General features: G+C 45.7%; 2 protein-coding genes across 6 annotated transcripts in view; one reads left to right on the top strand and one right to left on the bottom strand.

Annotated features, from left to right (window-relative positions):
• Positions 1–86,097, bottom strand: part of LOC121532282 (homeodomain-interacting protein kinase 2-like) — a 125,548-nt gene extending 39,451 nt beyond the window's left edge. For all 5 annotated transcript variants that reach the window (XM_041838128.1, XM_041838130.1, XM_041838131.1 and 2 more), the window contains exons 1-2: positions 85,789–86,097; positions 55,264–56,425 (exon numbers count right to left, since the gene is read on the bottom strand). In XM_041838128.1, coding sequence (XP_041694062.1) covers positions 55,264–56,425; positions 85,789–85,807 — 1,181 coding nt within the window. In that variant the 5' untranslated portion in view covers positions 85,808–86,097. The remainder of the gene's footprint in view (positions 1–55,263; positions 56,426–85,788) is intronic.
• Positions 86,098–93,752: 7,655 nt separating this feature from the next.
• Positions 93,753–228,097, top strand: LOC121532280 (thromboxane-A synthase-like). The gene is given in 15 exon segments (XM_041838127.2): positions 93,753–93,971; positions 103,328–103,470; positions 121,842–121,935; positions 135,600–135,652; positions 148,086–148,182; positions 173,570–173,686; positions 183,657–183,745; positions 184,016–184,164; positions 184,313–184,412; positions 184,414–184,438; positions 184,583–184,927; positions 223,962–224,032; positions 224,217–224,354; positions 227,434–227,596; positions 227,903–228,097. Coding segments are annotated over 14 exon segments (1,731 nt in total). The 5' UTR covers positions 93,753–93,971; positions 103,328–103,375.
• The last annotated feature ends 332 nt before the right edge of the window (positions 228,098–228,429 follow it).

Genomic DNA, 228,429 nt, shown 5'->3' with positions numbered 1-228,429 from the left:
CCTTGAGAAGTAGTGATTTCATTCAGGGTCCAGTTAACATTCCTTGTGCTCAAGGTGTTGTAAAGAAGGGATCCCTCTCGCTACTCAAAAGGCAGAGAGAAGTGCTGATGGTGCTGTCACTGTTTCAACTGTTAAAACATTAGCATAACTACCACTGAGTAGGGATGGGCATTTTACATTTTTTGACTGTTCGAGTACTCGCATGATTTTCTGGGAAGTACTTGAGTACTCGAACGGAGAAAAAAATGTATTTTTATAAAACAACACCCGCACTGGAAAAAAATATGTGGGCTCCTGAGTGGCGCAGCGGTCTAAGGCACTGCATCTCAGTGCTAGAGGCGTCACTACAGACCCTGGTTCGATTCCAGGCTGTATCACAATCCGGCTGTGATTGGGAGTCCCATAGGGCGGCGCACAATTGGCTTAGCATCGTCCGGGGTAGGCCGTCATTGTAAATAAGAATTTGTTCTTAACTGACTTGCCTAGTTAAATAAAGGTAAAATAAATTATCTATATTTACATTTACATTTACATTTTAGTCATTTAGCAGACGCTCTTATCCAGAGCGACTTACAGTTAGTGAATACATATTTTTTTTATACTGGCCCCCCGTGGGAATCGAACCCACAACCCTGGCGTTGCAAACGCCATGCTCTATCAACTGAGCTACATCCCTGCCGGCCATTCCCTCCCTACCCTGGACGACGCTGGGCCAATTGTGCGCCGCCCATGAGTCTCCCGGTCGCGGCCGGCGGCGACAGAGCCGCAACAGTGTTTGTCGGGAGCTTCATGAAATGGGTTTACATGGCCGAGCAGCTGCACACAAGCCTAAGATCACCAAGTGCAATGCCAAGCGTTGGCTGAAGGGGTGTAAAGCTCGCCGCCATTGGACTCTGGAGCAGTGGACAAGCATTCTCTGGAGTGATGAATCATGCTTTACCATCTGGCAGCCTGATGAATCTTGGTTTGGTGGCTGCCAGGACAACACTACCTGCCCCAATGCATAGTGCCAACTGTAAAGTTTGGTGGAGGAGGAATAATGGTCTGGGGCTGTTTTTCATGGTTCGGGCTAGGCCCCTTATTTCCAGTGAAGGGAAATCTTAACGCTACAGCATACAATGACATTCTAGACGATTCTGTGCTTCCAACTTTGTGGCAACATTTTGGGAAAGGCCCTTTCCTGTTTCAGCATGACAATGCCCCCGTGTACAAAGCGAGGTCCATACAGAAATGGTTTGTCGAGATCAGTGTGGAAGAACTTGACTGGCCTGCATAGAGCCCTGACTTCAACCCCATCGAACACCTTTGGGATGAATTAGAACGCCGACTGCGAGCCAGGCCTAATCGCCCAACATCAGTGCCCGACCTCACTAATGCTCTTGTGGCTGAATGGAAGCAAGTCCCCGCAGCAATGTTCCAACATCTACTGGAGAGCCTTCCCCGAAGAGTGGAGGCTGTTACTGCAGCAAAGGAGGGACCAACTCCATATTAATGCCCATGATTTTGGAATGAGATGTTCGACAAGCAGGTGTCCACATACTTTTGGTCATGTAGTGTATTTCATTCAAGTTCACTAATGTTAGCTAGACCTACTAGTAGTTCGTGATAATTACGTTAATTTTGTTGTAAGAGTTAAGAGCCTCCACCAAGCCAATAACTATAACGATAACTATAATAATAGACTATAGTCTACATAACTATAAAATGTTGGCGAGCATCCACACTAGAAGAAAGTTTATTGTTTATCATTCTACAGTCCTACACCTGTCAATCATTGTATCCAAGATGGCATAGCAGTGCGGTCGTGTTTTCTGTAGTGTCCTGATGTATATAGCCAGTTTTTTCTTTTTTTTTTTCTTTTTCGTATATATTTCTCAATCTCACTTTCCATCATTTAACTAAATATACTTTCCTGAAACCCGCCTCACTCAATGTGGAACGGATTCTATAATTTCTTCATACATTTTTATCCAGAACCTCTGGCTGAAACTAGCCAGCTAGCCAGCTAACTAGCTACTTGCTATTAGCCACCGTTAGCGGTCTGTCACGAACGTCGTATGAAGGAGTGGACCAAAGCGCAGCGTTAGTTGCGAACATACTTGCTTTATTTAATTAAAGCATACACACGAAATAACAAAACAATAAACGACTCGTGAAGTCCTCAGTGACAATGACCGAACACGGAACAAAAACCCACAAACACAAAGTGAAACACAGACAGTTAAATATGGCTCCCAATCAGAGACAACCAGCACACAGCTGACACTCGTTGCCTCTGATTGGGAGTCACTCAGTCAAACATAGAAAATGACGAACTAGAAACACCCAACAAAGAAACAGAACACATAGAATGAACACACCCTGGCTCAACATAATGAGTCCCAGAGCCAGGGTGTGACAGTACCCCCCCCCTAAAGGCGCGGACTGCGACCGCGCCTCACCTAAAGCAAAACAGGGGAGGGCTGGGCGGGCATACCTCCTCGGCGGCGGTTCTGCCTCCGGCCTTGACCACCACCCTCCAATAAACCCCCCATAGCGCCCCTGGTCCAGTCTGGCTCCGCTGGCTGGAGCTGACCTGGACGTAGCAGGAGCGGCTAGCTTCAGCTCCGTTGGGGAGCAATAAAGCGGTACCTGATCTGGCACCGATGACCCAGGCACGGGTTGTGCCGGACTGACGACGCGCACCCCAGGCTTGGTGCGTGAGGCAGGAAAGGACCGGACCTGGCTGTCGTGCGCACCCCTAGCTTGGTGCGTGGAGCAGCAACGGGCCGGACCGGGCTGACGATGCGCACCCCTGGCTTGGTGCGTGAGCCGGAACGGGCCTCACCGGGCTGACGACTCGCACCCCCTGGCTTGGTGCGTGGAGCAGCGACGGGCCTTGCCAGGCTGACGACTCGCACCCCTGGCTTGGTGCGAGTAGCAGGAACGGGCTGGACCAGGCTGACGACTCGCACCCCTGGCTTGGTGCGAGTGGCAGGAACGGGCTGAACCAGGCTGACGACTCGCACCCCTGGCTTGGTGCGAGTGGCAGGAACAGGCCGGGCCGGGCTGGCGACGCGCACCGTAGGCTTGGTGCGTGGAGCAGGGACAGGCCGGACTGGGCTGGCGACGCACACCGTAGGTTTGGTGCGTGGAGCAGGGACAGGCCGGGCTGGGCTGGCGACGCACACCGTAGGTTTGGTGCGTGGAGCAGGGACAGGCCGGGCTGGGCTGTCGACGCACACCGTAGGCTTGGTGCGTGGAGCAGGGACAGGCCGGACTGGGCTGGCGACGCACACCGTAGGCTTGGTGCGTGGAGCAGGAACAGGCCGGGCTGGGCTGTCGACGCACACCGAAGGCTTGGTGCGTGGAGCAGGGACAGGCCGGGCTGGGCTGGCGACGCACACCGTAGGCTTGGTGCGTGGAGCAGGGACAGGCCGGACTGGGCTGGCGACGCACACCGTAGGCTTGGTGCGTGGAGCAGGAACAGGCCGGGCTGGGCTGTCGACGCACACCGTAGGCTTGGTGCGTGGAGCAGGGACAGGCCGGACTGGGCTGGCGACGCACACCGTAGGCTTGGTGCGTGGAGCAGGAACAGGCCGGACCGTACTGGGAACACACACCACTGGCCTTAAACGGGGATCAGGAACGGGCCGGACCGGACTGGCAATACACCTCAGTACCTCTCGCCGTGCCTCTACAACTTCCTTTCCTCCTCTCGCCAATGGCTCCCGTAACCCGGTGGCCTTCTCTCCTCGTCTCCCATTTCGCCCTGTGGCAGCCTCCTGCTGCCCAGTCGCCCATGCCGTGTGCCCCCCCCTAAAAAATTATTGGGGGTGCCTCTCGTCCGTCCGACGATGGCACTGCTGACGCCGCTGCTCCTCTCTCGCCAGGGCCTTAATCCTACCCCAAGGTCCCTTGCCCCCGAGCATGTCCTCCCAGGACCACGATTTGCCCACCTGGGCCATCGCCAGCCTCTCCATCTCCTTTCCTGGCGCTTCCTCCCATGTCCAGTCTGCCTGCTCCTGGACACGCTGCTTGGTCCTTTTATGGTGGGTTTTTCTGTCACGAACGTCGTATGAAGGAGTGGACCAAAGCGCAGCGTTAGTTGCGAACATACTTGCTTTATTTAATTAAAGCATACACACGAAATAACAAAACAATAAACCGACTCGTGAAGTCCTCAGTGACAATGACCGAACACGGAACAAAAACCCACAAACACAAAGTGAAACACAGACAGTTAAATATGGCTCCCAATCAGAGACAACCAGCACACAGCTGACACTCGTTGCCTCTGATTGGGAGTCACTCAGTCAAACATAGAAAATGACGAACTAGAAACACCCAACAAAGAAACAGAACACATAGAATGAACACACCCTGGCTCAACATAATGAGTCCCAGAGCCAGGGTGTGACACGGTCTTCACCATTGTCCGTGGCCGTGGCCTGCACTACCTACCAGCCAGCTCTAGCCTGGACAATTATCGGCCAGTCTGCACATTGCGCTATCGAGCCAGAGCATATCGGATTTTCTGCCGGAATCACTGAATCACTGGACCTTAACACTGGATCATCGCAACTACCTAGCTGCAACCGAATGGCTGTTGTCGTTGTTGGCTAATCACCACTAATCATCACTGTCCTGAAGCTAACCCCAGTTAGCCTTGAGCTAGCCTCGAGCCAGGCCCATCTCCCGGCTATCTACCTCTCTGTCAACCGGACGGGACCTCCTAGTGTTGACACGGAGCCCCGCCGATCCATCACGACTGGTCTACTGACGTAATCGTCTGATGTGGTTTCAACAGGCTTCCCGTTGCAACGACCACGAAGATCCATCTGCTAGCCCCGGCCCGCTAGCACAATCAACAGCCGTGCGTAGCAGCCACTGAACTGCTCCCGGACTTACTTATTGCTGTTCACTGGACCTTATGATCACTCAGCTACACAGCTGATGCCTGCTGGACTGTTCCTTTATACGGTACCCCATCCTGTTGATCTGTTTAGCCTCAGCTCAAACTTTCGTCGCCATTACCAGCTGTTGTCTTAGCTCTCTCGAATAACACCTGTGACTGCTTTATGCCTATCTCCCATGTCAATATGCCTTGCCTATTGCTGTTTTGGTTAGTTCTAACTGTACTTTTTCAATGTAGAGCCCCCAGTCCTGCTCAACCTGTCCCAGATAGATCCTTTGTCCCACCCCCCACACACGCGGAGACCGGCTCAATCGGTGCCTTCAGTGATGCTATCTCTTTCATCTTTACCCAACGCTTAGGTTTACCTCCACTGTACTAATATCCTTCCATATCCTTGTCTGTACATAATGTCCTGAATCTATTCTACAACATCCCGGAAATCGGCACCTTTTTTTCTCTCTACCCAACGCACTAGAAGACCAGTTCTTAAAGCCTTTAGCCGTATCCTTATTCTACTCCTCCTCTGTTCCTCTGGTGATGTAGAGGTTAACCCAGGCCCTGTAGCCCCCAGTATCACTCCTGCTCCCCAGGCGCTATCATTTGTTGACTTCTGTAATCGCAAAAGCCTTGGTTTCTTGCATGTTAACATCAGAAGCCTCCTCCCTAAGTTTGAGTTATTCACTGCGTTAGCACACACCAACCCTGATGTTCTAGCAGTGTCTGAATCCTGGCTTAGGAAGGCCACCAAAGATTCTGAAATGTCCATCCGAACTACAACATTTTCTGTCTAGATAGAACTGCCAAAGGGGGTGGAGTTGCAATCTACTGTAGAGATAGAGCTCTATCATACTATCCAGGTCTGTGCCCAAACAGTTTGAGCGTCTACTTCTAAAAATCCTCCTTTCCAGAAATAAGTCTCTCACTGTTGCCGCTTGCTACAGACCCCCCTCAGCCCCCAGCTGTGCCCTGAACACCATATGTGAATTGATTGCCCCCCATCTATCCTCAGAGTTCGTATTGCTTGGTGACCTAAACTGGGATAAGCTTAACACCCCGGCCGTCCTACAATCTAAACTAGATGCCCTCAATCTCACACAAATTATCAAGCAACCTACCAGGTACAACCCTAAATATGTTAACATGGGCACCCTCATAGATATCATCCTGACTAATTTACCCTCTAAATACACCTCCGCTGTCTTCAACCAGGATCTCAGCGATCACTGCCTCATTGCCTGCGTCCGTAATGGGTCCGCGGTCAAACGACCACCCCTCATCACTGTCAAAAGCTCCCTAAAACACTTCAGCGAGCATGCCTTTCTAATTGACCTGGCCCGGGTATCCTGGATGGATATTGACCTCATTCCGTCAGTATTTTATTTTATTTATTTATTTTTTATTTCACCTTTATTTAACCAGGTAAACCAGTTGAGAACCAGTTCTCATTTACAACTGCGACCTGGCAGAGGATGCCTGGTTGTTCTTTAAAAGTGCTTTCCTCTACATCTTAAATAAGCATGCCCCATACAAAAAATGCAGAACTAAGAACAGATATAGCCCCTGGTTCACCCCAGACTTGACTGCCCTTGACCAGCACAAAAACATCCTGTGGCGTACGGCATTAGCATCGAACAGCCCCCGCGATATGCAACTTTTCAGGGAAGTCAGGAACCAATATACACAATCAGTTAGGAAAGCAAAAGGCTAGCTTTTTCAAACAGAAATGTGCATCCTGTAGCACTAACTCCAAAAAGTTTTGGGACACTGTAAAGTCCATGGAGAATAAGAGCACCTCCTCCCAACTGCCCACTGCACTGAGGCTAGGAAACACTGTTACCACCGATAAATCTACAATAATCTAGAATTTCAACAAGCCATGCTTTCCACCTGGCTACCACTACCCCGGCCACCAGCTCTGCACCCTCCGCTGCAACTTGCCCATGAGAGAGGCTAGTGATGTGTAGCCGAAGTAAGAAGCTAAATATTAGCTAGATATTAGGCCATTCATTAGCTAAATATTAGGGCTATAGGCTAAATATTTACCTGTCAAAGTGCAAGAAAAATTATGAAATGGCAAATCTGTAGTGCGCTCCTCCAGACTGCACTCTGTGGTCCCCAGGCATGCATGTTCCACTATTGATTAGGCCTAGGCCTACGTTTTTAGACAAGACAATTATTATAACTGGGCTACAACAACACAGTGCAATGAGGAATTTATTATTGTTATCAAGTGAGTACACAATTATTGTCCATAAGCTGTAAACTGCAGTGATGTAGGCCAATATGAATAACCGCTCAAACTTCCTGTTTTGTTTCATGCCAAAATAACTTCATAGGCCTACAGCCTAGGCCTAGGCCAACCATTTGGATCAGTTTGGGTCTATTCTCGAACAGTTTAGAAGGTCCAGAAAGGTACATTAGCAGGCCACTCAGATGGTGTATTTTGTCAGGATGTAGCCTATCAGTGTTAAGATAGGCCTACTATAGGAATATATGTGCTTTTCCTTTCCAACTCCCCGCCCGTTCTTAATGCTGTAGCCTATTTTATATTCATCAAGCAAGAGCAAGCGTGCATCTCTCCTCCAGTAGGCTGTTAATAGGCTAAAGAAAAAAGGTCGAAATAAGTGTCTAAAAAGCATTTGTAGTCTGTCTTTTCCTGGGACTCCACAAGATTTAAGAGGACTAGCTGTGGCAGTCGAGAGGCCAGGTAGATTTAAGAGGACTAGCTGTGGCAGTCGAGAGGCCAGGGAGATTTAAGAGGACTAGCTGTGGCAGTCGAGAGGCCAGGGAGATTTAAGAGGACTAGCTGTGGCAGTCGAGAGGCCAGGTAGATTTAAGAAGACTAGCTGTGGCAGTCGAGAGGCCAGGTAGATTTAAGAGGACTAGCTGTGGCAGTCGAGAGGCCAGGTAGATTTAAGAGGACTAGCTGTGGCTGTCGAGAGGCCAGGTAGATTTAAGAGGACTAGCTGTGGCTGTCGAGAGGCCAGGGAGATTTAAGAGGACTAGCTGTGGCAGTCGAGAGGCCAGGGAGATTTAAGAGGACTAGCTGTGGCAGTCGAGAGGCCAGGTGCATAATTACGCAACAGAACAAAGACAGACAGGCTCGAGATGTAGCCTATAGCCTAAGTAAAAGTGTATGCATATTAGACCATAATTCATAAACTCAATGTTAGGCTTAATATTGCAGAATATATCCAGTCAATTTACACAGCAAAATAAAAAATGTTTATCAGATAATGAAATCATAGGTAGCTACACTATGTGCGCTCCCGAGGCTACGCTGAGTGCACTCCCGCCCAGTACCGGTGTGCAGCTGGAAAAGCTACCATATGTTTCAGTTTTCTAGGGACAAGAAACATACCCTACTTAGGTGACAACAACGCAATGTCATAAAGAATGTTATTATTGTTTTCAAGTGAGTACAAAACTCTAGTCTAGCCTGTAAACTGCAGTGAATAGTCTATGTCATTTGAATAACTGCTCAAAAGCCTGGCGTTTTGAATGCATCCCGGAATTAATTTCAAAATAACTGCATCTAGCCTGCCTGATTGGGTAACCATTTGGATCAGTTATGGGGTTTTTCTCGACAGTTTAGTCTACAAGGTCCAGGCACATAAGGCCAGTCATATGTAGTATTTTGTCAGGCTAACCGAAACATGCTAATGCAGGGATTTCTAGTGGCACGCATATGAATTATGATAATGCGCGACGGTGGAGGTGTCACAGATCCCCCCGTACTGCTGCTCATTCCGTTCACCAGCTGCGGAGGTCTACGTAACCGGTCTTATAGGCGTCACTGACCTGGATCATTACCACCAACCCCGGACTGTCTGGTCTCATTACGCACACCTGGTTCCCATTCCCCCTGATTAGTATGTGTATATATGTGCCCTCTGTTCCCTATTGTCCTTGTCGATTATTGTCCGATGTCCGTTGGTCTCGTTAGTACCGTGTATTGTGCTCTTGTTAGTACGGGTCTCGTCCTGTGTATGTATTTAGAGGTTTACACCTCGCTCTTTTGTTTGGGTTACAGGCCTGTGTTATTTCCACCCAACACAAGGTACGTCATAAAAACCGACAGGGACGAAGCACAAAACAAACACGTATATATATATACGTGTTTGTTTTGGGCTTCGTCCCTGTCGCTTTTTATGACGTACCTTGTGTTGGGTGGAAAAATAAAACCCCTAATACGTATTCCTGTTTCTGTCTTCCTATCATTATACAACGTGACAGGAGGAAGTAGTATCCATAGTTTCCGCGCTTGGCTTCCGTGTTTTAAAAGCATTCAAAAATGAGGTGGATAGGAAATGCATACTTGAGTAAAATCACGACATGTTCCACTTTAGGTAAACATTATTTGTAAAGGACTGACACAGAAATAAGAGCAACATTAGCCCTCATAGAGCTAGTCAGGCATTAAGGACAGCACACCACTGGTCTTGTACCCAAAGCTTTTTCGGTGCCATTTTAAAAGCCCATACAATATTAACTGGGCTGAGTGCCACCCCTGTCACAGTAGTATACATGGAACGGGGTGCCCTGTTGGCACAGGATGCCACAATCAATATATGCAAAGAGGATATCTGACTGATATTCTCTCACATGGCACCTCTGGATGACAATGTCATACCCATGCTGCATCTCAAAACATTTCAGTAAAACAGCGACAACATATTACATATCTATTGTATGATGTAATGTTCCTTTGCAGTTGTCTGCTATAGAACTAATCTTTAGTTGGACACCGGAGGATTGGTCCATAGACAAGACTGCCATTCCATTAACCTGTTCCATTGTGTGTGTGTGTCCCAGCCCTTCACAGACAGAGCCCCACTGTCTCCCTAGATGACATTAGCGCAGCTAGCTAACAGCTAACAAAACAAAGAGTGGCTGCAGAACTGCAGAGCTGCAAAATGGAGTGCCGCGTCTCTCAGCCCCGGTAATTACCTCTTTCCTGTATTATTATTCTCCAGCATGCGGCTGATGGCTATCAATAATACATCTCATTTCCACCTGCGCCAGCTACGTAGCCTAGCGTGCCACACTGTGTGGGGTCACGAGGGCAGGACTCATTCAGATGGAAGACTGGGAGGGGGAGGAAGGGGAGCCGTGGTGGGCACACAATGGTAGATGGATGCCCTCTCTCAAGTCTTCCCTCCCCAGACATCCCCCTCCTGGTCCTAATGGAGAAGTGTAGGGAGGGACAAAAGGAAAGGGTCCCTAGTAGATGTACTTAGGTAGAGTAGAGCTGTCTGGTCTGCTGAGGTTAGCAAGGTGTCAGACCAGGTCAGTGGCGATATCGGGCTACAACACAGATCCAGACTAGAGAGTGGACAGGGAGGGGTTCTGGCTCCCAGCCTCTCCAGACCCCATCAGACCAGTCTGGCAGTCAAACAGTATTAGGGCAGTCTGGCAATCTGTGCTCCCCAGCCTAGTGACACCAGCCTCAGGCACACAGCTCTGTCTGATCTGCTCTGTCTGACCTCTGACGTGATTGTCCCCACATAGAGGAGCAGACATTCAGGTCCTGCTGTTCCACTCCAACACTGATTTTAATTCTCACATGTCTGGGTTACGGTAGCCAAACGAGCAGAGTGGATAAACTGGGGTAAGAGGGGGGAGAGAGATGCAGCTCAAGCGGAGAGAGAAAACCAACCAACAAATAGAGAAAGAAAGAGACAGATTTACAGACAGACAGACGGACATACAGACAGACGTGCCAGAGAAGAGCCAGATTGAGCGGTTTAAGCCCCTGGAATGGTACTACTGAGTCTATCTGTCTGCTCTTGACCCTCTTCAGTGATCACCATGGTATCTGCCTGCTCTTGACCCTCTTCAGTGACCACCATGGTATCTGCCTGCTCTTGACCCTCTTCAGTGACCACCATGGTATCTGCCTGATCTTAACCCTCTTCAGTGATCACCATGGTATCCGCCTGCTCTTGACCCTCTTCAGTGACCACCATGGTATCTGCCTGCTCTTGACCCTCTTCAGTGACCACCATGGTATCTGCCTGGTCTTGACCCTCTTCAGTGATCACCATGGTATCTGCCTGCTCTTGACCCTCTTCAGTGATCACCATGGTATCTGCCTCCTCTTGACCCTCTTCAGTGATCACCATGGTATCTGCCTGCTTTTGACCCTCTTCAGTGACCACCATGGTATCTGCCTGCTCTTGACCCTCTTCAGTGACCACCATGGTAAATGCCTACTCTTGACCCTCTTCAGTGAACATCATGGTATCTCCCTGCTCTTGACCATCTTCAGTGATCACCATGGTATCTCCCTGCTCTTGACCCTCTTCAGTGACCACCATGGTATATGCCTGATCTTAACCCTCTTCAGTGATCACCATGGTATCCGCCTGCTCTTGACCCTCTTCAGTGACCACCATGGTATCTGCCTGCTCTTGATCCTCTTCAGTGACCACCATGGTATCTGCCTGCTCTTGACACTCTTCAGTGACCACCATGGTATATGCCTGGTCTTGACCCTCTTCAGTGATCACCATGGTATCTGCCTGCTCTTGACCCTCTTCAGTGATCACCATGGTATCTGCCTCCTCTTGACCCTCTTCAGTGATCACCATGGTATCTGCCTGCTTTTGACCCTCTTCAGTGACCACCATGGTATCTGTCTGCTCTTGACCCTCTTCAGTGACCACCATGGTATTTGCCTGCTCTTAACCCTCTTCAGTGATCACCATGGTATCTGCCTGCTCTTGACCCTCTTCAGTGACCACCATGGTATCTGCCTGCTCTTGACCCTCTTCAGTGATCACCATGGCATATGCCTGCTCTTGACCCTATTCAGTGATCACCATGGTACCTGCCTACTCTTGACCCTCTTCAGTGATCACCATGGTATCTGCCTGCTCTTGACCCTCTTCAGTGACCACCATGGTATCTGCCTGCTCTTGACCCTCTTCAGTGACCACCATGGTAATTGTCTGCTCTTGACCCTCTTCAGTGATAACCATGGTACCTGCCTACTCTTGACCCTCTTCAGTGATCACCATGGTATCTGCCTGCTCTTGACCCTCTTCAGTGACCACCATGGTATCTGCCTGCTCTTGACCCTCTTCAGTGATCATCATGGTATCTGCCTGCTCTTGACCCTCTTCAGTGACCACCATGGTATCTTCCTGCTCTTGATCCTCTTCAGTGACCACCATGGTATCTTTCTGCTCTTGAACCTCTTCAGTGATCACCATGGTATCTCCCTGCTCTTGACTCTCTTCAGTGACCACCATGGTATCTCCCTGCTCTTGACCCTCTTCAGTGACCACCATGGTATTGCCTGCTCTTGACCCTCTTCAGTGACCACCATGGTATCTGCCTGGTCTTGACCCTCTTCAGTGATCACCATGGTATCTGCCTGCTCTTGACCCTCTTCAGTGATCACCATGGTATCTGCCTCCTCTTGACCCTCTTCAGTGATCACCATGGTATCTGCCTGCTTTTGACCCTCTTCAGTGACCACCATGGTATCTGCCTGCTCTTGACCCTCTTCAGTGACCACCATGGTAAATGCCTACTCTTGACCCTCTTCAGTGAACATCATGGTATCTCCCTGCTCTTGACCATCTTCAGTGATCACCATGGTATCTCCCTGCTCTTGACCCTCTTCAGTGACCACCATGGTATATGCCTGATCTTAACCCTCTTCAGTGATCACCATGGTATCCGCCTGCTCTTGACCCTCTTCAGTGACCACCATGGTATCTGCCTGCTCTTGACCCTCTTCAGTGACCACCATGGTATCTGCCTGCTCTTGACCCTCTTCAGTGACCACCATGGTATCTGCCTGGTCTTGACCCTCTTCAGTGATCACCATGGTATCTGCCTGCTCTTGACCCTCTTCAGTGATCACCATGGTATCTTCCTCCTCTTGACCCTCTTCAGTGATCACCATGGTATCTGCCTGCTTTTGACCCTCTTCAGTGACCACCATGGTATCTGCCTGCTCTTGACCCTCTTCAGTGACCACCATGGTAAATGCCTACTCTTGACCCTCTTCAGTGAACATCATGGTATCTCCCTGCTCTTGACCATCTTCAGTGATCACCATGGTATCTCCCTGCTCTTGACCCTCTTCAGTGACCACCATGGTATATGCCTGATCTTAACCCTCTTCAGTGATCACCATGGTATCCGCCTGCTCTTGACCCTCTTCAGTGACCACCATGGTATCTGCCTGCTCTTGACCCTCTTCAGTGACCACCATGGTATCTGCCTGCTCTTGACACTCTTCAGTGACCACCATGGTATCTGCCTGGTCTTGACCCTCTTCAGTGATCACCATGGTATCTGCCTGCTCTTGACCCTCTTCAGTGATCACCATGGTATCTGCCTGCTTTTGACCCTCTTCAGTGACCACCATGGTATCTGCCTGCTCTTGACCCTCTTCAGTGATCACCATGGCATATGCCTGCTCTTGACCCTATTCAGTGATCACCATGGTACCTGCCTACTCTTGACCCTCTTCAGTGATCACCATGGTATCTGCCTGCTCTTGACCCTCTTCAGTGACCACCATGGTATCTGCCTGCTCTTGACCCTCTTCAGTGACCACCATGGTATCTGCCTGCTCTTGACCCTCTTCAGTGATAACCATGGTACCTGCCTACTCTTGACCCTCTTCAGTGATCACCATGGTATCTGCCTGCTCTTGACCCTCTTCAGTGACCACCATGGTATCTGCCTGCTCTTGACCCTCTTCAGTGATCATCATGGTATCTGCCTGCTCTTGACCCTCTTCAGTGACCACCATGGTATCTTCCTGCTCTTGATCCTCTTCAGTGACCACCATGGTATCTTTCTGCTCTTGATCCTCTTCAGTGATCACCATGGTATCTCCCTGCTCTTGACTCTCTTCAGTGACCACCATGGTATCTTCCTGCTCTTGATCCTCTTCAGTGACCACCATGGTATCTTCCTGCTCTTGAACCTCTTCAGTGGTCACCATGGTATCTCCCTGCTCTTGACCCTCTTCAGTGACCACCATGGTATATGCCTGATCTTAACCCTCTTCAGTGATCACCATGGTATCCGCCTGCTCTTGACCCTCTTCAGTGACCACCATGGTATCTTCCTGCTCTTGACCCTCTTCAGTGACCACCATGGTATCTGCCTGCTCTTGACCCTCTTCAGTGACCACCATGGTATCTGCCTGGTCTTGACCCTCTTCAGTGATCACCATGGTATCTGCTTGCTCTTGACCCTCTTCAGTGATCACCATGGTATCTTTCTCCTCTTGACCCTCTTCAGTGATCACCATGGTATCTGCCTGCTTTTGACCCTCTTCAGTGACCACCATGGTATCTCCCTGCTCTTGACCCTCTTCAGTGACCACCATGGTACCTGCCTGCTCTTAACCCTCTTCAGTGATCACCATGGTATCTGCCTGCTCTTGACCCTCTTCAGTGATCACCATGGTATCTTCCTGCTCTTGACCCTCTTCAGTGACCACCATGGTATCTGCCTGCTTTTGACCCTCTTCAGTGACCACCATGGTATCTGCCTGCTCTTGACCCTCTTCAGTGACCACCATGGTATCTGTCTGCTCTTAAACCTCTTCAGTGATCACCATGGTATCTGCCTGCTCTTGACCATCTTCAGTGACCACCATGATATCTGCCTGCTCTTGACCCTCTTCAGTGACCACCATGGTATCTGCCTGCTCTTGACCCTCTTCAGTGACCACCATGGTATCTGCCTGGTCTTGACCCTCTTCCGTGACCACCATGGTATCTGCCTGGTCTTGACCCTCTTCCGTGACCACCATGGTATCTGCCTGGTCTTGACCCTCTTCCGTGACCACCATGGTATCTGCCTGGTCTTGACCCTCTTCCGTGACCACCATGGTATCTGTCTGCTCTTGACCCTCTTCAGTGATCACCATGGTATCTGCCTGCTTTTGACCCTCTTCAGTGACCACCATGGTATCTGCCTGCTCTTGACTCTCTTCAGTGACCACCATGGTATCTGCCTGCTCTTAACCCTCTTCAGTGATCACCATGGTATCTGCCTGCTCTTGACCCTCTTCAGTGACCACCATGGTATCTGCCTGCTCTTGACCCTCTTCAGTGATCACCATGGCATATGCCTGCTCTTGACCCTATTCAGTGATCACCATGGTACCTGCCTACTCTTGACCCTCTTCAGTGATCACCATGGTATCTGCCTGCTCTTGACCCTCTTCAGTGACCACCATGGTATCTGCCTGCTCTTGACCCTCTTCAGTGACCACCATGGTATCTGCCTGCTCTTGACCCTCTTCAGTGATAACCATGGTACCTGCCTACTCTTGACCCTCTTCAGTGATCACCATGGTATCTGCCTGCTCTTGACCCTCTTCAGTGACCACCATGGTATCTGCCTGCTCTTGACCCTCTTCAGTGATCATCATGGTATCTGCCTGCTCTTGACCCTCTTCAGTGACCACCATGGTATCTTCCTGCTCTTGATCCTCTTCAGTGACCACCATGGTATCTTTCTGCTCTTGATCCTCTTCAGTGATCACCATGGTATCTCCCTGCTCTTGACTCTCTTCAGTGACCACCATGGTATCTTCCTGCTCTTGATCCTCTTCAGTGACCACCATGGTATCTTCCTGCTCTTGAACCTCTTCAGTGGTCACCATGGTATCTCCCTGCTCTTGACCCTCTTCAGTGACCACCATGGTATATGCCTGATCTTAACCCTCTTCAGTGATCACCATGGTATCCGCCTGCTCTTGACCCTCTTCAGTGACCACCATGGTATCTTCCTGCTCTTGACCCTCTTCAGTGACCACCATGGTATCTGCCTGCTCTTGACCCTCTTCAGTGACCACCATGGTATCTGCCTGGTCTTGACCCTCTTCAGTGATCACCATGGTATCTGCTTGCTCTTGACCCTCTTCAGTGATCACCATGGTATCTTTCTCCTCTTGACCCTCTTCAGTGATCACCATGGTATCTGCCTGCTTTTGACCCTCTTCAGTGACCACCATGGTATCTCCCTGCTCTTGACCCTCTTCAGTGACCACCATGGTATCTGCCTGCTCTTAACCCTCTTCAGTGATCACCATGGTATCTGCCTGCTCTTGACCCTCTTCAGTGATCACCATGGTATCTTCCTGCTCTTGACCCTCTTCAGTGACCACCATGGTATCTGCCTGCTTTTGACCCTCTTCAGTGACCACCATGGTATCTGCCTGCTCTTGACCCTCTTCAGTGACCACCATGGTATCTGTCTGCTCTTAAACCTCTTCAGTGATCACCATGGTATCTGCCTGCTCTTGACCATCTTCAGTGACCACCATGATATCTGCCTGCTCTTGACCCTCTTCAGTGACCACCATGGTATCTGCCTGCTCTTGACCCTCTTCAGTGACCACCATGGTATCTGCCTGGTCTTGACCCTCTTCCGTGACCACCATGGTATCTGCCTGGTCTTGACCCTCTTCCGTGACCACCATGGTATCTGCCTGGTCTTGACCCTCTTCCGTGACCACCATGGTATCTGCCTGGTCTTGACCCTCTTCCGTGACCACCATGGTATCTGTCTGCTCTTGACCCTCTTCAGTGACCACCATGGTATCTGCCTGACCCGTGGAGCAGCACTACTGAGTGACCCACCTTAGCCCTCCACTCTCCCCACTCTCTACACTCTCAAAGAGTCCCTGGGCCTGCAGAAAGATGTGGGCACCACAAGTGCTCTCCACCAGGAGGAGTGGTGTGATAGGTGGAGAGAGCCTGCACCCTGTCTTCCACAATCAGTCAGCCAGTCAGCGAGCCAACCAGATATCCAGCCAGATAGCCAGCCAGAGACTGTCTGTTTGGTCAGTCAGAGAGCAGGACAGAAGGGATGCTTAACCTCAGAGCCCTGATCACTCCCGCAAATTAGTCAGTGTGAGGGATTTTCATCAGCAGCTAGAGCTAAACCATAATCTCTGAGTCTGATAGAAACAGCTAGCATAAGGGACGCACGAACATACACAATAAAGCCCAGAAGCAGATACAGGGCGTGCTGACTGTGTACCACAGTGTGGATATTTACAGTGCCTCAGACAGTAAGCAGAGATACTGAGAGGAAACAGTGCTGCAGGGGCCACAGCAGAGTGCCATCCATATTGGATATGTGGTAAAACGCCAGATGCACCAAAAAGCCATTTGAAATACGATGCCTGTGAACGCTGGGATGGGATGGAGCCCTGGGGAGGCGTGCCATAGTGTGCATGCCGTCATAATGGCACAATTTTGAAGTCTGTACTCTTGGAGCTCTCATTAACCCACTCTTATTTCTACTGCACAGAGACAAAGAGAACGGGAAGACATTTACAAACACACAGGCTGATAAACTACCCTCTCCACCTTTCTAACACCTTCTTCATCCCCCTGTCTCTCTCACTCCCTCACTCGCACATCCCTTTGCTCGCTCTCTCCCTCCCTCCACCTACCCCTGCCTAATCAAATTCTGGGTGACATGCATTCTCTGTGCCTGAGGTGCTGCTCCCTCCCTCACAACAAGCAGCAAGGACCAGAGAGTGCTGTAACCAAACCTAACCGTTAACCACAGGCCTCCAGGACAGTCCAGTACGCAGGCAGGCAGGCACACAGGGGCTCCTCTACATATGATATGTCCACTAGATAGGAGGGAGCTAGGCTGGTGTCTGCCTGCCTGCCTGTCAGTCTGCCTGTCTGTTTGTCTGTCTGCCTGTCTGTCTTTCCCTGCAGTGCAGCTGTGTGCCAGTTGATTAGACTGCAGGATGAGATGAGACAGACAGATGCAGACTGTCATCCAGATGTGGTAATGGTCTTAATCTAAGACAATGCGCCCCTTCACCCAATACAACACATAACCAAACCTTTTTTCCCTCAGACACACAGACGTGCACACACATATAGGCACAGACACATGGGCACTCACGCCTGCACACGCATACACACACACTGGAGAGAAATTACACCCCATCCCAGGATAGCCTTACATAGTCACTCATGATGTCTCTCTCGCTCTCTCTCTCAGGATGGCGTGGCGTACCGTCAGACGGCTAAACACCATTAGCCACGCTGCGTTCTTCCCTGAGAGGAATTATAAATGCCATCACGTACAGAAACAAAAGCAGGATTATCAACATTTAGAGAAGAATTGGACAAATGAATGATTCCCACTCATTCCCTCAACAATCCTTAATTTCATATCAGAGAGAGAATAGAAGCCTGAGAGGATATGTAGTGGGGGTGTTGGGCAGGGTGCCTGGGCCAGTAGTAAGGTTTCTGATTTACCATGCTCATTTAAAAATGGAGAGAAGTGTGACACTGCAACATAATGCAGCCAACTACTGTACAACTATCACAACCCACATGCATAAATCTGATGCATCCTCAAACTTAATCTTTCACTTGCCTTCAATAAGCTATTGCAGTTTTGTCAATCACTGACTGAAAAAGAAATTACAATATTCACTACTCGGCACCTGTCTTGTCAGGCACCAGCAAATGTAATGCATTTTTGCTTCATCAAACGTATTCAGATAAAGTCAAAAACTAGCTCCCTGAGGTCTCATTTGAATGTATTGAAAGCACACCACACACACACACACACACATACACCTCCTAATCATTACTATTTCTGTTCCTGTTGCCGTTGCTGTGTTGCGTGGGGAATATGACCAGCCTCAGTTGTTTGCTCACTGCAGTCCCTGAATAGTGAGGGATTTCTTCAATAACAATCACTCAGAACGACAAGTAATTAATTTACCCAACCAGCAGTGCCCTGCAGTCAATTGTAAGTATAGTTATTGTTCCCTCCTTGAAGACTCAATTAGAATGGACAAAATGATGTTGTCCTCTCGCAGGCCCGATTCAAAAGGAATTCTGTGGGAACGTGGGCAGACAGACAACGACGTGATGAACGCGGTCGTTGGGAGGGAACTCAAACAGATCACACATTCCATGTTCCCTCGGTCGTGTTGTGTTGTGTTCAGTCCTCCCTGAGCGCTAGGGAGGGGAAACACAGTTGACAGTATAGCCGAAGCACAGAGGAGTCATATGCAGGTGGTCCTCTGTAGCTCAATTGGTAGAGCATGGCGCTTGTAACGCCAGGGTAGTGGGCCACCCATACGTAAAAATGTATGCACACATGACTGTATGTCGCTTTGTATAAAAGCGTCTGCTAAATGGCATATTATTATTATTATTATTATATACATTATCTGACAGTATAGCCAGAGCACAGAGGAGTCATATGCAGGTAGACAGAGATATACATTATCTTGACTAGACATTGCCTCCTCTGTTAGCGTGTCAAATGACAAAGGGAGGAGAAATTAATGTAACATAGATTTTAGTTTGTGTGTTTGTGAGGGGGGCTGGTTGAATTAGGGAGAGCAGAGACTTCACAGGCTGGCAATTGGCCAGAATGTCCCTTTGTGATCCGGGCCAAGAGTTTTCCCTGACTGTGCGACCAGACCAGGAAAACCTCTGGGTCCTATAAAGTCTAGGACCCAGAGTTGGCAGCCAGGAAAAACTCCCAACCCACACAGCACAGGTTCTGCTCACACTGTCGTAGTGGAGCTAGGCTAGTCATGCTGCCATTAAGGGTGACACACTTTCTTCCTCTAACTTCTCTGGGTCTATAAACACACACGCGGGAGGCGGCCAGAGGAAAGGTCATGTTTACGAGCCAAATAACAACATATAAAAAGAAGCGATAGCGTCACCTGAGATTGGAGAACTCTGCCCTTGAGAACTTAATGAGCGACATTGTTTGGCTTTTCTAAGGGACGGGGAAAATATTTCAAAGATGTGACAGTGAATAGATGACAAATGTGCTTTCATTACCTATCACAGGGTTGTGTGTGTGATGAAGTGCTCTGAAGCATTCTGAGTTACGACTGCAGGCAGCAATGTGTTGCCGTGACAGCTCTTTGACCAATGGTTACCACCCAAACAGGTGTCGTACCCCTCAGAGCTTACCTTGCCTGGGGGGGAGATCAACCAACTGACCCCTCTGAATGAGCACATAACAAAAGCATGCCGGGAGAGGGCTCTGGGTTTCTAAAACATTTCCTTTAGTTAGTAGACACTGAAGCAACAACACACAGGTTCAAGCGATAGCAGTACTGACACAACCACCTGTGAACACGAGACTCTAAACCAGTATTGAACATGACACCTCCCAGACATCCACTCACTCACTCACACTCTCTCTCGCTCTCTCTCTCTCTCTCTCTCTCTCTCTCTCTCTCTCTCTCTCTCTTTCTCACGTCCTTCTTTTTCTCTCTTCCTCTCTGTGTCCCTCTCTTCTCTCTCTCTCTCGCTTTCACTCTCTCTCTCTCCCTTTCCTTCCAGACAGCCCCCTCCCCTGTTCCTCTGGGTGTGAATGTGAGGAGAGTCTGAGACTAGGAGAGTGCTTCAGAGTTGGAGGGAGTCCAAAAGGACACACTGTGAAGGAAGGCATGATGGCAAGAAAATCTCCCAAACAAAAGAGGCCTGTCATCCACCCCTGACAGGCTCGCCACAAATTAAACAAAGCCATGTTCACAAAACGGGTGTGCAACTAAAAGAGTTGTCCTTGTTTTCAGAGACCAAGGCGCTATAAGAGTTTACCTAGAGTAGACTGCATGACGTCCGAGTGGAAAATTCCTCCCAGGAATGACAGGTAAAACATGAATGACCTAGGGAGTGAAGGCTCTAACCTGGACTCCTCAGAGCAGTGCAGCCCTATTCTGGTCCCCTCTTGCACTCCTATCCTCCTGTCCTCTACTCCTCTCCTCCAGTCCTCTACTCCTCCTGACTCCTCTACTCCTCTCCTCCTGACTCCTCTCCTCCAGTCCTCTACTCCTCTCCTCCAGTCCTCTACTCCTCTCCTCCAGTCCTCTACTCCTCTCCTCCTGTCCTCTACTCCTCTCCTCCTGTCCTCTACTCCTCTCCTCCCTACCTACCTCCCTCCCTCCCTCCCTGCCCCGCCTGCCTCTCTGCCTGCCCTGCCTCCCTCCCTCCCTGCCTCTCTGCCCTCCCTCCCTGCCTGCATCTCTGCCTGCCTCCCTCCCTGCCCTCCCTGCCCTCCCTCCCTCCCTCCCTCCCTCCCTCCCTCCCTGCCCTGCCTGCCTCCCTGCCTGCATCTCTGCCTCCCTCCCTCCCTCCCTCCCTCCCTGCCCTGCCTCCCTCCCTCCCTCCCTCCCTCCCTCCCTCCCTCCCTCCCTCCCTCCCTCTCTGCCTGCCTCTCTGCCTGCCTCCCTCCCTCCCTGCCCTGCCTGCCTGCCTGCCTGCCTGCCTGCCTGCCTGCCTCCCTGCCTCCCTGCCCTGCCCTGCCCTCCCTCCCTGCCCTCCCTTCCTCCCTCCCTCCCTGCCCTGCCTGCCTCTCTGCCTGCCTCCCTGCCTGCCTTCATCCCTGCCTGGCTGGCTGGCTGCTCTGACTGAAAGAGTAATAACATGCACACACCACCTCTCTGATGAGCTGACACACAAAACCAGATTTATTAAAGTAACTGCCCAGTGTTTCCAGATTTCTATGCAATAAGTTAAATAGTTTTCCATCCAAAAAATGGTCATTAAGTAGGTATGTTAAAAAGCCGTTTTTTCTGTGTTGGAACGGTGTAGGCGTACCCCAACAACTAGGCTTGGGTGGTATACTGTATACCGGGGTACTTGGAAATAGCCACGGGGTGGTTTTTCAATACCGTCCATACCGCTGAAACAATTTATTTTAAGTTTTTTTAATACATTTGAATATTTGTAGCTACTTTTTAAGTAAATTCCTGCAGTTAACTTGTGCAATATGTTAGGAGAAATAAGGAAGATCGCGTTCTTCATTTCACCTGTCATAATAATTGTTCATTATGAAGCTTACCGGTAGTACCCAGTCACTTACCGGTAGTACCCAGTCACTTACCGGTAGGACCCAGTCACTTACCGGTAGGACCCAGTCACTTACCGGTAGGACCCAGTCACTTACCGGTAGGACCCAGTCACATGGTGTTTGTTTACAAGCACACAACGACGAGAGACTACAAGACTACAAGAACACAACGATGAGAGACTGGAGCCTTGTTAGTCACTCACTGTTGTGCAGCACATGCCAGGTGATATAGTTACAGTATGGAATTCACAACTAAATGTTTGCCAGCTAGATATCTTATGACTATTAAGTTAACTGTCTAAAATGTTGTGCATTTGATTTGCTAATTAAGTAGGTTAGCTTATTCCAAAATCAAGCTTCGCTTGCAGGTAACAGCAGAGAATCCCCTCCTGGATCAAGAGCCTTGCTGTCCAACATTTTGTTTTGTGCGTGCAGCAAACTGTGAGTAGCATTTATTAGTTACCAAAAGTATGTGGACACCTGCTCGTCTAACATCTCATTCCAAAATCATGCGCATTAATATGGAGTTGGTCCCCCTTTGCTGCTATAACAGCCTCCACTCTTCTGGGAAGGATTTCCACTAGATGTTGGAACATTGTGCCTCTATTCAGCCACAAGAGCATTAGTGAGGTCGGGCAATTAGGCCTGGCTCGTAGTCGGCGTTCCAATTCATCCCAAAGGTGTTCGATGGGGTTGAGGTCAGGGCTCTGTGCAGGCCAGTCAAGTTCTTCCACACAGATCTCGACCAAACATTTCTGTATGGACATCGCTTTGTGCACGGGGCATTGTCATGCTGAAACAGGAAAGGGCCTTCCCCAAACTGTTGCCACAAAGTTGGAAGCACAGAATTGTCTAGAATGTCATTGTATGCTGTAGCGTTAAGATTTCCCTTCACTGGAACTAAGGGGCCTTGCCCAAACCATTAAAAACAGCCCCGGACCATTATTCCTCCTCCACCAAACTTAACAGTTGGCACTATGCATTGGGGCATGTAGCGTTCTCCTGGCATCCACCAAACCCAGATTTGTCCGTCGGACTGCCAGATGGTGAAGCGTGATTCATCACTCCAGAGAACGCGTTTCCACTGCTCCAGAGTCCAATGGCAGGGAGCTTTACACCACTCCATGGAAACCCATTTCATGAAGCTCCCGATGAACAGTTCTTATGCTGACGTTGCTTCCAGAGGCAGTTTGGAACTTGGTAGTGAGTGTTGCAACCGAGGACAGACGATTGTTACGCGCTACGTGCTTCAGCAATTGGCGGTCCCATTCTGTGAGCTTGTGTGGCCTACCACTTCGCGGCTGAGCCGTTGTTGCTCCTAGACGTTTCCACTTCACAATAACAGCACTTACAGTTGACCGGGGCAGCTCTAGCAGGGCAGAAGTTTGACGAACTGACTTGTTGGAAAGGTAGCATCCTATGACGGTGCCACGTTGAAAGTCAATGAGCTCTTCAGTAAGGCCATTCTACTGTCCATGTTTGTCTATGGAGATTTTATACACCTGTCAGCAACGGGTGTGGCTGAAATAGCTGAATCCACTAATTTGAAGGGGTGTCAACATACTTTTGTATATATAGTGTAGTTTATGTCAGAGACTGTATAAAATGTTTGCAATGAGCTCGTTAGCATTTAGTTAGCAGTCTCTATGGGATTTTACATGTACTTGTTAGCATTCCTAACCTTTGGATTACAAAGGCTTAGTGGGGTTTGAAAATAGCAGCCATTGTGTTCAGTGCCGGTATTACGGAATATCCCTGTACGGCACAAGGTCGGTATGAAGTTATGACAGCCCAAGCCTACCAACAACAGAATGTTGTGGGTCTATACGGGGCATTAAAAATATTCATGCAAGTAGACCGCTGATTGGCCAGCTCATCCCCCTCTAGACCGCTGATTGGGAGATGACATCATGTTCTATGAGGAAATAGCAATGGTCTGTTTGAGATACAAGTTTGAGCTGGGGGTTTTTCTCCAATTTACTTTGGCCACAAATACGAGTATAGGACGATTCAACAACATTATTTGGATATGAGTTAACAGAATATTAACTTTTAAAAGTGAGATTTTCACTGGGCAGTTACTTTAAGAGGGGGAGAGAGAGGGAGAACATGAGAGATGGAGAATGAAAGAAAGAAAGAGAGAGGGGTATGGCTGAGCAAATGTAGAGATGCATCCAAACAGGAAGAGGCAGTGGAATCATACAGTCTGACAGCCGGACAAACAGATGGACAGACATATAGACAAACAGACAGACAGACAGACACACACACACACACACACATATATTCAAACAAGCCAGTTAAGAACCCTAGCACAGAAGCTACCACCCATAACAAACAGTGTCTACAGATCACCCTTTGAGCCTACAGTCTACAGGGTATCACTTTAATTCGAAGAGTTGTTTATTTAATATTTCAACCCGTGACACAAAAGCAGAGTGCACCACTGTCTCTGCACACCCCCGAAACGTCACTGTACTGATTGCAAGACGTGCAGCCCCCAAGGATGTCACGGTTCAGACAGACGACAAGAGGACCACAATTGCGTCACACCAGAAAGTTTATTTAAACTTAAGGGGAAAGGGATGTAGGGAGTGAGTGAAGGCTCCAGGGGTTATCCCGTCCGATGTGCTGGGTCTGTGCCTCCCCCCAGTGGCAGCGATGCGTCCGATGACGCCGGTGGTTGGTGGTCCAGAAGTCCTGGGGGGGGGAGGAAACACAGACACAACGGGGCGGATGAAAACAGGCAGAAGTACAGTTCAAGGGAAATCCAAATACGTTGTAGCAAGGCAGAAGGCTGGTCAGAGTTACCGGGGTCGAAGAGTAGTCAGGAGTCGTAATGGCAGAAAGCAGGTCTGGTTTTCCTGGGGCAGAAGAGTATCCAGGAATCAGGCAGGTCCGGGGTCACAAAACAGGGGTGAGCCAGAAGCGCGAGCACACAGGTTCCGGGTGTGAGCTTTGCAGACGATCTGACAAAGGAGAGCTGAAAGACAGGGCTATAAATACTGGGAGAGGTTAGTGGGTAATGCAGCGCAGCTGGCAGAGTAATTAGAGCCGAGCAGAGCAGGGACAGGTGGAGCTAGTTAGGCTGAGTAGAGAGAGTGGTGAGCAGAGTGGAAGAAAATTAAGGTGGTAACCCGGTGGAGTGAGAGGCTCATGACAGAACCCCCCCCCCAAGGGACGGCCCCAGAAGTCCCAAGAGCAACACCACGCCGGGCGGGAGGAGGGGAGCCGGAGGAGGGCTAGAACTCCTCCGAACGGTCCGAGTGAACGTCCTCATCCTCGGAGGAAGCCGGAGGGCCGTGGTCGGGGAGATGGGACAGGTCCCGAGACCGGATCAGGCACAGGACAGGAAGCCGAGCGGGCAGGACGGTTAGAGACCCCTCTGGGGCGGCCCCTACGGATTGCAGGTTGATCAGGATGCCGTTGGTGGAAAGCGGTGATGAGAGTCCTATCCACAATCCGACTAGCTGGCACCCAGGTCCTTTCCTCAGGTCCATAGCCCTCCCAGTCAATGAGGTACTGGAGACCCCTACCCCTCCGTCTGGACCGAAGCAGGCGGCGGACGGGTAAACCAGACCACCATCGACGAGCCGTGGAGGAGGAGGACAAGGCGCAGCAGGGACCAGCGGACTCCTGGGCACAGGCAGGGGCTGCAGCAATCCGGCTGGGGGCTGGCAGGACGACTTGTGTTGGTTGCAGATGGGGCAGGCTTGGACGAATTCCCGTACATCCTTCCTCAGAGAGGGCCACCAGAACCTCTGGGCGAGCAGGTTGTAAGTGCGGGTGGAGCCAGGGTGACAAGCTAGGCGGGAGTCATGTCCCCACTGAACGACCTGGGACCTCAGGTCTTCGGGGACAAAAAGGCGGTCAGCTGGGCAAGTGCTGGGACCTGGCTGGTTACGGAGAGCCTCCAGCACCTGTTCCTCAACAGCCCAGGTCAGAGCTGCAACGATGCAGGGACTTGGCAGAATCGACACAGGGTCCTTGGAGGGGTCAGGAGCGGAGTTAGTAGGTACTGGCCGAGGGGGTAGTGCGGCGGCAAGCAGGCAGGTTCGGTGGCAGTCCTCTCCCCACTCCCTGATCACCCCGGTCACCCAGTCGAGCTGAGGGTTGTGCCGGGCGGAGCCATGGGTAACCCAGGATGAGGGGTTGGCCTGGAGAGGGGGAGCAGGTGAAACTGGATAGTTTCTTGATGGTTTCCGGACAGACCCATCGAGACCGGGGCCGTGACATGAGTGACCGATCCGAGTAAGTGTCCGTCCAGTGCCCGGGCAGGAATAGGAGGTGTCAAACGGAGGTTCTCCAGTCCCAGTTGGCGTGCCAGCTTGATGTCCATTATGTTGGCTTCGGGCGCCAGAATCCACCAGAGCAGCCAGGGTGTGAGTTGAGTCAGGGAGGCGGAGGTGAACTTGCAGCAGGGGTTTGCGGTCGGAGGACTGGATGGTCATTGAACTCAACCGGACTCCCCCTATGCCCGGTGAGCTTCGGCCCTTTAAAGGGCAGGTTACCACACGATGTCCATCACCTCCACAATAGAGGCAGAGGTTTGAGGTGAAGCGTCGCTGGCGCTCTGCAGGAGTGAGAGAGGCTCGCCCAATCTCCATAGGCTCAGACTGATCAAGCTGACCTGGGTGAGTGGCAGTAGATGACAGGAGCCCAGTCGGATCTCTCCGAATGCCGGTAGTAGGTGGACCTTGGCGCCCCCTCTCACGACGACGGGTCTGTATCCCTCTGTCGATCCGGACAGTCAGTGCGATGGCTTCATCAAGAGTGGAAGGCAGTTCATGGGAGACCAACTCGTCCTTGATATAGTCAGCCAAGCTATGGAAGAACGCGTCCACCAACGATGGTGTGTTCCAAGAACTTCGTCTTGCCAGGGTTCGGAAGTCGATGGAATGGTCTGCGACTGTACGTCTGCCTTGTCGAATACTGAACAGTTCACGAGACGCCTCTGCGGTTGGTGAATCCAGGTCAAACACCTTCAGCATCTCCTCGGCAAACCGGTCGAAGGTTGCACATGCGGGGGTTTGACGTTCGAACTCTGCTGTTCCCCAGAGTCGAGCTCGGCCCGTCAGGTGAGTGATGGCATACCCAACTTTAGCCCCCTCCGTGGCGAAGGTCCTTGGCTGCAAGGAGAACTGAAGTCGGCAGCTAGTCAGGAATGGCCGGACCTGGGTTGAATCGCCGTTGAACCGCTCGGGGTTTCCAATCTTGGGTTCGGAGCAGCGGCTGCAATGACCGGGGCAGGTAACTCGGGGGCAGGGCTGGTGGGCAGACTGGCTGGGGTCAGGTTGGTGAGGAGTTGAATGATCATGGCGAGTTGTTGTTGCTGCTGCTGGGACTGCTGCTGGTGCTGCTGGAACTGCTGATGCTGTTGGTGGCCGACCTGAAGCAGAGAGGTGATGTCGCCGCTCATGCGGCCTAGCTCTCTCTCAGTGTGTTCCAGGCGTAGCATGGCGGTGGGTTGCTCAGGTTCTTCGGTTTCCATGTCGGGGGAAGTGTGCGCTGAGTCCATGATGGTCAGATCGTACTGTCACGGTTCAGACAGACGACAAGAGGACCACAATTGCGTCACACCAGAAAGTTTATTTAAACTTAAGGGGAAAGGGATGTAGGGAGTGAGTGAAGGCTCCAGGGGTTATCCCGTCCGATGTGCTGGGTCTGTGCCTCCCCAGTGGCAGCGATCGTCCGATGACGCCGGTGGTTGGTGGTCCAGAAGTCCTGGGGGAGGAAACACAGACACAACGGGGCGGATGAAAACAGGCAGAAGTACAGTTCAAGGGAAATCCAAATACGTTGTAGCAAGGCAGAAGGCTGGTCAGAGTTACCGGGGTCGAAGAGTAGTCAGGAGTCGTAATGGCAGAAAGCAGGTCTGGTTTTCCTGGGGCAGAAGAGTATCCAGGAATCAGGCAGGTCCGGGGTCACAAAACAGGGGTGAGCCAGAAGCGCGAGCACACAGGTTCCGGGTGTGAGCTTTGCAGACGATCTGACAAAGGAGAGCTGAAAGACAGGGCTATAAATACTGGGAGAGGTTAGTGGGTAATGCAGCGCAGCTGGCAGAGTAATTAGAGCCGAGCAGAGCAGGGACAGGTGGAGCTAGTTAGGCTGAGTAGAGAGAGTGGTGAGCAGAGTGGAAGAAAATTAAGGTGGTAACCCGGTGGAGTGAGAGGCTCATGACAAAGGAGCTCCCTGTACACCCCGCACGCAACTTTCAATTAATTCCATAAAGAGAGTGTTCTGCTGCTGGGAGGAAGATGGGAGCTCATTACTGAATTCCTCTCCTCTAGCTTTGAAATATAGATCAGGGGCTGTGTCTACTCTGTCTGTCTGTCTGCTCTCTGCTCTGGTTGTGGCACTGTGGCACTTTCAGCCCAGCTGAGTGCACGGGATTAGCAACTGCTCACCTTACTGTAAAGCAGCACTTCTACTGCTGCTACTAGTGCTGGTGTAACTGCTAGCTCTACTGCTACTGCTATTGTTAGTGTAACTGCTAAATCTAGTGCTAGTAGTACACCTATTGCTAGTGCTACTGCTACTGCTGATGCTAGTGTAACTGCAAGTTCTAGTGCTAGTACTACTGCTAGTGCTACTGCTACTGCTAGTACTACTTCTACTGCTGGAGCTAGTACTACTGCTAGTGCTACTGCTGGTGCTAGTACTACTGCTAGTTCTACTGGTGGTACTACTTCTACTGCTACTTCAAGTGCTAGTATTACTGCTAATTCTACTGCTAGTGCTACTGCTAGTGTCTGTGTAACTGCTAGTGCTACTGCTAATACTACTGCTACTGCTAATGCTACTGCTAGTACTACTGCTAGTACTAGTGTAACTGCTAGTTCTGGTGCTACTACTACTGCTATTGCTACTGCTACTGCTAGTGTCTGTGTAACTGCTAGTGCTACTGCTAATACCACTGCTACTGCTAATGCTACTGCTACTGCTACTGCTAGTACTACTGCTAGTGCTAGTGTAACTGCTAGTTCTAGTGCTAGTACAACTGCTATTGCTACTGCTACTGCCACTAGCTGTAAAATATGCTGTCTTTCCTCAGATAAACACGACACATCCTCACTCATCATAACTCACACTTGTTCAATTGTGACTAGTTTCAGGAAACTAGGTGTATGTCGCGCGTCACTACTTCACAGGAGAGACATATGAACGTAAAACATTTATTTTTATCAAAATGTAAATACGAATAAAATTGTTAAATTCCGTGCCTAGTTGGTTTAGCCACGGAAAAAGACAGGAATCTTCCTGCTAGCCATGATTGTCTGAGATAATGGATGGGCTGGACATGCCGAGAGATGAGTTCAGATTGGTCTGCCATGTAGCGCGCTTCTGTCTATAACATGAGTTGTGTTCAGTATGTGTAGGTAATCCTTTCTAACGCGGCTTTTTTGAAAGATATCACGAAGAACTGCTAAGGCTCTCCACTTTCTGGAGGACCGAGTTTTGAAATCAGTGGAATGCCTTGTGGAATCAGAGTACGATAGTTAAGGAGATAGAGAAAATTCAGGCGTTTGATTGCAAATGCGGAGGGACTCGAAAAGAGAACACAGAAGGCTGTTGTACTGTCTCCGGATTACATCTTCAAACTAAGGGCAACCATGGAATCCGTGACAGAGAGGGAGAAGCGATCATCCAGGTATACGGGTAAGAGAGTCTAGCTAGCTACTTTTCAGATTCTAATTTTGGCAGCAAGTTGTTTTCATTGCAAGTTAAAGAGTACTGTTAGCTAGCTAGCTAGCTAACGTTAGCTGGCTGGCTGGCTCGCTAGCTAACGTTATGTGTATGATCTGTGTAGTAATATTATTTATATCTCAGAGCCATTTGCATTGCTAGTTATAGCCTAATGTTAGCTATCTAGCAAACATTAAACCTAGTTTGTTAACGTTTAGCTACCTGTAGATTCATGCAGGGTAGTAACGTTATGAGTTGGGATTATGATTAATTGTTTAGCTAGCTACGTCTAAACAAAAGACTCCATTATGCAAGTAACCATTTCACTGTACCTTCTGTATCCTGTGCATGTGACAAATAAACTTTTATTTTATGTGATATATTGTGTGTTTACCAGAGATGGTAATGTGAAGAACAACATGACATGCACCAAGGTCAAATTAGGATATAACAATAGGCCAACGAGACAGTGTCCAAGTCCTAAAATTCTCAGGTAGAATGTCCTGCTTTTATTTCTTCACACTCACAACCGTAAGCATTAAAAAAAATATATATACAGTGGGGAGAACAAGTATTTGATACACTGCCGATTTTGCAGGTTTTCCTACATACAAAGCATGTAGAGGTCTGTAATTTTTATCATATGTACACTTCAACTGTGAGAGACGGAATCTAAAACAAAAATCCAGAAAATCACATTGTATGATTTTTAAGTAATTAATTTGCATTTTATTGCATGACATAAGTATTTGAGCACCTACCAACCAGTAAGAATTCTGGCTCTCACAGACCTGTTAGTTTTTCTTTAAGAAGCCCTCCTGTTCTCCACTCATTACCTGTATTAACTGCACCTGTTTGAACTCGTTACCTGTATAAAAGACACCTGTCCACACACTCAATCAAACAGACTCCAACCTCTCCACAACGGCCAAGACCAGAGAGCTGTGTAAGGACATCAGGGATAAAATTGTAGACCTGCACAAGGCTGGGATGGGCTACAGAACAATAGGCAAGCAGCTTGGTGAGAAGGCAAACACTGTTGGCGCAATTATTAGAAAATGGAAGAAGTTCAAGATGACGGTCAATCACCCTCGGTCTGGGGCTCCATGCAAGATCTCACCTCGTGGGGCATCAATGATCATGAGGAAGGTGAGGGATCAGCCCAGAACTACACGGCAGGACCTGGTCAATGACCTGAAGAGAGCTGGGACCACAGTCTCAAAGAAAACCATTAGTAACACACTACGCCGTCATGGATTAAAATCCTGCAGCGCACGCAAGGTCCCCCTGCTCAAGCCAGCGCATGTCCAGGCCCGTCTGAAGTTTGCCAATGACCATCTGGATGATCCAGAGGAGGAATGGGAGAAGGTCATGTGGTCTGATGAGACAAAAATATAGCTTTTTGGTCTAAACTCCACTCGCCGTGTTTGGAGGAAGAAGAAGGATGAGTACAACCCCAAGAACACCATCCCAACCGTGAAGCATGGAGGTGGAAACATCATTCTTTGGGGATGCTTTTCTGCAAAGGGGACAGGACAACTGCACCGTATTGAGGGGAGGATGGATGGGGCCATGTATCGCGAGATCTTGGCCAACAACCTCCTTCCCTCAGTAAGAGCATTGAAGATGGGTCGTGGCTGGGTCTTCCAGCATGACAATGACCCAAAACACACAGCCAGGGCAACTAAGGAGTGGCTCCGTAAGAAGCATCTCAAGGTCCTGGAGTGGCCTAGCCAGTCTCCAGACCTGAACCCAATAGAAAATCTTTGGAGGGAGCTGAAAGTCCGTATTGCCCAGCGACAGCCCCGAAACCTGAAGGATCTGGAGAAGGTCTGTATGGAGGAGTGGGCCAAAATCCCTGCTGCAGTGTGTGCAAACCTGGTCAAGACCTACAGGAAATGTATGATCTCTGTAATTGCAAACAAAGGTTTCTGTACCAAATATTAAGTTCTGCTTTTCTGATGTATCAAATACTTATGTCATGCAATAAAATGCAAATTAATTACTTAAAAATCATACAATGTGATTTTCTGGATTTTTGTTTTAGATTCCGTCTCTCACAGTTGAAGTGTACCTATGATAAAAATTACAGACCTCTACATGCTTTGTAAATAGGAAAACCTGCAAAATCGGCAGTGTATCAAATACTTGTTCTCCCCACTGTATATAATTTTACCCCCTTTCTCTCCCCAATTTCGTGATATCCATTTGGTATTTACGATCTTGTCTCATCGCTGCAACTCCCCAACAGGCTCGGGAGAGGCGAAGGTCGAGTCATGCGTCCTCCAAAACATGACCCGACAAGCCGCGCTGCTTCTTAACACCTGCTCGCTTACCCTGGAAGCCAGCCGCACCAATTGTCAGAGGAAACACTGTTCAACTGACGACTGTCAGCTTGCGTGTCAGCTTGCAGGTGCCCGGCCCGCCACAAGGAGTCGCTAGAGCGAGATGATCCAAGGAAAGTCCCCCGGTCAAACCCTCCCCTAACCCGGAAAATGCTGGGCCTATTGTGCACCGCCCTATGGGACTCCCGGTCACGGCCGGCTGGGGATCGAACCCCAGCCTGTAGTGACGCCTCAACACTGCAATGCAGTGCCTTAGACCGCTGCGCCACTCGGGAGGCCCAGTAAGCTATTTTCTGTAATTAGCTCGCCATTGACTTGTAAATAATGATCTTGTTCTGAGTTTATTTTCCTGTAATAATGAATACAAATTAGCTAAAGCTAAGATGTTGTCAGCTATATGATATGGTCATTATTTGAACTGGCTAGCCAGCTAACAAGCTAGAAAATAACCAAAACATTGTTTAGAAAGTTGCTTTTAGTTGCCTGGTTTGCTAGATTGACATATACTAAATTAATTTATCAACGGATGGGTTTATTGGTGTTAAAATACACCAGTTATGCTATTTTGGACCACCAGGCGGGTGATATCATGCAGCCTGTCGTTTTTGTGTTTATACTTTTTCATAACGACAATGACAAGTTTGATATCGGACGACAATAGAATGTTCATGATGTCAATGCGACAACTGTATATAGACGTAGTATAAACCAGCCTTTAATCTTGAAATCTTTGGTTGCTCAGTACACTACCGTACTCACTGTTTAGCACATGGCCTCACATGTGAATCCTTAAAGAGATGGGTGGGACTAAGTCTTAAGAGGGTGTGAACGATGCTGAATGGGTGTAGACAAATAACTCTCCAGTAGGTGTACCAAAACATTCAAGGGCCATTTTCTCAAAAGTGGGGTTACAAGTTGATCAACTTTCAAAGCAGAATTACTTTCCCATTGTTCCTCAACTTTAGTGTATGATATACAATTTTCTAGCTCTGAGTCTCTACTTTTATCCAATGTAAAAAACACAATTTCAAATTTTGCTACATACAATTGAAGTCGGAAGTTTACATACACCTTAGCCAAATACATTTAAACTCAGTTTTTCACAATTCCTGACATTTAATCCTAGTAAAAATTCCCTGTCTTAGGTCAGTTAGGATCACCACTTTATTATAAGAATGTGAAATGTCAGAATAATAGTAGAGAAAATTATTTATTTCAGCTTTTATTTCTTTCATCACATTCCCAGTGGGTCAGAATTTTACATACACTCAATTAGTATTTGGTAGCATTGCCTTTAAATTGTTTAACTTGCGTCAAACATTTCAGGTAGCCTTCCACAAGCTTCCCACAATTAGTATGGTGAATTTTGGCCCATTCCTCCTGACAGAGCTGGTGTAACTGAGTCAGGTTTGTAGGCCTCCTTGCTCACACACGCTTTTTCAGTCCTGCCCACACATTTTCTATAGGATTGAGGTCAGGGCTTTGTGATGGCCACTCCAATACCTTGACTTTGTTGTCCTTAAGCCATTTTGCCACAACTTTGGAAGTATGCTTGTGGTCATTGTCCATATGGAAGACCATTGCGACCAAGTTTTAACTTCCTGACTGATGTCTTGAGATGTTGCTTCAATATATCCACATAATTTTCCTTCCTCATGATGCCATCTATTTTGTGAAGTGCACCAGTCCCTCCTGCAGCAAAGCACCCCCACAGCATGATGCTGCCACCCCCGTGCTTCACGGTTGGGATGGTGTTCTCCGGCTTGCAAGCAACCCCCTTTTTCCTCCAAACATAATGATGGTCATTATGGCCAAACAGTTCTATTTTTGTTTCATCAATCCAGAGGACATTTCTCCAAAGGATGAACCAGACATGTGGAGGTCTACACGTTTATTCTGAGGTCTTGGCTGATTTCTTTCGATTTTCCCATGATGTCAAGCAAAGAGGCGCTGAGTTTGAAGGTAGGCCTTGAAATACATCCACAGGTACACCTCCAATTGACTCAAATGATATCAATTATCCTATCAGAAGCTTCTAAAGCCATGACATCATTTTCTGGAATTGTTCAAGCTGTTTAAAGGCACAGTCAACTTAGTGTATGTAAACCTCTGACCCACTGGAATCGTGATACAGTGAATTATAAGTGAAATAACCTGTCTGTAAACAATTGTTGGAAAAATGACTTGTGTCATGCACAAAGTAGATGGCCTAACCGACTTGCCAAAACTATAGTTTGTTAACAAGTTTTGGAGTGGTTGAAAAACAAGTTTTAATGACTCCAACCTAAGTGTATGTAAACATCCGACTTCAACTGTAAGACCGAATCGAGCCGGTCAGTCACAATTCAGCTCAGGCAGCAGTCTTGCAAATCATTGATGGTCCTCCTTACTGACAAAGCACAAACAATGTGAACAAACGCTGCTCTTTAGAATCTATCTGTTTACTCTTTAACAAATGGACTGAAAAACCCAATAGGATCATTAACAGCATATTACAACCCAGACAAGACATGCTGGAGACTGGAGAGGTGTATTTCTCAGGGCTGGGTTTTGTCATGCCTGACAACACTGTACTGTGTGTTTGCTGATCAGACAGCTCCAGCCACCTATCTACTGTATGTGTATGTGTTTAATTAACAACTCTCTCCGCGGAATTCCATCACCTAGGAAACGGGGCTGAATTCAATGGAGGCGATTGGACGAGGTCAGAGTGTGATGTAACTGAGGATGCTGGAACCATCACTGAGGGGAAAGAGGGGACCTGCATGGCTGGACAGGGCTCTGGATGAAATCTCGCCCCCCTCTAACCCCCTCCCCTCTCGCCCCCCTCACCCTTTAGTCAGCCCAGGGAGAGGCATTAGGCATTAACCTAGCTCTCTGTTGCCACGGCCACGGCCACTGATGAAGATGGTAAGATGGTGGCTCAGCAATGCATTGTGGTGAGGGGGGTGCGGGGGGTTGGCGGGGGGTGCTGGATGAGTCTCTCCCTGATTTGCTTTATGCAAAAGACAACAATCACAGGAAATGCCTGAGTCCCAGCTTCCCAGTTAAATGCCATGGCAATAACAAAAGGGCTTCCTTTGAGCGGATCGAGGCAAATTAAACATTTGTTTAGAATATTTTCTTCTTGGAGAACAACAACGAGGGATGTTCTAATTACCCACCCAAAAAAACATAAAAACATCAACACTTTGTTGCACGCCTGCTTATAAAACAACTGCAACCACTCTGCATATCAGAGAGGAGGAAGGGTGGTGGAGGTGGTGGATGGATGGAGGTGTTCCTCATTCCATCAGAGTGGAAATAAGGCAGCAGAATGCACACACACCTATCATTACCATGTTCCCTACATTAGCATAAGGCTGAGTGGAAAGGGCACTCCTATCTACAGCATGAGCCACACTGTACCAGCCCAGTTAATTATCCATTACCCACTAAGCATCAGCAGACTGTCAGGCATGCAGGGAATGTGAACACAGAGAGCCTGTGCAGCGGGTGGGGTGCTGTTTTCCCATACAGCTGGGCATTCAAGGGTTAACTCCACCGATGCTTCATTAACGTGGGCAGAAACACTGGAGAAGATAATGATGCAGTAGTTAAACAGATAGGAGCCTGGCTTTGGCTAAGAAACAGCCCTGGACGCCCTCGGATCTCGCCTCCAGAGAAGCGAAGCTGGGCACTGGGCTCCGAGGGAGCCGAGGGAGGGGGACCCTGTCTGGCTCTCTGTTGGATGATGAGTCCCCTCCCGGACGGGCACAGATGATAGAGGCCCAGACAGACACAGACAGCCAGTCTGTCTAACCTAAATGCTCACTGAGAGAGCCCACCTCCCGTGCAGTCATGCCCTGACCCCCTCTGTCTATCTGTCTGCCTTCCCGTCTGTCTGTCTGTCTGTCTGCCTGCCCACGTCTGGATGACTGAACTCACACAATCCACTGCCCAGGCCCTGAATATCTAATCATTCAGTACAGCTGTGTGTGTGTGTGTGTGTGTGTCTGCACACATAGAGTGCATACAAGGATGCAAACATCCACACACACACAAACTGACTCACACACACACACAAACTGACTCTCACACACACACAAACTGACTTTCATACACACGCAAACTGACTCACACACAAATAGGTTGAATTCGGCTCCAGCTGAGAGACATGCCGTGCTGTGTGCTTTACACATTACTATGTGAGCTCAAAAGGGTAGGGGTGTGTGTGATAAGTCAGTCACATCACACAAACAAGGCATTGGGGCAGGGAGCAAGTGAGTGAGTGCTGCTAGTGGCAGTCCAGCCTATTCTATGTTCTCCCCCTCCCATAGCACTGACTCTGACCAAGGGGGAAAAGGTCAACCCAAGCCTGCAAACTCATGGCTCCATCACCCAGATGAAAACCTCCAAGACTGCTCTGGAGAATATCTACAGATTTTCTCAAGCTGGTTTTCATTCTTCAGACACACACTAAAGCTCCCTGTACCAGCGAGGCAAGAGGGTCATAAAATGTTTGCTCTTTAATTGCTGTGCGGTAATTGCGAGCTCTCATAAGAAAAAGGGAGTTTTACCCCAATTAATTCTCCATGTTTAGGTAATGGAGCTTGTTATTTTTGTATGTTATTTAAATGTTCCCCTAACGCAGATCACTAGGCTAGCCTATATGTTATCTTACAGGGAGGGGAGGAGAGCCCCAGCATACTGATGTATGGGCTCCACACCTGGCAGCCTAGCCTGCTCAGTTACTGCTGTAGACTAGACTGTAGACAGCGAGGATGTGCCAGTTTTCCCCACTTGTTGAGAAGCCCTAGCTCTTCCTGGGGTCCAGCTAGCACCCTCTGAAGAAGAGGAGCAGGAGCAGGACTGTTTCTCTACACCTTTACCCTCTTCTCTCACTGGAAAGACATCTCAACAGGCCTGCCATTGACCCAGGGGAGCGAGGGGAGAAGGGGAAGGAGGGGAGCAAGAGAATGGGGTCAATGCAGAGATAGGCAAGAAGCCATTTTGGAACCACTTAACTATAATCAGCAAATTTACCCCAACGCAATTAGAGCTGTGCCACCCTGATGCCCCGTTTACATCGTGACGTATTTCATTACGTCGTACGTCATCTTCACGGAGTCTTGCCCCGCTACTAAACGGACAAGTGTAGTGTTTGTAACGCAAGACTGAGGAGAGTATGTCTCTCGTCAGACATCGCATTTATTTTGGGAGATTGCAAAATATGACCATTCAAAACAGGATAAATATATTGTTTCAGGTGATAATAAAACATGTTTTGTTTAGTTACTTTTACCTCAACTTATTTCTCTAACTTTATAGCAAGTCAAGCTAGCTTGCACTAAAGAACAGCTAGCTAGCTAGCTAAAAGCTAGGCTAGGTTGAAGATACCACTGTAGCTAGCGACCCCCACCTAATAATTATTATAAAAAACAAACGTCATTACCATCACAATAAACTTAAACGGGAGGCAACAGTCATATAATATAATTGGCTTAACAGCCAATGTGCATTATTTAACATTACTATTAATGTAGTACTCACTTATAGGAATGGGTAACTGTTTACAAGTTGCTAGCGATCCCATAATGCCTTCACCGAAAACCACATATTTTCATCTTGTTCTGTGGTTTGGTAACTCCCTGATCTTCAACGGACTCTGGCTGGACTGAAGATGACGTAAAGTTTGAAAAATGTATACGTTTGCGGAGTCCGTCTCACAACGAATCCTTCAACCGCAAGGGGGTTGTCCCCATTGAAATGCATGATATCCGGCACAACGTAACGGAGTGCTTATGGATAATGTGAAGGAGGCTTGAGAGTTTTACATTTCCCTCACAGTTCTTTCAGTGTTTCCCTGTCCTCTGGAGGAATAACAGAGTGGGGGACAGCGGGGCACAGGGAGGGGTACAGTGGGGGTGGTGGTGATGGGGTCGTCCTTGGTCGTATTTGTTTTAAGAGCCACCAGCAAACACAGACTCTTTCCTGTGAGGACTTGGAGGGAGGGCGAGGGCAGATTCAACTATAAATCTTTATTGTCTGACCAGATTGTTCTCAATAGATGCCAGATCGTGTGAAAATAAACCTAGCAACTCACTGCCTCGGGGGAAGCATCACGATCTAACGTACTTAGTCTCAACATTCAACATGGCTATCAAAGGACTGATTATTTATCTTGGTCGAGGCACGAGCGTCCTTCGCCATGTTTCTTGTCCTTTCTTTCTTTCAGTTTCTAAACACCAGTGATGTTTTTGAGCAGGCAGTCAAGGGGAGATACTACTTGGGGTCCTCTTCCTCACATGCTTCATCCATCAACACTGAGCTTCATACAATTAGCTCCTTACAAAATGGCCGTCCTTTCATGAATCAACCCGGGCAGAGAAAAGCAGGACCAGGGTGAAAACAAAAGAGACTTTGTCATAGACAGACAGGTAGCGCTGCTATCACACTGCAGAGCTGACTGCACTGAAGCACTCCCGACACTCATTTGGAATTCCCAGCACTTAGTCATCCCCCTTTCCTGCCCGTGGAAAAGCAGAACAAACAAACAAACAAAGAGACAGAGAGGGGCCCATTTAACGGAGGCCGTCAACAACATTCCTGAAGAAAAGGTGCTGAATTTATGATTGATTTTCTGCCACAGTATGAATAGCTCATTCAAATTAGAGAGGGAGAAAAAGGGAAAGTAATGCACTGATTGCACTCAGAGGTTGAAATAATAAGCATCATCATGACTGTTGTATGTTGAGATAAAGGACTAAAGTCCATCTGGTATACTGTGGTATCTACAATGTTCCAGGCCTGCTAGAATATCACCAGTTAACCACCTGTCAACTGTCCTGTTTATGCTGAATATAATATAGCTATTCATATTTACTTAGAACTGCTACAGACAGACAATTTACACTTACCAGTAACTTTGCGCCCAGAGTGCATACAACATTCCTCCCCAGCTCACATATCTGAAGGCCTTTATGTATCTTTATTGGGCAATAACCCTATGCTCTTAGATCTTACAGCCAGCTATAACTTATGTCCATATGGCCAATTGATAGCGCGTGGATCAGATGATTGCACCGCAGTCTAGATGTGCATGTAGGTGCGCTGGGGGTAGGGAGGAAGGGCAGATGGACACTAATCAAATCTGTAATCTCCACAGGCCCTCTCAGTCTGTTCACCTAACACGCATGCACACATGTACACACACACACAAATACACACACACCCTGCTTCACTCAGTCAGAGCAATCTCTTTGTGTCCGCCCCACAAGCATGCATATAACCATGGAGACAAGCTGAATGACTGAGGAGGGACGGTTGGGACGTTGGGAGTTTTTGTGTGGCCCTCTCCTCCAGAACACTATATCAAGGGCTTGGCAGGAACGATGGGGGAACGTTGGGTCAGGGTAGGGTGAGGGTGGAGTGGCAGTTTGCACCATAAGACTTCTTAGAATCTGTTGCTCTGAATTCAATGACATGTTCCGTTATAGTGTGGTCGGAAGAAGAAAAAGAAGAAGCACAACAGTGTAAAGCAACAATAAGCTTGTCGAGGGCAATCTCCATTACCATGGCACTCTGAAAGGCAATACACATCGACACAATGTACACAACTGGTAAAAGGCTGGAGATAAAAGGCAACTTGTGGTACTTTGTGAAACCGAGAGCATCTGTTGGACCACAAGGTCCCCGGAAGAGAAGAACAAGCCCCACCTGGGCAAACAATAGCAGAGACATGAGAGTAGTGCTTAACAACAACACACACACACAGCGGCAGTTCAAAGAGGACCACTGTTCAAGTGGTGCTGTCAGTGTCAAGGCCAATTTTAGGAACAACAGTCAGCAACGCCCCTGTTGCCGTGGCAATAACTGCCACTTCTAAATATACACCCTCTTCATATGCAAAGTGACCGTCTTGATGATATGAATATAGACAACATGTAGACTAAAGAAAGGAGAGAGCCGCTTAAAATAGATACAGTGGGGAGAACAAGTATTTGATACACTGCCAATTTTGCAGGTTTTCCTACTTACAAAGCATGTAGAGGTCTGTAATTTTTATCATAGGTACACTTCAACTGTGAGAGACGGAATCTAAAACAAAAATCCAGAAAATCACATTGTATGATTTGTAAGTAATTAATTTGCATTTTATTGCATGACATAAGTATTTGATACATCAGAAAAGCAGAACTTAATATTTGGTACAGAAACCATATGTTTCCTGTAGGTCTTGACCAGGTTTGCACACACTGCAGCAGGGATTTTGGCCCACTCCTCCATACAGACCTTCTCCAGATCCTTCAGGTTTCGGGGCTGTCGCTGGGCAATACAGACTTTCAGCTCCCTCCAAAGATTTTCTATCGGGTTCAGGTCTGGAGACTGGCTAGGCCACTCCAGGACCTTGAGATGCTACTTACGGAGCCACTCCTTAGTTGCCCTGGCTGTGTGTTTTCGGGTCGTTGTCATGCTGGAAGACCCAGCCACGACCCATCTTCAATGCTCTTACTGAGGGAAGGAGGTTGTTGGCCAAGATCTCGCGATACATGGCCCCATCCATCCTCCCCTCAATACGGTGCAGTCGTCCTGTCCCCTTTGCAGAAAAGCATCCCCAAAGAATGATGTTTCCACCTCCATGCTTCACGGTTGGGATGGTGTTCTTGGGGTTGTACTCATCCTTCTTCCTCCAAACACGGCGAGTGGAGTTTAGACCAAAAAGCTATATTTTTGTCTCATCAGACCACATTACCTTCTCCCATTTCTCCTCTGGATCATCCAGATGGTCATTGGAAAACTTCAGACGGGCCTGGACATGCGCTGGCTTGAGCAGGAGGACCTTGTGTGCGCTGCAGGATTTTAATCCATGACGGCGTAGTGTGTTACTAATGGTTTTCTTTGAGACTGTGGTCCCAGCTCTCTTCAGGTCATTGACCAGGTCCTGCCGTGTAGTTCTGGGCTGATCCCTCACCTTCCTCATGATCATTGATGCCCCACGAGGTGAGATCTTGCATGGAGCCCCAGACCGAGGGTGATTGACCGTCATCTTGAACTTCTTCCATTTTCTAATAATTGCGCCAACAGTTGTTGCCTTCTCACCAAGCTGCTTGCCTATTGTCCTGTAGCCCATCCCAGCCTTGTGCAGGTCTACAATTTTATCCCTGGTGTCCTTACACAGCTCTCTGGTCTTGGCCATTGTGGAGAGGTTGGAGTCTGTTTGATTGAGTGTGTGGACAGGTGTCTTTTATACAGGTAACGAGTTCAAACAGGTGCAGTTAATACAGGTAATGAGTGGAGAACAGGAGGGCTTCTTAAAAAAAACTAACAGGTCTGTGAGAGCCGGAATTTTTACTGGTTGCTCAAATACTTATGTCATGCAATAAAATGCAAATTAATTACTTAAAAATCATACAATGTGATTTTCTGGATTTTTGTTTTAGATTCCGTCTCTCACAGTTGAAGTGTACATATGATAAAAATTACAGACCTCTACATTCTTTGTATGTAGGAAAACCTGCAAAATTGGCAGTGTATCAAATACTTGTTCTCCCCACTGTATATTTACATATGGGCTACGTTAGTTAGAAATCTCATCTGTGTGCTGCATTTGGTTTACACGTCAATGAGTTGAAAATGCTAAGGCCCACGGTTGACAGGGAGTAATTTGCATAAATGTGCAGGTTGGGATAGGAGGGTTGGCAGCGATGGCGGCTCAATGGCATAGGTACTCTCTAAATGTGCATAGGGCCTCTCTCTGACTGGATTTGCCCAGTACTGATAAGTGAAGTGAAAGACTGATGAGGAGAGCGAGAGAGAGAGAGAGAGAGAGAGAGAGAGAGAGAGAGAGAGAGAGAGAGAGAGAGAGAGAGAGAGAGAGAAAGAAGTGGGGGCTGCTCTGGGTTGCTCAGCCTGTAACAGAGGAACTTCCATACCCCTAAACCCCCCTATCCCCTTCCCTCTACCCTCATCCACCCTTTTCTTCAAGATAAGAGTTTGAAAAGTGAATGTGAAAAAGCAGAAAGCGATGCTGCATGTCTCAACAGTGCAAACCCGCTTCACGGAGCACTTTTCACTGGATTTTATGCATGCATAGATGGCAGATAAAGGGTGTTTGTGTACATTGCAACTCGACGATAATGAATGCTGAGAACCAAACCGTGCTGAAAAATGCATATAATTCCTCTCAGCTTGAACTAATGATGACCCCACACAAACGCTTTTAATGAAATACTATCTGCAACTGTGGTTGTTGGTTCTTTCATTCTCCCCATGTTCATGTAGCGGAGGCTGGGTGCCATAATGGGAGTTATGTTCTTTTGGGAGACAGACGCTGCTGGTATGATATCACCCTCCCAGGGAGGGACGCTATGCTCTATGATCTCCCCACTAGCCCCGCTCACTCATTGATAACCAGTCTGAACATGTCTGCTCTATCTGGTGTCTCCTCTCTGCTAGCTGTAGCGACCTCAGGCCAGTAAGACCACTTCAGAGCCATCACATGTAATGACCTGGTTAGTGTGAGGGAGTTGTGTGTGTGTGTGTGAGAGAGAGAGAGAGAGAGGGAGAGAGAGAGAGAGAGAGAGAGAGAGAGAGAGAGAGAGAGAGAGAGAGAGAGAGAGAGAGAGAGAGAGAGAGAGAGAGAGAGAGAGAGAGAGAGAGAGAGAGAGAGAGAGAGAGAGAGAGAGAGAGAGAGAGAGAGAGAGAGAGAGAGAGAGGTAGGTAGGTAGGTAGGTAGGTAGGTAGGTAGGTAGGTAGGTAGGTAGGAAGCGAGGGAGGGAAGGAGCACTGTCTGTAGGTACTACTCTCATCACCTCTGTGAAACCCTGACCCTCTGCTGCTCCATAGCCTATAGCCATGCTATGAAGGTTATTAAGGCCAAATAAATCAGTAACCAGATCGTGAGTGCATTCAGTTCCCTCTACCCTTACATGCTCCAAACTCCTGAGCCATTCCATTGTACGTACATGTACACAAAGACACAGTAATGGCCTGCACTCATATGCACATCTTTGAAAGATTTATTCATTCATGATTTGTCTTTTCTTTTCTTCCAGGCCACTCTTTTCTCCCAAATTCCTGTCATCTGACTAGAGCAGGTTGTGTGGGGATAAATCATTCTGCTTGTGCACTCAATATAAGCTAATAACCAAGGCAGCCGGTTGAAAAAGAGAAATGGTCTATGTTCATAAAACAGAGGGATTAGGCTTCAAGGACCAGTGGGTTCTGAGTTTCGAAGGAGTCACAGAGAAAAGTAATTATCCCAATTTGCACTGTTTTTAACCTCAGTCGAAGTGTGTTTTTCTTCACATTTAACAATGAGAGATATATTTCCACACAAAAAAACACTCCTATTAATTAAACAGCCTTCTTTCTGAACCCATTGCAGTCGGTAGTCATCTCTAAGGGCTATGGCCGTGCGCTCCGCCTCCACAGATAAAGAACAACACACTACTGGAGGTGGATGCAGCCATTTTCTAATGTTAACACTTTTAATTATTAACCAGGATTCAATACAGGAGTAATTATTTTTCCAAACAAATTACGCCTCAGGTACCAAACGGCTGCAATTTGATACACAGCGATATATTTCTGCTGCTGCCACACAATGCTTTTAGTCATTTTAAATTATTTATCAACCAACCAGGGTGGAATAAGATTTACTACCACTGGGTTTCATTTTCCTGGTTAACCTTAACTTTTGGAACACTTTTAATATATTCTGAAAAAGATCTGCATTTGTAAAGCTCCACAAGCCACACTGAGGGACATAAGGAACTAATGCGTGCTCAGTCCACAGAGACATCGTTGGTACTTGAAAACTGGTTAAAAGCAGAATATCAGAATGGGACTTTTGACACCCAAGCGAATGTCTTTTAAGGGAGTATGCGAGCACACTTGTCGACGTCGGCTAGGCGCCAGCCGAACTGAAGCATGCTGACGCCTTAAGCCTAACTACAGTAATGGATGTGACAGTTTCATCAGGGAGCCACAAAGATGAAGTAAACAAATGTAATCACTGAATTCACGTTGTTTGCTATTTCATGCAGCCACAGAATAGAAAGAAGCTAAACAAATTATTTTGTATTTGAATTTCGCATTTAAATTTGAGAGATATCATTCACACAAAGTAATGAGACTGGGTGTGTAAGTATGCCTCCAGGATAATATGGTAAAGTTGGCCTCATGTATAGGCCCTCGAACAATTAAATAAGACCAAGGACATCCAAAATCCATCAGATTAACCGTTTTTAATGAAGCCAGCAACGCAAATAATTAATCTCAGCGATTGACAGTATACAGGTATTATTGAACGTTGACTAACCAATTGCAGTGAAATTAGATTGAATCTTTATCAGTTTCATAAATGTAATTCAGGTAAGCTTAGTAAATTGATAGCGGCATGGACTTTGTTAGTTGGCTAGTGTAAAGGATGTCATGCTGCTTGCTTAGCGAATACCACTTCCTCCTGATTCGGCGAACTCTGACTTCTGCCTTCACACATCCCCATGTGTTACACTAGCAAGCAAAACTGGACATTACACATCGTTCACTTTGGGGAAAACTGGTCCAGACACTTAGTAGCTAGCTAGCAAAATGATGTACTAATATGAAAGTGCAATTGTAAACTATAAAGTATAAACCCACCACAGCTTAATTTATGAATGAGGTTCCAGGCGGAGTAGCCTGGTTGCCGTCTCTGTTGATCTATTTCATTCCACTCCTTGTACTCTGTGTCATTTGCCAAAGGCATGGGAAATGACCAAGAATGACTTTGGCAAATGACAAGAGTGGCAAGGAGTGTAATGTTAGCTAAAACGACTCATACCCAGGTGTCACGATCGTCGGTGAGAGAGGAGGACCAAGGCGCAGCGTTGAATGCGAACATATTTATTTATATAATGATCACACGAACAAAACGAAAATGTGACGTCCCTGGTTACATACACGAACCAACACGGAACAAGAAACCACAATGAATGAATGCCTAACGGCTACCTAAGTATGACTCCCAATCAGAGACAACGAGCTACAGCCGTCTCCGATTGGGAGCCACCCTGGCCAACATAGATATACAACAACTAGAACCAACACACATGAAAACTCACACCCTGGCTCAACATACTAGAGTCCCCAGAGCCAGGGCGTGACAGTACCCCCCCCTAAAGGCGCGGACTCCGACCGCGCCAACCAAATACCACAGGGGAGGGACCGGGTGGGCACTCCGCCTTGGCGGCGGATCCGGCTCCGGGCATGATCCCCACTCGCTTTCTAACCCCCCAAAGTACCCCTGGTCCGGTCTGGCCCTGCTGACCGGAGCTGGACTGCACACTGGTGGAGCGGTTTGCTCTAGCTCCGGCGTGAAGCAGCTGACCCGTGCTGAACCAGGCACCAGTGGAACAGGCACGGGCTGTGCCGGGCTGACGAAACGCACCCCTGACTTGGTGCGGGGAGCAGGAGCGGGCCGAACCGGGCTGACGAAACGCACCACTGACTTGGTGCGGGGAGCAGGAACGGGCCGAGCCGGGCTGACGAAGCGCACCACTGACTTGGTGCGGGGAGCAGGAACGGGCCGAGCCGGGCTGACGAAGCGCACCACTGACTTGGTGCGGGGAGCAGGAACGGGCCGAGCCGGGCTGACGAACCGCACCACTGACTTGGTGCGGGGAGCAGGAACGGGCCGAGCCGGGCTGACGGGCGCACCACTGACTTGGTGCGGGGAGCAGGAACGGGCCGAGCCGGGCTGACGAAGCGCACCACTGACTTGGTGCGGGGAGCAGGAACAGGCCGAGCCGGGCTGACGAGCGCACCACTGACTTGGTGCGGGGAGCAGGAACGGGCCGAGCCGGGCTGACGAAGCGCACCACTGACTTGGTGCGGGGAGCAGGAACGGGCCGAGCCGGGCTGACGACGCGCACCATTGGCCTGGTACGGGGAGCAGGAACAGGCCGGACCGTACTGGGGACACACACCACTGGTCCTACGCAGGGATCTGGAATGGGCCGGACCGGACTGGTAACACACCCCAGTACCTCTCGCCGTGCCTCTACACCTTCCATCCCCTCTTCGACCAGTGGCCCCCGTAACCTGGCGGCCTCCTCTGCCAACCCGCTGGGCCGCTCTGCCGCGGTCTCCTGCTGGCCCGTCGTCCACGGCGTTAGCCCCCCCCCTCTCCTACCCGTGGACCAGGTCTCCATGTCCCTCGCCAGCCTTTCGCCCTTCTGCATCCATGTCAAGCCCTTCTCTTCCTCACCCGGCTTGACCCAGTCGAGGAGGCGAAGGAGATCTGCTAGAGATCTCCCTGGCGATGGCTCCTGGACACGCTGCTTGGTCCAGTCTTGGTGGTTTCTTCTGTCACGATCGTCGGTGAGAGAGGAGGACCAAGGCGCAGCGTTGAATGCGAACATATTTATTTATATAATGATCACACGAACAAAACGAAAACGTGACGTCCCTGGTTACATACACGAACCAACACGGAACAAGAAACCACAATGAATGAATGCCTAACGGCTACCTAAGTATGACTCCCAATCAGAGACAACGAGCTACAGCCGTCTCCGATTGGGAGCCACCCTGGCCAACATAGATATACAACAACTAGAACCAACACACATGAAAACTCACACCCTGGCTCAACATACTAGAGTCCCCAGAGCCAGGGCGTGACACCAGGCTACAAGCGGAGGGTTCTCGGTTGAACGTGGACGTGCATCGGACAATTAAATCAAATCAAATGTTATTGGTTCACATACACATATTTAGCAGATGTTATTGTGGGTGTAGCGAAATGCTTGTGTTCCTAGCTCCAACAGTGCAGTAGTATCTAACAATTCACAACAATACACACAAGTCTAAAAGTAAATAATATCTAAATATTAGGACGAGCAATGTCAGAGTGACATTGACTAGACTACAGTAGAATACAGTATATACATATGAAATGAGTAAAACAGTATGTAAACATTATTAAAGTGACCAGTGATTCCATGTCTATGTACATAGGGCAGCAGCCTCTAAGGTGCAGGGTTGAGTAACCAGGTGGTAGCCAGCTAGTGACAGTGACTAAGTTCAGGGCAGGGTACTGGGTGGAGGCCGGCTAGTGATGACTATTTCACAGTCTGATAGCCTTGAGATGGAAGCTATTTTTCAGTCTCTCCGTCCCAGCTTTGATCCACCTGTACTGACCTTGCCTTCTGGATGATAGCGGGGTGAACAGGCCATGGCTCGGGTGGTTGATGTCCTTGATGGGATGGGACAAGGACATCCCGGCCGACCAAACCCTCCCCTAACCCGCACGACACTGGGCCAATTGTGCACCACCTCATTGGTCTACCAGTCGTAGCCGGCTGCGACACAGCATGGGATCGAACCTGGGTCTGTAGTGACGCCTCTAACAGTGCCTTAGACCCTGTAATCTGCAAACTTGATGATTGAGTTGGAGGCGTGCGTGGCCATGCAGTCATGGGTGAACAGGGAGTACAGGAGGGGGCTGAGCACGCACCCTTGTGGGGCCCCTGTGTTGAGGACAGAGCATATGAGCGGAGTGGAGCGGTGAGAATCTCAGCTCCTCGCTCACGGAGCTGTTCACCCCTCCGCTCCCCCCGCTCAAAGCCACATCAGGCCAGTCCGCTCATTATCGCTCAGCGCTCAACGCAGTTTGCATCGCGCTCCACTCAAATCGCCCCCCGCTCACTCCAAAAAAGGAACAAAATCTGCATGTATTTCACTTTTAGCTTAAACCACAGCCTTACTTTATCTCCCGAATTTGTTGCATACAGACTCATCTCGGATTATCCATTCTGTCTTGAAACGGGGATCTAACACTGACGCTAAAATGAGATGTTAATCAGTATAGTATATTCCATAGCGAATTGACACGTTGTTTGCCAATGTTTCTGCAAAAGCAGCGATGCCCATTGGAAGTGCAGCGTGAGTGTAATCGGTGAGCAGGGATTTGATTTCTGTGACAGCAGGGAGGATCATCCCCAGGTTCCCCAGCTCCTTCTGCATTTTGTCTGTGAGGTCTGCTAGTGGTGTCAGCACACTGACAAGGTGCGTCAGCTGCCGTACTTGATTCAGGGTGATGTTAGCAACATTAGACTTGAGTTTGTTTTGCCATAACGGGTCTTTTTGGAACAACCGGATGAACGACTGAATCATCCGCAGCTGGCTGCTCCATCGAATGGCGCAGGCATTTGGTTTCCTCTGTGCTCTTGCGTACACTTTTCATCAGGTGCCCGACTTTCACTAACAGCCTATTAATGTTGTCGTGCTCGTTAACAGCGTTTTTGATCGCCAGCTGAAGCATGTGAATGGGGCATCTCAGATGTAAATTTGACAAAGTAAAGTACTGATTTATCATAGTTTCTTGGGGGGGTGTAGCCCGTGCGCTGGCGAAGTGTTGCATCCCTTCGCGTTCTCCTTTACTCAGCGGTTCATAGTCCATGAAAATCATTTTAAAAAATGCTACATCCAGCTCTCTTTTTCTCTCCCTTGTTATGGTTGGGCCTTTGCGTGCAGTGAATAAACTTTTGAATTCCTCAACCCTTTTCTCTTGTTGCTGCTGCTGCTCCTCTCGCTCTATAAAATACAAATTCATGGACGACACAAATTAAATTAAACAGATGGATTCTGGGTCAGGCTTGAGCATGTTTCAGACTCGTGGTGTGAGCGAGCGAAATTGGAGCGGGACATAGGGCGACGCTCCGTCCTTTTAAAAATGCCGCTCTGCGCTCTGTTCAAAATCCGTCCGCTCACGCTCCACGCTCGCTCCCGCTCCACTCCGCTCATATGCTCTGGTTGAGGATCAGCATAGTAGAGGTGTTGTTTCCTACCTTCACCACCAGGGGCAGCCCGTCAGGAAGTCCAGGACCCAGTTGCACAGGGCGGGATTCAGACCCAGGGCCCCGAGCTTAATGATGAGCTTGTAGGGTACTATGGTGTTGAAGGCTGAGCTGTAGTCAATGAACAGCATTCTTACATAGGTATTCCTCTTGTCCAGATGGGATAGGGCAGTGTGCAGTGTGATGGCGATTGCATCGTCTGTGGATCTATTGGGGCGGTAAGCAAATTGAAGTGGGTCTAGGGTGACAGGTAAGGTAGAGGTGATATGATCCTTAACTCTCAAAGCACTTCATGATGACAGAAGTGAGTGCTACGGGCCGATAGTCATTTAGTTCAGTTACCTTTGCTTTATTGTCTTACTCACGTCGGCCACAGAGAACGAGAGCCCAAAGTCCTCGGGAGCGGGCCGCGTTCGGTGCACTTTGAAACCCACGCACACCGTGACGTATAGGACCACCCACCGGGCGAAATACTGTGAAAAGAGTGTGTCCTCTCTCCTCTCCTCACAAGGGCCCCAGCTGGCCTGCCTGCCTGGTGCAAATTAGCCAAACTATTTACCCTCATATATGCACATTAGCAAATTCTTCCAATTGAGAAAACAAATACATCTGTTTGGTTCTGTTCACTTCATGGTAGACTGCACAGCCCTGTGCACACCAGGCATTCTCTATCCACTGTGGCAGTCAGTCAGAGAGGCCTGATTGAGCTCAGTGCAGCCCAGGCCAGCTGAACTACCCTGGGGCCTCTCTCTTTGGGCCCCAGCCTCTGGTCCCCCGTGACTGACTTTAAATGAGGAGATTCAGGGACCAAAATGAACTTTCTTCCACAGCCAGCGAGCACCGTGACACATATATTCCATCCTGGTGTGGGCTTTTAAATATTCATGCACTCGGTTGGTAGAGGTTAGGAGAGGAGGGAAGGCGTTTTCTGGCTACCTGTGGATGGGTGGCGAGCATGCAGGCAAAGGGGGGCGGTTGTGTTTGCAGGAGACCTAGTGATTTATTTAGACCTGGGGGCACCTGTGCCAGTCAGCCGCAGAAGGCGGGCACTGCCACCACCATCATCACCACTGACTACAGAACAGCGACAAAACACCAGCACGAGCACCAACACTTATGCAAAACCCTCCTGGCTGTGTGCTATGATAACCACCTCAGGAGTGTCAGAAGAGAAAACCCTGTGTTCCAAAAATAATCCAATCAGTGATACAAAGAGAAGATTTCAGCTTTGCCTCCCTGAGTGGGCGGAACTCCATTTCATCACATTTCATAAGGCAGCAGCTTCATTTTCTCCAGTAATATCCTGGGAAATGTATAGAAATGGAAAAGTTAGTAACTGTTAGGGGGAGAACAATAATGGGTGTTAGGATATAGCCTAACTAGATAACCAGTAGCTCGGCAGTATCACGCTCCTGCTTGATAACCTGTTACAGTCTCCACATCAGCCAGAGGTGTGATTGCAAGCTTCACACCTTTTGATTAGTTACCTGGGCCGAATTGTATTTTTTCACTAGCTGCCAAAATGACTTGGGGCTATTGACTATATGTACAGTACTGAATAATACATATGCTTGACTAGCGTGGGTTAATTAGCTAGCCGTCTCTAGCAACATGAAGGAGAGGGTTAGACACTGTGAACAAAGATGCCCACAGGCACATTCAATGAGAAGACTGTTATTGGAATTATGTAATGCATCCTAAAGCGGGTTTAGTAGTGTCGAAAACAGTCTATTATTTTGGCCTTTTACCTTAAAAAGCACCTCGCTTTGCAGAGCAACAACTTAAAACTTGCGAAAAAATAACAATCTGATAGCATTGACACTGAAATGTCACAAGTAAAAAATCAAGAGCAATTAGAATACGAAAATCTAATGCTCCTTGCCCAGGTTTAAAAATACAAGAGGCCTCATCTGCATTTCTAATGAGCTGCCACTGCTGGGAGGCAAATGTAACGCGTTGCCTTCCCAGCGAACTCCCAAGGAATGTGCAAAGATGAAGACTCCCAATCTTCAGCTATGGCGCTCGCTTGTGAATCTTTACTGCATCGTACACAACACATGCACTACGATGTTGCCCGCACCTCATCTTCCTTTCGACTCCTTGCAAGTCATTTTATTGATTTGAATTAGTCCTCGCCACGGTGAGAGAAAGACACCTTATGCACGCTTCAGAGAACAGTAACTAACAGCAAACTCATTAATTAAGAACCCTACTTGATGTCAGTGGTGGAAAAAGTACACAATTGTCATACTTTAGTAAAAGTAAAGATACCTTAATAGAAAATGACTCAAGTAAAAGTGAAAGTTTTAAATACACCTAAGTATCAAAAGTAAATGTAATTGCTAAAATATACTTAAGTATCAAATCTATAAGTATAAATCATTTCAAATTCCTTCTATTAAGTAATATTGGTGTGGTTGCCTTAGGTTGAGAGTAGAGGTTGACACGGGAACAGGACTTCCGTGGGTCTTGCGTGTCCTGTGGTATAGTGGCAGGAATGGGAGTCAAGTTCAGGACAGGACAGGACAGGATCAACAGTCCACAGGAACGGGCAGTACAGGAATAGTTATAAACAGAGTTATTTGGACGGAAATATGTAATGTGTGTAACATTTCATAAAAAACAACAACTGTGTAGGCTAGGCCTATTATAGTTTACTTAATAAAAATCGATTAAAAGAAGGCTATTTTCCCACCTCCCCATTCCATTGGCTCACTCTCAGGCCTTGCTGCAGTTGTAGCCAGTCACTATAGGCTACCTCAGATGCCAATCTACGTCAGTAGGCTAAATGATGGAGCCTTCAATAGAGGAACTAACATTAACATTAGAGCCAAGGAAAAAGCGATGTTTTAGCTAAAGTTTATGGAGTTGTATTTGACAATGAAGGGACAGATAACACAACTTGTAAAAAATGCTGCGGTTTAATCAAATAGGCTACAAACCGAAGAGCATTACAAGTGGCCTGAAGCGGCATAGCTGCTCTACTCACAACAATTTACCATCAAGCCCAATTGTTTGCGTATTTAACTAAACCCGTGCCATCTGACGTGAAGAGTGAAATAAAAATAGATTGACATATGCAGCCTACTGCTGCTCAGTTTTTTTATTTAATGTGTTATGTTCATGTTGTAAATGTTAATGTGTTGTAAATGTTCATATGTGCGCAGTGCTCAGCTGTAGGCTACAGTTTTATGTCGGTGCTTAGCTGACCATCCTGCTGGGGTCTCTGTCCACAGTGTTATGCCGGTGCTTAGCTGACCATCCTGCTGGGGTCTCTGTCCACAGTGTTATGCCAGTGCTTAGCTGACCATCCTGCTGGGGTCTCTGTCCACAGTGTTATGCAGGTGCTGAGCAGACCATCCTGCTGGGGTCTCTGTCCACAGTGTTATGCCGGTGCTGAGCAGACCATCCTGCTGGGGTCTCTGTCCACAGTGTTATGCCGGTGCTTAGCTGACCATCCTGCTGGGGTCTCTGTCCACAGTGTTATGCAGGTGCTGAGCAGACCATCCTGCTGGGGTCTCTGTCCACAGTGTTATGCCGGTGCTTAGCAGACCATCCTGCTGGGGTCTCTGTCCACAGTGTTATGCCGGTGCTTAGCAGACCATCCTGCTGGGGTCTCTGTCCTCATCCTCCAGCTTAATCCATCTACATTTAGGTCATTTAGAATACACTCTTATCCAGAGCGATTTAGGCCTACAGTCAGTGCACTTAACTAAGATAGGTAAGACAACCACGTATTTCAGTCGAATACAGATGCTAGCTCAACTCACTGATGGAGTCAGCACTCCTAATATCCCTTACAGGGATACATACAAGTCATGTGTGTTGGGCTATTTTCTCCACTCCACCTAACATGTCTAAGGCAGGCTATTCCCAAAGCCCTCCTTCCAGCTCCTATATTAAGGCTATATGATGTGTGGGATATTGACATTGTGTAATGACTGACAGGCAGGAAGAAGAGAGACAATAATCCATTTATCTGGTCCAGGGTAAGCCGTGCCAGTTTACCTGTTACATCATTAGCTAGCTACCACAGAGAGGAGGGAGGGAGGCCATGGGGAGGCTAGCTAGCTGACTGACGTAATCAACTGAATAAACACACAGTATGAACAGGTACTGCTTTGCTCTGCAGACATAGGTTCCAGACCTTCAGGCCAAATAGGATAGAATGACTTTATACACTGACTGCATTGCTGTGATGTGCTAGCAATGATAGATTTAGGCTAAAATTACATGAGAAACAAATGAATAATAAATGAATAATGTACTGTGTTTCTCAGTTTTTTATTAATTAGAACCACTCTTATCGGAGGAGCTGTTCCTCATTCCTGTAAATGGAATCGCTCATGTTTACCTTGAATACCCATGTTTTATTTGCACGAGTCAACCTTGTGGAAAATCCATAAATCATTTGCAACGCTAACGTACCCTCAGCAGCATATCTATTGCCTGCCTAATGCAAACAGCCGTGTAGCAGGGATCACATTCCCACAAAACACACAATAACAACCAAGTCAAAAAGCAAGTAAAGACAGAGAGATGGGAAGAGGGTTTAAAATGAATTCCTTATTACGGGGGGCTCTTAAAGCAAAAGCATAGGAATCTTCTTACTGCAATTTCTAAGCTAAATATCAAAGGTCTAGAGTGGAGCTTTTGAAAAACAGATAAAGGTATGGTTAGGGATGTTGCCTAAACAGAAATAAGAAGAAGGGGAATGGCTTGTCAAATGCTACTAGACTAGCCGTGGTGGGGGTCGAGTGGAGTGAAACTGCCCCATGGAGTATAGCCTGGGCCAAAATAAATAATTACAGAGAACATTGTAAACAAAGCCGGAGTGACTGTGTACATCTTCATATAACAGTTCCCTGTTTTACATAAAGAATATCGGCAAAATAAAATGAGCCTATCACAACAATTAAAACAAAGATAGAAAGAAAACTGTAGGCTAATACACCATAATTTATCATTACCGCCTGTCAGATGCATGAGAAATGAGCAAATGGACTTGAAAATGGGTGGCATACGCTCCAAAATGCAGTGTGGTTCGAGGTGATCACTAAAGACACCAGGGAACAAATCAATCAGGTGTGCCAAATGACAATCGCAAAATGTCATTAAACTTTTTGGTCTTTTAATATAGACAACTCTTTTGTCAAATGGCGGGTACTGTTTTAGATGCTGGAATTATTTTAGAGTGGACAAACGTGGGCCTGTAGCCTACTTTTTGAAGTGATTTGTTTGACAATCAGACATCATGCTTGGTTGTGTTTATGCCCCATTAAAAGTGAATAAATGTTTACAGTTAAATGACATATCTTTACTATTAGGCCCACAAAAAAATTTGAGGTCCCGTACCGGGAAGAAATAAAATCTACTTTCACCCCTGAGTAGAGGGAGATAGTGTTGCCCCATTTGCAAATTACGGTTAGTGCCAAGGCATGTGTGGGTTATGGCTGAGTGTATGTGTGTGTGTTTGCCTGCATATGTGTTGTACTGCGCCTCACACCTGCTCTCCCTAGACCAGGCAGTGCCTACACAGCAACAAAGCTTCCCCCCAACGCTGGCTGTGTAACCCAAACAGCAGAGTTTGCTATAGGCAAAAAAGAAGAAAGCCCTACCCAGCGAGTCATCTGTTTCTAATGCTGGGCCCGCTGGTGTGGATTACAGGGACAGATTACAGGATAACTCCTGCCTGACCCCACATCTCCATCCTGGGGGAAATGGGAGCCAGCCTTGGTGGGGCGGTGGGAGCGGTCCACCGTGTTTACAGTCCCTCTTCAATGAGGGCTTTCTCTGGCTTTTTAAAACTTTTCAAACACAACCCCAAAAACCCATTTCCCAGAAACTGGTCTCTGTGGCAAATATTTCCCAGGTGCTGTCATTGTGAAGCTATTACCACCGTGCTGTAAAGCAGCACACTACTCAACAGACCTGCCGTCTTAATCTTCAAAGCAGCACCACAACCTGGTTGTTTATCATACTAAACACGATAAGCAGCTGGTTTCTCAGAAAGCGGAGAGGGGGAGGGTTAACAGTAAGGATATGAGCTGGGAACCCACAGGGAATGAAAAGGAGAGAGAGAGAGAGAGAGAGAGAGAGAGAGAGAGAGAGAGAGAGAGAGAGAGAGAGAGAGAGAGAGAGAGAGAGAGAGAGAGAGAGAGAGAGAGAGAGAGAGAGAGAGAGAGAGAGAGAGAGAATGAGAGAGAGAGAGAGAGAGAGAGAGAATGAGAGAGAGAGAGAGAGAGAGAGAGAGAGAGAGAGAGAGAGAGAGAGAGAGAGAGAGAGAGAGAGAGAGAGAAGAATAAGCGAGAGAAGGAGAGACCCTAACCAACTACAGCTCATAAGACTGGCACAGAGCAGAAAAACAGAGCCCAGAGCAAGAGCCTTGGTCCAAACACTGAGACCAACTAGGAAAACATTCCAATAAACCAACCAGTAAATCACACAAGATGCACAAAGCACTGTGATATTGAAACAATCTTAGGGGAGAACAAATTTGTAAAGAAACATCTCCCTCCCCTTGACAAATCTGTCCCATCTGTAAACCTTTTTAAAGCCTATTTTTAATAAACTTGCCAGGTCTCTCTTGGGAAATAGGTATTCTTATCTCAATGAGATTTCCTGGTTAAATCAAGGTGAAAGAAACTGCTCTTACCTGTAGTATCTGGACTGCAGGTAGGTGGAGCACACAGCTTTGGACACGTGGCTGGCCGAGCCAAAGTCGATGACCTTGACTCGGTAGGGCTGCCTGGAGGGGTCCACCAGCATGATGTTCTCTGGCTTCAGGTCGGCATGGATCAGGCCCAGGCTCTTGAGCTTCATCAGGGCTGTGGCCACCTGCTGCAAGACCGGCCTGATGTACTTCAATGGCAGCGGACTGAACTTGTTCTGCTTGAGGAAGTCGTACAGGTTCTGCTCCAGCATCTCGAACACCAGGCATGTGTGGTTCTTGTGCTGGAAGCACTCGTAGGCGCGCACAAAGTTGTAGTCGTCTGCACTCTCTGTGCTCAACCGGGCCAGGATGCTCACCTCGATCTGGCCCTGGCGTGCGTACGACGGGTGGTTCTTCAGGATCTTGATGGCCACAATCTCGTTGGTGCCCCTCTTCCAGCACTTGACCACTTGGCCGAAGGTGCCTCTGCCCAAGAACTCTAGCACCTCGTAGGTGTTGGTCATAGAGCAGACCACCTCGTGCTGCACCAACTGGTAGTCACCTTCATTGTTGGAACTACTGTTCTTGGATGTGGCTGTCGATGTGGCTGTTGCCGTGGCGGTGGCCACTGTGGCCCCGCTGGCTGCGTTCTGGATCATCATTGTGCTGCCGCCGTGCTCCTCGATGATCGTCACACTGCTGTTGCTGTTGTTGAGCTCCTCACTCTTGCGCTTAAGCCCGCATCGCTGGTAGGTGTCCAGCAGGCTGACAGTGCTGCGACGGGTCAGGTTGTGGACTGCTCCACCGCTTCCTCCTCCGCTACTGCTACTGCCTCCACCGCCACTACCGCTACTGCCCAAGCCCAACAGAGGCCCCAGAGGCCCTGCAGTGCCTGAGGTACTGCTGGCCGAGGCAACCACAATTTGCCCCGCGCTCGCTGGGAAGATGAGCGCAGGCTGCTCGTAGGGCAGAGAGGAGTTGATTCCCAGAGAGGTGGCTTGGGACACTTGCTGCTTGCTGTTCTGGCTGTAGACGACTTTGCTGTGTGTGCCGTACCCTGTCATATCCCAGTATGAACTCTGCTCCACCTTCAGCTTCTTCACGCTAAAGAAGGCACTTGACTGGAGAGTGTGAGGGGACAAGACTTGCACTTGCGAGGCCATACCTGGAAGAGAGGAGGGGAGGGCAGGGGATGGGAGTGGAGTGGAGGGGAGGGGAGGGGAGGGGGGAGGGGGAGGGGGAGGGGGGAGGGGGAGGGAGACAGAAAGTGAGAGGTAGGAATGTGAGACAGTGCTTGAAATACGAGTGGCTTCTTTAAATAAAGAGAGCTTATGTCAGGGCAGGCTCGGCCCATGCTGACGTATCAATGTCTCACTCAACCAACACAAACTAAAAACTGTAGTCTTAAATTCACATTGGTTATTTCACTCTATAAGGTGACTATTCGGAATTACGTATTATGTATGCTACTCATGGCAAGAGAAAAAGAGAGATGTCCGTATATGTTTTAAAACTATACAGTATTGTAACATGCTTCACTATAGGATATATAGTATATGATGTTTAAACAGGAACTTTGTGTTTGAATGGTGACTATCTAGATGGTTGATATATGCAGAGAAAGTGCCTTTTCTCTTCTGTTCCCACCTGGACTAATGTAAACAGAGCTCTAATAATACTCTTTCATAGGGAACTCAGAGAATACAGAAATGTGCACCAAAACAAGCCCTTTGAAAGTTGCGTGACTCTCAAGGAATGATAGCAATTTCCTCAGCAAAAAGCAAAATGACAACCCAGACCCTGCATTTGTTGGTACACAATTAGCTTGAAAGAGAGAGAGAGAAAGAGAGAAAAAAAGCCTCTTCTATTTTCGAAACAACAGAGGAGCATTTGAACTCCGTCCTGAAGACAACAAGCACAAGCAGAAAACTGCGAGGCACTGAGCTCATGGGAACGGCCTGCCTCAGAATAAGCTTCTCTAAGCAAACAACGGCCCAAAAATAACCCTCTCAAACGGGCCTGTTTGTAGCACTGAAATGATTGTTACAGCACAAGCCGGCTTACATGCAGGCCTCGGTATTGATATATAACAGTCTCCAATGTACCCCAAATTAGTGTACTAACAAATTTAAGAGCTACCACCTGTGTACACCTTCACTCACATCGCCATTTTTAAACCCAGACTAAATCCACAAACACACACACTCAAAATCCTAAAACACACCCATGCATACACAGCATAACATTAGACATTGCCCTAGCCTATATGGCTAAAAAACAGGAGGTGGGTGGCACCTTCATTTGGGAGGACGGACTCGTGGTAATGGCTGGAGCGGAATCAGTGGAATGGTATCAAAGCCATTCTATTTTCTCCGTTCCAGCCATTATTATGTGCCGTCCTCCCCTCAGCAGCCTCCACTGAGCTAAAACCAATCCTGTTTTCCTGTCTCCTTATAGATGACTAAACACACAGTGACCCTGAAGAGAAGAGGTTGTGAAGGGGGCCATGGGCTAATGAGTGGAACGTTTTCCAAACGTTTTGGAGGAGTTCCATGATGATTCAGGAGTGTGTTGGGGCCAGGGAGCAGAGGGAGGAGACATGTTTAGTCACTCTGTCATTATTAGCCTTCTGAGTTCTGAATGATGATTAATTCACTACAAATCTGGCCATCTCCTCCTCCTCCTCCCCCTCCTCCGCCTCCATCTCTTCCTCTCTCTCCTTCTCTCCTCCTCTTCATCCTCCTCCTCCATCTCCTTTCCTCTCTCCTCTCCTCCCTTTCCTCCTACCAGATGTCTGTCTGACCCAGTATAACCAGGGACACTGGTCATCATAATGGTCATCTGGTCTTAACCTTAATGCTGCACACACCGAAGCCTGTAGGCTAGTTGATAAAGCATATTACTAGGGGCTTTTGCTTTACCACACTACTCCGCTTGTGTAAGACACCCCTCTCTGTCCCCCCCCCATATGTCCTGTGCTGGCAAAAACATGTGGATGGAGGGAGTAATGAAGACCGTCCGCTGGGTTATTAGGAGCAATGCACTCTGCTAATCACATAAGCCACCAGGGCCAGATGTCACTGCTTGGATTACCCACCAATTCCTTTGGTGGAGACTTTCACGCTAAAAATAATTTGGCCACGTTGGCATTGGCGTAGTCACTGGTCACCGTCAGCGGTGCTGCTGCTGCTGTGTGGGGCTGACTGGAAAACTATGGGAGGATAATCAGATACTACAGTATGGCAATGGCCTACTGCTCTGATTGTGACGTAAAATTCCAGGATTATAGTGCCATGATGATGGATGACCAACAGTAACAGCATCGGCCAAGAAGCTTTGGGTTTACGGCACTAGGCTCAAGCTGTAACTGCCCTTTCCATAGCAACGCCATTGCCATCAAAAATCTTCCTCAATCTGACGTTAGCTATTAGTCATAGACTCCTGTTGGTTACTGTTCTGTTGTCAGTGTCCAACCTAGGGCTGTCCCCGACTAAAAATAATCTTGGTCGACCAAGAGTCATCTGTTCTTTCGATTGGTAGAAATGTTAAAACAAGTATTTTTCCATATATAGACACATCCTATGTGTTTTAATCAAATCAACCATCTGCACTGAGCTTGTATGATGGTTTAAGCACACTGTTTGATGAAATAATTAAGACACACAAATGACTAGAGGGAGTCCGATTGCAATTGATTTGATTGTATTGGGCCGGCTCAGACTGTTAAAAAAAACAGTGACTGTGTGACTAGCACCCGTTGTCTCTCTCTCCTCCCTGCTGCAGCGACAACTACAGAACAGTGTTCATAACATAATTACAAATAACATAATTACCACATAATTACAGCCATTTCTGACTGAAAAGTTATGTTACCGAAATCCCTCATTTGTTTAGGAAAAACGTCCCTATTCCCTCAACCCTTGCTCTCTTTGCGTGACACATGTACAGTGCATTGGGAAAGTATTTAGACCCCTTGACTTTTTCCACATTTTGTTACATTACAGCCTTATTCTAAAATGCATTAAATAGTTATTTTCCCTCATCAATCTACACAAAATACCCCATAATGACAAAGCAAAAACAGGTTTTTAGAAATTTTTACAAATGTATTAAAAATAAAACACTGAAATATCACATTTACATAAGTATTCAGACCCTTTACTCAGTACTTTGTTGAAGCACCTTTGGCAGCGATTACAGCCTCAAGTCTTCTTGGGTATGAGGCTACAAGCTTGGCACACCTGTATTTGGGGAGTTTCTCCCATTCTTCTCTGCAGATCCTCTCAAGCTCTGTCATGTTGGATGTGGAGCGTCGCTGCACATCTATTTTCAGGTCTCTCCAGAGATGTTCGATCGGGTTCAAGTCCGGCCTCTGCCTGGGCCACTCAAAGACATTCAGAGATTGTCCCGAAGCCACTCCTGCGTTGTCTTGGCTGTGTGCTTAGGGTCGTTGTCCTGTTGGAAGGTGAACCTTTGCCCCAGTCTGAGGTCCTGAGCGCTCTGGAGCAGGTTTTCATCAAGGATCTCTCTGTACTTTTCTCCGTTCATCTTTCCCTCGATCCCTGCCGCTGAAAAACATCCCCACAGCATGATGCTGCCACCACCATGCTTCACCGTAGGGATGGTGCCAGGTTTCCTCCAGACGTGACACTTGGCATTCAGGCCAAAGAGTTAAATACTGGTTTCATCAGACCAGAAAATATCGTTTCTCATGGTCTGAGAGTCCTTTAAGTGCCTTTTGGCAAACTCCAAGCGAGACGTGACACTTGGCATTCAGGCCAAAGAGTTCAATCCTGGTTTCATCAGACCAGAAAATATTGTTTCTCATGGTCTGAGAGTCCTTTAAGTGCCTTTTGGCAAACTCCAAGCGGGTTGTCATGTGCCTTTTACTGAGGAGTGGCTTCCGTCTGGCCATTCTACCATAAAGGCCTCATTGGTGGAGTGCTGCAGAGATGGTTGTCCTTCTGGAAGGTTCTCCCATCTCCACAGAGGAACTCTGGAGCTCTGTCAGAGTGACCATTGGGTTATTGGTCACCTCCCTGACCAAGGCCCTTCTCCACCGATTGCTCAGTTTGGCCGGTCAGCCAGCTCTAGGAAGAGTCATTGGTGGTCCCAAAATTCTTCCATTTAAGAATGATGGAGGCCACTGTGTTCTTGGGGACCTTCAATGCTGCAGACACAATCCTGTCTCTGAGCTCTAGGGACAATTCCTTCGACATCATGGCTTGGTTTTTGCTCTGACATGCACTGTCAACTTTGGTGCCTTTCCAAATCATGTCCAATCAATTTAATTTACCACAGGTGGAATCCAATCAAGTCGTAGAAACATCTCAAGGATGATCAATGGAAACAGGATGCACCTGAGCTCAATTTCGAGTCTCATAGCAAAGGGTCTGAATAATTATGTAAATAAGGTATTTCTGTTATTATTATTTTTATAAATTTGCTCAAATTATAAAAACCTGTTTTCACTTTGTCATTATATAATTTAATCAATTTTCGAATAAGGCTGTAACGTAACAGAATGTGGAAAAGGTCAAGGGGTCTGAATACTTTCCGAATGCACTGTTTGCTTCGCATGCACGTGACCAATAGGTCCTGACATATAGCATATCATAATCACATCAATAAATTGGTTATAACAAACTCTGAACACCGTAACAGCAAAATGGATGCAGAGGACGTGACAAATAAACTTGAAATGGGGGAATGTTTACTGGTTGCTCAGGGGGTAAAGGGGGAGTCAGATGTGTGGAATAAATTTAACTAGTTGTGGAAAATACTGGAGTTCAAGAAAAATAAGGTAAGGTGCAAGTGCTGCGTGCATATTATGTGTGCCAAACAGTTGCTGTTAGATTACAATACAAAATGTCTGACCATTAGGAACAATGTAAACAACACTAAATAAATGGCGTACCAGAGAGTCTGTTGTTACAGTTTTTTGTTAAGCCTTTATTACAGAAAAGACTAAAAACAGTCACATTCATTCGTGAATGCAATTTCCAAAATGGAACAGTTTATTTATTGTTTACGCAAATTATTCAAGGGTCACTTTGTTATTTTATTTTAAAACTAAAATGCTTGATCGCATTTCAAATCATGAATGACTCGTATGCTGTGTGATGACATGAACGAACAAATGATTGATTGATACAGTAGCCTATATAAGAATTGAAATATAGGCCTAAGTAAGTTACGATATTTCAACTAAACAGGATGCGCTGTTAGGCCTACAGCTCAATGGTGGTTATACAAGGCTGCTATACTAAGCCTACTAATGATAATGACATTACTTATTATTATGATGATCATAATAATAATAGTAATAATAACAATAAGAAGGAGATCAAGAAAAAGGAGGGTTATTATTATTATTATAAATATAATTTTTCTGACAATTTGGAACAGTGTCAACAACACTAAATTAATTATAAATAATACCAGAGAGGCTGTTCTTATAAAACATTTTAAATATATATTTTAAAAAATTACCCCCTTTTTTCTCCCCAATTGGTAGTTATAGTCTTGTCACATCGCTGCAACTCCCGTACGGACTCGGGAGAGGCGAAGGTCGAGAGCCGTGCTTCCCCCGAAACACAACCCAACCGAGCCGCACTGCTTCTCGACACAAAGCACCAATGTGTCGGAGGAAACACCGTACACCTGGCGACCGTGTCAGCATGCACTGCGCTTGGCCCACCACAGGAGTCTCTAGTGCACGATGGGACAAGAACATCCCTGCCGGCCAAGCCCTCCCCTAACCCCATGGGTCTCCCGGTCGCAACCAGCTGCGACAGAGCCTGGACTCAAACCAGGGTCTCTAGTGGCACAGCTAGCACTGCGATGCAGTGCCTTAGACCACTGCGCCACTCGGGAGGCCCCGGAAAAAAAAGTTTAAAGCCTTTATTACAGCACAGATTAAAAACAGCTGAATTTGTGAAATTGTTTATCCGACATGTTGTGGTTGTATGAGGCTTAGCGCTCACGGAAATGGTAGGCTATTAAACAAACACTCAAAAGAAGCTGGATCTGTCTTATTTCTGTAGATATATATGGATGATTTATAAAGCTAGGCACATGTAACAGTTAGGCTATTGATTAGACCGAATTAAGTTGGGATTTCCGATTTTTCCTTTGACAATAAGGCAAGGGCTGTTTTCTCGCCTCATCGTTCTGCTGCTGCCTCCGCCGCATTGTTCTCAACACCAATATGCTGGTTAACTTTGCTATTATGCACATAGCAACATGGTCTAGGAAAAGGCGCCAATTCAACAGCGCATTGATGTGTTTCAGAACTGCGGACAGTGACCACTATCCAACGCGAGAGAAAGCGCATTTGTTATAAAATAATATAATTTGTATTAGTGTTGCACCATTGTTCTTATGTAATATAACCACATACAATTTCAGTAGCACATGTCTTAGAGTGATGAACTGTGCCATCCCAACGGCCTCCACAATGGATCAGTCCACTCAGACAGGCGCGAATCAGACAGGTGTCTTGTACACCATGATGTTTTATTTTTTATATTTGCTACTGCTCGACTAAATAAATATTGGTAGACCAACAGCCTATATCGACCAAACAATCGACCAGTGGACTAATGGGGTCAGCCCTAGCCCAAACACTTGTGCCACATGGTGACAGTAGAGCTGGGCGTATTTTCTATTTTTGAATAAAAAAAAGTTATACATTTGCTTTATGAGTAGTGCATGACCCTAGGGTGGCAACACATACATTCTAATTCTTTATTTTTAACCAAATGTTGCAATTGCGATTTGACTTGCGATTTTGATGTAAACACTTGGGTGAACTGTAGGAATCATGGAAATAGAATGTTTATTCTAATTCTATAGTTAGAATATAAATAGTAGAGGGCACTTTGAATACAGTATTGTTTGACATGACAACGAATGAAAATGCCATGGAGAAATTATTGTGATAGGGTAGGAACCAATGAACCGATGGTCAGTGTTTCCTAGGGGACCCTGTAATCTTTGGCTACATTAAATATTTCTTAATGTAGCCAACATATTCATGCTTCGCCTATTCCTCTTTGATTTAGAAGATACTCTCCCGAGTGGCGCAGTGGTCTAAGGCAGCGCCAGCTGTGCCACTAGAGATCCTGGTTTGAATCCAGGCTCTGTCATAGCTGGCCGTGACCGGGAGACCCATGGGGCGGCGCACAATTGGCCCAGCGTTGTCCAGGGTAGGGGAGGGAATGGCCGGCAGGGATGTAGCTCAGTTGGTAGAGCATGGCATTTGCAACGCCAGGGTTGTGGGTTCGATTCCCACGGGGGGCCAGTATGAAAAATTAAAAAATAATGTATGCACTCACTAACTGTAAGTCGCTCTGGATAAGAGTGTCTACTAAAATGTAAATGTAATACTGTTGCACAAACAACATGCTGATTTAGGCCTGCACTGGTATCAGGCTGTATTAGCTAGCTACGTTTGCTCTGACTCAGTATGTTTATTAGCTAACTAGCAATTAGTATTAGCGGCTAACACGATTTAGCTAAAACTTTAGAAAAGACAAACTAGCTGTTTGCATATGTAAGAAACACAAATCTATAGTATAATTATAGAACGCTTGTGGATTTATATTAAGAAGCAAAGAGGAAACAACATCGTTGTCATCAACATTGTTGCATGTGCTGCATTGACCATGCAGACTGAGCGCAAGTGTCTCGTGGTCAAGCAACAGCAAATGCGCTCCTTGAGTGACAGGGGGTGGGGCTAGGTATGTGAGGAAAGCGGCATGGAGAGAGAGAGAGAGAGACTGGTCTACTACTATTGCTTTAATGTATTGTTATTCTCATTAATATTGTTGTTGTAGTTGCTGTTAATGGTAATCCCATTTCCACTACTACTATTATTATTGCTGTTGGTCCCACCATTTTTGTTATATGTATACTTTGACAATGTAAGTTATTTAACTTGCCATGTCAATAAAGTCTATTGAATTGAATTCAATTGAATTCAATTGAGAGAGCGGAGAGGGATGACTCAAGTAGCAGTGTAAACAATTAAAATGGACATTACACACGGCATATCTCATTTAAGAAATTAAATTAAAATACCTGTCCATGCATCAATAACGGTTTATATTAAAATATAGTATACCGCCCAGCCCTAGGCGACACGCATAACACTTGCCCCCACTTGCCTAACTTGGGAAACCGTGCAAAGGGAAGGGATCCCTGCCACTACCTCACTTTCCAACCAAGGGGCATGACTCCCTGATTAAATAAAGGTAAAAAATATATATTTTTATGTTTTATATTTTTATATGGGCGAAAACTCTATCCGTAGCCACAGCCTTTAATGTATCCATGACTCACTAGGGAAACTATGGGAGCTGGGAAGGTTATACAGTTAATACAACTGAAGGGTTGAATAAAGAGTAACTGACTTACAGCCTGTGCCTGTGGAGAATGCAGATAAGTAATTAAATGAACAAACAGTATGGGGTCAAATGGCTGGAATGTTATCTCTGAACAACATGCATAGGCAACAATGCACACAATTGTATTGCACTGGAATGTCAGAACTCATGAATCACTATTGAATCACCACTTAAGTTCAAAACTGTCTGTGATCTGAACCCTGAACACTTAACAACCATCTCCCTAATAAAGAGATGCTCTGCTTTTTTGACACCACACTCTAAAAAGCAGGATCTGCAAGCTCTAGTTTTGTCTAATCTTGATTATTGTCCAGTCGTGTGGTCCAGTGCTGCAAGGAAAGACCTAGTTAAGCTGCAGCTGGCCCAAAACAGAGCGGCACGTCTTGCTCTTCATTGTAATCAGAGGGCTGATATAAATACTATGCATGCCAGTCTCTCTTGGCTAAGAGTTGAGGAGAGACTGGCTGCATCACTTCTTATTTTTTAAAGAAACATGAATGTGTTGAAAATCCCAAATTGTTTGCATAGTCAACTTACACACAGCTCTGACACACACACTTACCCCACCAGACAAGACCCATGGGGCGGTGCACAATTGGCCCAGCGTTGTCCAGGGTAGGGGAGGAAATGGCCGGCAGGGATGTAGCTCAGTTGGTAGACCAATTGTTTGCATAGTCAACTTACACACAGCTCTGACACACACACTTACCCCACCAGACATGACACCAGGGGTCTTTTCACAGTCCCCAAATCCAGAACAAATTCAAGAAAGCGTACAGTATTATATAGAGCCATTATTGCATGGAACTCTGTTCCATCTCATATTGCTCAAATAAACAGTAAACCTGGTTTCAAAAAACAGATAAAGCAACGCCTCTTCCCTATTTGACCTAGATAGTTTGTGTGTATGTATTGATATGTAGGCTACGTGTGCCTTTAAAAAAAAGTATTTGAAAAAAGTATTTGATCCCCTGCTGATTTTGTACGTTTGCCCACTGACAAAGAAATGATCAGTCTATAATTTTAATGGTAGGTTTATTTGAACAGTGAGAGACAGAATAACAACAAAAATATCCATAAAAATGCATGTCAAAAATGTTATAAATTGATTTGCATTTTAATGAGGGAAATAAGTATTTGACCCCCTCTCAATCAGAAAGATTTCCGGCTCCCAGGTGTCTTTTATACAGGTAACGAGCTGAGATTAGGAGCACACTCTTAAAGGGAGTGCTCCTAATCTCAGCTTGTTACCTGTATAAAAGACACCTGTCCACAGAAGCAATCAATCAATCAGATTCCAAACTCTTCACCATGGCCAAGACCAAAGAGCTCTCCAAGGATGTCAGGAACAAGATTGTAGACCTACACAAGGCTGGAATGGGCTACAAGACCATCGCCAAGCAGCTTGGTGAGAAGGTGACAACAGTTGGTGCGATTATTCGCAAATGGAAGAAACACAAAATAACTGTCAATCTCCCTCGGCCTGGGGTTTCATGCAAGATCTCACCTCGTGGAGTTGCAATGATCATGAGAACGGTGAGAAATCAGCCCAGAACTACACGGGAGGATCTCTCTTCACTACGCCGTGAAGGACTGAAATCCTGCAGCGCCCGCAAGGTCCCCCTGCTCAAGAAAACGCATATACAGGCCCGTCTGAAGTTTGCCAATGAACATCTGAATGATTCAGAGGAGAACTGGGTGAAAGTGTTGTGGTCAGATGTGACCAAAATGGAGCTCTTTGGCATCAACTCAACTCGCCGTGTTTGGAGGAGGAGGAATGCTGCCTATGACCCCAAGAGCACCATCCCCACCGTCAAACATGGAGGTGGAAACATTCTGCTTTGGGGGTGTTTTTCTGCTAAGAGACAGGACAACTTCACCGCATCAAAGGGACGATGGACGGGGCCATGTACCGTCAAATCTTGGGTGAGAACCTCCTTCCCTCAGCCAGGGCATTGAAAATGTGTCGTGGATGGGTATTCCAGCATGACAATGACCCAAAACACACGGCCAAGGCAACAAAGGAGTGGCTCAAGAAGAAACACATTAAGGTCCTGGAGTGGCCTAGCCAGTCTCCAGACCTTAATCCCATAGAAAATCTGTGGAGGGAGCTGAAGGTTCGAGTTGCCAAACGTCAGCCTCGAAACCTTAATGACTTGGAGAATATCTGCAAAGAGGAGTGGGACAAAATCCCTCCTGAGATGTGTGCAAACCTGGTGGCCAACTACAAGAAACGTCTGACCTCTGTGATTGCCAACAAGGGTTTTGCCACCAAGTACTAAGTCATGTTTTGCAGAGGGGTCAAATACTTATTTCCCTAATTAAAATGCAAATCAATTTATAAAATTTTTGACATGCGTTTTTCTGGATTTTTGTTGTTGTTATTCTGTCTCTCACTGTTCAAATAAACCTACCATTAAAATTATAGACTGATTATGTCTTTGTCAGTGGGCAAACGTACAAAATCAGCAGGGGATCAAATACTTTTTTCCCTCACTGTAGTTCTGTCCTTGAGCTGTTCTTGTCTATTAATGTTCTGTATTATGTCATGTTTCATGTTTTGTGTGGACCCCAGGAAGAGTAGCTGCTGCTTTTGCAACAGCTAATGGGGATCCAAATAAAATACAAAATTACCAAATACCTTTCTCTGTTGTTACTTGTTCACTTTTATATTTAAACTAACATTGTAGTCTACACAACATTTAAAATTCCACATGAAGTTTATTTTAATTTCTGAACTTGGTGCCAAACGCAAAACTGTAAAGGGCCCATTGATAGACGTTTACAATGTTAAAATGCCTTAAGTAGCCAGGCCCTCCATTTAAAATACCTTAAAGAGCATGGTGTGTTCAGCACACTGCAATTAAGCAGAAAACCACAGGGGAATTTCCCACTGTTTAGAAGCAGCATGCTGAAGTGGAAATGGTCAATGTCTTCAGGGGGGATTATGTCCTCTGTCAAAGGTTAGTTAATCTGCTTTTTAGGAAGATCAAGACTATTCTGCGCAGGAGGCCAAGGATGGGAGGGAGGGATGGAGGGATGGAGGGAGGGAGGGAGGGGGAAAAGAAAGCCTGGTGGCCCTCTCGGTCTGGTTACTGACTGACTAGGTCCTGTGTGCTTGGCTGTTTTAATTAAGACCTGTATTGTGGTGTGTATGGCAACTAGAGACCTGTAAGGGCGGCAGGTAGCTTAGTGGTTAAGAGCGTAGTGCCAGTAACCGAAAGGTTGCTGGTTCTCATCCCCGAGCCGACTAGGTGAAAAATCTGTCGATGTGCCCTTGAGCAAGGCACTTCACCCTAATTGCTCTGGATAAGAGCGTCTGCTAAATGACTAAAATGTAAATGTAGAGCCAGACCAATATATTATCGGACGATATTGGCCTTTTAACGCTATATCATATTGGCCGATAACTCCACCGATAACCGATATTCAATAAATAGGATGAAAAAAGGGAATCTTATGCTTATCTGAACACTTGCGGACATTCCCGTGATGTGTCATTATTGTCACAATGTATGAAATCAACATTTGAAGCTGTTTTATATCGGTCGGGCTCGAATGACGTGCTGAAAAGCACGACACTCTTCTCTAGAGAGAGGAGGAATCAAATACACATCCAGGCCTTCTGGTTGACTCTTCCTTGGTCACAGGGAGAATACTCTCAGCGCTAACCCTCTGTGAATGTAGCAGAAACCAATGGCAAGTCCAAGTTCTGCTGAAAAAGAGCTGTAACTCTATGTCCATAATCATGAAGCGATGAGAGAATGTACAGCTCTTTGCATATCACATTAACTGCCTGAATGATACAGCAGGATGCACAAGCTGGACACTGGACAGGGAGACATGCTGCAGTATATACTGACCATTGAACAGGGCTGTCTGTCTCGCACTGCTGATCCGGGACAGTCAGTCAGGCATCTGCCGGAATTGTCCGAACGGCTGGGGAGCAAATCACTTGTTATTGCTTGACCTCTGTTCTGTCTAGACAAAGTATTATCTCCCCTTGGCTCTGATGGGGGCAGTCAGCGGCGGGAGAGGAGAGACGTAGCTGTGTGACCCCCCGTCTCCCCCCCACCCTGCCTGCCTGCCTGTCTGTCCATCCGTTCATCAAGGTCCATTGAGGCCCATGGCAGAGAGACCCTGCTATGCCATAAGCAGCACAGAGCCAGCCAGCCAGCCAGCCTCTCATAATAAACTATGAGGGCCACTGGAAGGCTGGGGACAGGAGGTAAAAATGAATGTTTGGAGCGAACAAGCCAGCCATGTCATTCAGCCTGGCTGTGTGTCTGGCTGCCTGGAACTGTCTTCAATGGGGGTGCTGGGGCCTGTCGCTCCCCCACTGTAACACACACTGCTCCAGGCCACTATTGACCACCCTGTACGCTTTATAGCTCCCACCTCAGCTTATTTAGAACCTCTCCCTGACCCACACACGCACGCACACACACACACACACACACACACACACACACACACACACACACACACACACACACACACACACACACACACACACACACACACACACACACACAGGGACAACACCTATAGCCTATATGGTTTGTATAGGATGCTGTTTGACAGAAGCACACACGGTTTAGCGGCCAATAAACCAGCAGCTTGCCAGCTTGCCTGGTGTGCCACTCCCCCTGACTGTCCTCTTCCTGGAAACCACCAGCGTTGGTTAACTACAGATGCTGAGTGAGCTGTGTGAGATAACAACACACTATACATGTGCAAATGTGTGTGCCCACGCACACACACACACGCACACACAGTGTCACACACTACAACTCAAATCCATAAGGTCGCTTGTAGCCAATGCATTTCGAAACCCTCTTTAATGAATAACAAATAGGTAGTCGCCATGATCATGCATCTAAACTAACAACAAAGCAGCCGCTCAGAAGTGGTTAGATAATAGATTACAGCTTGTTATTCACATGTAAAGTTCAGCCCTATAAAAAGCCAACTGTTAGGTTTATGAGGTACCTTTGGCATGGTTTCATTGTGTGCCACTGCCTAACCTCTGCCTGTTTATTTCTCATCCCTGGGAGTGGGAGGGAGGGAGGGAGGGAGGGAGGGAGGGAGGGGAGGAGGAGGGAGAAGAGGAGAGGGGGATGGGGGCCAGGGTGATTGCAGAACTGCTCTGTTTGAGCAGGATTTCTTATTAATCACACACAGTACAAAGCACAGCACCCAACTGAGAGAGAGGGGGGGGGGGCACACAGAGAAACAGAACAAGAAAGAAACAGAGCAAGGGAGAGCGAGAGACAGAAACAGAAAGATGGAGAGACAGAGGATAGAGGGAGACAGCATAACATTGCTGCTACACTAGGCTTTGAACCCCACCATCCCTCTGACGGACTCTGCTTTGACTACTGTTCCAGGTCGCCAGGAAAACACAGCAGGGCCATGCAGGGACACACACCTGATAAGCAGCCTGTCTTCTTCTCTCTGCTTATCACCCATGAACAGTACCAACCCAACAGGCCTCTCTCCACTGCATGCTCTCCCTCTGACTCCTAATGAGCAGCAGGACAGCTGGCTATTGAGAGTTATGAAGGGGGAAATATATGGGCAGAGAACAGTGTCACAGGGACATATTAGAATGTATGGTTTGAGTGTATCTATAGATACAGTGAGGGAAAAAAGTATTTGATCCCCTGCTGATTTTGTACGTTTGCCCACTGACAAAGAAATGATCAGTCTATAATTTTAATGGTAGGTTTATTTGAACAGTGAGAGACAGAATAACAACAAAAAAATCCAGAAAAACGCATGTCAAAAATGTTATAAATTGATTTGCATTTTAATGAGGGAAATAAGTATTTGACCCCCTCGCAATCAGAAAGATTTCTGGCTCCCAGGTGTCTTTTATACAGGTAACGAGTTGAGATTAGGATCACACTCTTAAAGGGAGTGCTCCTAATCTCAGCTTGTTACCTGTATAAAAGACACCTGTCCACAGAAGCAATCAATCAATCAGATTCCAAACTCTCCACCATGGCCAAGACCAAAGAGCTCTCCAAGAATGTCAGGGACAAGATTGTAGACCTACACAAGGCTGGAATGGGCTACAAGACCATCGCCAAGCAGCTTGGTGAGAAGGTGACAACAGTTGGTGTGATTATTCGCAAATGGAAGAAACACAAAAGAACTGTCAATCTCCCTCGGCCTGGGGCTCCATGCAAGATCTCACCTCATGGAGTTGCAATGATCATGAGAACGGTGAGGAATCAGCCCAGAACTACACGGGAGGATCTTGCCAATGATCTCAAGGCAGCTGGGACCATAGTCACCAAGAAAACAATTGGTAACACACTACGCCGTGAAGGACTGAAATCCTGCAGCGCCCGCAAGGTCCCCCTGCTCAAGAAAGCACATATACAGGCCCGTCTGAAGTTTGCCAATGAACATCTGAATGATTCAGAGGAGAACTGGGTGAAAGTGTTGTGGTCAGATGAGACCAAAATCGAGCTCTTTGGCATCAACTCAACTCGCCGTGTTTGGAGGAGGAGGAATGCTGCCTATGACTCCAAGAACACCATCCCCACCGTCAAACATGGAGGTGGAAACATTCTGCTTTGGGGGTGTTTTTCTGCTAAGGGGACAGGACAACTTCACCACATCAAAGGGACGATGGACGGGGCCATGTACCGTCAAATCTTGGGTGAGAACCTCCTTCCCTCAGCCAGGGCATTGAAAATGGGTCGTGGATGGGTATTCCAGCATGACAATAACCCAAAACACACGGCCAAGGCAACAAAGGAGTGGCTCAAGAAGAAGCACATTAAGGTCCTGGAGTGGCCTAGCCAGTCTCCAGACCTTAATCCCATAGAAAATCTGTGGAGAGAGCTGAAGGTTCGAGTTGCCAAACGTCAGGCTCGAAACCTTCATGACTTGGAGAAGATCTGCAAAGAGGAGTGGGACACAATCCCTCCTGAGATGTGTGCAAACCTGGTGGCCAACTGCAAGAAACGTCTGACCTCTGTGATTGCCAACAAGGGTTTTGCCACCAAGTACTAAGTCATGTTTTGCAGAGGGGTCAAATACTTATTTCCCTCATTAAAATGCAAAATCAATTTATAACATTTTTGACATGCGTTTTTCAGGATTTCTTTTGTTGTTATTCTGTCTCTCACTGTTCAAATAAACCTACCATTAAAATTATAGACTGATCATGTCTTTGTCAGTGGGCAAACGTACAAAATCAGCAGGGGATCAAATACTTTTTTCCCTCACTGTATGTTGGCCTAAACATTCAGTCACCAAGGCAGGCTAACCACATGCTGTCATTAATCGAGTGTGTGTGTGCATGTTGAGGTGGCATGTTTGCAGTCTTGCAGTGCTGCCAGGTTACAAACACAGTGAGGACGCGCACGCACAACATATCCACAGCCATCATTCACTCTAAAGATCAACCATAAATTCTGGTTTCTCTGAATTCTGGTTTCTCTGAAGAAACCATTAACCGTCATAGACCATAATCAGATTGTGGATCAATCTAACATTTTCCAATGAAATGAAATTATAGACCCAGACCAAACAATCAAAATACAAATAGAACAAGACAAAGACATAGCTGAGGGAATAATGCAATAAACAATCTAAGAGAAAATACATTTAAATCTGCTTTTGTCCTTTATAAATTAATTGGGTTATACTGAGAGCAGAAAAATGAATGAGTTAATATTCTAAATGGTAATAGCATTTACAAGGGGGCACATTTGTATGAACCTAATATGATTATCATGGGGAAAGTGTTTTAATAACATTGTACTTGTTTCATTTCCAATATTATGATCGTTAAAAAGAATTCATTCCAGAGCAAGTTAGTTAAATCCACCATGTCACTGTGCTGATGATGGGAGAGGGAGAGGGAGAGAGAGAGAGAAAGGGAAAGAGAGAGAGAGAGCGCGAGAGAGAGAAAGACAGAGAAAGAGAGAGAGATCGAGAGAGAGAGAGAGAGAGAAACACAGAGCGAGAGAGAGAGAGAGAGAGAGAGAGAGAGAGAAAGACAGAGAGAGAGAGAGAGAGAGAGAGAGAGAGAGAGAGAGAGAGAGAGAGAGAGAGAGAGAGAGAGAGAGAGAGAGAAACAGAAAGACTTGAAACAAACATAAATAACATTGTCTGTCAACAGGTTGTGGTTTCTGAGATATTTTTTGTATTAGGCCAAATTAAGACAGTTATATACAATTCAAAACATTACATTACATTTCACAACACATTAAGTGTGTGCCCTCAGGTCACTACTCTACTACCACATATCTACAACACAAAATCCATGTGTACGTGTGTGTATAGTGCGTATGTTATCGTGTGTGTATGCATGTGTCTGTGCCTGTGTGTGTCGCTTCACAGTCCCCGTTGTTCCATAAGGTGTATTTTTATCTGTTTTTTAAATCTGATTTTACTGCTTGCATTAATTACTTGATGTGGAATAGAGTTCATGTAGTCATGGCTCTATGTAGTACTGTGCGCCTCCCATAGTCTGTTCTGGACCGTGAAGAGACCTCTGGTAGCATGTCTTGTGGGGTATGCATGGGTGTCTGAACTGTGTGCTAGTAGTTTAATATGACAGCTCGGTGCATTCAACATGTCAATACGTCTCACAAATATAAGTAGTGATGAAGTCACTCCTCTACTTTGAGCCAGGAGAGATTAACATGCAGATTATTAATGTTAGCTCTCGTGTACATTTAAGGGCCAGCCGTGCTGCCCTGTTCATTAAGCAGCACCAACCAAAACCAGTCCACTATGGAGGAGCGTTTCCTGGGGAATGGGTGTGCTCTAACAGGGGCCAAGGAGGAACCCAGTGGTCAACAGCTCTGCTCTAAGCTACGCCTGTACTCCAGTACAACTCCCACCCAGTGGAGACACACTATACAGCCCAGCCTGGTCTCAACACCCAGCCAGGAATTAACCAAATACTACTGTGTGTGTGTGCCCACAGATCGCAGTAGGTCTTTTGCGTGACAGACACCTATAGCCCTGCCTCGTCGTGCAGTGAATCCCGACCACAGAGGAACCAGTCGGACCCGATGAGTCACCCAGCGACCAATCAGCAGAGATGGAGGCGCAGTGTTTTCAAGCAAGTTTTTAAGCAGAAGCGTTTTCTGGGAAGAGGGCTGGGTTAACCAGAGCACATCCATCCATCCCCACATGTGGTTAGCCTTCCCTTCTTCCTTGTCTGCTATCACATAGAACTTAGCGATGGGGCAGATCGTGGCACACATGCTTCCCCAGGTGACTTGTGTGTGTGATATTTCAGAGGAGGGCGTTGGACCAGATCTTAGGAGCAGGAAGGGGCCATGGTGCTTCAGAGTCATTTAGCAGCTGGGCTCCTGTTCTCTGAAGAGTAGCTTCCTCTCTGCAACACCCATCCATCGCTCTTCACAGAATCCAGCAGAGGCCACAGCAACAGACCCATATCACGCACGCACCCGTGAATTACACACAGAGAGATATCTGGTGACAGAGCTGCTGAGGTATCAAATGATTTAATTTACAAACATAACATCCAAACCAGCCATGTACAGTGGCTTGCGAAAATATTCACCCCCCTTGGCATTTTTCCTATTTTGTTGCCTTACAACCTGGAATTAAAATAGATTTTTGGGGGGGTTGTATCATTTGATTTACACAACATGCCTACAACTTTGAAGATGCAAAATATGTTTTATTGTGAAACAAACAAGAAATAACTTTAGCGTGCATAACTATTCACCACCCCGCCCCAAAGTCAATACTTTGTAGAGCCACCTTTTGCAGCAATTACAGCTGCAAGTCTCTTGGGGTAATTCTCTATAAGCTTGGCACATCTACATTTGCCCATTCTTCAAGGAAAAACTGCTCCAGCTCCTTCAAGTTGGATGGGTCCGCTGGTGTACAGCAATCTTTAAGTCATACCACAGATTCTCAATTGGATTGAGGTCTGGGCTTTGACTAAGCCATTCCAAGACATTTAAATGTTTCCCCTTAAACCACTCGAGTGTTGCTTTAGCAGTATGCTTAGGGTCATTGTCCTGCTGGAAGGTGAACCTCCATCCCAGTCTCAAATCTCTGGAAGACTGAAACAGGTTTCCCTCAAGAATTTCCCTGTATTTAGCGCCATCCATCATTCCTTCAATTCTGACCAGTTTCCCAGTCCCTGCCGATGAAAAACATCCCCACAGCATGATGCTGCTACCACCATGCTTCACTGTGGGGATGGTGTTCTCAGGGTGATGAGAGGTGTTGGGTTTGCGCCAGACATAGCGTTTTCCTTGATGGCCAAAAAGCTCAATTTTAGTCTCATCTGACCAGAGTACCTTCTTCCATATGTTTGGGGAGTCTCCCACATGCCTTTTGGCGAACACCAAACGTGTTTGCTTATTTCTTTCTTTACGCAATGGCTTTTTTCTGGCCACTCTTCTGTAAAGCCCAGCTCTGTGGAGTGTACGGCTTAAAGTGGTCCTATGGACAGTTACTCCAATCTCTGTTGTGGAGCTTTGCAGCTCCTTCAGGGTTATCTTTGGTCTCTTTGTTGCCTCTCTGATTAATGCCCTCCTTGCCTCGTCCATGAGTTTTGGTGGGAGGCCCTCTCTTGGCAGGTTTGTTGTGGTCCCATATTATTTCAATTTTTTAATAATGGATTTAATGGTGCTCCGTGGGATGTTCAAAGTTTCTGATATTTTTTTATAACCCAACACTGATCTGCACTTCTCCACAACTTTGTCCCTGACCTGTTTGGAGAGCTCCTTGGTCTTCATGGTGCTGCTTGCTTGGTGGTTCCCCTTGCTTAGTGGTGTTGCAGACTCTGGGGCCTTTCAGAACATGTGTATATATACTGAGATCATGTGACACTTATATTGCACACAGGTGGACTTTATTTAACTAATGATGTGACTTCTGAAGGTAATTGGTTGCACCAGATCTTATTTAGGGAATTCATAGCAAAGGGGGTGAATACATATGCACGCACAACTTTTCCGTTATTTATTTTTTAGAATTTTTTTCATTTCACTTAATCAATTTGGACTATTTTGTGTATGTCCATTACATGAAATCCAAATAAAAATCCATTTAAATTACAGGTTGTAATGCAACAAAATAGGAAAAACGCCAAGGAGGATGAATACTTTTGCAAGGCACTGTAAATAGCCAAGCATCAGCGTTTAGTGGCCACACTGTCTGCAAGCCAATAGGCATCGTATCAGCTTCTAGGGCGGAGGCCTCAACTCCCTGACTTTGTCTCCTTCAGAAAGTTAACGAGGCAAAAACAACAGTCCTGCAGTCCTCATATATCTAAAGGTCAGTTCTTGCCCTTTTTCTGAGGTGCTTTCTCTGAAAATCCAGAGCCTTTGCTAGCCCCTGCCTGAGCACACAGCTGCTATGACCGGAGGATCATCACGTGATCTGTCCATCACGGAGGACGAGGGGCGCCAGTGCGTATGTGTGTGTGCGTGTGTGTGTGTGTGTCATTGATCCTCAATAAGAGGAGACAGGTTAGAGGAGACGGGTGCACCCCCTCTGCACACCCCACCTCCACAACCTCTGAGAGCACCCCGGAGGTCCATGGGCCCCTCCAACCCCCCCTCGCTCTCCTTCATTTCCCCCTTTCTCTCTCTCTCGCTCTGAAAAGAAGGGTCAGTTCTAAGAGCAGACAGGCAAATCTGTTCTTTACCCATGTCGTTTTAAAGACTGAACGCCTGGTCAATGTAGCCAACAATGCGGCCTTGAAATAATCATAGCCAACTGAATATCAAAGAAATTGTTTTTAAAAAATCTAATAAGATGTGTGAAAACTAAAATAATAAATTACTAACAATAACATTTTTCTATGACCTTAATGTTATATCATTTTCTTTTTTGGTCAGCTATGACAGAGACGTAAGCATGAGGCAATTATAGTTTCAAAATGCCCTAAAGAGATGATCATGGAATGAAATTAGATATGGGAAAATATCTGAACTGTGGCCTGGGGGACATTCTTTTATTTAGCATTTTCTTTTCACATGTCAGCACCAATGGAGGAACCAGAGGCCAGTTAAATCAGTGATCTGGTATCAGTGTTCCCTCTACCCTCCATCTCACCAAAGCATCATCAAAGCCAGTAACATCTGAGTATTTGAGGGTACTGTTGACCACACACACATCAGTGATAGAGCAACACCAACTAGGTGAGTAGTCAGGGATCCAGCAGAAATGAAAGAGCAGAAAAAGATGAGAGAAGAGAAATTGAAAAAAGAGAGATAGAAAAGAGAGAAAGGATTAAAGATAAAGGAGAGGAGAGAGAGAGAGAGAGAGAGAGAGAGAGAGAGAGAGAGAGAGCTGAACAGAGAAATGTGTGATGTTCATTTCCATACCTGTAGATTCCTTTGCCTGGCTCAGTCACTCTCTCTCTTTCTCTCTCTCTCTCTCTCTCTCTCTCTCTCTCTCTCTCTCTCTTTGTCCCTTCTCTCCCCAGTCCTTCTCTGTACTGTGAGCTGTGTCTGTCCCCCCTGGCTCCCATCAGAAGTGGGGCAGACTGCACGTCTGGCCGTGTGAAGTCCTTTGGTTATCAGCCAAGCTTGTCGCTGTACCTGCAGCCATCTGTGAAGAGGCCGCCAGCCCTCTGCCAGCCAGCCGGCCGACGTTCCACTTCCCTTCTGTGACAGAGAGGGGGACGGCCCATACTCTCTCACTCCCTCACTCTACATGGTGGGCTCTCTCTCTCTCTGTTGTGTTGGTAATGCCAGAGTATTATGGGTCTGCATGAGACCACCTTTTAGTCTTGCTGCAGCTCTGCCCATCTGCTTTTCCACTCCTCACTTCATCATGTGCATAATGCATCTCAGTCTCTCTCAGTCTCTCTCTCAGTCTCTCTCTCTGTCTCTCTCTCTGTCTCTCTCTCTGTCTCTCTTCTCTGTCTCTCTTCTCTGTCTCTCTCTCTCTCAGTCTCTCTCTCAGTCTCTCTCTCAGTCGCTCTCAAGTGGAGGAAAGAATGCATAGAACATGAATACCTTGATGAATCAATTTTTCAGTTTGAAAAGCTCCATAGAAAGGAAGAGATAAGGGTGGGCAACTGGGCAGTTTTAAAATGAGCAGAATGTTCCCTCTTTGAAGTTACTGTATCCGACCGTGCTATGTCAATCATTTGGATCCCGTAGACTGCAGTCTATCCATACTGTTGGAGACTGTACTGGACTGTATTGGGCCCTGGCCCCATGTTGTGAGTGGAATGTGACATGTCATGTTGAAAGCCTAGATGACCCGGTCTGTGATAAAGGCCCATTCTGTTGTTCTTCCAGAGAGTGCCATGCCAAATGGACTGGGTGGGGGGATATTATCAAAAACAATAGGATTAAGGGCATGGACAATGTCCACCACCACCAAACAGGCTGGTATGGGGGTGGGCTGGGCTGGGCTGGGACAATAGGAGAGAGAGGGGTGGGAGGCGTGATTACGAGACCACAAAAGCTGTCGCTACAGTATCCCCCACACCTCCCTAAACACATCCCCCCCCAAAACTGGGCTTCCAATCTGCCCATTAGACGGTGTTGTGTTGGTGTCACATATGTAGAATCTGAGCTGACCAATGGCTTCTCATCTCTCAAACAAACAGAGGGGTATTTGGGGGTGGGGGGAGGGGTGGAGCAGGGAGGGGCCATGGAGGAGGGCTGCTGGCATCAACAGGCAACCAGGCCTGAGGGAAAAGACACACATACAGAAAGATTCCCACCTCGAAGTTCTGCCCTGCTGCACAGGAGTCATGGGAAAACAAAGCATGAGCTGTGTGAAATTAATACCATATCATATCTATGACAGAGACGATAGCCTCTACTCTCTCACTACATGGGGAAGTGACAATGAAAAGGTCCCGTGTAGCTCATGGTGCTTGCAACGCCAGGGTTGTGGGTTCGATTCCCACGGGGGGCCAGTATAAACAATGTATGCACTCACTAACTGTAAGTCGCTCTGGATAAGCACGTCTGCTAAATGACAAAAATGTAAAAGGGGCCTTTATGAACCAGCAATTACTACTATACAACTTCACAACAGCTCTTATTCTGTTCCATTTACTCTATCCAGGAACATTTAAGATGGAAGAAATAGCATGCAGAAACCCTCGGTACTTAGGGAGAAGCATCCAGATAGAGCTGGATGAACCTCGCAGGACATGCTTGTCAGAGCCACAGGCAGCTGTTCTACACAAGCTGACAGCAAACACAGAGCAACAACAGAGAAAGCTGCCTGCTGGAAAAAGGTCTTCACACATGCATGACACTCAGCATGGAAATGCCTTCTGTAAGCAGCAGATCCCCAGCCAAACACTCACTCCCTCTCAAAACATTGAGCACGCTAGCAGAAACTCACGCTGACACGGTGTCCTCCAGTCCCAAGATCTGACTGAGAGTGAGATAGGGCTGGGCGGTATACCGTATTTGACTACATACTGGTATTGATGCACAGACTGGTTTGGGTTTTTACTTTACCTTCTATAACGGTATTTGAATCCGCGCTCTCCCTCTCTCCATGCTGCTTTCCACACAGACCTAGCCCCGCCCCCTGTCACTCAAGGAGTGCATTTGTTGTTGCTTGTCCACGAGACACTTGCATTCAGTCTGCATGGTCAATGCAGCACATGCAACAATGTTGATGACAACGACGCTGTTTCCACTTTGCGTTTTAAAATAAATCCACAAGCGTTCTATAATTTCTTACATCTGCAAACAGCAAGTTTGTATTTTCTTAGCAAGTTGTGGCTAAATCGTGTTAGCCACTAATGCTAATCGCTAGTTAGCTGGCTAGCTAGCTAATAAATGTACTGAGTCAGAGCAAACGTAGCTAGCTATACAGCCTGATACCAGTTATGGTGTAGGCCTAAATCAGCATGTTGTCCAAAGAGGATTAGGCGAAGCATGAATATGTTAGCTACATGAAGTAGCTAAGAGAAAACCTTTAATGTAGCCAAATATTATAGGGTCCCCTAGAAAACACTGGTTCCTACCCTGTCACAATAACTCCTCCCTAGCATTTTCATTCGTTGTCATGTCAAACAGCATATTCAAAGTGCCCACTATTATATTGTAACTATAGAATTATAACAATCATTCTATTTCCATGATTCCAACAGTTCACCCAAGTGTTTTGATCTAAATCGCAAGTCAAATCGCAATTGCAACATTTGGTTAAAAAGAAGGCCTAGATTTTTTGCCAATATCGTGCAGCCCTACGTACGTGGTAGTGTGGAAATTATCTCAAATGAGTTCAGGAAATGCAGAAATTGATGAAAATAATTACATGTATTTTTGGTTCAAGTTTAATTGAACAGTATAAAACAATCAGAAGGGAGAAAGACCCATTGAAATCACTATGAATGTATGTGTTGCCACCCTAGGGTCATGCACTACTCATAAAGCAAATTTAGAATTTGTATTATTCTAAAACATAAAATACCGTCACATACCATCATAAATTAGAAGAATACTGTGATATGATACAGTATTTTGGCCATATCGCCCCCACCCTAGAGTGAGTGGGCCTTGCAACCTTGAATGTTGCCAGTGCTGAAAATTTCAGGAATCAAGACATTAGGCACACTAGAACTAATTAAAGATAATTGCTCTTCTTTCTGATCTAGTCTCTCTGTCCACATAACAAAGTTGTTAAAGAAAATATGCTGACAGAATAGAGGCTGTAGAAATAGGCTACACACAGTAACGTTACAGTCTGTGAATGCTTTGTTCAGCCTGGCCTCTAACCTGTCAGAACTCAACCCACACCCATCTGTTCCTCACCAAACCAAACCGCCAGAGCAGCACACCTGTGAACCATTTCACCAGACAGACACATCAGAGCCCTCACATATCCCTCCCGCTTCAACAGGAATCGGGCTTACATACATTTACATTTTAGTCATTTAGCAGACGCTCTTTTCCAGAGCGACTTACAGTTAGTGAGTGCATACATTTTCATAGTGGCACCCCGTGGGAAACGAACCCACAACCCTGGCGTTGCAAGCACCATGCTCTACCAACTGAGCTACAGGGGACTAATCACTGCCTGCTCTCACATTGATGCTGCCGTATTCCTAGTTCCTAGTACCACCATTCCCTGGCTTATCTTATTCTATTAAACACTTTCACAAATTAATACCACCAAGAACCTGAACAGTGAACACTAGATTTTGATTTCTTTTTCAGATAGACTACTTTGAATAATGCAAAGGGGATGCTTGTAATGTTCTGCAGATTTTTATAACCTTTATAATGTACTGTATGTAAATAGTATTTTGTCTGTAATGTCTTTTTCGTTATGTGTCAGACCCCAGTAAGACTAGCTGTCGCCATTGGCGTCGGCTAATGGCGATCCTAATAAATAAAAAATATAAATAAATCTGCAACCTAAAGTAAAAGCATGAGATAGGCCTAAACTCTTGCAACAGGCTATTTGTGTATTGACAAAACAGGGAAAGCCATGATCACTATCCAAACTATGTCCAGATCTGCTGATGACAGTGAGCTAAACTCTCAAAACTCTCTACTCTGCATTTCAACATAATAGCCAGGAAGCTAAGCTCTAACTTAGTCAGGGGGTGACTTGGCCCCAGATTCCTGGGTTTTTCCTGCAATTCAAATCAAAGTTGAAACCCTGCGACCTTGGAATGGAAGCTGGGGTCACGGCCCTATGAGGATGATATCAATCAGCCAGCTCCCAACAACAGCTGAGTGTGAGGGTGGAGGAGTGAGAGCTGAGTGGACAGACTCAGCCTTTCTCTCTCTCTGTCTCTTTCTCCCTGTCTCTTTCTTTCTCTCTCTCTCTGTCTTTTTCTCTTTGTCTCTCTGTCTGTTTCTCTCTGTCTCCCTGTCTCTTTCTGTCTGTCTGTCTCTCGCTTTCTCTCTCTGTCTCAATCTCTGTCTCTGTCTGTCTCTATTGTTTTCTCTCTCTGTCTCAATCTCTGTCTCTGTCTCTTTCTGTCTCTTTCTCTGTCTCTCTTCTCTGTCTCTCTTCTCTGTCTCTGTCTCTTTCTCTGTCTCTTTCTGTCTCTTTCTGTCTCTTTCTCTATCTCTTTCTGTCTTTCTGTCTCTTTCCCTGTCTCTTTCTCTGTCTCATTCTGTCTCTTTCTCTGTCTCTTTCTCTGTCTCTTTCTCTGTCTCTTTCTCTGTCTCTGTCTCTGTCTCTTTCTCTGTCTCTGTCTCTGTCTCTTTCTCTGTCTCTGTCTCTGTCTCTGTCTCTTTCTCTTCCTCTGTCTCTGTCTCTTTCTCTTTCTCTTTCTCTTTCTCTTTCTCTTTCTCTTTTCTCTTTCTCTGTCTCTGTCTCTGTCTCTTTCTCTGTCTCCTTCTCTGTCTCTTTCTGTCTCTTTCTCTGTCTCTTTCTCTGTCTCTTTCACTGTCTCTTTCTCAATCTCTTTCTGTCTCTTTCTCTGTCTCTTTCTGTCTCTTTCTGTCTCTTCCTCTTTCTATCAGTCGGTTTCTCTCTCTCTCTTTCTCTCTGTCTCTTTCTATCTCTCTTTCTATCAGTCGGTTTCTCTCTGTCTGTTTCTCTCTGTCTCTTTCTCTCTGTCTCTTTTTCTGCCCTCTGACATTTAGCAATAAGGGTACTCACCCCATAGAAGACAGAGAGTGGTCCCTAAATCTCTCCCTCCCTCTCTCCTTCCCTCTTTCCCTCGATACGTCTCTCAGAGAACCACAGAGCATTCAAACACACATCAGCACATAATGCCTGTGTAGATGGAGAACAGATCAATGGTACTAAATTGATCTTGAGAAAAAACTAGGGGGTTGCACAGTGCCTTTAAAGATACAAACACAATGATTAGGGAGGGAGACAGGGGGTCATTTCAGTCTTCGTTATTGAATGCCCAAAGAGTACCATCATCATAATGGTCTCTTTGCAATGTGGCCATTTCCATGGCTGCTCCTGGCTGCTGATCCACATAGCAGGCAAGAACAGAGAAGGTAGGCAATTCATTTGTCTCCTTTCTCGCCATGGTGAAAGGCGAGCCAGGGAATGCCATTTCAACTCATTACCTTGCACAGTGGAGTCTTATTTAAACTCTAATTTTCATGTTAATGCAAGCCTCTTTGGCTGTTGAGTTGAACATGCAGAGCTCTCTAGCCAGTCTGCATGTAATCAATCTGTCTGGATTGACATAAATATATGACCATGCATGTAGCCTAGGTTTCACAAATGTAGATATCAATAATGTACCCTTGAATTGGTTTTAATTTCCTACTTAATAATATGTCAGTTGTCCCTCTCTTACTAAAGCTTCAGCTATATGATTCATCAGGATATAGGCCTAAATTGGAATGAAATGTTTCCTAAAAAGTACTAGGCCTACACAATTTGTTTTGGCACAACTTAGACCAACACTAACATTCACACTATCAAAAAATAAAGATACATTCAAACTAATTCAAAAATCCAAACTAAATGTGATTGTATATGTAAACTCAGCAAAAAAAGGACCCTGTCTTTCAAAGATAATTTGTAATAATCAAAATAACTTCACAGATCTTCATTGTAAAGGGTTTAAACACTGTTTCCCATGCTTGTTCAATGAACCATAAACAATTAATGAACATGAACCTGTGGACCGGTTGTTAAGACACTAACAGCTTACAGACGGTAGGCAATTAAGGTCACAGTTATGAAAACTTAGGACACTAAAGAGGCCTTTCTACTGACTCTGAAAAACACCAAAAGAAAAATGCCCAGGGTCCCTGCTCATCTGTGTGAACATGCCTTAGGCATGCTGCAAGGAGGCATGAGGACTGCAGATGTGGCCAGGGCAATAAATTGCAATGTCCGTACTGTGAGACGCCTAAGACAACGCTACAGGGAGACAATACGGACAGCTGATCGTCCTCGCAGTGGCAGACCACGTGTAACAACACCTGCACAGGATCGGTACATCCGAACATCACACCTGCGGGACAGGTACAGGATGGCAACAACAACTGCCCGAGTTACACCAGGAACGCACAAGCCCTCCATCAGTGGAGACTGTCCACAATAGGCTGAGAGAGGCTGGACTGAGGGCTTGTAGGTCTGTTGTAAGGCAGGTCCTCACCAGACATCACTGGCAACAACGTCGCCTATGGGCACAAACACACCGTCGCTGAACCAGACAGGACTGGCAAAAAGTGCTCTTCACTGACGAGTCGCGGTTTTGTCTCACCAGGGGTGATGGTCGGATTCGCGTTTATCATCGAAGGAATGAGCGTTACACCGAGGCCTGTACTCTGGAGCGGGATCGATTTGGAGGTGGAGGGTCCGTCATGGTCTGGGGCGGTGTGTCACAGCATCATCGGACTGAGCTTGTTGTCAATACAGGCAATCTCAACGCTGTGTGTTACAGGGAAGACATCCTCCTCCCTCATGTGGTACCCTTCCTGTAGGCTCATCCTGACATGACCCTCCAGCATGACAATGCCACCAGCCATACTGCTCGTTCTGTGCGGTATTTCCTGCAAGACAGGAATGTCAGTGTTCTGCCATGGCCAGCAAAAAGGCCGGATCTCAATCCCATTGAGCATGTCTGGAACCTGTTGGATCGGAGGGTGAGGGCTAGGGTCATTCCCCCCAGAAATGTCTGGGAACTTGCAGGTGCCTTGGTGGAACAGTGGGGTAACATCTCACAGCAAGAACTGGCAAATCTGGTGCAGTCCATGAGGAGGAGATGCACTGCAGTACTTAATGCAGCTGGTGGCCACACCAGATACTGACTGTTACTTTTGATTTTGACCCCCCCCTTTGTTCAGGGACACATTATTCAATTTCTGTTAGTCACATGTCTGTGGAACTTGTTCAGTTTATGTCTCAGTTGTTGAATCTTGTTATGTTCATACAAATATTTACACATGTTATGTTTGCTGAAAATAAATGCAGTTGACAGTGAGAGGACGTTTCTTTTTTTGCTGAGTTTAGTTACTGGTTTGTTACAAAGGGTTGTGTTCCAAGTCTTACCAGTAGAGGGAGCACGGACTAATAGTAAAATAATACTCACGCAAATGGCCATTATAAAAACATCAATTTTCACATTACACCCTTCAATTTCCATGAGTTAGTTGACCAAAAAAGAAATGAATGCTTCCTTTTTTCTGGTTAATGACAATAATATATGTCAAGAAGACTGCAGTGCACTTCTAAAGAGCATGGATGTGTATTGTGCAGTAGCCTATAATAGGAATAGATTATGGATATTACTAGATGACCAAATAGCATTTGTCCTGGTAGTCATCACAACATTGAGGTACTGTATACAAAATTAAAATTGGACTATAGGACCTGGCTCTATCTACTCTGCCTTATTCCAATAAATAAGGCTCTTTACAATGTGAGACATTGTAAATGAACAGAACAGAACAGAACAGAATAGAATAGAATAGAATAGAATAGAATAGAATAGAATAGAATAGAAGAATACTGTAGCACTCTTAAAATACTCTTGTCTTCATTAAGGCAGAGATATTTTTCACAGTTCTCTCAATGGGATTAGTCACAGACGTAATGCAGCAACAGCAGTAGGCTACATAAGCATGTCTTTGCTTTGATTTAAAATGGAACTCATCTCTGCACCAAAAAACAAACGTTATGAGCACTAAACATTAAATTAGGTTTTAAATTTAGACAAATTAGGCTAAATTTGCTTTCCAGTTGCGTGACTATTTTCTGAACTGCGATGTTCTTCCTTCTCGCCCTTTTTTTCTCCTCTGTATGGAGTAATGGTCTAATTTCAACAGCAAGATTATTCGTAATCAAATGCAACCACTTTCAAATGATGATTTTGAAAAGTATTTGTAGCCGACTTGATTCAAATCGTGGGATATCGCATGTGAAACAATAATTATGACGGCTAGGGAATGGGATGCAGACTGTAGCCTACATAATGATTCGACCATAGATTTCACACTTTATATTTGCAACCAGAGCTATTATGACAATCGGACACATAAAGAAACCAATACGGAGCAAAACTAAACACTAAACAGAAAATGCATCAATGTATCATTTTGTGATACAAAGAAGCGATAGGGTGCATGACAGTTTTGCCTCTTATCTCTCTCTTGCAAACAACAAAAGTCGCGATAATATTATTTTATACAAGACTGGTTGAACACAAACTTCAGATATAAACATATCTTACCTTCGTATACAGGGGCCATCGGTGCAAGGACTTCTGTTATTCATGGCAAAAAATAAAGCAAGATTTCTGTTCAGAACTCAATAAAAATCTGCCATCTTGAGCCACTGACAGAGTCGCTGTCTCCTGCATTACTAGCCCAGTTTATTAGTGAGAAAACATGTCTAAAATCCCATCCAGGGTTCCAAATTCGTGCTCAGTCCACGGGAAATTTATAGAGGAAGATTTCTGCAACAAAACCCCGCCGATTGTGAATAGTTTTTTGGCTCAAATGTTGAGCCAAATTGCAGGTTGACTTGAGCTAGTGTATGACATGACTACAGACCCTGCAAAAGTTGCAATGAGAGGAGCGGAGCGAGTTAGGTGTAGTATAGTCAATTGACTATCGAATCGATCGTAGTCATAGCATGGTAAAAACAAAAAAAAGATGCATCTCTTTGGGGCCCCATTAGTTTAGTTTTAACAGTTGCGTGTCGTGTAACTTTGTAACCATTAATTTAAAATGTTTAATGTAAATTGATATTGTGAGAAAAAGCCTAGGCATACATATACATATATTTTTTACATATAATAGAATAGTGGGCTATAGGTTATGTATGCATGTGGATGGAGTAGCCTTAATTACTGTAGTTAAAACATAGGCCTATGCTGTTTCCGAATTTCGCTTATAACCTAAACCTAATAATTGTTTTATTAATGTCATAAAAAATCCTTGCCTACTGTGCAAAATGTTTTTTTTTTTAGACCTCACTGTCTAATTTGTGTTATATATTTAAGCAACATGAAATAATAGTGTATATAGGCTAATTGCAATGAATCATTAAGCTGTAATTAAGCTATAATTAACTTCCCCAGGTTGGCATCCTTATATTAAAAATAACAGTCTAACACAAATAATATTGTAATATTCATATGTGTCACCATACTGAATTGTAATTGGATGCATCATACTGTGCAATGATTGGTTAAGACCACCCAGGTGGTGAGGTCATTCTAAGATGATCATGGCCAGAGACACATGGACATGCACGTTATAGCTAGTTAATAAAGAGGTACGTTTATAAATATCCTGTCGTCCTGCATTTTATTATTTTGTACAAAGCGTACAAAACAAGACAAATATCAGGTGCGTAGTAACCTAATAATTGAACCACTATTATTAGCAAAAGATCCACAGGAACAAATGCAAATGTAACATGTCACGAACTATTACGCATGAATCTGGTAACAAAGTATCTCTGGGTCTTGTTTTAGAACTGCGCATTTAATATTGTGTTGAATGATTCTGTGGGCCATTCGTCGTGCCTGTATCAAGCACTCATCATACAGTATGACGACATTAGATTTTCACAGAATGAACTAGAGGCAAAAATTATGGATATACTGACAAGATACCTGTCTCTCCGCGCTAACAATGGGAGTCGTTGTCCACAAAGCGGCACGGTGGGCTGTCTAGGTCCCACCTATCCTTTCTTTGGATTGGTGGATACATATTATAATCTATTTTTCAATATTCGATGAGGGTTGTTGACGTCAACCGCCTGTATTCAATGGAGAGAGATGCAACGTTACTAGGCTCATAACATGAATATGCATAGCCATCTCGAGACAACGCCGATATAAAGTGTTTTTCTCAAAGTTAGTACGCTCATAAAAATGTAAGCATTACGAAACATCTATTCAATCAAATAAACCTAACGTAGAAAATAAGCCATTCATTTTTTGGTTGACCAAATTCTACACTCTCTCATTGACCTCCATACAAAAACTCCTTGCTTGGTGTGCGAAACAATGGGAATACGCAACCTGCTGGAGGGAGACAGATTTTCCGCAGAGTTGGGACTCTCTCTTCCTCTTCCTCTCTGCTAGAGTTGAAGCAGGTGACAGGCTCACACAGATGTGAGTAATCTGTCATTTACCAGCAACATAAAAATTCACCTTCTGCACTATTTTCCCCAGTCACACCCCGGGACATTTTATATTTTCTTAAAGAGAAACGGGGTGTTATTTATTTGCACACTCGTCCCCTGTTGATAAGAAAATAACAATATATAGGCTATAGAACCATCATTAAATAATAAATTCAGCAGGCTATTATGGATATTTTGAATGCATGAGTCTAAAACACGTTGTGGATGAATGGATGGATGAATGCAAGACGTAATATGTGCACTGCCAACTTTACATGCACCTCGTTTGACGTTCTCATCATCCTCTCCACACAGCAACTTCTGCAGCAGATCAAATCTGATCTGAGTCACGCATACCATTGCATCCATCATTTGCAAACCTTAAACATCTAACAAAAACAATTAGAACAGAGCTTGTTCTCCATAAAGTTAGCCATAGGCCTACATAACCTAATGATATTGTCACGAGTTGCTAAGCCAGAACCCAGAAGCAGACCAGGACAAGGTAAGTTGAAACGAAGGTGAGTGTTTATTACAAATTCAAGAGTGATGCTGAATAATCCAGGGAACAGAGCGGGCGGCGTTGATTAGTTGTTGGGGGTGCAGTGGTTGATCCCATCCTGGGTCGGCAGCCGCCGACCACCAGGCAGAGGTTGGATGAAGGTTCCGGACGGGTGACTGCAGATGGAACAAAACGGGGGTAAGTAAGCAACCAACCAACAAGGTGCAAAAACAACAAAACTAACGCTAGGCTCTAAGACTGATACTCTGGTAAACCTACTGTTCATGGCTAACGATCCGGCAGGGACTGGATGTTAGGCCAGAGCCTAAGAAGGGTGATGATCAGGACCAGGTGTGCAGATTGCTGATGGGATGCAGGTGCGGAAATCAAGAGAGCTCCCCGGAGCGTTCCCGAACCCTCGGGAAACTGGAGATCACGAACAGAAAAACTAGTCACCAGACAGGACCCGACTCAGACTGCCGGGATCGTTACAGTACCCCCCTCCGACGAACGCCACCGGGCGGACTCCCGGAGCGCCAGGATGGAGGCGGTAGAAGTCACTGATGAGGTCAGCATCTAGGACCTGTCGCCGCGGAATCCAACTCCTCTCTTCAGGACCATACCCCTCCCAGTCCACGAGATACTGGAAACCCCGGCCCCGCCGTCTGGAATCCATGATGCGACGCACCGTGTAGGCAGGACCACCTCCGATCATCCGAGGAGGAGGAGGAGGAGGCGGAGGAGGCAACAGAGGACTGAGGAAGACAGGCTTGAGGCAGGAGACATGAAAGGTGGGATGGACTCTGAGCGTCCTCGGTAGTTTGAGTCGAACTGCCACTGGATTGATCACCTTCTCCACCACAAACGGACCAATGAACTTCGGTAACAACTTCCTAGACTCAGTCCGTAACGGAAGATCCCGTGTGGCCAACCAAACCCTATCTCCGATGGTATAGGTGGGAGCGGGGATCCGGCGACGATTCGCCTGGAGCTGATACCGGTCCGAAACTCTAAGGAGTGCCTTTCTGGCCCGATGCCAGGTCCGGTGGCAACGACGAATATGGGCCTGAACAGAAGGCACTGAGAGCTCCCTCTCCTGAGAAGGGAACAGGGGAGGTTGGTAGCCATACAGGCACTGGAAGGGAGACATCCCAGTGGCAGATGTAGGGAGAGTATTGTGGGCATACTCAACCCAAGGCAACTGAGAGACCCAGGAGGTGGGGTTGGAAGAGACCAGACAGCGTAGCGTGGATTCCATCTTCTGGTTGGCTCTCTCCGCCTGACCATTGGATTGGGGGTGAAAACCAGATGTGAGACTGACTGTAGCTCCAATGGCCAAACAGAAGGACTTCCAGACAGCAGAGGTAAACTGAGGGCCACGGTCGGAAACGATATCACTGGGCAAACCGTGGACCCTGAAAACCTCCCTAACCAGGATCTCGGACGTCTCCGAGGCAGAGGGAAGCTTGGCAATTGGCACAAAGTGGGCGAACTTGCTGAATCTGTCCACGATAGTCAGAACGACCGTGTTCCCCTCAGAAGCGGGCAACCCAGTGACGAAGTCCAGGGCCAGATGCGACCATGGTCGCCGGGGAATAGGAAGGGGGTGAAGTAGTCCAGAGCTGGGCCGATTGGTACTCTTATTCTGCGCACACACTGGACAGGCAGCAACAAAACCCCCGAGTATCCTCGGCCATGGCAGGCCACCAAAAACGTCTGCGAAGAAACGCCATTGTCCGAGCCACGCCAGGGTGACAAGCCATCTTGCTGGCGTGGGACCATTTGAGGACAGCAGGACGAACCGACTCAGGCACAAACAACCGACCGGGTGGACCGTTACCGGGACCGGGCTGAGTCCGAAGGGCCGCCAGCACCTCCTCCTCAATCTTCCACATAACTGCTCCCACGACGCAGTTCCGGGGGAGAATTGTCTCGGTCTTGGACCCACTCTCCTCCGTCTTGGAGAACATCCGGGACAAGGCGTCCGCCTTGCCGTTCTTAGATCCAGGTCGGAACGTCAGGGAAAACTTGAATCGTCCGAAAAACAACGCCCACCTGGCCTGACGGGAGTTGAGACGTTTAGCCGATTGCACGTAAGCAAGATTCTTGTGGTCAGTCCAGACAATAAACGGTTGCTCCGCCCCCTCCAACCAGTGGCGCCACTCCTCCAAGGCAAGTTTCACCGCGAGAAGCTCCCGGTTACCCACATCGTAATTCCTCTCCGCAGGCGAAAGGCGACGAGAGTAGTAGGCGCAGGGATGGAGTTTACTGTCCGTGGAGCATCGCTGCGACAGGATGGCGCCAACTCCCACATCAGACGCGTCCACTTCAACGGCGAACTGACGGGCCGTGTCCGGTTGAGAGAGAATCGGTGCGTTGGTGAATCGCCTCTTCAAATCCAGAAACGCTTCGATCCGCCTCCGGATTCCACTTGAAGGTCCTGATACTGGAAGTCAAGGCAGTTAACGGAGCGGCCACACGGCTGTAATCCCGGATGAATCTGCGGTAGAAATTCGCAAACCCCAAAAATCTCTGGAGCTGCAATCTCGTACCGGGCTGGGCCCATTCCAGAACCGCTCTAACCTTCTCCTGGTCCATCCTAATCTCTCCCCTGGAGATGATGTACCCGAGAAAGGATGTCGTGTGGGCGTGAAACTCGCACTTCTCGGCCTTCACGAACAGGCGATTCTCCAACAATCGCTGCAGAACCTGCCGGACATGCTGGACGTGGTCGGAAGGTTCCTTCGAGAAGATCAGAATGTCATCCAGGTAAACAAACACAAAGAGACCGATCATATCTCTCAGGACGTCGTTCACCATACTCTGGAATACCGCTGGAGCATTGGTCAGTCCAAACGGCATCACCTGATACTCGAAGTGACCCATCGGTGTATTGAAACCCGTCAACCACTCGTCCCCCTCTCTGATCCGGACCATGTGATACGCATTGCGTAGGTCTAGCTTGGTGAACACCGTAGCACCCTGTAAGGAGTCGAAGGCAGAACTCATCAAGGGCAGGGGATACTTGTTCTTGACCGTGATGTCATTCAACCCCCGATAATCAATACACGGTCGAAGAGAGCCATCCTTCTTACCCACAAAGAAGAATCCTGCCCCCAGGGGTGATGACGAGGGACGAACGAGACCAGCAGCTAGGGACTCCTTGATGTAGGTCTCCAAAGCCTCACGTTCAGGTCGGGAGATACTGTATAACCTTCCCTTGGGGTAGACAGCTCCAGGGAACAGGTTGATGGCACAATCATATGGTCGGTGGGGAGGGAGTGACAGAGCCTTCTGCTTACTGAAAACTTCCCCAAATCGTGATATGTCTCGGGAACCAGGGACAAATCTGGGGGTTTAGCCTCAATCACCTGACTGGGAACCGAATGGGGGCAGGCAGTCTTGAGACAGTTAGCATGACAATCAAGGCTCCAACTCGTTACCTTGCCCGTCACCCAATCGAACGTGGGATTGTGTTCCTTCAGCCAGGGGTATCCAAGGACCAGAGGAACATGGGAAGACGGCAGAATGAAGAATGAAATCATCTCAGAATGATTCCCCGACAACCGCATCTTAACCGGTTCAGTCCTCATCGTGATACGTGCCAGACTACTGCCGTTCAGAGTGGTCGCTTCAATGGCTTCCGGCAATTGCTCCTTGGAAAGCCCCAGCTGTTCCACCAACTCGGCATCAAGAAAGCTTCCATCGGCACCTGAATCGATAAAAGCGTTAATCGCTAAGCTCTGATTCCTGTTCACAAGGGTAGCCGGGAAACGGGGTCTGACAGAGGTACTGAGAGGTTGAAACTGGCTCGCTAAAAGTCCTCCCAACTTTAGCGAGCCGGGCAGTTTGACGACCGCCGGGAACAAGTGGAGATGTAATGTCCCGAGCTACCACAGTAGAGGCAGCAGTTGGTCTTACGTCTATGTTGACGCTCCTCCTTGGTTAACCCGTGCCGCCCCACTTGCATGGGTTCAGAATCGGAGAGAGGACCTCTCCACTAATCCTTTGTGGTGGAGAATGATCGACGTGTTCTGGTCCACCACCCGACCCGACTGGGAACTGAGAAGCTGATCGATTGGACGGACCCCATTGCTTCTCCCTCCTTCGCTCTCGGACTCGATTATCCACCCGAATAGACAAGGCTACCAAGCTGTCCAGGTCACTAGGCTCCGGATAGGAGATCAACTCATCCTTGAGCTGCTCCGACAGACCCTGGTAAAAGGCCGCTTGCAGAGACTCCTCGTTCCACCCACTCTCCACAGCCAACGTCTTGAACTCGATCACGAAGTCGGCCACGCTGCGAGTTCCTTGGTGAAGCGAAAACAGGCGCCTAGCTGCGTCCCTCCCTCGGACGGAATGGTCGAAGAGCTTCCTCATCTCGGCCGTGAACCCCTGGTATGAAGCCATGCAGGGGTCTTGTCGTTCCCAAACGGCTGAAGCCCACTCCAGCGCTCGACCACGCAGCAACGCAATCACAAAGGCTATCCTAGCCTTGTCTGTGGCATAAGAGTAGGGCTGTAGATCGAACACTAATCCACACTGCATAAGGAAGGAACGGCATCTTCCCAGCTCCCCTCATATCTATCCGGCGTCGGAACCTTGGGCTCACGGAAGGACACAGCTCCAGAAGCGGCAGGCGAGATGGGTGAAACCGGTAGTGGATTCTCCACCGGAAACTTGCGTTGGTTCTGGACCTCCGTCAGACCGGTAGAAAGGTTCCGAACTGACAACGCGATCTCCTGTAGTACCGTGCTATGATGGCCCAACATCTTCTCCTGATGGGTAATGGCATGGCGAACAGAGTCCAGGTCCGCTGGGTTCATTACTGGCCGGATCGTTCTGTCACGAGTTGCTAAGCCAGAACCCAGAAGCAGACCAGGACAAGGTAAGTTGAAACGAAGGTGAGTGTTTATTACAAATTCAAGAGTGATGCTGAATAATCCAGGGAACAGAGCGGGCGGCGTTGATTAGTTGTTGGGGGTGCAGTGGTTGATCCCATCCTGGGTCGGCAGCCGCCGACCACCAGGCAGAGGTTGGATGAAGGTTCCGGACGGGTGACTGCAGATGGAACAAAACGGGGTAAGTAAGCAACCAACCAACAAGGTGCAAAAACAACAAAACTAACGCTAGGCTCTAAGACTGATACTCTGGTAAACCTACTGTTCATGGCTAACGATCCGGCAGGGACTGGATGTTAGGCCAGAGCCTAAGAAGGGTGATGATCAGGACCAGGTGTGCAGATTGCTGATGGGATGCAGGTGCGGAAATCAAGAGAGCTCCCCGGAGCGTTCCCGAACCCTCGGGAAACTGGAGATCACGAACAGAAAAACTAGTCACCAGACAGGACCCGACTCAGACTGCCGGGATCGTTACAGATATAAAATAAAGCTTTTTCAACTTTAGGGCCACAGTATAAATTACTTTAAATTAACTTGTTATACATAGCCTAGTCAAGTGCATATGCAATAGGCTAGTCTGATTTATTAAATTGACCTAATCTATATAGGCCTATTATATTGATCAACTTGTCAGCAAAGGAATGCCTTTCAATTTGACAACATATTGTTTTCCTTTACACGATTTTCCTTTCTAAAGTTAGGTGTTAGGCAGACTATATGGGAACAGCTGCTTCTGCTTGAGCAAAATAACTACCAGGGAGAAAAGCCCGCGCACAGATGTAGTCCTTCTAAAGAACTACAGTACGTATTCATCTCTTCCGCGTCAACAACAAGAAGTGGGCCAACTATAGTCTACAATCAAATAATAACGAGGTAAGTACTAAAAGGTAAATAGATACAGTAGGTCTGTGTAATTTTGTTCAAGCTGTAGTTACTGCAAGCTGCGAGTGACTGCCGTAAATGTGTCAAACTGTATCAGTTGTGATCACGTGCAACCTTCAATGACAGAATGCAACATTGTAGCATTATCAAACACCAGCCTATCGTATTATAATGCATATTTAAACATATTAAACGGTCACACATTTTGGCATGGGTTATTTGATAGCTATTCCCATATTTGTTTAACTCCAATCCTACGATCAGTCGAATTAGGCTACTTTATGTGACAGAAGCTCAATTCAATGTAGCCTTCACTTCTAAACTGGTGTCGGTCGGTATAAGGCTGTTAAGTAAGATTTATCAGTCTCTGTCAACTACATTGCTTGGACTGGACACAATCCTTAACATACATGAAATAATTGTTGAATTATATGAAAGGAAACAGGCAAAATACTATTTCAAATTGGACTAGAAAATATAATACAGTTGTATTAAGCTATACCTCATTAGACAAAAACTGTAGGCTATCTGTACAACTTAATGACTCAGAAATGTAATAATCTTATTCAGTAGTTGTCCCATTTTTCCTTAATAATTGTAGTATCCATAATTATATAAGCCATAACAGTAGTACGGTATTTTTTTTATTGAGGTTACCTTAATTTATGTCTGAAATGAATAGTTAATTTTACAAGCATGTTGTACTCTTTTGGAAATTATGGCAGAATGCATCAACACAGAGCTTGTACAGAATATTCTGGATTTCTCTCTATAGTGACATGAATTATTACATAGACCCAGACCCACATGATCATCAACTATGTCAAGGTTAACATATTGTATAAAATATCTACTGAATACTGAATGTTTCTCACAGTCACAGAAGAAGCATGGACTTTGATGTTCAATATAAAGGCTGATCGATTTTAAAAGGCAACTCCACCACTTTTCAACCTGATTATCATTATCTCCAACCCAATACCAGTGTCTACATATGTGGAAATTGTGCATTTCTACATGTTGTAGAAAAATATATAAAGTTAAAAAGTTCTACCCAATGACATCATCAAAAGTTAAAACATTTTAAAAACAGTGATTTTCAAACACTATGAGATTCGTGGTGACCTGGGGAGTAAGAACATATCCTCTCTCTGGCTAGAAACTCGTTGCAGGTTTTGAAAATCACTGTTTTTCTTACTTTTAATCCTATCCTGTGATGTCACAGAGAAGCATTTTTTAGGACCTTTCTTCTTATCTTTTTAACCACAGATCACATATGTCACACCCTGGCTATGGGACTCTAGTTGTTGAGCCAGGGTGTGTTTGTTCTATGTGGTGTGTTTCTATGTTGGGGGTTCTAGTTCGTCTATTTCTATGTTTTGCCTGAGTGACTCCCAATCAGAGGCAACGAGTGTCAGCTGTTGGCTGGTTGTCTCTGATTGGGAGCCATATTTAAACTGTCTGTTTTCCCTTTGTGTTTGTGGGTTTTTGTTCCGTGTCGGTCTTTGTTACCGTTGGACGTTACGAGTCGTTTATTGTTTTGTTCGTGCTTTAATTAAATAAAGTCTAAACATGTTCGTTCAACACGCTGCGCATTGGTCTACTTCTCTCCCTGACGATCGTGACAGAAAAACCCACCAAGACTGGACCAAGCAGCGTGTCCAGGAGCCATCACCAGGGAGATCGCTAGCAGATCTCCGTGGCAACCTCGACTGGGTCAAGCCTAGTGAGGAGCAGAGAGGGTGGACTTGGGAACAGTGGAGGAAGAGTCTCGACTGGGTCAAGCCAAAGGAGGAGCAGAATGGCTGGAGTTGGAAGCAGGAGAGCGAGAGTTGGGCGAGAAATATAGAGGCCTGGCCCACGGGGAAGAGAGACCCCCAGAAATTTTTTAGGGGGGGCTAACGCCGTGGACGACGGGCCAGCAGGAGACCGCGGCAGAGCGGCCCAGCGGATTGGCAGAGGAGGCCGCCAGGTTACGGGGGCCACTGGTCGAAGAGGGGGTGGAAGATGTAGAGGCACGGCGAGAGGTACTGGCGTGTGTTGCCAGTCCGGTCCGGCCTGTTCCTGATCCCCACGTAGGGCCAGTGGTGTGTGTTCCCAGTACGGTCCGGCCTGTTCCTGCCACTCTCACCAAGTGTACGGTGCGCATCGCCAGCTCGGCCCGGCCCATTCCTGCTCCCCGCACCAAGTCTGTGGTGCGTTTCGTCAGCCCTGTCCGGCCCGTTCCTGCTCTCCGCACCAAGTCTGTGGTGCGCGTCGCCAGCCCAGTCCGGCCCATTCCTGCTCCCCGCACCAAGTCTGTGGTGCGTTTCGTCAGCCCTGTCCGGCCCGTTCCTGCTCTCCGCACCAAGTCTGTGGTGCGCGTCGCCAGCCCAGTCCGGCCCATTCCTGCTCCCCGCACCAAGTCAGTGGTGCGCTTCGTCAGCCCGGTTCGGCCCGCTCCTGCTCCCCGCACCAAGTCAGTGGTGCGTTTCGTCAGCCCGGCTCGGCCCGCTCCTGCTCCCCACACCAAGCCAGTGGTGTGCGTCGTCAGTCCGGCACGGCCCGTGCCTGTTCCACCGGTGGCGGGTCCGGCACCGGTCAGGTGCTGCGTCACGCCGGAGCTAGAGCAATCCGCTCCACCAGTGTTCAGTTCAGCTCTGGTCAGCAGGGCCAGACCGGACCAGGGGTACTTTGGGGGGTTAGAGAAGGAGTGGGGGTCAAGCCCGGAGCCAGAACCGCCGCCGAGGAGGTATGCCCACCCAGCCCTCCCCTGTTTTGCTCTTTTTGGGGTACTGTCACACCCTGGCTATGGGACTCTAGTTGTTGAGCCAGGGTGTGTTTGTTCTATGTGGTGTGTTTCTATGTTGGGGGTTCTAGTTCGTCTATTTCTATGTTTTGCCTGAGTGACTCCCAATCAGAGGCAACGAGTGTCAGCTGTTGGCTGGTTGTCTCTGATTGGGAGCCATATTTAAACTGTCTGTTTTCCCTTTGTGTTTGTGGGTTTTTGTTCCGTGTTGGTCTTTGTTACCGTTGGACATTACGAGACGTTTATTGTTTTGTTCGTGCTTTAATTAAATAAAGTCTAAACATGTTCGTTCAACACGCTGCGCATTGGTCTACTTCTCTCCCTGACGATCGTGACAACAGATCATGAATATGAGGTTGAAAAGTGGTGGAATTGCCCTTTAACAGAGATATAAAGGCAGATGAAAAGACTTGCTCAAATGGATAATTGTTTGAAAGATCTTATTAGTCATATTTAAGAAGTTACCTTTTTAGACAAGTGCTCTGCAGATCTGTACTGACTATCTGGATGACTCCCAAAAGGCACCCGATTTATTCCCTATATAGTGCACTATTTTTGACCAGGGCCCATTGGGCTCTGTTCAAAACTAGTGTGCTATGTAGGAAATGGGCCCTGGTCGAAGTAGTGCACTATATAGGGAATAGGGTGCCATTTGGGACACAACCTATCTGTTGTGCTACATGTCTGGGGTCAGGATTGGGAGAGGTAGAGGAGGGGGAGCCAGCTGTAGTGTAGAGAGAGAGGCTGTTTTCACTCTCATTATTATGTGTCAGTGGAAAAACATCTCACCCCATGTAATATAATGAAATAGCCAATACAGTGCTGAATCAGCCTAAATGTGTTGTCCTGCTGTTATCTCTCTCCACTGTGCTGCATGTTGTGTATAATTGTCTCAGTAATGATCCTCTAGTGCTCTAGTGTATAAATACAACGTAGATTACAACTGCATGCACTGTAAATATAAAACAGAAACATACGCTCCTCTGTTTATTGTGTTATGATTAAGCTTATCAATGTGCCCTAAAACCAATAAACCTGAGAAAATTGATTTTGGAAAGTTGTTTAATTTTAGTCTGGTAAACCAGACTGAATGAAGCTACGGTCGTGTCTACACTTGACACTTACAGTACATTCAACTTCTGCTATCAGAATACGAAGTCGCTTTGTGGTTTGATTGTGTTCAGATCTGGCTGACGACTTCAGGAAGTGGTCAAGGATGCATTGTGTGCTGATTTCTCCTCAGTCTGGACGCAATCAGGCTACCGAAAGCGCATACAATGGGCGACATCATCAGCACTCCTCCCACAAGTCTCCAGAAAACGTGTGTTTTGGGACAGAGTCACCTTTTCATTATACAGTGGGGGAAAAAAGTATTTAGTCAGCCACCAATTGTGCAAGTTCTCCCACTTTAAAAGATGAGAGAGGCCTGTAATTTTCATCATAGGTACACGTCAACTATGACAGACAAAATGAGATTTTTTTTCTCCAGAAAATCACATTGTAGGATTTTTAATGAATTTATTTGCAAATTATGGTTTGAAAATAAGTATTTGGTCAATAACAAAAGTTTCTCAATACTTTGTTATATACCCTTTGTTGGCAATGACACAGGTCAAACGTTTTCTGTAAGTCTTCACAAGGTTTTCACACACTGTTGCTGGTATTTTGGCCCATTTCTCCATGCAGATCTCCTCTAGAGCAGTGATGTTTTGGAGCTGTCGCTGGGCAACACGGACTTTCAACTCCCTCCAAAGATTTTCTATGGGGTTGAGATCTGGAGACTGGCTAGGCCACTCCAGGACCTTGAAATGCTTCTTACGAAGCCACTCCTTCGTTGCCCGGGCGGTGTGTTTGGGATCATTGTCATGCTGAAAGACCCAGCCACGTTTCATCTTCAATGCCCTTGCTGATGGAAGGAGGTTTTCACTCAAAATCTCACGATACATGGCCCCATTCATTCTTTCCTTTACACGGATCAGTCGTCCTGGTCCCTTTGCAGAAAAACAGCCCCAAAGCATGATGTTTCCACCCCCATGCTTCACAGTAGGTATGGTGTTCTTTGGATGCAACTCAGCATTCTTTGTCCTCCAAACACGACCGAGTTGAGTTTTTACCAAAAAGTTATATTTTGGTTTCATCTAACCATATGACATTCTCCCAATCCTCTTCTGGATCATCCAAATGCACTCTAGCAAACTTCAGACGGGCCTGGACATGTACTGGCTTAAGAAGGGGGACACGTCTGGCACTGCAGGATTTGAGTCCCTGGCGGCGTAGTGTGTTACTGATGGTAGGCTTTGTTACTTTGGTCCCAGCTCTCTGCAGGTCATTCACTAGGTCCCCCCGTGTGGTTCTGGGATTTTTGCTCACCGTTCTTGTGATCATTTTGACCCCACGGGGTGAGATCTTGCGCGGAGCCCCAGATCGAGGAAGATTATCAGTGGTCTTGTATGTCTTCCATTTCTTAATAATTGCTCCCACAGTTGATTTCTTCAAACCAAGCTGCTTACCTATTGCAGATTCAGTCTTCCCAGCCTGGTGCAGGTCTACAATTTTGTTTCTGGTGTCCTTTGACAGCTCTTTGGTCTTGGCCATAGTGGAGTTTGGAGTGTGACTGTTTGAGGTTGTGGACAGGTGTCTTTTATACTGATAACAATACATATATATCACAACAATTTATTTTAAATACAAATGTTACATTTTGGGGATTGTGAAAACTGCTTTATGAATGAAATACAGTTAAGTAATGAGTCATTAGTCCATGTCCTTAGTAGAGTGATCTTCAAATATAACAATATAACAGCAGCATGGTGTGTGTGTGTGTGCTGTCACCTAAGATAAGTGTGTCAGTGAATGTGAATATCTAGTAATTAGCTCAAACAGGTGCCATTAATACAGGTAATGAGTGGAGGACAGAGGAGCATCTTAAAGAAGAAGTTACAGGTCTGTGAGAGCCAGAAATCTTGCTTGTTTGTAGGTGACCAAATACTTATTTTCCACCATATAATTTGCAAATAAATTCATAAAAAATCCTACAATGTGATTTTCTGGATTTTTTTTCCTCAATTTGTCTGTCATAGTTGACGTGTACCTATGATGAAAATTACAGGCCTCTCTCATCTTTTTAAGTGGGAGAACTTGCACAATTGGTGGCTGACTAAATACTTTTTTTCCCCACTGTAATGTTGGAGGAAATATGTTCCTAGCATGTGAGGAACGTGTTTGCTGGCCTCATAAATGCTAGCCAGCTAGCTAATATTTATAAACAAATATTTTTTGTTTGACTAGAGTTATGCTAACCCGTTTGCAATTCCTCATATTCATTATCTCTAGCTACAGAGGTTAGCTGGCTAGTTAGCTACAGTAGTTAGCTACTGCCATCAGTTGTTGTTGTGTTATTGTCATATTTTGCCTATTCCACCGTTTGTAGAATGCATACTGTCATTTGAATATAGTGCGGGTAAAGGGAATCCGGACACACTGCGGACATGGTCGATACATTTAAATGTAGGTGTAGATGCATGACGCGTTCAGAATTCCATGATCAGAACTCTATGATCAGAATACTAAAGCTGCATGAACTATCAAGTCTAGACATGGCCTAAATTAGTTTGGTTTCCAAGCTATTGTGATTAAGGTTCAAAGTGTAATAAACTGCTTTAATGTGGTTATCATATATTTCAGAGGAATTTACCATTGAAGAATAACTGGTTTGTAGATACACCTACAGTATATTCTGTCTTAAAGGGGCAATCCGCAATTCAAACAGTTACAAAGGTGACACCCTGCAACTGTTTTTGTAAACAGCTGAGGGATGGGGTAGGAAAAATGTAACAACTCTCAAATTCATAGACAGAGCTGTGGATGCAAGGAATGACTATCCATGATATTAAAATTATAGTTTTAACTAAGTTTTGAGGCTATATAGTGTTTAAGTTTACAATTGCATTGTTCACAAACATTGGAGTAAAATAAACTTATATTTTAGGTTCTGGTAGGATTTGACAGTTGAACTAAGCTCATGAGACATAAGTTATAGTCTTCAAGAATCAATCGGTATCATTCATTAAAAAGTAAAACCATTTATGTATCAATCGCAGATTGCCCATTTAAGTTATAAAAACAGTGACTTTATGTATAATTAGCTATGAACCTGTGTGATGTATAGGTCACGATGTTCTGGTTTATGGTAGGAAGATTTTAATTTATACTGAACAAAAATATAAACGCAACATGTAACGTGTTGGTCCCATGTTTCATGAGCTGAAATAAAAGATCCCAGAATTGTTCCATACGCACAAAAAGCTTATTTCTCTAAAATGTTGTGCACATATTTGTTTACATCCCTGTTAGTGAGCATTTCTCATTTGGCAAGATAATCCATCCACATGACAGGTGTGACATATCAAGAAGCTGATTAAACAGCATGATCATTACACAGGTGCCCACCTTGTGCTGGGGAAAATAAAAGGGGACAAATAAAAGGCCACTCTAAAATGTGCAGTTTTGTCACACAACACATGTCTCAAGTTCTGAGGGAGCGTGCAATTGGCATGCTGACTGCAGGAATGTCCACCAGAGCTGTTGCCAGATAATTGAATGTTCATTTCTCTACCATAAGCCGCCTCCAACGTTGTTTTAGAGAATTGGCAGTTGGCAGTACGTCCAACCGGCCTGACAATCGCAGACCACGTGTAACCACGCCAGCCCAGTACGTCCACATCCGGCTTCTTCACCTGCGGGATCATCTGAGACCAGCCACCCGGACAGCTGATGAAACTGAGGAGTATTTCTGTCTGTAATAAAGCCCTTTTGTGGGGAAAAACTCATTCTGATTGACTGTGTCTGGCTCCCCAGTGGGTGGGCCTGGCTCCCCAGTGGGTGGGCCTGGCTCCCAAGTGGGTGGGCCTGGCTCCCAAGTGGGTGGGCCTAGGCCCACCCATGGCTGCGCCCCTGCCCAGTCATGTGAAATCCATAGATTAGGGCCTAATGAATTTATTTCAATTGACTAATTTCCTTATATGAACTGTAACTCCGTAAAATCTTTGAAATTGTTGCATGTTCTGTTAATATTTTTGTTCAGTATAGATACATTTCTACCAGATTAGATGACTGTTTTGAATCATGTAATTAACTCTATGACATTCTCGTAGATCTGAGGGGTATACTACAAAGCAGGACCAATGAGTTAGCCAGCTAACTTTGATTAACAGCCAAAAATAACTATTGATTTTATGGTTCATTAAGAAAGCTATTTCTTAGATATATGTTTTTGGTTGTTATGAAAAATCCATGCAGTATTTTTCTTGATTAATATACAAGATAATATTAAATACACTTAATCTTTCCTAATTTCAGGAGGCTAATGTAAGTCGTGAACTGTTATTGTTTTGTTGTTCTGCTTGTGTGCAAATGTCCTTGTGGTTTCTGTTGGTATGCAGTGTGGTGATGTTCCTGCTTATGAAAAGAAAGTGGGTTACTGTGAAACAGACTAGTTTATCTGTAAACACAGTTAGATTAATCTGACAATGATTTTTCCACTCGTCTGCTTTTTTGAGTTATGAGCCATGCACAGCTCAAGCATAACCAAATGCACAGTAAAGGCACAGATAAGCAATCAATGCTCAAACATAGCATATTTATTTTTCACCAACTGTGTTTCATACGTCACAAAATTCAGAAACACAGAACACTGGCATTCTATCTGCTTAGTCTCTGTCTATTGACCTGTACATGCTTTTCCAGAGTGTACTGTTCTTCTATCTTTAAATGTCCTTTTTGTGTTGCCCCAATGTCCTGTCTGTGCCACACATTGAGTGTGACTGAATGTGACTCAGTGTGTGATCATCTGGCCTGTATGTTCCTCTCAGAGGGTTGATCATTCAGTAACACATTGTTCCAGAGGAAAGGGCAGACAGGACAGAGGAGGCTCTCAGCCTCAGGGCTCTCTCTAAGCAGGGGAGGGGAAGGGTGAAGAGCTAGCAGGAGGTTTGGACAAAGCTTCTGCTGAAATGAATCATTGAAGGAGAGGTGAATGTTACCTTGGAAACCACAAACCTGCAGAGTTTGAGAGAGTTGAAGTAGGCCCAGTGCACTGAATATGTGTTTTTCTTATGTAGTGACATGTGCGTCAATCTACAGTAAGTAATATAATAATTTAAAAAAACACAAAAACAAAGCAGGCCTAAGCACTCAAAATAAATGCACAAACTGAAGGAAAATAACTTAACTTGATTAACAAACGTAGGCTAATGACAGGAGGGTAATTTAATAATAACAGGACTCGTGATTAACATTTATACCAACATTAAAATCTTGGTATAAAGTTAGGCTTGTTGGACCAGATGGGTGATCGTAAGTCATGATTAGCCTAATTCAAGAGCAACTGTCGCCATTACATAACCTGGCTAGGTATAACTTGTTTGTATTTTACAAGCACCTTTCACCTGCTTTCTGTTCATGTCTTAAGTCATGATCTTGTCTATTTAAATGCTTTGACTTCTCATTGCAGCCCCATACATAGGCCTATTCACACACACACCTTCTCTTCTCTCCATAGGAGCTCTTTGGCCGGTGGTAGTTTTGGCCTGAGTTGGTGATCGGCATCATGGAGGTGGTTATGAACATTCTCAAGACACCAGCGCCAAGTGGGGTGTCTGTGACCCTGGGCCTGTTCATGATCTTCCTGGCTCTGCTGTACTGGTAAGACAATGTCTAGTCTAGGTCAATAGAACAGATCCAAAACTCAGTATGTATTGTATACAGATGTGTCATGTGTGTATGTTGGTACTGTATGTTCTTTTCAGTCTAGTTGGGCTATAAACTAATATGATCCCACTATGGAAAGGGCAGACTCTCACGATCACAATGGTGTTCTCCGTTTTCTACAACCCCTACAAGTGTCACGGGACTCGTCTGAAGGTAACCCGGTACCGTAAAAAAAAAAAGAATGGAAGTATGGAAGTAGTTTTGTGCCAACAAAATGTGGGTTAAATATGTGTCAAACATATTTAAAACAATTTTAAAAACATGTTTGAATATTTTGGGGGGATACCTACAGGGGTCCTTAAATTCAAAATCAAATAGCTAAACGATCCATGATAGCTTAGTAGTTAGTTCACAGAAGCTGGCATATTTTACATTTACATTTTAATCATTTAGCAGACGCTCTTATCCAGAGCGACTTACAGTTAGTGAATACATATTATTTTTTATTATTATTATTTTTTTTTTTTATACTGGCCCCCCGTGGGAATCGAACCCACAACCCTGGCGTTGCAAACGCCATGCTCTATCAACTGAGCTACATCCCTGCCGGCCATTCCCTCCCCTACCCTGGACGACGCTGGGCCAATTGTGCGCCGCCCATGAGTCTCCCGGTCGCGGCCGGCTGCGACAGAGCCTGGATTCAAACCAGGATCTCTAGTGGCACAGTTAGCACTGCGATGCAGTGCCTTAGACCACTGCGCCACTCAAGAATTAGACTCACATATCACTGTAATTGTAGGGTGTTCAGACGACACACACAAAAAGTCCTCAATTCAGGATGAGTGCTTAATCAGCATGCACCTGTCAAAATAGAATGTGCTTACTCTCAACTCTCATCACATCTGACGAAAAGTGAGAAAACGACTTTGCAGAAGGAGCACGTTTAATTTTAGCCCCACATTAAACAAGGACTAGTAGTCGTTGAGGTCAGCCATGCGAGATTGATGCTCTGTCATACAAAGGAGCGAGAGGGCCTGACAAGCATGCTCTTCCTCTCCTTGCAGAGCACGGAGACTGACTGAACACTGTTCACTGCTCACTGTTGTGGAAATTTAGTTTTTTGTAGAGCAAGCATAAAGCCTGCTGTTTGTGGTATCCCGGTGATACAATCTTAACTTGTTGGTTATACATTACATACTGTAGGTTTCCACTTCAGATGTATTGCAGTATCAGACACCATGTTGAAACTGTTGGTTTTAAAGATGCCCACTACAGACACAAATACACACATGCAAACACACACGCACACACGCACACATGCACACACAAACACACACACACGCATGCACGCACATACACACACACACACATACACACACACACACACACACACACACACACACACACACACACACACACACACACACACACACACACACACACACACACACACACACACACACACACACACACACACATACAGTAACACTCGGTTCCACAGAACAAGTAAATTGCTGTCTGTTGGCAAAGCTGCAGCTGCCATTCAGTTGGAGCAAATCAAAGAGTCTGTTTTATGTAAGTTACCAAATTAAGATTTATACTGTATCTCAGGATGAAACTAGCCCGCATGAGGGGCCGTCATGACACCGGGGTTAGGAATGACCAGATTTAGGAGGGGCAAAGTCAATTTGTCTCTGGCACAACTCCATGTAGACATAAGCCACATTAAAGAATTAGACTCGCAGTTTAAATGTTGCTGAACTGCAAAAAGGAGAGGTTGCGTCATTTAAACGTCAAGCGTCAATCATGTCTCACTAGTACGTTTGCACCCATCTAAACTGCACAAGGTGTTCTCTGGGAAATCATAATGCTGCCTGGTTTGCTGTGAAGTCCAGTACTTTTCCATTTACTTCACATAAATACTCATACTCTACACGCTCAAAACGTCAAGGCGTGTTAATAATCTTTATCTCCAAGAAATGGCTTATTCACAGTTGCGGCACTGCTGGCAGTTTTACAGTTTGTTTCAATTGCTAACATGCATTGGTCATAACTGAAGTCACATTGTCAAAACTCTTCACACAGTCAGCGAAACAGAAGTGTATGTGGACCAAACTGCGAATCATTTTTCATTGCTTTCACACAAAATGCATTCAATGACCACATTCTCTGAAATCCATTAACTCTTTTCTCATTCATACTCCACCACCTGCAAAACCATATATTTGCAGCACATTTTCAAATGCAAACACACCGTTTCCAAAACAGTTAAAAACACATTCAAAACAGAATGATGGCAAATGTCGTGCATTTCTGCAGTCACCAGACAGCCCTGGAATTTCAGGAATTTGTTTTTTGTTTCAACTTTTAATTTTTCACAATTAAATTACTATATGCAAAGATATAGAAAATATAAAGGCTATTGAAGCAAATTGCTGCATTTCTGAATCATTATTGTTACATATACTTTAGTAAAGTCAATAAAGTGAAAAGGTGTTATTCTTATTCTATAATGAAATACTGATTTATGTGAAAAATCATTCAAACGTCTAAGAGAAAAGTTAATCATTTATGTAATGCTCCCTGTTGTTAGTGTTTTTTAGGTCAGTGTGTTATGAGTGACAATGTATGCTTTCTGAGTGAGAATTGTTGCCAGTGTTATGGTCGAACAAGCTTATTTTGAGACATGTATGAAGTGTTTTGGTGGTTTGAGTGAGTTTTGGAGGTGAGATTAACTGTTTGGCCAAGATGCATTTTGGTAATGCAGACAGTGTGAAGAGTTTTGAAAAAGTGGCTTCAAATCAAATCAAATCAAATTTTATTGGCCACATTCGTAGAATACAACAGGTGCAGACATTACAGTGAAATGCTTACTTACAGCCCTTAACCAACAGTGCATTTATTTTTAATAAAAAAGAGCAGAAGTAAAATAAAATAACAGTAGGGAGGCTATATGTACAGGGGGGTACCGGTGCAGAGTCAATGTGCGGGGGCACCGGCTAGTTGAGGTAGTTGAAGTAATATGTACATGTGGGTAGAGTTAAAGTGACTATGCATAAATAATTAACAGAGTAGCAGCAGCGTAAAAAGATGGGGTGGGGGGGGGGGGCAGTGAAAATAGTCTGGGTAGCCATGATTAGCTGTTCAGGAGTCTTATGGCTTGGGGGTAGAAGCTGTTGAGAAGTCTTTTGGACCTAGACTTGGCACTCCGGTACCGCTTGCCGTGTGGTAGCAGAGAGAACAGTCTATGACTAGGGTGGCTGGAGTCTTTGACAATTTTGAGGGCCTTCCTCTGACACCGCCTGGTATAGAGGTCCTGGATGGCAGGAAGCTTGGCCCCAGTGATGTACTGGGCCGTACGCACTACCCTCTGTAGTGCCTTGCGGTCAGAGGCCAAGCAGTTGCCATACCAGGCGGTGATGCAACCAGTCAGGATGCTCTCGATGGTGCAGCTGTAGAATTTTTTGAGGATCTGAGGACCCATGCCAAATCTTTTCAGTCTCCTGAGGGGGAATAGGCTTTGTCGTGCCCTCTTCACGACTGTCTTGGTGTGTTTGGACCATGATAGTTCGTTGGTGATGTGGACACCAAGGAAGTTGAAGCTCTCAACCTGTTCCACTACAGCCCCGTCGATGAGAATGGGGGCGTGCTCAGTCCTCTTTTTTTTTCAGGAAGTCCACAATCATCTCCTTTGTCTTGGTCACGTTGAGGGAGAGGTTGTTATCCTGGCACCACACGGCCAGGTCTCTGACCTCCTCCCTATAGGCTGTCTCATCGTTGTCAGTGATCAGGCCTACCACTGTTGTGTCGTCGGCAAACTTAATGATGGTGTTGGAGTCATGCCTGGCCATGCAGTCATAGGTGAACAGGGAGTACAGGAGGGGACTGAGCACGCACCCCTGAGGGGCCCCCGTGTTGAGGATCAGTGTGGCAGATGTGTTGTTACCTACCCTTACCACCTGGGGGCGGCCCGTCAGGAAGTCCAGGATCCAGTTGCAGAGGGAGGTGTTCAGTCCCAGGGTCCTTAGCTTAGTGATGAGCTTTGAGGGCACTATGGTGTTGAATGCTGAGCTGTAGTCAATGAATAGCATTCTCACGTAGGTGTTCCTCTTGTCCAGGTGGGAAAGGGCAGTGTGGAGTGCAATAGAGATTGCATCATCTGTGGATCTGTTGGGGCGGAATGCAAATTGGAGTGGGTCTAGGGTTTCTGGGATAATGGTGTTGATGTGAGCCATGACCAGCCTTTCAAAGCACTTCATGGCTACAGACGTCAGTGCTACGGGTCGGTAGTCATTTAGGCAGGTTATCATAGAGTCCTTGGGCACGGGGACTATGGTGGTCTGCTTGAAACATGTTGGTATTACAGACTCAGTCAGGGACATGTTGAAAATGTCAGTGAAGACACTTGCCAGTTGGTCAGCACATCCTCGGAGTACACGTCCTGGTAATCTGTCTGGCCCTGCGGCCTTGTGAATGTTGACCTGCTTAAAAGTCTTACTCACATCGGCTACGGAGAGCGTGATCACATAGTCATCCGGAACAGCTGGTGCTCTCATGCATGCTTCAGTGTTGCTTGCCTCGAAGCGAGCATAGAAGTGGTTTAGCTCGTCTGGAAGTCTTGTGTCACTGGGCAGCTCGCGGCTGTGCTTCCCTTTGTAGTCTGTAGTAGTTTTCAAGCCCTGCCACATCCGACGAGCGTCAGAGCCGGTGTAGTACGATTAAATCTTAGTCCTGTATTGACTCTTTGCCTGTTTGATGGTTCGTTGGAGGGCATAGCGGGATTTCTTATAAGCGTCCGGGTTAGAGTCCCGCTCCTTGAAAGCGGCAGCTCTACCCTTTAGCTCAGTGCGGATGTTTCCTGTAATCCATGGCTTCTGGTTGGGGTATGTACGTACGGTCACTGTGGGGACGACATCATCAATGCACTTATTGATGAAGCCAGTGACTGATGTGGTGTACTCCTCAATGCTATCTGAAGAATCCCGGAACATGTTCCAGTCTGTGCTAGCAAAACAGTCCTGTAGCTTAGCATCTGCGTCATCTGACCACTTTTTCTATTAACCGAGTCACTGGTGCTTCCTGCTTTAGTTTTTGCTTATAAGCAGGAATCAGGGGGATAGAGTTATGGGCAGATTTGCCAAATGGAGGGCGAGGGAGAGCTTTGTATGCGTCTCTGTGTGTGGAGTAAAGGTGGTCAGTATTGACCGACGCTTGTTAGCAATTGAAAAAAACTGTAATACAGGGGTGTTTTCAACAGCAATACGTAAACTCTTCCTCCCTCAGGAGGCCTAGTGTTAGTCTTGGCCAGGCAGTGTCTACCCAATCTGAGTTTCACACTGCTGAGTCTGAACCTCGGCTGAACCCTCCGTGGGACCAGACTCCACCTCTCTCTCATGGCAGCTGAATGCTCAGTCCTGTCTGGCTAGAAGACCACACGACAAAGTGCCACCTACTGGCCAGTGGAGTAATGACCTGTCTGTCTGTAAAACAAAGAAGGCTGCTGCCTGGCTAAACAGGGTCATATTCATTAGTCACCAAATTGTGGAAAACGGACTCAAACAAGAAGGGACTACCCGAACTTGTCCATTTTCTGTTTTGCTACAGAATGCCCTAATGAATACAATCCTGGTTCATTCCCACTATAAAATCATTTGATCGTCGGTTCTTGTGTTTTATGGAGGGCGAAAAAATTATACAAATAGACAGTTTTCCCACATGGTTTGGGCAGGTCCAGTCATATTATTTACTTCCTTTCTGACTCAATTGTCCATTGCTTTTCCTCTCGTATCTCTCATCTATCCGGTGTATGTGACAATAAAACATCTATTTTATCATTTTTGTTTGACTCATGTAAGTTTGATGGGGAAATTATCTGTCTGTTTGAGGATACAGAGAGAAGTTTCTATAGCTTAGGTAACATGGATATTTCCACCACTTGTGTGTGCTCTCCATTGGGTCTCCCCCACAGGAGGTTGTTGGCACCTTAATTGGGGAGGACAGGCTCGTGGTAATGGCTGGAGCGGAATCAGTGGAATGGTATCAAATACATCAAACACATGGTTTGATGCCATTCCATTAGTTCCGTTCCAGCCATTATTATGAGCCATCCTCCCCTCAGCAGCCTCCACTGGTCTCCCCAATATGCTAGCTGTTTGTGCAGTGTGAGTATTGTGTAAAATACAATGCCCCCTGGAACACAGGCACAGTGACTGAACTTCCCCCTCACCCCATCTCCCTCTCTCTCTCTCTCTCTCTCTCTCTCTCTCTCTCTCTCTCTCTCTCTCTCTCTCTCTCTCTCTCTCTCTCTATATCTCTCTCTCACACACACACACAACCACACACAACCCCCACACACACACCCACCTCCGCTGTAACTTTAGACAATTGTTTTCCTGTCCCTGTGTCCCCTTGAGAAAGTGTGCCAAACTCTGTAGCGAAATGAACTCTGCAAGGAACACAGTGTGTGTAACCAAACCAGGGTCCATTCACTGGCCGGTCAGTCCAAGTGGAAAGCATGACATAGCTGCCGATGATCTCACAACAAATGAACTCTGAATAGGGCTGTGATATCCAAGTGTCTCATCGTTGTTGGATGCTCTACCATAAGCACCGATTCAAAGGTCATGATGAAGATTGTGATGTCATTGGATGTTCAGACACAGAGCCATATTGCAAATGTAAGACTTAGGTAGCATCCCTTATATCAATTAATATAGGGAGGTTTAGTATAAGGAGATACTCCTTTAGTCTGTTTTTGATATAAAATGACTGTAAAATTGTCAATATCCTGGCCACACTGTTCACATGTACAGTTCTCTGCATTGGACCAACGTGTTTCATTAAGGCTGAATCTATAAGCAGACAGGATAACAGTGGCTTAGCTTATTGAAATAAGCAGATGCCCTTTGTGCAATAATATCCCTCATCGGAAATATGCAAATAGAGATTGATCAGATCAAAACGTTTCATCCCACTCCTTACATGCCTTGCCAGTGCTCTAGGAATAGTGTGCTGTGTGCGTGCGTACGTGCAAGTCTTTACAGCTCCCCTTATAAACCCTGAACCCCACCCTACTGAATAATAGAGGAAGTAACGGAGAGCGGGCTGAAGATAAAGTAACAGAACTGGGCATCATAAAACGACCCACCCTATTGAGTAGCTCAGACTGGAGCCTCTTTAGGCAGAGCCATAGCACAGTCCCTAATTAGACCTGGGTTCAAATACTATTAGAAATCATTTCAAATACTTTATCGGGGCTTGATTGAGCTTTCCTGGCGCAATTTGACTAATATATTAGTCCCAAAAGTGTAATCCCCGACCCATCTGGCACTCCAGGCATACAAAATCAAAAGCTGAAATATTTCAAATAACATTTGAACCCAGGTGTGCAGTCTCTAATATAAACCCAGGACAGCTGACTTGGCAGCGCTGCTCCACGGTGCTCCGACATCCTGCAGTTTGACTTCCGTTGTCATTGGCCGAGCCCTGTGGAGTGCTTATTTTTTAATTGAGGCCGTTTGGACAGCTCATCCATCACACCTGCTAATCATGTCACTAACTGCACACCTCATACCTCCCTCCCCGAATGAGAGACAGACAGACAGAGAGACAGACAACCTGCCCCGCTCAGCCATTTTTATTTGAACATGGTTATTAATATTGAATATGGTCCGTTGCTCAAATATCACAGAGACCAACCGACCCACCCACTGAACTGTACAGTACGTCCTTCCCATCCTTCCAAGTCCACAAAGGCACTGCAAGTACTCAATGTACAGGCAGCGAATGTCCAATTAAAATGTAGGCTTGGGCTTGACATGCTATGGACAATAGCTCATTCTCGCTCTCCTCCTCATAATATCCAACCTGACAGACTGACTTGAATCATCCTGCTCCGCAGAGCCAACAGGAAAGAGGGGGACTGTACACCAAAGAAAAATGTGGTTTTTGACACATATTAATAGATTTTCAGCAAAAAATGATATTGTTCATCTAATAAGTATTTCCCAAGTTAGGAAATTTGGGTAGACATTTAATTGGAGATGCTGTTATGATAGCCTATCTCTAGATGCTACTCTGTAGTACAACGCTACACTCTTAGAAACGCTACACTCTTAGAAACGCTACACTCTTCGGCTGTCCCCATAGGAGAACCCTTTTTGGTTCCAGGTAGAACCCTTTTTGGTTCCAGGTAGAACCCATTTGGGTTCCATGTAGAACCCTTTGTAGAAAGGGTTCTACCTGGAACCAAAAAGGGTTCTCCTATGGGGACAGCCGAAGAACCCTTTAAGGTTCTAGATAGCATTTTTTTTCTAAGAGTGTAGTCAAGGGAGGCTGATTAGCCTTGCAGCTCTCTTTATGACTGAGCTGACGTCAGAGAGGACGTGTTTCTTTTTCCGCTATAGCCCTGTCTTCCTGTTGCACTCAAGTAGCCATCCCTTTTAATGGGCCAACAAAGCTCATTTAGTCACCTTCACGTTGTGGCAACTTTGTGAGATAATCTTTGCCCTTCCTTGGGGTTAGCTGTAAATAGCTTTGTTGTTATTGTTGTTCTGGTGCGTGGATTGGGTGAAGCAGAAGTGGCATAGGGGGAGAGAGAAACACTGTGTGCGCGCCGTGCACCACGTGTGTGTGTGAGGGAGGGAGGGGTCCATGTGACTCACAATTACTGGAAAAGGAATGGAGGTGCCAGTCACATGTGCCTTTTGTTTTGCGGCAGCTTGACTCTCCATGACAGCGTGACTCTCCATCTCCGTACAATACACCTGCTCACACTCCAGATCTAATAGAACAGTATGACGCACCTCTCAAATCACCTTGCCTGCTTTCGTTTGTCAACCTTTATCACAAAGAAATCACACTCTCCTCCCACTCATCACTGACTTCTCCTCTTTGGTTAATTTCGGTCTCCGGCTTTGTTTGTGGAAGCTCATTGGAGCGACACTGAGTAGCCCCTGGATGGTGCATCCGTACTGCAGCTGTGTGACTGTCTATAATAGAAGGATGGCAGACAGTGCATTGGTACAGAGCAGTGATTTATGTGTTTAATTAACAGTCTAAAAAGGGGCAGTGCAGTTAAAAACATGATTTTCCTGTTTTTTAAATGACATTTCTACGCTATGAGGTCGAAATAATAATCCCATTTTTGTGCAACAGCTGTTTAAAAGAAATGCTTGGAATTTCAGCCTGTTCAGGTGGGATGGAACTTTTGGCCCACGTCATGACGTCACAATGTGATCTGATTATAATAGACCAATGAATGTTCATCTGGGTAAGGGGGTGGGCTCTAGACCATCTTATCAGCCAATCAAAGCTGTGTATGTAAATTTTTTGAAAACAAAATCCTAACGCCCATATGATCAGACTGAGCATTTCAAGGGCCAAAGGAGGCTCAAAATATATTTTTTAGTTATTTTCATTAAATAAACACACACAGTGATTTATTAGACATACAGTGATGATTTACAAACGAAGTTGCAAAGACTGCAGCTTTAACAGTCTTTCAACAGAGCTGATGACGGCAGTTGGAGAACATGATGAGATGGGGAGAAGCATGCTCTATACAATAAGAGGGATCCAGTAGTCATCATGGCTGCAGTTGGGCCTCTGGTTAACACAACCCAAAGAGTGATGCTACTAATGTAATGGAGATTAACCATGTGCTAGGGGAGATTGTTCAGTGAGAGGTGGATGTGGATACATTGAAAGGGAAAAAAATATTATTATAAAGAGAGATTTAATAGATTTTCACCTGAGGCTGTGTGCTTCAGCTGTCTATGTATGTGGAGACAAGACTAATATGAGCTGTAGCCAATGTGCTGATGTCTCACATAATTACCCCGTTTTCTAGCGGGGTTAGAAAGCTGCTAAAACAGTTTGTCTGTGGTGGGATTGTGTAATGCTTGATGGATAGTTTGTGTTGCATTAGATTGGGTTGATGAGCCCTCTTTCAATACAAACAGCTATTAACAAAAGCTTACGAACAATCATGCACTTTTCCTTATCAATAACTGAAGGACATGGGGTTCTTGGACCAAAAGTCTTGATTATTCCGAGAGTGTGGGTGTGCACGTGTGTGTGTATGTGTGTGTTTGTTTGTGGTGTGTTTGCGTGTGAGGGAAGGGGTCATTAGGGTGCATTATTGTGTCTGTCTGAGTCTATATGTGTGAAGCCTTTGTTTTATCAGGGTTAATATTCATGTTTGGGGATTGCAGGCCTTTCAGTTTTTGATGCGGCTCATTGCTTTTCTGCACGGCACAATGGATGATGTTGATTGATGGTGTGGTACAATGGATGGTTTGACAGAGAAGAATGCCAGACATCTACAGCTATGGGCATGCGTCAGGGGTACACCCCCAGCTACACCCCCACTGCCACGTGGATACATACCTCCATAATGAAGACAGCTCTTGTTGGATAATGAAGAACATATCACACTTCGCAGGTGATTGAAAAATTGTGGAGATTCTCTTCCATCAACCCCAGTGTGTGGAATGGATGACATAGAGAATGGAGCATGGTGGCTGTCTGAGGGAGTTTCAGTTTTGTTGAGCTAGGCTATGCCTGGGTTCTCTCCAGCTTGGTTGAACTAGGCTAGGCTAGGCCTGGGTTCTCTCCAGCTTGGTTGAGCTAGGCTAGGCCTGAGTTTTCTCCAGCTTGGTTGAGCTAGGCTAGGCTAGGCCTGGGTTATCTCCAGCTTGGTTGAGCTAGGTTAGGCCTGGGTTCTCTCCAGCTTGGTTGAACTAGGCTAGGCATGGGTTCTCTCCAGCTTGGTTGAGCTAGGCTAGGCCTGGGTTCTCTCCAGCTTGGTTGAGTTAGGCTAGGCCTGGGTTCTCTCCAGCTTGGTTGAGCTAGGTTAGGCCTGGGTTCTCTCCAGCTTGGTTGAACTAGGCTAGGCTAGGCCTGGGTTCTCTCCAGCTTGGTTGAGCTAGGCTAGGCCTGGGTTCTCTCCAGCTTGGTTGAGCTAGGCTAGGCCTGGGTTCTTGGTTGAACTAGGCTAGGCCAGGCCTGGGTTCTCTCCAGCTTGGTTGAGCTAGGCTAGGCCTGGGTTCTCTCCAGCTTGGTTGAACTAGGCAAGGCTAGGCCTGGGTTCTCTCCAGCTTGGTTGAGCTAGGCTAGGCCTGGGTTCTCTCCAGCTTGGTTGAACTAGGCTAGGCTAGGCCTGGGTTCTCTCCAGCTTGGTTGAGCTAGGCTAGGCCTGGGTTCTCTCCAGCTTGGTTGAACTAGGCTAGGCATGGGTTCTCTCCAGCTTGGATGAGCTAGGCTATGCCTGGGTCCTGGTTATTGGCTCCTGGCCTTATGCTGGGATGCAGGTGCCACAGCCCCACTGTTGATCAATCAGATGAGCCCTCTGCTCCTCCAGATAAAACTGGGCCATGTAGGGTGAACTAACACTCACACTTGACTCCCCCAAACCCCCCCACTAGCACTATACTTTATTGAGATATGTGGTTGTTCCACCTAGCTATCTTAAGATGAATGCACTAACTGTAAGTCACTCTAGAAAAAAGCATCTGCAAAATGACTAAAATGTTCATGTAAAATGTAAAATTAGACCAGGTAGTCCCTCCTTGTTTCAATCTGTTTTTTTTCCGTTTGGTGCATGATCACACGACCCTGATTCAATACTATGGTTTAACCATGATGCCCTGGGAGCGCCTCCATCTCCTGGCCCTTTGATTGGTTGTATCTCATGTTGCCAGATCTGTGGGGTTGTTTGATGGAGGTGTGTTGTCCTATTGTCAGACACTTGTCATTTCAGCAGCAGACAGATAAAACGGCCCTGCCAGCTGCAGCCCTTCAGTCTAAATGAGACTTCAATACCCCTGACCACCACATGACCCGTCCTGTGTGTGCTTGTGTGTGTGTGCGTGCGCGCTTGTGTGTTCATCTAGGAGATTAACTGAGAGGGAGATAGCTCTATAAATCTGTCTTTTGTTAATCGCAACCCCAAACACCAGAGTCTGAGACTCTTTAGTATGAAAAATTCACTATCCGCTCCTTATTACATTTTTTATAAGCAACTTTTTCCATTTTAACCCTGGAGGAGTGAGTCCTGGCTTTTCTCAGTGTTGTCTGTGTCTCAGAGTGCGTCACTGGATGTTCCTAAGAAACCAATGGTTTCCAGGTGAAGCCACTCCGCTCTGACGTGGGTGGGACTGGGGAGATGATTAGTGAGCTGTGGCTGCAGCACAGCCGGCCTTCTCCTACTGTAACAGCTGGCCCATCTCCTACTGTAACAGCGGGCCCATCTCCTACTGTAACAGCAGGCCCATCTCCTACTGTAACAGCTGGCCCATCTCCTACTGTAACAGCTGGCCCATCTCCTACTGTAACAGCTGGCCCATCTCCTACTGTAACAGCTGGCCCATCTCCTACTGTAACAGCTGGCCCATCTCCTACTGTAACAGCTGGCCCATCTCCTACTGTAACAGCTGGCCCATCTGCTACTGTAACAGCTGGCCCATCTCCTACTGTAACAGCGGGCCCATCTACTACTGTAACAGCGGGCCCATCTCCTACTGTAACAGCGGGCCCATCTCCTACTGTAACAGCTGGCCCATCTTCTACTGTAACAGCTGGCCCATCTCCTACTGTAACAGCAGGCCCATCTCCTACTGTAACAGCTGGCCCACCTCCTACTGTAACAGCTGGCCCATCTCCTACTGTAACAGCTGGCCCATCTCCTACTGTAACAGCGGGCCCATCTCCTACTGTAACAGCTGGCCCATCTCCTACTGTAACAGCGGGCCCATCTCCTACTGTAACAGCGGGCCCATCTCCTACTGTAACAGCTGGCCCATCTCCTACTGTAACAGCTGGCCCATCTCCTACTGTAACAGCTGGCCCATCTCCTACTGTAACAGCTGGCCCATCTCCTACTGTAACAGCTGGCCCATCTGCTACTGTAACAGCTGGCCCATCTCCTACTGTAACAGCGGGCCCATCTACTACTGTAACAGCGGGCCCATCTCCTACTGTAACAGCGGGCCCATCTCCTACTGTAACAGCTGGCCCATCTTCTACTGTAACAGCTGGCCCATCTCCTACTGTAACAGCTGGCCCATCTCCTACTGTAACAGCTGGCCCACCTCCTACTGTAACAGCTGGCCCATCTCCTACTGTAACAGCTGGCCCATCTCCTACTGTAACAGCGGGCCCATCTCCTACTGTAACAGCGGGCCCATCTCCTCCTGTAACAGCGGGCCCTTCTCCTACTGTAACAGCTGGCTCATCTCCTACTGTAACAGCTGGCCCATCTCCTACTGTAACAGCAGGCCCATCTACTACTGTAACAGCGGGCCCCCTCCTACTGTAACAGCTGGCCCATCTCCTACTGTAACAGCAGGCCCATCTCCTACTGTAACAGCGGGCCCATCTCCTACTGTAACAGCGGGCCCATCTCCTACTGTAACAGCTGGCCCATCTTCTACTGTAACAGCAGGCCCATCTCCTACTGTAACAGAAGGCCCATCTCCTACTATAACAGCTGGCCCATCTACTACTGTAACAGCAGGCCCTCGTCTCTTTCCTCCTCCACTTCCTCCACGTCTCCTTCTCTCCCGTCTACCCTTCTCAAACTCTTAGCCTTTCTTTTCCTCCCCGCTCCACATACTGTTTTACTCTCCACCCACTGTATCCCTCTTCTCCTCTAGGTTGAAGATGGGAAGGTTCAAACAGCGTAATAAATCCATGCGGAAGCATTCTGGATCGCTGGGTTCTACAGGATTAGCATTGAAAACGTGACCAGCAGTCAGGAAATCCAGTAACAAAGTGGCTGTAGATTATTTTATGAACATCTAAATGAATAGAATGATGGTAAAGCAGTTATGCTATGTGTTCTCTGAGTGGTTAGCTGAAATTCACTATGATTGTGATTATTTTTCACTTTGATCACAAACTTTCTGTGCTGCTACCATTCACTCCCAGTCATTCCGAATGTGGAAGCTGGTCCCTTGTTGAATTCAGGCACAAAGAGTTATGGGATATTAGAATCCTCTTGTCTTAACCTGTATATTCTGAACCTAGCTTCTCCTCATATTCCTTCTCTCTTCCCTCTGTCCCACCCTCCTCCACCTGTTCTGTGTCTCTGGAGGAGATGCTGTTCCCTCCGAGAGACTCCAAGCTCATCCCTCAATAACTCCAGCTGGAGCCCTGTGGTGCTCTATGATGTCCTCTACCACTCAATTACTCCCTACCAAGATGTACAGAGAAACGGACAGACAGATACACATAGACACACGGATAGACACACAGACACACGCTGATAACACATTCACTCTGATGGCTGACACACATGCACACTGATGCCCGCTTGCAAACATACACACACATACACATACACACACACGCACACGCTCGCACCGTACACACACAAAGCACCCCTGCATGTGCTTCAATGCCCTCCTCCAGCCCCATGAAAGAAGAAAAAGAGAGCGTAAATAATTTTCTCACCTCCAGGATGTGGACCTGAGAGCGTGGTGCGATGTTAATGAGAACATCGACTGGCCTGCTAGCCTGGCTTTCTCTGCTGCCTGACTGAGAAACAGCCCACACCCTTAGAAAAGAGGGTTCCTCTTTTTGGTAAGAGTTCTTTGGTAAGGGTGATGGTTCTATGTGGAACACTAATGACTCAACGAACCCTTTGAGCCCTTTGCAGTTCAGAGAAGGGTTCTTTAATCTTTTTCTGATAATTATATTGTAGGGGTGGCAGCTCATTAGACTATTTTGAGGCGTGGTTTGCTCACAGCTCTTTTTGTTCAACCGTGAGTGAGAGTGTCATTCCAGTTTATCTAATGTGTTGTGTTATGTATATGCAAGCTAAATGACCAGTAACGGTGTCTTGTGAAAGGCCTTGAGAACTGTTGACTAAATCAGTGGTTTTCAATTCTCTCCTCTGGGTCCCCAAGCTGTTGCAGACCTAGCACACCTAATTCAACTTGTGAATTAACACAATAATAACACCTATGGAATTTTCACAATATAAAAGCACTTTGAGGTAGTCATGCAGTCACAGTTATGTTTTGCTGCCCATCTCATAAGGTCAAGAAGAAGTAGAACAATCTGTGTGTGCCTGCAGCATAACACTGTATGGCCTAATGTATTTAGCATAGCTCATCTCTTTGTAGCACAGTACATCACAGCTTAGCCTGGTTAACCTGAACATGTGCTGTAGCATAGTACATTTCAGTCTATAATTCAATGAAGCGACAGTATAGTATGTTGGTTTCTAGGCTATACAGTATGTCAATCATATAGCAGCTATGCTCCAGCCTCCATTCTGCTGCCGTGGTGTTGTAGGAACAGTAAAGCCTTGGTCTCATAGGAGCACCTGTCTGTCTCTGTGTAGGAAAGTTCAGTACTGGACAGACAGGTCAGTGCTGCTCACAGCCTCTCCCTGTGTGTGTGTGTGTGTGTGTTTGTGTGTGTTTGTGTGTGTGTGTGTGTGTGTGTGTGTGTGTGTGTGTGTGTGTGTGTGTGTGTGTGTGTGTGTGTGTGTGTGTGTGACTGTGAATGTGTTTGTATTTCACTTAGTATGACTGACACAGTGTTTTTCCTAACTCTATGACTGCCTATTCTGCATGGCCTCTACAACAACCCCCACAGTCATAAATATGTTTGTTCTCTCCAGTCAATGTGTAGAGACTAACAGTGTCACGTGCCTGCTGCTGATGACAACACCACTCTTTCTGTCTCTCTATAGATGAGGCCATGACACCAGCCATTATAAACTCCCACATTGCCGCAGCAACAGTGGAAACAAACACAATATCTCACCCAGTTTGCACCACTCAGTAACATTTAAGTGATAATGCCTGAGAAGCCGGTGTTTGGAGGGTATATTAGCACGGGTGTTGTTAGGCCCGAGACGAAGTCGGTTACCAACATATTCAAATAATGATAGACATATTTTCATTAAAAAATTTATTTTTATTAATTTATTCATACTATTTCATCCTTCCACAATATATATTCCCGACACAAATCTAAGGTTGCTACCCAAGCCGGCTGGTCGTTCGTTCTATCGGTTTGTTTGCCAGAGACGCGACCCAGTCGTTCAGTCATTTTGTTCTGTATCTATGGACGCGACCCAGTCGTGGCTGGCAATGTTCTTATCCCTTTCTTGCTAGCCAGTCAACTACGGCTAACTTACAGTCACGTCAAACAGTGCAGCCAGGATAACAACAGAGTAGCTGCATTTGCATTTGTTTAAGCTGTTTTCTAGTGACATTTGTTTGGATACATCCATAATGATGCGCGATTTCACCTGGCATAGAAAATGTGCTCTCTCGTCAGGACACGAGAGCTAGCCAACAACACAGCTAACACAATCACTTCAAACTGAAGCTGGAAGACTGCAAACTAGCTGCACTTTGTTTAGTTTTATCTGTTTTCTATTGATAGTTCTTTGTATATATCCATAAAAATGATGCTGATTCATGATTTCGACTGGCTGAGAAAAGCTGCCTGCCTGTCTGTCTCATCCCGACTCCCAACTCCCGACACGTTCATTACTATGGGACAGCTGGAGATCGAATTTGAATGTTGAAACAATGTTGCAAACGTCAGAGAGACAGACAGCAAGGTTTATACAAATCTCCGCTGTTGAAAACTAAATGTTAGTCAACATTTTTTTTGAGATAATGTCTAGATGCCTTTTATAGTGGAGATCAAGTTTATAAATTGCCTGGCTGGGCTGATGAGACAGTGGATTGCGCAGTCAGATGGAACACAGTAAATAGGCATTTTAACAACATAGATTTAGCTGGTGGCAACTAGTGTAATAGACACTGGCTGGAATGCAGTTTTAACCAATCAGCATTCAGGATTAGACCCACCCGTTGTATAAAGGACATTAACAACTGTGTCAATCACAGATGTGGGCTTGATAGAACATGACTGTGGAGTACGAGGCTTCTAAGGAAAACACCATGTAATTACAAAGCAGTTACTATGTAACTACATGTTGATACAATGTTGTCATACAGTTATTACTGTTTAGTTACATGGGTATGAGGGCAACTTCAGGTAATCAGTGTTACTAATTACGGTACATGAACACATTTAATTGATAGCAAAGTTCCTTAAACTAACATTAGCAGCTAGGCTAGTTAGCAAGCATCTCTGCCACATGTCCTCATGATGACTCACAGCTCTATGTAACTGTGGTTACTTGAAACCAATTAAAAGGTGAAGTAACAAGCCAGGCAGGCTGTTTGGCATCTGTATTTTTAAAGCCAAGCAGCTGATTATCTCCATATATTTAGCTATCTAGCGCATGGTGTTGTGAGAGATGCGGTGGCTCAACATAAGTGGAGAGGGCTAATGCTAATGGTGGTGTGAGTCACTCTGCTGATGTACTTGGAGAGGGATGTCTGTCTGTCATGGCTGTGTGACAAGCGCATGGTTATTATTACGTAGGTGTCATAAAATGAGTCAGTGTGTTGAGATATTATTGGTTTTCCTTTAATCTGTGGTTGGAGTTTCAGATCTCATTACTAATATGGTAATGGTTCTCGTTCAGTGGCTTAGGAGGAGATGAAGTGGATGTTTGAATCTATTCGGGTTTTTAGTATCAGAGGTGTGGGGTGTGTGTGTGTGTGGGGGGGGTGGATCTGTGTGTGTGTGCATGTGTCTGTGTGTGTGAATCAGTCCTGTGTTGGCTGCTCAGTCTTGCAGCATTCTTTTGTTGGTCGTTTACGTACGTTGTAAATGTGACTTCCTCAATCCAGTCAGTGTTGTGTGCCCTGAACCATAAACCTACCTGTCTGTCACTGCTCCCTCCCTGACTGTGTGGGAGGGTTTGTGTGCAAAGCTTTATTTTCTGACTGTAAACACCTTTTCCTTTCTCTGAGTCCATGGCTATAGCAGCACACAGGGAGACAGCCATCCTTTAATTGCCTTTTCATTGGCCAGGATACTCACACAAACACAAACACACACACACACACACACACACACACATACACACTCCCAGAATCCACCCTGTCTAGAGCAGACGGCGTATTACATGACTGAAGAACGTCCCAGCTGTGGTATCCCATAATGCTCCTCAAAGTCCTGTACAAAAGTCCCCTTCCCCATTCCAATGACTTGCATATCAGCAGAAAACAGCAGCAGTGCCTGTGATGAATAATGCATGCTGTTCCGTTTTAGGAGTCGGAGTGTGGAATTCTTACATTTCCCAGAGCAAATAAATCTTTCAAGTGTCATAATGTTGTGTGTTTGTGAGGTACTGCTTAGGCAGCATATCTGCCAGATTAGATGCTCTAATCTCCGTAGCATTATTACTATATCCCCCATTCCCTTTTATCCGTTACATACTCACACCCCGACTCTCTCTCTCTCTCTCTCTCTCTCTCTAGGTATGCTACGTTCCCCTATTCGTCCCTGGCTCGATGTGGAATAAGGCACCCCAAACCGTCCCCATTCTTTGGGAACCTGTTTCTATTTCGTCAGGTAAGATACTTACTGCTATGGAAGAATTCACACTCTCACTAAAAGAAACCACTTAATTTAAGCATATTTCCCCTGCCAACCATTGTGATATTTGTGTGTGCAATCAATACAGAGTTCAATGCAGAATTTTACTTCCTTTTTTACTGAGACAATGGTTGGGTATTGCCTGTCTTTTTTGGTTACATACATTGAAAATACGTTGAAATCACATAACCCCCCCAGTCCACACGCACGCACATACGCACACATACTCCTACGCAGACATCCGCGCTCCACCCCCTAAGGCGAGAGAAATCATGCTTCCTACATCTAGCTAAACTTCATTAGATTTGTTCATTAAATACGACTCACAAGTAATAACTTTTAATACCATTTGATTCCCAAATAGATTGCCCTTATTGGTAATTGCATTACTTTTATGATGAATATATAATGTAAAATATAAAGAAGTGAGTGGGAGTGTTCAATATCACTGATTCAATATGGTGATATTTTATCTTGCTCGCCATTCTGTCCACCCACCCCTACAACAAAGACACCAGAGATGTTGAACAGGAATACCAGTATTTTCCATAGACAAGGATGGATGGAAAGAGGTCTCATCTTTTTATCTGTGCCATTATGGCGTCTTTGACAGCATCCCAATGTTTTAAGTAGTACATTTTCTACTTCATTTGTGTTTGAAAAAAGTGTAAAGCTAATATTGGTGATTTACCGCCACCTACAGTGCTGGAGTCCTGAACCAAATCTTTTGTGTCATTTTTTAAATGTATTTTTATTTAACCTTTATTTAACTAGGCAAGTCAGTAAAGAACAAATTATTATTTACAATGATGGCCTACCCCGGCCAAACCCGGATGACGCTGGGCCAATTGTGCGCCGCTCTATGGGACTCCCAATCACGGCCGGATTGTGAAATGGATTGTGATACAGCAGGGTTCTTCAATTCCGGTCCTGGAGGGCCGAAACACCTCTGTTTTTCATCCTCTCCTTCTAATCAGGGGCTAATTCAGACCTGGGACACCAGGTGAGTGCAATTAACTACCAGGTAGAAATAAAAAACAGAAGTGTTTCGGCCCTCCAGGACCGGAATTGAAGAACCCTGTGATACAGCCTGGAATCAAACCAGGGTCTGTAGTGATGCCTCTAGCACTGAAATGCAGTGCCGGTGCGCCACTCATTTATTGTGGCCACTAGATGGCGGTGATATAGCTTAAAGACATTTACAAACCATATCACTCAATTTGAAGAAGACAATGCTCTGATCATTGGCTCATTGCTCCCAACCCATAGGAATCCCTACCCAGTTGACTACTTTAAAATGGTGAAAGACCTCAATGGCAATGTACATGCTACAACAGGTTGTACCCAAGTTGAGTCCTCTAACTATCTCTATGGTATATTTTCCAAAAATGTATATGATTTACTGACATTTAGGCCTACATTAAATCTGGAATGTGTAGATCAAGGGAGTCATGCCTTGAGTTTACTCACAAAGTTGTAACTATATAGTATCAACTGTATAGATATCAACAAGAACAATACCAAAAGGAGATAAATACATTTTAACGCAGTAATAGGCTACAGATGATGCTTGCCCTTATGCTTGACATTCAGTTTGACATCTATTCCAGCTATAAAACAGTGCCTTTAAATGCTAAGTGTGATTATTGCCCATGGTATGGTGTGGTGGCATGCAGATGCTTCTCTGCAGGACAGATCTTGATGAGATTCAGAGGTCAGTAGACTTCAGTGGGGCAGGCAGGCAGGGTGGGCTGGGTCCCCTGTCATTCTCACTGCAGCTAGCTTTACTGGGCTTCTGCAAGGACAGCTACCTCTTTCTTTCTTTATCTCTTTTCTCCATCAGTCATTTTTGTATTTATTCTTCCTACTTCCTACTTCTTCCAACTTGGCCTGTTTGCCTTATTTTGCAATCAGTGACGTTCAGGGATGAGACTCTAGTACATTTCAGGACCCAGTGCTCTGTAGGCTGGCTTTAGACTATTACACAATAGCCAGTTCTGTTAGTGTCCCTCTCAGGTGAACTGCAGTGGCAGCCTGGCAGGCTGAGGGCTGAGGTGGTTAAGTATGCATGCAGCTCTGCCTTCAGTGCCTTGCATAATTACACTGTCTGTCCGGTGGCTGGGCAGAGTCCCCAGGTGAAGCAGGGGGGATGCTGAAGCTGCTTCTATAATGTGTGTCAGTGCTGAGATTCAGATCTGCAGACACAAAGAGCCCTCTCTGGAGTGGTTCCCTCATAGAATCTGACCCACTTCTGCATGCCACACTCACATCAAACACAACAAAAAGAGAGAGTGTGTGTCTTTGTATGTATGCATGTATGTATGTATGAGTGTTTGTGTACGTCCATGATCAGATGGTATGTGGATGAATTTGTACGCATGCACGTGTTTCACTGGCGTGGCGTCCCTGTGTCCAACTCACCCAGCACGTCATCCATATTTAGTCGGTTTTCACCATGATGCTGACTTCTGTGCCAGTGCCAGTGACCACACAGTCAGTGCCTACCAGGAGCTCCAGTGGTGGCAACCCTGTTAGCCAGAGTGCCATCCCAGTGGAGAGAGAGCCAGGATGGGGTGAGTCAGACAGACAGGGTGCTGGGGAAGGTGGATCTTTCTGGAGGAGCTCTGAGACAGGCTGACACACAGGGTGACTGCTCCCCACCCAGCACTCCTCTGGTACAGCTCCCTTGGTAGAGCTCTTATCGCTGGCTTGCTGGCTGGTTGATCCTCTCTGATACCCAAGCCACTGATATAGAGGCTCACCCAACACCACCACCCATGTGCCCTCCTTCAAAGATGGCATCCCCCCCCCCTCTCTGGCCCCTCAACACACAACACAACACAACACATTAGCCAGCCAGAAAGAGCTAGTATTACCGGACCTAAATTACTAGAGATTGAGAGCTATGAGAGCCAAACCCCCACAGATTTAATGGCATGGTCCAGTCTCTGCCCGGGCCAGCATCTCACCATGACTGCCAAGGTCAGGCTAAAGCAGAGCACACAGCAGTGCAGTCTCTCTGGGTGGTACCATCACCTCACCATGGTGAATAGATAGAGAGAGGAGTGTCTATCTCTCCCTAATACCAAGGCTCCATCCAAAATGGCAGTCTTCTCCCTACCAGAGCCCTGGTAAAAATTAGTGCACTATGTAGGGAATAGGGTGCCATTGCAGATGTAGCCCAAAGCCTTCCTGCTGTGTTCTCAAACACAAAATAACATTTTTAATCCCGTCGCAGTAGTAAGAGGAATTCTGACAGGACAAACTTCAAAATGTTCTGTGTTGCGTTGTCACACACACACACGCACACACACACGCACACACACACACACACACACACACACACACACACACACACACACACACACACACACACACACACACACACACACACACACACACACACACACACACACTATCCTGGACTTGATGGAGTCTGCCTCTGTCGGTGACCCACTCCTCTCCGGCTTCGCTCTGCTCTGTGGTACCAACATTAAGCTGAATTGTGTGCGTGTGGGTGAGGAGCCCGTATTGCCATGCAACGGTCTCTACAGTAATAAAAAGACTGGGGGAGAGAGAGAAACAGAGTAAGATAGAGGGAGGGGCTGGGAAGAAGGAGAGAGAGATGGATGAATGGAGACAGTTTGAGACAGTTTGGACTGTTGCAGTGTGAAGCACCATGAGGGGGCACTCCATCGGGCACACCCCAGCGCTCTGTACCCACCACCCCTCCATGGGAGCCCAGGCTGAAGGAATGCCAGGGCTGCAGCCATTCTGTGGGCTGCTCTGTCGCTTTGCATATCAATGAGCCCAGTGCTTTCTATAAGCACCTTAACGGGACAAGTTTCCCTAAGTGAGCCAACGGACCACTATTCAGATCAGCCAGAAGGGTTGAGGAGGATTGAGGAGCGTTCTGTCTGTCTGTCTTTCATATGATCTACAGTGCATTCAGAAAGTATTCAGACCCCTTCCATTTCCCCACATTTTGTTACATTACAGCCTTTTTCTAAAATTGATTAGATTGTATTTATTCTCCAAATGTATTAAACATTTACATAAGTATTCAGACCCTTTGCTGTGAGACCCGAAATTGAGCTCAGGTGCATCCTGTTTCCATTGATCATCCTTGAGATATTTCTACAACATGATTAGAGTCCACCTGTTGTAAATTCAATTGATTGGACATAATTTGGAAAGGCACACCCCTACCTGTCTATATAAGGTCCTACAGTTGACAATGCATGTCAGAGAAAAAAACAAGCCTGAGGTCGAAGGAATTTTCCGTAGAGCTCCGAGACAGCATTGTGTCGAGGCACAGATCTGGGGAAGGATACCAAAACATTTCTGCAGCATTGAAGGTCCCCAAGAACACAGTGAACACAATCATTCTTAAATGGAAGAAGTTTGGAACCACCACGACTCTTCCTAGAGCTGGCCGCCCGGCCAAACTTAGCAATCGGGGGAGAAGGGCCTTGGTCAGGGAGGTGACCAAGAAGCCGATGGTCACTCTGACAGAGCTCCAGAGTTCCTCTGTGGAGATGGGAGAACCTTCCAGAAGGACAACCATCTCTGCAGCACTCCACCAATCAGGCTTTTATGGTAGAGTGGCCAAATTGAAGCTACTCCTCAGTAAAAGGCACATGACAGCCAGCTTGGAGTTTGCCAAAATGCACCTAAAGGACTCTCAGACCATGAGAAACAAGATTTTCTGGTCTAATGAAACCAATATTTAACTCTTTGGCCTGAATGCTAAGCGTCACGTCTGGAGGAAACCAGGCACAGCTCATCATCTGGCCAATACCATCCCTACGGTGAAGCGTGGTGGTGGCTGCATCATGCTGTGGGGATGATTTTGAGCGGCAGGGACTGGGAGACTAGTCAGAATCGAGAGAAAGATGTACGGAGCAAAGTACAGAGAGATCCTTGATGAAAACCTGCTCCAGAGTGCTCAGGACCTCAGACTGGGGTGAAGGTTCACCTTCCAATAGGACAACAACCCTAAGCACACAGCCAAGACAACGCAGGAGTGGCTTCGGGACAAGTCTCTGAATGCCCTTGAGTGGCCCAGCCAGAGCCTGGACTTGAACCCGATCGAACATCTCTGGAGAGACTTGAAAATAGCTGTACAGCGACGCTCCACATCCAACCTGACAGAGCTTGAGAGGATCTGCAGAGAAGAATGGGAGAAACTCCCCAAATACAAGTGTGCCAAGCTTGTATCGTCATACCCAAGAAGAGTCAAGGCTGCAATCGCTGCCAAAGGTGCTTCAACAAAGTACCTTAGTAAAGGGTCTGAATACTTATATAAATGTGATATTTCAGTTTTACATTTTTAATACATTTGAAAACATTTCTAAAAACCAGTTTTTGCTTTTTCAGTATGGGGTATTGTGTGTAGATTGATGACGGAAAAAAACAATTTAATCAATTTTAGAATAACAATATGTGTGGAAAAAGTCAAGGGGTCTGAATACTTTCCAAATGCACATTATATGTAGTTTATTTTTAATTTTTTATATATAGATATAAAAAAAAATTAGGGGGTAGACCAGCTTTAATATTGATCAGAAATACAGTGTAGACATTGTTAATGTTGTAAATGGCTATTGTTGCTGGAAACGGCTGATTTTTAATGGAATATCTACATAGGCGTACAGAGGCCCATTATCAGCAACCATCAGTCCTGTGTTCCAATGGCAAGTTGTGTTTGCTAATCCAAGTTTATCATTTTAAAAGGCTAATTGATCATTAGAAAACCCTTGTGCAATTATGTTAGCACAGCTGAAAACTGTTGTGCTGATTAAAGAAGCAATAAAACTGGCCTTTTTGAGACTAGTTGAGTATCTGGAGCGTCAGCAATTGTTGGTTCGATTACAGGCTCAAAATGGCCAGAAACAATTAACTTTCTTCTGAAACTCATCAGTCTATTCTTGTTCTGAGAAATTAAGGCTATTCCATGCGAGAAATTGCCAAGAAACTGAAGATCTCGTACAAAGCTGTGTACGACTCCCTTCACAGAACAGCGCAAACTGTCTCTAACCAGAATAGAAAGAGGAGTGGGAGGCCCCAGTGCACAACTGAGCAAGAGGACAAATACATTAGAGTGTCTAGTGAGAAACAGACACCTCACAGGTCCTCAACTGGCAGCTTCATTAATTAGTACCCGCAAAACACCAGTCTCAACGTCAACAGTGAAGAGGCGACTCCAGGATGCTGACCTTCTAGGCAGAGTTGCAAAGAAAAAGCCATATCTCAGACTGGCCAATAAAAGGAAAAGATTAAGATGGGCAAAAGAACACAGACATTGGACAGTGGGAGATTGGAAAAAAGTGTTATGGACAGACATATCTAAGTTGAAGGTGTTCGGATCACAAAGAAGAACATTTGTGAGACGCAGACCAAATGAAAAGATGCTGGAGGAGTGCTTGATGCCATCTGTCAAGCATAGTGGAGGCAATGTGATGGTCTGGGGGTGCTTTGGTGGTGGTAAAGTGGGAGATTTGTACAGGGTAAAAGGGATCTTGAAGAAAGAAGGCTATCACTCCATTTTGCAACACCATGCCAAACCCTGTGGACGGCGCTTGATTGGAGCCAATTTCCTCCTACAACAGGACAATGACCCAAAGCACAGCTCCAAGCTATGCAATAACTATTTAGAGAAGAAGCACTCAGCCGGTATTCTGTCTGTAATGGAGTGGCCAGCACAATCACCGGATCTCAACCCTATTGAGCTGTTGTGGGAGCAGCTTGACCGAATGGTACGTAAGAAGTGCCCATCAAACCAATCCAACTTGTGGGAGGTGCTTCAGGAAGCATGGGGTGAAATCTCTTCAGATTACCTCAACAAATTGACAACTAGAATGCCAAAGGTCTGCAAAGCTGTAATTGCTGCAAATTGAGGATTCTTTGACGAAAGCAAAGTTTGAAGGACACAATTATTATTTCAATTAAAAATCATTCTTTCTAACCTTGTCAATGACTACATTTCCTATTCATTTTGCTATATTTCCTATTCAAACCCATTTCATGTATGTTTTCATGGAAAACAAGGACATTTCTAAGTGACCCCAAACTTTTGAACGGTAGTGTACATTTTATGGACACAGTCAATTCTACAATAGTTCTATTTGGTTTGTTTTTACTCCTGAACTTCCTCTACCCTCAACCTCTTCGATCATTTTCATGATGTCCATCCGGTTTGCTTCTATATGCCGTATCTTTCAAACTGTGCTCTTTCACAAAAGTTCTTAACCTATAACCTATATACATATTATGGACACAGTATGTTTTACATTAGTTATCTTGTTGTTATTAGTTGTTATTAGTCCCAACCTTCAGCTCCATTCAACCCATCCCATCTATCTCTTAACACCATCCATATTGGATTTCTATTTGCCATATATTTTTCAACTGTACTGTGATGTTTCACAAAAGTTCTGAACCTTTCTATTCTCATTGTTTCTACAGATTGTAAATTGATAACAACATGCGCTGAATACAACAGGTGTAGACCTTACCGAAAAAAGTATTTGATCCCCTGCTGATTTTGTAAGTTTGCCCACTGACAAAGACATGATCAGTCTATAATTTTAATGGTAGGTTTATTTGAACAGTGAGAGACAGAATAACAACAAAAAAATCCAGAAAAACGCATGTCAAAAATTTTATAAATTGATTTGCATTTTAATGAGGGAAATAAGTATTTGACCCCTCTGCAAAACATGACTTAGTACTTGATGGCAAAACTCTTGTTGGCAATCACAGAGGTCAGACGTTTCTTGTAGTTGGCCACCAGGTTTGCACACATCTCAGGAGGGATTTTGTCCCACTCCTCTTTGCAGTTTTTCTCCAAGTCATTAAGGTTTCGAGGCTGACGTTTGGCAACTCGAACCTTCAGCTCCCTCCACAGATTTTCTATGGGATTAAGGTCTGGAGACTGGCTAGGCCACTCATGCTGGAATACCCATCCACGACCCATTTTCAATGTCCTGGCTGAGGGAAGGAGGTTCTCACCCAATATTTGATGGTACATGGCCCCGTCCATCGTCCCTTTGATGCGGTGAAGTTGTCCTGTCTCCTTAGCAGAAAAACACCCCCAAAGCAAATGTTGCCACCTCCATGTTTGACGGTGGGGATGGTGTTCTTGGGGTCATAGGCAGCATTCCTCCTCCTCCAAACACAGCGAGTTGAGTTGATGCCAAAGAGCTCGATTTTGGTCTCATCTGACCACAACACTTTCACCCAGTTCTCCTCTGAATCATTCAGATGTTCATTGGCAAACTTCAGATGGGCCTGTATATGTGCTTTCTTGAGCATGGGGACCTTGCTGGCGCTGCAGGATTTCAGTCCTTCACGGCGTAGTGTGTTACCAATTGTTTTCTTGGTGAGTATGTTCCCAGCTGCCTTGAGATCATTGACAAGATCCTCCCGTGTAGTTCTGGGCTGATTCCTCACTGTTCTCATGATCATTGCAACTCCACGAGGTGAGATCTTGCATGGAGCCCCAGGCCGAGGGAGATTGACAGTTCTTTTGTGTTTCTTCCATTTGCGAATAATCGCACCAACTGTTGTCACCTTATCACCAAGCTGCTTGGCGATGGTCTTGTAGCCCATTCCAGCCTTGTGTAGGTCTACAATCTTGTCCCTGACATCCTTGGAGAGCTCTTTGGTGTTGGCCATGGTGGAGAGTTTGGAATCTGATTGATTGATTGCTTCTGTGGACAGGTGTCTTTTATACAGGTAACAAACTGAGATTAGGAGCACTCCCTTTAAGAGTGTGCTCCTAATCTCAGCTCGTTACCTTTATAAAAGACACCTGGGAGCCGGAAATCTTTCTGATTGAGAGGGGGTCAAATACTTATTTCCCTCATTAAAATGCAAATCAATTTATAAAAAATTTTACATGCGTTTTTCTGGATATTTTTGTTGTTATTCTGTCTCTCACTGTTCAAATAAACCTACCATTAAAATTATAGACTGATAATTTCTTTGTCAGTGGGCAAACGTACAAAATCAGCAGGGGATCAAATACTTTTTTCCCTCACTGTATGAGCCCTTAACCAACAATGCCAACGCTTCCGACCCACTGAATACTGAGGGAAATGTATCCTAATAATTTCGGACATCCTAATAATATGTGACACCACTTCGGCCCCCAAGGACTGGAGTTGCCCATCCCTGCTGTAGACAAAGCTCTCTGAAAGCCGTGTGTTGCGTTCACCAACCCTCCATCAGCCCTGTCTCTGCTCTGCACTGACATCGAGTGGCAGCACTATATAGCCATCATGAGAACTAGACTCAACCTGCACTAGAACTGCCGGAGCATACAGTGTATCAGGACTCTGTTACTGGTTTAGCTGTCTCTAATCATGCCCACAGTTTGTTGAATGGAGTAAAATGTCGGTAAGAGAGTGTTTTATGTAGCTATGGTCATATAAGCTACTGTGGTCATATAGGCTACTGTGGTCATATAGGCTACTATGGTTATACCCAGTATACCCAGCTTTGTTTCAGAGTATCAGAGACAGGGGATTTATGATAACATAGTATTTGTCTGCATACTGTGTGAAGGTTTGTACCAAATATTTAGTAGTCCACGTGACACCTTAACCCTTGCTCTAAAGCTTTACTCCCTCTATGGTGATATTGTCACTTTATCCCCTCAGAGGACAGGGCACAGGATGCTGCAGCACATACGACATGTGGCAGGATACAGACATGGTGGCAGGATACACACTGCAGTAGACAAACACTTAACAAACACCATAGCACACACAGCACACACACAGCATACACACACACAGCACACACACTATGGTCAAACCATTGGTCGACATGTGAATACAGGGAAGCTCTTATAGGGAAGCTATACAGTGGGGGAAAAAAGTATTTAGTCAGCCAGCAATTGTGCAAGTTCTCCCACTTAAAAAGATGAGAGAGGCCTGTAATTTTCATCATAGATACACGTCAACTATGACAGACAAATTGAGGAAAAAAAATCCAGAAAATCACATTGTAGGATTTTTAATGAATTTATTTGCAAATTATGGTGGAAAATAAGTATTTGGTCACCTACAAACAAGCAAGATTTCTGGCTCTCACAGACCTGTAACTTCTTCTTTAAGAGGCTCCTCTGTCCTCCACTCGTTACCTGTATTAATGGCACCTGTTTGAACTTGTTATCAGTATAAAAGACACCTGTCCACAACCTCAAACAGTCACACTCCAAACTCCACTATGGCCAAGACCAAAGAGCTGTCAAAGGACACCAGAAACAAAATTGTAGACCTGCACCAGGCTGGGAAGACTGAATCTGCAATAGGTAAGCAGCTTGGTTTGAAGAAATCAACTGTGGGAGCAATTATTAGGAAATGGAAGACATACAAGACCACGCATAATCTCCCTCGATCTGGGACTCCACGCAAGATCTCACCCCGTGGGGTCAAAATGATCACAAGAACGGTGAGCAAAAATCCCAGAACCACACGGGGGGACCTAGCGAATGACCTGCAGAGAGCTGGGACCAAAGTAACAAAGTCTACCATCAGTAACACACTACGCCGCCAGGGACTCAATTCCTGCAGTGCCAGACATGTCCCCCTGCTTAAGCCAGTACATGTCCTGGCCCGTCTGAAGTTTGCTAGAGTGCATTTGGATGATCCAGAAGAGGATTGGGAGAATGTCATATGGTCAGATGAAACCAAAATAGAACTTTTTGGTAAAAACTCAACTCGTCGTGGACAAAGAATGCTGAGTTGCATCCAAAGAACACCATACCTACTGTGAAGCATGGGGGTGGAAACATCATGCTTTGGAGCTGTTTTTCTGCAAAGGGACCAGGACGACTGATCCGTGTAAAGGAAAGAATGAATGGGGCCATGTATCGTGAGATTTTGAGTGAAAACCTCCTTCCATCAGCAAGGGCATTGAAGATGAAACGTGGCTGGGTCTTTCAGAATGACAATGATCCCAAACACACCGCCCGGGCAACGAAGGAGTGGCTTCGTAAGAAGCATTTCAAGGTCCTGGAGTGGCCTAGCCAGTCTCCAGATCTCAACCCCATAGAAAATCTTTGGAGGGAGTTGAAAGTCTGTGTTGCCCAGCGACAGCCCCAAAACATCACTGCTCTAGAGGAGATCTGCATGGAGGAATGGGCCAAAATACCAGCAACAGTGTGTGAAAACCCTGTGAAGACTTACAGAAAACGTTTGACCTGTGTCATTGCCAACAAAGGGTATATAACAAAGTATTGAGAAACTTTTGTTATTGACCAAATACTTATTTTCCACCATAATTTGCAAATAAATTCATAAAAAATCCTACAATGTGATTTTCTGGATTTTTTTTTCTAATTTTGTCTGTCATAGTTGACGTGTACCTATGATGAAAATTACAGGCCTCTCTCATCTTTTTAAGTGGGAGAACTTGCACAATTGGTGGCTGACTAAATAAAAAATTTCCCCACTGTAATAGTGGAAATTAATTACTTAGAAATCATACAATGTGATTTTCTGGATTTTTGTTTTAGATTCCGTCTCTCACAGTTGAAGTGTACCTATGATAAAAATTACAGACCTCTACATGCTTTGTAAGTAGGAAAACCTGCAAAATTGGCAGTGTATCAAATACCCCACTGTATATACTGTACTCTAGTCAAGTCTATCCTATTTAACTATTGCTGTACATATACTATTCTATCCACGTATTCTTCAGATATACCATATATTCTATCCACATACTGTCCATAATGTCTATATATCCAATCACATACTGTACATATATATTTATATTCTGGACTATGACATTGCTCGTCCTAATATTTCTAGATTTTTTAGTCCATTCTTTCATTTTTTAGATTTGCGTGTACTGTTTTGTGTTGTTAGATATTACTGTCTTGTTGGAGCTAGGAACATAAGCATTTCTCTACACCCGCAATAACATCTGCTAAATATGTGTATGCGACCATTAACATTTGATTTGATTTGATTTATTTGTCAGAGAAATTGCCAATTGAATTAAGTATAGCTTTTAAGGCCGTCGCTCAGCTACATTGCAAAGTACCATAGATTCATTCCACAGATTGATGTGAAATCAATTGAATGCTCTGAGTCTAAAGTCTCAAATCAAATCAAACAAAATAAATCTTTGTCACATGCGCCGAATACAAGAGGTGTAGACCTTACAGTGAAATGCTTACTTACAAGCCCTTAACCAACAATGCAGTTTTAAGAAAGAATACCAAAAAAAATCACACAAAAAATACAATATAAAATAATACGAAATAAAAGTAACAAATAATTAAAGAGCAGCAGTAAAAATAACAATAGCAAGGCTATATACAGGAGGTACCGGTACCGAGTGAATGTGCGGGGGTACCGGTTAGTCAAGGTAATTGGGGTAATATGTACATGTAGGTAGAGTTAAAGTGACTATGCATAGATAATAAACAGAGAGTAGCAGCAGCGTAAAAGAGGGGTGGAGGGGGGCAATGCAAATAGTCTGGGTAGCCATTTGATTAGATGTTCAGGAGTCTTATGGCTTGGGGGTAGAAGCTGTTTAGAAGCCTCTTGGACCTAGACTTGGCGCTCCGGTACCGCTTGCCGTGCGGTAGCAGAGAGAACAGTCTATGACTAGGGTGGCTGGATTCTTTGACAATTTTTAGGGCCTTACTCTGACACCGCCTGCTATAGAGGTCCTGGATGGCAGGAAGCTTGGCCCCAGTGATGTACTGGGCCGTACGCACTTCCCTCTGTAGTGCCTTGCGGTCGGAGGCCGAGCAGTTGCCATACCAGGCGGTGATGCAACCAGTCAGGATGCTCTCGATGGTGTAGAACCTTTTGAGGATCTGAGAACCCATGCCAAATCTTTTCAGTCTCCTGGCTGATGTTTTGTATTACAGAGCTGTGATGAGTTAAGCTCTCGCACGCACGCACACACACACACACACACACACACACACACACACACACACACACACACACACACACACTGGCCTTGAGACTGGAACTGTTGGAGCAGATCAATACTAAAGATCAATGCACAGTAGAGCTGAAACCTTCGTCATCACACCTCCTTCTTTGTCGGTCAGTGAAGCTTTTTGTTAGTTCTGTTGAAGATTGAATAGGAGTCAACTTGGAGAAGATGAAAGACAGCTTTCCAGTTGTAGTTGGTTCAGATGAAACTATTAGTTTGTGTCGAGAAACATACAGTTCATACTTTTTCTCTCTCTCACACACACGCACGCACACTATCTCTGCACACACACACACTTTGCAGTTACAGCACCTTTTAGTGTTGGTCAGGGATGGTATGGTATGTTCAGGGTAGTGTTCTAGCCCCTTTATTAAGTTGTCAGTCATGTGTCAGTCTTAGCTCTGACACAGGAATGGAAAAGAGTCAAATCAATGCAGCTGTCGCTGTGTACTGCTAGGGTGTTTCTTGTGGTGGCTGTGGAGTTAACGCTAGTAGCTAAGACAATGGAAAGTGCTTATTGAGCAAATATCAATCAGATACCAACAGGGAATCACAGTATTTCATTGTAGCAGAGAGAATGGATATCCTCTCATATACAATTTTAAATTATATAAAATCTCAGTTGGTTCTAAGGTTCCTTTCTAATTCTTTCTAATCTTTATTTTCAGGGCTTTTTTGGTGTTCACACAGACCTGATTCACAAGTATGGGAGAGTATGTGGGTAAGTGACTGACTGACACTAAATTTACATCACACCAAACCCAAGCCACTACAGGACACTCTTATTGACTTGTGTCATCCAGCGTCTAACCCATCCTCTGATAGACATATGTGTTAGAAGTATCAGTGAAGCTGGTGAAAAGTTATCATGGTCCCAGATCTGCTTGTCCATGTCTTGCCAAATAATGGTGTGACAATAACCATAGGAGTTGGCAAGACATCACAAACTGATCTGGGACCAGGCGAATGAAAAGCAACACCATAAGATCAAACAGAAGCTTCCTGGTAGGCTCATTCCAATGCATTACCCCACTAAGATCAACGGGGAAACAGTAGAACACATATAAATACCTAGGAATCAAGATAGACAATAACCTGAAATGCAATGACTGTGCGTGCCCTTGCAAAGACAAAGAAAACTACAATATTTTTTTAATTAATTTTTTTACATAAACTGAACCATTTTAATGTTGATCGCCATATTTTACAGCTGTTTTATAAATCTGTCCTACAGAGTGTCCGGTCCTTTGTTCTGATATGCATGTTTGGAAACATGCGAGTTCAAGACCAAATAGAGCTGCAGCGCTTGATCAAGATAGCGGGAATAGACCAAGAAGTGGTATAGACCAAGAATCAGCCAACTCATCCTCCAAAAACTAGACAAAATATTACAGGACAGTACACATCCCCTTCACTCAAGTCTCAGTCGTAGCAGAACCTGACTAGGGGAAGAAGACTTCTTCAGAAGAAGCTCAGGATGAACAGATATTTTTACAGTTTTAGTCATTTAGCAGACGCTCTTATCCAGAGCGACTTACAGACGCAATTAGGGTTAAGTGCCTTGCTCAAGGGCACGTTGACAGATTTTTCAAATAGTCGGCTCGGTGAAAGGAGTGTACAGTAAATATGTATTGCACTTACTCACTGTAAATATGTGGCCTATTGGACTTTCATATACATTTTATTGTGTATTATTCTGTGTTTTTATGTTTTATGTACTTTGTCTTTTTAGGTACATGACCAAACGAATTTCCCCTTGGTGGGATAATAAAGTTGATCTAATCTAGAGGTGCTGCTAGATTAGCTCTGGGTTGATTATACAGGGTTTTCTGTGTGTGTAAAAAATAAAAATAAAGAGTTGGAGGAAAATTGGGTTTGCTATGGCTGGATTTCGTGCCTGGACCAGAAAAGATAACTTAAGTCAGAATGCGCAGATATATGCCAAAAGGCATTACTACAGCCTTCAGTAAGAGTAGTCAACTAGCTCGATACGTTGTTTTTCAAAAAGAAAAGAGAAAGAGGCTCATGGCACATTTATTGAACCCCCGTCGTCTCTCAGAACGCTCCCGTCATGAATTTATCTAAGTTGAAAGCACTCAGTGGTTGTTAGAGGGAAATCTTTCAACGTTTCTTTATTTTTCATATCAGACATAATATCAAATACAGTAGACATAACATGCTGACTAGACCGGGCACGCACGCATGTTGATTTTGTCCATCCACACCAGACGCGATCAGGACACTCAGGTTGAAATATCAAAAGAACTCTGAACCAACTATATTAATTTGGGGACAGGTCAAAACACATGAAACATTCATGGACATTTAGCTAACTAGCTTGCTGTTGCTAGCTAATTTGTCCTGGGATTTAAACATTGGGTTGTTATTTTACCTGAAATGCACAATTTCATTTTTTTCTGGATCTTTGTAGAATTTTAACCCATTTTGAGTCACACAAAATCGTTTTCTCTACTCCGACAATTAATCCACAGATAAAAGGGGAAACCTAGCTAGTTTCTAGTAATCTCTCCCCCTTCTGTCTTCTTCTTCTTCTTCTTCTTCTTCTTCTTCTTCTTCTTCTTCTTCTTCTTCTTCTTCTTCTTCTGTGGTCTTTATATAGAGGTTGGCAACCAACTTTCGGGTGCATTACCACCACCAACTGGACTGGAGTGTGGACCTCAGTTTATCTTTCAATCCCCACTTGGGTAAATGCTCCTAAAAACCAATGAGGACATGGGAGAGGCGGGTGCTAGCAGTTTGGATGAAATGATTGAATAACATGTACAGTGGGGGAAAAAATTATTTAGTCAGCCACCAATTGTGCAAGTTCTCCCACTTAAAAAGATGAGAGAGGCCTGTAATTTTCATCATAGGTACACGTCAACTATGACAGACAAAATGAGAAAAAAAAATCCAGAAAATCACATTGTAGGATTTTTTATGAATTTATTTGCAAATTATGGTGGAAAATAAGTATTTGGTCAATAACAAAAGTTTCTCAATACTTTGTTATATACCCTTTGTTGGCAATGACACAGGTCAAACGTTTTCTGTAAGTCTTCACAAGGTTTTCACACACTGTTGCTGGTATTTTGGCACATTCCTCCATGCAGATCTCCTCTAGAGCAGTGATGTTTTGGGGCTGTCGCTGGGCAACACGGACTTTCAACTCCCTCCAAAGATTTTCTATGGGGTTGAGATCTGGAGACTGGCTAGGCCACTCCAGGACCTTGAAATGCTTCTTACGAAGCCACTCCTTTGTTGCCTGGGCGGTGTGTTTGGGATCATTGTCATGCTGAAAGACCCAGCCACGTTTCATCTTCAATGCCCTTGCTGATGGAAGGAGGTTTTCACTCAAAATCTCACGATACATGGCCCCATTCATTCTTTCCTTTACACGGATCAGTCGTCCTGGTCCCTTTGCAGAAAAACAGCCCCAAAGCATGATGTTTCCACCCCCATGCTTCACAGTAGGTATGGTGTTCTTTGGATGCAACTCAGCATTCTTTGTCCTCCAAACACGACGAGTTGAGTTTTTACCAAAAAGTTCTATTTTGGTTTCATCTGACCATATGACATTCTCCCAATCCTCTTCTGGATCATCCAAATGCACTCTAGCAAACTTCAGACGGGCCTGGACATCAAATCAAATCAAATCAAATCAAATTTTATTGGTCACATGCGCCGAATACAACAGGTGCAGACATTACAGTGAAATGCTTACTTACATGTACTGGCTTAAGCAGGGGGACACGTCTGGCACTGCAGGATTTGAGTCCCTGGCGGCGTAGTGTGTTACTGATGGTAGGCTTTGTTACTTTGGTCCCAGCTCTCTGCAGGTCATTCACTAGGTCCCCCCGTGTGGTTCTGGGATTTTTGCTCACCGTTCTTGTGATCATTTTGACCCCACGGGGTGAGATCTTGCGTGGAGCCCCAGATCGAGGGAGATTATCAGTGGTCTTGTATGTCTTCCATTTCCTAATAATTGCTCCCACAGTTGATTTCTTCAAACCAAGCTGCTTACCTATTGCAGATTCAGTCTTCCCAGCCTGGTGCAGGTCTACAATTTTGTTTCTGGTGTCCTTTGACAGCTCTTTGGTCTTGGACATAGTGGAGTTTGGAGTGTGACTGTTTGAGGTTGTGGATAGGTGTCTTTTATACTGATAACAAGTTCAAACAGGTGCCATTAATACAGGTAACGAGTGGAGGACAGAGGAGCCTCTTAAAGAAGAAGTTACAGGTCTGTGAGAGCCAGAAATCTTGCTTGTTTGTAGGTGACCAAATACTTATTTTCCACCATAATTTGCAAATAAATTCATTAAAAATCCTACAATGTGATTTTCTGGATATTTTTTTCTCAATTTGTCTGTCATAGTTGACGTGTACCTATGATGAAAATTACAGGCCTCTCTCATCTTTTTAAGTAGGAGAACTTGCACAATTGGTGGCTGACTAAATACTTTTTTTCCCCACTGTATGTGTGCATTTATTCTGCAATGCGAGCGCACACACGCAACGTGAGTGGTGTGGTCATTATGTAAGACATCTAATGGACAATCTAAAAAATAAAAAAATAATTGTGATTTTAATTTTGGATACTAAAATACAGCAGTACCTCACAATGTCAGGAGAAGGCATATAGTTAGGAATTAGAATAAATTGTAATAGGATCTCTATGGGTGAAACTACATCATAACTATACAAACACACAAATGTAATAAGGTTCCCTCTGCATTGATGTATTTGTATAGTAACGATGTTGCCACTATTACCACCGGTTGGTGATTAAACTATACAAACACACTAACACACCGAGAAGCCTGCATAGCGACTAGTTGGTCTGAGTAGCCAGGCCAGTGTGGTGATTATGTTACCCATTCAGGCTACGGAATGGAGCTCCCTCCGGGCCAGATAACAAAACCATTACCCGTCCAGTGTGACAGGTGCAGTCATAAACAGACACATGGAGTGTTAATGACCTACTGTTTTTAAAGAGGGGTCAGAATCTCCCCTCTGATACTGCCAGACCTTTACCCCATATTATTTAAACCCTGCTACACTGGATGAAGGGGTGCACTGGTAAATGTGGAGTTACATTAGCCTTGGGACTGGGGACAAGACTAGGGCAACATCTTCTCTAGATTACCCTCTTTTAGTGACACCCAGAGACGGGACTTAACAAGATGGAGCTGCTGTGAGAGAGGATCTTCTCCTTACCTTTTAACCTCAGCTTTATAACACCAGGCATTAGCCCTCCTATCAGCCTTGTGAAGAATCTCCTATAAGTCCTGTATCTCCTCCAGTGCATTCGGAAAGTATTCAGACCCCTTCACTTTTTCCACATTTTGTTACAGCCTTATTCTAAAATTGATTAAATTAAATGTTTTCCTCATCAATCTACACACAATACCCCATAATGACAAAGTGAAAACAGGTTTTTAGAAATGTTTGCAAATTTATAAAAAATAAAAAACAGAAATACCTTATTTACATAAGTATTCAGACCCTTTGCTATGAGACTCAAAATTTAGCTCAGGTGCATCCTGTTTCCATTGATCATCCTTGAGATGTTTCTACAACTTGATTGGAGTCCACCTGTGGTAAATTAAATTGATTGGACATGATTTGGAAAGGCACACACCTGTCTATATAAGGTCCCACAGTTGACAGTACATGTCAGAGCAAAAACCAAGCCATGAGGTCAAAGGAATTGTCCGTAGAGCTCCGAGACAGGATTGTGTCGAGGCACAGATATGGGGAAGGGTACCAAAACATTTCTGCAGCATTGAAAGTCCCCAAGAACACAGTGGCCTCCATCATTCTTAAATGGAAGAAGTTTGGAACCACCAATCGGGGGAGAAGGGCCTTGGTCAGGGAGGTGACCAAGAACCCAATGGCCACTCTGACAGAGCTCCAGAGTTCCTCTGTGGAGATAGGAGAACCTTCCAGAAGGACAACCATCTCTGCAGCACTCCACCAATCAGGCCTTTATGGTAGAGTGGCCAGACGGAAGCCACTCCTCAGTAAAAGGCACATGACAGCCCGCTTGGAGTTTGCCAAAAGGCACCTAAAGGACTCTCAGACCATGAGAAACAAGATTCTCTGGTCTGATGAAACCAAGATTCAACTCTTTGTCCTGAATGCCAAGCGTCACATCTGGAGGAAACCAGGCACCGCTCATTACCTGGCCAATACCATCCCTACGGTGAAGCATGGTGGTTGCAGCATCATCGTGTGGGGAAGTTTTTGAGCGGCAGGGACTGGGAGACTAGTCAGGATTGAGGGAAAGATGAACGGAGCAAAGTACAGATAGATCCTTGATGAAAACCTGCTCCAGAGCGCACAGGACCTCAGACTGGAGCGAAGGTTCACCTTGCAAGAAGACAACGACCCTAAGCACACAGCCAAGACAAGGCTTCGGGACAAGTCTCTGAATGTCCTTGAGTGGCCCAGCCAGACCCAAACAACTCTAGGGAGACCTGAAAATAGCTGTGCAGCGACGCTCCCCATCCAACCTGACAGAGCTTGAGAGGATGTACAGAGAAGAATGGGAGAAACTCCCCAAATACAGGTGTGCCAAGCTTGTAGCATCATACCCAATACGACTTGAGGCTGTAATCACTGCCAAAGGTGCTTCAACAAAGTACTCAGTAAAGGTTCTGAATACTTCAGATTTTTATTTTTAAGACATTTGCAAAAATGTCTAAAACCTGCATTTACTTTGTTATTATGGGGTATTGTGTGTAGATTGATGAGGGCGGCAGGTAGCTTAGTGAGTAAGAGTTTTGTGCCAGTAACCGAAAGGTCGCTGGTTCTAATCCCCGAGCCGACTAGGTGAAAAATCTGTCGATGTGCCCTTAAGCAAGGCACTGAACCCTAATTGCTCATGTAAGTCGCTCTGGATAACAGTGTCTGCTAAATGACTGAAATGTAAATGAAATGTAAAAACTGTAATGTAACAAAGGCTGTAATGTAACAACATTTGGAAAAAGTGAAGGGGTCTGAATACTTTCCGAATGCACTGCATGTGGGGCAGTGGCGGTCAATTCTTTTTTTAATGAGCATGGCCTTAGTTATTTTTATTTTATTTATTTATTTCTGTACTTTTTTCCCATTTTCTCCCCAATTTCGTGATACTCAATTGGTAGTTACAGTCTTGTCCCATTGTTGCAAGAGGCGAAAGTCGAGAGCCATGCGTCCTCCGAAACACGACCCTGCCAAGCCGCACTGCTTCTTGACACACTGCTCGCTTAACCCAGAAGCAAGCCGCACCAAAGTGTCGTAGGAAACACTGTACAACTGGCGACCGAAGTCAGCGTGCATGCGCCCGGCCTGCCACAAGGAGTCGCTATAGCACGATGGGACACGGACATCCAGGCCGGCCAAACCCTCCCCTAACCCGGACGAAGCTGGGCCAATTATGCGCCACCTCATGGCTCTCCCGGTCGCGGCCGGCTGCGACACAGCCTGGGATCGAACCCGGGTCTGTAGTGACGCCTCTAGCACTGCGATGCAAGCATGGCCTTATTTCTATTACAGCATATTGGATGACTGTCATTCATATTCCATTCACCCAGCTCAATGTAACATCGCTAGATTTAGGCTACTACATGATACATTTTAGTATTCAAGGTGACAGACATTAACAACTTCAATACCGCCTTCCACACTCTTGCCTGCATCTAGCTGATCTCAGGTGTAATCATTAGTCCAACATTTGCAAATGAGAGTTTCTATTGGACAAATTCAGGTATGTTTATCCCCGTTTTGTTCCATTTGCTTCCGTTTAAGAAAGGTTTTTCAACTAAATCGGTGGAATGAATACACCCCTGATTACACGCAAACACAGTTCACTTTCATAGCAGCCACATACAAACAGCGTGATCCATTTGATCATTGTATTCCTTCTTGCATCTACGTGCTCTACTCCTCTCACATTTTCCCTTCCCTTGTGGACTTCAGTGCACAACACATCAGCTTTCTGTGACCAGGTGAAAAAACCTTTCCAAGCTAAACCTACATATCATAACCGCTAACCGCTACACATAGCCTACATTGTTCTCTCCATATTAACGTCATAGTCAACATACATACTAGAACTAACGTGTTAGTAAACCCGCTACAATCATGCAGTACAGTGTACAGTCAGCAGCAAGCAGTTTAGCAGTTACACCGGCGGGCCACGGTGGCAATAAATTAATAAAACCAAAAGCTTACCTTGACTTGGAGTTCCAGTGTTGGATAGCCATAGCCAGCTAGCTAACATAGCATCCATCTCTGTTTGAGCCGGGTGTTTGAGTAGGCTAAACTAGCTAGCTGCATTCGCTAAGTAAGTAAGTGAAAGTGAAAAAATAAATACAACAGAATATAGCTCTCTCTCTCTCTCTCTCTCTCTCTCTCTCTCTCTCTCTCTCTCTCTCTCTCTCTCTCTCTCTCTCTCTCTCTCTCTCTCTCTCTCTCTCTATCTATCTCTGTCTTGCTTCTCCTTCATTTTTGAAGAAATTAATTTGTTCAAAACTGTTCAACTATTGTCTTTCTCTCAACTATAAAAGCTTATGCTTTCAGTACTATATTCATTCTCTAATCCTTTAATTGGGGGACAACATGTCAGTTCATGCTGCAAGAGCTCTGATAGGTTGGAGGAAGTCCTCTGGAAGTTGTCATAATTACTGTGTAAATCTATGGAAGGGGGTGAGAACCACGAGCCTCCTAGGTTTTGTATTGAAGTCAATGTACACAGAGGAGGACCGACTACACCATGGTGCTACCCTACAGAGTGCTGTTGAGGCTACTGTATACTTCATTGCAAAACAGTGTGTTTTAATCAATTATTTGGTGACATGGTGAATATATTTAGTATAGTTTTATCTAAAAAGGATACATTTTTAATGTTTCACTATTTTTATTTTTATGAAATTCACTGAGGAGGATGGTCCTCCCCTTCCTCCTCTGAAGAGCCTCCACTGATGTGGGGAAGAAACGAGGTGAGATAGGACTGACTGACCTGTTAGTCAGTGTCTCCTGGCTAACATTGCAGTGAACCGAAGCAATTCTGAGAGTAACAACTAGACTAGAACAATAATGAGTGGGACTGTAGGATACAAACAAATCCCTGACTCATTTAAACCCTGTGGTCTGTCAAGCCCATGGCAGGTAGTGAGGGTTGTGTTAAACTTCCATTGTGAGACTCTCCTTCAGTATAAACTCCTCAACAGCTCACATGTCTAAGTCTAAGGTGTGTGGGTGTGTTTTACGCTACGGCTTTGAGTATATTCCTCCCCAGGCTTTTTTATTTTTTTATTTTTTTATTTCACCTTTATTTAACCAGGTAAGCCAGTTGAGAACAAGTTCTCATTTACAACTGCGACCTGGCCAAGTGTCACGCCCTGGCTCTGGGGACTCTAATATGTTGAGCCAGGGTGTGTAAAGTCTATGTGTTTTGTTCTAGGTTTCACATTCTAGTATTGTTGTTCTGTTGGCCAGTGTGGTTCTCAATCAGAGGCAACGTGATTCAGCTGTTGCTTGTTGTCTCTGATTGAGAACCATACTTTAGCAGCCTGTTTCCCCACAGAGTTTGTGGGATCTTGGTTCTAGTCTGTTGTGTTAGACCGTGAACTGTCACGTTTTCGTTTTGTTGGTTTTGATCGTGTCTCTAATAAAGAGTATGTTTGCCTGCAACGCTGCGCCTTGGTCCTGCTCCCCGCACCAAGTCAGTGGTGCGTTTCGTCAGCCCGGCTCGGCCCGCTCCTGCTCCCCACACCAAGCCAGTGGTGTGCGTCGTCAGTCCGGCACGGCCCGTGCCTGTTCCACCGGTGGCTGGTCCGGCACCGGTCAGATGCTTCACGCCGGTGGAGCGGATTGCTCTAGCTCCGGGCCGAGCCGGGCTGACGAAACGCACCACTGACTTGGTGCGGGGAGCAGGAGCGGGCCGGACCGGGCTGACGAAGCGCACCACTGACTTGGTGCGGGGAGCCGGAACGGGCCGTGCCGGGCTGACGAAGCGCACCACTGACTTGGTGCGGGGAGCAGGAACAGGCCGAGCCGGGCTGACGAAGCGCACCACTGACTTGGTGCGGGGAGCAAGAACGGGCCGAGCTGGGCTAACGAAACGCACCACTGACTTGGTGCGGGGAGCAGGAATGGGCCGGACCGGGCTGACGACGCGCACCACTGACTTGGTGCGGGGAGCAGGAACGGGCCGGACAGGGCTGACGAAACGCACCACTGACTTGGTGCGGGGAGCAGGAATGGGCCGGACTGGGCTGGCGACGCGCACCACAGGCTTGGTGCGGGGAGCAGGAACAGGCCGGGCCGAGCTGGCGACGCGCACCGTAGACTTGGTGCGAGTGGCAGGAACAGGCCGGACCGTACTGGGAACACACACCACTGGCCCTACGTGGGGATCAGGAACAGGCCGGACCGGACTGGCAACACCCCAGTACCTCTCGCCGTGCCTCTACATCCTCCTTCCCCCTGGTGACCAGTGACTCCCGTAACCTGGCGGCCTCCTGCTGCCCCGTCGTCCACGGCGTTAGCCCCCCCCCTAAAACATTTCTGGGGGTCTCTCTTCCCCGTGGGCCAGGCCTCTATAGTTCTCGCCCAACTCTCGCTCTTCTGCCTCCAACTCCAGCCATTCTGCTCCTCATTCGGCTTGACCCAGTCGAGACTCTTCCTCCACTGTTCCCAAGTCCACCCTCTCTGCTCCTCACTAGGCTTGACCCAGTCGAGGTTGCCACGGAGATCTGCAAGCGATTCCCCTGGCGATGGCTCCTGGACACGCTGCTTGGTCCAGTTTTGGTGGGATCTTCTGTCAGTATCGTCTAACAGAGATGAGGACCAAGGCGCAGCGTTGCAGGCAAACATACTCAACGCTGCGCCTTGGTCCTCATCTCTGTTCGACGATCGTGACACCAAGATAAAGCAAAGCAGTGCGATAAAAACAACAACACAGAGTTACATATGGGGTCAACAAAACATAAAGTCAAAAATACAACAGAAAATATATATACAGTGTGTGCGAATGTAGTAAGTTATGGAGGTAAGGCAATAAATAGGCCATAGTGCAAAATAGTTACAATTTCATATTAACACTGGAGTGATAGATGTGCAAAAGATGATGTGCAAATAGAGATACTGGGGTGCAAATTAGCAAAGTAAATAACAATATGGGGATGAGGTAGTTGCGTGGGCTAATTACAGATGGGCTATGTACAGGTGCAGTGATCGGTAAGCTGCTCTGACAACTGATGTCTCCAGCTTCAGAGATTTTTGCAGTTCGTTCCAGTCATTGGCAGCAGAGAACTGGAAGGAATGGCAGCCAAATGAGGTGTTGGCTTTGGGGATGACCAGTGAGATATACCTGCTGGAGCGCAGACTACGGGTGGGTGTTGCTATGGTGACCAGTGAGCTAAGATAAGACAGGGATTTGCCTAGCAGTGATTTATAGATGACCTGGAGCCAGTGGGTTTGGCGACGAATATGTAGTGAGGGCCAGCCAACAAGAGCATACAGGTGACAATGGTGGGTAGTATATGGGGCTTTGGTGACAAAATGGATGGCACTGTGATAGACTACATCCAATTTGCTGAGTAGAGGGCATGTTTGGCAGCATGAGTGAAGGAGGCTTTGTTGCGAAATAGGAAGCCGATTCTAGATCTAACTTTTGATTGGAGATGCTTAATGTGAGTCTGGAAGGAGAGTTTACAGTCTAACCAGACACCTAGGTATTTGTAGTTGTCCACATACTCTAGGTCAGACCCGCATGCATTTAGTTTTACTAGTGTTTAAGAGCAGTTGGAGGCTACGGAAGGAGTGTTGTATGGCGTTGAAGCTCGTTTGGAGGTTTGTTAACACAGTGTCCAATGAAGGGCCAGATGTATACAAAATGGTGTCGTCCGCATAGAGGTGGATCCGAGCATCACCAGCAGCAAGAGCGACATCATTGATATACACAGAGAATAGAGTCGGCCCGAGAATTGAACCCTCTGGCACCCCCATAGAGACTGCCAGAGGTCCAGATAACAGGCCCTCCGATTTGACACATTGAACTCTATCTGAGAAGTAGTTGGTGAACCAGGCGAGACAGTCATTTGAGAAACCAAGGCTATTTAGTCTGCCAATAAGAATGCGGTGGTTGACAGAGTCAAAAGCCTTGGCCAGGTCGATGAAGACGGCTGCGAAGTACTGTCTTTTATCGATCGCGGTTATAATATCGTTTAGGACCTTGAGCGTGGCTGAGGTGCACCCATGACCAGCTCGGAAACCGGATTGCATAGCAGAGAAGGTACGGTGGGATTCAAAATGGTCGGTGATCTGTTTGTTAACTTGGCTTTCAAATACTTTCGAAGGGCAGGGCAGGATGGATATAGGTCTGTAACAGTTTGGATCTAGAGTGTCACCCCCTTTGGAGAGGGGGATGACCGCGGCAGCTTTCCAATCTCTGGGGATCTCAGACGTTACGAAAGAGAGGTTGAATAATTCTCGATTATTGTAGATTTTATCGGTGGTGACAGTGTGTCCTAGCCTCAGTGCAGTGGGCAATTGGGAGGAGGTGGTCTTAACTCCATGGACTTTACAGTGTCCCAAAACCTTTTGGAGTTAGTGCTACAGGATGCAAATTTCTGTTTGAAAAAGCTAGCCTTTGCTTTCCTAACTGATTGTGTATATTGGTTCCTGACTTCCCTGAAAAGTTGCATATCGCGGCGGCTGTTTGATGCTAATGCAGTACGCCACAGGATGTTTTTGTGCTGGTCAAGGGCAGTCAAGTGCTGGTCAAAGGCTTCACATCCTCTGTGATGATCACCACGTTTGATTGGCATCCTGTTATTTATTAATGTTTGCCCCGCAGCTGTGTGTGTGTATGTGTGTGTGTGCATGCTTGCTTCTGTGTATTTTTGCATGCATACACAAAGTCAGCGGCCAGGGGTCAGCGGCAATGTCGGCAACCCACATGACCCGTCTTGAAACACGGCCCAAGGAGTCTGACCCGCACAGAAGTCAAAGGGTTTTTCTCCGAACACAACCCGTGGCACAATGAAAGTGCTACACACTCATCTCACATGTGATACACACCCATCTCACATGTGTGTATGCATGCAAATGTGTGTGTCTGGCTTCTCAAGCTGTCCTGTATGATGTCCTGTATGTCTCTCCAGATACTATCTAGGCAGGAGGCCCGTGGTGGTGGTAGCTGACCCTGACATGCTCAGACAGATCATGGTGAAGGACTTCAGCACCTTCACCAACAGAATGGTAAGTCAATGAGGAAAATGCCCTTTTCACCTATGTGACATTTTTTTATATGATTACCTTATCGATGCATTATGCCAAAGTACTTTTTCTGTTTCTTTTATGTAGCGAATCGAAAGTAGATGATCTATTTTGAACTGCTTATTTTTAAAGTGGTTTGACAAGCTACCTGATGATAATTGTCATGAGCCCTCTTACTCCACCGGGTTACCACCTTAATGTGTTTCCACTATCTTCCACTCTGCTCATCTCTCTCTCTCTACTCAGCCTAACGAGCTCCACCTGTTCCTGCTCTGCTCGGCTCTAATTACTCTGCCAGCTGCGCTGCATTACCCACTAACCTCTCCCAGTATTTAAAGTCCCGTCTTTCAGCTCTCCTTTGTCAGATCGTCTGCAAAGCTCACACCCGAACCTGTGTGCTCGCGCTTCTGGCTCACCCTTGTTTTGTGACCCCGGACCTGCCTGATTCTTGGATACTCTTCTGCCCCAGGAAAACCAGACCTGCTCTCTGCCATTACGACTCCTGACTACTCTTCGACCCCCGGTAACTCTGACCAGCCTTCTGCCTTGCTACTACGTATTTGGATTTCCCTTGAACTGTACTTCTGCCTTGTTTCATCCGCCCCGTTGTGTCTGTGTTTCCTCCCCCAGGACTTCTGGACCACCAACCACCGGCGTCATCGGACGCATCGCTGCCACTGGGGGGGGGCACAGACCCAGCACATTGGACGGGATAACCCCTGGAGCCTTCACTCACTCCCTACTTCCCTTTTCCCTTAAGTTTTAATAAACTTTCTGGTGTGACGCAATTGTGGTCCTCTTGTCGTCTGTCTGAACCGTGACAGTACGATCTGACCATCTTGGACTCAGCGCACACTTCCCCCGACATGGAAACCGAAGAACCTGAGCAACCCACCGCCATGCTACACCTGGAACACACTGAGAGAGAGCTAGGTCGCATGAGCGGCGACATCACCTCTCTGCTTCAGGTCGGCCACCAACAGCATCAGCAGTTCCAGCAGCACCAGCAGCAGTCCCAGCAGCAGCAACAACAACTCGCCAGGATCATCCAACTCCTCACCAACCTTACCCCAGCCAGTCTGCCCACCAGCCCTGCCTCCGAGTTACCTGCCCCGGGTCATTTCAGCCGCTGCCCCGGAACCCAAGATTGGAAACCCCGAGCGGTTCAACGGCGATTCTACCCAGGTCCGGCCATTCCTGACTAGCTGCCGACTTCAGTTCTCCTTGCAGCCAAGGACCTTCGCCACGGAGGGGGCTAGGGTCGGGTATGCCATCACTCACCTGACGGGCCGAGCTCGACTCTGGGGAACAGCAGAGTTCGAACGTCAAACCCCCGCATGTGCAACCTTCGACCTGTTTGCTGAGGAGATGCTGAAGGTGTTTGACCTGGATTCACCAACCGCAGAGGCGTCTCGTGAACTGTTCAGTATTCGACAAGGCAGACGTACAGTCGCAGACCATTCCATCGACTTCCGAACCCTGGCAAGACGAAGTTCTTGGAACACACCATCGTTGGTGGACGCGTTCTTCCATAGCTTGGCTGACTATATCAAGGACGAGTTGGTCTCCCATGAACTGCCTTCCACTCTTGATGAAGCCATCGCACTGACTGTCCGGATCGACAGAAGGATACAGACCCGTCGGTCGTGAGAGGGGGCGCCCAGGTCCACCAACTACCGGCATTCGGAGAGATCCGACTGGGCTCCTGTCAGCTACTGCCACTCACCCAAGTCAGCTTGATCAGTCTGAGCCTATGGAGATTGGGCGAGCCTCTCTCACTCCTGCAGAGCGCCAGCGCCGCTTCACCTCAAACCTCTGCCTCTATTGTGGAGGTGATGGACATCGTGTGGTAACCTGTCCTTTAAAGCCGAAGCTCACCGGGCATAGGGGGAGTCCGGTTGAGCTCAATGACCATCCAGTCCTCCGACCGCAAACCCTTGCTGCAAGTTCACCTCCGCCTCTCTGACTCTACTCACACCCTGGCTGCTCTGGTGGATTCTGGCGCCGAAGCCAACATAATGGACATCAAGCTGGCACGCCAACTGGGACTGGAGAACCTCCGTTTGACACCTCCTATTCCTGCCCGGGCACTGGACGGACACTTACTCGGATCGGTCACTCATGTCACGGCCCCGGTCTTGATGGGTCTGTCCGGAAACCATCAAGAGACTATCCAGTTTCACCTGCTCCCCTCTCCAGGCCAACCCCTCATCCTGGGTTACCCATGGCTCCGCCGGCACAACCCTCAGCTCGACTGGGTGACCGGGGTGATCAGGGAGTGGGGAGAGGACTGCCACCGAACCTGCCTGCTTGCTGCCGCACTACCCCCTCGGCCAGTACCTACTAACTCCGCCCCTGACCTCTCCCATGTCCCAGAATGCTACCATGGTCTCAGAGAAGTGTTTAACAAAGCAAGAGCCACATCTCTGCCTCCTCACCGACCGTACGACTGTGCCATCGACCTCCTCCCTGGAACAGCCCCTCCAAGGGGCCGTCTTTATTCGTTGTCTGCTCCTGAAAGAAGGTCCATGGAGGACTACATCAATGACTCTCTGTCCACAGGATTGATCCGTTCGTCTTCATCTCCGGCTGGTGCTGGCTTCTTCTTTGTGGGGAAGAGGGACGGATCTCTTCGCCCCTGCATCGACTACAGGGGACTCAACGACATCACAGTGAAAAACCGTTACCCTCTCCCTCTGCTCACCTCTGCTTTTGAGTTGCTCCAGGGAGCCACTGTTTTTACCAAGTTGGATCTCAGAAACGCTTACCACCTAGTGCGGATCCGGGAGGGAGATGAATGGAAGACCGCATTCAATACACCAACAGGCCACTACGAGTATCTGGTTATGCCTTTTGGCCTCACCAATGCTCCTGCTGTGTTCCAGGCTCTAGTGAATGATGTACTGCGGGACATGTTAAACAAGTTTGTCTTCGTTTACCTGGATGACATCTTAATCTACTCCAGAAACCTGTCTGAACACACCCGCCATGTCCAGCAAGTCCTTCATCGTCTTCTGGAGAATTCCCTCTACGCCAAGGCAGAGAAATGTGAGTTTCACGTCAAGACAGTGGCCTTCCTGGGGTACATAGTGGCAGAGGGAAGTATCCAAATGGATCCTGCCAAAGTATCAGCAGTCACGTCATGGCCAGTTCCGGAGAACAGAAAGAAGCTGCAACAGTTTCTGGGGTTTGCTAACTTCTATAGAAAGTTTATCCGGAACTACAGTACCGTTGCTGCCCCTCTCACTGCTCTAACCAGCACCAAGCAACCCTTCACCTGGACCCCAGCAGCCGACAAGGCCTTCAGTACCCTCAAGGTAAGGTTCACCTCCGCTCCCATCCTCCAGATGCCTGACGTGGACCGGCAATTCATTGTGGAGGTGGACGCCTCGGATGTGGGAGTTGGTGCTGTGATTTCTCAGTGGGCTGCGGAGGATAGGAAGCTCCATCCCTGTGCCTTTTTCTCACGTCGGTTGTCCCCCTCTGAGTGCAATTACGACATAGGGAACCGAGAGCTGCTGGCTGTGAAGCTTGCCTTGGAGGAGTGGCGTCACTGGCTGGAGGGGTCCACCATTCCATTTCTCGTTTGGACCGATCATAAGAACTTGGAGTACATCCGCACGGCCAAACGGTTGAACTCCAGGCAGTCCCGCTGGGCCCTGTTCTTCACCAGGTTTAATTTCACTCTGTCATACCGGCCTGGATCACGCAACACCAAGCCAGACGCCCTCTCCCGTCAATTCCAGAAGGATGACAACCCCTCCAAGGATCCTGTGTCGATTCTGCCAAGTCCCTGCATCGTAGCAGCTCTGACCTGGGCTGTTGAGGAACAGGTGCTGGAAGCTCTCCGTAACCAGCCCGGTCCCAGCACTTGCCCAGCTGACCGCCTTTTGTCCCCGAAAACCTAAGGTCCCAGGTCGTTCAGTGGGGACATGACTCCCGCCTAGCTTGTCACCCTGGCTCCACCCGCACTTACAACCTGCTCGCCCAGAGGTTCTGGTGGCCCGCTCTGAGAAAGGATGTACGGGAATTCGTCCAAGCCTGCCCCATCTGCAACCAACACAAGTCGTCCTGCCAGCCCCCAGCCGGATTGCTGCAGCCCCTGCCTGTGCCCAGACGTCCCTGGTCTCACATCGCCCTTGACTTTGTCACGGGGCTGCCCCCCTTCAAGGGGCAAGACCGTCATTCTCACCATAGTTGACCGATTCAGCAAGATGGCACACTTCATTCCCCTCCCCAAGCTCCCAACCGCCAAGGAGACCGCCCAGGTGGTCCTGGAACACGTCTTCCGGATCCACGGACTGCCAAAGGATGTAGTTTCTGACCGTGGTCCACAATTCTCCTCCGCTTTTTGGAAGGAGTTCTGTCACCTGCTGGGAGCCACAGTCAGTCTGACTTCCGGATTCCATCCCCAATCCAATGGGCAGTCAGAGCGGGCAAATCAGGAGCTCGAGAAGGCACTGCGATGCATGACTTCACGCAACCCCCCACTCCTGGTCGCAGCAATTGACATGGGTGGAGTACGCACACAATTCTCTGACCTGCTCTGCCATCGGTATGTCCCCTTTCCAATGTGTTTATGGATACCAGCCTCCTCTATTTGCCAGTCAGGAAGGGGAGGTTACTTGCCCATCTGCACTTGCGTTTGCCCGTCGATGTCGCCGCACCTGGTCACAGGCCCGAGCCACACTTCTCAGATCCGTTGCCAGCTACACTACCGGGGCCAACCGTCGGAGAATCCCTGCTCCCACCTACCATGTTGGTCAAAGGGTGTGGTTGTCATCAAGGAACCTGCCACTCAGGGTGGAGTCGCAGAAGTTGGCACCTCGGTTCATTGGCCCATTCCCTATCATAAGAGTGATTAGCCCAACTGCTGTCCGGCTCCAACTGCCTAATTCCATGAGGGTGCACCCCACTTTCCATGTGTCTAAGATTAAGCCCATTCATGAGAGTCCGCTGGTCCCTGCTGCGCCTTGTCCTCCTCCTCCACGGCTCGTCGATGGTGGTCTGGTTTACACCGTCCGCCGCCTGCTTCGGTCCAGACGGAGGGGTAGGGGGTCTCCAGTACCTCATTGACTGGGAGGGCTATGGACCTGAGGAAAGGACCTGGGTGCCAGCTAGTCGGATTGTGGATAGGACTCTCATCACCGCCTTCCACCAACGGCATCCTGATCAACCTGCAATCCGTAGGGGCCGCCCCAGAGGGATCCCTAACCGTCCTGCCCGCTCGGCTTCCTGTCCTGTGCCTGATCCTGTCTCGGGACCTGTCCCATCTCCCGACCACGGCCCTCCGGCTTCCTCCGAGGATGAGGGCGTTCGCTCGGACCGTTCGGAGGAGTTCTAGCCCTCCTCCGGCCCCCTCCTCCCGCCCGGCGTGGTGTTGCTCTTGGGACTTCTGGGGCCGTCCCTTGGGGGGTTCTGTCATGAGCCCTCTTACTCCACCGGGTTACCACCTTAATGTGTTTCCACTATCTTCCACTCTGCTCATCTCTCTCTCTCTACTCAGCCTAACGAGCTCCACCTGTTCCTGCTCTGCTCGGCTCTAATTACTCTGCCAGCTGCGCTGCATTACCCACTAACCTCTCCCAGTATTTAAAGTCCCGTCTTTCAGCTCTCCTTTGTCAGATCGTCTGCAAAGCTCACACCCCGAACCTGTGTGCTCGCGCTTCTGGCTCACCCTTGTTTTGTGACCCCGGACCTGCCTGATTCTTGGATACTCTTCTGCCCCAGGAAAACCAGACCTGCTCTCTGCCATTACGACTCCTGACTACTCTTCGACCCCGGTAACTCTGACCAGCCTTCTGCCTTGCTACTACGTATTTGGATTTCCCTTGAACTGTACTTCTGCCTTGTTTCATCCGGGCCCGTTGTGTCTGTGTTTCCTCCCCCCAGGACTTCTGGACCACCAACCACCGGCGTCATCGGACGCATCGCTGCCACTGGGGGGGGGCACAGACCCAGCACATTGGACGGGATAACCCCTGGAGCCTTCACTCACTCCCTACTTCCCTTTTCCCTTAAGTTTTAATAAACTTTCTGGTGTGACGCAATTGTGGTCCTCTTGTCGTCTGTCTGAACCGTGACAGATAATATTGATTTTTTGTTTTGTTTTTGTGCTATGAAATCTGTACTCTTGCTTGAGCCAGGTCCTTAAATATCGTCAAGCCATCCCATTTGAAAGTAGTCAGAATATGGTCTTCAATTCTGAAACTTACTTCAATGTGAACCCCTGCAGCGAGGAGGCCCTCTGTAGTAACCAGTGTCCTTCTACTGTGAACCTGTAATACTTTTCCAAACTAAAGGAGACACATTTTTAGGGCACACTCTGACTGTGTTCCACTGCATTGCAGGAAGAAAGATGATGCGTCTCTGAAGTTCAGGCTTAGTGATTTTGTTCAGCCAATAGCCTTTGTCTTTGAGGCTCTAGAGATAGAAGGGTTTGTGTCTGAGAGCAGAGTGGACCAATGGCATCCCAAGGCAGCAGGGTCACAACTAATGATAACGTGACACATGTATCAAACAGAGGTCAGAGGTCAGGAGGTCCCAGTTGCTTTCATCATCCTCATGCCATATTGGCTTGGAACGTGTCCAAACCAAAAACCATGGTTTTCAGGCAATATCTACGCTTGGCTAAAGGCTAGAGCTGCCGCTTACAAGGGACAGGACATGGACGCATACAAGAAAGCCCGCTACAACCTCCGACGAGACATCAAACATGCAAAAGGACAATATAGGAGGAAGGTGGAATCCTATTACATCGTTGTATGTGGCATGGCTTGCAGACGATAATGGATTACAAAGGGAAACCCAGCCATGAGATCCCCAGCGATGCAGAACTCCCAAACAAGCTAAATGCCTTTTATGCTCGCTTCGAGGAATATAACACTGTGCCTTGCATGAAAGCCCCTGTTTTTCTGGATGACTGTGTGATCTCACTCTCTGTGGCCGATGTGAGCAAAACCTTTAAACAGGTTAACAATCACAAGGCCGCCGGGCCAGACGGAATACCAGGGCGCGTTCTCAAAGCATGCACAGACCAGCTGGCAAGTGTCATCACAGACATTTTCAATCTCCTTGTCCCAGTCTGTAATCCCAACATGTTTCAAGCTGGCCACCATTGTCTCTGTTCCCAAGAGCTCCAAGGTAACCTGACTAAATTACTATCGCCCTGTCCCAACATATCCACAATCTCAATTGCACGTCACACTGCCCTCTCCCACCTGGACAAGAGGGGAAATAACAATGTGAGAATGCTGCTCATAGACTCCAAGATGGCGAAGTAGTGCAGTCCTGTTTCTGTCGTGTGTCTGTAAATAGCCTGTAAATACCCTGTTTTTTTCGTATTGTTCGTACATATTTCCCTATCAGACTTTTCATCCTTCTACAAAATATACTTTCCTGCAACCCGCCTCACTCAATGTGGAACGGATTCTATTTTTGACTTACCTTTATCTAGAATCTAGAATCTCCAGTTGAAACTAGCTAGCCAGCTAACTAGCTACTTGCTATTAGCCACAGCTAGCGGTGTTTCACCCAAAACATTGGATTTTTTCCGCGGGATTAATTTTAATCATTGGACATTGATCACCGGATATTCGGCCAGTCTGCACAGCGCGTTATCGACCCAGATCATATCAGTTTTTCCGCCGGAATCACTGAATCACTGGACCTTTAACTCCGGATTCATCGCTACCAGCTGGCTACAACAAAACGGACGCTGTGGCCTGGCTAATCATCCTGAGCTAGGCCCATCTCCCGGCTATCTACCTCTCTGTCAACCGGACGGGACCACCTAGTGTTGACACGAAGCCCCGCCGATCCTACACGACTGGTCTGCCGACGAAATCGTCTGATGTGGTTACGACGTTAACCACGAAGATTCCATCCATCGGCTAGCCCTGGCCCGCTAGCACACGCTATCCGTGGCCTCTTACTCACTAAACTGAACTAGCTACTGAACTAGCTACTTGCTATTAGCCACAGCTAGCGGTGTTTCACCCAAAACATTGGATTTTTTTCCGCTGGATTAATTTTAATCATTGGACATTGATCACCGGATATTCGGCCAGTCTGCACAGCGCGTTATCGACCCAGATCATATCAGTTTTTCCGCCGGAATCACTGAATCACTGGACCTTTAACTCCGGATTCATCGCTACCAGCTGGCTACAACAAAACGGACGCTGTGGTCTGGCTAATCATCCTGAGCTAGGCCCATCTCCCGGCTATCTACCTCTCTGTCAACCGGACGGGACCACCTAGTGTTGACACGAAGCCCCGCCGATCCTACACGACTGGTCTGCCGACGAAATCGTCTGATGTGGTTACGACGTTAACCACGAAGATTCCATCCATCTGCTAGCCCTGGCCCGCTAGCACACGCTATCCGTGGCCTCTTACTCACAAGTGCTTCACCACCGGACCTTATGATAACTCAGCTATACAGCTGATATCTGCTGGACTGTTCCTTTTTACGGTACTACATCCTGTTTATGTTTAGCCTCAGCCCAAACATGGTTAGTTTATTGTTGTTTCGGTTATTTCTAATTGTACTATATCACTGTAGACCCCCCAGCCTAGCTAAACCTGCCTTAGATAGCTCCTTTGTCCCTCCCCCCATACACTCAGAGACCGACTCAATTGATGCCTCTAGAGATACTATCTCTTTCATTGTTACCCAACGCTTAGGTTTACCTCCACTGTACTCATATCCTTCCATATCCTTGTCTGTACATAATGCCCTGAATCTTTTCTATAACACCCGGAAATCTGCCCCCTTTATTCTATGTACCCAACGCACTAGAAGACCAGTTCTTAAAGCCTTTAGCCGTATCCTTATTCTAGTCCTCCTCTGTTCCTCTGGTGATGTAGAGGCTAACCCAGGCCCTGCAGCCCTCAGTATCACTCCTACTCCCCAGGCGCTATCATTTGATGACTTCTGTAATCGCAAAAGTCTTGGTTTCTTGCACATAAATATCAGAAGTCTACTTCCTAAGTTTGAGTTATTCACTGTCACTGCGTTAGCACACTCTGCCAACCCTGATGTTCTAGCAGTGTCTGAATCCTGGCTCAGGAAGGCCACCAAAAATTCTGAAATTTCCATCCCCAACTATAACATTTTCCGTCTAGATAGAACTGCCAAAGGGGGTGGAGTTGCAATCTACTGTAGAGATAGCCTGCAGAGCTCCATCATACTATCCAGGTCTGTGCCCAAACAGTTTGAGCTTCTACTTCTAAAAATCCACCTTTCCAGAAATAAGTCTCTCACTGTTGCCGCTTGCTACAGACCCCCCTCAGCCCCCAGCTGTGCCCTGGACACCATATGTGAATTGATTGCCCCCCATTTATCCTCAGAGTTTGTACTGCTTGGTGACCTAAATTGGGATATGCTTAATACCCCAGCCATCCTACAATCCAAGCTAGATGCCCTCAACCTCACGCAAATTATCAACGAACCTACCAGGTACAACCCTAAATCCGTAAACATGGGTACCCTCATAGATATCATCCTGACTAACATACCCTCTAAATACACCTCAGCTGTCTTCAACCAGGATCTCAGCGATCACTGCCTTATTGCCTGCGTCCGTAACGGGTCCGCGGTCAAACGACCACCCCTCATCACTGTCAAACGCTCCCTAAAACACTTTAGCGAGGAGGCCTTCCTAATTGACCTGGCCCAGGTATCCTGGATGGATATAGATCTCATTCCGTCAGTAGAGGATGCCTGGTTGTTCCTTAAAAGTAATTTCCTCTCAATCTTAAATAAACATGCCCCATTCAAAAAATACAGAACTAAGAACCGATATAGCCCCTGGTTCTCCTCAGACTTGACTGCCCTTGACCAGTACAAAAACATCCTGTGGCGTACAGCATTAGCATCAAATAGCCCCCGCGATATGCAACTTTTCAGGGAAGTTAGGAACCAATATACACAAGCAGTCAGGAAAGCAAAGGCTAACTTTTTCAAACAGAAATGTGCATCCTGTAGCACTAACTCCAAAAAGTTTTGGGACACTGTAAAGTCCATGGAGAATAAGAGCACTTCCTCCCAGCTGCCCACTGCACTGAGGCTAGGAAACACTATCACCACCGATAAATCTACAATAATCGAGAATTTCAACAAGCATTTTGCTACAGCTGGCCATGCTTTCCATCTGGCTACCACTAACCCGGCCACCAACTCTGCACCCTCTGCTGCAACTTGCCCATGCCCCCCCGCTTCTCCTTCACACAAATTCAGACAGCTGATGTTTTGAAAGCGCTGCAAAATCTGGACCCCTACAAATCAGCTGGGCTAGACAATCTGGACCCTTTCTTTCTAAAACTAGCCGCCGAAATTGTCGCAACCCCTATTACTAGTCTGTTCAACCTCTCTTTCATAACGTCTGAGATCCCCAGAGATTGGAAAGCTGCCGCGGTCATCCCACTCTTCAAAGGGGGTGACACTCTAGATCCAAACTGCTACAGACCTATATCCATCCTGCCCTGCCTTTCGAAAGTATTCGAAAGCCAAGTTAACAAACAGATCATCGACCATTTCGAATACCACCGTACCTTCTCCGCTATGCAATCCGGTTTCCGAGCTGGTCACGGGTGCACTTCAGCCACGCTCAAGGTCCTAAACGATATTATAACCGCGATTGATAATAGACAGTACTGTGCAGCCGTCTTCATCGACCTGGCCAAGGCTTTCGACTCTGTCAACCACCGCATTCTTATTGGCAGACTAAATAGCCTTGGTTTCTCAAATGACTGCCTCGCCTGGTTCACCAACTACTTCTCAGATAGAGTTCAGTGTGTCAAATCGGAGGGCCTGTTGTCTGGACCTATGGCAGTCTCTATGGGGGTGCCACAGGGTTCAATTCTTGGGCCGACACTTTTCTCCGTGTATATCAATGATGTCGCTCTTGCTGCTGGTGACTCTCAGATCCACCTCTACGCAGACGACACCATTTTGTATACATCTGGCCCTTCATTGGACACTGTGTTAACAAACCTCCAAACGAGCTTCAATGCCATACAACAATCCTTCAGTAGCCTTCAACTGCTCTTAAACACTAGTAAAACTAAATGCATGCTTTTCAATCGAACGCTGCTAGCACCCGCCCACCCGACTAGAATCACCACTCTCGACGGGTCTGACCTAGAGTATGTGGACAACTACAAATATCTAGGTGTCTGGTTAGACTGTAAACTCAACTTCCAGACTCACATAAAGAATCTCCAATCCAAAGTTAAATCTAGAATCGGCTTCCTATTTCGCAACAAAGCCTCCTTCACTCATGCTGCCAAACATGCCCTCGTAAAACTGACTATCCTACCGATCCTTGACTTCGGCGATGTCATTTACAAAATAGCCTCCAACACTCTACTCAGCAAATTGGATGTAGTCAATCACAGTGCCATCCGTTTTGTCTCCAAAGCCCCATACACTACCCACCACTGTGACCTGTACGCTCTTGTTGGCTGGTCCTCACTACATGTTCGTCGTCAAACCCACTGGCTCCAGGCCATCTATAAATCACTGCTAGGCAAATCCCCGCCTTATCTTAGCTCATTGGTCACCATAGCAGCACCCACCCGTTGTCTGCGCTCCAGCAGGTATATCTCTCTGGTCATTCCCAAAGCCAACACCTCCTTTGGCCGCCATTCCTTCCAGTTCTCTGCTGCCAATGACTGGAACGAATTGCAAAAATCTCTGAAGCTGGAGACTCTTATCTCCCTCAATAACTTTAAGCATCAGTTGTCAGAGCACCTTACCGATCACTGCACCTGTACACAGCCCATCTGAAATTAGCCCACCCAACTACCTCATCCCTATATTGTTATTTATTTTGCTCTTTTGCACCCCAGTATCTCTATTTGCACATAATCTCTTGCACATCTAGCATTCCAGTGTTAATACTATTGTAATTATTCTGCACTATAGCCTATTTATTGCCTTACCTCCATAACTTGCTACATTTGCACACACTGTATATATATTTTCTGTTGTATTTCTGACTTTATGTTGTTTTTTTTACCCCATATGTAACTCTGTGTTGTTTTTATTGCACTACTTTGCTTTATCTTGGCCAGGTCGCAGTTGTAAATGAGAACCTGTTCTCAACTGTCTTACCTGGTTAAATAAAGGTGAAATAAAAAAATTAAAAAATAGACTACACCTCAGCATTCAACACCATAGTCCCCTCCAAGCTCACCACCAAGCTAGGGACCCTGGGACTGAAGCCCTCCCTCTGCAACTGGATCCTGGACTTCCTGACGGGCCGCCCTCAGGTGGTGAGGGTAGGCAACAACACATCCTCCACGCTGACCCTCAACACGGGGGCCCCTCACGGGTGTGTTTAGTCCCCTGCTGTACTCCCTGTTCACCCAAACTGCGAGCCACCCACGACTCCAAAACTATCATAAAGTTTGCTGATGACACGATGGTGGTAGGCCTGCTCACTGACGGTGATGAGACAGCCTACAGGGAGGAGTTCAGAGACCTAGCAGTGTGGTGCCAGGATAACAACCTCTCCCTCAACGTCAGTAAGACAAAGGAGCTGATAGTGCACTATAGGAGAAAGAGGAGAGAGCACACCCCCATCCACATCGATGGGGCTGTTGTGGAGCAGGTCACGAGCTTCAAGTTCCTTGACATCCACATCACTAAGAACTTAACATGGTCCACACACACCCGCACAGTCATGAAGAGGGCACGGCAGCACCTCTTCCACCTCCGGAGGCTGAAGAGATTTGGCATGGGCCATCCGATCCTCAAAAGGTTTTACAGCTGCACCATCGAAAGCATCTTGACGGGCTACTTCACCACTTGGTATGGCAAATGAACCGCCGTTGATCGCAAAGCGCTACAGAGTCCATCACTGGGGCTGAGCTCCCTGCCATCCAGGACCTCTATATCAGGCGGTGTCAGAGGAAGGCCCGAAAAGATAGCAAAAACTCTAGCCACCCAAGCCATAGACCGTGATTGGGAGTCCCATAGGGCGGCGCACAATTGGCCCAGCGTCGTCCGGGTTTGGCCAGGGTAGGCCGTCATTGTAAATAAGAATTTGTTCTTACCTGACTTGCCTAGTTAAATAAAGGTAAAAAAAAATAAAAAAGAATAGACTGTTTACTCTGCTACCGTCTGGCAAACGGTACAGGAGCATCGGATCTCAGACCAACAGGCTCTGAGACAGCTTCGACCCTCCAAGCCATAAGACTGCTAAATAGCCAGACTGCTAAATAGTCAATTACAGTTTTTTCCAACTGCTTACACACGTTTTCAAAACGATGTCTCCTTTTTTCAAAACTCTACACACAATTCCCAAAACTGCACACACAAAATGCAAAATGCCTCACATCTCCTTCAAAATGTAACACTGCATTCAAAATGCCATAAACACATGTCAGAATGAAGCATTTGCATCAAATGGCAAACACTTCTTTCATAATAGTACATTTTTGGATATACCATGTAAACACTGTTGTTCTAAATCTAAAGCTCTTTGGTCTTTCATAAATCTACGCTTCATCTCTTCTCCGGGCTGGGTCTGGCCACAATACATCGTCCACATCACAAGATATGTTTTCTCTTGCCAAACATCGAGGGAAGTATCTCCTAGCATGTATCCAACCTTGGACAGAGGCAACCTCTATGTCCCCACATGCGTCCTCCATTGCCTGGAGAAGCGGCATGCGGGCATAGGGTTGACGATCATACACTTTCCAGCGCCACGCTGAGAAGAATTCCTCTATGGGATTTAGAAAAGGTGAATATGGGGGTAGGTACAAAACTACAAATTGTGGATGGGTGGCAAACCAGTTTTGGACCAGAACAGCCCGGTGAAAACTAACATTGTCCCATATATCCACAAATCTAGCAGGCTCCTGATCTGGATCAGGGACAAGCATTGTGTAAATTGCATCCAGAAAAGTGAGCATATGGCCGGTGTTGTACGGACCCAGTGTGGCATTGTGATGGAGGACCCCGTTTTGAGTGATGGCAGCACACATAGTTATATTACCCCCACGCTGTCCAGGGACATTGTCACATCCGGGCTCTGGGACTCTATATGTTGAGCCAGGGTGTGGTCATTCTATGTGTCGTATTTCTATGTCGGGAGTTCTAGTTGTGTTGTTTCTATGTTGGCCAGAGTGACTCCCAATCAGAGGCAACGAGTGTCAGCTGTGGCTGGTTGTCTCTGATTGGGAGCCATATTTAAACTGTCTATTTGCCCTTTGTGTTTGGTGGGATCTTGTTTGAGTTGGTTTGTGTTTGACCGTTGACTGTCACGTTATCGTTTTTCTTGTTTTTGTTCGTGCATTCACTTAATAAAGAAGTATGTTCGCAACTAACGCTGCGCATTGGTCTACTCCATACGACGATCTTGACAGAAGATCCCACCATACCAGGACCAAGCAGCGTGTCCAGGAGCAGGCAGCCTGGACGTGGGAGCAGATCTTGGACGGGCAGGGGTCCTGGACCTGGGAGGAAATCCTGGCCGGGATGGATCGCCGGCCATGGAGTGAGACGGTTGAAGCGCGACGGAGAGAGGAGCAACGGCGTAATCAGTGTCGGCGTCGGACGGACGAGAGGCAACCCCAAAACAAAATTAGGGGGGGCACAGGGCATGGACGACGGGGCTGACGGAGGCAGACAAGGGGCGAATTCAGAAGGCCACCAGGTTACGGGGGCCACTGGTCAAAGTAGGGAAGGAAGGTGTAGGGCCACGGTGAGAGGTACTGGGGTGTGTTACCAGTCCGGTCCGGCCCGTTCCAGATCCCGGTGTAGAGCCAGTGGTGTGTGTCCCCAGTACGGTCCGGCCTGTTCCTGCCCCTTGCACCAAGTGTACGGTGCGCGTCGCCGGCCCGGCCTGTTCCTGCCCCTCGCACCAAGTGTACGGTGCGCGTCGCCAGCCCGGCCCGGCCTGTTCCTGCCCCTCGCACCAAGTGTACGGTGCGCGTCGCCAGCCCGGCCCGGCCTGTTCCTGCCCCTCGCACCAAGTGTACGGTGCGCGTCGCCAGCCCGGCCCGGCCTGTTCCTGCCCCTCGCACCAAGTGTACGGTGCGCGTCGCCAGCCCAGCCCGGCCTGTTCCTGCCCCTCGCACCAAGTGTACGGTGCGCGTCGCCAGCCCGGTCCGGCCTGTTCCTGCCCCTCGCACCATGTGTACGGTGCGCGTCGCCAGCCCGGCCCGGCCTGTTCCTGCCGCTCGCACCAAGTGTACGGTGCGCGTCGCCAGCCCGGCCCGGCCTGTTCCTGCCCCTCGCACCAAGTGTACGGTGCGCGTCGCCAGCCCGGTCCGGTCTGTTCCTGCCCCTCGCACCATGTGTACGGTGCGCGTCGCCAGCCCGGCCCGGCCTGTTCCTGCTCCTCGCACCAAGCCTATGGGGCGCGTCGCCAGCCCGGCCCGGCCTGTTCCTGCCACTCGCACCAAGCCTACGGTGCGCGTCGCCAGCCCGGCCCGGCCTGTTCCTGCCACTCGCACCAAGCCAGGGGTGCGCGTCGCCAGCCCGGCCCGGCCTGTTCCGGCCACTCGCACCAAGCCAGGGGTGCGAGTCGTCAGACTGGTCCAGCCCGTTCCTGCCACTCGCACCAAGCCAGGGGTGCGAGTCGTCAGCCTGGTCCAGCCCGTTCCTGCTACTCGCACCAAGCCAGGGGTGCGAGTCGTCAGCCCGGTAAGGCCCGTTCCGGCTCCACGCACCAAGCCAGGGGTGCGCATCGTCAGCCCGGTCCGGCCCGTTGCTGCTCCACGCACCAAGCCAGGGGTGCGAGTCTTCAGCCTGGTAAGGCCCGTTCCTCCTCCACGCACCAAGCCAGGGGTGCGAGTCGTCAGCCCGGTCCGGCCCGTTGCTGCTCCACGCACCAAGCCAGGGGTGCGAGTCGTCAGCCTGGTAAGGACCGTTCCTGCTCTACGCACCAAGCCAGGGGTGTTCGAGTTGGTTTGTGTTTGACCGTTGACTGTCACGTTATCGTTTTTCTTGTTTTTGTTCGTGCATTCACTTAATAAAGAAGTATGTTCGCAACTAACGCTGCGCATTGGTCTACTCCATACGACGATCTTGACAGACATTGGTAATTGCCCTCTGTCCTATTACATTTCTTCCGCGGCGCCTGGTTTTGGTGAGGTTGAAGCCAACCTCATCCACATAAATAAATTCATGGCGAATTAAATGGGCATCCATCTCCAATACTCTCTGTAACAGACAAAAGGATATACAGATGAGTAAATATGGTATGTCTGAAGTACTGGAAGTAGTGTTGCATACATACCTCTACAAAGTAATGTCGCAGATTCTTGACTCTGTCAGAGTTTCTCTCAAATGGCACCTTGTAAAGTTGTTTCATCGTCACTTGGTGCCGTTGGAGGATGCGTTGTATGGTCGACAGGCTTACAGCATTGATGTTGTTAAATATGGTGTCATTATTCAAGATATGCTCTCTTATCTCTCAAATCCTAATTGCATTGTTGGCCAAAACCATATTTATAATTGCAGTCTCTTGTACATCTGTAAACAAGCGTCCTCGTCCTCCATGATGTCTTTGCCTTTCCACTCTGTACAGAATTCAAACACAGTATGTGTTCAGCATAGGAACTGTAAACAATGTTAAAAAAAAAATTGTACAGCATGATAACCAACCTCATTCATTCAATGCAGTGCAGTAAATGGATGGCTTAGAGTTACATATGTTTATGCAATACTATGCAGTCATACATATTTTACAGTACATTACTGTAATGCTAAAATAGTCATTCGATGGTTGCATACATGTTCTCATTTCTGAAGGTTCGAATTATGGACGCTACTGTAAATCGACTCAAGTTGGGCTGGACTCTCAGTCCAGCCTCTCTCATGGTCAAACCGTGGTTGATCACATGATCAACAATTGTTGCCCTAATCTCATCAGAGATGGCTCTCCTTCCTTCTCTTCTTTGCCCTCGTCCTCTTCTTCCTCTTCCTCTTCCTCTTCCTCCTACTCCTCCTCTTTCAACTCTTCGTCTTTGAATTTGTCCTCGTTGTTGTCCCCTGCCTCTCCCTCCTACTCCTCTTGCTCTCTGTCCATTGTTGGCATCCATTGTTCAAAACAGGTAATCTGACCTTTGCCCTATTTATAGGCCTATACTACAGTAAAGCAGTGATTGGTTAGTGATCAGTTAAGCAATTAGTGTTTGCACATGTGAGGAGTGTGTGTGTGACCTGGTGAATAAGTGTAGCATTTTGATTGGTTGTGTTTGGAAAAGGAAAGCAAGTCACTTCCTGTTAGATTTTTGTGTTTTAGGTAGAGAAATGTGTGTAGTGTTTTGAAAAAAGGCTGAGAAATAGCTTATGGTTTTGGAGATTTGGTGTGTAGTTTTGCACTTTGAGTGAGAGGTTTCAAAAATCATGTGACATGAAAAGGTTTTGTGTGTAAGCAGTTGGAAAAAACTGTAATGGTACCCAAACTATCTACACTGACTCTGTCTTGCACTGACCCTACGACACTCGTTAGACTATATATACACACCATATACACACTCACTCACACACACTACATTGACACTCCCACACAAAACCTACACACATTCACATACACTACATACGCACACACACACACACACATAACACACACATGCATACCGACACAACACAAACACACATACATACACATTACACACACAAACGCACACACTTTTACACTCATCATTTGCTGCTGCTACTCTGTTCTTTATTTTACTCTTATTATTATTTGTCCTGATGCCTAGTCACTTTACCTTGCCTTCATGTGCATATCTACCCCTGCACATTGATCTGGTACTGGTTCTCCCTGTATATAGCTCCATTCTTGTGCATTTAATTTATTCCTCTTGTGTTACTATTTAATGTATTTTTTTGTTGATATTTTTAAACTGCATCGTTGGGAAGTGCTCATACGCATGCATTTCACATTAAAGTCTACACCAGTTGTATTCGGCGCGTGTGACAAATAAAATTTGATTTGATTTGTCTTGCTGGCTGGAGAATGGTGCAACTGCAAACAGGCACACACACACACACACATACACACATTCACACACACATACATACATACATACAGTGGGGACAACAAGTATTTGATACACTGCCGATTTTGCAGGTTTTCCTACTTACAAAGCATGTAGAGGTCTGTAATTTTTATCATAGGTACACTTCAACTGTGAGAGACGGAATCTAAAACATTAATTTGCATTTTATTGCATGACATAACTATTTGATACATCAGAAAAGCAGAACTTAATATTTGGTACAGAAACTTTTGTTTGCAATTACAGAGATCATACGTTTCCTGTAGGTCTTGACCAGGTTTGCACACACTGCAGCAGGGATTTTGGCCCACTCCTCCATACAGACCTTCTCCAGATCCTTCAGGTTTCGGGGCTGTTGCTGGGCAATACAGACTTTCAGCTCCCTCCAAAGATTTTCTATTGGGTTCAGGTCTGGAGACTGGCTAGGCCACTCCAGGACCTTGAGATGCTTCTTACGGAGCCACTCCTTAGTTGCCCTGGCTGTGTGTTTCGGGTCGTTGTCATGCTGGAAGACCCAGCCACGACCCATCTTCAATGCTCTTATTGAGGGAAGGAGGTTGTTGGCCAAGATCTCGCGATACATGGCCCCATCCATCCTCCCCTCAATACGGTGCAGTCGTCCTGTCCCCTTTGCAGAAAAGCATCCCCAGAGAATGATGTTTCCACCTCACGGTTGGGATGGTGTTCTTGGGGTTGTACTCATCCTTCTTCTTCCTCCAAACACGGCGAGTGGAGTTTAGACCAAAAAGCTCTATTTTTGTCTCATCAGACCACATGACCTTCTCCCATTCCTCCTCTGGATCATCCAGATGGTCATTGGCAAACTTCAGACGGGCCTGGACATGCGCTGGCTTGAGCAGGGGGACCTTGCGTGCTCTGCAGGATTTTAGTCCATGACGACGTAGTGTGTTACTAATGGTTTTCTTTGAGACTGTGGTCCCAGCTCTCTTCAGGTCATTGACCAGGTCCTGCCGTGTAGTTCTGGGCTGATCCCTCACCTTCCTCATGATCATTGATGCCCCACGAGGTGAGATCTTGCATGGCGCCCCAGACCGAAGGTGATTGTCCGTCATCTTGAACTTCTTCCATTTTCTAATAATTGCGCCAACAGTTGTTGCCTTCTCACCAAGCTGCTTGCCTATTGTCCTGTAGCCCATCCCAGCCTTGTGCAGGTCTACAATTTTATCCCTGATGTCCTTACACAGCTCTCTGGTCTTGGCCATTGTGGAGAGGTTGGAGTCTGTTTGATTGAGTGTGTGGACAGGTGTCTTTTACGATCCCTTATTGATGTCACTCATTAAATCTACTTCAATCAGTGTAGATGAAGGGGAGGAGACAGGTTAAAGAAGGATTTTTAAGTCTTGAGACAATTGAGACATGGATTATGTATGTGTGCCATTCAGAGGGTGAATGGGCAAGGCAAAAGTTTTAAGTGCCTTTAAACAGGGTATGGTAGTAGGTGCCAGGCACACCGGTCTGTGTCCAGAACTGCAACGCTGCTGGGTTTTTCATGCTTAACAGTTTCCCAATGTGTATCAAGAATGGTCCACCACCCAGACATCCAGCCAACTTGACACAACTGTGGGAAGCGTATGTTTTTTTATCAGTTTTTTAAAGCTAAACTTGCTTTTTGCCTGAGTAACCTCTGGTGGCAGAGCATTCCACAATTGCATGGCTCTATACATAATTGAGCGACGCATTAAATCTGTTTTTGGTTTGTGTACAGTGAAGAAACCCATAGTGGCGTGTCTGTATGTATGTTTGAAGTGTATGCAAATAGATTAAAGTGGTTAGGCATTTTCAACACACAAATGTTTCTGAAAAAGACTAGAAGAGAAGTAGTCCATTTCTCCTCAACCCTCAACAATGAAAGACTATCATGCATGTTGTTAGTTCTATGTGTGCAGTTAAGGGCAAGGCGTGCTACTTTGTTTTGAGCCAGCTGCAACTTTGCTAGGTCTTTCTTCGCTGCACATAGGGCTGTGGCGGTCATTACATTTTGTCAGCCGTTGATTGTCATGCAAATAACTGCCGGTCTCGCGGTAATTTACCGGTAATTAGCATAAACACGTTTAGAATCTCCAGCTTCCATGCATAGCCTACAAGCCACTGATGCTGACCTTTGGAACATCTACTGTAGCTGAATAAAATATAAAGGATATTTTTCCCAAACGATTTCCGAGGGATTGCGCACATGCGTCTATCTGTGCTGAGTGGTTAACAAAGAAACAGGTCCTACTATATGCTTAATTTAGAGTTATTTATGCAACTTTAATTGTGATACAAACGTTAGAATGTATTAGAAATCAAAACATATAGCCTAAGGTTGCATGATGCGACTCTAATGATTATTTGAAAAAAGTTGCATGAAAGGGAGGCGCTCTGTTTCTTGCGCAGCCTGCACACACTTCATCTGTCTCTCATTCACAATTTGACAAGCACTTGTCAAATTGTTCTCACCCATCAGACTTTTCTCAATTTAATATGGTCTTTACATGTAGCCTACTAATATATGTGTGGAATTATTTTTGATCTAGAATGGCCCACAAAAAAAAACCCGTAGCCTGTACTTGAATAACGAATGGAGGTTAAGTGCGATTACGTTTTTAATATGCCAGGTATTCTACACCGGTTGTAAAGAGGATTAATGTGCTTAATTTAAAGAATTGAGCAATAAATATAGCAGCATCAGAAATCTGGGATCCTCTTTTAAATAGTGGCGAGTCAAAACTCTGTTTTCACATGCAATTGCACAATGACTAGGCTTATAAGAACACGTTTCACTAGGCTCTGTAGGCTATGTGCTCTCCAACCCTGTTCCAGGGGTCTTGGGCCTATAGGCTGCACTTAGAGTTTTTTGGCCACTTTGATACAAACATATAAAAACATATAGGTCTATGGACTAGGCTACATGATGCATGTGGCTATGATTTGAAAAAGTAGCAAAAAGATGCATGCGCTGTTTCTTGCCTTAGACTGCACACGCTCAGCATTATTCACAAGTGCTAATATTCTCACCCATCAGACTATTCTCAATGTAATCTTGTCTTTACATATACTAAATAATATATTTGTGAAATTAGTTTTGATTTAGAATGGACCTTTATCATGCACCTGTCGGAACAGGGGGGAAAGAGACATGTCATCCGTATGCACTTGAATAGCGAATGGAGGACGCTTTTCCCGCAGTTCATTTTCATGTCAGCCAGGTAGGTTACTCCAGTTGTAAAGCAAAGCAATGTGCTTAATATTAGGGAAGTTGAGAAATAAATATAGTAGGCCTTGCCTATAGAAAGCTGATGCGATCCTCCTCTTTTTAATAGAGGCCATAAAAACTCTGTTTTCTCACGCAATTGAATAGCATAGCCTATAGAAATGTAGCGCAACATGGGCTTATAGGAACACTTATTTCATTCTATGCATCAAACAGCTATGAGGAGTTGGCTCTCGCTGCACAACAGATAATCCTATTCCGCTCAAACTCAGAATGCCAGGGCTCTCATGAAGTGTTTGATTTGATTTTCGAAATCATTTGCATTGATTTCAGAATGGTTAGAGGGACAATAGAGCGCTGAGTACCGGCCATTAGTGACTGGCTGTTAGCAAGTTTGGTAGGCTACTAATGACCATCAGCGGCATCAGAGTGCAGTTTTGGAGAAGCCTAGTTACCGTGAGCGGTCACGTGGAATTTGACTCATGACTCGTGACTGCCGGTGTGGCGGTAATACGGTCACTGTAACAGCCCTAGCTGCACCTGACCATATTATCGGACAGTAATCGAAATGGAACAAGATCAGAACAACAAGTACAGTTGATCTTTGTGTCAAAAACACATAATATATTTTCATAACAGACATACCTCTCCCCATCTTCACAACAACTTTGCCAGTATGACTTGACCATGATAACTGACTATCCAATGTTACTCCTAGGAGTTCAACTTGTTCAATGGTCATCCTTTATGCACAACTCCAGTTGAGGTATAGGTCTAAGATAATGCTTTGACCCAAATACAATGCTTTTGGTTTTAGATGTATTTAAGACAAGTTTATTGTTAATTACCCATTCTGACACTGACTGTAACTCCTTGCTAAGAGTCTCAGTGAGCTTACTGGCTGTAGGTGCTGATGTGTAGCGTGTGCAATCAACAGCATACATAGTCATTTTAGCTTCTTGTAAGAATATAGATGCCATTTAGCAGATGCTTTTATCCAAAGGGACTTACAGTCATGCGTGCATACATTTTACGTATGTATAGTCCCGGGAAATGAACCCCCTACCCTGGCATTACAAGCTCCATGCTCTACCAACTGAGCTACAAAGGACAAGTGGCAAATTATTTGTAAAAATAGAGAAGAGTTACGGCCCAAGGCAACTGCCCTGAGGGATACAGCACTGTACACATCTGATGTTAGAGAAGCTTCAATGATGTATACTCTCTGAGTTCTATTGGATAAGTAACTCTCCAACCATGTGATGGCAGGTGATGTAAAGCCATAACAAGTAAGTTTTTTCCCAAAAAAAGTATTATCAATAACATCAAAGGCTGCACTGACATTTTACAATACAGCTCCAACTATCATCTTATTATCCATTTATTTTCGCCAATCATCAGTCATCTGAGTCAGTGAAGTACAAGTTGAGTGCCCTTCCCTATATGCATGCTGAAAGTCAGTAGTTAGCTTATTCTTTGAAAAAATAGCATTGTATTTGTTCAAACAAAATGTTCTCAATTATTTTACTAAGAACAGGCATCAAACTGATTGGTCGGCTGTTAGAGCCAGCAAAGGGTGATTTACTATTTTTAGGTAGTGGAATTTCTTTAGCTTCCTTCCATGCCTGTGGACACACACACTCCTTTAGGCCTGGGTTAAATACATGGCAAATAGAGGTGGCAGTACAGTCTGCTACCATTCTCAATAGTTTTCCATCTAGGTTGTCTATACCTGGTGACTTATCATTATTGATGGATAACAATCCACCTCTTCCACAGAAACTTGACCAAATTCAAAACAGCAATCCTTCTCTTTCATTATTAGATCTTCAATACAGAAATATGATGGTTCACTGTTCAATGTTGTCATTTTACTTTTCAGTTGGTACACTACCAGTGAAATAGTCATTGAAATTATTGGCTATATCTAAATTGTTTGTTATATATAGTGGGGTTGAGGTACTGGTGTCCCTGTCCCCTCCATGGTAGATACTGGTCACTTCGCTCAATGTAGATGGCCATATTGACAAATGGATAATCTCAAATAGCAGAAGCAAGTCGCACAGCTAGTCTTGGGGTTGTTGCCACCAAAACTGAGTTCTAACCTAGGATTCTACATTCAAACATGCTGTATTCAATTGGGATGTTGCCATATTCAAAGGTAAATGTATTTTTATGATTTAGAATCACCATGGCAATGGGTTTAAATAAACACTAGCTCTTATCAACCAAACATTCTAAATTCCAACATTCTACTTAATTGCTTGGTTTGATTGTGTGATGTCATCATGGGTATTTTTATGATTCAGAATTGCCATGACAATGGAACAGCGTTGTGGCTATATTGTGTTGTGATTCAAATGTATTTCGATTTCTGGCAACCAGAATTATCATGGCAATCATGCACATCATGTTAAATACAACTCCCAATATATGGAGTGATTTTAACACCAATCCACCAGAAATGTTGTGCACCAATCACCCAGAAATGTTGTGCACCAATCACCCAGAAATGTTGTGCACAAATCACCCAGAAATGTTGTGGTATGTATGCAGCGCACACGCACACACATACAGCCTTCAGATCCAGGGCGGATACAGGAGCTTAGTGAAATGTTTTACCTGTTTGATTTAGTGAAGTTGACTCACACACTCGTAGAAAAAAGGGTTCCTAAAGGGTTATTTGACTGTCCCCAGAGGAAAACCCGTTTTGGTTCCAGGTAGAACCCTTTTGGGTTCCATGTTGAACCCTCTGTAGAAAGGGTTCTACATGGAATCTAAAAGGGTTCTACCTGGAACCAAATGGGTTCTACCTGCAACCAAAAAGGTTTCTTCAAAGGGTTCTCCTATGGGGACAGCCGATGAACCCTTTAAGGTTCTAGATATCACTTTTCTTTCTAAGTGTGTATGGCGTTTACTTGTTGGCTTCCCGTTCCCAAGCTCCTGACTAATTGTTGACGTAACAACCAGTCTAGCAGTAGCCCACAGAGCGCTGGATGTGGATATGGTGCTGAGATCTGGGCCCTGCTGTGTGTATGGGATACGTATTATGGAGAGGTGGCACTTGCTGTGTTACTGAGTGGTGTATGCGTTAGTGTAGTGTTGAGATGTGGGTCTTGCTGTGTGTATGCGTGAGTGTTTGGGTGTGTGTATGCTTGCTTGCGTGCGTGCCTTTGTGTATGTTCCAGAGCACCTACACCATCTGCAACCAGCAGCAGGAGCAGACCTATAAAACAGTCTCCATGGAGGCATAGACACAAACACACTTCACTGTAATGCTGTGGCCTCAAAAATAGGAATGGTTTATTTTAATCAAGCACTCTAAACTACAGAACAACAGTTGCCTTTTCCATATTTTGTGTTGTGTTAGAACGCTACTTAATTCTTACCGATGGAACATTACCAAGACACACAGATGAAAGTATACATTTTATTACATTGTGTCTGGAATGTTATACTAGCATGGGAAAAAATGATGGATACTGTTTACACAAGTAAACATCACAACATAAAACATTAAGTATTGTCAGCCAGAAAGCACCTGCATCGGTCACCTAATGCTTTATGAACATTTATGAATACTTTTATGAACATTTATGAACACCTTATAACCAATTATTAACAATTTAGGAACATTTATGAACACCAATAGGTAAGGGATCAGTGTTAGCTCAGAGCTCAGGTCACGTGGCAATGTTATGTATTCCTCTAGAGTTCCACAGTATCTCCAGATCTTCAATATTCTAGCATTGTATCCTGTGTTAGTTCCACCATAGAGGACCATAGGCTCTAAGGACTTAGTGATGACCATTGACTACATACGCTCGCTGGACTGGACAGGAACACAAGAGAGGACAGGCTGGGCATGCTGATTTCTTCATCTCTTCCTGAGTCCTAAGATCTGACCTGGGGGTAAGGTGGTGGGGGCTGGGTGGTGAGGGAGACATACACACACTGACCTGTGGTTCTGGTCTCAGACTTCTGAATCACCTAAATACAATACAGAGGGAGGGATCTGTGCGTGGGTGTGTGCGAGTGTGCACATACTTTATGTGCATGATCAGTACCGGTATGTTGGAGTGTGAATATTCTTGACATTTTGTCTCCCTCGTCTCTTCTCTGTAGACGATCCGTGCCGCTACTAAGCCCATGAGTGACTGTCTGCTGATGCTGAGGAACGAGCACTGGAAGAGAGTACGCAGCATCCTCACCCCCTCTTTCAGCGCAGCCAAGATGAAAGAGGCAAGACAAGACCCCCCTTCTCTCTTCCTCTTTTCACTCCTCTCCTCTTCACCCATCTTCTCTCCTCCTCTCTTCACCCCTCTCCTCTCCTCCTCTCTTCACCCATCTCCTCTCCTCCTCTCTTCACCCATCTTCTCTCCTCCTCTCTTCACCCCTCTCCTCTCCTCCTCTCTTCACCCCTCTCCTCCTCTCTTCACCCCTCTCCTCTCCTCCTCTCTTCAACCCCTCTCCTCTCCTCCTCTCACACCATCATCACCCATCTCCTCTCCTCCTCTTTTCACCCCTCTCCTTTCACACCATCATCACCCGTCTCCTCTCCTCCTCAACCAAGCCCTCTACCTTTTTGCATGTTGTACAGCCCAGTGTTGAAATTTGCATGACAAGCCAGGGGTTATACTTTTGCTTGTTCTTGAACTGAGCCTCCGTCCAAATTGTACGTGCTCCAAGCACTTTGTCGGTGGATGCACTGACCCACCCCCCCCACCCCATCATCAAACTCGATTGCCTTTTCTTATACATTTTTTATTTGGCTTTCCCACGTTTCAAATTCAGTAGGGGATGACTAGCCTAGGCTAAGTGACGTGATTACGTAAGGACCTTTTCACTAGCTGACCACCACTACTAAGACCTGTGTCAAGATCAGTTACTTACACCACCGGCCCCCCCATAACCTCTATGTACAAATAAGAGAGCAGGTCTGGAATCAGTGTGGCATGATAGGATGTTTACACAGAAGGATCACCGCGCTTTTACGTGATGGTTTTTCTGGGGGGCGGGAGAAATAACAAGGAGGGCACTTGACTGAACTCTGATCGCTTTTATTAGAACGTTTACAGTGTGAACAGTGAAACAATTAATAAATCATGCCACGAAATGTACCGAATCCGGGAAAATAGGTGCTGGAACGAACAAAATCAAATCTAATTGGTGCCGGATCCTGTTCCGGCTCAAATTAAGCACTGCATCTATACACACACACATACATAATTCTCATTTTTCACTCCCCCTTCTCTCACCCTCTGTTCTATCTACATGGATCCCATACACGTTCATAAACATCTAGGCCTTCAGTAGCTAGCAATCTTATCGCCTCGCTTAATTTGGTCGGAATATCTCTCTTTCACTTTCCCCTCCCTCCCTCCCTCCCTCCCTCCCTCCCTCCCTCCCTCCCTCCCTCCCTCCCTCCCTCCCTCTCCCTCTCCCTCTTTCTCTCTGTGACTTCTGTGTATGGTTTGACATTGTAATAGAGTGTCATTAGAACAAACAGTGGGTCTGCTTTACAGTGTGGAACATAATTACTGGGGCCTGTTGGAACAGCATGTTTTATGTGCTCGTTGAGTCCCCTCTACACTGATACACTGACTTAGTGATTGAGATAGATTAATGAGCATGCCTCTCTGCCTGCCTGCCTGCCTGGCTGCCTGCTTGCTTCTCTGCCTGCTTGCCTGCCTCTCTGCCTGCCTGCCTCTCTGCCTGCCTCTCTCTCTATGTGCCTCTCTCGCTGCCTGCCTCTCTGCCTGTCTGTCTGTGACACCAGAGGCAGCTGCTGTGGACAGACATATTTCAGCTGCTATTGAAATGAACTAACTGCTCTCATAGCATTGCAAAGACCAACCAAACCAAAGATCCTCTATTCTCCACGTAGTGTGTGTGTGTGTGTGTGTGTGTGTGTGTGTGTGTGTGTGTGTGTGTGTGTGTGTGTGTGTGTGTACATCACATCATTTCTCAGAACTATCAATATAAAAGGGAAAGAAGGCATTGTTTGACATAGTGTTCATGTACCATGCATGTCCTGTACTGTATGTGTGTTAAGACATTGTGAGGTTATTGGTACATTGTATACCAGTTGAATACAGGGTTGTAGTGAGTGTCATGAGAAGGAAAGTATATCCAGAGAAAGACTGCAAGGCATAACACACTAGAAGGGTAAACAGTAGGTATGTAATTATCGTGTAGTAGAGACAGAGGTAGGTGGTCATTTAGCTGGACCGTTAATTGTGATTAGGGCTGTGGTGTTATGTTTCCATGGCAACCAGTGGTTGGCCACTTAGGTCTGATGAAACCACACACACTTCTCTCTCACGCTTCAGATACTGCTGGGAACACTCGCCTGAAAACTCTAACTGTTAGAGGATAACCACTGAGGATAAAGGGATTTAAGCTGAAAGTCGGTTATGACTGGTTTTGTTTCCAGATAGCTTTTGCAAACACTCAGTAATTCCTGCTGTAATTGACAGTTTGGATTTTATTTGCTACTTGCAATCAGTCCTCAATTTGAAGATGTACTCAGTGTCTTTGCGTACAGATGTAGGATCTTAATTTGATCACTCTTTTTGTTGCTGGGAATTTTAATGCAAACTTGTAGTGTATTTGAGTAAAAATAAAAAATTCTAACGTTTGTAATTTCCACTTAGACATTTTTGACTTGATTTGCTGTAACGAAAAATTTATCAACCCCTACAATCTACATAATAATTCACATTTCCTGTAGCTGCGGGATTATTTTCCTGTTGTAGCAAACTGACTCAAATTAAGATCCTACATCTGTACACGTGTACTTTTTCTCTCTTTCACTCTCTCTGAGTGTGTGTGATTAATATTCTATAAAAATAGCGAATCAAAGAAACAGGCTTGGAACTCAATTAAGAACGTCATTGAGATTGGAGTTGCATTCAGGGTGCGCTAATGACTAGTTATTGCTTTCTGTGTTTGTGTTTCGGATTCACACATTTCTCAATCAGTCAACATGTTTGTCTGACTCTGATGTTATGAAGCAAGGTTGTGTCAGCGATTAGGGTGTGTAGTAATAATGCTGTGTTCCAAGCAAGGTTGTGTTAGCTATGTATGTACTTCCCTCACACACACACACACAAACACACACACACACTGTCCAGTTTATTAGAGAGTGGAGAGGAGGCATGCTAATTATTGCCACACACAAAAACACACACACACAGTCTTGCTCCAGATTTTAGCATGGGAGAATGAGCCAGTGGCATGGGACTGGTGTGAATATGAATAATTTATGAGCGCATAAACCTTAACCACCCACTTTACAATCGGCACCAAACGAACACTCGGATAACTGGCAGTCCGAATTCTGTCACATTGTAGCGGGTGATGTTGGACGGAGTCAGGCGCAGTAGAGGAAATCACGGAATAAATGGTTTATTCAATAAACAGAGGTACGCAGCAATGCGTAATATACACCAGTGCGGTAAACGGCGCACTGGGGAAGACAAGGCACACGGGTGAATATCCTGGCGATACACAATACAAATCTAGCTCCACTGAGCTATATATCCACTACAATGAACAATCACACACAAAGACAAGGGGGCAGAGGGAACACTTATACAGGTACTGATGAGGGGATATGAACCAGGTGTGTGTAATAAACAAGACAAAACAAATGGAATGATGAGATGAGGAGCGGCAGTGGCTAGAAGGCCGGTGACGACGAACGCCGAAGCCTGCCCGAACAAGGAGAGGAGGCAGCCTCGGAGGAAGTCGTGATAAGAGGAAGCTGTTGGGTCCTGTCTGTCTGTCTCTCTGTCTTTCTGTCTGTCTCTCTATAGCTCTCTCTTTCTCCTTTTTCTTGTCTGTCTGTCTGTCTGTCTGTCTGTCTGTCTGTCTCTCCGCCACAACCCCAGTACCCTGTACTTAGCCTCACTCACAGACTGACCAGTCTTAGCCTGATCCTAAGCCTCCAGCCTCATATTCATCCTTAAACTAGTCAATTTTTGTTTACGTTGGCATTAGAGCTGTCAAAGTTAATGGTTAATAATGCGTTAAAAGGAAATGTAATTATTTTAAAACTTCATATTCATCATCTCCAGCACCACCCCAACATCAACATATGTGAAAATGGCACATTCTATGTTTTGTGGAAAAAATGACATCATCAAATCAAATCAAATCAAATCAAATTTTATTGGCCACATGCGCCGAATACAACAGGTGCAGACATTACAGTGAAATGCTTACTTACAGCCCTTAACCAACAGTGCATTTATTTTTAACAAAAATGTAAAAATAGAACAACAACAAAAAAAGTGTAGAGAAAAAAAGAGCAGAAGTAAAATAAAATAACAGTAGGGAGGCTATATATACAGGGGGGTACCGGTGCAGAGTCAATGTGCGGGGGCACCGGCTAGTTGAGGTAGTTGAAGTAATATGTACATGTGGGCAGAGTTAAAGTGACTATGCATAAATAATTAACAGAGTTGCAGCAGCGTAAAAGGATGGGGTGGGGGGGGGGGGGGCAGTGCAAATAGTCCGGGTTGCCATGATTAGCTGTTCAGGAGCAACAATTTTGGAAGAAAACGTAGAAAGTTCAACCATAAACACATTCCCAGGCATTTCTTTAGATAACAGAAAAAACATAATTTGAACAGAAGTAGCTAGCTAGTTATGCTAACGTTAGCTAGCTAACTTAAATAATGTTTACAATGCCATGGCTCAATGCCTCTTGATTAACTCTTAACTTCCCCAAATGATTTAAATCAAAACAGGACATCCATTCCATTTAGCTACTGTTTTTGTTGTAGTTCTCAGGTCAAAAGATATAAGCAAATTATCCCAATTCTAGTAGTAGCAGCTTGTGGTTAGTTCATGTTGAAGTAGCCTAGGCTAGATCTAATAGCTAGCTGTATTACATGAAGTCAGACCTGGCTGTATGGTTATTATTGTCTTCTGTGGAAGTCATAACATTGTTGGACAGGTTTAAATGCTCTTTGTTCTTTGTATCCATAGACCCAGTTATTTTTTACCTGTAGTCAACCCTCCAATCAGAAATTGGGAGCACTCATTTAGAATGCCTGACGCTTTTACAGTATGTGTGTGTTAAACTTCAAGAACATTGATAAGAGGGAGTTGGCCAAAAGGGCTTCTTCAAAGGGTTCTCCTATGGGGACAACCGAATAACCCTTTTTGGTTATGGATAGCACCTTTTTTTCTAAGAGTGTAGTCACAACCTTAGACTTAGACTAGTGTTAGCCCCATCACTATCCTCCAGCCTTATCATAATTCTTAGACTGGTCAATATCACTTTATTTTTTACATGTTAGATTGAATAGGCTTAGGCTATACCAATGATTCACCCGAAGTGTCATTCATGGCAATGATACAACCTTATCCAGCCTCCAGCCCCATCCTTTCACTTAGACTAGTCAAATGTAGGTTATTTTGACATAGATTTACAGTAGGCTATACTCAATGTTATGCCCGAAGTGGCATTGATGGCAATGACAGTAGCCCTGCATATCACGGTCATTTAATTGCTTCAGACACAATATATTGTACCCATACAGCTACAGCATGTTTATCCATTAGTATCTCCTTTTGTGTAAGGATCTAATTTCTAATTTGATCCCAGTGTATATTGAGCACTGGGGAGGTGTAGTGTGGTGCCGAGACAGAGAGGCGATGAGGAGATTGCGAAGGTAGATAAGGGGAGATGTGTAAATGTTGTCTAGATTTCTCATCTTCTCTCTCTTTCCCTCTTTCTCGCTGTCTCTCTCTCTCTCTCTCCCTCTCTCTCTCCCTCTCTCTCTCTCCTCTCTTTCTCGCCCTCTCTTTCTCTTTCTCTCTCTCCCATTTCTCCCTCTCCTCCTCACATCCCGAAATCCACCGTCAGAGCTGAGTGGCTCCTCTGATTTCTCTGTCCCGGAACAGAGACACAGACCGTAGAGTAGAGCCTCACAACCAAGGCCTCTCCCTCTTTTTCTCTCTCTGACCACCACTCTCTCTCAGCAGCGGTCACAAGTGTGCTCTCTCTCTCTCTCTCTCTCTCTCTCTCTCTCTCGCGCTCTCATTTTTTTCTCATGTCCCTTTAGCAAATATTCCATGCCATAGCTGTCCTTTCTGTGGTCGAATATGTGTTAGTGTCCTCGTTTTCTTTGATAAGAAGAGACTACCCACTGGGCATAGACGTCAGTTGTCAACTGCTTGTAGCGTCGAACCCAAGAAGACTCGAGGCTGTAATCACTGCCAAAGGTGCTTCAACAAAGTACTGAGTAAAGGGTCTGAATACATATGTACAGTTGAAGTCGGAAGTTTACATACACTTAGGTTGGAGTCATTAAAACTTGTTTTTCAACCACTCCACAAATGTCTTGTTAACAAACTAGAGTTTTGGCAAGTTGGATAGTACATTTACTTTGTGCATGACACAAGTAATTTTTCCAACAATTGTTTACAGACAGATTATTTCACTTATAATTCACTGTATCACAATTCCAGTGGGTCAGAAGTTTACAACTTAATGACTAAGTTGACTGTGCCTTTAAACAGCTTGGAAAATTCCAGAAAATGATGTCATGGCTTTAGAAGCTTCTGATAGGCTAATTGACATCATTTGAGTCAATTGGAGGTGTACCTGTGGATGTATTTCAAGGCCTACCTTCAAACTCAGTGCCTCTTTGCTTGACATCATGGGAAAATCAAAATAAATCAGCCAAGACCTCAGAAAAAAATGGTAGACCTCCACAAGTCTGGTTCATCCTTGGGAGCAATTTCCAAATGCCTGAAGGTACCACGTTCATCTGTACAAACAATAGTACGCAAGTATAAACACCATGGGACCACGCAGCCGTCAAACCGCTCAGGAAGGAGACGCGTTCTGTCTCCTAGAGATGAACGTACTTTGGTGCGAAAAGTGCAAATCAATCCCAGAACAACAGCAAAGGACCTTGTGAAGATGCTGGAGGAAACAGGTACAAAAGTATCTATATCCACAGTAAAACGAGTCCTATATCGACATAACCTGAAAGGCCGCTCAGCAAGGAAGAAGCCACTGCTCCAAAACTGCCATAAAAAAGCCAGACTACGGTTTGCAACTGCACATGGGGACAAAGATCGTACTTTTTGGAGAAATGTCCTCTGGTCTGATGAAACGAAACTAGAACTGTTTGGCCATAATGACCATTGTTATGTTTGGAGGAAAAAGGGGGTTGCTTGCAAGCCGAAGAACACCATCCCAACCGTGAAGCACGGGGGTGGCATCATCATGCTGTGGGGGTGCTTTGCTGCAGGAGGGACTGGTGAACTTCACAAAATAGATGGCATCATGAGGAAGGAAAATTATGTGGATATATTGAAGCAACATCTCAAGACATCAGTCAGGAAGTTAAAGCTTGGTCGCAAATGGGTCTTCCAAATGGACAATGACCCCAAGCATACTTCCAAAGTTGTGGCAAAATGGCTTAAGGACAACAAAGTCAAGGCATTGGAGTAGCCATCACAAAGCCCTGACCTCAATCCTATAGAAAATGTGTGGGCAGAACTGAAAAGTGTGTGCGAGCAAGGAGGCCTACAAACCTGACTCAGTTACACCAGCTCTGTCAGGAGGAATGGGCATTAATTCACCCAACTTATTGTGGGAAGCTTTTGGAAGGCTACCCGAAACGTTTGACCCAAGATTAACAATTTAAAGGCAATGCTACCAAATACTAATTGAGTGTATGTAAACTTCTGACCCACTGGGAATGTGATGTTAGAAATAAAAGCTGAAATAAATAATTCTCTCTACTATTATTCTGACATTTCACATTCTTAAAATAAAGTGGTGATCCTAACTGACCTAAGACAGGGACTTTTTACTAGGATTAAATGTCAGGAATTGTGAAAAACTGAGTTTAAATGTATTTGGCTAAGGTGTATGTAAACTTCCGACTTCAACTGTAAATGTGATATTTCCGTTCTTTATTTTTAATAAATTTGCAAAACATTCTAAAAACCTGTTTTTGCTTTGTCCTTATGGGGTATTGTGTGTAGATTGATGAGGAAAAAAACAATTTAATCAATTTTAGAATAAGGCTGTAACGTATCAAAATGTGGAAGAAGTCAAGGGGTCTGAATACTTTCCGTATGCACTATACATAGGCATTAGCCAGCAGATCCGACCCGCTTGCTTACAGCTGCACTAGGGTCGGACAGGCTTCCTGTGTAGATTAAGACACAGCGGTGCCAGCACGAGATATGGCTCTGAAAACGTACCTCAATCCAGGGATGAGATATGCGTTGTACTTCAAATTGTCCCATTATCCCAACTGTTACACCGAGAAGATTGAACGACTGCTACTTTATCCGAAAAACTGCCCTTTTCATCCTCATGTTAGGTAGCAGAAGCCACAACAGCCATTTTTAAATTAAGCTCCTTTGTTGTTCAACGTGACTTGCCATTCTATAATTGTCTCCATAGTGACCCGTGAATGTGTTGTCTACAACATTCGGTCACATGGCAGCTCGATCAGGTGTTCGATTTCACTTACCTGCATATCAACTCAGCCAGTATCACAGTCAAACGGATTTCGCTGAATCGGTCACACATCTGTATAATTGTTTTGTATTTCCCCTGCATGCTTGAGTTCAGTTCGTTCAGTTTCCCAAATATGTCTGTTACATAGGCAAGGAGCCACATTTTATTTTCTTTACACAGAAAGTCAACAAAGTCTGTTTTTTACATCCATTGTGAATGACAACAGTTCCTCTCTCAATTCAAAAAATCGTTCTAACACTCCCCCTCAATAACCACCAAACCTCAGTGTGAAATACAACATTGTCATGCTCTGATCCCATATCTCCACATAGTTTTGCGAACAGGCGTGTGCTATGTAGTGTACAATCGAAGTTACTTGCTGCTTATCTCAGAGTTCTGCGCTCAGCTCTTTCGCCGCCAGTTGTTCCCGGTGTATCCATTGTAGCTTAGTGGGTGTATCATACAATGCGTCCATATGATTTTGAGAGACAAAGAGGATATTATATATATATATATATATATATACAGTCGTGGTCAAAAGTTTTGAGAATGACACAAATATAAATTTTCACAAAGTCTGCTGCCTCAGTTTTTATGATGGCAATTTGCATATACTCCAGAATGTTATGATGAGTGAGCAGATGCCATGAAAATGAACTTAATCCCCAAAAACATTTCCACTGCATTTCAGCCCTGCCACAAAAGGACCAGCTGACATCATGTCAGTGATTCTCTCGTTAACACAGGTGAGAGTGTTGACGAGGACAAGGCTGGAGATCACTCTGTCATGCTGATTGAGTTAGAATAACAGACTGGAAGCTTTAAAAGGAGGGTGGTGCTTGAAATCATTGTTCTTCCTCTGTTAACCATGGTTACCTGCAAGGAAACACATGCCGTCATCATTGCTTGTCCGGAAAAGACAAGGTGAGCGCTACCATCAGTCCTGTGTCATGCCAACAGTAAAGCATCCTGAGACCGTTCATGTGTGGGGTTGCTTCTCAGCCAAGGGAGTGGGCTCACTCACAATTTTGCCTAAGAACACAGCAATGAATAAAGAATGGTACCAACACATCCTCCGAGAGCAATTTCTCCCAACCATCCAAGAACAGTTTGGTGACGAACAATGCCTTTTCCAGCATGATGGAGCACCTTGCCATAAGGCAAAAGTGATAACTAAGTGGCTCTGGGAAAAAAACATTGACATTTTGGGTCCATGGCCAGGAAACTCCCCATACCTTAATCCCATTGAGAACTTGTGGTCAATCCTCAAGAGGCAGGTGGACAAACAAAACCCCACAAATTCTGACAAACTCCAAGCATTGATTATGCAAGAATGGGCTGCCATCAGTCAGGATGTGGCCCAGAAGTTAATTGACAGCATGCCAGGGCGGATTGCAGAGGTATTGAAAAAGAAGGGTCAACACTGCAAATATTGACTCTTTGCGTAAACTTAATGTAATTGTCAATAAAAGCCTTTGACACTTATGGAATGCTTGTAATTATACTTCAGTATACCATAGTAACATCTGACAAAAATATCTAAAAACACTGAAGCAGCAAACTTTGTGAAGACCAATACTTGTGTCATTCTCAAAACTTTTGACCACGACTGTATATTTTTTTTAACCAGTATTTTGGAAATTCTCCCGCGACCCCATTTTCATATCAGAATCTAGATGAGAGTGTTTCTCTGTCTCTGTCCCCATGCAGATGGGTCCTCTGATCAACACAGCTACTGACACCCTGCTCACCAACCTCAATGGTCATGCTGAGTCTGGAGAGAGCTTTGACATTCACAGGTACAGCAACTACAGTATCTCTCCCTCTCAGCAGGGTCAGTATACTGTAATGGAAGGACTGCTCAGTCATTACGCTATACAAATGTTATCCTGTAGTTTTCCTAACAAAAAGTTGACAAATTCAAATGTCTACAGACAGCCTCAGATCTGCTATTCTAGTGGTAAATTCTAATGTGGATACTGTATTATCGTTGTATAAAGGCTCTCTATGTATGGTATTCAGTACATACATACCGTATTGTGTTGACTGGGTTGGGACTCTCTCCTCAGGTGTTTTGGCTGTTTCACCATGGACGTGATAGCCAGCGTTGCCTTTGGCACCCAGGTGGACTCTCAGAAGGACACAGATGACCCGTTGGTCCACCACGCCCAGAAGTTCTTCTCTTTCTCCTTCTTCACACCCATCATGTTCGTCTTCAGTGAGTACTGTGGAGCCCTGCCCTGAGGCCAACTAACTCATCATCACTTTAAAGTATTCCTAATTTGTCAAATTGTCCAATTCAAATACTGCTGCATTCCCTAGTTGATGCCATACATGGAGTGACAAATACTATATTTTGTCTTCAGTTGCCTTTCCATTCCTGATTCCTCTGGCCCGGGTCCTCCCCAACAAGAGGAGGGATGAGATGAACAACTTCTTCATCAACTGCATTCAGAAGATCATCAGACAGAGATGAGCAGCCAGTTGAAGAGGTATTACTATGGCAGCCTAACTATCCTTTGTAAAGATGGGAATAGATATGAAATAATAAAGGACTTGTAATGTCTCCTGTCCTCCTCTTCTCTGATCTTGATCTCTCTCTCTCTTTGTGTGTGTGTGTGTTTCTCTGTATGTAGCGGCGGCGAGACTTCCTACAGCTGATGCTGGACACGCGGAGCAGCAAGGAGTGTGTGTCACTGGAGCACTTTGATGTGGTCAACCATACAGATGAGCTGGCCCCCACACACACAAACCAGCAAGAAAATGTTGAGGTCAGCCACGAGTCACCCAACAGGCGCTCGGTCCAGACCCAGAAGAGGATGATGTCGGAGGATGAGATAGTGGGCCAGGCGTTTGTGTTCTTCTTGGCGGGGTATGAGACCAGTAGCAACACCCTAGCCTTCACTTGCTACCTCCTGGCTCTTCACCCAGAGTGTCAGAGCAAACTGCAGGCTGAGGTGGATGAGTTCTTCACCAGATATGTGAGTATGGTCCTCTGGCTTTCCTGTATGCACTTTATGTTCACAATCACCTTCGTTTGCCCTCATTGTTTGTGACAGTATGTGTGCCATGATGGTCTATTGATACTAATAGGATCTAAACCAGATTATGTAAATGGCCCACACTGTCCGCCCCACCTGATGGCGAGACTGTACAGAGTTTGGGGTCAATTCCATTTAAATTCAGTCAAATCAGGAAGTAAAATGTTTTCTGAATGTCACTTTACTTCCTGAATTGACAATTGAAATGGAATTGACCCCAATCCGGTATTGTGGACTTCAGCAGCACTGCATAGCATACAGTCATTTTTCAGGGGTTTATGACCAAGAGACTCAGTCCTATATCAACTTCACCTCAGCTGTAATAAGTCCATCTCTGCAGCAGTGCCAGTCTGCCACTCTGCAGGCCAGCAGAGGTGATGAGTGTGAAAGACAGACATTGATTGGCCCTGGCTGGAACAAAAATAAATGAGAGAGGGAGAGGTGGGTTGGAATTTTTCAGATTGAGGATTTTCAATCTGTTTCTCCGGGGTCACAGCGACCTGCAGTTTGATCTGCCACTATATTGAAAGATAAAGAACCCAGACAGCACCCGAGCTTTCACTGCGTTCACTTAGGATGAAAACTGCTCTTTGTCTGGCATCCAGATGAAGCCTTGGTTGCAGCACACACACACACACACTCTGCTGTCACAGTCACGATCAACTCTGCAGCATAACACTGCTCTAATAGTGGACACATAAACAGTTAGACAGGGGAGTGGAGGATCTAACAAGGCCATGGGTACGTCCAAAATGGCACCCTATTCCCTAGGGTCCATAGGGCCGTGGTCAAAGTAGTGCACAATATACGGAATAGGGTGTCATTTCGGACACATCCATGGCCTTGTTAGATCCTCCACTCTCCCGTCTGTCTCCTCCTGCATCCTAATACCCTGACCAAGGCCAGAGCAGTGGAGAACAGAAAAGAGTAGAGCAGACAGCAGACCAGAAGGCAGGATCAAACGCACATTCTTTCATTTCCTCTTCCCTCGCTCTATGTCGTGCCGATACACCGCTCTCTGCTCTCTAATTCTCAATCCTTCAACTCACGGGGGAGGAAGTGTCTACAAAGAGAGCTCTCAATGTAAACTAACTAACTCTGCATGTTCGCCTTCTGGTGTTTTATTTCCTGATCAAAATGCATCAGTGCAAATATAACAGCGCTCACTTCTTCACTGTTTCATGTCCTTTTTTATCTTCTTGGTGTTATTTATTTTCTCATTGCACATTTTCTGCAGTGGACTTTTATCCTTTTGTAGTCTGACTTTCCTCTCTGAAATAGAGCACTGTTGGTGGCTTTTATGATTTGTAGCCTACTGAGTAGCCTTCGAAGCACCGCAACAAGGTCTGGTATTTACTGTTATGTAGCCTAATATAATGACAGAGCTGAAATGAAGAGTACTGTCTGCTGATGGGACTGGATATCATTTGTCTTAAGGGCCGTTTTACTGAAATGCTGCACCACTCTATTAATGACACTGTTGTCAACAACACTACTGTTTTTTGCAGCATTTTGAAAGTCCTCCACTACGATTGATTGCTCTGGACTTTGGACTCACCTGCCTCGAAATATTACACTCTCCTGAACCTTTTTAAGGCTTCTGGATCAGAAGCAGGTTTTCACAAAATTGTATGAGAAATGTTACAATAACGTACAGCCGAAGGACTCATGTTATGGCAGGGTTAATACAGATCTCTATGGAGGGCTAGTGAGCTGTATGTAGCTAGCTGGTGAGTGCAATTGGGGTTTTCAACAGTCGGGGTGAATAAATGTTGGTTTGACTCAGGAAACTTGATCGGATACAATACCTGTGTACATAAACTATTTTATAGGCTAGCTGGGTCTACATTTGACCAGACATCTGGCAGCTGACTGCAGTGAAGGTCAGCTATTTCTCTCTCTCACTTCTCCTGCTGTGCTCATCACAGCTAACTCAACCCACTACCTTTCAGTACAGTGAAAGAGACTGACTGTGTGGTGGTTTTACCTGCTACCACAAGGTTGGTCCGCTCCTGAAAGCTTTTTCAATGTCAGTCTCAGGTACATATGCAGTTCCAGTACATGGTATTGAAAACAATACCGCACACATCGAAAGATCCACACACACTTTAATTCTATCAAATGATCTGCAGTTTATCCTGGTCATTACAAAATCTTAGACATGTTCCATCGATTTGTAATTGTTTTTTGGTAATTGATTTAATTGTAATTTTCGTTCACAGGCATGTTTTCTGGATTAAGTTGTTAGCCATGATTCATCTCACGTGTGTTCCGGTTGTGTCTGTAGGAGCTGGTAGCAGGCGGGCTACGCTAGCTGAGCCTCCAGCAGAGACGCGCTGTGTTCTGTGAAAGCTAACCGCTGGTGACTCAATCATCTCATCTCGCTCTCTATCTGAGAAGAGCCATCCCCATGTAGTTTCTTCTGACTGTGCCACTCAGGTTAGAGCAGCCAAACATGCAAATGTGTCGCTGACTGCACATATTTTGCCTCTTTGTGCCTGGCCATTCGTCCTCTCTCTCTCTCTCTCCCTCTCTTTCTCTCTCCTTCTCTCTCTCTCTCCCTCTCTCTCGCTCTCTCTACTGCTGTGTCGCCGCGCTCAGGGGGTCCCTTCCTTAATTTGCCATTCTTATCACCCTAAACAACATAATGAGTTGAAGCAAAGCAAGGCCCCTAACGACATGCAGAAGGTGTTAAGACTCAAGACGGAAAAAGGGGAGGGACCAACGCATCTTAAATGACATGTTTCAGCCTGGGCTGCTCCCCTCTGCACTGTCTGTCTGTTGGCAGAGGGCTTCAGGGAGGGAGAGAGGGGGAGGGAGGGAAGAGAATGAAAGAGAGACAATTCAAGAGAAAGAATAGAGAGTGAGAGAGAGGAAGAAAGGGACTGAGAGTGTAAAGATAGAGGAAGAGAGCAAGGGTAGGGGAGACCGGGGATGGTTGTAACACGGGATAGTTGTAACACTTGCAATTCCTCCAATCAGGAGTGAGGTAGAATCATGTGATTCACTGTGAACATGCTCAGTTTAGTCCTGAACCCTCATGTGAAAAAGCAAGTGCCTGTGATAAATTCAGCAGATTCTATTGACAGAAATCTGATTTTGAGGTAAGAAAGTAATTACTTTGTCCAAATCTGTTTTTGTGATGGCATCAACTGCTTTGTAGTTCCATTCACCAAACTTATATCAGGTTTATAACCAGTCTGTGTAGATGCAAGTTAGCAATGCTAAAGTTTTTACATTTAGCTAAAATGGAAGCTAGCTAATGGCTGCAAGGGTCAGGGCTAGTTGTAACAACTTGTGAGAAAATGTTACAACTAACCCAGAGTAAAACTGGATGTTTTTGGTACATGTTTTCTTTTACTTTCAGCATGCCTAGATCATGGAAAAGAAAGACAGACAGGGGAGTACCGCTCCACGCTTTGAAAAGAGCGTCAAATGATGCAGCAGAGCAGGGGAAGTCAATCAGATCGGTTGCAAAGTTGTATGGCATACAGTGGGGAAAAAAAGTATTTAGTCAGCCACCAATTGTGCAAGTTCTCCAACTTAAAAAGATGAGAGAGGCCTGTAATTTTCATCATAGGTACACGTCAACTATGACAGACAAAATGAGGAAAGAAAATCCAGAAAATCACATTGTAGGATTTTTTATGAATTTATTTGCAAATTATGGTGGAAAATAAGTATTTGGTCAATAACAAAAGTTTCTCAATACTTTGTTGTATACCCTTTGTTGGCAATGACACAGGTCAAACTTTTTCTGTAAGTCTTCACAAGGTTTTCACACACTGTTGCTGGTATTTTGGCCCATTCCTCCATGCAGATCTCCTCTAGAGCAGTGATGTTTTGGGGCTGTCGCTGGGCAACACAGACTTTCAACTTCCTCCAAAGATTTTCTATGGGGTTGAGATCTGGAGACTGGCTAGGCCACTCCAGGACCTTGAAATGCTTCTTACGAAGCCACTCCTTCGTTGCCCGGGCGGTGTGTTTGGGATCATTGTCATGCTGAAAGACCCAGCCACGTTTCATCTTCAATGCCCTTGCTGATGGAAGGAGGTTTTCACTCAAAATCTCACGATACATGGCCCCATTCATTCTTTCCTTTACACAGATCAGTCGTCCTGGTCCCTTTGCAGAAAAACAGCCCCAAAGCATGATGTTTCCACCCCCATGCTTCACAGTAGGTATGGTGTTCTTTGGATACAACTCAGCATTCTTTGTCCTCCAAACACGACGAGTTGAGTTTTTACCAAAAAAGTTATATTTTGGTTTCATCTGACCATATGACATTCTCCCAATCCTCTTCTGGATCATCCAAATGCACTCTAGCAAACTTCAGACGGGCCTGGACATGTACTGGCTTAAGCAGGGGGGACACGTCTTGCACTGCAGGATTTGAGTCCCTGGCGGCGTAGTGTGTTACTGATGGTAGGCTTTGTTACTTTGGTCCCAGCTCTCTGCAGGTCATTCACTAGGTCCCCCTGTGTGGTTCTGGGATTTTTGCTCACTGTTCTTGTGATCATTTTGACCCCACGGGGTGAGATCTTGCGTGGAGCCCCAGATCGAGGGAGATTATCAGTGGTCTTGTATGTCTTCCATTTCCTAATAATTGCTCCCACAGTTGATTTCTTCAAACCAAGCTGCTTACCTATTGCAGATTCAGTCTTCCCAGCCTGGTGCAGGTCTGGTGTCCTTTGACAGCTCTTTGGTCTTGGCCATAGTGGAGTTTGGAGTGTGACTGTTTGAGGTTGTGGACAGGTGTCTTTTATACTGATAACAAGTTCAAACAGGTGCCATTAATACAGGTAACGAGTGGAGGACAGAGGAGCCTCTTAAAGAAGAAGTTACAGGTCTGTGAGAGCCAGAAATCTTGCTTGTTTGTAGGTGACCAAATACTTATTTTCCACCATAATTTGCAAATAAATTCATTAAAAATCCTACAATGTGATTTTCTAGAAAAAAAAATCTCAATTTGTCTGTCATAGTTGACGTGTACATATGAAAATTACAGGCCTCTCTCATCTTTTTAAGTGGGAGAACTTGCACAATTGGTGGCTGACTAAATACTTTTTTCCCCCACTGTATGTCATGTGACACTGTACAGATTCTGCAAAGAAAGAAAGAAGCTACTGGAGAAGGGGTCGAGAGAGCTTCCTCATGTAGGCTACCGTAGTGGCAACAGGGTCTTCATGGATGAGCAGGAGCAGAAGTTGTCAGAGTATATTTTGAGGGCAGCTGATTTATGCCCACTGCTAACCAGCCCACCTCTCCAGCTGCCTCCCAGCCCACCTCTCCAGCTGCCTTCCAGCCCACCTCTCCAACTGCCTTCCAGGCCACCTCTCCAACTGCCTTCCAGGCCACCTCTCCAACTGCCTTCCAGGCCACCTCTCCAGCTGCCTTCCAGGCCACCGCTCCAGCTGCCTTCCAGGCCACCTCTCCAGGCCATCTCTCCAGCTGCCTTCCAGGCCACCTCTCCAGGCCATCTCTCCAGCTGCCGTCCAGGCCACCTCTCCAGGCCATCTCTCCAGCTGCCTTCCAGGCCACCTCTCCAGGCCATCTCTCCAGCTGCCTTCCAGGCCACCTCTCCAGGCCACCTCTCCAGCTGCCTTCCAGGCCACCTCTCCAGCCACTTAACAGGGCACCTCCCCACATGTATCAGGCTGTGGCTGTGAAGCACCCGATTACTCTTCTGATTTCAACCCAGTTGATGTACGCCCTGCCAAATAAAATGTTAAACATGGCAATGTTGCTCTCATGGTCTCAATAAAGGTGTTAAATAATTAGTTGCATGTCATGATTTATGCGTTTTTTCAATCTGTTACAATTCACCCCAAGCACTGTTACTGTTACAACTAACCCAGACCATGGGGTAAATTGTAACACTTCACTCCATGTATTTAAGATAACACCATGCATTTGCAGTTTGATTTACATATATAATAACCATACCAATTTGTAAAAGACAGATTTAGGTTGTTTGTAATGAGTTTTGAACACCCTACCATAAAGGATCTCTGAGAAATTGACCAAAAGGTGAAAAGTGTTACAACCATCCCCGGCCTCCCCTACAGTGTTCAGTGTTTACTGTATCGTACAATAGGGAGCTTGTCATCTATTGTTTCAAAGAAAATTCCACCCAAAATCTTTTGGTATTTGTTTAATTAGTCCATTGTTTATATAGTCCCAAAATGTTTTGCATGTCAGCAATCAAGTTTTCAAGATATATAACTTTCAAAATAGATACATATTTTTTTCAAAGGTCAAAACATCACTCATGCTGTCTGAACTAATTTCGCACAAACTCTATTGTGTACAGATACAGGATTTTAAGGGGGGTGGTACATTTGTGCAAATCAAGTCTAACATTTTAAAGTGGAAATTACACTGAACAAAAAATTATATAAAGTGTTGGTCCCATGTTTCATGAGCTGAAATAAATAATCCCAGAAATGTTCCATACGCACAAAAAGCTTATTTCTCTCAAATGTCGTGCACAAATTTGTTTACATCACTGTCAGTGAGTATTTATCCTTTGCCAAGATAATCCATCCACCTGACAGGTGTGGCATATCACACACAGTATACAGAGCTGATCTGCCAGTCCCAGTGTGTGCTAGTCAGAGCAGAAGCCGTAGCCGTAGCGGTCTGCCGCAGCAGCAGCAGCAGCTTACCTTTCCTGTCTAAATTATTCATCTACATCCTGCCTGGGAGAAGGGGCCTTAGATAGACCTTTCTCTGAGAGGGGATGTCCTCTCATTGCCTCTTCTATTCTCTTTCTATTCCTCTGGACTGGATGAAATGAGGGCCTGGCTGTGTGTATGAGGGCCAGGCTGTGTGTATGAGGGCCAGGCTGTATGTATGAGGGCCAGGCTGTGTGTATGAGGGCCAGGCTGTGTGTATGAGGGCCAGGCTGTGTGTATGAGGGCCATGCTCCTTCCCTCTCTCCATCCCAACTTAACATCCCTGTCTCCTTCCTTCCCTCCCTCCCATGGGTCATTTTTCAGATGATCTTAAAAAGCTGCTGCCCTCTTGATTATGTAAGGGGAGGGGGAGAGTGAGGAGGGATGGAGGGAAGGAAAAGGACAGAGAGCGGGCTTTGAGTAGGGCAGCACAGAGCCCATCACCAAGGCTGCCTGACCCTGAAAACTGACCTCGCACTAGGAGAGAGAGAGAGGGGGAGGGGGTGGGGGGGTGGGGGGGGTCAGAAGGGTTTATATTTAGAGCAAGAAAATAGATAAAGGGAAGGTGGGGGTGGAGATAGAAAGAGATGGAGAGGGAGGGAGAATCATTGTGAAAGAGGGTGCAGGGTAAAATGAAACACTGATTGGAATCTGGACCTTCAGATTTCTGTATCAGCTTGTGTTGAATGCTTGTTGCACACGGTGCTGATTGAAGGAGGGCTTTTTGTGTGAAGATTCAGGTTATAATCTCAGATGTGAGTGACCAGCATAGACAGAGAGGATTGAAGTGTGTGTGTGTGCATGCACGTGTGTGTGCTTTTGCATTGTGTGCCAACCAAATCTTGTTTAGGGCCCCCAAAACACTAGAGGCGGCCCTGTGAGTGTGTGTGTGTGTGAGTGCGTTCTACAGGGGCCAATCACGGGTCTCATGGCTGACGTCAGGCCCCTTCCCAGTCATACATATCCGTCCAACCCACGGCCATAGGGTCATCTCTATTGAATCTCTATTGAATAATTATTGCCCACAGCATCTCAAAGCATCTCCCCCTGCAAACAATAATGAGTCGTTAGCACATCCCCGGAATGTCACAAAATGGTCGCCTAAAGTCATCAGGACGTTGTGTCATGGTCCCATGGAGGTTTTGTCTAGTTCCCAGTTTGTCCTGGGGACGTCCCCGAGGACATTTTTAGGATTTTCTTGGGATGTTGTTTCATGGTCCCCTGAAGGTCCCCTGAACGTTGTGTCATGGTCCCCCGGAGGTTTTTGTCTAGTTCCCGGTTTGTCCCAGGGACGTCACATGACGGTCGCAAAGAAACATTCTTTGGCCCCAAATGTTTATTCATACAGTAATAATTATTTAACATGTTCTCACCTGGGATTTGACCTCACAACCTATTGGTTCACAGCGTTCTTCTTCTGTATCAGTGACTGACTTCACCTGAAGGCCTATTCCTACACTTTGCACTTCAAAGTAAATCTCAGCTCTGTTAAAAATAAACTATTTTATTTATCATAGTGATTCAAGAGTAACATTAAAGCAGAATAATATGACCCACCAACAGTAAACAACTATACTGAAAACCCAAACTCAAATAGCTGTAATAAGTAAATTAAATCAATGAGAGAATAGTCAGATTAAATTATAATTAAAATAGCAGTGCAGATAGTACTCTTTTGCTAAGTGCAGAGATGTATTATAGGTAATGAATGTGTAGGTGACTTCAACAATTTGTGTCGCAAACAGAAAGATCAGCATACCCCAAATCCAGAGATTGTGAGTTCAAATCCCAGGTGGGGTCATATTGAAAAGTCAGTACTAAGTGATCATGTCAAATGTAATCATATTGTCATTGATTAAAGATTTGTACACTATTTTAGCTGAACAGCGTATCACACCACATACCATTTCATTACTTTAATTATAATGGTTTGAGACACCTGGGACCATCACGTGACAAAACCTCCAGGAGACCATGACACAATGTCCCACGAACGTCCTAAAAACGTCCTTGGGGACGTCCCTGGAACTAACCGGGAACTAGACAAAACCTCCAGGGGACCTTGACACAACATCCCAAGAACGTTCAGGGGACCATGACACAACGTCCAAAGATCGTCTTAAAAACGTCCCTGGGACAAATCGGGAACTATAAAAAGGTCCCTCAGAGAACTTTCCCTTTGGACGGTCCTGACATGGTCCTCATTGACGTCCTGGGAACGTACAGGGAACTAGACAAAGGTCCCCCAGAGAACGTTCCCTTGGGACCATCACGCAATGTTCTTAGAATGTTCCCAGAACGTCAGTGGGGTAATGTCGCTCCAAAATCCTTAAGGGACCTAATGGAAACGTTGCCGAATGTCCTCTGGACATCCCCTGTTTGCTGGGCCCTGACGAATTTGCACAGGGGCAGCCTGGGCAAGTAACAATCTCCCTGAGTCCCCGTGATACATTGATTAAACAACTATTGATAACATACCTCTGTCCTCTCTTAGAGTTATCTGAATACATGTTTTGGAAATCTGTCCCACTGCATAGTTATGCGATGGGGGAGTGTTTAGCATTAATCTAAAGGTTCCTTATATATTACTGTGTGTATACATTATATAGTTAGGATAGTCAGTAGTATAGTGTTATTACTGTATACATTGGCAGCTGAAAGCTGAATTGCAGTATAACAGTTCGGTACATACAAAAAACAAAAACAGTAACGTTAAGAAATCAGGAAGTAAGGGAGTTGTTGTTCTGGAAGACGAAAAAATCTGGCTACACGGAGGTGAGTGAGTGAGACAGATGGAGACATCAAAATGCTGCTGTCTTCGCAAGGGCCCCATAAAAAACAAGGGCTTGTGGGAAAATAAGGAGGCCTTGAATATGCCCATCTTAGATTGCCATAAACAAAATGTTTTCAGTTATTCCGCCGTGGCTGCTCTCTCTCTTTAACCGATGTGTGCTGAATGTCAACAGCTGTCACGAGGCTGCCATCGTTAAATACCCCTCTTTCCCAACTGCCCTGTGGGATAGCGAAATACAGAAACGAGCACGCTCTCTACAGCTGTGGCGGTGGGGTACTCTCCCTCCCTCTCTTTCTATCTTTCTCTCAGTCTCTCTCTCTCCTCTCCTTTTCTCTCTGTTTGTCCTCACAAAATACTGTGTTCATCTTGCGTAATGAGGGAGAGATCACTCTTATGACTTTCTGTGAGCAGTAGATCATATGGAGGTTTAGTCTGCCTTCCCTGTGGTGCCTCTCCTGGCAATGATAGCCTTACAGTTACTTATTCTTCCAAACAGTTCTTTACAATACACTACAGAATATTTATTAGATATTACATGTTTTATGGAAAGTAGAATTGAGCACACTCTGATATCTTTGGGATAGAGTAGTGTGTGAATTGCTGTACTGGACACCTCTGCAATCCAAGCTCTCCTTTGTTAAAGCCTGTTACTGTATAATTACTTCTCTGAGTGTGGTGTGGCCTGTAACCTGTCATTACAACCTCTATATCATTCATCTATCTCCTTCCATGTAGAGAATAATATATTCAGGTGCTGTTCTGATGAATCCAGTCATTACAATGGGCTGCTTTGTGTTTAATAACCATCAGAGGCAGAGAGAGAGGTTGAGTGGTGCTGGGTGATGAGTGAAATAGACCCATTAGAGGAGCTGGGAGTTCACAGCCTTATGGTAGAGATGGTCAGAAAAGAAGAGTGTTGGCATAGAAATATAATTACTAGAACAGGAATTCCCATTAAAGTCTATGTTCTGTGATAGGTGGACTGGCGGCCATATTGAGTGTACCCATGAGTGTGCTAGTTGAATTACCGTGGTCTGAGTGGCTTTTCCGTTCCAGTAATTGTACTTCTATGGTGTTAACATAGCTTTGGGTTGAGGTGGATGGGTTAGTATTCCAGCTGGATTCAAGGGATGGTTCTGGGAATGGGTTGGGAGAGAGCTGACCCTCCCCCTTGGATTAATATTAAGATAGTACGTTTGTAACCGCATAAGTAACATTCTAAGTATTATATACGGGCCCAAGCACTTTCCTGAGATTGTTTCATGGAGCGATAGTTTGAATAACATAAGTGGCTCATCTGAATCCCTCCATTGGTTACAACAAAAGGGATTATTCTTCACTCGTTTCCCTATGGAATTTGGGAAAAACAAAGCTCATTCTGAGTGCTTAATAATTAGTATTTTGTTTCAGTATCCTACTTTATATTTGACTCTTTCACATGTGGCTAGGCTGTGTTGTGTATGATGAAGTTAACACAGATCTTTTTTTCACAAAAGATGTGGGAGAAACATGCTTGCTTATATATGTCATCTCCTCCTGTGTACTTCTACACTTCAAGCTATGGATTAGGCCTAGATAATTTGAATATCATCTAATACCAGGTGTTACAGTGAGTGCTTATATCAGGCAGCCTGATGTGAACTATCTCCATCACCAAATCTCATTGCTGAACCAGCTAATCTGCCTGGGGTGGTGCTTTTTATTACAGTTCATCAAATCAAATATGAGTCGCTTCCAATTAAAATGGTAACCGTTAAATTAAAGACCTAAAACGTATACCAATGATAAGATTCTGTGTGTGCGCGCATGTGGGTGCACGTAATTACGCTCTTCCATCATGCCATGCATTTGTAACTGCTGTATGTACATGAGAGGTGTAATGACTGGTTTACCTGCATGTGTGTTGATTGGTGCTAGAGGAGTTCCTGCTGAGGTGGGACGGAGACCCTGTGTCTTCTCATGATTGGTGACACACAACAGGAGTGTTCTCCTTGAGGCTGATTGCTCTGGTGTTAATTAAACATCTACAGTCTCAGCCGGCTCACAGTTGATGTGTTCCTTTTGATATGAGAACAACTTCTGAAAACAACATTCCATGACTGGATGACTAATGTAGATACTAAGATATCATGTCCAAATGCAACTAATTTACAGCAACGTCAATGGAGGCTTGCAACCTTTTACTAAAGTTTGAATAGGTTTAGTTCCTTGCCAGTTGCAGCTATCCTTTGAGCCTGCCTCAGCTATTGATCTCAATATTAGTTTGTTGACAAATACATACTGCTTTGATGCATATCAAATATAAAGAAAAACAGCTCTTTATTCAAGCTTAAGTTAATGCCAATTCATTCTACCTGTGATTCCTGCTCTCCCTCCTCCCTGGATGATTAATATGGGAATGAGGACAGACTTATGAGGGACATCAGCTGATAGCTTTAATATGTTTATTGAAATGGTAATTCTCAGCTACTGGAAGAGGACCTATGTACAGCCAAAGATCCCAGTCTTTATATAGGAATAGTGAATGATTTATGTCCTAGCACAGCTCATGACTGTGAGGGATATATAGTGATGGTTCATGCAGTGTATTGTCCATGACACCTTGAGTTTTTTATGTGAGGGTGATTTCTGTATGTGTGCACTATGTGTTTAAGAGAGGGAGAAAGTGTGTGTGCACGATGATGAGAGAGGCAGATGTGCGGCTTAATGGATCTAATTGTATTAATATCTGGGACCTTCGGGTCCCTCCTCTCTCTCTCCCTCGCCATCCCACCCCAGTGAAGAAGCCGCAGCAGCTCCTCTGATATGCTAATGTCTTATTCCTCAGGTTCTCAGTCAAAGAGCTCTCTGTGTTCTGCCTTCTGGAGTACTGAAATATATTTAACCATATATTACTGAATGGGCTGTTATGGTTGTGTTTGTGCCCTGAGCTTATCCAGAGATATGGATATAATGACGAGATACTTACAGTGAGGGGAAAAAAGTATTTGATCCCCTGCTGATTTTGTATGTTTTCCCACTGACAAAGAAATAATCAGTTTATAATTTTAATGGTAGGTTTATTTGAACAGTGAGAGACAGAATAACAACAACAAAATTCAGAAAAACACATGTCAAAAATGTTATAAATTGATTTTCATTTTAATGAGGGAAATAAGTATTTGAACCCCTCTCAATCAGAAAGATTTCTGGCTCCCAGGTGTGTTTTATACAGGTAACGAGCTAAGATTAGGAGCACACTCTTAAAGTGTATAAAAGACACCTGTCCACAGAAGCAATCAATCAATCAGATTCCAAACTCTCCACCCTGGCCAAGACCAAAGAGCTCTCCAATGATGTCAGGGACAAGATTGTAGACCTACACAAGGCTGGAATGGGCTACAAGACCATCGCCAAGCAGCTTGGTGAGAAGGTGACAACAGTTGGCGCGATTATTCGCAAATGGAAGAAACACAAAATAACTGTCAATCTCCCTCGGCCTGGACTCCATGCAAGATCTCACCTCGTAGAGTTGCAATGATCATGAGAACGGTGAGGAATCAGCCCAGAACTACACGGGAGGATCTTGTCAATGATCTCAAGGCAGCTGGGACCATAGTCACCAAGAAAACTATTGGTAACACACTACGCCGTGAAGGGCTGAAATCCTGCAGCGCCCGCAAGGTCCCCCTGCTCAAGAAAGCACATATACAGGGCCGTCTGAAGTTTGCCAATGAACATCTGAATGTTTCAGAGGAGAACTGGGTGAAAGTGTTGTGGTCAGATGAGATCCAAATGGAGCTCTTTGGCATCAACTCAACTCGCCGTGTTTGGAGGAGGAGGAATGCTGCCTATGACCCCAATAATCATCTCCACCGTCAAACATGGAGGTGGAAACATTATGCTTTGGGGGTGTTTTTCTGCTAAGGTGACAGGACAACTTCACCGCATCAAAGGGACGATGGACGGGGCCATGTACCATCAAATCTTGGGTGAGAACCTCCTTCCCTCAGCCAGGGCATTGAAAATGGGTCGTGGATGGGTATTCCAGCATGACAATCACCCAAAACACACGGCCAAGGCAACAAAGGAGTGGCTCAAGAAGAAGCACATTAAGGTCCTGGAGTCGCCTAGCCAGTCTCCAGACCTTAATCCCATAGAAAATCAGTGGAGGGAGCTGAAGGTTCGAGTTGCCAAACGTCAGCCTCGAAACCTTAATGACTTGGAGAAGATCTGCAAAGAGGAGTGAAACAAAATCCCTCCTGAGATGTGTGCAAACCTGGTGGCCAACTACAAGAAACGTCTGACCTCTGTGATTGCCAACAAGGGTTTTGCCACCAAGTACTAAGTCATGTTTTGCAGAGGGGTCAAATACTTATTTCCCTCATTAAAATGCAAATCAATTTATAACATTTTTGACATGCATTTTTTTTTTTGTTATTCTGTCTCTCACTGTTCAAATAAACCTACCATTAAAATTATAGACTGATCATTTCTTTGTCAGTGGGCAAACGTACAAAATCAGCAGGGGATCAAATACATTTTCCCCTCACTGTACAGTGCCTTTAGAAAGTATTCATACCCCTTGACTTATTCCACATTTAGTTGTGTTACAGTCTGAATTCAAAATTGATTAAAATATTTTTTTCTCATCCATCTACCCCATAATGTTTTTAGAATTTTTTGCAAATGTATTGAAAATGAAATACAGAAATATCTAATTTACATAAGTATTCACACCCCTGAGTCAATACATATTAGAATCACCTTTGGCAGCGATTACAGTTGTGAGTCTTTCTGGGTAGGTCTCTAAGAGCTTTGCAGACCTGGATTGTACAATATTTGCCCATTATTCTTTTCAAAATTCTTCAAGCTCTATCAAATTGGTTGTTGATCATTGCTAGACAATAATTTTCAAATCTTGCAATAGATTCTCAAGCAGATTTAAGTAAAAACTGTAACTCGGCCATTCAGGAACATTTACTGTCTTCTTGGTAAGCAACTCCAGTGTAGATTTGGCCTTGTGTTTTGGTTATTGTCCTGCTGAAAGGTGAATTCATCTCCCAGTGTCTGGTGGAAGCAGACTGAACCAGGTTTTCCACTAGGATTTTGCCTGAAAAACTCCCCAGTCCTTAATAATTACAAACATACCCATAACATGATGCACCCACCTCTATGCTTGAAAATATGGAGAGTGGTACTCAGTAATGTGTTGGATTTGCCCCAAACATAACACCTTGTATTCAGGACAAAAAGTGAATTGCTTTGCCACATTTTTTGCAGTATTACTTTAGTGCCTTGTTGCAAACAGGATGCATGTTTTGTAATATTTGTATTCTGTACAAGCTTCCTTCTTTTCACTCTGTCAATTAGTTTCACGTTTTTAATGTTAGGTTAGTATTGTGGTGTAACTACAATGTTGTTGATCCATCCTCAGTTTTCTCCTGTCACAGACATTAAACTCTGTAACTGTTTTGAAGTCACCATTCGCCTCATGGTGAAATCCCTGAGCGGTTTCCTTCATCTCCGGCAATTGTGTTAGGAAGGACGCCTGTATCTTTGTAGTGACTTTTTTACCCGTTTACCACTAGGTGCCCTTGTTTACAAGGCCTTGGAAAACCTCCCTGGTCTTTGTGGTTGAATCTGTGTTTGAAATTCACCGCTCGACTGAGGGAACAGACAGATAATTGTAAGTATGGGGTACAGAGATGAGGTAGTCATTAAAAAATCATGTTAAACACTATTAGTGCACAGAGTGATTTCATATTCAACCCCTTATTATGTGACTTGTTAAGGACATCTTTACTCCTGAACTTATTTAGGCTTGCCATAACAAAGGGGTTGAAAACTTACAGTTGAAGTCGGAAGTTTACATACACTTAGGTTGGAGTCATTAAAACTCGTTTCTCAACCACTCCACAAATGTCTTGTTAAAAAAACTATAGTTTTGGCAAGTCGGTAAGGACATCTACTTTGTGCATGACACAAGTAATTTTTCCAACAATAGTTTACAGACAGATTATTTCACTTATAATTCACTGTATCACAATTCCAGTGGGTCAGAAGTTTACATACACTAAGTTGACTATGCCTTTAAACAGCTTGGAAAATTCCAGAAAATGATGTCATGGCTTTAGAAGCTTCTGACAGGCTAATTGACATCATTTGAGTCAACTATTCCCACGGGGGGCCTGTATGAAAAATACAAAAATTATGTACGCACTCACTAACTGTAAGTCACTCTGGATAAGAGCGTCTGCTAAATGACTAAAATGTAAATGTAAATGTAATTGGAGGTGTACCTGTGGATGTATTTCAAGGCCTACCTTCAAACTCAGTGCCTCTTTGCTTGACATCATGGGAAAATCAAAAGAAATCAGCCAACACCTCAGAAAAAGATTATAGACCTCCACAAGTCTGGTTCATCCTTGGGAGCAATTTCCAAACACCTGAAGGTACCACGTTCATCTGTACAAACAATAGTATGCATGTATAAACACCATGGGACCATGCAGCCATCATACCGCTCAGGAAGGAGACGCGTTCTGTCTCCTAGAGATGAATGTACTTTGGTGCGAAAAGTGCAAATCAATTCCAGAACAACAGCAAAGGACCTTGTGAAGATGCTGGAGGAATCAGGTACAAAAGTATCTATATCTACAGTAAAACGAGTCCTATATCGACATAACCTGAAAGGCAGCTCAGCAAGGAAGAAGCCACTGCTCCAAAACCTCCATAAAAAAGCCAGATTACGGTTTGCAACTGGACATGGGGACAAAGATCGTACTTTTTGGAGAAATTTCCTCTGGTCTGATGAAACAAAAATAGAACTGTTTGGCCATAATGACCATCGTTATGTTTGGAGGAAAAAGGGGGTTGCTTGCAAGCCGAAGAACACCATCCCAACCGTGAAGGACAGGGGTGGCAGTATCATGAAGGATTACTTTATACTATTCCAGGTATTCCTTAAAGAGGTAGGGTTTCAAGTGTCTCCGGAAGGTGGTCAGTGACTCCGCTGTCCTGGCGTCGTGGGGGAGCTTGTTCCACCATTGGGGTGCCAGAGCAGCAAATAGCTTTGACTGGGCTGAGCGGGAACTGTGCTTTCGTAGAGGTAGGGGAGCTAGCAGGCCAGAGGTGGATGAATGTAGTGCCCTCATTTGGGTGTAGGGTCTGATCAGAGCCTGAAGGTAAGGAGGTGCCGTTCCCCTCACAGCTCCGTAGTCAAGCACCATGGTCTTGTAGTAGATGCGAGCCTCAACTGGAAGCCAGTGGAGTGTGCGGAGGAGCGGGGTGACATGAGAGAACTTGGGAAGGTCGAACACCAGACGGGCTGCGGCATTCTGGATAAGTTGTAGGGGTTTAATGGCACAGGCAGGGAGCCCAGCCAACAGCGAGTTGCAGTAATCCAGACGGGAGATGACAAGTGCCTGGATTAGGACCTGTGCCGCTTTCTGTGTAAGGTAGGGTCGTACTCTGCGAATGTTGTAGAGCATGAACCTGCAGGATCGGGTCCCCGCTTTGATGTTAGCGGAGAACGACAGGGTGTTGTCCAGGGTCACGCCAAGGTTCTTTGCACTCTGGGAGGAGGACACAATGGAGTTGTCAACCGTGATGGCGAGATCATGGAGCGGGCAGTCCTTCCCCGGGAGGAAGATCAGCTCCGTCTTGCCGAGGTTCAGCTTGAGGTGGTGATCCGACATCCACACTGATATGTCTGCCAGACATGCAGAGGTGCGATTCGCCACCTGGTTATCAGAAGGGGGAAAGGAGAAAATTAATTGTGTGTCGTCTGCGTAGCAATGATAGGAGAGACCATGTGAGGATATGACAGAGCCAAGTGTCTTGGTGTATAGAGAGAATAGGAGAGGGCCTAGAACTGAGCCCTGGGGGACACCAGTGGTGAGAGCACGTGGTGCGGAGACAGATTCTCGCCACGCCACCTGGTAGGAGCGACCTGTCAGGTAGGACGCAATCCAAGAGTGAGCAGCGCCGGAGATGCCCAACTCGGAGAGGGTGGAGAGGAGGATCTGATGGTTCACAGTATCAAAGGCAGCGGATAGGTCTAGAAGGATAAGAGCAGAGGAGAAAGAGTTAGCTTTAGCAGTGCGGAGAGCCTCCGTGACACAGAGAAGAGCAGTCTCAGTTGAATGACCAGTCTTGAAACCTGACTGGTTTGGATCAAGAAGGTCATTCTGAGAGAGATAGCAGGAGAGTTGGCTAGAGACGGCACGCTCAAGAGTTTTGGAGAGAAAACTGGTCTGTAGTTGTTGACATCGGAGGGATTGAGTGTAGGTTTTTTGAGGAGGGGTGCAACTCTCGCTATCTTGAAGACAGAAGGGACATGGCCAGCGGTCAAGGATGAGTTGATGAGCGAGGTGAGGTAAGGGAGAAGGTCTCCGGAAATGGTCTGGAGAAGAGAGGAGGGGATAGGGTCAAGCGGGCAGGTTGTTGGGCGGCCAGCCGTCACAAGTCGCAAGATTTCATCTGGAGAGAGAGGGGAGATAGAAGTCAAAGCATAGGGTAGGGCAGTGTGAGCAGGACCAGCGGTCATTTTACTTAATAAATGAGGATCGGATGTCGTCAACCTTCTTTTCAAAATGGTTGACTAAGTCATCCACAGAGAGGGAGGAGGAGGAGGATTCAGCAGGGAGGAGAAGGTGGCAAAGAGCTTCCTAGGATTAGAGGCAGAGGCTTGAAATTTAGAGTGGTAGAAAGTGGCTTTAGCAGCGGAAACAGAGGAAGAGAATGTAGAGAGGAGGGAGTGAAAAGATGACAGGTCCGCAGGGAGTTTAGTTTTCCTCCATTTCCGCTCAGCTGCCCGGAGCCCTCTTCTGTAAGCTCACAATGAGTCGTGAAGCCACGGAGCAGGAGGGGAGGAGGGTTGAGGAGGCAGATTCAGGAGATCGGAGGGAGAAGGATTTAGCAGAGGGAAGAGATGATAGGATGGAAGAGGAGAGAGTAGCGGAAGAGAGAGAGCGAAGGTTGCGACGGCACATTACCATCTGAGTAGGGGCAGAGTGAGTAGTGTTGGAGGAGAGCAAGAGAGAAAAGGATACAAAGTAGTGGTCGGAGACTTGGAGGGGAGTTGCAGTGAGATTAGTAGAAGAACAGCATCTAGTAAAGATGAGGTCAAGCATATTGCCTGCCTTGTGAGTAGGGGGGGACGGTGAGAGGGTGAAGTCAAAAGAGGAAAGGAGTGGAAAGAAGGAGGCAGAGAGAAATGAGTCAAAGGCAGACATAGGGAGGTTAAAGTCACCCAGAACTGTGAGGGGTGTGCCATCCTCAGGAAAGGAACATATCAAGGCGTCAAGCTCATTGATGAACTCTCCAAGGGAACCTGGAGGGCGTAGGAGTAGCAGTGTTTTCTGTGGCAATCCATGTTTCCGTCAGCGCCAAGAAGTCGAGGGACTGGAGGGTAGCATAGGCTGAGATGACCTCTGCCTTGTTGGCCGCAGAACGGCAGTTCCAGAGGCTGCCAGAGACCTTGAACTCCACGTGGGTCGTGCGCGCAGGGACCACCAGATTAGAGTGGCAACAGGCACGTGGTGTGAAGTGTTTGTATGGCCTGTGCAGAGAGGAGAGAACAGGGATAGACAGACACATAGTTGACAGGCTACAGAAAAAGGCTACAATAATGCAAAGGAGATCGGAATGAAATGAACTAAACATCTGGGAAAGCGAGAGAGCGGGGCCTCCCTCACTTACGTTTCACTGAAACACTCAAATATAACTCTCCCAACTTCCACTTTAGAAATTATAATTGTTGTAAACTACAGCGGTTCAATGTTTCTAGGAATAGACTAACTTAGTTTATTCAGCTAGCAACTTGGTACAGTATTCTTCCGTGAAAACCGTCCAGGGCACCGAATCCTATGACGCCAAAGCCAACTAGCATGCCAGCCTCCAATAACACGGTTTAGCACCAATACTCGGTTACAACAAACCACCCATGTGTTAACACGCCAAGCAGATCATTCGTGTCCGTGTCCAACGTTGTGTAAAGTTTTGGGTTAGTTTTGACAGTTTGAGTGAGTACGTTGTCAACTTATTCAGCCAGTTAGTTAGCTAGAATAGTTAGCATACTAGCTAGCCATTGCTCTCTGCCAACAAGCTAACCCCTCCTCCCACGGCACGAACACACAGAGAGCCAAGCTAACGTTAACTAGTCACCCATGTCCCGAATTCCCTTGAACGACTCTGGTTACCAGTATGTAAAAACAAAAATAAATGTAGGTTATAACTTACCATTAGTAGCTACTGTTAGCCAGTTAAGTGCAAAGCTAGCCACTGAATCGATTCAGCCAGTTCGCGTCTGTCCCAACGGAGAGAACGCATCTCCAAATATTAAAGCTTGGTCGTTCCAGCTATTGTTTAATTAGCTAGCCAGGTAGCTACATTTCGAGTACAGTAGCTACTAACTACCTAACGTTAACGCTTCAGATAATGAGGTTAGAAAAACAGCTGAATGGTAGGTAGCTAGCTGGCATAATTACAGGTATTCTTAAGCGGGAAATAACATTGGAAACAACTATCCACAGTTGCTAATAGTTACCAGTAGCTACCCGCTAGCTAGCTAGCTTTATTGGTCCAGGTAGTGAGTTAGCTAGCCTCGTGCTTCACCGGGTTCAGCCGAATACAATACTTACCTACAATAATTACCTACAATAACTACCTAGATAAACTACCTACAATACCTACCTACCTACAATCTAAATACATGGTTTAAGCTTTAGTCGACACCATATAAGCCAAGCTTACCTCCCGCCAGGTATACGTGAACAACCATTGTTGTCTGAAAGTTACAGGATAGCTCCAGAAGCATGAAGACCATATCTAAACACCTACAAGAGAATAAATATGTACAAATGTCTACAGTATGTGTCACCTGGGGTTGTTGATGCTGTTGTTCTCCAGTGAGTTACCGATACGGATCTCAGCACCATCAAGCCTCTCAGGACAGCAGTCTCCTCCACAATAAAATGTGGAAAAAGTCAAGGAGTGTGAATACTTTCTGAAGGCCCTGTATGTCTCAACCCTAACAATGGGATTCGTTGTCAACAGAGTGAAACGGCGGGCTGTCAAGCTCCCGTCTATTCCTCTCTTTGGATTAGTGGATACATCTCGTTATTTGAATAATCGTTTTAATATTCGATGAGGGGTGTTGACATCAACCGCCTGTAATCAGTGGAGAGTGAGATGCTATGCAAGCCTCATGAATATGCATAGACCGTCTCGAATTTCAACAGGGACAACTCTGATATAACGTTTTTTTCTCAAATTTGCCGGGATGTCACGTGCATCACACTTATATCAGTACACTCGTAACAACCTAAGCATCGTGAAGGGAGGTAGTTCAGTTGGTAGAGCATGGCGTTTGCAACGCCAGGGTTGTGGGTTCGATTCCCATGGGGGGCCAGTATGAAAAAAAAAATGAAAAAAAAAAAAGAATAATGTATGCACTAACTGTAAGTCGCTCTGGATAAGAGCGTCTGCTAAATGACGTAAAATTTAAATGTAAAAATGTGAAACGTCTATTAGATCAAATAAGCCTCATGTATCAAAATAGCAATTCATGTTTATCTTGACTAAATCTCTCAATGCCCCCATACAAAAACTCCTCATCTGCTTAACGTGGACACATTTTGGGCAGAGATGAGGCTCTCGCTTCGCCTCTCTCTCTCTGGCTTAACCTTAACTCAATTTGCCTCGGTTCCTACTTCCTCCTACCCCAGACAGACTCTCCTCCCCCACTTCAGTGACTGATACACCTTGCTGTGTTAGAACCCCTCACTGTGTGTTGCCATGTGAGCTGATATGAAGTGTTATTTGTATGACTGCCAGGTGGGTTTGTTTTTTGTTCATTGTCATTCAAATCATTACCTGAAGTGTTTTCTTTCATTTCATTGTCTCATACTCTCATTGTTGCGCTTGGCTTTGTATTATTTTTTACATTGTTCATATCTTTCACATAATTATTGGTTTGTAGATTGATGGAGAAAATTAGAATTAGCCAGTTGTGATATAATAGTTGTGTTATATCACACAGAGAGATGATCTACTGTTTGCTTTTTGTTTGCAGAGAGCACAAATCTGCTCCCCCCCTCCCTCTTTGTTCCCGGCTATTAGAAGACAATGCAAACCGACAGTCATTGCATTTGTGTATTAACAATCCCCTAAAGCCACATCTCTTGTTTGAACATATACACCTCTATCACTATCAATAACCATAAGTGACCATTGCCATGGCAACCCCGCAGGATGCGGTGGAGAAAAGGAAGCCGTGTGTGTGTGTCTCCAACTTCTAAGGGCCTCTCGGGGCCCTGGCATTCAAATGGGGGCAATAGAATGTAAATAAACTGGAATGACTGGGCAGCAGCAGCACGGAGAGGGCCAGACACAAAGGTTACGTCTCAAATGGCACCCTATTCCCTACATAGTGCACTGCTTTTGACCAGAGCCCATAAAGCTCTGGTCAAAAGTAGTGCACTATATCGGGAATAGGATGCCATTTAAGCCTCAGGCACACTGTGTGGTAGTAGGCCACAGGAAATGAAAGCCATAGACACTGAGGCAAACTAGGCATAGCTCCCATATTCAACACAGTAATGACTTGTTTTTCTTCTCCAAATAGGCCCCTGTAATGAAGAGGGGGAGAGAAACAGAAATAAGCACACACAGGCACTCTGGAGGCCGACTAATTTAGTCTCACTAGTGATAAGAGATTGAGCTTCAAGCCAAGCTTGCTGTTCATTTCAGACTGTGCAGAAATTAATCTCATTTTACAGAAGAGTAGAGGTGAATATTAGGCTATGAAGTTATAAGGTTCCTCTGTGTTTTCAGGGGGATTCCATTGATGCTTTGAACACAGCGGGACTTTTCGTCTTCAATTCATTTTGAAATTCAGTGAAATGCAGTAAATGTGATACTTACTTACACATGTACCTACGGCTTGTTCTGTTTTTGAAGTGCTTTGCATGAAATACTCTGATGTTGAAGGCTGGTCTTGGGGAGTACCGCCACAACAGGTCATCATGACTTCATCCGTGTTTTAGTGGATGCTGGTAGGTGTGTGGGTGTCATAGATGCCAGTCAAGAGGGACACTGTTTAGCTGACTTGTGTTACCTACATGGTGGGATCTCAAGACCTGCAGAGTCAAGAGTTTGGCTATCGCTCTTTAGACAGATATGCCAAATGGAGATCATTTTTTATTAAGCATATCTGCCAAATCTCTCTTTCCTTTGGGCTGCATTAGTTTGACGTCTTTAACACCAGGATTTGACACATACCGTATAGCGCCAAGAACATCTTTTTTTCATCTACATTTTAATCCATGTTTTTGTGCAAATGTGTGCTTTGGCAGAAGGCTGCCTGTAGCTAGTCATAAGCTGGATAGGTCTTCTGATGCTGAGGTGTGAAGTAGACCTGTCAGTAACTGTAGATCAGGGGTAGGCAACTCAATTCAGCCGCGGGCCAATATTTGTCAGAGCGAATGATTGGGGGGCCGGAACATAATTGTATTAATTTGTACACTGCCAATTGACCACAACTAAGCCCAAAAAGAGGTTGTATGTGATAGTAACAATAATTTCATACCTTGATTACATTGAGACATTATCACGTCTCTTTTCTTTATTTGTGAGAATACTTGGGAACAGATTTCGTGAATGTAACTAATTTTTAGCTCAATTCCTGGTGATTTTATAGTATTTTTTGCCCCCCTCCCACACCAATAAAAAAAACATATACACTACCGTTCAAAAGTTTGGGGTCACTTAGAAATGTCCTTGTTTTCGAAAGAAAAGCAATTTTTTGGTCCATTAAAATAATATCAAATTGATCAGAAATACAGTGTAGACATTGTTAATGTTATAAATGGCTATTGTAGCTGGAAACGGCTGATTTTTAATGGAATATCTACATAGGCGTACAGAGGCCCATTATCAGCAACCATTAGTCCTGTGTTCCAATGGCACGTTGTGTTTGCTAATCCAAGTTTATCATTTTAAAAGGCTAATTGATCATTAGAAAACCCTTTTGCAATTATGTTAGCACAGCTGAAAACTGTTGTGCTGATTAAAGAAGCAATAAAACTGGCCTTCTTTAATCTTCAATAAATGGCATCAGCAATTGTGGGTTCGATTACAGGCTCAAAATAGCCAGAAACAAATAACTTTCTTCTGAAACTCGTCAGTCTATTCTTGTTCTGAGAAATGAAGGCTATTCCATGCGAGAAATTGCCAAGAAACTGAAGATCTCGTACAACGCTGTGTACTCAATTGGTAGAACATGGCGCTTGTAACGCCAGGGTAGTGGGTTCGATCCCCGGGATGACCCATACGTAAAAATGTATGCACACATGACTGTAAGTCTCTTTGGATAAAAGCGTCTGCTAAATGGCATATTATTATTATATTATAACCAGAATAGAAAGAGGAGTGGGAGGTCCCGGTGCACAACTGAGCAAGAGGACAAATACATTAGGGTGTCTAGTTTGAGAAACAGACGCCTCACAGGTCCTCAACTGGCAGCTTCATTAAATAGTACCCGTAAAACACCAGTCTCAACGTCAACAGTGAAGAGGCGACTCCGGGATGCTTACCTGACACACTTGTCTAAATTGATGGGTCATGTGAAGGAAATGCTATAGCCACATCTAGCTAAGTGGATGGGTCACTATTGTCTAGACATGTACACATGTTCATGAAAAACAATAGATGGCCGTAATCATCCCCAGACACACTTGGCTAACTTGATGGGTCTTGTAATTGTCTGGCGAAGTGGAGTCTTTTGTTCAGACATGTAGCTAGCTAGCTAAACAATGAACCGGTATAATCCCAACTCATACTACTACCAATACAAATATTGTCATAGCTGTAGTAGCTAAAGAGCTAACCAACTAGGTTCAATGTTAGCTAGCTAACATTAGGCTATAACTTGCAATGCAAATGGATTTCTGATTTGAATAATATTACTACACAGATCATACACTTAACGTAAGCTACCGAGCCAGCAATCTAACGTTCGCTAGCTAACAGTACGCTTTAACTTGCAATGTAAACGACTTTCTGACAAAATTAGAAACGTATAATATCTGAAAATGTAGCTAGACTCTTACCCGTATACATGCCTGAACGCTTCATGGCAGACTGGAACCATTTAACTCTGTTTTGTTTGTAGCTACATCTTGTTTGGCCAGTGTTGTGTCAAGTCACTGACCATGGCATATGCAGAAAGTAGACCATCACTTTTTCCAACTGATATGTCGATAGCTCCTGCTAAATTCAGGGCATCAATGTTGTTGAGAAAAGTAGCAAAACTTTTGTAGTTCTCGATGGCTAACGTTATATCTTTCAAAAACAGTGTGACAGAAAGGACTATCAACCCATACTGAGCAGCTCACGTTATAGACAGAAGCATGCTACATGGCAGACCAATCCAAACTCCTCTCCCGGCATGTCCAGCCCATCCATTATCTCAGCCAATCATTTCTAGCGGAAGGTTCCGGTCTTTTTCCATGGCTAAACCAACTAGGCTCGTAATTTAACCATTTTATTCGTATTTACGGATGGAATAGAAGTTTGTTATTAAAGCACATGAAAGTTCACATGTTCCAGTAGGCATTTCTGCCAAAAAAACGCAGTTTGATAAAAATAAATGTGTACGTTCAAATGCCTCTCCTGACGTGCGACAGTTTCATGAAACGAGTCACAAATGTCATCACCAAAGTATGTTTTCACCCATTCTGGTCCAGAGTGGCTGGGCACCCTACAATGTATCAAATCTAATTGTATTTGTCACATGCTTCGTAAACAACAGGTGTAGGCTAACAGTGAAACACTTACTTACGGGCCCTTCCCAACAATGCAGAGAGAAATAAATATAGAAAAATAATAACACAAAATAAATACACGAGTAACGATAGAATGGCTAAATACACGGGGTACCTGTACCGAGTCAATGTGCAGGGGTACGAGGTAATTGAGGTAGATATGTACAGTGCCTTCAGAAAGTATTCATACCCCTTGACTTATTCCACATTTTGTTGTTACAGCCTGAATTCAAAATTGATTCAATAGTTTTTTTCCTCTTACTCATCTTCACACAATACTCTATAATGACAAAGTGAAAACATGTTTTTAGAACATTTTTGCAGATGTATTTAAAATTAAATACATAAATATCTAATTTACGTACATAAGTATTCACACCCCTGAGTCAATCAATACATGTTAGAATCACATTTGGCAGCGATAACAGCTGTGAGTCTTACTGGGTAAGTCTCTAAGAGCTTTGCACACCTGGATTGTACAATATTTGCACATTATTTTTTAAAAGAATTCTTCAAGCTCTGTCAAGTTGGTTGTTGATCATTGCTAGACGACCATTTTTAAGTCTTGCCATAGATTTTCAAGCCAATTTAAGTCAAAACTGTAACCAGGCCACTCAGGAACATTCAATATTATCTTAGTAAACAACTCAAGTGTATATTTGGCCTTGTGTTTTAAGTTAAGAAAGGTACATTTATCTCCCAGTGTCTGGTGGAAAGCAGACTGAACCAGATTTTCCTCTAGGATTTTGCATGTGCTTAGCTCTATTCCATTTATTTTTATCCTGTTAAACACTATGGTGTGAATACTTTCTGAAGGCACTATAGATATAGGTAGGGGTAAAGTGACTAGATGATAAACAGTAGCGGCATGTGATGAGTCAAAAGAGTTAGTGCAAAGAGGGTCAATGCAGATACTCTGGGTAACTATTTGGTTAACTATTTAGTAGTCCTATGGCTTGGGTTTAGAAGCTGTTAAGGGTCCTGTTTGATCCAGACTTGGTGGATTGGTACCGCTTGCTGTGCAGTAGCAGAGAGAACAGTCTAAGACTTGGGTGGCCGGAGTCGTATATATTTTTTAGGGCCTTCCTCTGCACTGCCTGGTATAGAGGTCCTGGATGGCAAGGAGCTTGGTCCCAGTGATGTACAGGGCTGTACGCATTACCATCTGTAGCGCCTTGTGGTTGGATGCCAAGCAGTTGCCATACCAAGTGGAGATGCAGCCAGTCAAGATGCTCTCAATGGTGCAGTTGTACAACTTTTTGAGTATCTGAGAGCCCATGCCAAATCTTTTCAGCCTCCTTAGGGGGAAGAGGCATTGTTGTGCCTTCTTCACGACTGTGTTGGTGTGTGTGGACCATGTTCATTCCTTAGTGATATGGACAATGAGGAACTTGAAACTCAACCCGCTCCATTACAGTCCTGTCGATGTGGATGGGGGCGTGCTTGGCCCTCCATTTCTTATAGTCCACAATCAGCTCCTTTGTCTTGCTGACGTTGAGGGAGAGATTGGTGCAAGGTCACTGACCTCCTCTCTATAGGCGGTCTCGTCATCAGTGATCAGGCCTACCACTGTTGTGTCATCAGCAAACTTAATGATGGTATTGGAGTCATGCGCGGCCTTGCAGTCGTGGGTGAACAGGGAGCACAGGAGGGGACTAAGCACGCACCCCTGAGGGGCCCCCATGTTGAGGGTCAGCGTGGCTGCCTACCCTCAGCACCTGGGGGTGGCCAGTCAGGAAGTCCAGGATCCAGTTCCAGAGGGAGGTGTTCAGTCACAGGGTCCTGAGCTTAGTGATGAGCTTGGAGGGCACTATGTTTTGAACGCTGAGCTGTAGTCAATTAACAGCATCACATAAGTGTTCCTTTTGTCCAGGTCGGAGAGGGCAGTGTGGAGTGCTATAGAGATTGCGGCATCTGTTGTGGCGTTATGTGAATTGGAGTGGGCCCAGGGTGTCTGGGATGATGGTGTTGATGTGCCATGACCAGCCTTTCAAAGCATTTCATGGTTACAGATGTGAGTGCTACGGGCAATAGTAATTTAGACCGGGTACCTTGGCGTTCTTGGGCACAGGGATTATGGTGGTCTGCTGGATTCGAACCAGAATCTATAGTGGCACAGCTAGCACTGCGATGCAGTGCCTTAGACCACTGTGCCACTGCATCGCAGTGCTAGCTGTGCCACTAGAGATCCTGGTTCGAATCCAGGCTCTGTCGTAGCCGGCCGCGACCGGGAGACCCATGGGGCAGCGCACAATTGGCCCAGCGTTGTCCAGGTTAGGGGAGGGAATGGCCGGCAGGGATGTAGCTCAGTTGGTAGAGCATGGCGTTTGCAACGCCAAGGTTGTGGGTTCGATTCCCACAGGGGGCCAGTATAAAAAAAATATATATATAATAATAATAATGTATGCACTCACTAACTGTAAGTCGCTCTGGATAAGAGCGTCTGCTAAATGACTAAAAATGTAAAAATGTAAAAAAATTGTGGAACTTCAAAAAGGCAGTAACCTCAGCAGTGGTGCTTGTAGAAGCCTATGGCTGTGCAATGGCATAGCCTTGTTTTATTAATTTAGCAGACAAGGTGCTCTTATTTCCTGAGCCCTTATCACAGTCAAGACACATCTATTTTATACAGAATATTTTTTATTTTTCCATATTTTCAGTGTGGAACCTGTCTATGTTTAGGGGGGTTATAGGCTAACCAATTATAAATGGCACTAGCAGTTCGCAAAGTAGCTTAAAGCAGGTTTCCCAAACTCGGTCCTGGGGCCCCCCCTGGGTGCACATTTAGTTTTTTGCCCTAGCACTACACAGCTGATTCAAATAATCAAAGCTTGATGATGAGTTGGTTATTTTAATAAGCTGTTTAGTGCCAGGGCAAAAACCAAAACGTGCACCCAGGGGGGGCCCCAGGACCGAGTTTGGGAAACCCTGTGCTTAAAGGGATACTTTGGGATATTGGCAATGAGGCCCCAGAGTCCGATGAACTCGTGGATACCATTTTTATGTCTCTGCGAGCAGTTTGAAGGAAGTTGCTAATTGGCACTAGCGCAATTGCTAACTAACATTAGCGCAATGACTGGAAGTCTATGGGTATCTGCTAGCATGCTAACAGATACACATAGACTTCCAGTCATTGTGCTAACGCTAGTGAGCATTGGCTCGCAAAACGACCTCTAACTTCCTTCCTACTGAACACAAAGACATAAAATGGTGTCCACAAGTTCATCGGACTCTGGGGAAGTAGATAAAGGGCCTCATTGCCAAAATCACGAAGTTAAGCGGAAAATAGACAGGGACAAAATTATTCAAAAACTGCAGCTCGTTGTTGGAACACATATTTTCCTACTTCAATCAACCAGTCCATTTTGAATTTGTTATAAATCCATTTTGCAAGGAATGTAGCTTGTTTATCCCATCAGTTAGATATGTTTTTATAAGCATTTATTTCTGTAGGCCTAACGGGAGCTTGTGTGCGCACTCAGCACGCGTGTGTGGAGGGAGCGGTCAGAATGCAATTGAATGAGCTAGAGGGGAAAGATAATTTAGGGAGAACGGTGTGATGCTTGGCTTTGTTTCTTTTTTGTTGTGCAAATGGAAATGTATAAATGGAACACTAGAGTCAAAGCAAATTAATGTTTTCTTCAAGACACAATTTCACTTGCCCATTCAGACAGCCACAAAGCACATTCCACCAAATAGTTTTACAGTATTTGAATTTCTCTGGTTAAAGATCAAGCTTTGACGTCCGTTCGAGTACTCATGCCCATCCCTAGGTACTTCCTGTTTGAGTTTTTGCTTGTAAGCAGGAATCAGACAGGGCTCTAACTACTCTAGCTCCACAATGAGATAGGGTGCAGGCCAGGCAGCAGGCTGTTAGTGGAGTCTGCCACTAGCACAGTCAGTGTAGTCAGCTCAGCTATCCCCATTGAGACCATGTCTGTGCCTCGATCTAGGTTGAGCAAAACTAAACATGACGGTGTTCGCCTTAGCAATCTCACTGGAATAAAGACCTCCTCCATTCCTGTCATTATTGAAAGAGATTGTGATATCTCACATCTCAAAATAGGGCTACTTAATGTTAGATCCCTCACTTCCAAGACAGTTATGGTCAATGAACTAATCACTGTTCATAATCTTGATGTGATTGGCCTGACTGAAACATGGCTTAAGCCTGAAGAAATTTTTTATATATATATTCCCCTTTATTACTTTTCAACCCCACCATCCTTTCCCTACTTGGAGTAAATTAGTGAACAACAACGCCCAGGCCTCTACTTCCGGTCTATACTTACTATCTACACCTTATGGACAGAGTTAATTTTACAATAATTCTATATATATATATATTTATTTCTTTATTTCTTTCTTTATTTATTTTTTTTGCTCCTGAACTTCTTCTACTCTCAACCTCTCCGATCATTTTCATGATGTCCATCCGGTTTGCTTCTAAATGCCATATCTTTCTAACTGTGCTCTTTCCCAAAAGCTCCCAACATACAACCTATATACTTATTATGGACACAGTATGCTTACATTATTAGCTATCTTTGTTATTATTTGTTGTTATTTGTTATTAGTCCCATCCTTCAACTCTATTCAATACCTCCCATCTATCTCTTAACACCATCCATATAGGATTTCTATTTGCCATATATATTTCAACCGTACTGTGATATTTTACAAAAGTTCTGAACCTTTCTATTCTCATTGCTTCTACAGATTGTGAATTAAAAATAAACATTTTTGCTAAAAGTATTATTATATTATTGATTGATTGACTATGACTTTTCAGATCACCCAGTAATGCTATCTGCAAGGTTAGTTCCAGGTAAATATTGCAATCCTTTAGCCATTCCTGGACCTGTGTCCAAAAACAAGCTACAAATGGACAGAACCAAAACAAATGATCTAATGATTCTATCTCTTCACAGCAAAATCTGCAGAGCTGGGAAGATTGTATCCCCCATATAAATAACATTCTATTGGTAGCAAGAATTTTATATAATAATTTAAATTGAAAGATTCTAATTTTTGAATCCGGTGTCGTTTTGCGTGTCAGTTCATAAACACTATGCCATGGGATCGGTACGTCAAAGATCTCTTCCCAACTATTTTGCAATCTATATGGGACGGCTGTCAATCATTTGGTCCTTAAGTGAAACTGATATACTTTTTTATTTATCACAGTTTTCCTTAACCAATTATGTTCTTTAATGCAAGGCCGACAGACAAGTTCCTTACTTTCTCCCCCTTCAACTTTCCTCTTCCACTTTTGCGGTAAGGCTGCAATTATTTGGTTGTAATTTTGGGTAGAGCAGACATTTCCATATGTTTTTGTTAGCTGCATGTGCGACATAACTCCACCAGTCCTACCGATGATATCATTTACGAAGATTATACCTTTTTTAAACATTCTGTCAAAAAATAAAGGTTTTTTGTCAATTAGTATATTTGAATTTAACCACAATATTTGTTGCATTATTTGTTCTGTCGTTTCTAGAGGATTAAATTGAAATTGCAACCAACTTTCTATGGCTTGTTTTAGAAATAGTGACATTTGGGAGATTATTTCCTTTTCAAATAACTGAAAGTGAGAGGTTGTAATCTGAATAAAGGGAAAAAGGCCTTTCTTGAACAGTGGGTGAGACAATCTTACTAATTTGCCTGAGAACCAGTTCGGATTTAAGTATAACTTTTGGATGACTGAAGATTTTAGTGATAGGTCTAATGCTTTAATATTTAATAATTTCTGTCCTCCGAATTCATATTCATTATATAAATATGCTCTTTTAATTTTGTCTGGCTTGCCGTTCCAAATCAAATTGAATATTTTTTTCTCATATAATTTAAAAAACTGTTTGCTAGGCGTAGGCAAGACCATAAGCAAATAGGTAAACTGGGATAATACTAAAGAGTTAATCAGGGTGATTTTTCCACAAATTGACAGGTATCTTCCTTTCCATGGTAGTAAGATCTTATCTATTTTTGCTAACTTTCTATTAAAATTTATTGAAGTGAGATCATTTATTTCCTTTGGGATATGTATTCCAAGTATATCCACATCACCATCAGACCATTTTATTGGTAAACTACATGGTAATGTAAAAATTGTATTTTTTAGTGATCCAATACGTAATATAGTACATTTGTCATAATTTGGTTTTAATCATTTACATTTACATTTTAGTCATTTAGCAGACGCTCTTATCCAGAGCGACTTACAGGAGCAATTAGGGTTAAGTGCCTTGCTCAAGGGCACATCGACAGATTTTTCACCTAGTCGGCTTGGGGATTAGAACCAGCGACCTTTCGGTTACTGGCACAACGCTCTTACCCACTAAGCCACCTGCCGCCCAATCCAGAGAGGTTAGAAAATGTATCTAGATCCTCTATGAGGCTGTGGAGGGATTCTAGTTGTGGATATAAAAGAAAACATGAATCATCTGCGTACAATGACACCTTTGTTTTTAAGCCCTGTATTTCTAATCCTCTGATATTATTATTGGATCTGATTTTAATAGCTAACATCTCGATGGCCACAATAAATAGATATGCCGATAGTGGACAACCTTGTTTCACTCCTCTTGACAGTTTAAAACTTTCTGAGAAATAGCCATTATTTACTATTTTACACCTAGGGTTACTATACATGATTTTGACCCATTTTATAAGAGATTCTCCAAAATTGAAATGCTCCAGGCATTTATATATAAATTCCAGTCGAACTTTATCAAATGCCTTTTCGAAGTCTGCTATGAATAGCAGGCCTGGTTTCCCATATTTTCCATAGTGTTCTATTGTTTCCAATACTTGCCTTATATTATCTCCAATGTATCTTCCATGTAAAAAACCTGTCTGATTAGAATGAATAATATCCGACAATACCTTTTTAATTCTATGCGCTATACATTTTGCTAGGATTTTTGCATCACAACACTGAAGTGTAAGGGGCCTCCAATTTTATAAATGGACTGGATCTTTATATTTTCCACTTGTATCCTGTTTCAGTAATAATGAGATCAGACCTTCTTCTTGAGTGTCAGATAATCTACCATTTACATAGGAGTGGTTAAAACATGCTAATAACGGTCCTCTTAGTATATCAAAAAAGGTTTGGTATACCTCGATTGGTATGCCATCCAACCCTGGAGTTTTCCCGGACTTAAAGTCTTTAATTGCATCCAGAAGTTCCTCCTCTGTAATTTCACCTTCACATGAGTCTTTCTGTGTGGCTGTTATTTTGACATTATCAATAGAAAAAAAATCTCTACAATTAGCTTCAGTTAGAGGAGATGGAGGCGACTGAAAAGAAAACATATGCTTAAAATACTTTGTTTCTTCCTTCAAAATATCATTAGGTGAATTATGGGTGACTCCGTCAATTGTAACCAGTTTCATTAAGTTCTTTTTGGTAGCATTCCTATGTTGAAGATTAAAAAAGAATTTTGTGCATTTTTCCCCATATTCCATCCAGTTTGCTTTATTTTTATAATATATTACACTTGATCTTTCTTGAATAAGTTTTTCCATTTCTTTTTGTTTTTCCTCTAATTTATTCTGAGCCTCTATGTTACAGTTTTTATTTCCATCTATCTGTTCTGTTAGACTTTCTATTTCCTTTCTTAGTATAAACTCTTTTGACCTAAATTGCTTTTGTTTTCGAGATGAGTACTGAATTGCATGGCCTCTAAAGGCACATTTAAAGGTGTCCCATACAATAAGCCTGAAGAATTTAATGTGTTAAATGAGGCCTCTCCTCCTGGTTACACTAGTGACCATATCCCTCGCGCATCCCGCAAAGGCGGAGGAGTTGCTAACATTTACAATAGCAAATGTCAATTTACCCCCCAAAAATGACTGCGGTTTCGTCTTTTGAGCTTCTAGTCATGAAATCTATGCAGCCTACTCTATCACTTTTTATAGCTACTGTTTACAGGCCTCCTGGGCCGTATACAGAGTTCCTCACGGAGTTCCCTGAATTCCTATTGGACCTTGTAGTCATGGCAGATAATATTCAAATTTTTGGTGACTTTAATATTCACATGGAAAAGTCCTCAGCCCCACTCCAAAAGGCTTTCGGAGCCATCATCGACTCAGTGCGTTTTGTCCAACATGTCTCCGGACCTACTCATTGCCACAGTCATACCCTGGATCTAGTTTTGTACCGTGGAATAAATATTGTGGATCTAAATGTTTTTCCTTATAACCCTGGACTATTGGACTACCATCTTATTACGTTTGCAATCGCAACAAATAATCTGCTCAGACCCCAACCAAGGACTATCAAAAGCCGTGCTATAAATTCTCGGACAACCCAAAGATTCCTAGAGGCCCTTCCAGACTCCCTCCACCTACTCAAGGACGTCGGAGTACAAAAATCAGTTAACGACCTAACTGAGGATCTACATTTAACCTTGCGTAATACCCTAGATGCAGTCACACCCCTAAAAACAAAAAAACATTTGTCACAAGAAACTAGCTCCCTGGTATACAGAAAATACCCGGGCACTGAAGCAAGCCTCCAGAAAATTGGAACGGAAATGGCGCTCCACCAAACTGGAAGTCTTCCTACTAGCTTGGAAAGAAAGTACAGAGCAATATCGAAGATCCCTCACTGCTGCTCGATCATCCTATTTTTCCAACCTAATTGAGGAGAATAAGAACAATCCAAAATGTATATTTGATACTGCCGCAAAGCTAACTAAAAAGCAGCATTCCCCAAGAGAGGATACCTTTCACTTCAGCAGTGATGAATTCATGAACTACTTCGACGAAAAGATCATGATCATTAGAAAGCAAATTACGGACTCCTCTTTGAATCTGCGTATTTCTCCAAAGCTCAGCTGTCCTGAGTCTGCACAAAACTGCCAGGACCTAGGATCAATGGAGAGACTCAAGGTTTTTTATTCTATATCTCTTGACATATCTCACATTCATGAAAATAGTCATGGCCTCTAAACCTTCAAGCTGCATACTGGACCCTATTCCAACTAAACTACTGAAAGAAGCTACTTCCTGTGCTTGGCCCTCCTATGTTGAACATAATAAATGGCTCCCAATCCACTGGATGTGTACCAAACTCACTAAAAGTGGCAGTAATAAAGCCTCTCTTGAGAAAGCCAAACCTTGACCCAGAAAATATAAAAAACTATCGGCCTATATCGAATCTCCCATTCCTCTCAAAATGTTTAGAAAAAGCTGTTGTGCAGCAACTCACTGCCTTCCTGAAGACAAAAACTGTATACGAAACGCTTCAGTCTGGTTTTAGACCCCATCATAGCACTGAGACCGCACTCGTGAAGGTGGTAAATTACCTTTTAATAGCGTCAGACCAAGGCTCTGCATCTGTCCTCGTGCTCCTAGACCTTAGTGCTGCTTTTGACACCATCGATCACATTATTATTTTGGAGAGATTGGAAACCTTAATTGGTCTACACGAACAAGTTCTTGCCTGGTTTAGATCTTATCTGTCGGAAAGATATCAGTTTGTCTCTGTGGATGGTTTGTCCTCTGACAAATCAATTGTACGTTTCGGTGTTCCTCGAGGTTCCGTTTTAGGACCACTATTGTTTTCACTATATATTTTACCTCTTGGTGATGTCATTCAGTAACACAATGTTAACTTTCATTGCTATGCGGACGACACACAGCTCTATATTTCAATGAACCATGGTGAAGACCCAAAATTGCCTACCCTGGAAGCATGTGTTTCAGACATAAGGAAGTTGATGTCGGCAAATGTTTTACTTTTAAACTTGGACAAAATAGAGATGCTAGTTCTAGGTCCCAAAAAACAAAGATCTTCTGTTGGATCTGACAATTCATCTTGATGGTTGTACAGTCGTCTAAAAAAAAACTGAAGGACCTCTGCGTTACTCTGGACCCTGATCTCTCTTTTGACGAATATATCAAGAATTTTTCAAGGACAGCTTTTTTCCATCTTCGTAACATTGCAGAAATCAGAAACTCTTTGTCCAAAAATGATGCAGAACAGCTAATCCATGCTTTGGTCACTTCTAGATTAGACTACTGCAATGCTCTACTCTGGCTACCCGGATAAAGCACTAAATAAACTTCAGTTAGTGCTAAACACGGCTGCTAGAATCTTGACTAGAACCAAAATAATTGATAATTACTCCAGTGCTAGCCTCTCTACACTGGCTTCCTGTTAAGGCTAGGGCTGATTTCAAGGTTTTACTGCTAACCTACAAGCATTACATGGGCTTGCGCCTACCTATCTCTTCGATTTGGTCCTGCCATACATACCTACACGTACTCTACGGTCACAAGACGCAGGCCTCCTTATTGTCCCCCCCCCCCACCGTCTCAGCCTCCAGTATCTATGCTGCAATAGGGCTAGGGTCAGTCTGTTATATCTGGTGTTATTCTCCTGTCTAATCCGGTGTCCGTGTGAATTTAAGTATGCTCCCTCTAATTCTCTCTCTCTCACTCCCTCCCATCCCGGAGGACCTGAGCCCTAGGACCATGCCTCAGGACTACCTGGCCTGATGACTCCTTGCTGTCCCCAGTCCACCTGGTCGTGCTGCTGCTCCAGTTTCCACTCTTCTGCCTGCGGCTATGGAACACTGCCCTGTTCACCGGACGTGCTACCTTGTCCCAGACCTGCTGTTTTCAACTCTCTCTCTGTACCGCACCTGCTATTTCAACCTCTAAATGCCCGGCTATGAAAGCCAAGTGACATTTACTCCTGATGTACTGACCTGTTGCAACCTCTACAACCACTGTGATTATTATTTGACCATGCTGGTCATCTATGAACCTTTGGACATCTTGGAGAAAAATCTGGCCTTAATGTCCATGTACTGTTATAATCTCCACCCGGCACAGCCAGAAGGGGACTGGCCACCCCTCAGAGCCTGGATCCTCTCTAGGTTTCTTCCTAGGTTTCTGCCTTTCTAGGGAGTTTTTCCTAGCCACCGTGCTTCTCCATCTGCATTGCTTGCTGTTTGGGGTTTTAGGCTGGGTTTCTGTATAGCATTTTGTGACATCGACTGATGTAAAAAGGGCTTTATAAATCAAATCTGATTGAAATTTGATTGATAGAGTTATGGTCAGATTTGCCAAAGGGAGGGCGAAGGAGAGCCTTGTAAGTGTTTCTGTGTGTTGAGTAAAGGTGATCTACAGTTTTGTCTCTAGTTGCACAGCTGACATGCTGTTAAAAATTAGTTTCAGTTTCCCTGCAATAAAATCACAGTCCACGAGAAGTGCTGTTTCTGGATGAGTATTTTCTTGTTGGCTTATGGCCCTATGCAGCTCGTTGAGTGTTGTCTTAGTGCCAGCATCGGTTTGTGGTGGTAAATAGACAGCTAGTATGGTCTGCAGCTTATCATGAGGTATTCTAACTCATGCGAGCAAAAACTTGAGACTTCCTTAACATTAGAGATCACGCACCAGCTGTTGTTAACAGAGACACACCCCTCCCATCTTACCCGAGGCTGCCTTCCGATCTTGACGATGCATGGAAAAGCCAGCGAGCTGTATATTATCCATGTCCTTGTTCAGCTACGACTCTGAGAAACATAGAATATTACAGTTCTTTAGGTCCCGTTGACAGGATAGTCTCGAACGGAGCTCGCCAGTTTGTTCTCTAGTGATTGTACGTTCGCCCACTAAACAGAGGGCAATGGCGGTCTAGATGCTCGCCGACGTAGTCTTATGATGACACCACCTCACTTGTACCACATGCAGATGCAGCCAAGCAGACATCAAACCAACTCAGGTGCTTAAGGGGGTCTTAGGAGGATATCTAAAGGTGGGGGAGCCTCACCACACACACCAGGCCCTCTGTGTCCTCTGGTGGCCCCCAGGAGAGGCGACAGACAGAGCGGGCTCCTCTCCACCCAGTTCCTCCATCCATTAGCCGCTCTAGCGCCCTGGGTTATTCCTGTCCGGCCTCACGCTGTGACTGGGAGGGGGAAATTTCAAACTCTGTGATCGCTGTCAGGTTGGTCAGGTAAGTCAACGCTATCCCTCTGTTATAGAACACTGCTCATCAGCAGCTTTCCTGTGTCTTATACCCCATATTCATTAGGTAGCAAATGGAAGAATACAGGGAGGGACAACATGAAATTGACCAATAAGAAACGCTTTTTCATTTTCTGTTGCAAAACGTTTTTCTACAGTGTACATTTCCTCACCTTGATGAAGATGTTGCTCTGCCATATCTCACTGAAAGGGAGTATGTTTTCTCTAGGTCTCTGTGTGCTGTTGGAATGAACAATGGGCTTAATTTGATGGCTAAAGAGCTGAGACATGCTAAACACTGATATCTGATGCACCTACCAACATTGTGCCCTGTCACGCCCCGTGGTGCAGAACCAGGGTGTTTGATGCACACGCACACACACACACACACGGACGGACAGACACACACAACACACAGACGGATAGACAAACACACCTATACGGACACACGCACACACTGGGGCCAATGTGTTCCCGATTAACTTGTTGAATCAGCTTTGTTAAACTGCCCCACAGGATTCGGATAAGTGATTGTCATTGAATCTGCATAATTAGGAAATCATGGCGTCGGAATACAAATGCTCCAACTAACTCAACTCCACAGACGCTCCCTCTCCCCTGGCCTGGCAGTAAACCAAGCATGAATAATCATTAGGTACACCGGCACTACAGGCGGAAAGAACACTGTCGCTGCATGATACATATTTCATCCACATTCTTGCGGAGAGTGGTTTGGAGCTAGGTCTGTTTGAGAGAGACTCAGAGAGCACAGTGTTGTGGTACTAGGCTACAGACACATTGAAGTTGTCACCCACTCTGGCTCTCTGTACGGAGGGTCTCTTTCTCACTCTCACTCACTCCTTCCCTCTCTTTCTCACTCACTCACTCTCTCTCTCTCTCTCTCTCTCTCTCTCTCTCTCTCTCTCTCTCTCTCTCTCTCTCTCTCTCTCTCTCTCTCTCTCTCTTTTTCTCTCGTTCTCTTGTGGTAAAAAGCACATCTTATACAACAGGTCTGGCAGCTAGCGGCGGTTAGGCTTTATCAGTGGAGCAGAGAGTGGTGTTAGCTCTTAGTGCTCATTAGGGACATGTCATTCCCCTGGGGAACTGTGTGGCGCCCAATGAGAAGTGACAGCAAGGCCAAACAATGGAGCCCCATCTTTACAGGCTCTGGAATTGTCCCCAGACACACACACTCTTCACGCATGGCAGTGACTGGCCCTCTAACCACCGAACCACACACACACGGGCACACATGTACACGCACGCACACACACACATCTGAGCACAACAGCAGTGTTTTAGGGACAGCGGGGTGTTTGTTCAGCTGCACTACACTGGCTCCACTGTAGTCATTGTTTAACAGTGTTAATGTCGACTCAGTCACTCTCATCATCCATACATTCATGCTGTAGTTTTATTTAATCTATGATGTAGTTCATCTTTGTGGTTTGTTTGGTGCAGTAACAAACACTAAACTCTTACATTCTCAGCCATGCTCTCCAAATAACCTCATAGCCATAACATAGTTTTGAATAACATGTTTTGCTGCTCTCTGCTGGCATCGGTATGAATTGCACTTTTCTCCTTTTCTTACTTGACTTTTTTTGTGTAAAATGTGCTTTCATTATTGACTTGATAGTATAGGAATTTTTGGTACCAAATGAAATGCGATGTTAAATGCATGATTTGTGTTATTTTCTCTGTTGTAGGATTCACCAGATTACACCAATGTCCAGGAGCTGAAATATCTTGACATGGTCATATCATTACCTGGTTTCAGGTAAGAGCCTCAAGTCTTTTTCCCATATAGTATGATAGTATTAATAGTATTGATATTACAAGAACGATTCACAAGATACACAAGACAACTCTCTTATGTACTGTAAATGGCCATGTCCCCCATGTTCCATAGTTCACCATTTCATTATGCGCATTGTGAAAACTGAGCAACCATTTTGTTTCAGGTTTGCCCGTGACGTTGACGAGGACTGCATGGTGAATGGACAGTTTCTACCCAAGGGAGCCACCCTGGAGATCCCTGCAGGCTATCTGCACTATGATCCAGAGTACTGGCCTGAGCCAGAGAAGTTCATCCCTGAGAGGTAGGCGGCAGTCAGTCAACTGTAGCTCAGTAATCATGTTCCATTTCTATGGGTCTACTATAGAGAAGTCTCAGCACAGCTACAGTACACTCAGTCACTGCCTCACATTATGTCCTACTGTGGATGTTCTGTACAACATGGACACGTGATAATACAACACAGAAGGCACATTCAAGTGTACTAGTACAGTATCAGAGTGTATTTACATTTACATTTACGTCATTTAGCAGACGCTCTTATCCAGAGCGACTTACAAATTGGTGCATTCACCCTATAGCCAGTGGGTTAACCACTTTACAATATATATATTATTTTTTTTATTCTTTTTTTTTAAAATATTTTTTTTTGGGGGGGGGGTAGAAGGATTACTTTATCCTATCCCAGGTATTCCTTAAAGAGGTGGGGTTTCAAATGTCTCCGGAAGGTGGTGAGTGACGCCGCTGTCCTGGCGTCGTGAGGGAGCTTGTTCCACCATTGGGGTGCCAGAGCAGCGAACAGTTTTGACTGGGCTGAGCGGGAACTATGCTTCCGCAGAGGAAGGGGAGCCAGCAGGCCAGAGGTGGATGAACGCAATGCCCTCGTTTGGGTGTAGGGACTGATCAGAGCCTGAAGGTACGGAGGTGCCGTTCCCCTCACTGCTCCATAGGCAAGGACCATGGTCTTGTAACGGATGCGAGCTTCAACTGGAAGCCAGTGGAGTGTGCGGAGGAGGGGGTGACGTGAGAGAACTTGGGAAGGTTGAACACCAGACGGGCTGCGGCATTCTGGATGAGTTGTAGGGGTTTAATGGCACAGGCAGGGAGCCCAGCCAACAGCGAGTTGCAGTAATCCAGACGGGAGATGACAAGTGCCTGGATTAGGACCTGTGCCGCTTCCTGTGTAAGGCAGGGTCGTACTCTCCGAATGTTGTAGAGCATGAACCTGCAGGATCGGGTCACCGCCTTGATGTTAGCGGAGAACGACAGGGTGTTGTCCAGGGTCACGCCAAGGCTCTTCGCACTCTGGGAGGAGGACACAACGGAGTTGTCAACCGTGATGGCGAGATCATGGAACGGGCAGTCCTTCCCGGGAGGAAGAGCAGCTCCGTCTTGCCAGGGTTCAGCTTGAGGTGGTGATCCGTCATCCATACTGATATGTCGGCCAGACATGCAGAGATGCGATTCGCCACCTGGTTATCAGAAGGGGGAAAGGAGAAGATTAGTTGTGTATCGTCAGCGTAGCAATGATAGGAGAGGCCATGTGAGGATATGACAGAGCCAAGTGACTTGGTGTATAGGGAGAAAAGGAGAGGGCCTAGAACTGAGCCCTGGGGGACACCAGTGGTGAGAGCACGTGGTGCGGAGACAGCTTCTCGCCACGCCACTTGGTAGGAGCGACCGGTCAGGTAGGACGCAATCCAGGAGTGAGCCGCGCCGGAGATGCCCAGTTCGGAGAGGGTGGAGAGGAGGATCTGATGGTTCACAGTATCAAAGGCAGCAGACAGGTCTAGAAGGACAAGAGCAGAGGAGAGAGAGTTAGCTTTAGCAGTGCGGAGAGCCTCCGTGACACAGAGAAGAGCAGTCTCAGTTGAATGACCAGTCCTGAAACCTGACTGGTTTGGATCAAGAAGGTCATTCTGAGAGAGATAGCAAGAGAGTTGGCTAAAGACGGCACGCTCAATAGTTTTGGAAAGAAAAGAAAGAAGGGATACTGGTCTGTAGTTGTTGACATCAGTGGGATCGAGTGTTGGTTTTTTGAGAAGGGGTGCAACTCTCGCTCTCTTGAAGACGGAAGGGACATAGCCAGCGGTCAAGGATGAGTTGATCAGCGAGGTGAGGTAGGGGAGAAGGTCACCGGAGATGGTCTGGAGAAGAGAGGAGGGGATGGGGTCAAGCGGGGCAGGTTGTTGGGCGGCCTGCAGTCACTAGTCGCAAGATTCTATCTGGAGAGAGAGGGGAGAAAGAAGTCAAAGCATAGGGTAGGGCAGTGTGAGCAGGACCAGCAGTGACATTAGACTTAACAAACGAGGATCGGATGTCGTCAACCTTCTTTTTCAAAGTGGTTGACGAAGTCATCCACAAGAGAGGGAGGAGGGGGTGGGGGGGGGGAGGATTCAGCAGTGAGGAGAATGTGGCAAAGAGCTTCCTAGGGTTAGAGGCAGATGCTTGGAATTTAGAGTGGTAGAAAGTGGCCTTAGCAGCAGAAACAGATGAAGAAAATGTAGAGAGGAGGGAGTGAAAAGATGCCAGGTCGGCAGGGAGTTTAGTTTTCTTCCATTTCCGCTCAGCTACCCGGAGCTCTGTTCTGTGAGCTCGCAATGAGTCATCAAGCCACGGAGCTGGAGGGGAGGACCGAGCCGGCCGGGAGGATAGGGGACACAGGGAGTCAAAGGATGCAGAAAGGGAGGAGAGGAGGGTTGAGGAGGCAGAATCAGGAGATTGGAGGGAGAAGGATTGAGCAGAGGGAAGAGATGATAGGATGGAAGAGGAGAGAGTAGTGGGAGAGAGAGAGCGAAGGTTGCGGCGGCACGTTACCATCTGTGTAGGGGCAGAGTGAGTAGTGTTGGAGGAGAGCGAGAGAGAAAAGGATACAAAGTAGTGGTCGGAGACATGGAGGGGAGTTGCAGTGAGATTAGTAGAAGAGCAACATCTAGTAAAGATGTGTATTGCCTGCCTTGTGAGTAGGGGGGGACGGTGAGAGGGTGAGGTCAAAAGAGGAGAGGAGTGGAAAGAAGGAGGCAGAGAGAAATGAGTCAAATGTAGACGTAGGGAGGTTGAAATCCCCCAAAACTGTGAAGGGTGAGCCATCCTCAGGAAAGGAACTTATCAAGGCGTCAAGCTCATTGATGAACTCTCATTCGGGTCCGCCGAATACAATACTTACCTACAATAATTACCTACAATAACCTACAATAACCTACAATAACTACCTAAATAAACTACCTATAATACCTAACTACAATACCTATCTACAATCTAAATACATGGTTTAAGCTTTACTCAACACCATATAAGAAGCCAAGCTTACCTCCTGCTAGAGAAAACACAACCTCTCCCGACATTCCATACTGACCACTGAGGCCTCTTACTCGCCCATACAGATTCACAGTGGAGGCCAAGGCCAGCAGACACCCGTTTGTGTACCTGCCGTTTGGGGCGGGGCCCCGCAGCTGTGTGGGCATGAGGCTGGCCCAGCTGGAGATCAAGATGGCCCTGGTGCACATCTTCAGGAAGTTCAACATTGTGGCCTGCACAGACACCAAGGTGGGTTAAACCTCTGAGTCCCTATTCTCTAAAGCGTCTTAGAGTAGGAGTGCTGATCTAGAATCAGAACACCCCTGTCCATATAAGCATATTCACTACGATCTAAAAAGCTAAACTGATCCTAGATCACCATTCATACTGATACGCTTTATGAATACGGGCCCATATTTCTTCTTTTGGCACTTATCCCAACCTACATTTGTAAAGGTCATGATAAGATTGAAAATACAGAGTCACATGTATATAACCCAGTCTATGCTGTACCCTAGCTATTTAACACGTTGCTCGTCTACATGTATGATGCAGGTTCCTCTGATGTTGAAGTCTCACACCACTCTCGGACCCAAGAATGGCATCTATGTGACAATCACTAATAGAGAGATAGAGGGAGAACCGCGACTCCCCTGCAGAGGAAGAATAGAAGCTCTGTTCTCTGTCTGCTCTCTAGACTGTAGTGTGATTTCTATGAAACTGATATATTATCCATCCAACGACTGCTAATTTTAAGGCTAAACATAAAGTAGCATTAACCTAGCCTGGTCCCAGATCTGTTTGTGCTGTCTTGCTAACTTCTATGGTTATTCTCACACGTTTGGCGCTTTCACTTTATGTAAGAGTTGGCAATACAGCACAAACAGATTTGAGACCAGGCTAGCATTAACCTCTTCTTTAACTTAAAAATCTAAATTCAAGTGCCTATCCTCTGTCGCTGTTCCTTCATCAACTATGGACTGGGCTGAGGATCCGGACTGAATGTGAACAGAGGAGCAGCAGCATTACTATGCTCCCATGCAGTGGTGGAAAAAGTACACAATTGTCATACTTGAGTAAAA

The sequence above is a fragment of the Coregonus clupeaformis genome, chromosome 19 (genome assembly GCF_020615455.1).
Source record: "Coregonus clupeaformis isolate EN_2021a chromosome 19, ASM2061545v1, whole genome shotgun sequence".
In the NCBI taxonomy this organism is placed as follows: Eukaryota; Metazoa; Chordata; class Actinopteri; order Salmoniformes; family Salmonidae; genus Coregonus; species Coregonus clupeaformis.
Note: the sequence above shows the minus strand (reverse complement) of the source record. Positions and strands in the feature narration are given on the sequence as shown.